Source organism: Leopardus geoffroyi, chromosome B2, assembly GCF_018350155.1.
Source record: "Leopardus geoffroyi isolate Oge1 chromosome B2, O.geoffroyi_Oge1_pat1.0, whole genome shotgun sequence".
Classification (NCBI taxonomy): domain Eukaryota; kingdom Metazoa; phylum Chordata; class Mammalia; order Carnivora; family Felidae; genus Leopardus; species Leopardus geoffroyi.
This window is the reverse complement of record NC_059332.1, coordinates 25,139,962-25,416,610: the sequence shown is the minus strand read 5'-3', so window position 1 is coordinate 25,416,610 and position 276,649 is coordinate 25,139,962. Positions and strand designations below refer to the sequence as shown.

Sequence of the window (276,649 nt, the reverse complement as noted above, 5' to 3'; positions counted from 1 at the left end):
GCCGTCTCTCATTTGGTCTGAATCATGCAGAGCAAAAAAAAAGGGAGTGCTATTTATGAGGCTCATCAAACCCCTACTAATTGCAGCTGTATTGGCTTAAGGAGCATCTAAAACATTACGTTTTCAAACTTTCAAATTAATAAAGACAATAAACTAGAAGTATTTGCATTTCAAATGATCTTTCAATTTACAAAAGATTTACCACCTAGCACCAAAACTAAACTTTCTTATCAAGTGTTAAGTATCATTCCAGTTACAGAAACTGAATTAATGTCTCGTTCGTTACCAAAACTGTTTCTATATCAGATCTCTATCCCATTTATTCAGTGGTGCCTATTCAGTGCAACATGTTTGTGAGGTGAGTGGGAAAGAAGGGAGATCCACGCTGAGCTCCTTCTGTGTTCTAGTGTCAGTTCAGGCACTTACACACACACACACACACACACACACACGCACATGCACACATGAGGTAGAGATGATCTCCTCCTGGTGCAGGATGAAACTGTTCAGAGGGGTTAAGAAAATGGCCTGGCATCGTGTCATGCCAGTAGAAAATTCAGCAGTTGCATCTCCTGCCGCCTGACAGCACATTTTCTGGAGTTTCACATCCACAGTTGCCTAGGTAACCACTACACAGCCTCCAGGACTGTCTGCATGAAAGGGAAAAAGGGGGGGGAGGGAGCCATCTACTCTTCCCTTCACTTCCTGCATCAACAATGCTGCAGCCCTTTGTCAGGGTGTTAATGTGGCGAAAACAGAAAGCCCAAAAGCCTGCCCATGGGATTACACTTCAATGAGATATTTCTACTCACTGAAGGACCAGATTCACTGAGAATCTTGCCTGCCAGAGCATTGAGCCTGTTTCTATTTTTATTCACTCCTAGGCTTTTTCCTTTTCTCTTGGGCTTTTTGTCCCTCCAGCAAGTTCCCCTTCCTAGTGGGCAGGAGTAGGGAGTACTCTTTATTCAAATAAGCCCATGCCCTTGAGAAATGCCTGCATCTCTCTGCCATGGGCAAAGAGCTCTGCAGAGTCCTCCCTGTTCTCTGGACCTGCAAGTGACCAGGACAAGAGCCAGGGCTGGCAAATGTGTGTGTCACCTGACCCATTCATCCTCACACGGAATCTTTGCTAATTGTGTTCAGTCCTGTCACGGTCATTGCAGATGGCCACTGGGACTTGAAGAGTTTTTTTCTCCCTGCCCTGCTACAAGAGACAGGCTTAGGCTGAGAGATTAAATAAGCAAGGGGAATGAGAGTTGAAGCAGTTCACTTCACCACCGTCAACAATTTGGTCTTCATCGGTCCAAGGCATTCCTTTCACTAAGAAGATGAAACGCACCTTGCTTTTATGAGCAACTCTCATTTGACATAAATATTAATGAAATTTAAGTCATGGGTGTTGCTGCTAAAAGCCATTTTGTTTTAGTAGCGTTGTGCTCAAGAACAAGTTGGAAATGTCTATGGCCAGTCTTATTACATATGATTAACATCTTCACTTGCCATTTGAAATATCAATGGACAGCTACTGAATGGCCACAGGTCAAGGTCAAGAGGCATCAGCCTGGCTGCAGGTCTAGCCCACAGGGATAGGGAACAGTGAGCTCAATTATAGGGGTGTGGGAAGGCATCAGCATCCAGAGGTCTGTGCTGGTGGATGGAGGTGACTGACATAGGCTCTGGGCAGTCCAACATAGTCTCTGCTCCAAGTCAGACTTCTAGGTTTGGACAGGCAGGAGACAGGGCTGGGACAAGGCTCAGTGCCCAGGCAGCAAGGCCTGCAGGAAGATGGGCTGAGCCAACTCACGATCCTGGGATGTTGTGGCTGGCATTTGGATATTAGGTGACACTAATGAATTAATGATAAGTTTCTTGGTGGTAGTAATGGCCTTGTAGTTATATAAGAGAATGTTTTTGGGGTGCCTGAGTGGCTCAGTTGATTGAGCGTCCGACTTAGGCCCAGGTCATGACCTCACAGTTCATGAGTTCAAACCCCGCATTGGGCTCTGTGCTGCCTGCTTCAGATTCTGTGTCTCCCTCTCTCTCTCTGCCCCTCCCCTGCTCTCTCTCTCTCTCTCAAAAAATAAACTTTTAAAAAACTTATTTAAAAAAAAAGAGAGAACATCTTTGTCCTTAGGAGGGGTACACTGAAACTTTTAAGGGTGAATTGTTATGATGTCTATAATCTACTTTCAAATAATTCAGAAAAATATATATATAAATGTATATCTATACACAAGCAAATGCCAGAAAATGGGCAAAACATGAAAAACTGTTGAAATTAGAAGAAGGGTATACAAGAGTTGACTGTGCCATTCTTTCAACTTGGTAGTTTTAAGTGATATTTCTTAAACAAATTTTTTAAAAGTTTTTTTTTTTTAAAGGGTTAATGATTAGTTCTAGGCCTGAAACATAAAACAATTTTTTTTTAATACCAGGTGGTACCATTAGTTAATGTTTTGCTGACTTCCTCTTTATAGATGCGGTGTAGTCCACAAAGGATAGAATAAGCTAAAACTGTTACCTTTAAATCCACCAGTTAAAAATGTGTTTCATAAAGCAGACTGGTGAGTTCTATTTTTATCTGGTGTTTTCTTGTTCTCACATTTTCAATGCTTAATTGTTTTTCTCATTCAGAAGAACGTTTTATCTGACTACCCATCCTGTGGCAGGAAGTAGAAGGGAGTGCTGTCTGGAGATTAAACCACAAAAGTGGACAGAAAGTCTTCCAGATCCCTGCCATGGTTCTGCTTTTATAGTCCTGAGGAAATAACTCGATCAACCAAAACACACAGAGCTGCCACATATCAGTCCACTTGTTCATAATTAGTGAGATCATTTAAAAAAAATGGGCATTCCTATTTTGATGCTTGTGCAAATATAACATGAATGCAAGGCTCAAATGGGTAAATGCATGAAAATCACATGATGATATCTATCTCCCTTCCTAGACTGTAATATCCTTAAGAGCAGGAACAATGTCTCTCTTATTTATATTTGTACCTGCATTGCCTAGCATCATAAATATTTTTTAAAAATGTTCATTTATCATTATTTTGAGAGAGAGAGAGAGAGAGAGAGAGCATGAGCAGGGGAAGAGCAGAGAGAGAGGAAGACACAGAATCCAAAGAAGTCCCCAAGCTCTGATGTGGGACTTACACCTGTGAACCGTGAGATCATGACCTGAGCAGAAGTTGGACACTTAACCAAATGAGCCACCTAGGCACCCTTATATTTCTTGAATAAATGAGTAAATAAATAAATTAATTTAAAATGTAGAATAAAGAGAGGTGATGATATTTGAATTTCACAACAGCCAAGGACTGTGAAAATCCATAATACAATTATTCTTATGTTTTATCATGTTTGTAGACTAAATATAGCAGACTGATTACCAATGCTTAATGACACAGCATGATAAATATGTAAAATATCTGTGTAGTTAAACAATGATTAAAGCTAATATTAAAAAAGCAAATAACTGCTATGTTAGAGAAGTGGGATTTCAGGGAATCTTCTTTATCCTGTGTACCATTTTTTTAAAAAGTTGTTTTATATATTATTTATTTTTGAGAAAGAGAGCGTGCAAGCAGGGGAGGGGCAGAGAGAGAGAGAGGGAGAATATCAAGCAGGATCTGCACTGTCAGTGCAGGGTCAGACGTGAGGCTCAAACTCACGAAACTGAGATCATGACCTGAGCCAATGTCAAGAGTTGGATGCTTAACCTACTGAGCCGCCCAGACGCCCCCCAGTTTGTTTTTAATCAAAGTAATTTATAGATGGATATTACCCTTGCAAGCAAGCAAACCAAAGCTGTTTAATATATATAAGAAAATTGCACAACACGGAAAATTACTTGCCTGTCATGAGGAATGTAGATTCAAAGAAGTATATGATTATTTTTATTAGAATATTGCAAAAGAGAAGAGAGTTTTGGGAAGTATCAAAATCCTGAATCACGCAGAGCCTAGTGCCCTGGCCTTGTTTCCAGAAGCCAGTCAACAGAGTTGAGTGGAAGGCATAGCAGGGAAGTGTATATATGAAAACAAAATGGAATTTCCATGGTAAACAGCATCAACATACAAAAAGGGCAGAAAGTCAACTTGAAATGGAGCAATATGTCTTGTAAGTGGTCTATTTAGTCCTTGACAAACTGTTAAGTCTACTCACTTTGAAGATAAAAGTAGGGGCACCTGGGTGGCTCAGTCATTTGAGCATCTAACTTTTTATTTCGGCTCAGGTCATGATCTCAGGGTCATGGGATCAAACCCCGAGTTGGGTTGTGTGCTGGGCATGGAGCCCGCTTGGAATTCTCTCTCAGTCTTCCTCGCCCTCTGCCCCATCCTCATTCTCTCTCTCTCCCTCTCTCTCAGAAAAAAAAAAAAAAAAAAAAAAGGTAAAAGTAGCAGCACCCATTTCTGTGCACATAGGTTTGTCTGCAGATTCTAAACTGTAACGTCAACTGCCCTGAATTCAAAAGCACCGTGGGGGATTCAAAAATAGTGCCCCCAATAACATCTGAATGATGCTTTTCCTCACTGATAATTAAGAAATAGAAATGGGGGTGTCTGGGTGGCTCAGCCAGTTAAGCATCTGACTCTTGACTTTGGCTTATGTCATGATCTCATGGTTTGTGAGTTCGAGCTCCGCATCAGGTTCTGCCCTGACAGTGCAGACCCTGCTTGGGATTCTCTCTCTCTCTCTCTCTCTCTGCCCCTCCTGCACACACACTCTCTCTCAAAATAAATAAATAAACTAAAAAAAAAAAAAAGTAAAATGATAGTGGGATATTTCTCTTCATCAGGTTGGCAAAGTCTTTGAGTCTGATGATGTCCATTGTTAGGAAATATGAATTTTTAGTGCTTAAACAAAGGCATATAAACATTTTTAAGTCCTCTTAAAATTGATCTTAATTTGTATCTCAAGAGCCCCTATTCTGTTTGGCAGAAATGACAATGCCAATGTAGTCAATGTAGATTAATACTTGTCAATTTAGGAGACCCTCAGTCAACTCAGAGCTTTCACCCTCTCCTTCTGCTCCCTGAGGTTGGTTCTAAGCAGTAGGAGGCAGATGTGATGCTGGCACAGGGACCTTATCAGACAGGGGTGTCCTGTTCACTGTCCTCCTACATGCTCACACATTTTCAGACACCCGCATTCCCCTGTAGTCTGACATTCTAAAGTTCATGCTGACTTATCCTGCCTTGTCCTATTGTGATAGTTACTTTTATGTGTCATCTTGACTGGACCATGGGGTGTCCAGATATTTGGCTAAACATCATTTCTGTGAGGGTGTTTCTGGATGAGATTAGCATTTGAATCAGTAGACTGAGTAGAACAGTTGCTCTTCTCAGTGTGGGCAGGCATTATCCAATCCACTGGAGGCCTGAATTAGAACAAAGAGGTGGAAGAGGGGGGGAATTTGCTGTCTGCCAGACTGTTTGGGCTGGGACATCCACCTTCTGTTCTCAGACTTGGACTCACACTAACAGTTCTCTGGATTCTCAGGCCTATGGACTCAGCCTCGAACTACACCTGAATGTCCAGCTTGCAGAAACCAGACCACAGAACTTCTCAGTCTCCATAATCATGAAAGCCAATTTCTTATAATAAATGTCTTTATATATAAATCCTATTGGTTCTGTCTCTCTAGAGAATCCTGACTAATATGCCCCTTGTCTAGATAATGAGGACTCTTTGGTTACCTCCGTTCTTCCCAGTGAAAACGTGAAACTTTCTGAAGCTCTCTGGCAATGTTCCAGGGCGCTGTGAGGCTCCCAGTGGGCTCAGGACCTCTCAGTCTGGACATGCAACTTGCTATTTCCATTCTACTGCCCGCACACCAAACTGGCAGGAAGGAATGCGGTTGGGTTTGATTTTCCATTTCCCACAATCCAAAATAGAAACTTAGTGTGCATATTTCTGGCTTGAGAAACCACCCAGGAATGTATCACTTAGGATGCTTTTGGCTGCAAGGAACAGAAGATCCAATGCCTTTAACAATAAGAAATGTTTGACCTCATATAACAAAAATATTACAGTAGTAGTTCTCAAAATGTGATCTAGTGACCCCTGAAGGTCCCTAAAACCCTTTCAGGGCCTTGGCATGGTGAAAAACATCCATCCCAAGTGCAGGATAGACCGATGGATTTTAATTTGTAATAAAGCAGAAGTCAACAGTTGTTTACAAAAAGTTTATTTCAAAAAAGTTTCTGTAAATAAAGTTTTATTGGAACACAACCATACTCATGTGTTCACATATCATCAATGGCTGCTGTCGAGCTACACTGGCTGACCTCAGCAGCTGTAACGGAAACTTCAAGGCCTGCAGAGTGGAAAATATTGACTGTCTGACCCTGTACAGTAAAAATGTCCTGAGTCCTGTAACAGAGTATAAGTATTTTTGGAGATCCTTTCAGAGCCCACATTATAAATAACCTGTAAATAACTGCAACTTGTTAAGTTTTTGGTGTCTACTAAAGAAGAATTGTGTCTACACAATTCTCTCAACACGAATAAAAATATTCCTGCCTTTTTCCACTACATATCTGAGTGCGGCCAGATTTGTTTGTTTGTTTGTTTGTTTGTTTTTTCAACCAAAACAACAGATAAGAGCAAAATGAATTCAAAAGAAGTTATGAAAATCCAGCTGTCTAGTATTAAGCCAGACATTAAAGGGATTTGCAAAAACAATGTAAAACAATGTCACTGGTATCCCTAAGTTATTTTTTGTTTTATAAGACATTATTTTTCATAAAAATGTTAGTTGTGGTAATATGTCATGGGTTTTAGATTCTATAATAGATTATCTACTTAAACACTTTTTTATGTTTATTTTTGAGAGAGAGAAAAAGAGAGACAGACTGTGAGCCGGGGAGGGCCAGAGAGAGAGGGAGGCACAGAACCCAAGTAGGCTCCAGGCTTTGAGCTGTCAGCACAGAGCCCAATGTGGACCACGAGATCATGACCTGAGCTGAAGCCAGACACTCAACCAGCTGGGCCACCCAGGTGTCCCAATTAGCTATTTAAATTAATAATATATACATGTTTTGTGATGTTCTCAATTTCAATTAATAATATGGTAAACATTGATAGCTATAACTCACATATACAAAAGTTCGTTGGGATCTTCAATAATTATTTTTTCTTTAATTTTTTTTAAATGTGTACTTATTAAAAAAATTTTTTTTAATGTTTATTTATTTTTGAGACTCAGAGAGACACAGCATGAGCAGGGGAGGAATAGAGAGAAGGGGTACACAGAATCCAAAGCAGGCTCCAGGATCTGAGCTGTCAGCACAGAGCCCTACGTGGGGCTCAAACTCACAAACTGCGAGATCATGACCTGAGCAGAAGTAGGACACTCACTGACTCAACCACCCAGGCACCCCTATTTACTTATTTTTGAGAGACAGAGAGTGCACAAGCAGGGGGAGTGACAGAGAGACAAAGAAGAGAAAGAGGGAGACAGAAAATCCAAAGCAGGCTCTGTCCTGCCAGCTGAGAGCTCAATGTGGGGCTCAAACTCATGAGCCGTGATGTCATGACCTGAGCCGAAGTTGGATGCTTAACCGACTGAGCCATCCGGGTATCTTCAATAATTGTTAAGACTGTAAAGGGGCCCTGAGACTGTTTGAGAATGGCTAGTTTAAAGCTAGGACAGATTCAGGGTTGGTCATCTCACTGATGTTATCACAGACCTAGGTGTTTTCTAGAACTGTTATTGTCAACATCCTGTTGGCCTTCCCCTTAGATCAGCTTCCCTCATGGGTGCTGCTGCAAACCTTTGTGGCATCACATGTCTTCAGAGGCAGAAAAGGTACTATTTATTTTTACCCATTTATTTTCTAAGAGTGAGGAAAACCTCTCTTAGAACCAGTATACTGGTTTTGTATTTGTATTTTTTTAAAACCACATAATAACCCCCTCCAAACCTCATTAAAAGAGTATATAGGAAGTAAATTGATTCCAGACCAATTCTTGTGCCATAAACAATGAGAGCACTGGACAGGATATAAGAAACCACTGTTTCCAGTCCTCAGAAAACACACACCTTTTGAAAAAAAGGGGAAATGAGCTGAACCCTACAATCACTTGTGCTTTCTGCCTTAAGAACCTTCTAAACCATGGTGCAGAGAGAAGGAATCCAAGCAGAGCACAGCAGTCTTGCTGAGCTGAGAAGACAGAGACAGACGTTTGGAACGCCGAGGGAGGCTGAGGTTGCAAAGCAACGCAAGGAAATAGCTCCATAAATCTGCATGACACTTTTGAAGGTTCTGGCTGAAGGCTAGCTTCTGTGATATACAGGGGAGATTCCACAAGGCCAAGCAAAGAACAGCTACCAGAGAAAAAAGAAACCATTTGGTAATTATAGCTTGCATGGCACTGGAGACATTTGAGTTCTGACCAGCCACATGGAGATATGTCGATGAACACCCAGGATATTCAGTAGAAATCCCAGAAAGGTCACACCTGAGGAATAGAACTTAAGTAGCACTAAAGTAAAGGCTACTCCAGATTCACCCAACAGAGCTTAGAAACAAGCCTGGGAAGGACCCTGCTGATCTGCAAGTAAGAGAACTACCTGCAAGAAGGAAGCCCAGCACTCTGTCAAAGAGGACAACAAAATCCAAATACCCGAAAATAAAACATTTGCAATATCTTAAATTCAATCAAAAGATAGTAGACATGAAAAGAAGTATGAAAATGTGACCCATATTTCGGGGGTGCGGAGATCAAGGCAATAGAAAGAGAGCCAGAAATGACAGATTTTTTAAATGTCAGGATCAGACAAGGATTTAAAAACAGCTTTTATGAATATATTGAAGGATTTAAGTGGGAGGCGGAGCAGGGCTTGAGGAGGAGGACACGCTGGGCTGAGAGAACTGTCTGGGAGCAGTTCTGACGGAGGTAGGCGAGCAGCCCGCGGAGGGGGCGGGGCCGGGCGGGGCCGCCGGGGTAGCAGCCGGCCGGTGAGCTGTGCGTCGCTCATCCCTCATGGAGCGCTTTGTGCTGCAGGTGCACGTGTCCACGTGTCGCTGCCTGGCCACCGTGGGATGCCTTCCACCGAGGCTTCTTCATCTTCTGCTACCAGAGCCACCAGGCTAAGACGGCTGTGAGTTTTTAGGAATCAGGAAAAAGGAGTACTACTCCTATGAGACACCTTCTGAGGCTCGTCCCCACAGACAGGAGAATCCTTGTGCCTCCAGCTGGAGTCTGGTGCTCCCCTCTTCAGGGCCTGCGGCTATCTGGGCCCCCAGACCTGCTCCAGATGTCCCAAAGCACATTACCGCTTTGGATAGTTGAGTTCCAGACTCCCACTTCCTCTTTTAAGGATTTGAAATTGTAACGGAAACAGAAGATGGCATTACACCTGAAGTCGTGGGAAAGGGTGATGTTGCAGAGATCATAGGAAGCGTGGGTGAAGCGCACGAGAAAGAATTGGATTCCACAGCAAAACATGAGTCCAGGGAAGAGAAAATTTTCCAGAAGTTTAAACCTACCATAGCTTTTGAATCTGGACAAGATTCTCAGAGATTGGCGGAAGTGTTGTCCTGATCTGGATTCCTGGTGAAAATATCCCCCCGAAAAGGGTATTCCAGATTGCCCCTGTAGTGCCAAGAGAGTATTTGAATTCCAGGCCATGCCTCAGCAACTCAGTTACCTTGAGGCAGACATACTAGGCAGAAGTGTTGACTAGGCCGCCCGGCTGGCCTCCCTGGTGCTCAAAGCTATAGACTGGGCTCTGGATACACAGAAGAATTTGTATGAAGCAAGATGTAACAGATACACCTCATAGACATCGTTGCAAAGCCTTAAAAATGCTGCTAATCTCTCAGACCTTGCAGTTCTGTGTCTTGGACTTTATCCTAAGGAAATAATTATACCAGAGACACTAGTACAAAAATGTTATTTTAGGCATTGCTTACAATGTCCAACAAAAATGTCCAGTGACAGGGAATTAAATAAATTTTGGTACATCCATGCAGTGCAAGACTATGCAGTCTTAACAGTACAGACCTATATGGACGCCAAACAAGATCTGGATCTAAACTGATCCATACCAAGGGGCCATTATAAATGGTATTCACAGTATGATCATATTTTCATCAAAATATTTGTACATGTGTATGTGCGCAGAAATAAATCTGGAAAGACAAATACCAGGTGTGAACTGGTTACCTATGAATGGTGAGACCAAGTGAAATGATCCTTTTACTTATATGTATATGTCTTTCTACAATAAAAGTGGATAATATGCCTAAGTAAGGAAAAAGAAGTTTTGTTTTCTGTTAAGAATGGATTTTTAGCAATCCGATGATGTAAAGTGAAATGGCTACAAAACTGTCAAATTAGGAAAGATTAGCCGTGCCAAACATTAGGTGAAGCAAGATAGAACTAGTTTTAGAAGGCACAGAGCATTTGGATTCCTTTTCCATTGCATTATATCCAAAGTTGAGATTTCCAGGGTGGGAGCAGATCTAAAATTCCTGACCCACTCTCCCTCTAGAGTGGTAACATGCTTGGCCAGAGACATCAGCACCAAACCCTCCTGCCCTTTGCTTGCCTACTTCATATTCTCCTCACCCTGTGCTGACAGGGTTTTTATTGATTCTGGCCCGACAGCTGGGCTGTAAAATGTCACATAGCACGGATGATGCACGTTCACCCTGGAACATTTTTCATTCCTCAGCAGTCTGTAGCCCAGCCCTTTGCCAGCAGCTGTGAGGCCAAAACTAATGACTTGGAAGCAGGTTGAGGTCCATGGGCATCTCAGATGGGAAAACCACCAGGCAGAGGTTCCTACCAGGGGGCATAGTACTTATAACAAAATGCAGTTCAGCAAAAATTGGCTGATGGAGAAGTGATTGAGACCATTCTCTACACTTAAGAAACTTCAAGTGTAGCAGAGAGAGAAGCAGAATTTCAGTGTAAAATTGTCAGAACCAAGGGGGTGCAGGAAATCCACGTGGGCGTTCAGAAAAAACGGATTGGGAAAGGGGAGCCACATCTGGAAATGGATGGGTGAGCAATGAATGTCTACAGGAAGAGGGATGGAGCAGGTGCCAAAGGTCAGAACTGCTCAGCAGGACATTGTGGGGACAGAAATATAGTACTGGGCAGGGCTGGAGGTAGGGTGAGCTGTCCCTGAGAGGGTAAGTCTGCTTTCAGCAGGTATCAGAAGTGCCATATTAGGGGGCTTGCACTTTATACTGTGTGGAAGCAGAATTGTAAGAGAAATAACAGAGGGTCAGGTTTCATTTCCAATAATGACTCCTGCCACAGTCCAAGGCATGGGTGGGAATTTTTCTGTGTTACACAGTGCCTCTGATGTGGTAGGTGCTCAGTAAATACCTATTGAATGAAAGATCAGTGAATAAAGGAAAAGAAAAAGGCTTTTTAATAGGCTTAGTGGGTTTGCAGCAAAAAAAGTAGATTATGAAATTCTCCAGACAGGTGGGGTGGGGGCGGGGGAATGTGACACCGCTGTCACAGGCACAACCAGGTGCAGCTTTGTTTCATTTTGTTTTTAATATGCTAATGTTGCCAGGGAAAGGTTTATCCTGGGAGCTCCAGAGCTAGAATGTGTCAAAACTCTACCGACAACATTATCTAGAGCCCTGCTACTCACAGGATGGTCTGGGGGCGGCAGCAGCATCCACTGGGTGCTTGTTAGAAATGTAGGGCAGCCAGCCCTGTCCCCAGCTGAGTCAGAATCTGCGTTTTAACAAGTGCCCCGGGGTGGGGGAGGGGGAGAGCAGGCAGTCTAAAGTTTGAGGTGTCAGTCTGGGTGTGGAAGCTATGCCCTACATGAGGAGTCATCAGGAGGACCTGGGAGAGGGGAGAAGAGCTAGAAATCCCCATTTCCCTACTTCTTCTCTCCTGAGGCTCCAAGTGGGACCTAACAGGAATCTATGAGTTTCTTTCCAAACCCCAGCAACTTCACACAGTTCAACCTCACACTTGCCTGTTTTTTTTTCCTTTTTTTTTTTTTTTTTTTGCCTATGAAAATGTATTACTGTCGTGTGTGCACCATCAAACTTAAGATCCTGGTCTTTCCTTCTTGCCTTTTATACAAGCAAAACAGAGACTTTGGCTACTTTGACATCCTTAATGTCTCCAGGAATGTCACTGACAACATGATCTTTGCAACCAAATCCAGCCATCAGAACTTCCATCATTTTCCTCAATAAAATTCAAACAACCATCATTGGGTACAAAGGCTGTGATTATTTATTTATTTATTTATTGCCTTTCTTTTTTTTTTTTTTTTTTAATTTTTTTTTTTCAACGTTTATTTATTTTTGGGACAGAGAGAGACAGAGCATGAACGGGGGAGGGGCAGAGAGAGAGGGAGACACAGAATCGGAAACAGGCTCCAGGCTCCGAGCCATCAGCCCAGAGCCTGATGCGGGGCTCGAACTCACGGACCGCGAGATCGTGACCTGGCTGAAGTCGGACGCTTAACCGACTGCGCCACCCAGGCGCCCCTATTTATTGCCTTTCTTGATCACCTGGACCCTGACGCACTTTCTGATACAGAATTTGGCTGTTTGTCTTCAACCCCTACTTTTTCCAACACAATTCCTCTTGCAGAGGAAGCACCTCCAAAATGGTTGGCCTTCAAGGCTGTGCCCAAGCTCGCTTGTGCTGTTCATCACACCACCTGATCTCAACGGTGGCTATGGAGCTTCCTGGCAGTACAAAGCCCCCAACACTTGCCCGTCCTGCTGGCACCATGGGCCTGAGCCAAAGAGCTCAACCTTACACTTTGGGAGTGCCCACAATGAGGCTCCATGCCCTCTCCTCACTCAGCTACTGTGTGTGTGTGTGTGTGTGTGTGTGTGTGTGTGTGGTGTCACCATCCCTCTGCTCTCTGACTTGAGTACCAGCCATGCCTCCTGAGGACAGACAGGTAGGAGGCTTGGCTGGGAGGGCACTCTGTTTAAGAGATGACAGTTCTGGGGTGCCCGGCTGGCTCAGTCGGTTAAGTGTCCGACTCTTGATTTCGGCTCAGGTCATGATCTCACAGTTCATGAGTTCGAGCCCTGCTTGGGATTCTGTCTCCCACTCTCTCTACCCCTTCCCCACTTGTGCACCCTCACTTGCACTCTCTCTCTCTGTCTCTCTCTCTCTGTCTCTCTCTTTCTCTCAAATCAATTAAGTAAACATTAAAAAAAGAGAGAGATGACAGTTCTTCTATACGTGTTTAATGCTATCCATAGTCCTGACCACAATCAGTAATAATATCAAATACTGGGGGTGCCTGGGTGGCTCAGTCAGTTAAGTGTCTGGCTCTTGATCTCCACTCAGGTCATGATCTCACGGTTTGCTTGGGATTCTCTCTCCCTCTCTCTGTGCCCCTCCCCTACTCACACACTCTCTCTGTCTCTCTCAAAATAAATAAGTGAACATTAAAAACAACACTGCTATTTTAGCACTGTTCTAGGTACACAAATGCACTGTTCTAGGTATTGCATTTGTATATAACCTTATAGAACAGCCATAATGACCATTCCTAGTTTAATGATGCAGAAACTAAAACCCAGAAAGGTTAAGTAACTCGCCCAAGTCACACAGCTTATAATCAGAACGATGCCAGATTATCATTTGGGCACCAGTGGCAGAGCTGCTTGATGCTCTATTGGACAAAACCTTCAGCAAAAGAGCTTTGCTCATTTATTGTTGGACATACGAGCTAAAAGCTAGAGAAAGCATTCAGAAGGAACTTGGGACTTAGTGAATGGCTTAAAAATGAGTTAAAACATGGGGCGCCTGGGTGGCTCAGTCGGTAAAGCATCCGACTTCAACTCAGGTCACGATCTTGCAGTCCGTGAGTTCGAGCCCTGCGTCGGGCTATGGGCTGATGGCTCAGAGCCTGGAGCCTGCTTCGGATTCTGTGTCTCCCTCTCTCTCTGCCCCTCCCTCGTTCGTGCTCTGTCTCTCTGTGTCTCAAAAATAAATAAACGTTAAAAAAAAAATGAGTTAAAACAGGACATATGGATCTGGCTATCCATCTCACTGCAGGGTAGATGTGTTCCCTGGAACCAAGGTGCTCCTACTAAGTCCCCATAACTGAGTCATAATCAGTCCCAAACTCCAGCCCATGTGTCTGGGACAAATAGAGGGATCTTTACTGAAAGATGCTGTTGTCATGAACAACCGGTTGACTGTGTGTGTGGAAGGCAGGAGAAATGGAGCCAAGGTGGGGGGAGAATACCAGGCTCAGGCCATGGAGCTGAAGGATTTGTTCAAGAAGATTTGAAGCCCCAGAGAGAAATACCGACTGTCCAAAGGGGAAGTGTCTGCATCGCCAGTGGCTCAGGGATAACTGAAAGAACAAAACAGAAACCCTGGGTAGCCCAAAGCCAGAGCTCCCACCTCAGGCCATGCCCAGAAGTGAGAGAAGGAAGAAAACCAGTACTTAGGGGGACAGAGGGCCCCATCCCAGTTCCATTGTGGCCCAGATGACCCAGTCTCTCTGCTTGGTGCCCAACTCAGGGTAGAAGTAAGGAAGATGGCAGAGGGGAGCCCAGTGGACGGTGCCAGCTGAGCCAATCTGCCAGACAGTTGAGTTAGGACAAGAATCTTGCAGCTTAGAAGTCCTCTGCTCCCAAGCTTTAGAGTTTCTAGTTTCTTTTTTTTTAATGTTTATTTATTTTTGAGAGACAGAGGGAGACATGGCATGAGTGGGGGAGGGGCAGAGAGAGAGGGAGACACAGAATCCAAAGCAGGCTCCAGGCTCTGAGCTGTCAGCACAGAGCCCGACGCGGGGCTTGAACTCATGAGCTGTGAGATCATGACCTGAGCCAATGTCAGACGCTCAGCTGACTGAGCCACCCAGGCGCCTCTAGAGTTTCTAGTTTCTAATTTTTTCAATGAAGTTTCTAAGTTCATCTTTCAGAACTGTCCTACAGGGGTGCCTGGGGGGCTCACTTGGTTAAGCATCTGACTCTTGATTTAGGCTCAGGTCATGATCTCACAGTTCATGAGTTCAAGCCCTGCATCGGCCTCCATGCTGACAGTGCAGAGCCTGCTTGGGATTCTCGTTCTCTCCCTCTCTCTCAGCCCCTCCCCACTCACACTCTCTGTCTCTCTCTAAATAAATAAACTTAAAAAAACAAACCTTTTTTTTTTTAAAGGAACGATCTTGCAAAAGGGCTCCCCACCTGGCGAGAAATTGGGAGTGTCAGTGAACCCCTAGATTGCAGGAGGAGTGGTGATCTTGCAGTGACTTGCCTGAAGGCCTGGCCATAGAAGCTGGTCTGGGGACGGCAGGGCACCCAGAAGGGCCAGGATGAGGGGCATCTAGGAAGGCTGTTAATCCCTCCTGTCCTGGACTGTAAATTCTCTTCCTCTTCCTCCTCTTTTAGTCAACAGCTTCCACCTGTGTTTCTCCTTAACAGGCTCCTCTTTCTGGAAGGTCATTATTGGTGCTCATATAGAGAAGGCCTTCTTTAACTCACATCCTCCTTTCTTCCACCTCCTGCCTGGCTGGCCTCCTCTTGCTTCTGAGCTTCTGGTTCTGTAAGAAGCAATAGCATCACAGACTGAGGAAATACTGCAGAAAATAACCACATCTTCTATGTTAAAAAAAAAAAAAAAAAAAAACCTAGTTGAAGCCTTGCATAATTGAGTACAGGATTCAACACTAAAAAAAAAAATTTTTTTTAAATTCTTATGAATAGAAGTCAGACCCACACATGGGTGCTGTATAATGAAGATCTGCCCACAAAGACTGCTCTGGGTAAAAGCTGGGTAGATGGCAGCCCGCCCTCTTCCTGTGCCAGCACACACACCAACCCCTTGGCTTTATAAGAGTACCCAAACAAAGGAGCTTGATTGTGTGAAATGCTAGCCAAGGAGCCAGCCTGTGAGCCTACCCAGGTGACCGGATGGTGCAGGGCTGGCGGTGAACACCACAGGTCAAGAAGGCAGGAATGCTGAGTGCAGGACCCCGCTTCCAGCAGAAGAGTGGCAAGCTATAGTCTGGTGTGTCTCCTGTGAAGAGAAAGAGGTAGGATCTACAAGTGACAGTCATACCGTCTTCCTCCCAGAGACCTGTCAGCATTGCTAGCAAATAAAACAATAGAAGGAAAAGGAGTCCATGCTGAGGGTGACAAGAAGCACACAGTTCTGTACAGGAGACAGTACTCATTATCTCGCTGCATTTTCTTTAATAACATAACTTGGCTGTTTCAAGAGCTACTGTTTAAATCAGTCCACCCTCCTACAAGAATCCTGATTCCTATTATTATGTGGATCACATTAGACCTTTTAGTTTGGGAGAATGTAAATGTTGCTTCTTTATGAAAATTGCCCTGGCTTCAAACCAATAAGAATTAGTTGTTGTCATCTCTGTGTCTCCATGGCACCTTCACAGCATTTACCGCAGTCTGGCTGTACTTAATTGTGCTTATACTTGCCTCCCTGACTGACTTTGGAGACTCCTTGAAGGCTAGAGTATGTTTATTCCTATTTGTAATTTTTAGCACAACATCATGCACGCAGTGGGTACCCAATAAATATTTGTTGAAGTAAATGAATAATTAAATAGAAACATGACAGATGGAACTACAAGACTTTAGAAATGACTGGATTCTGGGAGATGTGGAAGATAGTGGAGGTGGGACCATAGGTTTGAATCTCCCTTGACCATTCTTCCCCATCAGCACCACCCCCCCCCATCAAAAAAACCCAAAAAAACAAAGAAACAAAAAACAGACCAAGAAGCTAACTAAATGAATGCTCAAACTAAAAAACCAAAATCCCTTTCAGAACAAGCCTGAAAGTGAGTAAAAACTGCTGGAAGGAAATTCCATGATATGGAGGATAAGATTAACAGCAGCAAAGGAAAAAGAAGATCCCAGTAAAAATGAAGGAGAGGCAACATTGAAGCAGATCTTTAAAGTAGGGCGGTTTCTGAAGCCAACAGAAGGGGGAGCTATAGAGCCATTCACCCCTTAAAACTATCCTAGCCTTTCTCTTACTCCTAAAACCACAGTAAAAGTCATTTCATCTAAAAATGGGCAACAGAAAAGGATCATGATCAAATCCAATAAAATCAAGAATAAACAGGAGCAGACTAATGTCTTTACAAATGATGAAAGTATGCCAGAAAGACAACAGATACAAACTAGTGAAAACTCACCTCAAATTTCAAATTCGCCAAAAAAAGAAGGAAAGTCAGGCAAAGGATAACAGATATATAAGGAAAAATATGTTAAAATTAGAAAAACTCTGACATGAGATTCTTGGAGAAAAGAAATATTTGTAAATAAGTGAAAGAACTGAGAAAAAAAGGCAAAAATAAAGAAAAAGTTATAAATGAAGTCCAAATTAAAAGGAACACAAGAACAAATAAACAGGACGGACACTAAGAGAATTAGTAGATGGAAAGAAAGAAAACACACTTTTAAAATTTATCTATTTTGAGAGAGAGAGAGAGAGAGCATGGGAGGGACAGAGAGAGAGACAGAGAGAGAGAGAATCCAAAGCAGGCTCTGCACCATCAGCACAGAGCCCGATGCAGGGCTCGAACTCAGGAACCGTGAGATCATGACCTGAGCCGAAATCAAGAGTTGGGCACCCAACCGACACCCAGGTGCCCTGAAAACACATTTTAATCAAAGAAAATGAAGAGAGGATTTCTACTTTTGGCTGGGATGAGGCAATCAGCATTAGATATATCTTCCTGACTGCAATAACTAAAAAGGGGGGCAAAATATATGAACCAATGTTTCTCAGGACATTGCACAACAAGCAGGGGGGGGGGGCGGGAACTTCACCCAGAGAGCTCTGGAGATCTGCAGAAAGGTCCTCTCCAGTCTTGGGCTGAGAATTGACAGGCACATACAAAATTAGAAATGACTCAAGAATAGGGAAGGAACAACTGGAAAGCAGTAAACCAAACAATTCCTTGAGGTCACACAGGGCTAGGAATGATTTGTGTTCCTGTGAGCTGGAATGGAAATGCCTCCTGGGCATTGCCTTAATAGTGGGGCTAAATTATCCCAAGACCTAAGAGTACTCTGGACTTGCCCTACTGTAGCTTAGAAGCAAGCTTCGAAAAGATCCAACCTATTCCAAGTATGTCCACTCTTCTTAAATAACAAGTTTTTTTTAAAAAAGGAAGAAAAGAGATCATCTTAATAAAAGCAGCTAGGCATAATAAAACATTACATACATACATACATAATAAAACATAATGACTAGTGACTGTTTATACAACATAAGTCAGGAGGCAATACAATGCTATCTTTAAACTTTTTTTTTTTTTTTTAACATTTATTTATTGTTGAGAGACAGAGAGAGACAGAGCATGAGCAGGAGAGGGGCAGAGAGACAGGGAGACACAGAATCAGAAGCAGGCTCCAGGCTCTGAGCTATCAGCACAGAGCCCGATGTGGAGCTAGAACTCATGAACGGTGAGATCATGACCTGAGCCGACCAAGCCACCCAGATGCTCCTAGAATGGCATCTTTAAAGTGTCGGCAGAAAATACATCGTCTGTGTAAAATTCTATATCCAGCAAAAATATCTGTCAGAAATGAAGCAGAATGAAGACTTTTTCAGCCAAACAAAAGCTGAAAGATTCATTGCCAGAAGATCAGCGAACAAAAAATGTGAAAGGAAGCTTTTCAGGTAGAAGAAAATGTTATTCAACCCAAACAGAGGAAGAGACCTGAATTGGTAAATATGTGGATAAATATGTTTTCCTTAGTTTTTAATGTTTTATAATGATAACTGTTTAAAGCAAAGCAGTGACAGTGTAGAGTGGGGTTTTCAAATATGTGAAAATAAGATATGGCTACAAACGCACAGAAAACAGAAGGGCCAATGGAAGCACGCTACTGGAAGGATCTCATCCTGTATGTGAAATGAGACACTGTTTGGAAGGTAGATGATTGTAAGTTAAAGATTTATCTTAAAAACCCTAGAGGGGCACCTGGCTGGCTCAGTTGGTTAAGTTACCAACTTCAGCTCAGGTCATGATCTCATGGTTTGTGAGTTCGAGCTCCATGTTGGGTTCTGTGCTGACAGCTCATAGTCTGGAGCCTGCTTCAGATCCTGTGTATTCCTCTCTCTCTGCCCTTCCCCCACTCATTTTCTCTCTCTCTCTCTCTCTCTCTCTCTCTGTCTCTCAAAAAATAAACATTAAAAAAGTTAAAAAGAACAACTTAGAATAACCACTAAAAAACATACACACAATGAAACCAATAGTGGAGATAAAAATGGAATAAAAAAAACCTCACTCATAATAGAGAACCAACGAACAATAACCAAAATTGAAGGTGAAAATGTTAGGACTGGAGTTGAAATGGCCTGGCTCCTAGGACTAGGCTTTTATTATACAAAATGCAAAGAATGTGCCACATGAGGCATCAGTAAAGAAAGTTTTCTGAGAAGAGGTAGAACCTTAGTATAATGCTAAGAGCTGAAAAGCATTTTGGGAAGGAGAAGTAAAACAGGATATTCTTCAGGGGGGAGGATGGTATCTACAACGGTGAAGGATGGAGAAGAGGAAGTGTGACATTTTAGTTGGAGAAATTAATAAAAGAAAGTATTCGTGCAGAATATTGGAAACTAATAAGGGAGGTAAAGAGGTTTGCCAGATGGTCCGGTTCTTTGAATTTAGACTTGAGTCGGTAGTCAAGATGGAACCTCTGAAGATTTGCTTATCTGTGTATCAGGCATGTGTCCTCACCTGCTGCTCTAGATATCCCTTTATATGTGGCTCTCGTCACTTTTTTGGTGTTGTGCTGCAAATATCATGCACTTTGGAGTCAGAAATCCCTGGGGTTTACATCCAGATCCTCCACTTAGAGCTGAGTGATTTGGGGCAAATTGTTTAATCTAAGCCTGAATTCTTTTAGAAACTGTCAGTTCCCTAAACGATGAGACTGTCAGTCACGTGGTCCTTCCTTGCGCACCTGCTAGGAGGGCACATGATACAGGTAGTTAGTTGATCAGTGTGTCTTTTCCTTTCTCACATTACTGATTCAGGGGTGGGCACCTGACACAGTTCTGACCAGTCTACCTTCTTTTCTCTGGTTCACTAGCAATAGGGTGGGTAGAAATGAGCCTAAAGGTGCCACTATGTGGGGAAAGCCTGCCAAAGAATGAAGCTGAAACAGAGTGCGGAGGCAGGACAGTAATAAAGGAAAAAGTTCTGATAACATATTTAGAGGCTCCAGATGTAATCATGGTGGAACTTGAAAGATCTGCCCCTGGACTTTTTGATTATGTGAGTCGATAATTTCCAAAACTTACCTTTTCATGAGCAAACTTTTAAATTATCTTGGACTCAGTCAAAAGCACCTAAACTATATAGCATTTCTGTAGGATGAAATGAGAAAAGTGTGTAACAAACAGTTCACATTTGATTAATACTGATCATTATCACTTTCTTATCACTGTATATACCTCAATGACATTTAAACCTCTGATAAGTAGGTATTAAGAACTCTGTTTTATAGGAGGATTTAGAGAGGTTGGGGGGGTGGGTAGCTTGTTAAGGACCCGAAGTTAATAAATGACATAAATGAGGTGTTTCTCATTCTACACTATAGTCTCTGCAATAACATTCCTAGCACATGGTAGGCATTTGGTAAATGTTGATTCCCTTCTTCTTTCCTGTAAATGAGACCCTAAAATCATGCCTAACTACCCAGAGAGCTAAAGGAAAGCAGAGTCTGGTAACTTGCTTCTCTAGATCTGGCTCACTTAGGCATAGTTCACTCATCAGAACATTAACTTTGAACAATCTTTCCTACTTAATGTTTGACTCTTCCTGTCCTAACCTCTGAAAGCTTGTCCCTCTCAGCTGACCTCCAAGATTCCCAGCTACTTCTGGATGTGGGTATCTCAGATTCCCTGGCATGGGCTGGCCCTCTAGCCCTTTGACTTGCACTAGTCACTGACGCCTACCAGTATCTTCCTGAGCAGGTGTCTCTCATAATTTCTTCCATGTGACCCATGTGGCCCCACAGTTGCTCATGCAGGGTGTGTTCCCTGGTGCCCTCTCCTCCCACTCAATTCGCCAAAGTAGCTTTGGTTCTTTCTCCTCAGTGATCAAGTTTGCAAGTCACAGTGAAATACATTCATGAAAGAAAAATCCTATTGCTTTGGCCTATAGGCCAAATGTTCACGATCAGCACAACCTACTACTACGAACATTTCATTATAGATCTTTGAAAGGAATTTCTCTAGAAGTCATGAATGTGTGTTGTCATCAGTTGATCACAAATTAGAAATGCTGAGAACTAAGTAAACATTTTGATTTAGAAATTTGACTCTAAATTTTCTAAATATTGTAATCCCGAAGAAGAGACATCTTCTTTCAGGGGCATCTGGGTGGCCCAGTCGGTTAAGCATCTGACTCTTGATCTCAGCTCAGGTTTTGATCTCAGGATCATGAGTTGGGCTCTGCGCTGGGTGTGAAGCCTACTTAAAAAAAGACAAGACAAGAAAAGAAACCTTTCATTCAGTCTTCAGCTCTCTGCTTTGGAAAATGAGCACTTTAACCATGAAGCCCTTTGCAAACTTGTATCTACAGAGAGCACTGGAAAGGAGCTGAGAGATCTGGGTTAATGTCACTTCTTGACCACTTTTTAATTATGAAAGAAACTGCCAGTTTCCCATCCAGTGTCCATTCTCCACTTCTTCCTTTCTAACAGAACCTCTAAATTATTGGGGGGATAATGTGTCCATCTAAAAGCCTATTTGTACAGCCTTCCCTGCAAAAAGGGTAGCCAATGCAATGGAAGAAGAAGTCTTTGGGTGGACTCCTGACATTATCTTTAAGGTGGCTTACTTAGCTAGAAGGTAACTTTTTACCCTCCCTCTTCCCCCTCTTCCTTGCTTAGATCTCTACAGTCCCCTCCATTCCTCTAACTATACAATATTAAGACTCTATATGAGTGCACAAGTACAAAATCCCAAGGCTTTCGTAATCTCTATTTTATCTTGGCCATCTGGGCAAATTCAAAAGCATTTACATCGTTAGGTGGAAGTTAAAATGATTATGAGCATAGAATTACATGTGACCCTACAATTCCACTCCTAGGTATATAGCCAGGAGAAACACACACACACACACACACACACACACACACACACACACGTACATGAATACTCATAGCAGTGTAATTTTTTTTTAATTTTTTAAGTTTATTTATTTATTTTGAGAGAGAGCGAGAGAGCAAGAAGCAGGGGAGGGACAGAGAGAGATGGGGAGAGAGAATCCCAAGTAGGTTCCACACTGTCAGCATGAAGCCCAACGTGGGGCTCAAACCCACAAACCATGAGATCATGACCTAAGCCAAAACTGTGTCAGACCTTTAACCAACTGAGCCACTCAGGTGCCCAGCAGCATTATTCTTGATAGCTAAAAAGTGGAAACAACCTAAATGTCCACCAAGTGACGAACTGATAAACAAAATGTGGCATATCCATGCAATGGAATAATATTCATCCATAAACAGGACTAAGGCACTGACACATGCTATGGCATGGATGACCCTTGGAAACATTATGCAAAGTAAAAAAAAAAAAAAAAACAGACACAAAAAAACCAGAGTGTATGATCCCATTTACATGAAATGTCTAGGCTAGGCAAATCCATAGTGTCAGAAAGAGTAGTGGTTGCCAAGGGGCTGGAGGAAGAGGGGAGAGGGGAGGTCTGCCAATGGGCATGGGGCTTGTTTTTTGGGTGATGAAAATGCCCTGCAATTACATAGTGGTAACAGTTGCACAACTCTGTGAATATAATAAAACTCACTGATTTGTACTCTTCTGCAGGTGAATTTTTACGGCCTGTAAATTCTATCTCAGTTAAAAGGAAAAGAAAATATGACTATGAAACATTTTGAGTGAAATAGACTGCACCCAAATAGGCTTCTCTGGGTATGTGTTGGCAAGCATGCCTGAAGAAAAACATGAGGAACAGGGAAGATAGGGGGGAAAGCTTCTAAGAAACAAAGGTATGAGTGGGCCAATTTTCAAGGTAATAGCTCAACTTTGAGGTGCATTTAAAAAAAGCATGACTACATGATAGAATCTCTCTTAAACACTGGAAGGAAATCAGCATTACAGTAGTTGTCAAACAGCTTTGTCTAGTATATAAGTCACATCTTAACTAAAATGGGGATGTGTAGAAGGTGGCACTCCAATGTGCTACTTCCTACTCATTAACTTCCTACTCGTTTTCACAGCAACCATCCCCCGACAGAACATTCTAGCCACCATGATTACACTAGAACAGTGTATCTGCAGTGTTTTAGAACCAGGAAATTCAGCATCATCAGTCAAACAGTGATGCCACTAGAGACAAAGGCCCTTCAGCATTTCATCTGTGCCCAACCTATCCAGGGAGGTTGAGTTGCATTGGAATTTTTTTCTGGAAGCCAGGACATTTCTCTTTCTCGTTTTCATGTGGCCTTGTATATAACAGAACCTGAGAGATGTTGTAGAGAGAAGAACACTGAGTCCAAGATCTGATTTGTACAGAAAAAGTCCAGTGACCTTAGACAAAAGTCACTGAGCTTCGATCTCTTCCCTTCCAAAATAAAGAGGTCAAGCTAGATGATCTCTTAAGGTTACTTTTGGTTCAAATTTCGATTAATTGAACACACTTGTGATGAAATGGGAGCTCCAACATAGTCTAAGATCATCTCTGGGGCTGATGTAGAGGGGCAGGCAAATTTGGAACATATGGGATTTCTGTTCCTTCTCAGATTCTTGGAAGGACCTCAAGGTAACTCCAGCTTCTCCTCCCTAACCCCAACCTTTGAATCCCAACCTTTGAATCCTGCATCACATCCCAGTGGGTTTTATAATTTGGATACTGTGTCTGCCTAATAGTGAATATCCTCTTGGTGGCACCTCAGGGAGCAATAGAACATTTCCTTTGTTGAGGGGTGAAAACCCACACACATACACGTACACACATACACTCACCACCACCACCACCAGCCCCACCAGCCCCACTGCCATGACTATCCCCACCACTACAAATTCCATCAATGTACAATGGTAATGCAACAAAAGAAACTAAGAGTTTCAAAAGTATCTTTTAATCTGAGTGTTAGTCTGCATTTTCTTGTTTTTGAACTGTTTTCCTAAGTATGCATTCCAAGTCATAGTATACAACTGTGCTTTTAAAGCGTTGCCCCAGAGCATCTGCTTGGACTGGTCAGTCTGGCACCCACTGTGCTGATCATGTGGAAGTAAGGTCTAGCAGCACACAGACCTGGGTATGCTGACAGGCTAGCAGGCTGCCCTGCTGGGTGCCTGCCTGTCCCCTTCTCACAAGGTGCGAAAGAGGCAGGATACTTACAATATGCCAAGAAGCACCTGGCAGTGATCCCTGTCTTCTCCAAAGTCACTGGATCATGTGTCTGACAGGTTGTGGGGAATGCATGGCCAAGGATCCAGGGGGTCCTGGCAGCTGAACCAAGTGTTCAGGGCATTTAAAACCAATGTTCCCCTTCAATTAGGTTGTTGGAAGCTTTACATCAGCCCAGCAGGAATGGCACCAGCCAGTTCATTGTTAAATACAGAATATTGAAACAGAAGTCACTGACTCTTGACTCGTGCCCCTACTCATCACTAGGTCTAGTTTTTATAATATATAATTCTTGTAAACTGCTGCTCTTTTCCATTGTGAGGGCCGTTTTCACACCATTTAGAATGATGCTGCTCACACTTTTTCTTTGGAACTGTTTTCATGAATACCTCAGCCTCTTTAAAACAGAAATCCCTTACCCACCCCTCATCTTTTCTCCTCCTCCTCCTTCTTAAAAAAACAAACAAACAAAAAAAAAAAACAAAAAAAAAACCAGGGTCACCTGGGTGGCTCAGATGGTTGACCGTCGGACTTCAGCTCAGGTCATGATCTCATGGTTTGTGGGTTCGAGCCCCACATTGGGCTCTGGCTGACAGCTCGGAGCCTGGAGCCTGCTTCTGATTCTGTGTCTCCCCCTCTCTCTCTCTGCCCCTCCCCTGCTCACTCTGTCTCTCAAAAATAAGTAAATGTAAAAAAAAAAAAAAATTCCTTAAAAAATAAATTAATTAAAAAAAACAAAAAAAAAACCCATTTGTGTAGGAATAGAAGTAGAATGAAATAAATACAGGGTCAGATTTAAAGTAATAATTTTTCCAATTTTGCATTTGTTTAAAAAATCAGAAAAATTATAGCTCCAGTGTTTTATTTATTTTTCTTTCTATAAGGGTATGTAAACAAATTTTGTACCTCTGTTTATAACTTACTCTCCGCTTCTCTTCCCCAAATAAGAAACTGACCAGACCAAACTACGGCAGAGCATGACACAACTTGGCAGAAAATTTCCATGGAAAAATTTAAGGGATAGCTATTCTCATACACACAATGACATACACAAAATTATTTATTGTGGCACTATACTGTAGGAAAAAAGTGTAAACAACCTACATGTCCATTGGTAGGGAACTGGTTAAATAAAGTATGGCACAATACTGTGTATCCATTTAAAGGAGGGAAGCTCTCTATATTTTGAAGATAAACTGTTCAGTGAAGAAGAGTCAGCAGAACAGTGTTCCTATCATAAAATGTGTGAAGGGAAAAAAAGGGAATAATCTACCCAGATTTGAAGATATATGGGATATTTCTGCAAGGATTCAGAAAAGAACAATGATAAGAATGGTTGCCCTCCGGGGAGGAAAAGTGTAGCAAGAAACACAGGAGGAAGAGACGTACTTTCCACTCTCTATCCTTTAGAATTTTGTGCTGTTTGCACGCAGTAACTTATTCAAAAAAAATTTTTTTTGGTAAAGCAAGTGAAGACACAGTAGGATTTCTACATGAAAGGACACTTAGTTGGCTTTCAAGTAGGCAACCTTTCAACTAATAAAATATTTAAAGGCATTTACAAATTCGGGTTGATGTCACATCTTCAGCTGGGTATGACTGTGGTTGGTTCAATTTTAGCATGCCATCGGTAAACTCATTTTCACCCATCCCTTCCCTTTGCTAGAGGAAGAATTTAATATAATGTGTTCCAAAAGTTACATTCAAATGGCAATAAAGAAGTCAATAAAGAGAAGGAGGCAGAAGAGAGGACACCATTAGGACACAAACGTTTATGTGATTTTAGCCGTTACAACAGGAGTTCAGAAATAGCTCAAATGTTACATTGATGTCGTCAATATTACAAAAAGAAAGGAAACCAAATGACAGGCAACAGTGAAGAGCACCAGAGATGCCGCGCACACACCTAGAGAAGACCATGCTTCTTTCCTTCGACTGCCACGAGATTTTCACCACTAAGCCCCCCTCCCCCGTGCTTTTCCTTCTCAGCTTTCCCTAACCCGCTTTACACCGAGCTTAAGCCTCGTCCTCGCCCTCCTCCTCCTCGAACTCGCCCTGCTCGTCGGCCGTGGCGTCCTGGTACTGCTGGTACTCGGACACCAGGTCGTTCATGTTGCTCTCGGCCTCGGTGAACTCCATCTCATCCATGCCCTCGCCCGTGTACCAGTGCAGGAAGGCCTTGCGCCGGAACATGGCCGTGAACTGCTCCGAGATGCGCTTGAACAGCTCCTGGATGGCCGTGCTGTTGCCGATGAAGGTGGCCGACATCTTGAGGCCGCGCGGCGGGATGTCGCACACGGCCGTCTTCACGTTGTTGGGGATCCACTCGACGAAGTAGCTGCTGTTCTTGTTCTGCACGTTGAGCATCTGCTCGTCCACCTCCTTCATGGACATGCGGCCGCGGAAGATGGCAGCCACGGTCAGGTAGCGGCCGTGGCGCGGGTCGCACGCGGCCATCATGTTCTTGGAGTCGAACATCTGCTGGGTCAGCTCGGGCACCGTCAGCGCGCGGTACTGCTGGCTGCCCCGGCTGGTGAGCGGCGCGAAGCCGGGCATGAAGAAGTGCAGGCGCGGGAAGGGCACCATGTTCACGGCCAGCTTGCGCAGGTCGGCGTTCAGCTGGCCCGGGAAGCGCAGGCAGGTGGTCACCCCGCTCATGGTGGCCGACACCAGGTGGTTGAGGTCGCCGTACGTGGGGGTGGTCAGTTTCAGGGTGCGGAAGCAGATGTCGTACAGCGCCTCGTTGTCGATGCAGTAGGTTTCATCTGTGTTTTCCACCAGCTGGTGCACAGACAGGGTGGCGTTGTAGGGCTCGACCACCGTGTCTGACACTTTGGGCGAGGGCATGACGCTGAAGGTGTTCATGATGCGGTCGGGGTACTCCTCCCGGATCTTGCTGATGAGCAGGGTGCCCATACCAGACCCTGTGCCGCCCCCCAGTGAGTGGGTCAGCTGGAAGCCCTGCAGACAGTCACAGCTTTCTGATTCCTTCCTCACCACGTCCAGGACCGAGTCGACCAGCTCGGCTCCCTCTGTGTAGTGGCCCTTTGCCCAGTTGTTTCCAGCACCGCTCTGGCCTGCCAGAGGGAGAGACTTCGTAAGTCACTGATGACTGGATTAAATTCTTTTTTTTACCTTAAACCCCTTCATGTAGATTAACGAGTCAGTGTTAAGATTACTTCAGATTATCACCAAAATGACCAGACATTAAAATATGTGGTTATACATATAATTATAAATAAGAAAGGCTAGGAATACCTGACTATTAAGGCTGAAAGGCAGATTGTTTCAGCCGACACGAAGATTGAACTGGCACACACAACAGGGATCTTCTTCACACAGTAAGCTACTTTCTCCCTTGGGCAGTCATACACCCTTCCACCCTGAGCTGTCAAATGAGCCTCCCATGCCATCAGCCATGCCAGTCACTCACCAAACACGAAGTTGTCTGGCCTGAAGATCTGGCCGAATGGTCCAGACCTGACCGAGTCCATGGTGCCTGGCTCCAGATCCACCAGGATGGCCCGAGGTACATATTTGTTACCTGCAGGGAACACAGCTGGACTTAGACATATAGGCAGAGAGCTCTAAAGAGAAAGGCTTTTCTCCTTTTTGCAGGCACTGCTCTTGTCCCCAACAAAGGACATAGGAGGGGCTCAAAGGCTTTGGTTGTGAACCGGGGAACCCATTGAAATCATGCAGTGTAAAGTGGGAATCCTGAATCCTAGAGTCCTCTCTCCCCTGGGGCCACACTCCTGGAGTTAGTTCCGGGGACTAGAGAGTAAAAAACTGAAGGGTGGCCTGGGGGGGCAGGTGTAAAGCAATTACCAGTGGCTTCGTTGTAGTACACGTTGATTCTCTCCAGCTGCAAGTCACTGTCTCCATGGTAACTGCCAGTGGGGTCGATCCCATGCTCATCACTGATGACCTCCCAAAACTAAGACACAGAAAAAAGTTTGCATTTAGCCACGCCCGACCTCTCAGAGAGCTTGCATCTCACAATGAAAAGCCCTGGACTCAGTTGCAAAAACCCAAACTTTCAGGCAGCGTGACCCCGCCCTGCCTCAAGGCTTGTATTTTACAGGGTGAGAAAGTTGAAATTGGGCGTTTCCCTGGCGAACAGCTGCCGGCGGCAGGAGGTGGGAGTCTCGTCGGGGCGGGGTCGAGGGGGGCAGCCAGCAAGCTGCGGGCTCCGGCGACTGCGGAATTGCGCGCTCAGAGTCGCAGCTGCGTGCGGCAGCAGGAGGCGGGCGCGGAGGGGGTGGGCTGGGGAGCAGGGACCGGAGGCAGCGGAAGGAGGGTGGTTTGGGATTCAAAGCACGTCCTGAGACCTCTAGACAATCGCTCTCCTCCCCTCCCCCACAGCTCGCCTGGGGTTCCAGCGGGTAAAACCACTTCTCCGGGAGTCTCTGCCCCTCCGGTAAACCCGCGCGCACAGCCTCGGGGACACACCCGAGCCTTCTCCAGGCAGGCTTGCCTTGCCGAGTGAGGAGCAGGGAGGAAGCGGAGACCGAGGAGTGGCCGGGATTCCAAATGAGTTACAGCAAAAATGAAAGAGAGGTTCCTCCCCCTTCCAAGTCGCCTCCGAGCCCACGCCCCACACCGCCGCACAAAGCAGCCGGGAAGGTCTGTTCTTGGGGAACCCAGGGCCTGCTCAGGTCGAGGCTCGCACCCGGGAACCCCGAGGGGCTGCAGGCGAAGGCACCCCACCACCCCCCGACCCCTCCCGGAGCGGCGCGCCCACCTTGGCGCCGATCTGGTTGCCACACTGGCCCGCCTGGATGTGCACGATCTCACGCATGGTGTTAGCTAGCTTCTTCTGGCCCTGGTCGGCGTCTGGTCAGTCTGTCCGTCCTCCCTTAAACACCCACTGTGGGGTCACCGGGAACACGCTCGGGAACCGACTGGCTGAGAACGTCGGCCCGGCGGACTGGGCCTTTTATGCAGGGAGGGTGGGGCAGCCTGCGTAGGCCGCGCCCCCAGCCGGAGCCCCCCAGTCCCCTTCGCGCTAGCGCTCTCCAGGCCCAGCTGACGTAATGCTCCGAGCCCCAAGGACCATCCCGGGGGCTGGACATTGGGCCCGCAGCCAATCAGCACAGGCTTGCGGACCAGGCGAGGGCTGGGGGCTTAGGGTAGTAGGGTGGGGGCGTGGGCATTGTCTAGGACTTGGATGGGGGAAGGTGGAAGAGATGGGTACTGAGAATTGGGGGTAGGTGAGGGAACTGAGGGCGGGAGGTGGGCGAAGCCAGGGTAACCCGTGTGGGTAGGCCGGTGATGGGGGGAGAGCTGGTAACAGATGGGGTGAGCAGGGAGACTGGAGCAGGTGGAGAGGCCCTCAGGTGCTCTGGAAAGCAGCGCACGGTGCTCCGGAGGCTGGCAGGTGGAAGGTTGAGGTGGAGGGCATATGTGGCAGGTTGCTCTGCCAGCGTTGATTGAGGCGCCCCCTCAGCTAACGGCCAGGGATCTCTAAGCTACCCGTCCCTCGTGAGACGTCCCTCTTTCCCCAACCCTAGAAACCACCGACTGTCCAGCGGCCGAACCCCGGTCACACAGAGCCTTGGGACACACGCGAGCCCAGAGGAAAATCGTGTGTGATAAGGCTTTTGGGGTCTGAAGAACAGTGCCCCTGGACACCCAAAGCCCAGGAGCCCCAGGGGGCTCTCCACCCCCCCCCCCCCCCCAGCATCCACTAGCTCTCTCTTTTGTCTCTCTTAAGGGCTTCTGGCTCCCTCTCGCTTGCGGTTGCTGCATCCAGGGGTGGGGCGACCTCCGCGCCCCCTCCAGCCCCACCCGACTCTCTCCAAGACTCCCCAGTTCCCTGGCTGGTACCAAAGACCCTTCCACCCCAGAGACTGGCTTTTGTTCCTTGGGAGTAGATGGGGTGGGTGTGGCTGTCCGCGCACTGGTACTGTCCAGTGGTCAGAAAGTGGGTGGGGTACGGGGGGCGGGGCTGCGGCAGAACAAAGGGCTCACAAATATGTGGGATACCTCTCACAACTGAGTATTTAAAAATCACACCCCAGGCACTACTCCTGTCTGGATTTGGTTCATCTATTGTCCACTAAGGAGATGGGTTTCAAGGGTGATCATCGTCCGCTCCACCGCTAACACTCTTATCTTTCATCAGGTGCTGGACCCTGCTGCCTGCCTGCCACGAGGTCCCCAACCTTGGTGCTACTGCTTGGGGGTGAGGGACACGCCTAAAAACTGCGGCACAGCGAGGGAGAGGCCACCCGAGACCCTGACGCCTACAGAGCGCGTGCGCAGACTCTGAGCACTGACACTTTAAAATCCACAGTTTGTAGGTAGTGGAAGGAGATTATCTCTTTGTTACTTTTCGTGTGTACGTGTGTATTGGGGGCGGGGTGCGGAATCTGCTTGTGTTTAAGGGTGAGAGTTGAAAGCGTGCATGAAATGTTTACTACGGACCTGGAACCTGACCCCTGCAATATCATGGGTGCAGGACCCTTCCCCTTGTCGACTCAGGACCGGTCGCCTGCAAGGTGACGTGACCCTTTTTCGTCCTCTGGCGAGAAGGGCCGAATGACCCGGGTTCCCGTGGGGGAGCGGAGCCTGCAGCTGTTGAGTGAGACCCTCCCAGAACTATCAGCAAGCTGTCACCGCCTTTCTTTCCCGCTGGGAGGTGGAAGGGGGGCTTTCAACTCAATTCCAGTGCACAAAGAGAAACCGAGAGAACAAAAGCCCAGCCTCCCCCAGACACCCATGGCGCCCAGACTGAACCTTCAGAATTCCCCAGACGCGGCTTCCCTTCTTGGGGTTAGGAGGGGGTCGGGAGAGAGGCAGAGGAGCCGAAGGTCCGCCCACATGCCGCACTTGCCGGGTTCCAAGGACCCAGGACCCCGAGTTTCTAATCCAGCTCCTACAGATGCAGAAACGTCGAGGGTGAACGACTCCCGTGGTCACACAGAAAGTTAAAAACAGGGCTCAGTCTGCAATCCCGTCTTCCGGGCCCCCAGGCCTCGGGGAAGGGGGCCACGTTGGGGCCGCAAGAGCTGTGGTTGGTGTCAGCACCCGGACCTGGAGGGCGGCTGCGATGGGACCGAGGCGTGCGGGAAGGAACCCAGCGAGGGTGGCACCCGCGCCCAGTGTAGACGCTCACTGAGCGGTTAGCGCCTGGCTACCAGGGCCGAGGGGTAACCCTGGCGCGCGGGGCTCCAGGGGATCGGCTCCATGCCGGGAAATTTGAGCCGGCCTCCAACCTCCCTCACCTAACGGTTTATTTTCTCAGCTTCGGTTTCAGAGCCAGATTTCCGCGGAGTGTCGGGTGAAAGCGTGAGCTCAAGATTATGTGGATAAAAGGACCCTTTCCTCTCGGGTTTACTTCGGGGGGAAAAGGCTTGGGATAGAGTGAGGCTGGAGCTCGAAGCCCTTCCTTTCACACATTTGCGGGTACTGTCGCCCACCCCCAGCCGCTGCGAAGCTGGCATTCTTGTTCTCGGTTTTACATCTCCCCCTGCCTCCCCCCCACACCCCGCCCTTTTTGGATTCATGCTGCTGCACATTTTTATTTTCACAAGAAGCTGATTTTACGTTGGTGACAGCCAAATCTTTCAGTTTATCTGCTGATCCTTATCATTCTTATTCCGTATAGTTCCTGAGGTGAGGCTGGTGAGGGAGAGATTCGGCCGCATTTGCGTCTTCCAGCATTTCTTTTTGTGAATTACACAGAATTCCTTTCCATCTAGGTCATTGTATATCAGGCGTTAAAGGTGTCAGAACTGTGTATTTCACCATCACTTACAGGCTAAGTAGCTTTAATGATATGCTAATATTTCTAAATTTTCCCTTCACCAGAAGTTGTAGACATAACTTGGTGTAAAATAAAATTCAACATTTATTTTATGCATAACTGATTGTATGGCTGAGGTAGGATACCCCCTAAGCAATTAAAATTATATTTGCCCTCACAACATTGAGAGTATTTAAATGGCAAATTCTCAAGTGATTTTGCATTTATCTATTAGTACACGTAGAGTCACTGTTTTAATTAATTGAAGTCTGATAGGGAGTACTGTACGGCTGAATTGGTAGTGAATTTTTAAAGCATTGTTTCCTTAAAGCAAGATTTTTTTGTTTTACACGCTTATTGAAATCACAAGACCTCTAGCTTTCTCATTTCCTTACTGCCCTGTCTGCATTCACCACTGAATACACAGCTCCAAGCCCGGTTAGCCTAACAGGCTACTCCGCGGCGAGATGCACGCGGTTTCCTAGGCAACCGACACTTGGCCAATGAATGACGAGAGATTGAAAGAGACCGCAAATCCATCATTATTTCCTTTTTCTTTTCTTTTCTTTTTTTTTTTTTTAACTCTTCCCAATACTCTCCAGCTAGAGGTATTGGAAAGCTACCAATCCTAACTTTTATGTAAAGAAGTCAAATGCCCAGGGGAAGGGGTCGCAGCCCTATGTTGTGACTGTGAGGAGAAGGTGGTGCGGGGGCTTCCTAGGCTCCACTGAGACCTGCGCTTTCTCGGCTTTGTCATTCTCTCTGTTCATATCCCACTGTCCTCCCCCCACTCCCAGGCCTTCCCCTCCCCTGATGAGAAGCCAGCAGTTCCCGGCAGAGTCGGCCCCGTGCTATTTGGTCCAAGGGTTGCGGGGCCTGTGAGTCGAAGAGCCCTTGACCTTCCGCAGTCGTGGGGCTCTGTGGGGACCAGCCGGCCCAGGTAACAAAAGAGTGGAATGAGCAGAGAAAATTGCGAGCCCGTGAATGCAGGGCAGTGCGGAAATATTTACTTTTGTTCCTTGGTAAAGCTGGCTGCTTTCCCGTTGCCTGCGTTCGAATTTGGGTTAAAATGGCCTCAGTGCAGGCTGAGAGTGCTGAGCTTTCACGGAAGAGATTTGCCTTCTTTGTCATACAAATGCGCAGAGGGAGTAGAACCCGGCTTTCCAAGGCGCCGGCGCCCTTTTATAAGCAGCCCCTCCTCCCCCAGTGTATCAATGATCTGTAAGACTCTTAGGCTGGGGGAGGGCAAGCCAGAGAATGCTCGCTCTGTGAATCCTAGGTAAATGGCATCTCAGATACAGAGCCAGACTGTGCAAAAGCAGAAACACAGGAGTAGAGAGTACTCTTAAATGGGAACATTATAAAATACTAAGCTTGACAGGGTGCAGCTTGCAAGGTGCAGTCCGTGCAGTAGACAAATTTATAATGAAATGAATTGCACACAAGAAGATACATTCGGGAGCCATTTTAAGTCGCAGTGGCAGACTGCTGTGGATTCATGCGATGGCAATTCTGTCACCACACCTTAGAAACTTCCACCAGCAGCTGCTGCTCACAGACGGCTAGGCAGCTCACAGTTTCTCTTCTACATGGGCCCCTAGACCTTTGCTTGCCATTTAAATAAAATTAAAACACTCATATTCAGATAGATACAGATACATATGGTAACCCCCTTGCCTCTTGGATTTGGATGCCTGGTGGATTTTAGCTATGTCTTCACAGAAGAAAGAAATAGGTCAGCTTCTGAACAGGAACTCTTCTCTTGACATGCCCAGCCTACTTTGGAGTGCCAGCGCATATTCTCCTCACGTTTTCAAGAAAATAATGCATTAAGGGAACCTACCTCTTTCAAAATAACCCAGAGGAGGGGCGCCTGAGTGGCTCGGTCCGTTAAGTGTCTGACTTGGGCTCATGATCTCACAACTCATGAGTTCTCATGAGTTCAAGCATGAGTTTGAGCATGAGTTCGAGTGTGAGTTCAAGCCCAGCATCAGGCTCTGTGCTAACAGCTCAGAACCTGGAGCCTGCTTCAGATTCTGTCTCCCTCTCTCTCTCCACCCCTCCCCCACTCCAGGCTCTGTCTCTCTCTCACTGTCTCAAAAATAAATAAGCATTAAAAAGTTTTTTAAAAACCCAAAATAACCCAGAGGAAAAACATTGTAACTTATTAAAAGATAAAGTTTTTCATACACACCCCAAAGAATTGAAAGTAGAGTTTTGAAGAGGTATTTGTAGGGGCGGCTGGGTGGCTCAGTTGGTTAAGCCTCTGACTTCAGTTCCGGTCATGGTCTCACAGTTTGTGAGTTGGAGCTCTGTGCTGACCATGCAGAGCCTGGAGCCTGCTTCGGATTCTGTGTCTTCCTCTCTCTCTGCCCTCCCCCATTCATGCTCTGTATCTCTCTCCTTAAAAAATAAACTTAAAAAAAAATAAAGAAAAAAAGAAGAGGTATTTGTACACCCATGTTTGTAGCAGCATTATACACAACTTCAAAGAGGTGGAAGAACTTAAGTATTCATAGACAGATGAATAAATAAAATGTGGCATGCACATACAATGGAATATTACTCATCCTTTAAAAAAAAAAAAGGAAATTCTGACACGTGCTACAACATAGATGAACTTTGAAGATATTATGCTAAGGAAATAAGCCAGTTATCAAAGAACAAATGCTTGATGATTTCATGTGTATGAGGTCCCTAGAATAGTCAAATTCATAGTCAGAAAGAATGGTGATTGCCAGGGGCTGAGGAGAGAGGATAATGGAGAGTTAGTGTCTAATGGGGACAGAGTTTCAGTTTTGCAAGATGAAAAGACTTCTGGAGATGGATGGTGGTGATGGATGTACAGCTTTTAGAGAATGTACTTCATGCCATTGAATTCACACTTAGTAGTGAATAAGATGGAAATTGTATGTTCTGTGCATTTTACCACAATTAAAAGTGAACTAAAAAAGTGGTTCAGTATTTCAAAAGAGATACTGGTTTCTCAGTATCTCTTAAGTATTAAGCGGCATTTTTTGTCTTGGTGCTAATATAGGACTCTACATTTCCCAATGAAAAATAAGTGGTGATAGATAGATATCCTTTAATTTTTTTTTAATGTTTGTTTATTTTTGAGAGAGAGAGAATGCGCTAGCAGGGGAGGAGCAGAGAGAGAGACACACATAGAATCAGGAGCAGGCTCCAGGATTTGAGCTGTCAGCACAGAGCCCAACACTGGACTCGAACTCACAAACCCTGAGATCATGACCTGAGCAGAAGTTGGACACTTAACCAACTGAGCTACCCAGGAACCCAATAGGTAGATATCCTTAAAACCAATGTCAATATCATCATTTATTGCTCTTTCTGTTGCCAAGTAAACTGGGGGTTTGAGAGTGGGCGAGTGTTGCTTGCCCTAGGGGTTGGGTTTCTTTTTCTTTTTCTTTTTTTGAGAGAGAGACAGAGAGAAAAAGAGCATGTGAATGCACATGCTCACACAAGTTGGGGAGGAGCAGAGAGAGAGGAGAGAGAAAATCTCAAGCAGGCCCTGTGCTATCAGCATAGAGCCCTACCTGGGGCTTGATCCCATGAACCATGAGATCATGACCTAGGCAGAAACCAAGAGTCAGTCAGGCATTTAACCCACTAAGCCACCCAGGCGTCCCTGGGTTTTTATCTTTTATTGATAGTTGTTACCTAGGGGAGCAGAATATTCATTACTTGGGCAGAAAGCAGGGTTTCATGCTTTTTCTTCCTAATTTAGTCAGCGGTTTCCTGTCATCTCATCTACCATCTTGGGCCTGTCTGGTTTGATTGGCTTCTTGTGGAGTGCTGCCAGGACAGACCTTTGACCTTCCCATTAACTGGCCTTGACTTCCTCCTTGCTGACCTCCAGGTATCTTTGTAGAGCCTAGTCTAACACTTCCCCAGGCCAATATACTATTGACAGTGATATCAGACAACTGAACTCCTAATTGGATCTTGCTCATTCATCTCTATTAACTCCCTATAGCTTGTAGGGCATGGTCCAAATTCTTAGCATAGAATTCAAGTCTTTGGAATTTGGGTGTGATCCACCTTTTCTGTGTTTCCTGCCACCCTCCTGCCTAGACATGGTACATTCTAGAAGATTTGAACTTGCCTATTGCTTTCCTTTTTAGGTCATGTTGTCTGAGCCTCTGAGTCTCTGCTCATACTGTTCCATCAACCTGAAATGAACCTCTTCTCTTCTTCATCTGGTGACATTTCATTCATTCTTGATGATGCAGCTCAACCATCTGTGATATATCCTCTGGTTGCCTGAAACAATGAACTGTTATGCATACCCAGAAGTTTCTTCCTTCCTACTACAGGTTCTGCATTTATTACATTAAAGCAATGGTCACCAAGCTTATCCAGTAAAAAAAGAAAAGTTGAGCATATATATATATATATATATTTATAAACTATATATGTGTATTGTTTTAAGTCAGTATTTTAAGGTGTATATACTTAGATTGAGACACATCATTAATGATATCAGGTGTTAATATTTCAAATACACTTTTCTGTAACTTTTAATCTTATTTTGGCCAACATCTTTTTGAAAAATATTTTTTAATGTTTATTTATTTTTGAGAGAGAGAGAAAGACAGAGCATGAGCGGGGGACAGGCAGAGAGAGAAGGAGACACAGAATCCGAAGCAGGCTCCACGCTCTGAACTGTCAGCATAGAGCTCTACGCAGTGCTCAAACTCACAAACCGTGAGATCAGGCTCAGACGCTCAACCAACTGAGCCACCCAGGCGCCCCTATTTTGGCTAACATCTTGCCACACTGGAGTTCCTTGTGGTTCCCTTACCTGGCAGCAGGCCCGACTAAGAGCGTACATAAGCAGCAGAGTGTCAGCTCTGCTGTTTCCTTATGTGTTCACATCATTAACATCACCTTCACTTCACCACTTCTTTGCTGTAGTGTTTCAAGTCCCTTGCCCAGTTGTGAAGATCAGTGGAGCAAAATCTAGGTAACATGGTCAGCAAACTACTGTCAATTCTTCCTTTATGAACCTCCCTTTCTACGGAATGATTCATGACATGTGACCCAAAGACATAAGCATCCTGTGAGGACACCAGTGTCATTTGAACATTTATTTAAAGAGTAATTTATTTTGGGGGGTGCCTGCGTGACACAGTTGGTTGAGTGTCTGACTCTTGATTTTAGCTCAGGTCATGATCTCACAGTTCATGGGATTGGGCCCCACAACAGGCTGTGTGCTGACAGCAGGAGCCTGCTGGGATTCTTTCCTTCCCTCTCCCTCTGCCCCTCCCCCACTCATGCATATGTGTGTGTGTGTGTGTGCATGCACACACGCACTGTCTCTCTCTCAAGATACATAAATAACCGTTTAAAAACCAGTAATTTATTTCCATAGGAAATAAGTATAAAAAAGAGTTCTCATAGTTTCTTTTCACACTACAAAGGATGCCCTTGCCTGCCCCACTCTGAGATTTCTAGATTAGATTAGAACTAGTTCCATAGATGCCTCAGTTTCCCACTGGTTTGTGACTCCTTGGTGGCAGGGACCATACTATGTTTGATTAGCCTTTGTATCTCCTACACTAAGTATAGGCGAACAACAAATAGTCCTTGAGCAAATAAAATACTTCAAACAGACGGCAACCAGAAAAAAACAAAAAACAAAAAACCCAGCTCTTTTCTAACCTGAAGCAGGAGCAGGCTATTCTGCAGGTAAGTAGTACGAAACTATCCTTCTCCTTCTTCATCATTACCTCCTAGCCCGGCCAGGCCGAGTCCCATCTTTCCCAGACCATGCTGTTCCAGCAGGATGGTTGATACTGTAGGGTCCAGAAAATGAGGGCTTCTCTGGAATGATCTTCCAATTCCCTACAAGCAGCTGCCCAGCCCTTCTCTTGCATTTGCACACTCTCTTATCCACATTGGTAATGCATGACTGAGATTCCTGGTTAAGCCTACCTAATACAGCAGAAGGGAAGGAGAGAAGGAAATCATTCCTTAGAAATCAGCATTGTTTGATTGATTGTCTCCTATTTCTCACCATATAAAACAGGGGACTTAATCAGACAACTATCTTCATGAGCAGGTTTGGAGATGACAGAACAAAGTGGTTCTCTCCCTCCTGAATGAGGAAAGGAGGAGGAGACACAAAACTGCAAATCCCATCTTTCATGAACCAGGGGAAAGATGAAACAGTCAATATCAACTTTCTGGATCTCATTGGTAAAGAAAGAGTCCTTTGGGCAACCCAGAAAAAAAGATCAAGTCATTCATAAAGGTGGGGGAAAAAATCACAGTTGTCCCAGATTTTCCCAAACAATATTGGATGCTAAAAGATAATAGAACAATTTTTTTTAAGTTTATTTATTTATTTTGAGAGAGAGAGCATGAGCAGGAGAGGGGCAGTGAGAGAAAAAGAGAGAGAGAATCCCAAGCAGGCTCAGTGCTGTGAGCACAGAGCCCAATGCGGGGCTCAAACACATGAATTATAAGATTATGACCTAAGCCAAAACCGAGAGTCAGAAGCTTAACCAACTGAACCACCAGGCATCCCAATAATAGGACAATTCTCATGAAATTTTCAAACACAGCATGCCCCAATATTTGTTTATCCAGTTACACTGCCTTTTAATTTTAAAGGTAACAAATATTTTTGAACATAGAAGAACTAAGGAAATATAGTATCTGTGAGTCATTTTGTGGGGGAAAAAGGGGATCCTAAAGAATGTAGAAACAGATCTTAGAAAGGTTGGCTTTTTAATAGCTTGTGACCTAAGCTATAATGGTACGTCTGAATATAGCCTGGAAACAAATATGGAAATCCTTCAGAGAGGGGGAAATTCTCTTTCAGTGAAGGATATTGCAAATGCTATTCCAGGATGCTGGTGGTGACCCTGGCCGACCACCTGAGGCTGACCAATCTCCCACAAATTGGAGCTATTACCGCCTCCCAGGGAATTGGTTGTTGGCCAGTTTATTCAGGAAGCTACTTCTGCCACAACGAGCAGATTATCAAATGATGGAAAAGCAGATCGCACAGACGTTCAAAAATATCTCGTGAAAAAATAAATAAAAAAATAAAAAATAAAATCCTAAACAAACTGTAAGATTTTTATTTTATTTTATTTTATTTTGTTTTATTTTATTATTATTATTTTATCTCTTAGGGTTAGTGATTTGGTATCCTTTGGATATATGCCCAGAGGTGGAAAATTGTAAGATTTTAGACAGAAGATCAAAGCAACAAAGGTGCCTTTTGAACTCACTATGTAAAATAAGAGTGTCTGAGGTGAGAGGGTTTAGTGACACAGTCAAAGTGTTGGAAGAAAGGAATCCTGTGGCAGCAGAAAATTCTGCTTCTTTGACAACAAAAGACAAATGCCATGTATGGGGAAGTCAAAACTCTATAAAAACATCATGTTTTTCTAAGGAATGTTAGAAAACTTTCAGAGAGAAAAGTATGTTGTAATGAAGCTGACCTAGCAAAAGATGATGTCTAAACTCCACCAGGCTAAAGAAGAAGATGACCAAATTGAAGAGAAACATGGAGTTGTTATTGTGGGAAAATGACTGGAAAAGGAACACTCTGAGCTCAGTGGACCAACAAAATCATATGAGAACTCTTAGAAAGAGGTCTAAAAAGCCTTGCTTGCAGAGGGAAGGAAATTGAAACTTTAAAAAAATTTTTTTTTCAACGTTTTATTTATTTTTGGGACAGAGAGAGAGACAGAGCATGAACGGGGGAGGGGCAGAGAGAGAGGGAGACACAGAATCGGAAACAGGCTCCAGGCTCTGAGCCATCAGCCCAGAGCCTGACGCGGGGCTCGAACTCACGGACCGCGAGATCGTGACCTGGCTGAAGTCGGACGCTTAACCGACTGCGCCACCCAGGCGCCCCGGAAATTGAAACTTTAAATAATTACATTTTGCAATTGAAACAGAGAGATCATTGGAATGGGATTTTTTTTTTTTTTTTTTTTTAATCAGAGAAGGAAGAAGATAAAGTGCTCATAGACGAATCTTTGCTAAATCCTTTGTTTCCAACATGAGCTGAGTGGTGAGGGGTCATTTAGGCATGCCGTTCGGCCATAATTCTGCTGGAAAACAAAAGAAGAAACCTTGCAGCAGAAAATACAGATCCTTAATGATCTCTAACTAGAGAAAGACTTGTTTCTGAAAAAGGCCCTGATTCTTGGTTGGGATAAATAGGAAAAGAAACAACAGAAACTACCAGCTGCAGAAGTGAAAAATTACAAGCAGGGGAATGAAGACACGTTGAATGAATTATGACCAGACTGTTCTTCATGGTGAGAAAGCTCACGACAGCTGGCCCACTGTCCTTCTGGAGAGGATGGGGAAATACGCCAGAGCCTGGGACAGAAATTCACACAGCTAAAACCAGGACCCGCAGAGAGAAATCCTTTTCACCATGCTTCTCTTCTCCACTCACTGAATTGAGGCATATACCAGCTGTGCCCAGTACCCACATGGATGATGTATCCATAGCTCCGAATTTCTCTTCTCTTCTCTTCTTCTCTTCTCTTCTCTTCTTTCTCTTCTCTTCTCTTCTCTTCTCTTCTCTCCCAAAATTTCCTAGGACATAGGCTCTAGGAGCCTTCATCAATAAACCCAAGAAACTCTTCCCTTTTATAGTGATGACCATTAAAGGTAATGCTGGTGTCAGAGAACACGGACTTTCAATAAGAAAATGCCATAGAGTCCACTTGGACACCTCATCACTGTGGGGGGGCCTCTGCGTCTTCGTCCACATCTCATTCTTATGGGGCTTCTCCTCCAGACTTAGGGAATACTGCAAATTGAAGCAGGCTTTCCCCTGGACCCAGGGACGTGTCTTTTGGCCCTGAAGAGAGTCCACCTTTTCGAATCGAGGCCCTCACATACTCTTCTCCTGACCTGAAAAGACCACTCCACCCTCGGCCCAGCCCAGGACCAGGGACTATTGTCTCCACCTTCTGTGAGATTCAGGAATGTCTTCGGGTCCAGATTCGACCCTCCTCTCATGGCTGGTCATGGGATGACTCACAGGCCTCGTCAGACCTTCATCGTGACAACAAGCAGACTGTTGGAAACATTCCCCATGCTTCAAACCCATTTTCATTGTAGTACTTTTATTAAATTTTTTATTTGCTTAGGCTGACCTAAACAAAATGTGTATTTTGAGCTGCAAATGAAGAAGACTCTGAAGATGAAGCCGCCTGCAGTACGACCCAACTGTTTTGTTTTTGTTACTATCATTTGAGTGATTAGTGAATTATTGTAAATGTTATGAAAACATTATGCAAATGAACTACCTTTAATATATATTTTTAACGTTCAGAAATGTCAAGGTACTGTGGGGTGCCTGGGTGGCTCAGTCAGTTTTAAGTGTCTGACTCTTAATTTTGGCTCAGGTCATGATTGTATGGTTCATGGGCTCAAGCCCCACATCTGGCTCTGCACTGACAGTGTGGAGCCTGCTTGGGATTCTCTCTTCCTCTCTCTGCCCCCTCCCTCCCTCTCTCTCTCTCTCTCTCTCTCAAAATAAATAAATAAATAAATAAATAAATAAATAAATAAATAACATTAAAAAAGAAAGAAAGAAATGTCAAGGTACTCTAAATTGGAGAAAAGAAACGTTTCTATAAACTGAAGTGCAGTGAGGAGGTCTGCACCTCCACTAATTTCCTCACTCAAGAAATCAGTGATCTGGAGTGGCAGCACACGTGACTTGTTTCTTTGTACGAGTTGTTGTCTTTATCCCAGAAATGGTTTGAAATCATATGTGTTCTGACAGTGGTGGCACGTTGCCACTTTAAAGGTGCATGGACTTCTCTGACCCTATATTCCTCAGGATCAGAAGAACCCAGGGAGAGTGGGTTATGTCACAATGGGAGGTGAGGTTGGGAAAACAGTGCTTGCCTCACAGTGCTTCCCAAAGCCACCTTTGGTTCCAGGTGTAGACCAAGTATGACATACTAGTGTTTTCTCTAGATGTGCAAAGAGGCCTGGTGGACTTCCAAGGAAAATGGGCTCTGGCCTCCTCCTCCAGGTGAACTAGGAAGCCCAGTGTAGGACCCTCAGGACCTTTGGAAGCACAGGTGACTCTTGAACACCACGGGTTTGAACTGTGTGGGTCCGCTTACATGTGGATTTTCTTTCCAGTAAATACAGTGCCATACTGTCAATGTATTTTCTCTTCCTTATAACTTTTTTAAAATTTATTTTATGTTTATTTATTTTTGGGAGAGAGAGAGAGAGAGAGAGCTGTCAGCACAGAGCCTGATGCGGGGCTCAAACTCACCAACTGCAAGATCATGACCTGAGCTGAAATCGGACGCTTAACCGACTGAGTCACCCAGGCACCCCCCCCCCCTTATAATGTCCTTAATAACATTTTCTTTTTTCTAGCTTACTTTATTATAAGAATACAGTATATGATACATAGAACATACAAAACATGTGTTAATCGACTGTTTATGTTCTTGGTAAGGCTTCTAGTTAAGAGCAGGCTATTAGTAGTTACATTTTTGGGGAGTCCCTAACCCCTGTGTTGCTCAAGGGTCAACTGTATTGTCTTACAGCCTGGCACACCCAGTTCGTCCTTTAAAACAACGTTAGAGGCCATCAAGCTCATCCAACAAATATGTACTGTGTGTCAAGCACTGTTCTAGGCGCCAGAAAGATAGCAGTGCATGAATCAGGCGTGAATCGCTGCCCCCCGGGGACGGACACTGCAGTTAGCCTTGCCAACTGAAACGTACAGTTCTTCAAGTCTGCAGTTTCCTGCCTTTGTGTTCTTTCTTATTTCCTTCCCCCTTCGTTAGTTTTTTTCATCCCTGTCTTGATTCTTTTCCATAACCTCTCTTCTCTGCTAAATAGCATGTGTGATGAGGGGGTAATTAAAGGTTACAAAGGACTTAGGTGATACTATAATAAAAGAGTGTCTGGGATGGCTTTATTAGACAGGTGCAGCCAAGGTTATCTGAATCTCACTGCCACATTCAGTAATGACACTGCTCCAGCCTCCAATATGGCTCCACACCCCTCACACCCCCCCACCGTCTTTTCTCTTTCCTTCACTCTTTTTCTCTATCTGAATGACTATAGATTACCTGATATAGGAAAATTAGTGACTGATTCTAGGATTTCATTCAAAACAAGCAAACAAAGAAATAATCTGACAGGCTAAACATTGGTGTCTTTAGTTATTAAAGAATCATTACTAGAGTGACCTCTAATTTGCTAAGAAAATAGTGTTGGAAACCCCAAATTAAACAGTGCTCCCCACCACCACCACCAAAAAAATAATACTAATAAGTAAAAAAAATTACTCCTTTATCGAACAGCTATAGCCAGGAAAGGGTGAAGTTCAATGCTAAATGAATTCCATCCTCGGGGCTCATCTACAGGTAATATCACACAGAGAGACAAAGGTCAATATTTTACCAGACATACTTACTCATTGTCAGGTTAGCCAGTGGGAGGGTTGGAAGGTAGGTCCTCTTATTAGGCGACTATTTTTACAGTGACAAATGGATTCAGAACACAACACGAGGCAGCTGAATTCACTAGGAAGGAGCTGCCCGACCGAATTTGCTTTCTCAGCCTTTCACCGACCAGCTGTGAGACCTTGAACAAGCCAGCCACCTGCCCCTGCAGTGCATCTTCAGTGCAGTTTCATCTGTAGGTGGAAATAATAAGAATAGTAACGTGCTTTCCTGAGATGAGATAATGCCGCCGTGTGCTCTGAACTCCTCTCAGGTTGGCACCCAGGGGTCCCGGCGTGTTATCATAGCCATGGTGTGACACCTCCCCCACAGCCTGCAGAACTGCACGCTGGAATCTTACGTTGTCTATATTCTTCCATACCCTTCGCCTGCACCAGTGGAACACAGATTGGATGAAAAATTGTTCATTTAGTGTCATTGATCTTTGCTATTTTTCTTCCCACCCCCCCACCCCCAATTGTCAGTCTTTAGTTAGCAAGTGTTGCTATTGCAGAGAGAGGGTAGGTGCGTTATTTTACCAAACTTGCAATTTTATTGCACGTGAGCATGTGTGTTAACAAGCAAACTGCACGTGGCTAACGCCAGTTCTGCCTCACCTTCAGGCCTGTTTTCTGCAATGGAGGCGCCTCGCTAATCTTACGTGTGTGAAATGTTCACATTGTCTTTCCTTTTTTTTTTTCTTGTATAAAGTTTATTTTATTTATTTTGAGAGAGAGAGAGAGAGATGAATCAGGGAGGAGCAGAGAGAGAATCCTAAGCAGGCTCTGTCTGAGCTGTCAGTGTGGGGCTCGAATGTGAGAGATCATGACCTGAGCCGAGATCAAGAGTTGGTTGCCCAACTTACTGAGCCATGGGTCGGTCACCCCTATATTGTCCTTCTTTTTAATAAACTGTCACCTTAATCTATATTGCCATAAGTAAATGTAAGACTTAATACCATGGTCCCTGCCACATTTCTACACATAATTCAGCTCAAATGTTAGTTAATAAGTGACTTAATGACTTCTACCTTTTCAGGTCTTTCCATCTACTATGCTTTATTTTTTTTCCATTTGGTATGCACACTTTTCCCCTAGCATCCCTGTAATCAGTACCTCTTAAAAATTTTATTTTAATGTTTATTCATTTTTGAGAGACAAAGAGACAGAGTGTGAGCAGGGGAGTGGCAGAGAGAGAGGGAGACATAGAATCTGAAGCAGGCTCCAGTCTCTGAGCTGTTAGCACAGAGACCAATGAGGGGGTCGAACCCACGAATTGTGAGATCATGACCTGAGCCGAAGTCAGATGCTCAACTGACTGAGCCACCCAGGTGTCCCTATCCAGCACTTCTGTATGATACTTTCAGACTCCTGTTCCGGTCAAACCCCAAGTCCTTCCTCCATCCATAAAGGGTGCTTTCTTACTGTAAGAGAGATGGGTTGTTTGGGTGTGCAGGCTTGCCCTGAGTTTGACTCCGGGATGAAATCAGGCCATGCCGCCTCCACATCACTCACTACACTCTCTGTCTCTCTCTGCATGGGACTCAGGGGCAATTTAGAGAGTTTCCTGTCCCTGCAGCAAGAACCCTGGCGCGAGAGGTGTGCCATTCTTCTGTGAAGTCTGCACTGGGGGAGTATGAAAGTCCAGTTGGAAAAGCTGAGCCCTCAGAACACAGAACGTTTGCAGGCACAACACTTACAGAAAAGATGTATGTGTAAGGCTTAGATCTGCAAACAAACCCTTAGAGCTCTACGTCACTGCACTCCCAGAAAGTCTCTGTGTTCCCATGTTCAGAGTTTGTATATTGCACTTTGAAGCCCACTTTGCTATATGAGGGGGTGGTGGAGCAAACCCCCCTGGGTCTCAAATGCAAAATCAGGGATTCTTTTGGCCCCAGCCTCCAGCCACAAGGCTCAGAGCCCGCGGGGTGAGCACTGCGAGGAGCCCACAGAGCTTCTTGTGATTTGTTGTGGGTTGGAGTGGGGGGAGGGACCTTTTCCATAAAAGTCTACTTCAGGGTGCAGTGGGATGGGTGCTGGTGACCACGTGAGGGGTTTTCATTTGCAGCCTGGAGAAGACAGCAAACACTGCCATAGAAGCCGGGTTACAGATCCTCTAGCTTATGACTTTACCAACTATTCGAGTTACCAATTATTAGATTCTACCACGACTTTATGAAGGCCTGTACCATGAGCCCTCTGGGCCCTACCTTAGCAATGACATTTTGAAAGGTAAAAGAAGAGACAGAGAATGTGCTTCCTCCCCTCTAGTGTCGGCTCCCACTGGCTGCAAGAATTTCTGTGGTTTGCATCTGGGAAGGAGCGATCGGCAGGAGGGCAGGATTTGGGCAGCTGCTTGCCCATCCTTCAGCCTCAGATGGACTTCGATCCAGGAATGGCACAGCATCCATCCAGGAGGATATGGGTCTGTTCCCCATGGGCTAGTCAACAGGTGCGTTGGGGTTGTATTCCATGCAGACAAGTGCCATTGGTGTTGGAATTGTTATTGGACTAGACATTAGGTCCAGTTAGAGGCCTGGAAGGAATGGGGCAGGCCGGGCAGGATATAGGAGAAGCAATAGGTCGCAGGAGTATGTGACAAAGTTAAGTATGTTGTTACATTCTCTTTAACCTGGAGGGAAGCCTTAAATATACTTTCAAGGGAAGCCCATAATGCATGAATGGAGAAGAGCAGAGTGGGAAAAGCATCAGGTTTGGAATCGAATTTTGTAATTAAATGGTGAACCCAAGGAAGATTAGTACTTCCCTATACTGGTAGTGTGAGCACTTAACGGCCCTGAGCAGAGTTCCAAACGCGTGGTAGGCACCGTTGATTGGTAACTACTATCCTCGTTCTATTATGGGATGGGGGATCATCCAATGTGCCAAATGCTTGGGAAGAAAATCTTGGTGTCAGAACTGAGAACGAGAACATGTATTTTAATGCTGTAGAGAGAAAGAAAAGTACAAAGGAGTTAATTAAGCAGGTTAAATGGGAAAGGCACAGACTGACTTCTCCTCTTGGCTCAATGTCTGTGGGCCTGTGAGCAAGTCACTCTTTGACCTCTGGGGCACCTGGGTGGCTCAGTTGGCTGAGCTTCCAACTTCACCTCAGGTCATGATCTAATGGCTTGTGAGTTGGAGCCACATGTCGGGCTCTGTGCTGACAGCTCAGAGCCTGGAGCCTGCTTCAGATTCTGTGTCTCCTCTCTCTGCCCCTCCCCCACTTGTGCTCTGTCTCTTTCTTTCTCTGTCTCAAAAATGAAATAAACATTGAGCTTTTTTTTTTTTTTAACTGTTTGACCTCTTGATGAGACGGTCAGTTCTCCTCGTGGTGCTGCTGTCAGGGCTAGAGGGAACTCAGCAAGCAGTTAACAATTGCTAAGCAGTGATTCTTCCTGCCCTGAGAAGCTGTGCATGTGGGCTTGTGGCCACAGCTTCCAGAGCGGTGTCCAGAAAGTGGGCTGTTGACCCCGTAGGGCTTTTGGAAATGAAGTTGATTCAGAAGCTAGGAGAACTGTAAAATGGGGTCATTCTAGAGTCGATAATTTGTTACTTGTTCTGGGTTCTTGGAGGAGGACCTGTTATATTTTGGGCAACACTGTACATAGAAGTGCCTTGGGATGATGGGGTTTGGTTAAATTTGTTCACAAGATGATGGACTTTCCAAGCGAAGGTCATCTTCCTTTTTTACCTTTTAATTTTTAATTATGGTAAAACACACATAGTATAAATTACCATAATGTATAATTTATGGTTCAGTGGCATTAAGTACATTCACTTAAAGCTGTGTAACCATCACACCATCCATCCAGTGAACTCTTTTCATGTTGCAAAACTAAAACTCTGTCCCACTTAAACACTGACTCCTCCTTCCCCTCCCCTTGCCCCTGGAAGCCCCCATTCTACTTTCTGTATCTGACAATTTGACTACACTAGGAACCCCTTATACATGGAACCATCCAGTATTTGAACTTTCTGCCTTATTTCACTGAGCGTATGTCCTCAAGTTTCTTCCATGTGGTAGCACATGTCAGAAATTCCTTCCTTTTTTTTTTCTTTAGTTCATTATTTATTTTGAGAGAGACAGAGAGATCATGAGTGAGCAGGGGAGGGGCAGAGAGAGAGAGCTGGTTGGGGCAGAATCCAAAGCTGGTTCCACACTGTGAGTACAGAGCTCAACGTGTGAGTCGAACTTATGAGCCATGAGATCATGACCTGAGCCAAGATCAAGAGTTGGACGCTTAACAGACTGAGCCACCTGAGCACCCCAGAATTTCCTTCCTCTTTAAGACAAGGTTACCTTTCTAAGTGGGTTCCCAGACATTCAGCTGAGGGTTTTACATGGGATCATATCGACAGGGGGCATTTTACTGAATTTAGTTCTGCCCTTTTCTTCCATATTGCTGCCCTTTCTTAGCTAATTGTGTCTCTCCCTACTTGAGTAATGGCTTCCTAAGGGGCTCCATCCTGTGGTACTGCCTTTGTTCCCATACTGCCCCCACCTTCCCATCGCCTTGCTGTTCCCCCATCTGGCTTCCTCCCCCTCTCATGCATGTGCCCTCACTGCCCTGCCTGGGGCTCCTGCCAAGTGCATTGGACTCCTCATCATCCTTTCATTCTGCTCTGCTCTCACCTCTTCCAGGAAGCTCTCCTGTCAGCCCCACCTGCCCTTGGAGAGCCTCCTAAGTCACTCTGTTTATTTTTAGCCCAGCACTTGCTGTGCTGACTTATAGTTTTCACTCGTCCATTTCTTTCACTAAAAAGAGCTTTGTCTTCTTTTTTTGATATCCTTGGTGCCTGGCGCACAGTAGGAACTCAGAAATGTTTGGAGGATAACCATGTGCATGAGTAAATGAAAAGCTGCTTGGGAAGTCACCAGTGCAAACCAGACGCCATCATCATAATCAGTGGGCATGATGGCTGCATTTCATGGGCTGAGATTGGCCATAAAGAAGACTTCTTAGGGGGAGACATATTAAAGTTTGGGGTGAACACTGAAGGGGCCAGAATTATTTAGATATGATCTTGAGCAAAGGTAATACATAGAATAGCTGCCTTTAAAGACCTCCTGCTCTCTGATTCAGTATACAAATATATGTATATTTTTTACAAAGACATGTATAAATAGATTCTTAAGCTGCTGAAAGCTAGATTCAGAACAACCTTCAGGTCATGGGTGTATAGCTCAACACAAGTCCTAGTGAACACTACCAAAAGTAACACTGCCCCAACCTGTTGCACCAAGGGTTAGTGTAGTTACATTGGGACTTTATAGAAATAGAATCTGCCAATATGTTCCCGCTCTCTCTCTTTTTTTTTTTTTTTTAAGTTTATTTATCTAATTTGAGAGAGAGGTGCGCCTGGGTGGCTCAGTTGGTTGAGCTTCCAACTTCGTCATGATCTCACGGTCTGTGAGTTCGAGCCCCACGTCGGGCTCTGTGCTGACAGCTCAGAGCCTGGAGCCTGCTTCGGATTCTGTGTCTCCCTCTCTCTCTGACCCTCCCCCATTCATGCTCTGTCTCTCTCTGTCTCAAAAATAAATAAACATTAATTTGAGAGAGAGAGATCAAGCGAGTGAGCATGAGTGGGGGAAGGGCAGGGAGAGAAGAAGAGAGAGAAAATTCCAAGCAGGCTCCATGCTGTCAGCACCAAGTTCAGTGAGGGGCTCAATCTCATGAACTCTGAGATCATGACCTGAGCAGAAATCAAGAGTCGGACACTTAACCGACTGAGTCACCCAGGCACCCCATGCCAGTATGTACTCTTTGATGTGTTGCTTCTTTTTCTGAGATTCATTCATCTCCTTGCACACTCACACACACCTCCCACGAGTGCTCTGCTCCTCAGACGCCGTAGCACCGTGGATGGTGAGCCATGCTGCATCTGCGTGGGCCGGTGTCTCCCGCTCCCTGTGTTGCGCTTGTTTGGAGCTTCCAGGGCTGGACTGCTCAGGGGAGGTGTGGTCACCATTCTCAAGGGCATCTTTGTGTCTGTCCGGCCCTCAGTGCAATGCCTGGAGCACAGATGGCTTCAGTAAATGTTTGCTGAGTGAACCCGATGAATGGACATTTTGTCACTGGATCTTTTCATTTATTCCTTGGCTTATTCGACTCCCCCTGAAATACAGCTGCTTTCACGGGCTGCATCTTTCTGTATTGGGTAGTTGTGCTTGCTTTCGTGCCAAGAAGATAAAACAAGTGCAGAAATAGGCCCTCCAGGCAGCCATATTCTCTGCAAAGGAGATTTCTTTTGTGCCAAGAATAGAACCATCTTCGGATTAGATGGAGGTTTACTTACAGTCCATCAGGACTCAAAAGGCCATGTGTGGGGAATCAGAAGGGCCAAGTGACCAGGCTGACAGACAGGCCATGGTTCATGAGTCATGCAGTGTCCCGGCACCAATGCGGGGGCGGGAGCCGGGGGGGGGGGGGGGGGGGGGGGGGAGGTTTCAACATTATTGGAAAGAACCTCACAGTGTGCTGAACAGCCAGCCCACCTGCCCCTCCCATCCACAAGGCCTCTGCAGAAGGAGGCTGCTTCAGCATCACGTGATCTGTTTCAGCAGGAGGGGGAGGGGGGAGAGAGAGAGAGAGACAGGGAAAGAGAGATGGAGAGAAACAGTCTTTTGTTCTGCCATCCTCCATGATTGCTTATCTCTGGCACAAGGCTCTGACGTCAGGCCAAGGGTTCTAATAAAGCGTCAGAAGACTCACCCAGCAGACAGGATGGTTTTTCACTAGGCACTAATTTGGGCCTAGGGATGTAAATTCTGCCTCCCCTGAGATAGTAGAGCTGTGCCTACTTCCTGGTGAGTTTGTTGCGTCTTACTAACCCTCTGTGTATCCCAGAGCCTTAAAGTAACCCCCAAACACAGGCATACATATGGACTATCACATATCTCCTCACCTCTCCTCAGCAGGGTACATGCTGCTGATTAAAACAATCCCTCCATATGTGTGAGTTTGCTCAATGAAAAAGCGTGGAGTCACAAGATAAAATCATACTGAGGCCTGCACATAATTGAAATATTACAAATTAGGGTTGTGTGGGGGAATCCCAAGCTATTGGATAAGACACCTAGAGCAAGGGGACAGAATACAAGTCCCACTGGCTTCAGTGACGTGGTCTCAGAGCCACGATCCATCTTCAGGGCCTGCTGTGGATGAACAGCCCTTGGGAGTTGACGTGCGAGGCGGCATAGTGCATGTTCAGTGGGGAGAGAGGAGTATCTGGGTAGGTGCAGGATCTAAGGGAGGCCCAGCTCCACCTGCAGGGCGTGGGTGCCTCTGAGCACTTCATCTATTCTCTGAGCGTCCATTTCCTTGTGAATCATAATACCTACTTCACAGGATTTTTGTGAGGCTCAGCTGGGACAATGTGGGAGTCTTCAAATGTGTGACATCGCTCTTTTCCAGCTGGGCTAATCTACTTCCCAGGACAAATCTGCCTCCCTCTTGCCCCAGTACAGCCTCTTCTCTTCTTTCAGCCTGTTATCCACCTCCCCTCATTCAGGCCCCGACCGCCTGTCCAGCCTTACCCAGCCTTCCTTGAACTCCTGACCTGTGAGTACTTGGCCCCTGGACCCCTCGCTGGCCTGCGTGTGCCCTGCCCTCCATTGTTAATTATCGTCTTGTCTCTGCAACAATCTGTGTGTACCTGGAGATCAAGATTAAATACTCTATGGCTCAGAGCTCAGTGTATCGTAAAAGCTGCTGAAAGAAGCAGAGGCGTCAGGAAGGTGAAGACAAACTGCCACGTCTGTCGCTTCCAAACTGCTTCTTGTTGGAAACCCCTTTCCTGCTTTGCTTCCTTAAACCCTCAGGCTGTGCCCTTTCCTAAAACAAGTAAGTATGCGCATAGGCTGCCCCGTTGGCTCACCTGACTAGGGAGGAACAATTTTATTCCCCACTCATGGCTGCTCCAGACCTGCACCTGCACTGTGGGAGGGTAGAATTTGGGCTCCTGTGTAGCTGGGGTGCAGTGAAGAAGGGGACGGCCCCCTCCGGGGCCCCTGGCAGGGCTGTCCAGTCTAAATGGCAGAGGTACAGTTGACTTAACAGCTGTCCTCTGGGTAAGGCAGAGCGGTATCGAAGCTTTGTTGGTTAAGAAAACTATATCGACATTTTCAAAGAGTTATAAAAATCTCTTTGGGGTGGATTCTGCCTGTGACCAACAGTGACAACAGTCAACTTGTTTCCAATCCACTTTGAGATTTTCTTTCCACCCCCTGCAACAAACTGATAGGATTAGCTTATTTTCCTTTTGTGCCGGAGCCTGATGACATTAGAACTTGGGCAGGGGTTTTTCTTCCGTGTGCTGAGAAATGCTATGGGACAGCTGCAGCCAGCAAAAATATTTTGTCTGCACTTGTCAAGAGTGGGGGATGGGGGAAGCAGGGTGGAGAAGGTAGGGATGGGGGCAGGGAAGAGGTGGATGTGCTTGAGAATACTTGCCTTTGGGGGGATTCAAGGACTGATAGGGGAAATTTTAAAAAATATGAATTGTTCTTATAGCACCAAGAAAGTCTAACATTCTGGAAGCCTCCCTTGGACACAGACTGCTCAAATTAGACAATTTTGGTATTAGAACCTAATCCTTCTATTTCATAAATAAGGTAAGATGAAAACTGCTTTGAAAGAGTCCTTCTGACTGTTATGTTAAGAATAGGGGCGCCTGGGTGGCGCAGTCGGTTAAGCGTCCGACTTCAGCCAGGTCACGATCTCGCGGTCTGGGAGTTCGAGCCCCGCGTCGGGCTCTGGGCTGATGGCTCGGAGCCTGGAGCCTGTTTCCGATTCTGTGTCTCCCTCTCTCTCTGCCCCTCCCCCGTTCATGCTCTGTCTCTCTCTGTCCCAAAAATAAATAAACGTTGAAAAAAAAAATTAAAAAAAAAAAAAAAGAATAGATGGTAAGCGGATGAGGGCGGAAGTAGGGAGACCATTTAGGTCAGCACATGAGTCCAGACGAGAGCTGATTGATGGTGGAGAGGATGGCCACAGTCAGTCTGGACAAAGCCAGCAGGATTTGCTGATGCATGGGGTGAGCTGGGAGAGGATGAGAGGGGTCAAGGAAGATGCCAAGGTTTTTGACCTGACTGCCTGGAAGAAAACAGGTGCCACTTTCTGAATGAGGAAGGCTGTGAGGAAGGCAGGCTTTGTGGGGGACCCTTGTGAAGTTTCCAACACACACTCCAGTGGAGGTGCTGGGTAGGCAGCTGACTCTAGAACAGGGTTAGAGCTCAGGAAAGCTCAGAGCCACAAATGTGGGAGTCATCAGTGTGCAGAAGGCATGGAAGCCATGGGCTGGGGGAGAGCACCTTGCAGGAGGGCAGCTGGAGGAGAGAACTGCCGATGGAGCATTTCCACGGGGAAGGCTGGGACTATGAGTGAGAACCAGCAGAGGCTCTGGGAGGAGGGGCAGGGAGGGAAGAGACAGAATCCTGTCCCTGGAGTCAGTGCTGCCCAGGGCAAGGAAGAGACTCTAGGCCTTGACATCTAGAGATCTTCAGTGACCTTGTCAAGAGCAGAGTAGTGAAGGGAGGGCAGCATGCCAGGACAGAAAGGGAGGCGAGGATCTGGAGACAGCTATGGGAGCCTTTCCCAGGGGTTTATCTGTAGAAGGGGCAGGGACACAGGGAGGTAGTCAGAGTGATGTGAGGCAAAGAAAGATATTTTAAAGCTCATATCTGTATGCTGATGAAAATAGCCCAGTAGAGAGGAGAAGATCCATGATACAGGAGAGAGAGATACAAATCAATGGCATGCTGTCCTTGAGGAGGGGTGAGGAGGAAGGGGACAGGTGCACAGGTGTAGGGTTAGCTTCGGGTGGCAACAGAGGGTTCATCTGTAGTAACAGGAACCAAAGCGGACTTAACTGGGTTCAGTTGTAGACAGTTTGTTGGGTTTGGTGGGAGGAGCAGATTTGGAGCAGAACGTGAATTATTCTCTGCTCTCTAGATCAGAGGGAGGCCACTTGGGTGATGAACAGAGCTTTGGGCTACAGTTCTTGACTCCAGGCCACAGGGGTTCCTCAGTGGAGAATCTGGACAAACACTGATTGGCAGATGTAGTGACTCGGCAAATCATTCGTACATCTTGTCACTGTGCCAGGTGTGGGGCATTCTGACTGGTGTGGGTGGTGAAAGAATTTACCCAGGGCAGATCAAAGGAGAACTTTCTGAGTATACTGCAAGGGAGCAGTGGGCAGGACAGCAAAAGAGAGACTGCCAGGAGGTGGTGGTAGGGGGCTGTAGTTATGGGGTGCAGTGAGGGGGTTTGGGAACCTATGGAATTTTCCCCTTTTTGGTAACTGTGCCTGGTTGTAAGTAGCCCATTGGTCAGTTAGGGCTTGTGGTCATTCAAGGTGGTCACTTATGAGAATGTTTGTCAGCTCAGTAGTCACTGTGGGCCCTTTTGCCTTAAGTTTCCATTGCTCAAGCATTTCAGGCAACAGGCCTGAAGGTGGCCTCCACAGCAGGACAGTGGTGCTCACCAAATGTTCTGTCTGCCTCCCAGTTTTTTGCACACACCCCTCCCCCGGATGCAGGGAGCCAACAACAGGTGACGGTTTCTGGCTAACGGGCTACAAGAAGATTTGATATGTCACTTCTAGGTCAGAGCATCAAAAGGCCAGACCCAACACTGTAGATCTCTGTTTTGCCAGACCCAACACCAGATGTTGTCTGGGGTCCCTAAAAAACTATATGGAGCAAAGTTGTCCCACCTTACCTCCTACCCCCCAATGCCAATGCCCTTGCAGGATTAAAATGTTACCAAAGCATAACCCAGCCTACTGCTAAACCAAGCACCACATCACCAGTCACGGCATATAACAGAGTTTCGGTTGGGTTTTGGATTAAATGCCCAAAGGTCTCATGAGAGAATGCTGTGATGCTGAAAACATCCTGGATGTTCTTATGACTCATTTAATTGCACTTTGAATGTGCCAGGGGCAGCTCTATCTTCAGATGGCGTGCATTATAATTCCAAGACTCATCTTTCCTCACCTGGAAGGGAGGTGACAGGTAATCCTCCCCACAGAGCAGCTTCCTTATCTGTCATCTAAAAAATCCTGTAATTCTTGGTTCCTACTGAAATTCACAGCCCAGATTGGTGGCAGAAAGAGGAGAGGGATGAATCAAAGCACGAATACCCTCCTGGCCCTCTTTTCAAGCAGACAGCCAGTGGGCTGGCCTCTGGCGATGTACAGCTGGGTGTTTTGCATCCGTGGGCTGTGGGCTTCCTGAGAAACAAGACTTGTTGTGTCATCTCAGCATTCTAAAATTGCAGAGCCTGGTGAAAACACTACCCCTGACAGAGTTCCTGAGTTAAAAAGAGTGGGAATCCAGCCACTCACCCTTGCTTTCTGAAAGCGAAAGCTCTCAGGCGCAGTTAGCCCGTTTCCTTCCCACCTGCCATCTAGTGGCACCAGGAAGAATTACACCCTCCTGCTCGGGACTGGCCGCCTGCAAGGCTCTTGTTACCATTCCTCCTTCTTATCTGATCTGCAAAGGGCATTAGTTCTGGAAGGCGCCTTACAGATCATCTAAGCCGATCTTCTCAGTTTACAGCTAAGGTAACAGAGACCTAGAAGAGAGGCTTAGAAGTAATTAGTGGTGGAGCCAGGCCTAGCCTCAGCCTAAGGGCCTTAGGAGGCCTTATTTATCTTTCCAGCATTTACTCATTTACTCACTCAACCACTCAATCCATATTTGTTCTGTGCCTATTAGGTGCAGGGCACTGAAGATGAGAGCCCTGGTAGCCCTCAAGGAGCTTCCTGAGAAGGATGATGAGCCTGCATACAGGCCAGCACTTAAAATGAGTGCTCTGGGGGAGGTGAAGATGAAGGGCCAGAAGGGCTACCCCAAGGAGTGGTACTGGGGCTGACTTCAGGCCGAGGGGTTTCTCCAGCAGGTGAGTCAGGGATGGGCCCAGGCAGGGGGAAGCATGAACAATGGTGCACAAGGCAAATAGAGGTGGTGGGTTCTGGCCGCGTTGTGGGGTTCAGGAAAGCAGGAGGTGAGGGAAGAGACAGGCATAAGTAGACTGACAGCTGGGTGAGGGCCTTGTATGTCTGCAAAGGCATTGAGAACATCCCTGAACATCCTTGAAGAATTTTTCATTACAGGAAATACTGTGAGCAGATTTATCCATTCAGTAGATCTCTCTGGCGATGGTAAGAAAGACACACTGGGGCCTACTGCAACACGAAGAAGGGGAGCCAGTCAGAATGCCAGGGCAGAAGTTCAGGCAAGAAGAGAAGGGCAGGGTCTGCACCAGGACGGAAGCGCAGGTGGGGCAGATGTGAAGGAGGAGTGTGGGAGAAATCCGCAGGCAGTGCTGTTTGCAGTAACTGAGAAGATTCTTTAGTTGTGGTTCGGGAACATTCACCAATGTAGGGAATACAGTAAGGAAAAGAGGGGGGGGCAGGAAGGTGAGGATGGAAGAGATGATGATATTGGGCATGGACATACTGAGGGTCCAGGTGTTGTTGGGAACAGTTGGGAAGTAAAGGCCAGTTGGCAGTGCAGCATGTGCGTGCCTCTAAAAAGAGCTATGATGGCCGTACATTCATACTTTAGAGATTAGGTGTCAAGGAAATCATTACCATGGATGAAATTGCCCAGGGATGCATACGGTGAGAGGAGAACAGGCCATAGAAGGAGCCTGTCCCAGGTTGGGTTCGCCAGAAAGCAATTTCAGAGTTTAATCTGAATATTTTATTAGGGAGTACCCTTGGGATCAATACCCTTGCAGGGGAGTGAGAGGAAGTAGGAGTAAGCAGAGGAAGAAGGAAAAGCCTCAGTTGACCCTATGGGGACCTCTGAAGCTCATGTGGCTGTCAGAGTTGAGTGCATTGGGCTAAAGTGGCTGCATCTTTTTTCCCTTGCCCCCATCAGAGAGCCCCCACCACCCATCCCCCTCAGTCCCAGGAAAGACCTTGGGGCAAGACAGCTCTCAGTAGCAGAGGTAATCACTAAAGGATTGACTCTTGAAGGCCCTATGTTCCTAGCACCTGGGCAACAATTCTTTCCTAGAAGGAGGATCTGCCCTTAGGCCAGAGTTACAGTTATCTGCTGGCACAACTGGGCAAGGGAGTACCAAGTGGCACCCAAGTAGGTCACCTGAGTGCCAGACAGTTTCCTCCCTGCCCCCACCTGGTGACAACAGCCCCATCTCCTCCTTATGATGAGGATGGAGACCCTCCCCCAGGATGGTGACTCTTCTTTTTGAGTTGCTGGGCTCTGGACACAGGGATGATTCTCCATCCTTATAAATTACCATCTCTGAGCATTTCTGTCTTCAGTGGGCAGCTTGTGGGTAGCACAGACTGTGTGAGGGGGCCATTGGCTCCCCTGGTTCTGGGCCCACTCTCCCACCTCTTCTGCTGTCTCATGTGACATCACACGCAAAGCCATGCCGGAGGATCACGCACTCTGTAAGCACTCAGATAATGGCACTAAGGCTCTGTGGACAGGAAGGGCAAACACATACCCACCACGTGGTTCTATTTCTGCCACAACAAATTGCTGGTCCTTCTGGGTGGAAAGAACCCAACATCCCCACCTTGCTATGTAGTGGTCAGTTCTCCTTGAGCAGTGGTGCTGCACATAACAGAGCGTCAGCCTGGGTCTCTGTGGGTAGGTAGGATGTTTGGTGACAGCAGCAAGAACAGCTTGGCAAGCAGAATCCCATGCTGTTGGCCCCACACAACCTCGCCTCTGTTACCGTGGCTATTTTGTGCATGGCCTGTTTACTGTACCAGCCTGGGTGGTGGGAGACAGGGGCTGTCATCAACTGGCTGTGTCACTTTGCCCACTCATGTTCTCTGCTGGGTCATAACACTCGTGATACAGGGATCTTCATACTTTGTGGGCCCTCTATCCACATGCCTCTTCCCCCGACCTCCCTGTCCTATTCTCCGTCTTCCCATCTTTCCCACAGTTTCCTGACTGGCCAGGCCAAGTCATTCCCCACTGCCCCTAAGTCTGTGTGCACTCTGACCTGGGGCTACTGCTCTGCCCACACAGCATGGATGACCAGGTGCACTGCCAGAGTGAGGCCGCATCACAGCTGCGCCCGTGTGTACCTTGCACCCATGCACTGACCCATCCCAAATCCAAGCTCTGGCTTTTACCTCATTCTTCAGCTATTCCTATGGGATCCCCCATGCAGCCATAGGTGCTAACTCAAGACAGGGCATTGGTGAAACAGAAGTGATAGTGACGTAAGGCATCAGTGTGATATTTTGTGGGATGTCTGGATAGTCTAGATCTCTTCAAATGACATTCTGACAAAGGGTGGAGATTTAACATGGTCTTGGATGAAACTGTATGTGAATATTGTCCATCTCATGTAAATGCAAACTGTTTCTGCTCCTCTTTTCTGATTGCAATAGAAAAGAATGCATTTCCCAAAGCTTTGGCCACATACTATGTACCTGAGGCCTTATTACATTGCTCTATCAAAGATATCACATCAGCTGCAATTGGGACTGCTTCTTGGTTGAGTTTATCGTAGTCTATTGCCACCTTCCAGGATTCAACTGGGGAAGTAGAAATATGGTGAAGGCCACCACCATTGAATCCTCTGGATCCTTAGGGGTGGCATTAATTTCCACCATGCTCCCCTTGATGCAATATTGCTTGGCTGGGGCAGGGGCAGGGGCAGTTTCATAGGCTTCCACTTGGCTTTCTTCACTATGATAGCTCTTACCCCCCCAGGTACAGGCCCCACTGTGGGGATTGTGCCAACTTTCAACTATGCCTATTCCAATTATATATTCAGGGACCAGGCAAATGATCCCAGATGGGGCTGCAGACCAAATAGACCCTTGGCGGGACTCCATCTAATATCTGGTTCCTGTATGCGCCCATTTTAGCAGGAAGACCAAGATGACACTTCAGATCTGCATATCTCAGTTCCGACTCTGACTCTTAAAATGCTCAGATCTTCCTCTTTCCCTAGCATAGTGTTACCTGAGTAAATGACCTCCGGTCTCTTTGGGGGAGGGCTGGATAGTAATACTGTGTATACTTACTATGGTGTTGCAGGGGACCAGGGCATGTTTTCAGTTATTGGGTTCTAGGTCTGGAAACTGAGCAAGGGACCATAAGATTTGACTGGGGTGACACACTCAGCATCCCAATCATCCATCCATAGTTTCCTCTGATGGTGTAAGGTGAATACAACTCTTGTAATCGGCCTCAGTTGAATCCGTGGGCACTGTGGAGCAAAAATGGCCCATCATAGTTGTCTTGCATTGGACTGAAATGGCCTGACCTCTATACTGTTACCTCCATCAGTCATTGGATGTGAGCTGCCCTGGGAGGGGTATTCAAACTCCAAAAGAGGTGACAATAGGAGACTTTCTGCTAACAGCTTTTCCAGCAGCTGAGACAAGTCCTTTCCTGAAGGGGGATCTGGGTCGTACATCTCAGAGACCACCACTGACCCTTTGGAGAAGCCACCAATGTTGACAGAATTCTTGAGGATGTGGAGAAAGACAGGTTCAGAGTACAGGTGGATAGATTAACCTTTGACAGGGGAGGAGAAACTCACTGTAATGGAGGGAGGAGAAGATGGCAAGAATGAGGTCAGATGAAGATAAGAGTAACCTCTGTTTTCTTTGTAAAATTAGAGGCGGCTTATCTGGTGAACTTGAGCTCGGGTAGGGTTAAGGCTTGAGGAGAATAGTCCTTAGAATAAATGAGAGAGGACACAGTCTAGGGACTGCAGGGTAATGTTTGAGGGGCAACTGATGTTGAGGGCCATGGCTGACTGTGACCCTCACCTGCTGGGTCAGGTGGTTTTCCCAGGGGTGCTCAGTGCCCTGACGTGGGTGTAGAGAGGGGTTCTCTTCCACCTGTGCTGGGTGCGTGTGGAGGAGAGCATCAAGGCAATAGGCTATTAACTAGTTGCCCAATTTCTCCAGACAGTTCTTCTGGATTCCTTAGATATAAATTCTCATTTTAAAAATTGTTTGTTTTCTAGGGGATGAAGCATTAGAGGGTGTTAGAGGTGAGATGTGGTGAGATCATCTGCTCCATTGGTTCCATTAACTAATTTGTTCTTTTATGGATCTTGCTTTCTTTCATGATGCTTTCTTGTATCTATGAAATCTTTGTCTAATTAAAGGTCACAAAAGTTTCCCCTTACATTTTCCTCTGGAAGTTTTATAGTTTTAAATTTTATGTTTAGGTCTATGAACCACTCTGAGTTTGTTTTTGTGCATGGCGTGAAGTATAAACTGAGGTCCATTAGTAATTAAGGAAATGCAAATTAAAACCATAATGAGATACCACTACATGCCACTTAGAATGACTAAAATGAACAATCTTGATTATATCAAGTAGTTGGCATGGTCCTTGCTGTTTGATGGGGATGTGGAGGACCTAGAACTCCATACACAGATGGGAATGTACAATGGTATAATCACTATGGAAAGCAGTTTGTCAGGTTCTTAAAAGGTTACACATACAGCTACTATATGATACAACCATTCTACTCCTAGGTCTTTATATATGAGAAGTGAAAGCATATGGGTAACGGCTTTAGTGTAATAGCCCCAAACTGGAAACAGCCTAAATGAGCATCAGTGTGTGAAGGAATAAACAAAGAGTGGTATGACCATACGATGGAATACTGCTCAGCAATAAAAAGAAATGAACTATTGATACACAAAACAATGGATGGATCTCAAAGTAACTACGGTGAGTGAAAAGGCAGACAAAAATAATTGTACATACTCTATGATTCCATTTATCTAAAACTCTCGAAAATTCAAACTAATCTGTAGTGACAAAATGCAGATTAGTGGTCATGGGCAGCAGGAAGGATTAAAGAGGGGCTTGAGGAAACCTCCGGGGCTGATGGACATGTTCACTATCTTGATTGTAGCCATGGTTTCACTGGTTGTACATGTGTCAAAACTTCAATATATACACTTTAAATATGGGTAGTTATTGTATGTCAATTATATCTTAATAAAGCTGTTTAAAAAATTGACCTGAAAGTTAACTATTATAGTGCATCATTGCTAATTAGCAAATAGAATAGACCTGTAAAAATACTTAATCTTTTATTTTTTTTTAACGTTTACTTATTTTTGAGAGAGAGAGGGCGTGCAGGGGAGGGGCAGAGAGAATGAGACAGAGGATCTGAAGCAGGCTCTATGATGATAGCAGAGAGCCCAGTGGGGGCTCAAACTCAGGCACTCTGAGACCATGACCTGAACAGAAGTCAGATGCTTAAACCACTGGGCCACCCAGGCACCCCAGTACTTAAACTTTTAAATTTCAATTTAGTCAACTGAGACCTATTAGAGATTTAAAAAGTAGGACTCTGATAGTTTTATTTTTAATTTTTTTTAACATTTATTTATTTTTGAGACAGAGAGAGAGCATGAACGGAGTGGGTCAGAGAGAGAGGGAGACCCAGAATCCGAAACAGGCTCCAGGCTCTGAGCTGTCAGCATAGAGCCCGACGCAGGGCTTGAACTCACTGGCCGCAAGATCCTGACCTGAGCTGAAGTCGGACGCCCAACCGACTGAGCCACCCAGGCACCCCTGGACTCTGATAGTTTTGATGTAAAACCCAAGGGCCTGTTGTAACAGAATCTGACAAAATGGGTCCTGCTTGCTTTTACCATAAACATTCTCTTATATTGCAGGCTTCCTTATTTCAACTCTGCAATATCCAATTAACGGGTTCTTTAGCAGGCGTTATAATGGCCACCATTGATGGTGCTTCCTACATAGAGACTCATGTTTTCTACTCCTCTGAAAGTTACCTATTCTTATTTTCGTTTTGCCTACGAGGAAGCTGAGTCTCAGAAAGGTTAAAAGGTCACCCAAGGCCCAGGCTTGCCCAAGACTACAAACCTCAGGGGGTCTGAGTTCAATCAAGAGTTCCAGCCCAGCCTCCTGCCAATTTAGTTGACTCAACTTTTAGAGGCTTTCTCCCAATATTGCTGCCTTTCTCAAAGCCTAGCTGCATTCAAGGCTTCCCTGAAGGTACAGGGCTGCTAGGGGAGGAGGATTTTGGTAAACCAAACCTAAGACGGTGTGAGGGGAGGCGGCTGCGCTATGAGCGCTTAAGGCACTAATTTAAAAGTGGTTGTCTCCGAAGGGCTGGGAGTCAGGACTTGGGAAGACGAGGCAGCTAGCTCCAGCCCTTGAATGCTACTCATCGAACACTAATTGGGGTGAAGGAGGGAAGGAACAAGCAAGGGCGGGTTCTGCCAGGCGCCCGCGGACTCCCTAAGGTCACCGCCGGACACCCGCCCAGCCCCTGCTGCTGAGGACCGCGGGTTTTCAGTAGACCCGGGCGCCGGGAGAGGCCGGCGGGACAGCGCAGCCAGGGCCCGGCCTACTCGGCGTTTTCTAGCCGCCCGCCCCCGCCCAGTCCCGGCCCCGCCTACGTCCCGGGCTAGCCCCGCCTTCTCCCCTGGACCGAAAGCGAAAGCGCGCTCGACCTCTCGTCGCTCGCTTGCTTGGGTCTGGCCCGGCCGACGACGGCAGCGGGACCGGAGTCTCGGCGCTTGCGGGCGTGGGCCCGCCGGGCGGCATGGACGGGCCGCCGGCCGCCGCTGGCGGGGACGTCTCCCTGCACAACTTTAGCGCGAGGCTGTGGGAGCAGCTCGTCCACTTCCACGTCATGCGGCTGACGGACTCGCTCTTCCTGTGGGTGGGGGCCACGCCTCACCTGCGCAACCTCGCGGTGGCCATGTGCAACCGCTACGTGAGTGCGGGTCGGGAGGGGGCGGAGGCTGGTGGAAGGACTGGGAATGCCGGCCGGCGTGGAAGGTTGGGGTGCGAGGGGTCGGGTGGGTATGGGAGCGGGGGCTGGGAGGCAAGGTGCCCGCCCGGAATAGTGGGGGTTGTGGTTCCCTACTTGTGCCCTCCGTCTTTCCTGGGCCCAGGGGGCCTCGGGGCTCTCCGGAACTCTTCCTGTGATGTCTTAAGGAACCGGGGTTCTGGCCTGCACCATCCGTGGGGAGCCGAATGCCGTCGGCCGGGCGTGGGCCCCCGGGCGATCCCCGCCGATCCCTTCCTCCTGTATCTTTAAGGCGGGCGCCCCTCTGCTGGCTCCTCGAGCCCCTCTCAGTAGTTGGAATTTTCAGGGCTTTGTCGTGGGACTTCTGTCTGGTCACACTCCTCCTCCCGGAGGATGGTATCCACCTCTTAGTTTTCCTGCCATCTCTGTATTAAACACACCTAATTTTCTTTGTTTCCAGTACAGACCTCGGACTCCTGTGTCTCCACCTGAAAATCTGATAGGCATCTCACACTAGACATATTTTAAGATCCAACTCCTTCCTCCCCGCCCAACCCCCCCCCCCCCCCGCTACTTCTAAGGTGCTGCTTTTTTTTAAAATATGAAATTTATTGTCAAATTGGTTTCCATGCAATACCCAGTGCTCATCCCAACAGGTGCCCTCCTCAATGCCCATCACCCACTTACCCCCCAACCCCCATCAACCCTCAGTTTATTCTCAGTATTTAAAAGAGTCTCTTATGGTTTGCCTCCTTTCCTCTCTGTAACTTTTTTCCCCTCCTTCTTCTCCCCCTTGGTCTTCTGTTGAGTTTCTCAGGATCCACATATGAGTGAAAACATAGGGTATCTGTCTTTCTCTGCCTGACTTATTTCCCTTATAACACTCTCCAGTTCCATCCATGTTGCTACAAGTGGCCAGATTTCATTTTCTCATTGCCAAGTAGTATTCCGTTGTATATATAAACCACATCTTTATCCATTCGTCAGTTGATGGACATTTAGGTTCTTTCCATAATTTGGCTATTGTTGAAAGTGGTGCTGGGCATCAGCACTCCTGTATTCCTTGGGTAAATTCCTAGCAGTGCTATTGCTGGGTCATAGCGTAGATCTGTTTTTAATTTTTTGAAGAACCTCCACACTTTTCCAGAGCAGCTGCACCAGTTTGCATTCCCACCAACAGTGCAAGAGGGTTCCTGTTTCTCCACATCCTCTCCAGCTTCTATAGTCTCCTGATTTGTTCATTTTAGCCACTCTGACTGGAGTGAGGTGATATCTGAGTGTGGTTTTGATTTGTATTTCCCTGATGAGGAGTGACATTGAGCATCTTTTCATGTGCCTGTTGGCTATCTGGATGTTTTCTTTAGAAAAGTAAGACCTAACTCTTAACCTCTTCCCTCAGACCTGCTTCTTTCACAGCCAGCCCATCTGTTGTGGAAACTCCATTCGAACCTTGATTACTCTCTCACTCTCCCCATGGCGAGTGTCAGTGAATCTGTAGGCACTGCCGTCCATCAACACATAGGGGGAATCCAACCACCCTGTTGGCCTGGCTGGGTCAGTGAAAGAATTCACCCAAGGCAGAACAAAGGAGGTAGAAGTTTATTGAATACACCGCAAGGGAGCTGGGGGAAGGACAGCAAGGGAGAGACTGCCTGGAGGCAGTGGTGAGGGGCTGTAGTTAAGGGGGTGTGGGTTCTAATGGAATTTTCCTTTTTTGGTACCTGTGTTATGGAACCAGGCTGGAACCCTGGCGGAAAAACCAAGCGGCACTAGGAGATCTTTGTGGATTGGAGATAATTATTTCACACCAGTGTTCTCAGAGGAGACTGTTTCTCCAAAGGTCTGAGCCCGGAATGCAAGTGAGGAGGGTAATTTATAGCCACCAGCTTCCATATCTGTGGGGGTTTTCGTGCACACAGCAAAGGAAGAAGAACCTGGAGGAGGGGTCTCTAAGCTAGAGACCAGAGTTTGTTTTAGTCCCTTTGGCCATCTTTGGCGTACTTTATTTACTTCTCCAACACCTGTGCCCAAGTATAAGTAACCCACCCATTGGTCAGCTAGGACTTAAGGATATTTTGAGGTGGGTCACCTAATGGGCCTGTTTGTATTCAGCCAAGGGGTAGGAGGGCACTGTGGGCCCTTCTATCTTACTCAGGTTTCCATTGTTCAAGTTGGTTGCCTAAAAGGTTGCTTACACACCTCTCACCTCCTTTCCAGCCTGCCCTCGGTGAAGCCCGCAGCATCTCCTTTCCTCCTAGCCTGATTCCCCCTTTGCTGTTTGTGTTCATTTCTTAGAGCTGCTGTGACAAAGTGCCACAAACTGGGGGGCTTAAACCAACCAAGATCTATTCCCTCACAGTTCTGGAGGCCAGAAGTCCAAAGTCAAGGTGTCGGCAGGGCTGGTTCCTTCTGGTGGCTCATAGGGAGAAATCTTCCCATGCCTCTCCCATCTTCTGGTGTTGGGGGCAATCCTGGCATTCCTTGGCTTGTGGCTTCATCACTCAGATCTCTGCCTGTGGTGTCACTGGCCATCTTCTCTGTGTGTTTCTCTGTGTGTTTTCTTGTAAAGACCCCAGTCATAATAGATTAAGGGTCCACCCTATTCCATTATGACCTCATCTTAACTTACATCTCTGCAAAGACCCTATTTCCAGTAAAGTCACATTCACAAGTGCTAAGGGTTAGGATGTGGACTTTTCTTTTTGGAGGACACAGTTCAGCCCACAACACTGCCATGTGGCTAGTTCCCTGCAGGGCAGCAGACGGCAATCAGATACTGTCATCCTTCTGCTGCAGACCTTTCAAGAGGTAACCTCAGAGTACAGGTCAGAGACTTTACAGTAACCCTTTAGGCTCTGCTACCTGGTAGAGCTCCCCTGCTACTGCCTTCCTCCCTGCTTTAGTACATGGGCATGCCCCAGTGTTGCTTCCTCTGTAGTTTATTGTCAGTATCCATGGTGGAGGTGAGGTTTGTCTGGTTTAGGAGTAGCCTGGCAAGCTGCTCATTAAATCATTGCTGAATGAAACAATGAGGCCCCCCTGGAGGAACTCTGGGTTTGCTAGGGAGGGCTACCAGTAGTAACCTGCAGCCTGGCAGACTGTAAGGATTGTAATCTCTAAGGGGCCCTTGGGGTGGTGGGCAGTCAGAGGAGAGAGCCATCAGGCAGGACCTGGGCAAGGCTTCGGGAAGGAGACAGCCTCTGAATGGGACCTCTGGATGTCTTCACACAGTGTCCTTCTTCTGCCCTTTCCCTTCTTGCTCTTCTTTTCCTGGGTGGGTTTTCTTTGATTTCTTTTCTGGTGGGTACCCGCAGCTGGGCCTTTGGGCAGGTGGCAGTTCCATGTCTTCTTTCATTGGAGGGGAGAGGTAGAGGGTCTGCGGGGGCACAGGGTGATGGATACGGTGGTGTGTTTGGAGCTTGTGGTGCCCTGGAACCTCCTTCTTTCATAGTCCTAAGGCTATAGTCATAGACAGTGGGTTAGGCTGTGGGTCACATGGGGCCCAGGACTGCTCATTAGTAAAACCAGGCATTGCTTCCTTGAATCAATTTCAGGATTCCTCCTGTGGGCTGCTTTGGTGCAGTTTGGCAGTCTGACCATTTGGTAGTCATAGTTCCTAGAAGGGTGTATTTTCTCAAATGGAAACTCACATTCCACGAAGATCAGGTAGGAAAAGGAAAAGGGGCCAGTCTCAGTTACCAGACCTGTCAGAAGTTCATTCCCCACTTATTGGCCACCTTGTGTACCTGTACATTGTCCTTCAGGGACAGAGCACCCAGCCAACCGGAGAGAAGTGTAGACCATAGCTTACAGCAGGAAACACAAGATTTCTGTGGAATAGGGCTTGGCAAACCAGGACTTACAGGCTGGCCTGCTGCCAGTCTACTTTTGTAACAAAGTTTTATTGGAACATAGATCTGCCCATCCATTCAGTAATGTCTGTCAGAGCTTTTGTAATTTGAGAGCAGCATCAAACAGTTACAACTGGACCTTCTCCATAAAAAACTAAATGATTTAGGGGCGCCTGGGTGGCTCAGTCGGTAAAGTGTCAGACTTCAGCTCAGGTCATGATCTCGTGGTTTATGAGTTCTAGCCCCTCATCGGGCCCTGTGCTGACAGCTCAGAGCCTGGAACCTGCTTCAAATTCTGTCTCCCTCTCTCTCTGCCCCTCCCCCACTCGTGCTTTGTTTCTCTCACTGTCAAAAATAAATAGAAACATTTAAAAAAAGCAACAACAACGACAAAAACCTAAACGATTTACCCTCTGGCCCTTCCTAGGAAAAGGTTGTTGGCCCATGCATGGAGGATGGCACCAAAGGGTCTGTGATGTCTCCTCCCTCCTCCCTTTCCCTTCTACCCCCACACGCAAGACAAGACCATCTAGAACAAAATCACATGTCCTGCTTTTCTTCCAGCTGGCCCCACGTGGTCTGTTTGTGGCACCACGAGAGGCTTTAGAACAAGGGTGATACAGATTCCCCCAACATGATGGAGGCTGGCCTGAGACCAGGGAAAAGGGGACATGGGGCCCTGTTTGCTCAGGTAATTTAGCATGTGTTGGGCCCACTTGGTGCCCCATCCACAGTAAAACTGTCTAGGCCTATGTGTGCCTGGGAGACCAGTTGGGTGCAGTATGATTTTGGAAATAACGAAGTACTAAGGGTAACAATATGGAGTTTTTAGTTTTGTTTTTGGTGGGAAATGACCACCTTGTTAAGGTAGATTTTCTAGAGTTTAGATACTATTAGCATAGAGCTGAATGTTGAACTTTGTAAACAGCATATTCATTAAGATCATGTTTTTGTTATCTTTTCAACAAAAAAGCTTGCAGTAAATGCTTTTGTTCTTACCCTGTGTTTTTTGATCATCTCTTAGAGACCCGAACAAGTTCTCTCTCCTTTTGAAGTGACTTTGAACCCCTAGGAGACAAAGAGCAGTCTCTGATCCATGCTTTACCCACAGTATCTGGCACACAGCAGGTGTTTGTTCAGTTCACCTGTCTCTACCTGGACAGTGTGGGGGGATGGGCACCAACCCCAGAGCCTTTGGTGGCAGAAGCTTATTCTTCTAAAAATCTTGCCTCTGTACTGAGGCTGTTTCTTTTAGAAGTCTAATATTTTGATAGAAGTAAGTTTGACCATATTATAAGTTAGTGATTTTTTTTCTCCTTAGCTAGGTAGGAATTTTAATGGTAAGGGGAGTTACTTCCAAAAGTAATTGGATGGGGCGCCTGGGTGGCTCAGTCAGTTAAGCATTCGACTCTTGATTTCGGCTCAGGTCATGATCTCCTGGTTTATGAGTTTGAGCCCCTCATTGAACTTTGAGCTGACAGTGTGGAGCCTGCTTGGGATTCTCTCTCTCTCTCTCTCTCTCTCCCTCCTCCCCTTCCCTCCCACTTTCTCTCTCTCTCTCTCTCTCTCAAAATAAACAAACAAGCAAAACCCCAAAGTAATTGGAAGTAAGATTTCTTCTAAATTTCGGAAGGGCCACGTTTATTTATCTTTAGTTTTATTGCATCTTATCTGAAATGAGGATTGGCCAAACATAATCTGATGTTCCTTTATTTGTTATTTGGACCCTGATGACTGATGTCCTTTTGCAAACTCATAGGGCCCTTGTTGACCTTAAAGAGCGTAGACCCCTTCAGGGGCAGGGAGCCGTGTGCTCTCTTACAGGTCCGGATGAGGAGATTGGCGTCCTGCCTTCTCTGTTGATGCCTGACTTGCGGGCGAGAGGGACCTGGTAGCACTGGCACCCAGACTCTGTGACGAGCTTTCCTCTGCGCCCTTAATGATCTCTTGGTGGTAATGTTGCCCTTCAGCATGCTTTGGGGCTTCCAACCCTAAAACAAGCCTTTTGTGTAAAGTAAGTCTTAAAGCTTATTAACAGCACTGTGATGGCAGCTTCAGGTGACTGCTCTTCGTCTGTCCTAGCTCTGTGACATCACATACAGTAGACGGTCAACCGACCTGGCTGTTGACACAGATGCCAGACCTTCCTCCTCTTGGTAAAAGTGTCTAACCTACCAGAACCTGCCACTGCCAGGAAGGATGAATCAGAAGCTACAGAAGTTTGGCCGATGGAGAAGCAGCATTGTTTTCTTTGTTTCTTTTTAGGATTCCATCCCCGTGTCTACCTCCCTCCTCGGAGACACTTCTGATACGACCTCCTCTGGCCTTGCCCAGCGCTTAGGTACGTGCCCACGGCTGGTGCTGCAGGAGCAGCTGGGTGGGGACCTCGCTGTTTAATGGAACCATGAGGCCGGTGACTTTAGAAGGAAAGAATCCTTGTATTGAGAGATGAGCACAGATGTCTTCTTTAAGGAGGGCTTGTCCATGCCCTTGACCATGACCACTGTCTCAGGGCCAGCATGTTCTTAAGGGCCTCCCACGTCATGCCTTGGCTGCTGTGCAAGCTGATGAATGACAAGGTGATTCAGTTCCCTCCTGTAAACACATCACCTCCTCGTGGGAGGAGAGTGTGAGTGGTGCCCACGGTACCTATCAGGCAGTGGCTCCGGGTAGCCACCTGGTGACTCAGGAGACCCCGGGCAGCCGCCTGCCAGCACTGCACAGGAGGGATTGTCCTTGTTCAGAGCTCGCAAGAGGGGAGGCTGGCCTGACCTGAGTGTGGCATGGAGGGTGGTGAGCAAGAATGAGAGGTTAAAAGCGCCACCCTCTCCCGGGCCCCAAACACATACTTTCTGGAAATACCCAGGTAGTTGGGGTCAGGATGCTATGTGTTCTGCCCTCTGCCAGTGCTCAGTCGCCACGTCTCCCAGGGCACCTGGAGACATGGGACAGCCGGGCAACCTCTGTCTCCTCCTCGGGCATCGTGTTCACCAGTGCTCCCTGTCAGTTCGGTTCCAGAGCCCATTATGGGGCCCCATGTCCTGGTGCTGGGATGTACAGTGGCTGAGGCCTGGGTCCTGACTTTAAGAAGCTTCTGGTTTAGTGGCACTGACATTTCTATCAACCTATCCCTGCTTAGTGGGAGTTTATATGCTGGTCACTCAGGGAGGCAACTGGGTGAACAGCACAGCCACACACTGGAGGGGGGGTGGGGGAGGAGGGGGCAGGGTGAGGACTGGTCATTCTAGACTTGCCACTCTGAGTTCTGTGTGTGAGGAGGGCCGACCACGAGGGCAGCTGTGGCATTTTAGGAACATCTACTGTACCTTTTTAGAGAAACCTGGTTAGTAACTAGTGTGCGCTAGTAACCAAACTAGTAAGTTCTGGTAACTTGTTATTAGGAAGTAATTTTACATTTACAGAAAATTTGCCCCAAAGATACAGGGAATTTCTGCTTAGCCTTCGCCTAGATTCCCAGTTGCTCTCATTCCCTGTGTTGATACTATTTTTTTTCTGAACCACTTGAAGTTAGTTGACGACAAGATGCCCCTTGGCTTCTATGTGCATCACTGTGTGTTTACCGGCGTTGAAGGGCTGACACACGTAATATCAAATAGACCACTGCATGCCCTGCCTTGTCAGACGAAGACGTGGAAGAGTGTTCATGTTTATAGGATCACCCCAGTGTTGGGAGACGGATTCTGGTAGAGGATGGCGGGGGCTTGTTTGCTGTGCCACGAATAAATTGTTTATGCCAATAAAGTAAGATGGGCCCAAGGGTACCCTTGAGATGAAAGCCTAGGAGCAGTTTGTATGCAACAAACTATTTTTTTTTTTTTTTTAGTTTTGTGCAAATTTTAAAAAATATTTTTCCTATGTGGTTTCCATCAATTTATAATAATCTGTATAAATTGTGACAGAACATAGACAAAATAAGTCCTCACCAACTTATTATTAAACTCAGATATTAACGAAGGGTCCCTCCTGCCTTGTTATCAGCAAAACCTGGCAGTCCTGAGTCCTGAGTCCCAGCAAGGACAGGCACACAGAAAAAGCTGGAAAAGTCAGTGGTATGATGTGGCTGGGTCTGGTGATGCACTGGTGCTGGGGTCACCAGGGGGCTGTCCAGCACTGCCCTTCCCTGTTCTGGTCATCTTGAGCTTAGGTCTGGACCCAGCTGTTGAAAATACATTGCTTGTGTAGAGGGGTAATGAGAAGAGAGAAGCATCCTGAAACAGTATCTTTTTTTGTTTGTTTTTTTTTTTTAACTTTTTTAAATGTTTATTTATTTTTGAGAGAGAGAGACACACACAGCATGAGTGGGGAGAGGCAGAGAGAGAGGGAGGCAGAATCTGAAACAGGCTCCAGGCTCTGAGCTGTCAGTGTGGAGCCCAACATGGGGCTTGAACTCAAACTGTGAGGTCATGACCTGAGCCGAAGTTGGATGCTTAACTGACTGAGCCACCCAGGCGCTCCCTGAAACGGTATCTTATATGGAGGATGAAAGGAAGTAGAAAAAGAGAAGATCTAGTGGGTTCAGAGTAACCCCAGAAGCATTGGAGGGCTTTGGTGTGCATGGGGACGCCCTTATTCTGTGCAGCAGAGGGCACAGCTGGGTCTGCTGGGTGAACAGTGCAGGCAGATAGTTTTGCTCCCTGTAAGAGCCTGTCTGAGCAAGTAGAGTGATTGTCCCCCCCCCCCCCCCTTCTGGGGACAAGGAATTTCCTGCCACCGAACAAGAGTAGGCCGAGTGGGCTGTGACTTGACAGATGCCAACCTCACCTCACCTCACCTCACCTCACCTCACCTCACCTCACCTCACCGTGTTTTCACCTTTGATGACAGGGCTGGCATGGTCATCTGATGTCTGTGGGCTGGGGGAGGGCGGGTGGGTGTCTCTGTGGGGAGTAGGAGTTTGCACTTGCCCTGTGTGTGTGGTGAGACCAGGTTGAGTGAGGAGGCGTCATCACTGGTGTGGTCGATATTTAACTGGTTTAGGCTTACTGCCTGAATTGCCTTCAGGATAGGTCTTTCTGATTCTGGGCATGTGACTGTGCTTGATTTTTGTAGTTGGAGCAGTACATCCCAACTGTTGGTTCTGTAGAAAGGGTCAAAATGTCTCTTCAACATCAAATTGAAAGTCCTACATTTGTGTGTATATGCACACAATATGTGCATGTAAGTGTGTGTTATATAAATGTACAGAAATGTAGCCCCAGGATTATCCCTGGGAAAAGACTGGAATTGGTAGAGAGGGTGGTACTGAAGGAGAAATTAAGTATTTTAAATACTTTGGTATTACCTGTATTTTAAAAAAGTGAAAAAAAAACCCACAAAAAAACAAACCAACTTTTTTTTTTTTTTTTTTTTAATTTTTTTTTTCAACGTTTATTTATTTTGGGGACAGAGAGAGACAGAGCATGAACGGGGGAGGGGCAGAGAGAGAGGGAGACACAGAATCGGAAACAGGCTCCAGGCTCTGAGCCATCAGCCCAGAGCCTGACGCGGGGCTCGAACTCCCGGACCGTGAGATCGTGACCTGGCTGAAGTCGGACGCTTTACCGACTGCGCCACCCAGGCGCCCCCAAACCAACTTTTTTTTTTTTCCAACGTTTATTTATTTTTGGGACAGAGACAGAGCATGAATGGGGGAGGGGCAGAGAGAGAGGGAGACACAGAATCGGAAACAGGCTCCAGGCTCTGAGCCATCAGCCCAGAGCCTGATGCGGGGCTCGAACTCACGGACCGTGAGATCGTGACCTGGCTGAAGTCGGACGCTTAACCGACTGCGCCACCCAGGCGCCCCCAAACCAACTTTTTAAGTAGAATAGTGGATTAGCGCTTGGATCCCCTGGAGGGCTTGTGAAGCAGGTTGCTGGCCCCACCCCCTGCTTCTGGGATGGGGGCCTGAGAATCTGCAGCTCTAACAAGCTCTCAGGTGCTGCTGCTGAGGTGGGGCCATGCTTGGAGAACCACTGTGGCAGAGAGCAGGAGGGGGTCTCAATGACTGTAGTCTGCATTTGTGGTCGCTGCTGGGGAAGAGCATTACGGATTAGATCCACCTTCTCTCCCTGCGACCTCGCTGTCTTGTCCCAGGCATCTCTCTGCTGTGAGGTAGGTGTGAGGCGCACACAGCCTCCAGGCTTTTCAGTCACGTCTGTGCCAATGTTTTCTCTTTTTAGCCAGGAAGACCAACAAACAAGTGTTTGTCAGCTATAACCTTCAAAACACGGATAGTAACTTCGCATTACTCGTAGAAAACAGGATCAAGGAAGAAATGGAGGCTTTTCCGGAAAAGTTCTAGGCAGAGTGGCAGAAGTGAGGATTTGTAACTTATGTACAATGTACATTTAAATAAATGGATTGAATTTCACTGTTTGTCATTAGGTTCATGTATGTGTTGACGTTTTGTTTTTAAAGGGTTAATCTTCCTAACTTTCCTTCTTCCCCTCACCAGCTTGTGGGCCAAAGGCTACAACTGATCAGCTTGGGGGAGGAGAAAAGCAAAATGGGCAGGTGGAGTTCCTCTTATGACCGCTCAGTACTAGGGAGCTAGGGTAAAAAATGGGATTTTGGGGCGCCTGGGTAGCTCAGTTGGTTAAGTGTCCAACTTCGGCTCAGGTCATGATCTCACGGTCCGTGGGATCGAGCCCCACATCAGGCTCTGTGCTGACATCTCAGAGCCTGGAGCTTGCTTTGGATTCTGTGTCTCCCTCTCTCTCTCTGCCCCTCCCCCACTCATGCTCTGTCCCTTTCCATCTCTCAAAAATGAATAAATGTTAAAAAAAAATTTATTTTAAATAAAATAAAAAGGGATTTTGTTGGAACCGATAATTTAGGAAGGAGGTAAATTAGTTATGACACTGCTGTGTACATTCCCAATTAGAATTAAGGTAATAAGTCTTTGTGCTTCACGTTATGTTCTTCCTGTCCCATTCTGGCTGAGCCTTTTCCCAGCATGGCTCCTCCTGCCGTGTTCTCCCTTGGGCCTGGGTCCAGTCCTGCCTCACACTGCTCACTGGATTTATGGACTGGGTGAAGTTCTAACTTCTCTGGGCCCTGTTTCCTCATCTGTAAATCAAGAATAATCTCTGCCTTGACTGGGTTGTTGTTAGGATTAAGTACACCTACATGTTTTGCAGACTCTGTGAGTGCCCTCACAATTTAGATGTCAGTTACTGTATTTATCCACTTCATTTTTATGGATCCAAGTGCTTTAGTTCCTCCTTGCTCTTCTTGCTATCACTTTCTTTTCTCCCAAGTCCTAAGAACCTGCTTTGGCTACCTTCGGTCTGTAGCCCTTTCCTGCCTGCCACGTGTAGTGGATTCCGGACTTTCTAGTTTCCCACACTACACATTTTCTTTCACGCTCTTTTCTAAAAGCCAGTATTTCATGGATCAGTGGCTCCTAACCCCAGCTTCACATCTGAATCCCTGGGGGTGGCCTTCACAGATTGCCCACGCCTGACCTTTCCCCAGAGGTTCAGATGGCCTGCGGCCCAGGTTTTGGTGGAGTTGGAAAGCTCCCCACAATGTTGCTCTGCAGAGGCAGGGTTGAGGACCCCTGGCAAAGGATTTTCTAATCTTCAGGGTCCATGTGGACCCCTTTTGTTGCTAGAGGCAGATAGTTGAGGGCCCTGTAACATGTTTCATGCAGTGGCAAAAGTCTTGTACTGACCTAGTAGGCAACCAGGGGTGGGTACACTCTGGCCAGGACATAAAGGCACTTGAGAGGAGCCGATCTGGGGTTTAAGACACTTGCCTCCTTTGCAGACTTCCTGTGCTAATGTCGAAGGCCTCGGCCACATGGTAGGTTGCAAGCACGGTGGGCCCTTCTCTAAGAAGAGTAAGTAACACAAAATCAGGGATATGGAGAGAAGAGTTTGGTATAAATACTTTATTAAAGAAATAGTGTTTTCTTGTTAAAAAATACTACATTAAAGAGAGTTTTGGGTTATCAGTCTTTCCTCCCAGAATCACAGTGTAAGAGAGTCATTTCTTGACCTCTCTAGGGACTGTCAGGCCACAGAATAGGACATTGACACACAAGAGAAAAGAACTCTCCAATTTCCTGATGGCTCCCGTTTCTCAGGTGGTTTGAGAATATCACTAAGTGAACAGTTTGTGTTTACTCCAATCTCTGCCTCTGCCTGCCTTTTAAGACTAGGACCCTGCAAGCGAGGTAAGAGGCCACCCGCTGTCCCCTCAGGGTGAGAGTAAAGACTCGGTTTACAGAGGCGCTGAAGTAGGGACAGTGAGAGCTGCATAAACAGGTAGAGTTTTTATTACTTTGTAGTCAATGGTTGTGAAATGCCCTTCATTGGATACCATCAGATGAGGTAGGGAAGACATTCCAGTGGAAATTTGTTAATGGGGCAACATTTTTATTTCTGTACATTTACATACAAATTTTCCCCAAAGGTACAACAGATGTGACATCATGCAGACGTTTAGCTTTGAACGACAGTTCAGAACCCGATTTAGGCTTGTGCTATGAGTGAGCACCTCCAGAGTAATCCCGGTCGACATGTACAGTAACACGGTTCTTACAGAGAAACCTCAAATGTTGGGGTTGCAGGAAGGACAGAGGGAAGTATTCCCCACTAGACATAACACACTGTACTGCTTTTCCAAAACACACAATACATTAAAGTGAGGTGTCCTTTAAAAGAGTTGAAGTGTGGGCTCCCCCAGCATGTGCGTGCACCTGCGCGCCACCTAGGGGCTGGGCGATGCGATGGTCACACGGTTCATTTAATGGCACTTCAGTCATTTCTTGTTTGGCTCTAGGAAGTGGTAATGTTTGAGTGCAATTACTTCCTTTACGAGGTTTATTTTTGCTCTCTTTCTGTTCTGTGGCGAAACCAACTTACCAGCCCCTTTTCCCTAGTTGAAAGTGATTATACTCTTAGAAAACAAAGCATTTAAAACTGTTTCCTATTTGTCTTGGGTGCTAATATTTAGTGCATGTGGTGTTCTTGTTGACTTCTGGAAAAGAACAAAATGAAATATCCAGCCCTGTCTCAAGTGTTCACATTTGTGCATAACTTTTATTGAAAGGGGATCACAGCTCCCTGATAGGATAGCGGGATGCACGAGTGGGTGGCAGAGGAGGAGGAGAGCTGGAGCACGTACCTTGGGATGTCTCCCTGGGCAGTGGGGGGTGGGGGTGTTGGAGGTGGTGGGGAGGGCGGACTTGAATAGCAGGTGCCTGAGAAGTGTTTCCTCACTAACGACGAAGGAAACAGGACCGAGGAGTCCAAACACTACTGACAGGTGCCAGGGAGCTGGTGGCCTCAGCCCCCACCCATGCAGAGATGGATCAGGCTCCGGTGGGCCCCTGCTGCCTTGCTCACTTGGTACGGGATTTCCCAGTGCTCAGCCCACACGGAAGCTTTTCTGCTTTGGCTCCGTTTCGTAAAGGCATTCCTCAAGAGCTTCAGAAATCCCTAAGCTGAACCAGCAACAGGACAGGAGCTCAGCCCGACCCTGAGGCTGCTGGGAGAGAAGAGCTGTGGGACCTCTTTGCTGAGACCTCACTGATTGTTGGCAAGACAGCCTCCTTCACATCTGCCAGACTTTGGTCCCAAGAGCCCAGTCCTCACGCTAGCTTCTCTTCTAGTGGATGATGAGTTAGTCCGATCGCTGAAGCGACAGTGCTGTCTCTGCTGGACTAGTTTTTGTAGTTGTCACGTCAGATGGAGCTCAGAGACCAAGGAACAGGACTTTGTGCTGTGCCTCGCCTCTGCCTTCCTGGATAGAGATTACTGGCAGCACATGACAGCTTCAGTACATTTCTTACAGAAGGTCTACGTGACCAGCGAGAGAACACGCTCGAGTCCTGCAGGACAGCAAGGGGGCTGTCCCAGCACTGCAAGGTGTCCCGGGGCTGGGGTGAGGGATGCAGACATGTACCCCGCCAGGAGCAGCCCCAGGAACCTCACTGGCTCCTTCCCGCCTCCCCAGCTGCCCTGTGGCCTGACTGCTGCACACGTTGTGTCCTGGACTTAGTGGGTCTTGCTGCCAGGTGGCTTTGTAGCAAGTACTCTAAAAAAGGCAAAAGGTATGTCACAAGTTTGGCACGTGAAGGCTGCACAGATGTAAAGAAAGTTCTTTTTAAATTAAGGTGAATGCAGACTAACATTGAAACATGGAACAAAAGTTACTTAACCGACATGAAGGAAGGCCTGGGTGAGCTGGGCTCAGAGCAGGTAGAAATGGGGAGAGACTGCTAGGCGCCCTTCCTTCCCAGGAGGCCCTCCTTCCCAGGTGGCTTCCTTCCCAGGTGGCCTTCCTTCCCAGGTGGCCTCCTTCCCAGGCGGCCTCCTTCCCAGGCAGCCTTCTTCCCAGGTGGCCTCCTTCCCAGGCGGCCTCCATTCCAGGCGGCCTCCATCCAGGTGGCCTTCCTTCCCAGATGGCCTCCTTCCCAGGCAGCCTCCTTCCCAGATGGCTTTCCTTCCCAGGCAGCCTGCTTCCCAGGTGGCCTCCTTTGCAGGCAGGCTGGACACCCCAGGCACTAGTGATGAGTCAGACACAGTGCAGTTGACTCCCTGGAATCACGCATGCCTGCAAGTCTGCTCACCTCCCCAGCAATGTTTTTAACACATCTGAGGGCTCCTACTGGGGTCTAGCAGTTTTGGAGGAGAGAGGTGGGTGGACTGAGAATAGGCCAGGTGGAAAGCTGGAAAGGGAGAAGGGGAAGTTATAGCAATCTCTTTTCTGGCCCTTTTGAGTTCTAGCAGCTGTCAGCTGGAAGTCACCTAGTTGCTTCACAGACTCGAGGCCACAAGTTCCCTGGAAGAACACAGCTCACAGCAAAGACATATGTCACAGAGTGCAGAGGTGGACAATTCTAGAAAGAACCCAGGCTGTCCAAAAAATCGGGTGCCTGTGTTGCTACAAGGCAGTGCCTGCCTGCGCCAGTGTTGTTTCTTAGTGGCCCCCTGGGTGTCCTTGAGGAGGCCCTCCAAGGTTCCTCTGAAGTACCCCCAGACAGGCGGAGAAAGCCTGACCTGGAAAGGCAGGAAGAAGCCTTCACTGGGACAAAAATGAGGAACACAATGAAAACCCTTGGCTATCGGGGATGGGTGTTGAACTTTGGTGAGTTATTGCTTTCTCTCCACTGGTCTTGATGCTTTAAAGAGGCTGGAGGTCAGGTGGACTCACCTGTGAGATTCCCACTCCTCGCCCTAAGCCCCCCTCTGTGCTGACGGAAGTGACAGGAAGCAGGAAGCAGGCAAAGGCAGGCTGGAGGGGGCAGCGGCTCCCACAGGCTTCGCAGTCTCTCAGCGTGAGGTCAGTGAGAGCTGACAGTCGTCCGGGCTGGTGATCTCTACGCGGTGGTGTGTGCTCGAGATGTGGGTGACGGGCTGTGTCTGGGAGAGCACCCCTCGCTCCTGTGGGTTTGCCTCAGGCGTCTGTTTCCGTTATGTCCCTAGTGGTTTTCAGTTCAGAGAGTAGCCTGTTTTCAAGTTGCGCTGGCCAAGAAGCTGAGTGTGAATGGGGTGCTTTCCTGCTGGAGCCAAACCCGGGAAGGATTCCTGATCATGTTAACATGTCTCACGTCTCCACACCGTTGCTCGTCGTGAGCTCGGCCAGGCAAGCCTGCGTCAGCGAACTGTGGCCGTAGTACCACTCATTGTTTAGGATTTCTGGTGAAATGTCCAGACTTTTCCCCAGACACCTTCCAGCGTCAAGTACGAAAGGATGATCCTGAAGGAAGACTAAGCTGGTTTTAATGACATCTGGGAGCTGCTTTCCCCCAACACATGGAACAGAAGCTCTTACCTCACAAACACACACACACAAAAACCCTTTAAAAACCATACACAGACTCTCTAGCAAAAACCTAATCATTTACATTTCACTCTGTCTACAATGTGGTCATGGAGATGCTCCACGACCAGTCAGTCTGCACACAGGCAGGCGGCCTTGGGGGGAGCGGGCCCAGAGGGAGCGACCCCTGGCTCCTCTGTGGGGTGCTGGGCAAGGATGGCGTGTAACCTCCAGGACCGCTGTGCTGGTTGCCTACAGCGTCCTCCTTGGTGGCCGTGTCCCTCTTCCGAAGGAGGTGGTTCCGTTTCGAGATCAGAGGAAAAGGGAATAAAGTGCTTCTTGTAAAAATGACCAAAATAAATACAAACATTTCATGGCAGAAAAGAAAGTCCAAAGGGTTATTTCCAAAGAGTCTGCTTCTTCAAACACGGTCCTTAGAGTCTTGGAAAGACAGAGTTTCCCCACACCAGTTGACAGTCTTACCATCTGTGGCATCAGCAGCAGAATTGGGTTTCCCTGCCCCCAGCCACGTGTTCGGTCCCTGGTCTGTAAACCTGTGCCCAAACAGCCCCAAACCCTTGGAGCCCACAGCGCCCCCCTTCAGGGAAGGCCATGCTGAGAGCTACATGGACTTCATGCCGTTGGCCGTGGCATTCTCCGGCAGCCCATCCCCCGCGGTGGCTGCGTCGTGGAGGCCAGAGTAGTCCTTGAGCTCGGCGTTGGTGAGCAGGAGGGGCTGCTCCCCCTTCTTGTGCGGCAGGAGCGGCTGCCGTGTGTAGTGCTCCCCATTGGAGATGTTCTCGGGCAGGCTCTGGTTCCTGCTCTCAGGCAGCAGGAGGATGCAGATGATGCAGATGAGCGTGCAGCAGGCAAAAATGATGTGGTGCAGGAAGTAGCCTTTCTGGTTGTGCAGATCGATGATGGGCGCCGTCAGCATGCCGAAGCCCGCGCTGGCCAGCACCAGCCCCAGCCCGCCACACCTGCAGGAGGGCACGAGCACACACGGTCAGTGTCCACAGTCACACGCCGCCATGGAAGGGCACAGCAACTCTGTGGGGGGAGGGGGGGAGGGAGGGGACACGCTTGGGCAGGATCACGGAGCAAGTTCATGGCACCACCCCAGTGTATCCCACATGATGGATATCCCAAACCACTTTCGCCTTGGCCGGCTTTGTACCACCTCTAGAGAATACTTTTTCTCACCAGCGAAAGTTGTTTTACTTTATTTTGAAAGGCAATTTCACAACACTACTGTAAATGGAAAACCAGTACCACTTGCCATAAATGATATGCAATGAAAAACAAAGTATTGTAAAATTATGCTCTTTCCGAAGGTTTGCTCTTCATTTAGAAACTGGGGAGTAGGGGTGGGGGTGGATTAACAGAGGTTAAAGAGAGTAATATAGACATACCAGCACTAACAGATTTTCTCTGGCCATAACTAGAGAGACTGGGAGATACTTTGAAGGACAATAATTTTTCTCACCGTGAGTCGTTATTTATTGTTGCACACCATACCATCATTCCCAGCTTGGGGAGCTATTATACCAGGAACCTTACACTGTGATTGAGAGAAATTCACAGCAGCACTGAGCTCAGAAAGTTCTAAATGTAAGCCTAGAGCGAGTGCCATTTATCTCCGTTCCTCTGCCATTTGAGGGAACCTACCAAAAGTTCTAGAGAGATTAGTAGATATGCAACATTAAAATCCGTCAAAGCTCCATCTCTCCTTTGACATAAAAGCATATTTTGGGGGATAAGGTATCATGTGGCCACTGAGAAAGCAGTGCAGGGCTGGGCTGCAGTAAAGGGGACCATGACATTCAGGTGACAGGAAGTTGTGGCCCCACTGGGCCCTGCAATGAACAGGCCAGGGAGGGCTGTCTGGTCTCTGCACTGGAGCTACAATGAAGGGGCCTGATGGATGCAGTCTTGTCTCAAGAAAGGGGTCGTCTCAGAGAGCAGACCCAGAACAGTGGGCAGAGGGTACAGGGATGTGGATTTCAGTTGTTTTAAGGAAGAACTTTCACTGGAGTTGCTTAAGAGCTTATGCACCACCCTTTAGTAAAGTGACCTTTATTCTTGGATGTGCTTGGGCAGAAGGCCCCTGCAGCAGGCTCTCGGAGGAGCCTCTGATTCTCTTGGTTGGCACTACAGGTGGCTCTAACTCACAAAAGTACTGACCTACAAGGGGATGAGACACAAAACCAATGTGCGAAAGTCAACTGTACGTCTACATTCTAGCAACAAAGAAGCTGAAAATGAAATTAAGAAAATTCCAGTTATAGCAACATCAAAAGAATAAATACTTAGAAATAAAAACAAAAAAATTGCAATACTTATATACCGAAATCTATAAATCATTGCTGAGAAAAGATTGAAAATATATAATAAATGAAGAGACCTTCCATGTTCATGGTTTGGAGGACTCAATACTGTCAAGATGGCAATTCTTCCATCTTAGAAGGAATGTATAGATGCAACACAACCCCTATCAACTTCCCAGATGACTTTTTTTTTTCCAGAAAAAGATAATCTGATCCCAAGATTTATATGGGAATGTAAAGGACCCAGAAGAACCAAAATGATTTTGAAACGTAACAAAATTCAAGGGCTTACCTTCCCAATTTTAGGACTTAGGATAAAGCTCTAGTAATAAAGGCAGTGTGGTATTATATTGGTGTGTCGATAGATCAATGGAACAACTGAGAGTTCAGAAGAAAAAACTCTTACATTTACAGTCAACCGATTTTTGACAGAGGCAAATTCAATGGAGAAAGGAGAGTCTTTTCAACAACGGTTCTGGGACAACTGGAAATCCACATGCAAAAGAACAAAGTTGGGTGTTTATGTAATATCACGCATAAAAGTTAACAAAGAATGGATTTGAGGACTCGAGTGTAAGGGCTAACCCTAGAACACTTTTTTTTAATGTTTATTTTTGAGACAGAGATAGACAGTATGAGCAGGGGAGGGTCAGAGAGAGAGGGAGACACAGAATTGGAAGCAGGATCCAGGCTCTGAGCTGTCAGCACAGAGCCTGATGCAGGGCTTGAACCCACAAACTGTGAGATCATGACCTGAGCTGAGGTCGGACGCTTAACCGACTGAGCCACCCAGGTGCCCCAACCCTACAACAATTTTAAGAAGAAAATATAAGGGAAGCTTGTTTTGATCTTAGATGCGGCAAAGATTACATGTGAAATCAGAAGCAGGATCTAGAAGAGAAAATGATCAATAGCACTTCATCACAATAAAAAACTTCTGCCCTTCAAGAGACACTCTCAAGAAAATGAAAATGGAAGCCACGGCCTGGGAGAACACGGTTACTGAGCATGTCTGATAAAGGACTTGTATCCAGAATATATACAGAACCGTTAGTGTAAAGACACCCAATGTAATAAATGAGGCACAGATCTGAACAGACATTTCTCCAGAGAAACTGTACAAACTATAAAACACCTGGAGCACACAAGCAGGTGTATGGTATCCCTGGCCATTAGAGACATGGATACCCCCACCCCAATGAGACACCGCCTCACCGACACGCACTGGGACGGCAGGAATCTCAAAGGCAGAGAGTAACCTGTGTTGGCAAGGCTGAGGAGAGGATGAGACCCACAAACCCTACTGCGAGGAAGGAGGGTGGCGGCTGTGGAAAAGTTTGGCAGTTGGTGAAAAAATTAAATATAAACTTTTGTATGACCCAGCAATTCCACTTTTATGAGACATGAAAACATAGACCACCCAAAAACCTAGAAGCGAAGGTTCGCTGTGGCATTATTCATCATAGCCAAAAACCAGAAAGAATCCCGATGTCCGTCCACAGGTGACTGGATAAACAAAAAAAGGCACGCCATGCACAACGGAACGGTATTCGGCAGGAAGAAAGGGGGTGAGGTGCAACAGGTGCTCATGGGTGAGTTTCAAAAATATACTGATCGTATGATTCCATTTATATGAAATACCGTCCATTTATGAAATACCAGAAAAGGCAAGGGGGGGGGGTGCAAATCTGCAAGACAGAAAGATGAGTGATTGTCTGGGGCTGGGAGTGGGGACAGAGACGGACTGCAAAGGGCCAGGAGACAACTTTTGGAGGCGATGGAAATGTTCTATAACTGGGTTTATGGTGGCGACTGCACTAAGATCATTGAATTGTAGATTTAAAATGGACGGATTATATGGTATGTAAATTATACCTCAATAAAGCTGTTAAAAACACCCCAGATTATTCCAGCTGTGGGGACGGGGTCCTCCTGCAGACGCAAACCCCGAAAGCTTCCAGTGGCTGCCCCTCTCTGTCACCCCTGCTCAGGCTCGGGTGGCTGAGCAGCCGGTTCCTTCTCCCTGGAGCCTTTGCTGTCAACAGTGAGTGGGGCGAGCTCCTGCTGTCCTGCTGGCCAGTCTTGGATGCGCAGGAGTGACAGGAACAAGGGGTACTCCGACAGGGAGGGCAGGTGCCTTGGGGCCCTCCAGGTTGACAGTTGTACCTAAGTGCCACCTTAAAGCAGACATATCAGAACTCTACGGCCAAGACAGGAAGGAGCACAGAAAAGAAACACTTTTTGGGGCACCTGGGTGGCTCAGTTGGTTAAGCATCTGACTTTGGCTCAGGTCATGATCTCAGGGTTCATGGTTTCTAGCCCCGCGTTGGGCTGCTGTCAGCACTGAGCCTGCTTCGGATTCTGTCTCCCCCTCTCCTTTCTCTGCCCCTTCCCTGCTTGCACTCTGTCTCTCTCTTTCTCAAAAATAAATAAATGTTAAAAAATTTTTTTAAAAAGAGAAAAAGAAATGTAAAGAAACACGTTAACAAAGAATGGAACAGAAGAATGACAACCCTGTGCTTGGGTGGGACAGTGGGTGAGTCTCCCTTCCCCATTTTGTCATGTTTCATAACAAGAGAAGACACTTCTCCCTTCCCTTCTCTCAGCCCCAAATGAGCAGCGGTCTTGTACCTTCACACGCGGGAGGGGTTTCCTCATGTCCCTTGTGCTGAGGCCAAGGTGGGGGTGGGGTGACACCCCTTGTCGGCTCACCAAGCACACGGCCCCCAGGACAGAGCTGGAGCCTGGGAGTCTGTTCCCTTTCCCAGCCTCTCTGTCCAACCCATGGCCAAGCCCCATGGCCAAGTTCAGCCTGTCTGGGTCACACCCCCCTAACTGGCATATCTTGTGTCCTCCTCCTATTCCCTCGGGTTCTTTCCTCACTGCTGACAAGTGCCTTTTCTAGAATACGCTCGCTGGCCTCTGGCCGACCCCTGGCCCTGCACCCCAATCCCTGAACTCCTTGGCTCCCCCGACCCCACTCCCTCTGTGAGGCTCTCGCCTCTGCTCTGCTCAGTTCTGCTGGTTCCCCAGCTGGAAATGGTCTCCCCATCCGTTGCTCTGGAAGGAGACAAGTCTTGTCCCCTGCGGTCCCTGGGCCTGGCACAGAGAGGCTCACTGGGGTTTGTTCAGGTAGAGGTTGTGAAAATGGGCAGCCGCCTGGCCCACACGCACAGGCCAGGCCAGAGCAGCTGCCGAACGACCTTTCTTGCTCCCCAGGCTGGAGATGCACTGATTTAAGAGCACAGGTTGGGAGCTGGTGGGCCCGGGTAAGAATTCTGGCTCTGTCATGAGCAGCCTCACCTCTGTGAGCCTCAGGGAGGATCTGAAACGGGGACAAGAAGTCATGCATCGGCAAAGCCGGGGCATTGTGTCCCTACTGCTGGGACAGGACGTGCTGAGTACATGTTGGCTGTTTTGATTCCCAGCTGTCTAAGCTCCTTCTCCCTTCTCCTCACAAAGCAGAAATATTGGTGTATTTCTAACTTCTTTCTTGCTGCGTTAATATTCAACAAGTGACACAGAGCAGGAAGTGAAGGGTTAGGGTTACTGGTGGGTTGGTCTTGGGTGGTGGTGTCTGTCCTTCAAGTGCTGGGGAGAAGCCTGACGGCAGGGGCCCAGCTGGGGCTGAGCAAGTTCAAGAACTGATGGGATGAAGACAGCATGAGCCCTTCTCATGGGTCCACCGGAGCCTCCAGGGATGAGAGACCCACAGGTGGCAGAGGATGCCGGTGCCACTTTGGTCCTTCCTCTTCCTTCTCCCCCTGGCCTCCCACCCACACCCTGCAAAGGACGCCTCTTGAAGCTGCCTCAAACCCACCCACCCTCTTCCTCCCAGGGACCCCTGCCCAGGCTCCCTGCTCCTTCGGAATGAACACTGGCTCCCTGCTGTCTCTCCTTCGGATACACACATCCCTCCTCCCGGGCCACTGTCTCTCTGCAAATCACAGTCCCGGCAGTTTCCAGAGCACAGAATGACCAAGCCGAAAAAGTGCTCTGGCCCAGCTGCCCCGTCCTCCCTCCCCTCGGTGCACCTTACAGAGCCCAAAGACTCCTTTGTGTTTGTGTCTGTGTCTCTAACAGACATTAGTGGTTTTCAGGGGCAGGAACCAGGTGAACTCAGTTTGGTATCCCTCTGCATGCCAGTCAGATTTCTAAAGTGGCTCCAATGATTCGCACCTCCCAAGCATTCATACCCTTGTACCTTGAGTGTGAGCTGGACCCAGTAACTTTTCACCAGTAAAATATGGCAAAGGTAATGAGATGTTCCTTCTGTGATTAGGTTATGAAAGACTTACTTCTAGTAGATTCTCTTGCTGGCTTTGATGAAACAAGCTATTATGCTGCTACACTCCAGGCAGCAAGGCTAAGGTGACCTCCAGCCAGCAGAGAACTGAGGCTCTTGGTCCAATAGCCAGAGAGGAACTGAATCCTGCTGTTATGGTCTGAATGTCTATACCCCCCAATTCCTAACCCCCATTGTGATGGTATTAGGAGGGGGCCTTTGGGAGCTGATTTGGTCATGAGGGTGGGGCACTCATGAATGGTATTAGTGCCCTTAGAAAAGGGGCCCCAGAGAGCTCCCTCACCTCTCTCCCATGTGAGGACACAGGGGGAAGATGGCCATCAATGAACCAGGAATCAGACTAAACACCAAATCTGCTGACACCTTGATCTTGGACTTCCAGCCTCTAAAACTGTAAGAAATAAATTACTGTTGTTTATAAGCCACTCAGTCTGTGGTATTCTGTTCTAGCAGACCCAACAGACTAAGAGATCTACCCATTACTGAATGAGCTTGAAGACTGATCCTACCCTGGTCCACTGCAGCCTGTGGGAGATCCTGAAGCAGAGGATACAGCTAGGCCTTGCTGACTCCTGCCCACAGAAACTGTGAGACAGCAAGCCTGTGCTGTTTTAAGCCACTAAGTTCTGGGGGGTAATTTGTTACACAGCAATAGATAACTAATACACTCAGTGAGTGATGGAATTTCCTAGCCTTAGCTATGGAAGAAAATAGACAGCCAGCTCTCACCAGGCTGTGATGTGTCACCAGTTAGAAACTCTTCCACCACCAGAGGCACCTGGGTGGCTCTGTTGGCTAAGCATCCAACTTTGGCTCAGGTCATGATCTCACGGTTTGTGGGTTCATGAGTTTGAACCCCACATCTGGCTCTCTGTTGTTAGCACAGAGCCTGCTTTGGATCCTCTGTCTCCCCTCTCTTTGTCCCTCCCCTGGTTTCTCTTTCTCTCCATTTCTCAAAAATAAACAGACATTAAAAAAAAAAAAAAAAAAAAAAAAGAAAGCCTTTCACCAAGGGAGAGAGACCAGATGTACTGTAGGAATAGTCACACCATTGTGCTACTGGGCCAACAAGGGGACACAAATAAGGAATAGCAATATTTTGGAGAGGGGAGGATCTCCCAGATATCAACCTCCTTCCCAGGCAGAGTCCCAGACCACTTTTTAAAGACACTCTGTACCTTTTTGTTAGTATTTCCTCATATGCCCACCATCTTCATTTAGTCTATGAGCTTGTCAAGGGCAAGGATTATTTTCTAGAATACCAACTGGCACGTATTATTTATGCCTAATAAATATTGGATGCTTGTGGACTATACTGGCTTCCTAGGTAGGAAGGTCAGCTCACCCAAATGAATGGGGTAGGTTAAATATAGACAGCCATTATGAAGGGTGATGTGAGTAAAACCATTTGTAAGATGGATAATATGAACACCCAAAATAGCCACTCAGTCTTTTTGATAATTCTGGCCACTCTGGAAGCCACAGGATGCTGCAATGGACATACTGGATGCTGGGGGTAATTGGTGTGTTTCCTTGGGGCTGTTAATACCAGTGAGACATCATTTTCTCTGAAACTTTCTGGGTTTCTGCCTGACCTTCTTGTCGTTAAGTGTGGACGGCACTGACTAGCAGTGAGAGAGACTTAACTTGCTTAGTGCAGATGAAGTCCACACATGAGTTAATATACAGGAGGGTAGAGGACACAGGCCCACAAGGAAGGGGGTTCACAGATTCACCGTTAGAGAAGTTGGCATGGGATGAAAGTCTTACTTCATAATATAAAAATATGTAATATTAATGTTAATAAATCCTGCCATATATATTTGATTTATGGTAGGATTAGACAGCTCATTTAAGAAAAGTATCTACATATGTGTGTGTATATAAGGTGCAGTCCACGTGCATATATAATATGCAGTATATCTTTATATATTTTTTCCATGAAAGCAATTTGCTATTTGGTTTTCTATCAAGGATACTTTGAAATTACACAGGAAGGTGAGGGACGCTTTTGGAAGAATTTGGTAGACCATTTTTGGCTTGGTGTTGTTTTTCTGAAATCTCAGTTTAGAGAATGGGGTCATTATTAACATTACATTAATTTTCTTCTTCTAAATGCTGACTTTGTGCATTTTTTGCTTTTCTTTAGATTGGCACTAGAGGGCAGCATATGCTCATGTTTAAATATCACAGCAGGCGGCCACCTCAATTTACAGTTAAAAGAGAACCAGGGGGCAAATTTTGCCTCCCCATGCTTTAGAAACAGAAAAATTTTAATATCCACTGGCTTTTATTTTACTAGTAATAGTATCTAAATTAAAGATATAAAGACTAATACACAGGCCGACTGTTAGAAGTAGCAAGCTTAAATTAAGAATTCTAGAATCTTGAAATTATGCTTTTAAACACTGGACTCCCAGCATCTTGTATTTAAACAGAACAAACCTCCCAGTTTTCACTTCCTCTTTTATATTACTTAGTTTGTCTTTTTTTTTTTTTTTTAATTTTTTTTTTTTCAACGTTTATTTATTTTTTTGGGGACAGAGAGAGACAGAGCATGAATGGGGGAGGGGCAGAGAGAGAGGGAGACACAGAATCGGAAACAGGCTCCAGGCTCCGAGCCATCAGCCCAGAGCCCGACGCGGGGCTCGAACTCACGGACCGCGAGATCGTGACCTGGCTGAAGTCGGACGCTTAACCGACTGCGCCACCCAGGCGCCCCTACTTAGTTTGTCTTTATTTCTGTAAGTCAAGGATAAACAAAATTTATGCCAATTCTTACAGAAATAAATATAACTGCCAACAACATTCAGGTAGGAATAATTAATAATATCAACTGTCATCTGCTGAGGCTGGATCCTTTCTATATATCCTTTTTCCCCTCAGCATCCCTGCCAAATAATAAGGCAGTCATAACGAGTTTCATGTTAGGGCAAAAGAGATGAATGAAGGCTGGCAGAGGGACTTGCCTAAGGCCACCCAGAAAAGCAGCCCTTGGGATCACACACAGCTCCATGTCACTCCTTCCTCGTGCTGGAGATGCGAGTCTGAGGCTCTAGGCCACATCCTCTGCACTTTGGTTGTTCTCATCCTGCTCTTGAACTAGCCAGTGTGCCTTGGCTCCTTGGTCCTCAGCATTTGTAATATATGTATGTATGTAGATTATGTAACACAAATCTTTAGAAGGGTTAAACAGACTCCAGATGTCACATTACACATAGGCCATCTCTGTCCTTGAGGCACTTTAGAGAGGAGGACATCAGGGCCCAGGTTCTTAGTCCTGACGTGGGTGTAGGGAGGAGTTACTCAGAAGGAAGGTCTCTGAGAAGGCAAGTTCCAAGAAAGAAGTTTCTAGAAGAAAGGGGTGAGATAGCCTGGAGGGGAGGAAAGCAGGAGAAGACACCAGGAAGGATGAGGTAAGCTCAGACAGAACAGAGAATTAACAGCCAAGGCCCAGGGGCTCTGAGGAACCTGGGTGGAATTGTTGGAAATTGAAATGGGCCTGTTATCACCAGTGCCTGCCTCCTCTATTAACTGATCCCTTTTGTGAGGGGTGAGCAAGACAGCAAAGGCCTCAGGGGCTCCCACCTACAGCTCCAGATGGACACTGCATGGAAAAGATAATCTTGCACAAAAAAGCCACCAACTGCTTGTAGACCAACCAGGACCCCTGGCCACTTCTCACCAAGCCAAAGGGGAGAGGGTGCTGCAGACGGGTCTTCCCCTCTTTCGCTTGCTCTCCCTCTCGTTCTCTCTCTCTCTCTCTCTCGTCCCTGTCTGCCTGCAGAGGCACATAACTCCTGAAGCCTTTGGAAGAGAATCCAAGAACTTGTTGCATCAGCTGATGATAAATGAACAGCATGTGGACCACGCTTGGGTCGGAGGGAAGTGCTTCTCTGTAATATAAAGTCTGGATGGAGTCTCATGAAACAATGGTATTAATCAGTTCATTAGATTCTAGTGAGTCTCTGTCAATTTTTTTTTTTTTAATTTAAAACGAAAAAAAATTATTTTAGAGGGAATGAAAGAGAGACTTCTTGAGTGGGGGAGAAGGGTAGAGGGAGAGAGAGAGAATCTTAAGCAGGCTCCATGCTCAGCACGGAGCCCAAGGTGGGGATTGATCCCAAGGCCTGGAGATTGTGACCTGAGCCAAAAAAGCAAGAGGTGCCCTGAGTCTCCGTCATTCTTGGACAATGGATTTCCACAAGCCTTTGTTCAAAAAAAGTTCTTATCCTCCTATTTGCTTCTAGTTAGTTAATCCTGGCATCTTAACCTTGGCTACTGTCCTGGTTCAGAAGGTATGTTTTTAATAACAGCCTTGTAAAAAAAGGTTAGTTTAGTATGAAGAAAAATGAAGCTAATATAACACTGGATGTCAATGACACTTCAATGAGAAAAAGAAACAAAACAAAACAAAACAAAAAACGAGGCTCACACACCCCAAGCCGCTCATCCTAGTTTATCTTGGATTTATCTTTGTAAAGTGGGGGGAGGGGAGGGAGGCCAATTATTGTCCAGGGACTCCATGGGAATTGTCCCTGAGTGTATTTGCAAGAAAGAGACTCTGAAGGGAAGGGTAAGGGAGTGACACCAGCAACTCTTCCCTCCTGGCCTGAGACCCCCTTTGTACTTGATTTCCTTTCATCCTCGGCAAGTACAAAAACATCACCAAAGGTCAAATATTTTTTCCAGTTTGTCATCTTGGCAAGCCGAATCTAAGAACATATTTGTTGAATTTGTATTCCCAAATAATCTTTCCAGGTTTGCATCAAAGAGGAAAAGGATACTGTATTTCCTTCAGTTTAGCTTGTTAAGCAAAATCTAACAATGACTAATGAGGTCTATCAACTCCCAGAGTTCAGGGGTAGCTGGCCGCTCCCAGAGAACGATACATAATCACACAAATCTGCGGGGAGGCCAGCTGGAAAGCCAGAAGGTCCAACCTTGACTTGGGCACTAATGAAAGAACCCTCTTTGCTGCATTCTTTCGTAAAGTAAGGGAATTTAGGTAAAGAAAGGACACTGAGGGAGATGCTGTCCGCCTAAGGCATTTTGCAACCTCTAGCATGAAATAAGCTTTAGGCTCTTCACTTTGGCTTAGCAGAGGGTTGGAACAGGATGAATTACTTGGCATTTAATTGCTTTTTTCTTAAATATACAGTTCCTTGGCATGTATTGTAATAATCCAGGAGAATGAAGCAAAATGAGGTCATGTGAAATTTCTCTGGTCAGCATGACTCGTGGAAATGTAGGAAGAAAGTCCATGAACCTGCCTGTCTGCTCCCAGAGCCCCATGCAGCACCCGAGGGGCTAAAATGATTAGTCTGCACAAGTCCTGCCTTGAACTGTACTGGGCTCCACTTGTTTGCTCATGTGGGCAAGTAAGGGTGGATGGGTGGCATCAAGCTGACTTCTGCATTTTAATTCATGGCTGAGTAACTGCCTGATTTATTCACAATTTATATTTTTTAAAAAGCATGTGTGTTAAACATGCTAATGATATTCCCATGCAAAGTTCAGTGTGATGTAAATCAAGATGAGCTCTTCCATAAGTCACAAACAGTAATTACCAGGAAAATGACACGACTCTGTAGTTTAGTGATGCCCTTTTAAATGAAGGGAAACCCTTTTATTATGCTGTGATCTTAATAGCATCATGGAGAATCCATGTACCACTATGTGGGCATAGCACGAGAAAGGATCAAACCTTACCTTGTGAACTAAAACAAAAGTAGCTAAGCACGAGCTTCCTATACCCTGAAAAGGTCCCTGCTCCCTATTCCTCAGGCTCCTTGCCTGGATGGACTCCAGGGTCAAGTTCTCGGCTGACTCTCAGATGGCAAATTTCCCCATCTGAAGCCCTGACAGGCCTAGCACACAAGCCACGCCCTCATCCGGAGGCCAGGGTGGGACAAAGCTGATGCTGGTTCCTTCCACACAAGCCTTGCTAAACCTTCCGCCCTCTCCTGAGTCCTAGGAAGAAGATGCCCTGGGGGGGCACCTCCCATTACATACCTGATTACTGTGGGGGTGATCTCTGCACAGAAGAACACGCTGAGGCTTCCCACCGCGTGGGAGGCGAACATGCCCACGATGGAAAACGTGATGGAGAATTTGTCCTTGACACTATCACTCATACCTGAAGGAGAATCAGAGGGAGACAGTGAGGGGGGCAGGAGGGAAGGGAAAAGGAGGCTGGCACGGCAGGCAGGGGGTGGGGGAGGGGTGCAGAGACAGCAGTGGGACAGGGGTGGGAGGAAGGCCTGGGACCACAGGAAGGGTCTTCCCCCTTCCCCAGTAGAAGTGCAGACTAGGGCACTCAGTTCCCTCTGGAGACTGAGGAGCACGTCAGGTGTAAGAGGTCAGACCCTCTTGGTGGAGACTTTGTTGGGGTTCCCGTGATTACCTGTGGGCCTCGAATGCTAGAGCTCACGCGGACTCTGCCAGAGTTCCTTAGGCCACAAGCCGGGCCTGGCAGGAGGGCAGGTGGGTAAAGAGGGGAAGGCTGGTCTCCCTGGTGCTCTAGCAACACCCCTTCTATCCCAGCTTTCAGAGAAGGAAGGTCTCTGCTATTCCGGCCTCAGGGCTGACCCGTCCAGTACACAGGACAGGGTTTACTAGGCTGGATTTAAGGGAATAAAAACTCAAATAGCCCAAACAGAAGAATTTACAGCCCAGAGGGTCAGACTTAACCCATCCAGGCATTTGCAAATGGCACCAGAGTCTGACCACACACCCACGCATCATCTAGCACAGGGTATTGGCATGCTGTTGGGGTCATACACGTGGGGCACAGCTCAGTTCCCTGCAAGGCTGCATTATGAACTCAGGGAGCCCGCTGCAGAAAGCCCTGGCAGCATGGGCTCGGGTCAGGCCAGGCGTGTGTGACCAGCAAGATGCGGGACACCAGCTCTGCCATCCCCTTGGCCAAGAGCAGCGAGCTTTCACGATTCACAAAGGGGGGTAGCAGCTTCCCCAGGCAGCACAGTCAGCCAGGCCTCCAATGCTCCCTGGGGTTCTCTGATGTCACCCAGGCACTGTCCGAAAGATAGCCCGCGGCACTGCATCGGCACCAGGGTGCCCTGCGCTGACCGCCCATGCCGGCGGAAGACGTGAGGCCATGCGTGCAAGCCGGGCGCAAACGGGGAAACGAGGTGCTCTTTCTAGAGGCAAGAGGGAGTAGAGAATACAAATGTATGCTTATAGTGTCCAACCTACGGCCAACTTCAGCTGCAACTCTTGAAGGGTAGGAAGAGAGGAGGAGAAAGAGAGAGGGAAGGGAAACCACAGGTCTGTGAGTCTTTATGAAAACGCGTATTTGGGTGCAATAAAAAATGGTGATGTGCACAGCACAGGCATTTGGGGCTCACCTGAGTCTGGATGCTGGCTGTATTTCCCAATCACTGGGCCCATGCAGACGAGGGTGAAGAAGGTGGGTAAAGAGGGGAGAGAGAAAGCATGTTAGGTACAAAGCTGTCACTGTGCTTTTCCATGGGACCAGTTTCTAAGCCAACTCCCCTCCACGTCTGGGTTGGCCCCACTGCCAGCCCGCCAGGCCCACTTGGGGAGCAGAACCAACACCCATGGAGGGGCCAAGTGCTAGAGGGACACGGAGACCTGGGGCTAACAGAGTCCCCGGACACTGGGATTAGCACCCGACTAAACAAAACTCGTTTTGTTTGGAGGGGAGAGGGCTAAAACCGTTCTGGCCTCCAAGTGTGGGGAGAAAATGGAACTCTTCAGAACAGAGACTCTAGCACACCTTCTAGACCTCAAGCCAAAGGGTTAACTTCATTGTGAAAAAAATTATCCCAGAGTCACTGCTGGTCTGTGCTCAAGGAAGCAGCAAGTTCTGCGGGGGCAGACCCGTCAGGCGGCATTTCTGCGAGCTCCGAGCCCTGATGCTCATAGTTACTTGTGTGCAAGAAGTGCCTGGGACATTCCTGCTCAGGGACAAAGAGGGCCTCTGTGACACTCCCAGGGGCTGCTGCTGTCACCCAAAGCTCATGAGCTTGCACAAGGGGATGGGATGGTCAGGAGCCAGTTGCCACTTCTCCATTTCCTTATTGGTCACAGCTGACAATAAGACCAGTCTCCCATCAAGATACGGAGCGCATGAGGATGTGACCAAATTAGAGAAAGGGCTCCTGGGTTTGCAAGTAGCTGCTCTTTAATCCGGTTTGCACAATGAGGTTGAGAAAGTGTGGAGTTTTTCTTTCTGTTCTGGATACAGACTCTCGCACCGTGGATGACGTGAAGGCTGTTTGCCCCGAAGCCCCACTGCACCTGGATAGTCGTGAGTCTGATTCCTGGCTCTCCTTGTGAAGCTGGGGGATGACCGGTGGCATCTGTTTCCTGCAGTGTCCCAGCCTGTCCCAGGAGGACCGCGCCTGCTCAGAGCAGGCTCGCCTGCCCGGCTCTTTTGTGTCTCGCTCTGGGCAGGTCAGAGAGAGATGCCTGGTGCCTTTTCCATGCACGAGGAGCTGTACCAAGTACGCCTCCCACAGCTGGAGGCGCTACGTGGATTCTCTCGTTTTCATTTAAATTATTTTTAACATTTACTGAGGAATTCTTTGGCCCAAACGCAAGCTGGTAAACTTGGGAACATCTGCTGACAAGCAGTGTCCCGATGCAGGGGTCCAAATGTCCCCCTTGTTTCCCATGAAAGAGTGCTTTGTTCTTCTGGTCATGTGATGTGTCACAAAGAAACAGTCTGGCCGTCAGTGAAGTCATGTCCACCAGGACTGGGAAGGCCTCACGTGCAGGGAATCGTGGTGAACCCAGGAAGGAAGGCTCCAAGTGGCAGCCCGGGGGCTGGGCTGGGGCAGGAGGGGGAAAGGCACAGTGCACTCAGGGACAGTCACCATGGATATTCCAGTTAAAACCTGTCCTTCCCAACGTACTTCCCTCAAGCTGTTGGCTTTGGAATAATAGCTCGGGTCACAGAAAACTTCCTAAAGTCTCCCCCAGCTCTGCTGAACACCCTTTGGTCACAGGCCAGCTCCCCTCCCCCAGGCTCTGCCCCCGTGGCCCATCCGCACCCCCAACCCCCACTCACAGTTGAGCAGCCCAAGCTGCAGGAGCGAGGCCAGGGCGGTGAGGATCATGAAGAGCAGCAGCCCTCCCCTGCGCCCCAGGAACCTGACCACCACGCACATAGCCAGGCAGGACGCCAGGGCGATGCTGGCCACGGTGTAGTAGTCGGCATAGAAGTTCTCGAGGAGCGGCACCTTCACCTCGTGGCCCATCATGCTCCTTGCAAAGCAGTGGTGGATCCCGTACCCCGTCAGCCTGTGGGAGACGCACACGCCAAGGGGGGCGGTGTGCAGGCGTACAAGGACAGGAGGGCTCAGTGACCAGGAAACAGACATGCAGCTCAACACATCACAGAGAACATGCTGTTACCACGACCGCATGTCTGATGGGGTGCAATGCAAAGAGACTTCAGAGAAAGGACAGCAGCAGCCCTCTCATGGGGGTGCCTGATCACTCTCCTCACCATCACTTTAGCAGAGAGTGTGAGCATGAAAGCAGTGAGACATTCTGTTCAAACACCATCAAATGGATCCAACATCTAAGACAAAGCGCTCCCATTGGTCAACTCACTTAATCCCATGTCAGCACCGTAAGAGCTGCTGTCAGACCCATTTTACAGATGGGAAAAAAGGCTTAAAGAGGGTAAGCAGCTTGCAGAAGGTTACTAGACATACTGCCTATCTGGACCTCTGACTTTTCCTTCAGTGCTCAGGGTTCTGGAAACTTGGGGATCCACCCAGAGAACTACCTGCTTAACCCATTCCTGCTGCTATTGACAAACACACCCTGGGGAAGCCAGCAGGAAGCCAGGCCAAATGAAGACACCTGGTTTTAGAGACTTTGTTTCAGTTCTTAATTTATCATCGTTTCCCTCCCTTTGCCCTGGGTCAAGACTCTCTATCGCCTCCAGAGGCTCGTATAAACCTGCTGGGAAATGTGTGTCCCACCCGCTGGAGACAGATGTCCACTTGGGGAGACGGGGGGTACGAATGCACCCATGCACCTAGAAGGCTGCAAGTGCATGTTCAGGGCATGGGCAGTGCTGCGGGAGCGCATCTGTTACATCAGCGCTCGACACCCACCCCAGAGTGACAAATGTCCTTCTCTCCCAACCCCCACTTCCGTGCTTTGGGGAAATCAAAGTGCTTTCATCAAACTGTGAGGATGCATCAAGGTCAACTGCGGCAGAGCCTTGCCCCCACAGGGGAAGCTGCTGTTTGCCAAATGAACTCATTTCCACTTGGGACATACTCAGCAAAGGACCTGCTGGGGCAGTCGCTTTATAATCTTGCAACTGGGGAGATTCGGTTAATCTCTGGGGATCCCAGATGACTTTCTCTGTCTCTTGGCCTACAGAGGTCTCAGAGAAATTGCCTTTTTGTTCTGGTAAGAAGGAAGTCTTTGGATCATAACAGGTAATTTTAAGATAACAAGGTCAGAGAGATTGATCCCCCTTTCCCCAAACAAGAAGCATTAAAATAGAAACTTGGCATCTCCTCTATGTCACAATTTGTGTTTTTTTTCCAAACTAAAGTTGGAAAAGGCATTCCATTTGTAATGGTCCCATTAGCCTAGCCGGCATCTGCCTGAGACTGGACAGCAGCACGGTGGCCATGTCTGGAGCCGACTCTGGGCAGGGAGGCTGAAGCCTGAGGGCTCGGGCCCTGACCAATGGAGTGTCTAGGGCCTCCATGTCCTTGTCTGTAGGACAAGGGTGACAGGAGGAGCCCCAACATTGAGAACTGATGAAGTGGAGTGGCTTTGATAGAAATAGCTGTGGGGAATGGTAGGAACAGAGCCCTGACTCTGGGTCTCTCTCTTTCCAGGACAGGAGTCCTGATGCCTTTCAAAATTGACTGCAAACCCTGCCTCCTGTCCTCCAATAGTCTCTAACATCAAATGAGAGTTAACATCCTCCCTCACCTGAGGTGACCTCTGACCCTGAGTGAGGGCCACTCTGTGTGGTCAGGGAAGGGCAGGGTTATTGAGCTGTGAGTCAAGATGGGAAAGACCTTCTTGGTCTACACAGGGACCCTGGGGCTTATCAGACTTATCCAGGGCCCTGTGGTCAAGCGCGAAGCCCTGGGCTGACCAGAGGCCCTCGAGTTGTGGCTGTAATTCAAGATGCAGCTGTGGGAGAAGGAGGGCCCTGCCTGCCTCTCCTCCAGACACTCTCTTCTCCAGCCTCTCCCTGACCTCCACCCTGCTCGTGTCCCTCTTGTGACTCACGAGTTCACACACAGGACCACGATGTTCTTCCACAGGTTCCGGGTTCCCACCACTTTCACGATGCAGACCTTCTTGGGCCTCCGGGAGAGCTCCTTCTCCAGCTCTGCAGACAAAGAGAACCCGTGACCCGTCGGCAAGACCCTGGATAGGCAGCCTCCTAGGCGTTCCTGAATTGGGGCATCATGAAAAGGGGCATTTTTTTTTTTTTTTTTTCCTTTAAGCCAGAGGATAGGGTCTGGCTCTCAGGATAGAAAACGCATTCACAGAAACACTGACTTTGCCATTCAAATTTCCCCACGGGGCCTGAAGGGAGCCGAGGCACACCCTAAGTGTACCTTTTCACTGCAAAGCCTTTCTTGTGAGGGAGGCAGGGTACACACAAATAAACAATGAGTGTAGACTCACTCCACTTTGCCTGAGTACCAAACTTAATGACAGGGGTGCCTGGGTGACTCAGTTGGTTAAGTGTCTGACTCCTGATTTAGGCTTAGGTCATGATCTCACGGTTACTGGGATCGAGCTCCACATCGGGCTCTGCACTGAGAGCACAGAGCCTGCTTGGGATTCTCTCTCTCCTTCTCTCTCTCTGCCCCTCCTCTGCTCATGTTCTCATGATCTGTCTCTCTCTTTCAAAATAAACATTTTAAAACATGTAAAAACAAACAAACAAACAAACAAACCCAAATGACATTTTGGGTTACAGAGGCACTAATCAGGTTCAGGTCGTATTAAAACAAGCAGTTCTTTTCTGTGTGGAGTCTGATCTGTCCACCTCACCCACTGTTCAGAGACCAGGAGAAGCACGTGCTCATATGCTCCTTAACTTCACAGGTGGGAAGTACAGTGGCTATGGCTGTAGCTGCTCCTTCTGATGCGGCCCCTAAGGGTGTGCATCTCTTTGGAAAGAGAAATAAACACATGCATGAGCACGTATGCACAGAAGTGCATATATGTGTGTACGCACATATGTGTATATGTACGTTTTAGTTAACAGTCAAAGGTCTTTGGGGGCTGAGCATGACAGTGTTCTGCCTCAGAGTGATATGACCAACTACAAAGTTATTAGACAGAACTCCTCATGAGGCTCAAATTAGCTCTGAAAGCCATTCTGAACAGAGTCCACTAGTGCTCCAATGCCACATTGACATTTGCTGAAGCCCGGGTGTCAACCTGGCAGTTTAACAGGGAGGGTCAAAACACAGAAATGCCCCAGCCTTCAGGATCTGCCCTTGTGTCTGCAAGCAGAAATGCCATACATTCAGCCCCCAAGGCCCCTCCGTGCTCTCCTAGCCCAGCAGATCCTCAGGGAGTAATTCTCTCTACTCAGGAGCTCAACAAGAAAAAGGAGACCTAACCCATTGGTTGGGTGGCCCGTGCTCCTCAAGACTGTCAAGGCCATGAGAAATGAGGCCCAGACCACAGGAGGCTGGGGAGATGACAACAAAGTGTGATCCTGGATGGGATCCCGGAACAGGAAGTCATTAATGGAGACACTGGCGACATCCAGATGAAGGCTGGGGTTTGCTTAACACTACTCTACCAATGGCAGTTTCTCAACTGTGACAAAGGTCCTATGGTATTACGTTAACAATGGGGAGACTATATTCAGAAATTCTGTACTAATTTTGTAACCTTTCTGTAAACCTAAAATTATTGCAAAATACGTTTACTGAAAGAAACAAAAACACAAACAAAGCCAAGTAGTATGGGTGGGAAGGCCCCATCTAATGAGGGCAGGGCTTCTGTGCTTGGAGGAAACAGAATTACCTCGGGACAGACCCTGCAGCAGCCACATGCATGGGGACTGCTACTGATGTGCTCTCTGGCACTTCCTAGGGCCTCTTCCACCTCCTTGGTTCCAGTTTGAAGGGAAATATGTTGCTTAACCATAAGGCTTTAGGAGTTACTTAAACAAAAAATTTTTTGGATCAATGTCACCAGCTGGGGCATTGAAGGGAGAAAGGAAAAACCTTTTCGATGTCGAAGGGATGCCATGCCACTTGAGTTCCCAGACCTTTCTTCCTTCCCACTTTTAGGTGCAAAGCCTGAGGCGTGTGCAAAAGCCAGAACAGCTGGCACTTTGGGTGTCTATCTACGGATCCCCCTCGACTCCCAAGCTCTTCGGAACCTTTATTTTCCCCTCTGCAAAAATAGACTAATCTGATTTGCAAACATCCTTTCCCCATGGCTAAAACACTAAAAAACTTTTAAAGAGCATGGCAAGGTTATGGTTAACAGATAATGCGGGATCCAATGATCTTAGTATCTTCACGGTTATAAAACTCATCAGGAATCAACTATAATAGCCACACTTGCTCACCATGGAAGTCATCCAAGAAGAAAATTTAAATGTCTATTAGCATGTTTACAGAAGTTAAAATCTCTTTTTGTAATGTGGTCCAAACCTAACTGCTGATACATTATTGTATATGAAATAGATGTTTAAAGAAACTGCAGCAATTTCAATTGTGACTTAATTTTTCTTTTTTATAGGATTAAACTGTAGAGCCCAAGGTCTAAAGAACTGACTGTAGTCTACAGGGGTAACTGCATTATTCTAAATGGAATTAGATTAACCTGTCTGGAGCTATTGACATGTTGTCTCTGTTACATACCCTACCAGCCTATGAATAACAACATAAAGCTTCCTCAGCACTAGGTCTGTTTCTCTGGGACAAAAATCCCCCATCTCTGAGTTGTGAGAAACATCAGATGACTTTTGAGACACCCTAAGGTAACTGAATACAGGAGGCCTTTCTGTCTCTCTAGTCATCAGACAGAAATCAGGGATGTCCTAAAGTCCCTGAACGTGGCTATATGAGAGTAAGAAGGGGAAGTGCAAGTTGATCAGACTCTGAGCACCAAGGAAATGACTGATAAAAGCACTTCCTCTCCCTGTCTCTCCTGCCAAGCTCTCTGACCCTCTGGATTCACAGCCATTAGAAAAATTTCAAAATGGGGTGCCTGGGTGGCTCAGTCGGTTAAGTGTCTGACTTCAGCTCAGGTCATGATCTCATGGATCGTGGGTTCAAGCCCCACATCAGGCTCTATGCTGACAACTCAGAGGCTGGAGCCTGCTTCAGATTCTGTGTCTCCCTCTCTCTCTGCCCCTCCCCCACACTCACTCACTCTCTCTCTCTCTCTCAAAAATAAACATTAAAAAAAAGAAAGAATAATTTCAAAACAAAACCAAGTGGGGCTTATTTAGTTTTGACAAGCCAGCAGCTCCCACTCCACCCTGTATTTCCCTGCCCCTTCTCCTCTGCATGTTTGGTCACAACCTAACCTGGGATACAGCAAGAAGTCTGAGAGACCTGGCAGAATCCCACTTTTGATTCTCTTTGCTGAGCTTCCTGGGGAAAGCTGCTCTGTGCCTCAGTTTCTCAGCTATTAAGCAGGACAATGCCCCTACAAGGCCCAAATGAAGGAAGCAGATGAAGCCCCACGTGGCCCTTGGTGGGCAGGCAGCCTTCCTAGCCCAGTGCTCTGGCTGACCAAGACTGTCCTGGCTCCCCCACCAAACAGCTGTAGAAGGGAGAGGTGTCCTTGCAGACACGCAGAAGGAGAAGGAGACATGACCTCTACGTATGTAAGAGATCCAGGTGAGGGGCCAAACCGTGCTTCTTGAGGATAGCACAGGGAGAAGACAGTGGTAGTGCACCGAAGCCCAGGCTCAGAGATACAGGGACAGCACACACAGACGATAATCTGCGTTTGTTTGGATGGGGGTGTGAGATTAACTGGCTGTGCTTTGATGCTTGTGTGCACTGTTAATGCATTATGGGTGAAACTGGGAAAGCAACAGTTACAGAAAGGAGAAGACAAGAGAAGTAGGGGAAAGAAGAGGGGAGGAGGAACGGGAGGAGGAGGAGCAGAATCAGGAGGAGCAGAAGCAGGACAAGCAGATGTAGCAGGAGAAGAAACAGTAATAACAGGAGGGGGAGGAGCAGGAGTTGGAGCAGCAGGAGGAGGAGCAGGAGGAGCAGTGGGAGGAGGAAGAGCAGGAAGAGGAGAAGCAGATGTAGCAGGAGAAGAAACAGCAATAGCAGGAGGGGGAGGAGCAGCAGGAGGAGGGGGAGGAGCAGGAGGAGGAGGAACAGCAGGAGGAGGAGCAGGGGAAGGAAGGGGAGGAGCAGAATGAGGAGGAACAGCAGGAGGAGGAGGAGCAGGAGGAGCAGGGGGAGGAGGAGGAGGAGCAGGAGGAGGAGGAACAGCAGGAGGAAGAGCAGGGGGAAGAGGAATGGCAGGAGAAGGAGGAGCAGCAGCAGGAGGGGGAGGAGCAGGAGGAGGAGGAACAGCAGGAGGAGGAGTAGGAGGAGCAGGGGGAGGAAGGGGAGGAGCAGGATGAGGAGGAACAGCAGGAGGAGGAGGAGCAGGAGGAGCAGGGGGAGGAGGAGGAGGAGCAAGAGGAGAGGAACAGCAGGAGGAAGAGCAGGGGGAAGAGGAATGGCAGGAGAAGGAGGAGCAGCAGCAGGAGGGGGAGGAGCAGGAGGAGGAGGAACAGCAGGAGGAGGAGTAGGAGGAGCAGGGGGAGGAAGGGGAGGAGCAGGATGAGGAGGAACAGCAGGAGGAGGAGGAACAGCAGGAGGAGGAGGAGCAGGAGGAGCAGGGGGAGGAGGAGGAGGAGCAAGAGGAGGAGGAACAGCAGGAGGAAGAGCAGGGGGAAGAGGAATGGCAGGAGAAGGAGGAGCAGTAGCAGGAGGGGGAGGAGCAGGAGGAGGAGGAACAGCAGGAGGAGGAGCGGGAGGAGCAGGGGGAGGAGGAACAGCAGGAGGAGGAGCAGTGGGAGGAGGAGGAGGAGGAAGAGGAAGAGCAGCACAGCAGTCCCCCACCCCCATCACAGCCATTGTCAATCGCATGCACTAGAAGCTCCAAGGCAGTGGCTCTGAGGCCCAGGCCCAAGCTCAGAAGTAGAGAAGGCGCCCATTGTCTCCCCCACACAGCCCCTCAGTCCTCAGGTGTGGATTTAGAAATGATGGCACTTGGCCATTTGGATAAGTGCTTCAGAAGCAAGCAGATGAGAGCGACTATACGGACCTTAGCGAAGTCACCTCACACAGCTCTCTCTTCAAAATCTACCCAAAGTTTTGACAAGTGACCCAGCAGTGCTGGCCTCTGCGACCCCCTCTCTGTGCACGTGACTGCAGCTGGCCTGAAGCCCGGAGGAGAAATTTTCTGTAACCACTCAGGTCAGGATCAGAGCGCTGGGGTCAGCCTGCCTGGGCCGACCTTGGTGTCATCACTCTCTAGTGGTGTGGCTTTGGGCAAGTTACCTAACCTGGGGACTCTGAGGAGTAATTCACAGACCCTCTTCTCACCTCAGTTTCCGAACAGATGGACAAGACAGAGGGGGCAGTGAGGGCAGACTCCAAGCCTGATTACTGAGAAGGGCAGGGGGCAGCCCCACATGGGCCTCATGCTGGGACTCACCCTCCCATCCGGCAATGCTGGGCCAGGCGGGCTTCTCCGGGGGGGCGGTGCTTCCCAGAGAGGGCCTGATGCATGAGGACAGAGAACACCCACTCCCCGCACGGGGCTTGCTCCTTCCACATGGAGCCACATCAGCAGCAAGAAGCAGTGCTCCCCAACACTTAGCTTCTCTGGGCCCCACATCCCCATATGTCAAGCAGGGATGATGTGACGACTGACCTCATTAAGACTCTGGTGAGAATCAAATGCCGGTGGAGAGTGTCACCCACGCCTGCAGAGTCACTGCCCAATGACTGCCTGTGTTACCGTTACTATTGCCAGGGGCTGAGCACAGGTCTGACTCCAAGATGTCTTCTCATGGTGGGCTGCAGTCTACAGGCCACAGCTGGGGCCAGCAGCACTCGGACTCTTGAGAGGACGCTGAAAGTCTTGGGAATTAGGACGTGAGGACAGATGCCAGTTCCTGGTCGCTTTCTGTGACACTAATGTTTGCAGGAACGACACTGACCATGACACTCAGGAGGCACATCCGCTTATCTACCTAAATTCAGCTATCAACTCTGCTGGGGAAAGCTGACATGTTCAAAGATAAACCAAGATGGCTTTAAAAGAGGAAAGGGCATGGATAATTCTGGAACGTCAGGTTTTCTTCTAGCATGAATGCAAAAGGATGTGCTGGCAGGGGCATGAGCATTGCCCCCACCCCAACCCCCATATGCATCCAGGCCTGAGACTCTCATCTACCCAGAGGTGAGGTGTCCGGCAGCCATGGCCGATTCCCATGTGAAACTGCCCTGCCCCCTCCTGGACTGCAGGAGGCCTCGATTCAATTGTTCAGTAGACATTCAGGACAAGCCTGCTTCATGTCAGGTCTGCTGCTGGTGCCAGGATGCAAGGGAGCCCAGCCTTGCACACCCAGGCTGCCATGCCAGCTCTCGTCCATGGCAGGGTGATCGGCCCCAACAAGGAGCCACAGAAACTGGTCAGCTACAGCTGCACGTGAATGATGGGGGAAAACACCTAACTGGAGGTCTGACCTTGTCCCTGAGGAGCTGACCACAGTATAGATGGGGTAGCAGGAGGACCCAGTATGGGGACGGCCCTGCAGAGGGGAGGCATTCGGTGTATTCTGAGAGCCTAATGCGGGCTGCAGTGCCTTGGAGAGGCAGGCAGAGGTGACACAGGGTCTCTGAGCAACTTCAGTGAAGGTCTTAGGGATCTAGCTGGAAGGCCCCTGGAGACTGCTGAGGGATTTCTGAGCAGGTGATGTGAGGGGAGGGGCAGTGAGATCAGAGACAAGAAGACTCATTAATGTGAGTCCCAGTAAGGGACAGGTATTGGCAGGTGGACGAGATGAGGTGATGGGAAAAAGATTCCAAGCAGAAAAACAAGCCAGCCTAAGAAAGTTGGAAGTGGCCAATTCAGATGAAGCAGACTTCACCTACCTTCCCCCAGCACTAGCTTCAACGCATTTGACAGCTGGGAGTGAGCAGAACTCCAGAGGCAGAGGGGAAACATGTATCCCCTGGGAGTGAACGCAGTGATAACCCCCCCAAGAGGGGGAAAGTCACATGCATCAAGCTACCTCTCCCCCCGCCTCCTGCTGGAACAGCAGCAGAACTCATAAGCAAAGACAGGCAAAAAAGATGGAATACCACTTGCCAAAAATAGGAGGAAAATGAATCAGTGTAATTAGTATTGAGAAAACAAGCTTTTCCCAGACAATATTTTAACCGGAAAGAAGTGGATTGTGGTGATTTAATTAGGGAAATGCCAGAAACAAATTATACTGTAAGACTTAAGAGCATGAACCTGCTAATGAATGTGGCCCAGAGAAGTTTGGGAAGATGGCTGGACATTCCAAAATGAGCAAACATGGCCCCAAAGGGGAAATGAATCCAATTCTCATTCTTCTCCACAGTTACAGTAGTATCTCTGTCTCTCAGCTCCCCCTGATCTCTCAGAAGTAGCACAGTGAAGCTGCCTCTCTTGGACTTCCCGGGTTCAAGTCCCAGCTCAATTACTTACTAGTCTGACTTTCAGCAAGATGCTTAACCTCTCTGTGCCTCAGTTTCCTCATCTGCAATTCTGGATAATTGTAGTACCTCTCTCAGAGGACTATTGTGAAGAAATAGAAGTTAATATATGTGAAGCAGTTAGATTCTATATTAAATAGAAGCTGGTATTTGCAAATCATTTGGAAAAGTGACTGACATATAAGCACTATGTAAATGTTATTCTGTTTATTATCATTGCCACTGGATAAAAAGGGACCACAGATGTCCCTCTGCAAAGCACGAGCACTCAGTACTCTTCATGTAAAGCAGACCTGGTTCATGTCCTTCCTCAATCCAGTAATGCAAGGGTTCCAGGCTTCCTGAACTCTTCTGCCTGTGCTGAAGTGCCTGGCAGATCAAGCCTGCCCTATAGGTGGAGGCTGCTTAGCCTTGCTGTCCCCATCTGCCAGGTCATAGGTACAGGCCAAGGCAAGGATGCCACCTGGTTAAGCAGCAGCATCTGGGGGACTTTTATTGACCATGAACCCCAGACCTGAATCAGGAGTCTAATTAAAAGCCTAAGAACCATGGAATAGATGATTCCAGAAGCCCTTCCTAGCCAGTGTGATTCAGACATCCTATGTTCCTTTCCTGTTGTGAATGGAGACGTCCATTCTCCTGCACTTAGGTCTCTGCTCACCTGTTACCTTGGAGCCGGGCTCCCCCTGGGCATCTGAATGTGACCCCTCACCACCACCCTCTATCTCTCTACTCTGGATTTTTCTGACAGCATTCATTCTTCCTGATGTATTATACACTTAATTGTTCACTGCATGCCTTCCCCTGCTTGCCGGTAAGCTCCACGAAAGTCAGGCTTTGCCTGTTTCTTTCTCTGTTCTAGAACAGTGCCTGATGCCTGATACACAGCAGGTGTTTCGAAAATATCTGTTGGACAGAGTTTCAGATCATGCAGAGGGGGATGTGCATGTTCTGTCTTAGAGCCTGCAGATTATTTTCCTGGGAAATTTATAACAACAGTTCTGTCTACACCAGGTTGTCAGGTTGTTGCAGTGGGTCAGAGCTTGGGACTGGTTTTATCAGGACTTTCAAAAGGCCTGTGTGCCATGTACCTCGGAATTTCTTCTGGTGCTTATTAAAAATGCAGCTTCTCAGAGCTTATTCCAAATCTACTGGATAGAATCTCTGGGTACCAGGGAGGGGCCCAAGAATATGGATTTTAATGATGTCCTGGTGATACTTAATATAGGATCCCCAGCCTGAAAGCCCCGATCTAGCTTGTGGTGATGCTCCTGGCACAGACAAATTCTATGGATCTGAACTGCTATATTAAAATACTTCACTTTTCCACTGCTTCAGATGCCCAACAAACAGGTCACGACAGAAACCAACAATGGCATCTATGAAGGTCATGCTAGGGAAAACAGAGATAGTACAGACAAGTCCTACCTCCAGCCAGGACTCTGCTGGTATATAAACCTGGCTGGCAGGCAAGGCTGTGTTCCAGACTCAGGTTGTCCCCCTCCCAAATATTCCTTGACAGCTGGGTGCATATTAGGCTCGGGCCTCACTTCTGGGTCTGGAGAGGCTATGTGGGGTGCCACAGTGTGTTAGACTCAATCAGGAGAGAATCCAATTCTCTCCAAAGGAAGGTGGAGAGAATTTCAATTCACCCACATTCCTAGTTTGGCTGCAGACAAACAGCTAAGGAAGCTGCTTGGTAGGAGAGTGATGACTGCTGGTCCAGCATGGGAGGCACCTCTCCCCACCTGGGTGGGGCTGCAGGGTTGATGTGAGCAGTACTCACCGGGCATCACACCTTTGATGTCACTCTCAGGGTTCATGCAGTTCTTCTGTGTGAAGTGCAAGATCAGCTTCTTTGCAGACTCAAACTGCTGGGTAGCCATCAGCCACCGGAGGGACTCGGGGAATATCCTTCAAAGAGACAAAGGGAATTGGTGAATGTCTTCAACTCTGCAGGGCATCCAGAAGCACAGCTTCTGTCCTGAGCCTGGAAGCTTCACAGGTGGGTGGTGTTCATTCCTACCCACGTGCAGTGAAGGCCAGTGAATGCTCAGGACTCTCCTGAGCCAAACCATAGCAGTGGACGGTGTCTAATTGTTTTTTTTTGAGAAAGTATAAAACTGGGGCGCCTGGGTGGCTGAGTCAGTTAAGTGTCTGACTCTTGGTTTCGGCTCGGGTCATGATCTCACCATTTCACAGGTTCGAATACCGCATCAGGCTCTGTGCTGATGGCGTGGAGCCTGCTTGTGATTCTCTCTCTCTCTCTGCCCCACCCACTCATAGGGTCTCTCTCTTTCTCTCTCTCTCAAAAATAAAGTTAAAAAAAGTATAAAGCTTACGATGTTTAAAATGTGGCACATAGGAATAACATCCTACCAATTATATCAAGAAATCAGTGTAAACTCTTCCAAATAACTATGCGTTTCTAAAGCATGTTTAAGCAGCTTGTTGAAGGGCTGTTTTTGTTATATGTTGTCATGAAAACAAACATTAATAGAATTATTTTAAGTTTAAAAAATGCCCGGCACGAGGAACTGGACAGTTATTTTCAGTTTTCAAACATCTCACAGGACTTGCCTATAGAATTATTTTCATTTTGCTGCTAACTACATGCCACACTGCTCTGAGATGATGCTGCAAGACAGCAGTTTTCAAGTTTTATTAGCAACAGATTCCTTGTTTGTTCTTAGTCTGAAATCTTGTGAGGATCCCAATAAAAAAAAAAACACTAGTGTTTTATTATCAAAGCACTTTCTAAGTTTCCTTTTATGATGACATTTACAAGTCAGCCAAACAGAACAACGTGCCTGTTTGGAGCAGGGTCAGCTCGCTTTTTCTGTACAAGGTGAAAGTCAATATTCCAGACTTCGCACACGATGAGGTCTCTGTGATAATTTCTCAACTCTGCCATATGCAGAAGCGGCCACAGACAGCACGTGCAGGAACAGGGGTTCCCTATGTTCCCTTAGACCTTTATTATAGAGGAGGTGGCCCCCCTAATTGGGAGAAAAGCAAAAGCTAGAAATCAGGCCAGGGCTCCGGCTATCACCATACTTTACTTCAGTTACACAGTATCAAGGAGTCATGGCGAATGCTGTTGAGACGTTACTATTGTAACTGCTCCACGCTGGCCATACTAGCTCTGGAGAGCCTCTAACTAAAGTAATCCAGAAGCTGGATTGTAAATCTTCCATTCTTCCTGCAGGATCCCAAACACAACTATTAAATCAAGCTCATTTTCTGCGTCCTCTAATCTGTCTGATCAAGTTATTGAGCTCTGAGAAGTGGGTTAAGCTGCTCCTGACTGTAGATTTTAGGTCCTGATTTGGGTAGAGAGCACTCCTCGCACAGGCCATTCTGAGTGGCCGGCCCCACGGCGGGTGATGGTGGGAACCTGTGTGTTGATCAAGGTGCTTCTATAAACAACGCTGGGGAGGTTGGAGAGAGAGCCTCAGGCCAGCCAAGAAGCACCCCCATTTCCAGATGCCCCACACGACAGCCCCCAACGTGGCGGGACACCTGCCATGGCATGTCAAGTGCCCAGTAGTCAATACTGGGCACAGCGACAGTGCAGGGCCTCGCTGGCTCCGCATGGCTGTGGCCTCAGCGTGGGACTAGGGGGCCGCGTGGACCACGGTGTGCCGTTCAGGGTGGGGGGCAGCGCACAGGCCCCATCGCCAACACCATCACACAGCTGCTGCCTTTCTCACGTGGGCACGTTTGCAGGTGGTCCAAATATGCTTCGCCACTTTGGGAGAATCTTGTTAAAAGGCATCCCAGGACACCAGCTAATATATTACTCTGACAACATGGTGGTTTTGCAGGTGGTCTCTGAAGTGTAAAATATGGTATACAACATGAGAAAGCTTAGAGTTCTTTTAAAATAATTGAAAACAATTTATATCCAATGTTTATGGAACTCTACAGCAGGGAGCGGAATTTGAAAATCAAAACCATAAACAAGCATGATGAGAGAAGAATAGGGCCCAGAGCACAGGAGGCAGCAGTGGGGAGGAGCACGGCTCACCTCTACCCTGAGGCCGATCCCTGGGTGCCCAGGGCTCCAGGCACAGGGCCAGTAAACAAGCAAGGAGCATCATCCACCAGAACACAAGGTTTGCATGTCCCCAGCACGCTGAGGTCCTCGGCCTCGGTTTACCCTAAAGCTTTGCCAACAGGGTAGGGCTAGGTGTGGAGAACTGTAGGGAGATGCTCACTGTGAACAGTTTTGATCCCTGAATGGGAGGCAGGTGACAGTTGTGGGAAAATACGAAGTGATGTCTATTTGATGCCATTTTGTCTTCAAGGTAAAGCCTTGCATTATGCATAAAAAGCCAACATTTTTGTTACTGAAATCCCATCAGTCTAGGCATTAAACTCCAGTGAGGACAGCTGCTCACCTCTTATCAGGACCCACAGAGCCCTTGCCCTTCAGGAGAAGAGGTTTTTTTTCCCCAGGTTTCAAAGCCACAGAGACCTCAGTCCCATGGGGAAGGAGTCACGTGCAGTCTGGCAGTGCAGAGGCTCATGGGTCTCAGGGAAGCTGCCCCACCCGGCTGGCTGCCCCTGGCACCCTCTATCACTTGTTTTGTCACACCCAAATCGTGCCTGAGGACAACAGACTTTGGGTAACTAAAAATGGCTAAGAATAATTAAATACCCTTTACAAGAAACGACAATGAGGAAGATTCTTCCTGGAGAATCTTTGAGACTTGCAAAGCTTGTGGAAGAGGCTTCAAGGGCAGCACCTTTGCAAATGCATGGCATGATCTTTGCATTTAAGAGGTGGGTGTGGGCCTGTTCTGGAGCTCAAACACCCATTCAGTCACCAAAGTATTTTTTTCTAATATGTGTTGATCATCCCAAATGGATGTATCCCTGACCACAACGTCAGAGTCCTGTACAAGGAGATCTCCGTAAATAAACAGGTAGATGGACAAAGTAAATAAGTAAACACACACACACACACACACACACACACACACACACACACACACGATTTATAAGTGATTTGGAGAGAAGCCTGTGCAGTATGGGACACAACTGGGGCCAAGGAGAGTGAGCACTTGTAGAAAGGAGGTGCAGGGAAGACTGTCGGGCAGCACTGTGCTTGGGCTCCTTAGGGAGACGGGCAGGTACTACAGCATGGCTGTGGGAGGGGTGTGGGGACAGGACCCCAAGAAGAGGTGCAGGATGTGAAACAGCATGTGTCTGGCGGGGCGTGGGGCTGCAAGCTGGTAAAACGGAATGCTGGGGGTGAGGTGAGAAGAGAGAGGAGAGGGAGAGCGGCAGGACCCAGGCAGCAGAGGCTCCTGAGCGCCCTGGAGTCTCATGAATGGCGGCCATCTGACCAGAAGGACCTGCAGTGAAGAAGCAGTGCTCTCTGGGGAGACTTGAGCACGAGAACACGGGCCGGCTCCCATTAGCCACCCAACCCTGCTGCCAGTGGCAAATGGCACTGCAAACCACCTTCCCTAGGGCTGGATTTACGACCACCAGGCACCCTTCTGCATGTTTCCCACATACTAAGCTCTGTCAAGCTTGTGATGGGGTAGAGTAATACTCCCCGCATTTCACAGATAAGGACAATCGGGCACAGAAAGTCCAGACCTTTAGTTAAGTGGCAGAGCTTGATCAGAATCCAGGCAGTCTGACTCAGGAGCCCACATCCTTAACCTCAGTGGCTGCGGCAAGGAAACATACTCCACATGCCCAGATGGTGTTCAGGTGACAGCAGCTCAGGAGGTACCGTTCTAGTGATGCTTCCTCAGGTGTTCCAGAAAACCACAAGCCTGATGGGCACATGTATAGAATAATGAAGTTTTGTGATGTCCTCCACGTATTTAAATTTACTGCAAAGTCATAAAGAACTTGTTGGCCCATCGGCCTCTGAGAAAGCCCAGAGATGGCTTTTTAGTTTGGATAACATGTAGTGTGGCCACGTTATGGGAATTTAATGAAATCTCTCCTGACAAGTACATAATGTAATAACACCATGCAAATTAAAAAGCCGGCTGACAAGCCCAGGACCTGGAAGGAATGCAGCTGAACCTTAGAGAAATTGATCATTTTCAACAAAAATAAAAGAGCACGGCAGGCAGAGGGCGGCCACGTCTGCCTGGTGTCCCCTCCTGTGCAGATATGGTGAGAAAGTGGCCATGAGAGTGACTTCTGCTACCACGAAAGGTAACCTGGCAGAAAAGCCACAGTGGCTTCTCCAGGAGATAGCTTTGCAGATGGCTGCTGGAGGAGGCCGTGGCTCTGGAAGAAGGAAGTGTCCACGGAGCAAATGGCTTGCCTCAACCCCCAGGAGCAGAGCAGGAAGTTTCAAAAGCTGCAAGCATTTAATTCTTTCAAGCTCTGTATGAGGTATTATTATTATTATTATTCCTCTTTTACAGATGGGGACACTGAGGCAAAGAAAGTACAGGCACATGGTCCAGCTTGCACAGCTGGTAAGTGACAGAGGTGAATTTGAACCCGTGACTAGAGAGGTTGGGATCGCTCCAAGCCAGGTGGTTCAATGAACCCCAGGGCTTCTGCGAGAAGGATGTAGGCAAATCTGAAGTCTCCACTCAACCTGCTCTGGTCTTAAACCCTGCAAAGGAAGGGAGCAAAGAGCACAGTAAGGGCAGATGGAGGACCCTGTCAGGCAGACATATCCTCTCTCTGCTGAAGATCACAGGTCTGACGGGCCTCTCGCCCCAAGGCAAATGATGGATTGTTCTGAGGCCTTCTCCGACCTACATCAGGATGGTTAGAAGGTCCCTGATTCCTCAGTCACAATTTCAGAATCCCAAAGGTTCTGAAATCCAAAAACCTTACTGATTTAATTCACTTGGCAATGAAGCCTGAACTGGCCTGGCCTCACCAGAGGCAGAACCAGACCTAATGGATACAAGCATTCTAAGTCTCAGGCACAGCTCCTCATGAATGCACAAACATTTCACTGCAGAAGCATCGAATATCTGATGCTGAGTAGCTGAAGATGGGATGGGGGCTGGGCACTTCAGAATTTGGGACAGGCGAGGGTGGAGCTGTACATGGATGATGAGGGGGGTGCGGGGCACCTGCCGAGTGCCTGCCTGAATGACACAGGCAGCGCCCTGTCTGGCTCTCCTGATGGCCTCCTGGCAGTCATAGGCAGGCCACCATCCACCGAACTACAGCTGGGGAGACTGGATCAAAGGCTTGGGCTATGAAATTCATTTTGCATTAAGCAAATCACAGATAAATCCATTCTCTACTTAAAAAATTAAAGCATTCCAGCCCTCCTGGAGCCCTTCCCCCAATCCTGGCGCCCTCGAGAAGGCCTCCGCCCTCCCGTCGTCCTCCCCTCCAGGGGCAAATACACCTGCCTGGTGGGGGCGAATCCTTCCAATCATACTGTGGGCACTTGTACACTGATAGATCTTGGTGTTTCTTCTGCTATATTGCATTGCCCCCACTTTCAGTGACAAATGCGAGTTTCACCCTCAAAAATTCCCTTCCTGCCAGCCTGCATCAGTGGTGCAGAGAACATCACCCTCAGATGTGTGCATAGTGGTTTCTATCTCCAGGTCCTAGATATGACCTACACTAACTTCCTACTTGTGGGCTGGGGGCACCTGACACAAGGCTGGTCCAACATCAGAACAAGCTGAGCAGCATCATTTTCCAGCATGTACTTGGAACATGACAGAACCACCATTCTATAGGTCACTCACCCTGTGGCCTCAATTATTCCACAAAAAGCCAAGAATCAGCAGTCAAGTGAAAAGGGTCTTTGACTCAATCACCTGCAGCTTTCAGAGGCCATCCACTGAAACACAGACATTCCTCAAAGAACTCTGACGCTCCCGTTCAGACAACCATGGTCTAGACAGCCCCAGGCCAAGGAGCAGAGGGTGCACACCGGCTTGGGAAAGACAGCAGGACAGCAGCCAATATGGGAAAACACAGATGTTCCAACCTTGATCAGGTGCCGTGAAGGCTCATCCCACCATAACACAGATGTGCCTAGTGCCATGACGTAAACCCTCTCATCACCCACCAAGAAAAGGCAAAGTTACAAAAATAAACCGCAGAGTCTGGGGGGGGGGGTGTCTCTCATTTGCACTTAATTCAGCTCCTCAGGGCAAGCACATGGGCTGAGCCCCTGCCATGCCCTCCTGGGGGAAAAGGGTAACATCAGTAGCAGGGTCAGACCTGGAACTTGGTCTTTAGATCTCTAGATCAGTGTAATTTTCTGCATGTCATGCTGTTTACCACATTGCTTCAAAACCAGGAAAATCTATTTTAGAAAGATGCCTACAGGGGTGCCTGGGTGGCTCAGTCGGTTAAGTGTCCAACTTTGGCTCAGGTCACGATCTCGCGGTCCATGAGTTCGAGCCCTGTGTCGGGCTCTGTGCTGACAGCTCAGAGCCTGGAGCCTGTTTCAGATTCTGTGTCTCCCTCTCTGTCTCTCTGCCCCTCCCCAACTCGTGCTCTTTGTCCCAAAAATAAATAAACATTTAAAAAAACTTTTAAAAGAAAGATGCCCACCAAATAGCTACAATGAAGTGTTGACTCTTTAAAAAAATTTTTTTAATGTTTATTTATTTTTGAGAGAGAGAGACAGAGCTCGAGCAGGGGAGGGGCAGAGAGAGAGAGAGAGAGGGAGACACAGAATCTGAAGCAGGCTCCAGGCTCTGAGCTGTCAGCACAGAGCCCAAACTCATGAGCCGAAGTCAGATGCTCAACTGACTGAGCCACCCAGGTGCCCCTAAAGTGTTAACTCTTAAAGAGGTATATGGAAAATTTATTTTCATAAACCTTAATTTCCCAATAGCGTCACAACTGATATTACCATGTCATCATAGGCAGATAAATTTTCTGTGTTTGCCTAATTGATGCTATGAGGTGGTTGTTCTTCAAAGCTGTGTGTCTGTGAGCAATTCAGACAAGGAGAACCCTATCTGCTTCTCCAGCAACCCCAATTCACCACATGCTTTTCAGACCACAAGACTCTATGATTTAACAGTCATGTGTTGTTTCTGATATGCTTTCCTATCTTTGCCTTCATTCCTGCTTTCTCTGTTATTTGGCTAAGTCATAAGCCCATCTGATTTACATTCATTGATCTGTTTTTGCACGTTGGTCTTTGTAACCTGTGTAGTCACTCAGTAGAATCAGTAATTAAAACTCAATACTGTGATCCTTTCCTAATACTGCGAAGTCAGTATTTTTCTTCCACATTTAAAGATAAAACCACATATTTCTTCTACCCAATTGGAGAACCTGACACAGACAAGTATACTACCTAGGCTCTCTTCTTCCTAATACATTTAACACCAGCTCTGATGAGACGCCAACTTGGCAATTCTCTACATTAAAAGGATGTCTATACTCTTTAAATTACCAGGGGCGCCTGGGTGGTGCAGTCGGTTAAGCGTCCGACTTCAGCCAGGTCACGATCTCGCGGTCCGTGAGTTCAAGCCCTGCGTCGGGCTCTGGGCTGATGGCTCAGAGCCTGGAGCCTGTTTCTGATTCTGTGTCTCCCTCTCTCTCTGCCCCTCCCCCATTCATGCTCTGTCTCTCTCTGTCCCAAAAATAAATAAACGTTGAAAAAAAAATTTAAATTACCGTCCTAGAATATTTATTCATAAAGGAAATATAGGACAGAGGTTACTAAGATTAACAGCTAATACTCTTATTAATTTTATCCTCAAGTATTAATTTTAGGGTGATACATGTGGAGAGGTATGTCTTCACACTGTCAAGTACAACATTACATCATTCATGGAATAAATGTATACGGGGCATGATCAACCTGCCAGCAGAGAAAAACATGTCATTTAACAGACACCTTACAGGTAAAAGCTTACGGCAGGTAGGCCATCCAATGTAGAGGGAAGGACACAAGGGTCATGAAAGGCTTTGTAGAAGTCAAGTTTCCCTGAATGTGTATGTGAAAAAAAAAAATCTCAGACTGTACTAAGGGTGCTTCTGATTTAGAGGTTAATTGTAGCTGTTGGTACTTCAGATTACCACCAAGTTATCACATAAAATCCTGAAAAGGTTCTCAAAATTAAAAAAAATAAAATCAAAGTCTAGAATTGAATGAGTTACAAATTGGGAGAATATCTTAAGTTTCTGGTCCAAAGCTCTTATAATAATATAAGCTTGGTTCCTGTAAACAAGCTTTCACTTGGATTTTTTTAAAACTTTAGTTCTGTCTGATATATATTTATACACACACATATATACATATGTACACACATGTATATACATATGCACACGTGTATATGTATGTATGCATATACATGTGTGTACCTAGGTACATATATGTATGTATATATATAAAATTAAGTCAGTTCAATTCAGGGGATAGCAAGTGAATATAAATGAGCTCTTTTTAAACAAAACTTTAAATCATGGTTTGAGTTAAACTTAGTAATTAAGTGAGAAGGGATGAGTATCATGAAATCAAATAAAAATTGGCTTTTAGGATGGTTAAACCCCAAAGTTTTCCCGAGACAAATAAACTCTTCATATAAATCTCTTTGTAGAATATAAAATTCTTTCATAATTACATGGCCTTTCCACTTAATTATCTGTCAAATAAACTCAGAACTTTGTGTCTCTAATGTTTTCCAAAATGGTATCCACCTAAGAGCCATAATTCTTCTGTTACAGAAAAATTAGAGAGGAAATACATCAGGAACCCTGTGTTTATATATTAGTTTTGTGACCTTGGGCAAGTCACATCACCCTCCAGACCTCAGTTTCCCTGTATCTATAGAATGGAGTGGGGGGTATGGAATGACACCAAGGCCTTACCAGGCACCAACATTCTCTAGATTTATTTCATGGGGCTAATGGTGACTGTTGCCTTCTTCTGAAAGTTAAAAAAGATACTGATCAGGGCAATGCACTGTACAAATTCTAACACTGCTTTAGGTTTTTGCCAAGCAGAATGAAGTCAGTAACTAAAATGTCTTTAGAGCTAGCCTTTTATTTATTTATTTAAAAAAATTTTTTTTTAACGTTTATTTATTTTTGAGACAAAGAGAGACAGAGCATGAACGGGGGAGGGGCAGAGAGAGAGGGAGACACAGAATCGGAAACAGGCTCCAGGCTCTGAGCCATCAGCCCAGAGCCCGACGCGGGGCTCGAACTCACGGACCGCGAGATCGTGACCTGAGCTGAAGTCGGACGCTTAACCGACTGCGCCACCCAGGCGCCCCAGAGCTAGCCTTTTAAATAAGCAACCCCAGAATACTTAACAGTTGTGATAAATTGAAAACATCCTTCAGCTCACGTTCTAAACAGATGAATGCTTGGAATTCACCTAAAAAGATTCTGTAGCCTTGAGTGTACCTGGGTTGATTTTTTCCACATTCTCCCTCTTTATATTCTCTTTCTCCAGCTCCTTTTACTAATTTATCCATGTAAGCAATTATGAGGCCACAGAAAGTATAAGGTACCCAGGGCATTCAAAACATAATGCTACAGGGGGAATTAATTTGGCAGGCATTTTTGCAAATCACACTAAAAAAACTGTGATGTTGGAAAACAACTGGAGGAGAGAAGTAGGCAGAAGCAACAGAGGCTTTATGCGGCACCTGCTTCTAACTGGAATTTTATTGGCACCTCTGTCGTAGCAGTCTGTCCAGGGAGTCCTGTCAACCTTCTCCCCAGAGTCTGCTTCTGTCCTTCTGGGTCCTATCTTGATGACAAAGGAGCCCACGGAGGCCACACATTCATGGACTCATCACGAGGGTGGCCCCTGCCCGTTCCACCCTGACCTTGTACCTGACTCTGGAAAGCAGCTTCTTGCTATTAGCACGTTCACCCTCCCAACCTCAACAGAAACAGTCTCTGGGACTGAGTGAGGTCATCCTGATCTGTCCGGAACCCCCACTTCGTAGCACCAGGCATGTACTTTGCCAGAGTGGCCAGCTGACGGGGCTGGGCCCCTTGGCCTCACTCTCTGTTCCTGTCCACGTGGACACTTGCCAGCAGTCCGGGGGGCAACCGCTTAGCAGCTATCACTAGACATCTGTCACTGGGAGGCCATCTACCTGCTTTCTGCCTGCTCCCAGCCGTCCAACCCCACCACTCCCACAAAAGACACACATGCATGCATGTACATGCACATGCGTGCACACACTGCCCCCCCCGCCCCCCGAGGTCTGCCTGGTTCCAAGGCTCAGTGCTCCTCCAGCTGGCCTGAAGCACCCCAGCTTCCACAGGGTAGTGAGACGGAATGTTGCAGCACATTCCAGGTGTGGGGACAGTGCGACAAAGGAGTTGGTAACACTGGCTTTTAGAGCAGAGGCTATATCCTCTGGCACAGCACGTGGTTTTTAAGGATCACTTGTTGCCACGTTCACCAGGCTTTCTCCACTTTGAAGAGGAAGTGGTTTTGTTGACCACAGGGGTTCCTATTATTTTACATAATCTCTGCACAACTCACAAATTAAAAATGGGCAGCCTCTTGCCTGAGGGTTCCCTAAAATTCCATGCCATTAGCAAATCCCCAAACACCAAGTCAGAGAACATTTTGATCTCCCCTTTAATTGCTCATTCAATTGTTACGATCGAAATGTGGGCTACCATTTTTATTTACACACTTGCCTTGGTAAGTATTACCTAATCTTCCCGCCATCTGGATAACTGGTAGACAAATGGGATTTGAGTAATTTTTTTTTTGGCTTTAAATTTCCTAGAAGTCTCCCCAAATTAACTATCTGATAACCTGTAAAAATAATTATTGCACATTTTCAAGCTCCCAGAGGCTATATGCTTTTTATGATTTACCTCTCACACTTTCCTTTGAGGCAAGCATTTTCTCTAGTGACTTTACTGTTGGTATAACTGAATTCCGTTTCCCTCCTGCTGTGCAGGGAGCCCTGCGGCCCTTATTTTACCAGTAATAGAGTTTTCAGCATGTGGTACTTTGACCCCCTTCTGAAATAAAACTGTTTTTGATGGAAGAAAGTGTTGGGTCCCTCAAGTGTGTGTGGGCAAGAAAAAAGACTGATAATCGCTGGAATGAATATATTTATATATCTGTGTATAAAATTTAATCTAAAGGGTCAGGGTGCCTGTGTGGCTCAGTTGGTTGAGCGTCCGTCTGACTTCGGCTCAGGTCATGATCACACTCCGTGGGTTCAAATTCCACATCGGGCTCTCTGCTGTCAGCACAGAGCCTGCTTTGGATCCTCTGTCCCCCCTTTTTTCTGCCCCTCCTCCACTTGCACACTGCCCCCCCTGCCTCCGCCGCTCTCTAAAAAGTAAACATTAAAAAAAAAAATTAAGGGTCTTTTGAAATAATTTTAACAATGACAAGAAGCAAAATTAATTCATCAATTTAACAAATTTTTATTGAGCCCCCCATTAAGGAAGGTACTGATAACCCAATGATTTTAAAAAATGCTTTGTGGGGCACCTGGGTGGCTCAGTTGATTAAACATCTGACTTCAGCTCAGGTCATCATCTCGCGGTTCTTGAGTTCCAGCCCCACGTCAGGCTCTGTGCTGACAGCTCAGAGCCTGCAGCCTGCTTTGGATTCTGTGTGTCTCTCTCTCTCTCTGCCCCTCTTCTACTCATGATCTGTCTCTCTCGAAAATAAACATTAAATTTTTTTTTTTAAAAAAGGAATACTTTTGTAAATGTTAAACAAATATAAAAAGAGGAACTAGAAGAGAAGACTCCCCTGGTGAGAAGTGTTGCTTGTGCCTGGTGCATGTTGCTCTCGGTGGGCCAGGGCTCTGCTCATCTGCCTGACATTTTCGGTCCTATCCCTGGGGCCCAGCAGCACCACTGCACATATGACTGAGCCAAGAGGCTTGTGGTCCTCATCCTGGCTCCGGGTTGCCTGCAGGTTTTTATATCCTGGCTCTAGGTACGAGTACTAGGACCTCAAGGCAAGCTGCAAATATCCCTGTACCTCAGTTTCTCCACCTGTACTGGAGGCCATGCTGGTCCCTACCTCAGAGGATTACTGAGAGGAGTTAAGGGACCAAATTATTGAAAATGCTGGGCAGCACCTGGATAGGAGCAAACCTCCCAGATATGTGAAAACTTGGAATTATTCTGGGGGCGCTTGGGTGGCTTAGTCAGTTGAATATCTGACTCGATTTTGGCTCAGGTCATGATCTCATGGTTCATGAGTTCAAGCCCCACGTTGGGCTCTGTGCTGACAGTGTGGAGCCTGCTTGGGATTTTTTTTCTCTCTCTCTCTATCTGCCCTTCCCCTGCTTCATGCACTCTTTCAAAATAAATAAACTTAAAAAAGAAGTGGAGGGGCGCCTGGGTGGCGCAGTCGGTTAAGCGTCCGACTTCAGCCAGGTCACGATCTCGCGGTCCGTGAGTTCAAGCCCCGCATCAGGCTCTGGGCTGATGGCTCAGAGCCTGGAGCCTGTTTCCGATTCTGTGTCTCCCTCTCTCTCTGCCCCTCCCCCGTTCATGCTCTGTCTCTCTCTGTCCCAAAAATAAATAAACGTTGAAAAAAAAAATTTGAAAAAAAATAAGAAGTGGAATTATTCTGGCCAAAATATTTCTGATGATATTTAAAAGAGCCAATGATATTTAGGACCATTTACATATTGGAATTGTTAGTAAATTTTTATGCTGGATACTTATCTAACCTGAGGCCATTTAAATGTTTTACAATGGGTTTTTTCTCGAAATTTTTAAAAATTGAAATCGCTTTTAGCACGTTCTTTTTTCCTAAGGGTTTTAATTGTTTTACTCCTCTACCCTGTGAGTTCCTTATGACAGCGTGCTCTAATTTCCTCTGTCTCAAGGTTTATCTTTCATTTGGGGAATTGATACTATTACTTATTCTCCGTGTTATTCAGTGCTGCTTGATCCGTCTCTAATTTCCTCATTATTTCCCATACGGTTTATTATCTTCTTATTGCTTTCCCAGATGCTTTTGATGATCACGCGGATTGCCAACAGCACTTTTTCTCTCGTCAGGATGAAACTCCCACTGAACAAAGCACTCTCCAACATATCTGTTCTTTCTTGAAGCAGCTCATTCAAAACACGCATTAGGTGAGTCCAAGATGAGAATCCGTCCTAACTTGGTACTTGGCTAACAGTCTTGGAAGAGAGCAAGAGAAAACTGTATGCAATGCTCTCCTGCATTTGAAGGTAGAAACTCACAGGAAGATGCCCCAAAGCAGCCTGCTCAGAGGGCAGGTAAGCAAGGTGGGAGAAACCTTTCCTTTCCATTAACCTTGATCACAGGCTGTAATTTAAGACTCCCAAACATACCTGTGTATAGGTTTACGTTTGCATAGTGCGGATAAAAGTGTTAGATCCAGCACCCAGAGTTTTTGCCTTCTTTCATCAGTTCCAGGAATACCTATGACATCTGCTGTCTGAGATGACGAGACAAATTTGCTCTCCACAGTGGAATTGGATTGGACAGCCAGGTCTTGCATGATATCTCACTGATCCTCAAGGATGGCATCTGTTTTCTTTCCCTACAGAGCCAAGAAACCTCTTCCTACAGGACGTGTGGCTTCTCCACAGCTGACTCCTATCTTCCCTCACGCCTCAACACCACCTTTATCTGGGAAGCACCAGGTCCCTCAGTCCGTGCAGGACATCTGGCTTTTTCTTCTATGATACGCCCATCATACTTCTCGACCTTGAGCACTCATCAGCATCCCCTGGAGGGCTTCTTAAACCACAGAACTGCATCCCACCCTAGACCTTCTGACCCAGTCAGTATGCCTGGGGTGGCATCTGAGAATCTGTGTTTCTAATGCGTTCCCAGGTGGTGATGATGATGCCGGTCCAGGGACCACGTAACAAGAACCACTGATGTTCAAAAGCCAGCTTTTAATGACTTTCTCACACTTCTGAGTGTTCTGGTGAAGCTTTCTAAATGCCCTGGTTTCCCCAGCTAAAACCAGGAATAATCCCACCAACCTAATCCAAGGGTTAATGGTTAATATAGTGTCACACACAGAGAAGCTTGCAGCTGATCTCGGGAAAAGTGTGTTCCTAAAATCTGAAGACATGTTCAAATCAGTATATATTACTGTGCCTCTGCCACAAAGGAGGCTCGAGATGTGAAATGTGATGTTTCCCTCCCTTGCCGAGCTGTTCCAAGAGTTAGGATGGTGTCTGCCATGTTCGTGAGGATACCCTGACACTCATGTTCTGCTCATGTCCTCATGTTGCAATGACAGCACTCATGGGGACCTTACTGAACTGGCATCACAAGTGTTCCCCAGCACATGCCGGGTCCAAAGCTGACATGCATACACTTGTTTTTACAAATAATCATGCATACCCAGCATCACTAATTTACATGTTAAGGCATGGTGATGTCACGTACTGACATCTTGGAAGAGCGGCAGTAACATCTTCATCATCTCTTGGAATCCATACTTGGTGCTGTTTCCTCCAAACACTTTATATAGACACCATGTGGGTGCCCTGTCCACCACCTTCTCACTCCTGTGTCATTCTTCTACAACGAGACCCACCCAGAAGGCCAGGTGCCACCTGTTCTGTGTATCGCCTTCCTGATTTTCCACCCTGTGGTTTTCTTAGATGTTCTCGCTTATCACAGACCTGGAGCCCCAAACACCCTGCTCCCCACAAGGGCTCCTGGCCGAGAAGGGCACCCTGTCCCCGAGCTGTGTGTCCTGGAGCAGGCTGCAGCCACCTGGAAGGGACACCTTTTACACACTGTGCAATCAGAAAGCAGAAGCCCTTCCAACCAGCCCCTTCTTCCACTCTGGGGTCACTGGCCACTTCCACATCCAAGCAGATGCTCTCTTAGATTCTCCCTTCCTCTAGTATTTTGGCTACTGAATCTGCGCCTCTGCCCCCTGCCTCCATTTGTTTTCTGTGACCCTGGAAGAATTCCACATTTCTTCTGGAAAAAGGATGGATCGATAGGATTTCCTTCTAGATTAGCATGGAAGCTCTACTGCTCTGACTTGAGTGATAATGAATGCCCAAGAAAAAATGACTAAGGAAGCACTTCTATTTGGTCTTAGTGTCCTGAGGGACAAAGGCAGTGTGGATCTTGGCTTCAGGCACTGGCATCCGCCAGTGGATTTACCCACTACCTCTGACAGGATTTTCATTCAGATAAGAAATATTCACAGAATCCTCTCCTCTGTTTTTGCTTCATGACAATGTGCCTAAATATGACTCTGTGAAGCATGCTGGAATACCAGCTCCCAAGCAAGCACATCCTTTCCTTCTCCTGGGCCACCAGTGAAGCTGTCCCTTCACCTAAGCCTGCAGGTCAACTGCAGTGGGTCCTGCCTGGACCTGGGAGGTATGAGCATCCCCAGGCAGCTCATGAAGTGACACCAAACTCCTATTTTGGCTCCACTTGGTGGGGCACAAATCATGCACACGCCACATCCTCCCCAGAATTCACCTGTCCTCACCACACCCCCTGTCAAACTTTGTCTGGTCCCCAGGCACATCATGCCTCTGCTGCTGCCACCTCTTCCTGACTGGCTTCTCCAGTCCTGGGCTCACTTCATTCAAGAGCATTCTGTAACCCTGTAGCTGCTGTAGGGCCGTGTATTAATCATGCCTTTATTTTCTATGTTTTCTGATGTTTCTGGGAGGAAAGACTGCCCCTCCCAGGGTCAGCCAATTCTTAGGGATAGCCAACAATTCACCTGTGAGCACACCTTTCAGATACAAACCAACCAATCAGAGCCCACAACCCCCACCACCTCCTCTGTGGCTCTCACACTCCAGCCGCTGTCCACCTGCTCTGATCGCCCCAGGGCCAGATGCCAGACAACCAGGGGCAGCCCCTGAGCCCCACAGCCTGCAGAAATTACTCCAAATAGCTAACCTGGAGCCTGCCTACCCTTCCTCACCCCTTTATTCTGGCTGAAACCACAGTGAAGGCTCTTGCCCATGTTCCCCTCCCTCCTTCTGCCTCCTGACCAGCTGGTGCTTTCCTGTGGGGCCCCTGGGATGTGGTGTGCCCCCTTCTCTAGGGAACAGAGAGTAACAACCTGTCTTCTTTGTGGAGGTCATCTCCTGATCTGCTAGCCTCACCCCACACCTGGCTAATAAAAAACGTACACTTCCAATCGGGCTGGCTTTCAATCATGGCTGAGCTCTCCATCCCACTGCCCTCAGGATCAAACCATCCCTTTTTGAAGCTCCCCCCAGCTGGTCACCTTGTTTCTGGGCATGTACTCTCTGAGCTCTCCCCTCAGGATAGGACTCCATGCTCCAGTCCCTGGTGGGGCCTCCACACCACAGAGAGCCCTGTCTCTCCACCCCAGGAAACAGCCCGAGCCGCTGCTCTTTGCCCTCATAGGCCCAGCAGCACCCCTAACTGGGGCTACTCCCAAACACACCTGGAGTCAGGCCTCTCCAGGTGAGCAACCTGCCTGCCCCCGGTGCAGACTCCTGGCCCCGCGGCAGTGGCCATCCTCCCCTCGGTCACCAAGAGACTTTCTCACAGCACCGACCAGAGCACACTCCTCCCTGGCTTAAACCTTGACGTGTTTTCATGGCTTTTAGAACAAACCCAATCATGCTGAAGACAACCCCGTTGTGTGTCTGAGCTTGTCCTTTGTTCTCAGCCCCAATGGTCTTCTTCCTCTTCCAGTGGAAGCCAGATTTTGCCCTGCTGTTCCCATTTGCCTGTTTTCTCACCCAGAACCTCGTGGGACTTCCTCTCTTTGATCCTTTCCTTAGGTGTCAGCCTGAATGTCACTCCCTCAGAGACGCCATCCTGACCACTGTTCCTCTCTACCTACTGCTTGGTTTCATAGACATAGTGGTGGTTCTTTGAAGAATATTATTTGCTTGTTTACGGGTTTATGGTCTCTGGCTTCCCTCCCACCCCCATATAACCCACTGTAATGTATGTTTCAAATGAGACTTTTGCTCACATGTCTGGGTCCTCTCTAGAACCCTTAGTATCTAGGACAGAATTTGGCATGAGGTGGTAGTAACTACTTTAATAAATTATTTGAATCCACTTCTCTTTCAGATTGCTGTATTTCCTAGAGTTCCTGAGATGCAAACTTCTCCATTTATAGTTCTGGGCCCTCCTAATGGATTCCTGTGCACCCTGTGAATTTTGGCTGTGAGTTCATCCTTGGTGAAAATTTTCTTCTACGTGAGTCTTGAGTATCTGGCTCCAGTGATTTTCCGGGGGAGGTTTTATTTTTGACCCAGAGGGTCCAACCAGCTTCACTGGTTCTTATTTCTTGATCTTGGAGAACAGTTGAAATTTGGAACCCATAGTCATGTGTGGTGCAAGACTTCAAGGCTCCACTGTCGTAAGGGTGGATCATTTATGCCCACAGTCCAAGGTGTCAGCCACCTTTGGAGGGGAGTCCCTATGATGGGAAAAGACTTTCTAATCCTGTTATTAGAACAGCACAGTTTGGAGGCCTGGATTCATTCAAGGAGCTCAGTTCGAAGTGCAGAAAGGGCCTGAGATCTCAGCTCCAGCCCTCAATGCAGGTATTAAACCTCAAGCTCTCTGAGCTTCTTTCTGGCTCATATGCCATGCAGGCTGTGTCTGTGTCCACTCCTGCTCGAACATTCTCCTTGGTCTGGGCCCCGGGAGTTCCCCTTTCTGGCACTGGAACTCAGCACTGTGTACATATTTGGTTGGTGCCGGGTCTTATCCAGCCTTGGGTGTGTGTTTGGAGGGTCCCTGTCAGTTTAGCCAACCATCTGGACCACAGAATCCCTTCTAGCCAATCTCCATCCTTTGTCTTACTGCTCCCAAGCCAAGACCCTACGTCTTGGTGACGTTGTGTTACGCAGTTTGGCTTATGGTCCTTGTTTACACACCTGCTTCTGCATCTGTTCTTAGAGGTACTGAGAGCACCCTGGGTACCCACCATATATACTTGCTCATTAAAAGGAAAGTGAGAGGCTTTCAACATTTTGTCACCAACAGCTGGCCTTGCTGGTTGGTGCTGCAGCTCTGTCCGCTCCCCAGCAGCCCACTTCATCCTGTCCAACTACGGAGGCTTCAGGAGTGAGGAACTTCCTACCGCAGCAGGTGGGAGGAAGGGTGGCAGGCGATAAAAAGACCATGATTCTTACGGAGACTTTCAAGGCTATAGACAAAGGTGGAATATGTCCCTCACCAGTGATTTCTTTACCCTGCCCCTGGCTACACCCTAGTTTCCATGCATATGAAGAAGTGATACAATCACAGTCATAAAGTAGCTAATATTTATGAGCACTTGTAGGTCAAACATGTGCCAAGCCCCTTAGAGAATAATATGAATAAAAAATAATTACAGTAAAACCTTGGATGGCAAGTAACTTCTTCTGTGAGCATTCTGCAGGACGAGCAAATATTTCTAATAAACTTTAACTTGACAAATGAGCGATGTCTTGCAATACGAGTAGTATGTGACATGGAACATCACATGATCACAACTGAGCCAATGGTTCTTGGAATTCACTTTGAGATATGAGTGCTTTGGATCACAAGCATGTTTCTGGAACAAATTATGCTCGCAAACCAAGGTTTTACTGTACTGTGATGATCGCAGCAGGTAACATATTTGGGTAGAGCTGGTCTACCCCAAAGGGCAGCACCAGAGCTGTAACCACATGGTGTCAGTGCCTCGGCACATCCATCTGTCTATCTGTTTGTGGGTACACACGTCTCACTTATTAAATTACCCTGGGTGCCCTTTTTCACTATAAAGTTTTATTTTTACATTTGTGAGTTTTAAAGGATTTTTTTCCTTAGGTTTTATAACATATTTAAATAAACGAATGTCCTGTCATTAAACCTTGATGTACTTTTTAAATTTAAATTTAAATAAGAGATAAAATACAATAAGCGAAACCCCCAGTCCTTTACCATGTGGGTCAGGTCCACAGACCTATTCCAGGAAACCCTTTCCTGCCGTTTTTCCCCTGCCAGGTGTCCTCCTAACTGGGACAGATGGAAACAGCACTGGCTGAGACTCAAAGCCTAGAGGTGGTGGGGACAACCCCATTTTCCTGTATGGGAGTGTGAGCCTCCGAGAGGCTGTGCCTACCTTGTCCAGTCCCCCAGGGCCCGGCAGACAGCCTGGGGACCCTTGGGGCTATAGTGAGAGGAGGTGGCTGAGATGATGCCAGACCTCACAGAGCGAGGGTTTCCAGTGGTCAGAGACAAGAAACAGAAGCACAGAGTAGGCAGGAGGCCGTGCTGCGTGTGGTTAAGAGAGGCCTGGGTTCAAGGGCCAGCTGGGAGACCTCAGTTTTGTCATCTGTACAATGGGGTGATGAAACACAAAGACTGAATAATCTACTATTTGTACAGCGCTTGCAATTTGTGTCTGACATGGAGCAAACACGGTATAAGCATTTGTTAAATAAATCAATGCCCTTGAATTCCAAAACAAGTGAAGCAAACTCTAGATGCACCAAGGGAAGGAACAGGAAGGACTTGCATAGAAGATTAAAAGGAAGAACTGCCTACTCCATCCTGCTTTGGGAAACGATTTCATTCTTTGCCTCTTGCGACCCTGCTGGAGGGAGCAGGATGTCCTGAAATATGCACAGCTCCCGCGGGAGGGGGTGTGATGTCCAACCCCAGCGGGCTGGCAAGGCTGGAGGAAGCGTGGGGAGAGAAGCAGAGGAGACAGGCGCAGTTTTGGCCCCTGATGCGCGGCTCCCCGGCAGGTGGCCTTTTTTCATCTGTTACCGCCAGCTGCCTGCTGCTGAGGCTCTCCTGATCTAGTGAGCAAGAGCTGAGCTCTGGAGGAAAAAGCACCTGTGCCCTCACCCAATGGTTTCTCTGCCGCAGGACCTACCGGCAGGGTGGGGCCAGGGCCCAGCACCGTGAAGTTAAAAGGTAGATGCTTTCTTCCCCTCCCTGGCACCTTAGAAAAGGAAGCCTGATGAGCAGCCCTCTCTGCTCCTGAAAGCTACGACACAACTGACCTCTTGCCAGAAATTTGGTTTTCGTCAGTGACTAAACAAGAGCAACACAACACAGTACGCGTTATCCATACTACAGTGTCTCGCGCTAAGGGTGTGAAGTGACTGTTGGCATGAAGAGGGGCTGGGAGGGGCCGGGAAGGAAAGAAAAGAGTTATTTATAAAAAAGGCCAAACAACCATTTTCCCCCTAAACATCTTTCTATTCACAAGTGGGGTTTTTCGACCTCGGCTGTTCAGCCAATTGATAAACATCGATGTTTTTAAAAATCTGGTTGCCCAGGTCAGACCCCCTGGCCCTGTGTGTTCAGTTGTTTCCCACCTACAGTCACCCCAGCCAAAAGCCAAAGTCACACATGGTTCGAAAAGTCCCAGTGGACTCATTTAGGGCAGGGGTGGGCAAACTTCTTCTGTAAAGGAGCAGAGGGTATATATTCGGCTTTGTAGGCCACTTTGTCTGTGGAACGTACTCAACTCTGCCACTATAGCGTGAAAACAGCCAGAGATGATGACACTTATGCAAACATGTGGGCAGGCTGTGCTCCAATAAAACTTTATTTCCCCAAACAGATGGCGAGCCAGATTTTGTCCATGGGCCATAGTCTCTCTGCCCATCCCTAATCTGGAAGTGATAAGGGGGCTTTCCTAAATCACTCCTTGAACATCTCCGTATTTCACCCCTTCCAATACAAGAACCCGCCCTTTGCAAATCAATTCATAAAAATCGTGTCAAAAGAACCCAGCAAGCAGGAGTCCGAGCAGACTGATAGAGGGCAGGTTCCTGGAGCTGGGTGAAGGGCACCTGGGAACTCACTCCCCTCTTCTGTCTACTTTTGTGTATGTTTCAACATTTCCCAAGATAAAGTGTTTAAAAAATGAAATTTCATAAAAGAGGAAAATTCCCTCACACACACAAAAAAGCACAAGCTGAAACCGGCAAGAAGCCGGGGCACTGTGGGACCCCAGTCGTTTGCTTCATGTGTCTCCTCCCCAGGGGATGCGCCCTTCAGAAAGCATTTGCAGATGTACCAGGCGGTGACGCCTGTGGGGAGGATACTCACGACCAATAGAGCAGCATGAGGAGGAAGGGGCAGATGATGAGGGCCTGCAGGACCTGCCAGTCCCGGCACAGGGCGGCCAGCCCGGGCATGAGGAACTGCCCCGCCATGGCCACGAAGCTCGCCACCATCGTGATCATGAACCGTTTTCCAGGGGGGCACAGCTCTATTCCTGGAACACAGAAGGGACAAGAGAGATGTGAGCGCCCTGACCCGTAGCCTGGAGGAGCCACGGGTGCACCATGGTCAGTGCACTTCTCAAACAGCCAACAACTATAAAATCGTATTTATTTGCTGGACTCCACGAGAGCCCTACATCGTATATCAATGTTGAGATCCTTGTTTTTACAGCTGGCTGAGCTGAGGCCTGAACTGGGAAGGGAGCGATCATTGCTCGAGGTCACAGAGCAAGTCAGTGGCAAAAGAACGCTGTAATTCAGAGTGGCCCCAGCCCAGAAACTAGGAAACGCTGCTTTGTATGCGGATAGTATTTGTATCACACAATTCTCCTTCCTCTGCTCTCTGGATGTTACTGAGCTTGTTGTAAGGCAGGATCCCTCTCAGGCCCATGTGCTCCCATTCCTTCCCCTCATGATGCCATATTAGGGGACTCCCTCAACCTCTGGACAGAGCACCTGCTCACTCCCACCCACCTGCACCATCCCTCCTTCTGGCCCCGACTCTAGTGCTCCTTCGGAGTTCAGAGCTCCGGGCAACCTACTCACACTTGTGAGACCAACACAGACCAAGCTGCATCACATCTAATCTATTTGAACAAGACCAAAAAAACAAAACAAAAACAAAAACAAAAAAAAGAAAAAAAAAAACCCCACAAAAAACAATCAATAAAGCAGATCTGGACCATGTAGTATCTCCTCCTCCATACTGGAATTCTGCAGCCCATGATGACATGGGTGTGTCCCACTACCCTTCCTCTGTCCCTATTAGATAGTCAGCTCCTCTGACAGAGGCAAATCTGGTTCATCTTCATAGCTTCAAAACAACACCACTGTCTGCCTTCAATAACTGTCTATTGAAGGTGGGGGGCACCATGGTCCCCCTTGTTTGCAAAAGAATCTATGCTCTTAATTTGACCTAAAAAAGAGGGTCACAAAGCTTAAATGGTAGCATCCAAGTGCCAGCCAGTACAGATTAGTATGTAAATTCCTATACTCAAGGGCCTCAGGGCTAGAATGGGAGCCGGGTTTTCTACTTTTCCCTTACAGAACATGTGTGTTTGCTTGCTAGTCTTCTACAATATGCAGTATTCCTCAAAGCTGACTTTTTAAAAAGTATATATATTTTTAATGTTTATTTATTTTTGAGAGAGAGAGAGAGAGTGTGAGCAGGGGAGGGGGGAGAGAGAGAGAGAGAGAGGGAGAGAGACACACATACACAGAATCTGAAGCAGGCTCCAGGCTCTGAACCCTCAGCACAGAGCCTGACATGGGGCTCGAACCCACGAACCATGAGATCATGACCTGAGCTGAAGTTGAATATTTAACCAACTGAGCCACCCAGGTGCCCCCAAAGTAGAGTTAAAATGACTTTTTAAAAAGGCAGAAAGACTCTCAGGAGAGAATACTTTTTATGCGTCTCTATTCAAAGATTGTTTGTAGATCGGTTGCTACACCCCTTCTGCTGGTTGTCTAGAGACCAGAGCTGAGGTAGCAGATCGAAAGGCAATATGAGGGGGAGCAGGTTTGAGGGGAAAACAGACAAATTACAGTTGGCCACAAGGACAGAATCAGCCCTAACAAGGATAGGACATCATGCCAGCCAATATCCACACTGGCTCGACTGCAAGGAAAGAAGAACAAAGTCATCAACGTTTCCATTCCTGCTCCACCACAAACAGACCATCATTGCAGTTACCAGTGAGTGAGAGAGAAATCTGGCTTCACTGAATGTAGCTTATAAAGGACTTTTTGCCATTTAATTAAGAAAACAGGATTAAGCATCCCTCTCCTGGCCATTTACTGTGATGCTCTTTCTTTCCACATGCACAGATCAGGCTCACTTAAAGATCACTTCTGGTGGGACTCAGGTATTCGCTCCAGACCTGGCATTTCTGCTCTTAAAAATAACAGATCAGGGGCTTTTTAGAAAGGGCAAACTGGTGCACGTGCTAGCTTTCACTTATTAAGCACATGCATAGATTTGTCATGGAAACCAGAAACTGGCATTAGCCAGGGTAAGCTCATGGCTCTGGGCTCAGCACAGGCTCTTATCAGAAGAGAAAATGGAGCACTTCACCACCCAGGTAACCTTTTTTTTTTTTTTTTTTTAAAGTTTATTTATTTTGAGAGAGAGAGAGTGCATGTGCACACAAGTGGGGGATGGGCACAGAGAGAGAGAGAGAGAGAGAGAGAGACAGACAGAGAGAGAGAGAGAGAGACAGAGAGACAGAGAGAGAGAGAGAGAAGGAGAGAGGGAATCCTAAGCAGGCTCTGCACTGTCAGCACAGAGCCTGGTGCGGGCCTCAAACTCATGAACCGTGGGATTATAACCTGAGCCGATATCAAGAGTCAGACACTTAACTGACTGAGCCACCCAGGTACCCTCAGAAGAGAAAATGAAGCACTTGGCCACCCAGGTAACCTTTAAACAAAGTCAGAGAGATAATGTCAAAATAGCACAATAGCTTCATGTCAGTGGGTTGCTGGTGCAGTGGGCACAGCACACAGCTAGTGGTTTATCTCTCCACCACCTGTGATAGGTAATTCTGTAATACGGTAAGTATGAAAATTATCCGCAACTAGATTCCTTTACCAAAGACCCACTTTGGGACATCTAATCCCACACACTAGTCTACACTCCATGCTATGACATGAAGGATCACAAGGCAACTTTCTGAAGGAGGGTCTAGGTTTGTGGAGGCCAAATTTGTCCCCTGATGGGCAAATGATTCCACAGTCTGACTTCTCACCCTTCCCTTGCTGCAAATGACATGCTGTGACTGGTGCATATGTCAGTGTTACTGTCGATATGACAATGATGAACTGTCAGTTTCTCTCCAGTAGGGTTCTCTCGGCCTTCTCCCATAGGTGGTCCAAGTCTAATTCCTTGAGACGTCCTGATGAATCTGCACCACCTTTGAAACTGCCAGGGATGACACAGACCCTCAGTCTCCAGAACCAGCTTCTGCATTTCAACAAGATCCCCAGATCACTCATTGAGAGGCACTGGCTAAGTATCCTTCCCCAAAATGGTTACCCTCACCCATAGCAGGAGAAATGTTTTTGCCTTCCAGACACACTATCTGAGAGCTGAATAAGTAAAATAATTTTCTGACCCCTCCACTTCTGTTTTTGCTAGGAATTTTAGCAGAGATTTTACTTTATTTCATCAGGTAGAAAAACGTAAGAGCAGTCCGGCTGATACATACGTATTTTAGCATTCCTGCCAGGGCAGGGGAAACACAGTGATTTGATGTAAGGACACAGGTACGACACTTGCATATAATGACCTTTTTAGCCTTGACTCACCAGAAATGCCTTCCCAACTGCCTGAAATCAACTACAGTCTGAAGGTGGCTATAAAGATGTTAAAAAAAAAAAAAGAAGCAATTATCAAAGAACCGTGGGCACTTTACACTTGCCATTAATCACATGTTCCCTTTTGGATGATGAGAAATCAGTTTTCCTGAAGTGGAAGACAGGAAGAAATACATCAGAGCATTAAAGCCTTAAGTCCTGGCATCTGGTAAAAAGGGATGGGGACGGCACGTAGATGGTTTCTGCCCACAAAGGGCCTGCTCCCAGCTCTGCAAACAGGAGCACTTGGTGTAAGGGTTCACACATCTTGGAGATGCCTACAGCCACCAGGTCAGGGCCACTGGTTTTGGTCTTGAAAGTCAGAGAAACCTGCCACCAGCAGGGAATGGTATCCCCAGTCCCACTGCCTCCTCAGGACCTGGGGATCATGCAGAACAGGTCACCCAAAGGCAGGCATCCACAGACCTGAAGTGCCAGCCGGTCAGCAGCACCTGTGGGTGGCCTGGGCTGCATGCTGCATGCAATACTCCTTAGAGCCACTTGTACTGTAGGCCCAACCTAAAGTCATCTTAGCAGATTTTCACTTATGAGCGGCCAACAACTCCCACCCCCTTCATTATGTAAAACAATTAAGCGTCACAAAAAAAGATCATCTTAGGTGAGGCATCACAGGTTCAAACGTGGAGAACATGCACTCTGGCACCAGACAGGCCGGGTTTCAATCCTGTCCCCAGCACTTACAAGCTTGTGACCGTGGTTCAGTCATCTGTGAGTTCTGTCATCTGTAAAATGGGCCATTGTGAGCATTAAATAAGCATGGGGCGCCTGCATATGGAAAAAGTGCTATTTTGGCTTTTTAAAGTAATAATACAGATTATTACCATATATAATAATGTAATTATTAGCAAGTCACTCTTTTGTCTCATTTGACCTCTTTATTATTATTCACCTGATCTGGTGAATTTCATGGTAGGACTGAAGGGGCATGCCTGGCTGGCTTAGTTGGTAGAGCATGAGACTTTTCATCTTAGGATTGTGAGTTCTAGCCCCATACTGGGTATAGAGATTACTTTTAAAAAAATGAATGAATGAGTGAACGAATGAATGAATGAACAGATTCAGGGTAGGACTGAGTTTTGTTCTAAAAGACTGAAAAAGAGAAATAACCCACAGTGACAGTCTGCACTCTTTCTTCTCCATATACAGTAAAACCCTGGATCATGAGAAATTTGTTCTGCGTGTGTTCCGCAAGACGAGCAAACGTTTCTGATAAATTTTAATTTGATAAATGAGCAATGTTTTGCAATACAAGTAGTATGTGATGTTGAATTTCACACGATTGCAATGGAGCCAATGGTTCTTGAAATTCGCTTTGATATACGAGTGCTTTGGATTACAAGCATCTTTCTGGAACGAATTATGCTCACAAACCAAGGTTATCCTGTATTTTATTTCACGGAGATTCTCTCAGGCCTAGCAACAATCCACCAATTAAAAACCAGAATCAAGTGATTCCAAGAAAACCACATCAAAAATCCCTACTGGTGGAGGCTGGAAGAAGATGGCGGCGTAGGAGGACGCTGGGCTCACCGCGCGTCCTGCTGATCACTTAGATTTCACCTACACCTGCCTAAATAACCCAGAAAACCGCCAGAGGATTAGCAGAACGGAGTCTCCGGAGCCAAGAGCAGACGAGAGGCCCATGGAAGAGGGTAGGAAGGGCGGTGAGGCGGTGCGTGCTCCACGGACTGGCGGGAGGGAGCCGGGGCGGAGGGGCGGCTCGCCGGCCAAGCAGAGCCCCCGAGTCTGGCTGGCAAAAGCGGAGGGGCCGGACGGACTGTGTTCCGACAGCAAGCGCGACTTAGCGTCTGGGAGGTCATAAGTTAACAGCTCTGCTCAGAAAGCGGGAAGGCTGGAGGACAAAGGGAGGGAGAGCTGCTGAGCCCCCGGACGGACAGAGCTCAGTTTGGTGGGGAACAAAGGCGCTCGCCAGCGCCATCTCCCCCGCCCATCCCCCAGCCAAAATCCCAAAGGGAACCAGTTCCTGCCAGGGAACTTGCTCGCTCCGCGCAAACACCCAACTCTGTGCTTCTGCGGAGCCAAACCTCCGGCAGCGGATCTGACTCCCTCCCGCTGCCACAGGGCCCCTCCTGAAGTGGATCACCTAAGGAGAAGCGAGGTAAGCCTGCCCCTCCTGCCCCCGTGCACCTTGCCTACCCACCCCAGCTAATACGCCAGATCCCCAGCACCACAAGCCTGGCAGTGTGCAAGTAGCCCAGACGGGCCACGCCACCCCACAGTGAATCCCGCCCCTAGGAGAGGGGAAGAGAAGGCACACACCAGTCTGACTGTGGCCCCAGCGGTGGGCTGGGGGCAGACATCAGGTCTGACTGCAACTCCGCCCACCAACTCCAGTTATACACCACAGCACAGGGGAAGTGCCCTGCAGGTCCTCACCACTCCAGGGACTATCCAAAATGACCAAACGGAAGAATTCCCCTCAGAAGAATCTCCAGGAAATAACAACAGCTAATGAACTGATCAAAAAGGATTTAAATAATATAACAGAAAGTGAATTTAGAATAATAGTCATAAAATTAATCGCTGGGCTTGAAAACAGTATAGAGGACAGCAGAGAATCTCTTGCTACAGAGATCAAGGGACTAAGGAACAGTCACGAGGAGCTGAAAAGCGCTTTAAACGAAATGCAAAACAAAATGGAAACGACGACAGCTCGGATTGAAGAGGCAGAGGAGAGAATAGGTGAACTAGAAGATAAAGTTATGGAAAAAGAGGAAGCTGAGAGAAAGAGAGATAAAAAAAATCCAGGAGTATGAGGGGAAAATTAGCGAACTAAGTGATACACTAAAAAGAAATAATATACGCATAATTGGTATCCCAGAGGAGGAAGAGAGAGGGAAAGGTGCTGAAGGGGTACTTGAAGAAATTATAGCTGAGAACTTCCCTGAACTGGGGAAGGAAAAAGGCATTGAAATCCAAGAGGCACAGAGAACTCCCTTCAGACGTAACTTGAATCGATCTTCTGCACGACATATCATAGTGAAACTGGCAAAATACAAGGATAAAGAGAAAATTCTGAAAGCAGCAAGGGATAAACGTGCCCTCACATATAAAGGGAGACCTATAAGACTCGTGACTGATCTCTCTTTTGAAACTTGGCAGGCCAGAAAGGATTGGCACGATATTTTCAGTGTGCTAAACAGGAAAAATATGCAGCTGAGAATCCTTTATCCAGCAAGTCTGTCATTTAGAATAGAAGGAGAGATAAAGGTCTTCCCAAACAAACAAAAACTGAAGGAATTTGTCACCACTAAACCAGCCCTACAAGAGATCCTAAGGGGGATCCTGTGAGACAAAGTACAAGAGACATCACTACCAGCATAAAACATACAGACATCACAATGACTCTAAACCCGTATCTTTCTATAATAACACTGAATGTAAATGGATTAAATGTGCCCACCAAAAGACATAGGGTATCAGAATGGATAAAAAAACAAGACCCATCTATTTGCTGTCTACAAGAGACTCATTTTAGACCTGAGGACACCTTTAGATTGAGAGTGAGGGGATGGAGAACTATTTATCATGCTACTGGAAGCCAAAAGAAAGCTGGAGTAGCCATACTTAGACAAACTAGACTTTAAATTAAAGGCTGTAACAAGAGATGAAGAAGGGCATTATATAATAATTACAGGGTCTATCCATCAGGAAGAGCTAACAATTATAAATGTCTATGCACCGAATACTGGAGCCCCCAAATATATAAAACAATTACTCATAAACATAAGCAACCTTATTGATAAGAATGTGGTAATTGCAGGGGACTTTAACACCCCACTTACAGAAATGGATAGATCATCTAGACACACGGTCAATAAAGAAACAAGGGCCCTGAATGATACATTGGATCAGATGGACTTGACAGATATATTTAGAACTCTGCATCCCAAAGCAACAGAAGATACTTTCTTCTCGAGTGCACATGGAACATTCTCCAAGATAGATCATATGCTGGGTCACAAAACAGCCCTTCATAAGTTTACAAGAATTGAAATTATACCATGCATACTTTCAGACCATGATGCTATGAAGCTTGAAATCAACCACAGGAAAAAGTCTGGAAAACCTCCAAAAGCATGGAGGTTAAAGAACACCCTACTAACGAATGAGTGGGTCAACCAGACAATTAGAGAAGAAATTAAAAAATATATGGAAACAAACGAAAATGAAAATACAACAATCCAAACGCTTTGGGACGCAGCGAAGGCAGTCCTAAGAGGAAAACACATTGCAATCCAGGCCTATCTCAAGAAACAAGAAAAATCCCAAATACAAAATCTATCAGCACACCTAAAGGAAATAGAAGCAGAACAGCAAAGGCAGCCTAAATCCAGCAGAAGAAGAGAAATAATAAAGATCAGAGCAGAAATAAACAATATAGAATCTAAAAAAACTGTAGAGCAGATCAACGAAACCAAGAGTTGGTTTTTTGAAAAAATAAACAAAATTGACAAACCTCTAGCCAGGCTTCTCAAAAAGAAAAGGGAGATGACCCAAATAGATAAAATCATGAATGAAAATGGAATTATTACAACCAATCCCTCAGAGATACAAACAATTATCAGGGAATACTATGAAAAATTATATGCCAACAAACTGGACAACCTGGAAGAAATGGACAAATTCCTAAACACCCACACTCTTCCAAAACTCAATCAGGAGGAAATAGAAAGCTTGAACAGACCCATAACCAGCGAAGAAATTGAATCGGTTATCAAAAATCTCCCAACAAATAAGAGTCCAGGACCAGATGGCTTCCCAGGGGAGTTCTACCAGACGTTTAAAGCAGAGATAATACCTATCCTTCTCAAGCTATTCCAAGAAATAGAAAGGGAAGGAAAACTTCCAGACTCATTCTATGAAGCCAGTATTACTTTGATTCCTAAACCAGACAGAGACCCAGTAAAAAAAGAGAACTACAGGCCAATATCCCTGATGAATATGGATGCAAAAATTCTCAATAAGATACTAGCAAATCGAATTCAATGGCATATAAAAAGAATTATTCACCATGATCAAGTGGGATTCATTCCTGGGATGCAGGGCTGGTTCACATTCGCAAATTGATTCACATTCGCAAATCAATCAACGTGATACATCACATTAACCAAAAAATAAGAGAAGAACCATATGATCCTGTCAATCGATGCAGAAAAGGCCTTTGACAAAATCCAGCACCCTTTCTTAATAAAAGCCCTTGAGAAAGTTGGGATAGAAGGAACATACTTAAACATCACAAAAGCCATTTATGAAAAGCCCACAGCTAACATCATCCTCAATGGGGAAAAACTGAGAGCTTTTTCCCTGAGATCAGGAACACGACAGGGATGCCCACTCTCACCGCTGTTGTTTAACATAGTGTTGGAAGTTCTAGCATCAGCAATCAGACAACAAAAGGAAATCAAAGGCATCAAAATTGGCAAAGATGAAGTCAAGCTTTCGCTTTTGCAGATGACATGATATTATACATGGAAAATCCGATAGACTCCACCAAAAGTCTGCTAGAACTGATACATGAATTCAGCAAAGTTGCAGGATACAAAATCAATGTACAGAAATCAGTTGCATTCTTATATACTAACAATGAAGCAACAGAAAGACAAATAAAGAAACTGATCCCATTCACAATTGCACCAAGAAGCATAAAATACCTAGGAATAAATCTAACCAAAGATGTAAAAGATCTGTATGCTGAAAACTATAGAAAGCTTATGAAGGTAATTGAAGAAGATATAAAAAAATGGAAAGACATTCCCTGCTCATGGATTGGAAGAATAAACATTGTCAAAATGTCAATACTACCCAAAGCTATCTACACATTCAATGCAATCCCAATCAAAATTGCACCAGCATTCTTCTCGAAGCTAGAACAAGCAATCCTAAAATTCATATGGAACCACAAAAGGCCCCGAATAGCCAAAGTAATTTTGAAGAAGAAGACCAAAGCAGGAGGCATCACAATCCCAGACTTTAGCCTCTACTACAAAGCTGTCATCATCAAGACAGCATGGTATTGGCACAAAAACAGACACATAGACCAATGGAATAGAATAGAAACCCCAGAACTAGACCCACAAACGTATGGCCAACTCATCTTTGACAAAGCAGGAAAGAACATCCAATGGAAAAAAGACAGTCTCTTTAACAAATGGTGCTGGGAGAACTGGACAGCAACATGCAGAAGGTTGAAACTAGACCACTTTCTCACACCATTCACAAAAATAAACTCAAAATGGATAAAGGACCTGAATGTGAGACAGGAAACCATCAAAACCTTAGAGGAGAAAGCAGGAAAAGACCTCTCTGACCTCAGCCGTAGCAATCTCTTACTCGACACATCCCCAAAGGCAAGGGAATTAAAAGCAAAAGTGAATTACTGGGACCTTATGAAGATAAAAACTTCTGCACAGCAAAGGAAACAACCAACAAAACTAAAAGGCAACCAACGGAATGGGAAAAGATGTTTGCAAATGACATATCGGACAAAGGGCTAGTATCCAAAATCTATAAAGAGCTCACCAAACTCCACACCCGAAAAACAAATAACCCAGTGAAGAAATGGGCAGAAAACATGAAAAGACACTTCTCTAAAGAAGACATCCGGATGGCCAATAGGCACATGAAAAGATGTTCAACGTCGCTCCTTATCAGGGAAATACAAATCAAAACCACACTCAGATATCACCTCACGCCAGTCAGAGTGGCCAAAATGAACAAATCAGGAGACTATAGATGCTGGAGAGGATGTGGAGAAACGGGAACCCTCTTGCACTGTTGGTGGGAATGCAAATTGGTGCAGCTGCTCTGGAAAGCAGTGTGGAGTTTCCTCAGAAAATTAAAAATGGTCCTACCCTATGACCCAGCAATAGCACTGCTAGGAATTTATCCAAGGGATACAGGAGTGCTGATGCATAGGGGCACTTGTACCCCAGTGTTTATAGCAGCACTCTCAACAATAGCCAAATTATGGAAAGATCCTAAATGTCCATCAACTGATGAATGGATAAAGAAATTGTGGTTTATATACACAATGGAATACTACGTGGCAATGAGAAAGAATGAAATATGGCCTTTTGTAGCAACGTGGATGGAACTGGAGAGTGTGATGCTAAGTGAAATAAGCCATACAGAGAAAGACAGATACCATATGGTTTCACTCTTATGTGGATCCTAAGAAACTTAACAGAAACCCATGGGGGAAGGGAAGGAAAAAAAAAAAAAGAGGTTAGAGTGGGAGAGAGCCAAAACATAAGAGACTGTTAAAAACTGAGAACAAACTGAGGGTTGATGGGGGGTGGGAGGGAGGGGAGGGCGGGTGATGGGTATTGAGGAGGGCACCTTTTGGGATGAGCACTGGGTGTTGTATGGAAACCAATTTGACAATAAATTTCATATATTAAAAAAAATAAAAAATAAAAAATAAAAACAGGGAGGGGGACAAAACAAAAGAGATTCATAAATATGGAGAACAAACTGAGGGTTACTGGAGGGGTTGTGGGAGGGGGGATGGGCTAAATGGGTAAGGGGCATTGAGGAAACTACTGAAATCATCCCTTCACTATATACTAACTAATTTGGATGTAAATTTTAAAAAATAAAAAAATAAAGTTAAATTACAAAGTTAAAAATAAAATTAAAAAATTAAAAAAACGCTTTACCATCTAGATATTTTAAAAAATAAAACAGCTTTATTATTATTATTATTATTATTATTATTATTATTATTGTTATTATTTTAAGTAGGCTTCATGCCCAGCATGCAGCCCAGTGTGGGCTTACGACAGTGAGATCAAGACCTAAGCTGAGATCAAGAGTTGGATGCTTAGTCAACTGAGCCACCCAGGTGCCCCCTAAACAAAGGTATTATTAAAAAAATCCTTGGGGGTGCCTGGGTGGCTCAGTCGGTTGAGCACCAGACTTTGGCTCAGGTCATGATCTCACGGTTCATGGGTTTGAGCCCCGCATCAGGCTCTGGGCTGACAGCTAAGAGCCTGGAGCCTGCTTCGGATTCTGTGTCCCCCTCTCTCTCTGCCCCTCCCCCATTCACACTCTGTCTCTTTCTCTCTCTCTCAAAAAGAAATACACATTAAAAAAATTAAAAAAGAAAAAAAATCCCTACTGGTAAATTACTTTTCCCCTAATGCCTTCATGGAGAAGGCTTAAAAGCTACTCTTCCAAGATTGATGTATTTTGACGATAAACAGGAACTGCAAAAGGTTATGAGAATTAACAGCATGTAATTAAGACTTAACTGAGGCATTTGGCCTGTAGAAGAACAGGGGATCACAACCACAGCAGTCTGATCACGCAGGGGACAGGAGCAGCCCAGGGACCATGGGTGACTTCTGTTGGAGATGTGGTATTGGGACAGGAGAGCTTTTCAGGGGCTGTAACCCTAGCAGGATGTGCTTTCAGATTCTTACATATTTCCTGGAGGAAAGGAAGCGTGCTGCCCAGGTCAGTTGCTCCATGTGAGGGAGGACAAAGACCCAAGGGGAACCAGACATCAAAGTGTGTGTGTGGGTCATTAGCTGGCCCAGAGCTGCTCCTTGGAAGAAGGATGTGAAGGTCAGAGTGATGGGTCAGTATGACTAGGCTACAGTCTCAGGTATTCGATCAATAGTAATTGAGGTGCTACTATCAAGGTATTTTATACCTGTGATTAAAGTCCATAATCAGTTGACCTTAAGTAAGGGAGATTATCCTAATCTTGGTGAGCCTGACCCAATCAGTAGCAAGGCCTTAGCAAACAGAGCTGAGGCTTCCCAGAGGAAAAAGAAAACATCCTGCCTGTGGACAGCAGCTTCACTCTTTGCTCAGTTCCAGCCGGTTCTTCTTGCTGGCCTGCCCTCTGGATTTCAGATCTGCCTCATGTGCCCCCACAGTTGTGTAAGCATCTTTCTTGCAGAAAATCTCTTCCTATAGATCTCCTCCTACTCCTGTTTCTCTGGTTGAGCCTTGATACAGAGGGCAGGCTTCTTGTACTGATGCAGGGTCATACAGGGCTCCCCGTGAAGCCTTGTCTCAGGAGCCGCTGGCCCAGCCGGCCACCTGGACTTCCTACAGTGCTGCCAGTGGGGATCGACACCTCCCACCTGATTCTCTCTCCAGGCCAGCCTGGACCCGGTGCCCCAGCCTCACAGGGCACTGCCAAGCTCAAGGGGGCATCTAAGTCAAACCTGTGATGGTGGCATTGTTTCCCTCTGCACTAAGAAACACCACGATGGCTTTTATTTTTGTTTTGGGAGCACAGGGTTAGGAGAGGATGCTCTGTCCTACTGACAACCTCCCCACCAGGGATTTGAGGGTCAATCTGAAAAGGGAACAAACATCTCTCCAAGGTCCCATCCAGCTTGGAAATTCCATCATTCTACAAGAGCCACTAAGAAGCTTCATACTCGAGGGGACCAAACTTCAAACACCCTCCTGCTCGAAGTGATGGCATCAGAGCAGAAGTAGCTGAAATTAGCCATGTGGTCTGGATGGTTTTAAAGGTGCAGAGTCCCCAGGGTGGGTCCAGGTGGCTCCAGCACTCAAATCCAGCTCCACTGTGACCTCTGAACCAGAAATGCTACAAACTCTGTGGGCAACAGGGCACCTTTAGGGGAACCTGGATAATTAGGAGGTGCTGCAGGCAGAGCCTAGAAGTTCAGGTGACAACCATGGAGGAAAGTTCTTCTAGAAAACACCCCTGAAGTTCCACCAAGAACCTCAATGTCCTCCTTGGGCTGAGACCAAAGGTTCTGCCGTCTCATTTATTCTGTGTCATAATGTTCAGCCTGATGGGTTTTAAAAGCCTATGGTTTAGCTGGTATTCAATGCCAAATAATAACTTTAGATACTCCTTGCTTATATAATGTAATTAGAAAAAAAAGATGCCCTGTTCAGATAAAGCAGTCTTCGTGGATATGTGCACTCAGCAGCAGGTGCACCTGACCTCCTGTTCAGGCCCCCTTGGGCGAGTGATGTGGTGTTGGACCGGGGCCATGCTCCGTGTGTGGAGAAGCTTCCAGTCAAGGAGCACTAGGGGAGAGATGAGGGTCTGTGATGGCATTAGCTGGGAGAGCTCGTCTCTGCGTCAGTGTCTAAGGTATTTGCCAGCCAGAAGTATTCTGTCCCCACCTTCCAACCCCTGTCAGCACACTTACCTAACTGCTGACTGGATTTGGGAATTACAATATTTGATTTAAAAACAATCACTTTGGAACCAGGCTTAAAAAGACATGTCCCATCCTTCTAGAATATGTAAGTGAAAAAACCACGGGCCTTTTCTTTCTTAAAATACATATTCCAAAAGCTCTGTGCATGTTTGCTGAAATCTACATTTTCTTGGGATTGCTAAATGCTCCCAGCTCTCCTACAATGAGTCTCTGGGATTTTTCTGGATCAGAGTTGGCAATTAGTGAAGGAATCTGTGCAGTTGACTGATCATATTTACACCAGAGAATAAGGAAGTGTGCTCTGCAGGGGGAGCTTAGTGAGGCTCAGGTATAGGTGACAGTGGGGGTTAAATTCCTCCTGCCTCGTCCAGGCCTGGCGAAATCACTCAACCTCTCTGTGCTCCTGTTTCGTCATCTATACAGCAGACAATAATAGGACCTGGCTCACACTGGCGCATACCTAACTGGTATAGAAGGCTTCCTACTTACTGTTGTCCTTACAGACCTCAGGCCACTGCTTCAAGGGTCTGGGTGGGCTCAGGTCGCTCAGAGACTGACTCCAGTGAATGACGTTCTTCCACCAGGGGCCTAAACTATCCTGTGTTTTAGGCAAAATTTGGACAGAACTGACTGAAATGATGTGATATGATGTACAAGCCCCATAATAGGATTCTTATTTTTTAATAGTCTCTGCTATCCAGGGAAAGCTGACAAAGCTCCTTGGAAAGAAGAAGAGTATCTTCTGGGGGCAGCTGGGTGGCTCAGTTGGTTAAGCCTGTGACTTTGGCTCAGGTCGTGGTCTCAGGGTTCGTGAGTTCAAGCCCTGCATCAGGTGAGCTCAAGCCCCTCATGGGATTCTCTCTCTCCCTCTCTCTCTGCCCTTTGTGGGATTCTCTCTGTCTCTCTCCCTCTCTCTGCCCTTTGCTCACTTGTACTCTCTCTTTCTCAAAAAAATATAAAAATTAAAAAAAATAATTATGTATAAAAAAAGAAAAGAGTCTCTTCTGGAAAGGGCCTTCACCCCACCTGAGGTTGTGAGGCATGGTGGGGGAGGGCGAAGCCTGAGATCCCTCTCTTCTTGCCATCCACGTCCCCCTTGTGGTCCTTCATTCTAACCATGAAGCCCAGGCCCAGGCCCACTCCTGCCTCCCTGATTAATTCATACCCGAGTTTCTAAGGAAGGGAGCAGAGACAGCTGCACTGGGGATAGGCCTGTGAGCATAGAAAAGCACACACTCCTCCTCACGGGTTCGGCAAGGGGTGAGCACACTTCTGCTGCACACCCTGTTTTATGAGAAACTTTGGCCTTTGCAGCTTCCCTGGCTGCACTGTCCCAGGTTATTCTGACCGGATCTGAGACACCTGTCCACACAGGATGAGCCAGCACAAATTTAGGGAGGAGAGGGGGGCGAGACCTGTTCAGGAAAGGGCAGCGTCTTCCCCAAACCATATCCAAGCACCAAAATTAACCACGATTCCCGGAATGGCCCAGGGAATGAGACACCTATGGAAACAGCACACTCTGACTGGCGGCCCCGCAAGGGGGCAAGCCCACATAAAGACCGACCACACTACACAGCCCCATGCAAGAACGCATGCCATTCTCAGAGGCCACTTGACCAAAGTCACGGTCCTTTCAAAGGGAGCCCACTCTCCCTCTCCTCTGCCAACCCTCCTCTGTTATCAATCAAATGGCTCAGAAGCGCACTCACTGCAGCCACTGGAGAAAAACTGCCCAGTGGGAGGAGGCCCTGCTCGCTCAGTGGTGTCCTCCCACCTCATCTGGGAGACCAGGCGTTGGCAACACCACCCGCCTCACCCGGGTACTGGCTTCCTCCAGCCTGGCTCACTCGGCTCAGCCTCATGGCTGCCGCTGCCCACCCAGCGGCCACCGGAGCCCCCTCCAAGCAGCCCCCGAGCCACTGTGGGCTCCCCCTTCCTCCTCCCTTCCCAGCAAGAAGAATTCCTTCCAATCTCTCACTGGCCTCCGGTCTCCCAAAGCCTGTGAGCCTCTCTCCTCCTCACTGCACTCAACCTCTCCTTCTGGCCACTCACCCACCGGGCCTGGAAGTGAATGTGTCACTCAGTAATTACGGCCCTGGCCGAGGACACAGGGCCCCCCAGGATCCTGCAAAACAGACCTCTGCACATGTGATTGTGGAATTCCTTATTATAGAAGAGGGCCTGAAATTGCCAGTCATGTCGACTCAAATAGCATTTGAGGGTATGGCTGTAAAAGGTTGCTATTATCAGAACAGCTCTGAATCTTCCCTGTGGAAAACTCCCTTTTCCTCTTCATTTAGGACCTGCTGTCATGAAGGAATGGTCAGAAGAGTCCGAGAGGCTGCCTTCTCCACTTAGTGAAAGGGAAAATAAAAAGCACAGAAATTGACATATTTCTTACAAATCACATTCTACTGTCTGCCAGACATGTGGACAGAGGCATTTAAAGCTCGGATGTAGAAGTACTGAATTAATTACCAGTCCAGTAACTTAGTATAATGTCTCCACTGCTGGCCTGAGTAACAACTCCCACTCACTGGGGGCCAAACACTTTGGTAGGCATTTTTCACACATTAAACTCACTTAACCTGCACGACGACTCTATGATATAAATATTGTTTTTAATGCTCATTTTACACAAGAGGACCTTGAAGCTCAGGGTGGTTAAGTGACTCATCCAAGATCACAGAGCTAAGGGAGAAATGACGCAGGAATTGAAGCCAGGTCCCCCCTGTGCATCTCCAGCCCTCTGCTAAGGCAGGCGCTGTCTTCAAACAGAACCCCTGGTGTGTATGGCCTCTGTGCTGTGTCCTGCCAGAGTCTAAGCTCTGTTAGGGCCAAGGCTTCTTCAGCTTTGCTCACTGCCCTTCCCCAGAGCCTGGGACAGTGCCTGGCACACAGCAGGGGCTCGGATATCTGCATGATGCAAAGCTGCATCATGGACTCTTCCTGTCTAGATTTGTCACTTTTTTGTTCCTCCTTTCTTAGATTTCTATGATGGAATCAGTTATGGTGGCTGAGATCAGTCAGTAAATCTGCAGAAGCTAGTCTTACATGTGCACGCAGTCACATGCTGATCAAAATTTGAGAGAAATATTAACCATAAAACCCAGCTACCCAATTATGAACTGTAAAAAGTTCAGTTTCCTTTCCAGATAATAAATTATTTCTATTACTTTATGTTTTTTTAAAATAACATTACAATTACTCAAAATGAGGCATGGGGGTTTAAATGCTTAGGAATGTTTCTGCTCAGAAACACTGTTTAAAAAACAGTGACTGATGGGGGTGCCTGGGTGGCTCAGTCGGTTAAGCACCAGACTCTCGATTTCGGCTCAGGTCATGATCTCACGATTTGTGGGATTAAGCTTCGCATTAGGCTCTGTGCTGACACAGTCGAGCCTTCTTGGGATTTTCTCTCTGCTTCTCCCTCATGCCCTCTCTCTCAAAATACATAAACATTAAAAAAAAAAAACAAACAAAAACAGTGATGCCTGACATCCAGCAGTACATGCTGAAGAATTTAAATTAATACCACTTTTTTGGTTTCCTGGTATTTAATAAGAGAAGAAAAATCCAAGGAGAGAAATGACTTCAAACACCAAAACAGCCTCAAGTCCACTGAAATCCCTGCAGTTCAGATCTGTGGATCATTCAAGCTGAGTGAAAGCACAGAGGCAGAGAGTGGTGATTTTAGAAATCATCATCCTTTAAAATTCCACACTTTAGAAATTCCACACTTTACAAATTATCATCCAGGTTTTCCAGCTGGCAGTTCCAAAGTAACAATCCTCACTCTTCCTTTTCTCTGGTACTGTCCATGCTTTGGATTAAAACCACACTTATGAACTGATCACGTTTGCATAATTAGATTATGAATATGAACAAATGGAAACCTCCCGGGCTTTGCTATTTGAAACAAGTGTGGCCAAACAGAACAGTCCTAAATTACTTACAGCTCTGACTTCAAGCGGCATGCACTTGGCTCCCCAGATGTCCGAGGGCAGAGACTGGTGACATTGTCGTTATTTTATGAGACTGGCAAGCAACCAGGAGTTTCAGGGTTGGGTTCACAGTAAATGGAATATATCTCAGTACGAGTTCATAGTATCATTACTTGTAACATGTAGTAAGAGAAAGTGCATTTCACTCTGTGGAGTAATTTTCCTAAATAGGCAAGAATTATTAGTAACTTAGTCTTCCTAAATAAGGCCTTTCTTTTTTCTTATTTTCTTTTTTTTTTTTAATTTTTTTTCAACGTTTATTTATTTTTGGGACAGAGAGAGACAGAGCATGAACGGGGGAGGGGCAGAGAGAGAGGGAGACACAGAATCGGAAACAGGCTCCAGGCTCTGAGCCATCAGCCCAGAGCCTGATGCGGGGCTCGAACTCACGGACCGCGAGATCGTGACCTGGCTGAAGTCGGACGCTTAACCGACTGCGCCACCCAGGCGCCCCATCTTTTTTCTTATTTTCTTAGCTTCCCATCTTCTCTTTTTTCTGAAAGAACTTCTGTAAGTTCACAAATACACAAAGAGAGAATAGGATAACCAATCTCCATATACCATCTGCTAAGATCAGCAATGATCAATATTTTGCTTCTCTTGGTTCTTCTGCTCTTTTCTCTTTTAGTCTGTCCCATATTTTAAATCAAATGCTTGAAATTATGTCATTTCACTTCTAAAGACTAATGTATGTCTCTTTAAAAAAGGACATTTTCTTACATAAAGACAATACTGTCATCATATTGGAAAAAATCAATAATAATTCTTTGATATTATTTCCTCTCCAGTTCGTGTTCAAAATATTCAGTTGCCTCAAAAATGTCCCTATGTGGGTGTACTTTTTAAAAATCAGGTCCGAGTAAGATCTATATGTGGCACATCTCTTAGGTCTCCTTCAAGCTAGAAAAGCCCCTCCCCATCTCCTTCTCCGTGATGGCCCGGTTCCGCTGGAGAAGCCAGAGGGTTTCTGGTTTTATGGGATTACTTTCCCATGGTTCCTTATCCCTAAACTGGAAGCTAGACCAAAAGATCTCACTGGACTCAAGTTCAACATTTTTGGTAAGAAAGGTTCCTGGGTGGGTTTGCACTTCACCTCACAGCACCCAGCGGCTCACCTGCTTCAGACGATGTGAAGATTAGTCACCTGATTCCAGTGGTGGCCTCTCAGCCTCCTGTCCTGGACTCATTTACCAACATTCTCATTACTGGTTTTGGCATCCTCTGATGATCAATGCCCGTTATCAATTATGTCATTAGGGGGTACAAAATCGTGATGTGACTTTCTAATTCCATCATTCATTGTGCATTTTTTTTCACCTTGAACTATTTTGTAAAGGACTTTTATTTACCAACGAGGTCTATTTCTTCACCCAGAAATATAGTTAATTCAGAAGAGGCAGCAGTATATAATCATGATCACTCTGGGTGATGGATAATTTCACCTGTCATGTCACCCTCCCACTGCACTCAGAGCAAAACAACGTCTTTCACAATAACTCAAGACCTCATGTGATCTCCACCCCTCCCTCACCCCTCAGACCTCCTCATCTGCAACTTTCCCCCTCCATCACGCCACTTTGGCTACATTGGCCTTTTGATGCACTTCTGTCTGTCCCCTGTGCTTGGAGCACCCTCCCTAGAGTCACAGCGGTCTGTCCTCCCTTCCTTTGGGTCTGTGTCCAAGCGTCACCTCATCAGGGAAGCTTTCTGCCTGACCAGCTTATACCGAATAGCAATCCTTACTCCCCCAGTTCTCCTTGATGACTTATCACCCGGGTGAGAGTGTCTATAAAAAGGCTGGTTCTCAAATGTGGACCCAGACCAGCAGCATCAGCATCACTTGGGACCATGATGGACACACAAATTTTAGGGCCTTTCTTCAGACGACCGAGCAAATCAGAATTTGGGGTTGAGTCCAGCAATCTGTGTTAACAAACCCTGTAGTGATTCTGCTAACTTTAAGAACTCTTGTAGTGGACTTTACAAATATTATATCATTTTATCCTCCTAATCAGCCTATGAGGTAGGTACCTTTTTATCATTCTATTTTCAAGGTGACAAAACACAGATTTCTGGGTCCCACGTCTGGGGATTTGGATTCAGGGTCCCAGTATCTACATTTCTAATAAATTCCCAGGTATTACAGATGCTACAGGGTCAGGGACCACACTTTGCAAGCCAGTGCTCTGAACAACGTAGGCAAAGTTTTATACACCTCAAGCCTGAGATCTCACAACTGACTCTTCCTTTGCAGCATTAGCATATTAAAACAGGGGCACCTGGGTAGCTCAGTTGGTTAAGTGGCCAACTCTTGATTTCAGCTTAGGTCATGATTGCACAGTTTGTGAGTTCAAGCCCTGCATTAGATAGTGTGGAGCCTGCTTGAGATTCTCTGTCTCTCTTTTAGTCTCTCTCTGTCCCTCTCTCCTTCTGTCCCTCCCCGACTCATGCTCTATTTCTCTCTTCCTCAAAAATAAATAAATAAATAAACATTAAAAAAAAATAAAACAAAACAAAGCTACCTTACAACTTATAATACCTGTTGGCCCACTGGCTGTGGCAAGACTGGATGCTTGCTTTTTTCCTATCACCAGACATGTGATTTATTTTCCCTATTGAAGAAAATAGTTCTCCAATGCCCAAAGGGCAAGGCAGGCAGAGGCACAAAAGACCTGGTGTTGCAAAGAAATTCAACTCTTAGTCTATTTCAGATGAAAGGAAACTCAGAGAACACCCACCAGTGCTGCTGGAGTCAAATGCCAGGCAGATAAGAAACGTGCGAAACTGACCTGGCATGGGGGGATGGGGCCTGTGGCAAATCACCCAGTGCTCACCCATTTAAAGGCCTTTAAATTCAATTAGAAAATAAAACACTGTCTGGGTCACACAAAACATACCTAGGGTCAGGGTCTGGCCACTCACTGGCAGCCTGCAGCCACTGAACCTCACCCAAACTGCTCGTTTTATTCAAGGGGAAAGTAAGGTCACAGAGTTAGCTGGTAGCAAAAGCAAACATGAATTCCAAGCCGGGGACTCTCTGGGCTTTACTGCCTCGCTTCTGGAGAATACAAGTCACTTGGATTGCTTCTGGTTTATTTTTAAATGGAGATTACAATAAAAACAAAAATTAAACTTGACGTGCCACACGGCAGTTAAAATTAGCTTTCTCCCCCTCCACCAAACTGGAAAACCCCCTTGTACTCAATTCAACCTAAGAACATCAACCAACTAAACAAAGGGTCAGATCAGGCCAGCAACTGGGAAGGGATTTTCAAGAACTAGATCTGTGGTAAGGGGATATACTGGCCAGAAGGAGTAACAAGTGGTTTTCCTCCCAAACCAAGTGCAGTATTCTCAGCAGAAGTGAGTGTGAGATGTTCTAAGATGTTCTGAGATGTTCTAAGTTCCACTGCCATCTTGCCCCAGGGCCATCTTGTTTGTTTTGTTGTTGTTGTTGTTCTTCTTCTTCTTTAAGTTTATTTATTTATTTTGAGAGAAAGAGAGAGAGCACTAGCATGGTAGGTCGGGCAGAGAGAAGGAGAAAGGATCCCAAGCAGGCTCTGCACCGGCAACGCAGAGCCCAGTGCGAGACTTGAACTCAAAAACTGTGAGATCATGACCTGAGCTGCAACCAAGAGTCGGACGCTTAACTGACTGAGCCACCCAGCCACCCCTGCCATCTTGTTTCTGACAGTTTGCTCTACTTGGTGTTTGACTCTGAATTTCTCGTATGTGGGTTGAGGGAGGGGAGGTGAGGAATTTGACACTACAGAGCACTAGTTCTTGGCCAAGTCCTGCCTGGGAAATTGTGAGACAACGCCTCCTCTGTGGCAAAGCCTCTCGTCCCAAGAGGGAACAAAGCCTCACAGGGCACGGCTCTGAAGTCCAATCTAGGGAACTCCAAAGGTCACACGGTTTTCATCACACCCATGTCCTGCTGCATGCACAGTGTGGGCTCAGTTAATAGATGCTGAGTAACATCTTTATAAGCTTCAAGTAACAGAATACTCCTCAGCTTAAATCCCCCACCAGTTTGCCAAACTCTTCCACAGCCAGACTCAAGTTTACTCCACTGGGTATTGCCCTACAGTGACCCCAATTACAGTGGTGTGGCCTTGAGGCAACCATTCATCTTCTTAAACCTTAGTCAGGGGCCTCGCCTTTCCAGGGAGTGTGTGCTTCTTCTCTCCTGGAAGTCAGGTGCTTGTCTCTCCTGGGGGGACTCTGTCTGTCCCTCCAGCTCTAGGACGTAGGAGATTATAACACAGCAGACTCCAAGCCGGCCCCTGGGGGAGCACGATGTTCAAGTACTGCTCTGCCATCTCCTACAGGTGGCTCTTGGAAGCTATGGAGAGTGCACACACAGAGATGTGCAAGTCACTCAACTCGGCAGATGGCAAATGCTCCCAGAATGTCCTCCTGGTCATCCACTCCAGGCGGTTGGAGGCAGAAGACAGAGTCTTCATGGCACGTTTCCTCTGCTACCCACGTTGTTTCTCACTTGGACTGCTACAATAGCTTCTCAAGAAGGTTCTCCCCTAAATTCGTCTGAGAGTGCTGACAGACTACTGACCCTAAAGCATGGCTCCGTTATATGTCACTATTACTGAAAATGCCCAGTCAAGTCCAAATTCTGAGCATGCTGTTGACAGTTCTCTCTGATTTCGCCTTCTTGGCCCATTTCTCTTTCATTCTCTGCTCTCCCTGCATAACTCAATGTGCCAGGCAAATCAGGCCATTCCAAGCCTTAACACTGTGCCCTCTACCCTTGCCCTTCCCAGCTGCCATGCCTCTGTCTACCCACCTTCTAAAGGCCCAGCTGTCTCTGCACCTTCCCTGACAGCCAAGCCAGATGCAACCTCTTTCTTCTGGGCCCCAGAGCACTCGGCCAGTGCATTCTAGCAGCTCTTACACAGCCTTCCCCTTGTGCGGACACGGGATCCTTGAGAAGGAGGATGCATGCTTGCCCCTGTCTGCGTCCTCCATCATATCTAGCGTTGCATTCAGCACCTGCCAGATGCTCAGTAAGTGTCTGCTGACTTAAAACACAGGAATGAGAGAGGCACAATTTTCTACAGGAGCCAGAGAATCTGGTAAACTAAGGACTGTAGCTTTTTATTAAGAAGCACACTGACGTGAGGGCATGAGGATCCATCATGAGTAGAGCCTGGGAGGGCTCTTTGCACCAAACACAGATGTGATGAGCTTCTCAAAGCTGTTCTACAACAGAAGAGCTTGCAGGCCTATTTGTTAGAGAATCTCCCCCTCCTCCACTAGGGCTTCCGATGGATATTTACTGAGCTCCTACGGTGGTGCTGGGGGTGAGGGACACACGTACCATTTACAGAGGGCTTCTATGTGCCAGTCACTGTGCATGGCACCTTGTATTTTTATTTTTTTTTCTTTGTATTCTTGCAGGGAAACTCGAAAGTGTGTGATTATGATCTGTTTTGTGCCAATGAATGAAAAGGCTGTGACAGGCTCAGTAATGCACACAGATTCATGCACAGTGGGGTGGGGTACTATACACACATCTTGTTTAAATTTCATCTGCACACCCCCCCTCTTAGGTAGGTGTTAATATTATTTTCTTTTTTTTAATGTTTATTTTTGAGAGAGAGAGAGAGACCGCGTGTGAGTGGGGGAGGGGCAGAGAGAGAGGGAGACACAGAATCAAAAGCAGGCTCCAGGCTCTGAGCTGTCAGCACGGAGCCTAACGTGGGGCTCGAACCCACAAACAGTAAGATCATGACCTGAGCTGAAGTCAGATGCTTAACAGACTAGCCACCCAGGTGCCCCTAGGTGTTAACATTCTTATGTGAGGCTCAGCAAAGTTACTTGACTGGCTCACAAACACACAGCTGGTGAAGGGAAGGGGCAGATTTGAAGCCCAGGTCTCTGTGGAGTCCCAGAGGAATGGTAATAGGAGAGAAAGGCACAGGACTCGGGTCAGTATTCCCCGTGTGCTGGTGTGCACGCGCTCTACAAAGGGTGTAGACAGCCAGAGTGGGAGAAAGGTCCAGCGAGGCCCCAGGCTCGGCTCTGCCTCAGTGACCCTCGAGCACTCCTCTGGGTACTTAGTTTTCTCATTTGCAAAAGGAACGTTGGAGATCTGAGTTTGCCACTCCAAGATATGCCACTTTGGTGGAAAAACTGCTTTGAGCTGAAGGCAGCTGAGAAACATCAGATATAGAAAAGCTTCTCGGCCTTCCTTTTTTTTTTTTTTTTTTTTAAGTAAAATTTATTTATTATTTCTGAGCAAGAGAGAGAGAAAGAGAGCACACAAGCAGGGGAAGGGCAGAGAGAGAGGGAGACACAGAATTGGAAGCAGGCTCCAGGCTCCCAGTTGTCAACACAGAGCCCGACATGGGGCTCAAACCCACGAACTGCGAGATCATGACCTGGGCCGAAGTCGGACACTCAACCCACTGAACCACCCAGGTGCCCCTGCCCTCCTCCTTTCTGCCTAAAGCAGGGCAATACATTTGCTTTTCTGAAGGTGTCCCCCTTTCCCTTTCCTGTTCCAGGATGAGGAAACAAGATGACTCTTGTCACTGGAGATGCCACCAACTAGAGTCCTCATAACACAACTCTCTGAAGTTGCCCTTATCTCCCATTGCTTTCCCCCACACAGTTACATCTCCACAACTGACCAATCTTAGAAATCTAAACCCTTTTTCTTTTGCAGGTAACCTCTTCATCTCCATATATTATTGCTATTATTGCCACTTGTTAAAATTATATATAACCTCTCAGAGCTAACGCTTCTGTGGGTTTTCACTTTATTTTCTGTGAGACCTTATGTACACACAAAAGTTACAATATTAACATCAAATAAAATTTGTTTGTCTTTTCTCCTGTTAATCTGCCTTTTGTCCATTTAACTTACACGGCCCCACATAATTGAATCTAAGAGAGTAAAGGAAAAGACTTTTCCTCTCCTACAGTTGCATTCTTTTTTTTTTTTTTTTTTTAATTTTTTTTTTCAACGTTTATTTTTGGGACAGAGAGAGACAGAGCATGGACGGGGGAGGGGCAGAGAGAGAGGGAGACACAGAATCGGAAACAGGCTCCAGGCTCTGAGCCATCAGCCCAGAGCCTGACGCGGGGCTCGAACTCACGGACCGCAAGATCGCGACCTGGCTGAAGTCGGACGCTTAACCGACTGCGCCACCCAGGCGCCCCACAGTTGCATTCTTTTAAGTTTTATTTATTTTGAGATAGAGAGTGCTAATGGGGAAGGGGCAGAGAGAGAGGCAGAGAGAATCCCAAGCAGGCTCCACACTGTCATTGCAGAGCCCGATGAGGGGCTTGAACTTACAAACTGTGAGATCACGAACTGTGAGCCAAGGTTGGACGCTTAATCAACTTAGCCACCTGAGTGTCCCTGCATTCTTAAAATTGTAACATTTTATAATTGTGTGATGATTTTTTTTTGGTAATAGTTATTAAAAAGGAACAATGTTGAGAAAGAAAAGTGTGTGTGCAAAAATAAAAGTGTTCAATTGTACAAGAAGATGTAGACGTTTGAATTTTCTCCTTTTGTCTGAGAACATTGGCTCTTTCCAGCCCAGAGTGCTATTCCAGCAAGAATGATAAGATAGAGAATAAGAGGCAAGAGAGATATCCAGGTAGGGGCTTCAGGGGGAGAGCTGCAGGGAGTGGGGGTACAGGAGGGTTTAATAGAGAACATGAATCCCTAAGCTGAAACCTAAGAGATGTGGTGGCAGTGCCACATGATGGGGTGTGGAGAGAACACACAGAGAAAGGGAGGGTCAAGGGAGAGGGTAGTCGGTCATCCCTTAGGTGACACAATGGCTCTGTGGCTATTATTCCCATCACAACTCAAATCCATGCCAGCTTCCTGCCTGCCAATCAGGGTTTCACATCTCTTAAAACTCCCTGACAATTCTGATTAAAAAGAAAACTAGTATACTTTCCTCTGCCCTCCCCATGCTATCCCTAACCCAATAATATAGCACCGTGTGCACAGGCCTTCGACGGAGACAGATGATGATCCGTCTTCAAAGACTGTGTCAAGCTTTGCTCTAAAGCTTTTTGTTTCCTGCCCACTCCCCAGTGCAGCTGAGTTCCCGAGCCCTGGCCCCATGCCTCCTGGGGTGAGAACTTCAGCTTTCCAACTCATAATGCTTTCGGATATATGCCCAAAGGCTGGCCTCCTGATGTAGACAGATGTATGGGATTAAAAATGACTGTATCCACGAGAATCCACCTTCTTTTTTCTTGCTTCCCCATAGGCTCTCCTACAAAAACAGTTTTATCCAAGCGTGACAGACTGGAGAAGGCAGTGGAGAGAATGGAAGCTTTGAAGTTGGTTGGACTTTCCATCTTCCACTTAGGTACCAAGTGAGTGGCATTAAGCAGGGTACTTCATGTACTCCTGTCTCTCTTATGAAATGATCATAGGTACCATCTGGAAGAATGGGAGCAAGAATTGAAGAAAATAAATGATAGTCCCTTGACATAGCACATCAGTATAATTCAAGGACATAGCTCAACTGTGGGCTGGCCAGGGGGCCTGTTCACAACCATCACAGAGGCTGTGACAAAAATGTCCCTTTAGTTCCAGGTAACCATGATATAAAAGAAGTTTTGTGAAAGTCTCTAACTCTTGCAAAAGTTGGGGACTTTTTGCATAAGGATGGCAACTTCCAAAATGACTGGATTTCTAACCACAATATAAAGGCCTTGCTAAATGATCTACTGTGTAAAGAGGGAAAAAAGAAAAGATTTCCAAGGTCCTACGTGAAGAAGGATGAGACAATTGCCATAGCAAATTTACAGAGCAACAGAGTGCAATTCTTATGGAAAACAGACAGGGGTTGACAGAGAACCCACAGCCCCACAATGTGCTGAAAATGGGAGAGCAGGGAGATCTCCCCAAGACATTTGTGGATTTTGATGGAGATCTACTTGGAACAGACACATTTAGTAGTTGGAAAAGCAGAAATGGAGATAATATAGGTCTGGAATATTTATGTTTAAAAGGGCAGTGTTTTCACACTACATTCTTTCTTTAGGGGGAAAGCTGAGCGGTCAGGAGGCCTGTCTTTTATGTTCCGTGTGCACATGGTCATTAAAATCACATTTTGCACGCAACAATGCCTTCCGATCATTTTATACTATTGAAAACGGCCTGCTGCGAAGTCAGGGATTATATGGCTCCTGCGAGTGCTTGGTTCTGAAAGAAAAATGTTCAGAACACACAGTATTTTGTGAAGAGAAATACTCTGCACATTAATGCCTTAGACAGGCTGGCCCTATTCACAAATGCTCTTCCCAGTGGGATGAGCTTCTCAGAAAGCATTCCCTCATATTGAGTTGGGAGGAAAACCTTAAATGCAAAGGATTTAAAGTTTAGAAAAGTTACGCCACAGAAATTTGTTGTTTTTGTTGTTCAAAAGATGTTATTCCAGAAGTCTACCTTTTACATGGCCCAAGGGGCCATTTGGAAGTTGCGAGGGCACACCTGATGCTCATGTTTGGTAAGACAACTGTCCGACCTCACTGGAAAACTCCTTTGGTGGGTTTGTTTTGTTCTCTCTCCCCCTGTCCCTTCAGCCCAGGACATAAAAACACAGAAGAAGCCATTCCATTTACAGCACTTTGGAGGTGATGCAGCAGTCCCTGGTTAATCATTTCTGCGGTATCAGACGACATTCACATGGAAATGCCACCACACAAAACACTCCCAGACTCTGGGGGTAAATGTTCAGCCAGCACTTCTGACTCATGCTGGGCTGCCTTTGACAAAGTTGACAGAAGAGAAGGAGGCAAAAGAGCAGAAACCAAGTGAGCAATTCATTTACCATCTATGAGACCAAAGCCATGGCTTTCCTGCCAGAGTTGGGGGTGGGGCAGAGGGAGAGAAGCCGAAGCCCTGCTTGGCCACGAAATACAAATGGAGAACAGCTCCAGCCCATGCCTCACCCTCCCCATGCCTGGTTTGGGGAAAAAAATAAAATTCGAGTGATGTGCTTTATGCCAAATAAATAACTGAAGTAAATACTTTCAAAGAAAAGTTAACAGTTTTTTTTTTTAAGTCATATAACTAATTTCCATGTACTTCTCTCATTTCATAAACAATTCCTAGGGCCCAAGTGATTAAACATATATATATTTTAAGTTTATTTATTTGTTTTGAGAGAGACAGAGCAGGGGAGGGTCAGAGAGAGAGGGAAGAGAGAAGGCTCTGTGCTGCCAGCTGCAGAACCTGACATGGGGCTCGAACCCACGAACCATGAGATCATGACCTGAGCCGAAACCAAGAGTTGGGTGCTTAACTGACTGAGCCACTCAGGTGCACCTAAAGTTTGGTTCAGGGAGACAGGAAGCAATCTGACTTGTGGAAGTAGGAAGATCATCTAGATTTAACAATTCCGAAGCTAGCATTTTCTTCCTGTAGGTAAATAGTGTTGGTTTAAGTGCTAGGGGTGTCAGAGTGAAAACTTATTTTTAGTGACCATTTTGTTTCAAGCTGATGAAAGAAGACTTTGACACCTGCATTCTGTTGTCAGTACTTTCTAACTGATTAAGTTCTTCATTCCTGCTCATCTCTGAACTGGGGCAGAAGACACCGTGTTCCCTGTGGGAGCCAAAACTACCCCCTTGAGCATCAAGGGCTGTTCTGAGCCATCAAGACCCCTGTGACTGATCCCACAGCCACCCCACCTGACCTTCATGGCCCACCTGCACGTACCTGCCCATCTCTGTCCCACATCTTCCTGACTTAAACCTGCTAGGATTGTCAGTACTTTGGCAACAGTCTTTGAGACTCTAGTCCACATCCTCCTAGTGTTGGCCTCATGGAAATAAATTCCTTTCTTGCATCATGACCCCTCATCTCTCTGCCTGTGGATTTTGTCAGCAGTGAGTGGCCGAACCTAGTCCATCTGGGACCCCCCCGAGCCAGATGCTCCCACATCCCTGTGCCCCAGCTACAGTAGAGCTCTGAATTTCAAATCAACTCGTTATGGTTTGATATTTCAAGGATATATATCTCCTTATCATAATTCAACTCTTTCAAAAAGTCTTTGTGTAGTGTTAAAAAGAAAACCACAGGCCCAAAATGGAGTCATTTTTGCCAGGCCAAGTCACCAAACTGGGCCTTAATACCTAACCTAATTGCAGTTTCAACCTCCCCCAGAAATGTGGTCTTCACCATTGAGTCTGGAATTTTCTGGTCACACCAATCTGTCACGTGGGCCCTCTCCATCCCCCAAAGGAGGATGAAGTAGTCCACCTAATAAGACCCCCAGCACTTCCCCCTAAGGGAAGGTGACCTTGCCTGAAACAATTCTTTTTTTTAATTTTATTTAAAAAAATTTTTTTTAACATTTATTTATTTTTGAGACAGAGAGAGAGAGAGAGCATGAACAGAGGAGGGTCAGAGAAAGAGGGAGACACAGAAGCTGAAACAGGCTCCACGCTCTGAGCTGTCAGCACAGAGCCCAACAGGGCTCGAACCCACAGACCTGAGATCATGACCTGAGCCGAAGTTGGATGCTTAACCGACTGAGATACCCAGACGCCCCAACAATTCTTTGTTCATTTTGCTAATCTCTTCCCTGTCCCACCCTTCTTCCTATAAGCCTTCCAATTTGTACAACTCCTCGGAGCTGCCCTCTACTTGCTACATGGGAGGCTGCCTGTATCACAAATCAATTAATAAAGCCAACTAGAGCTTTAAAATTTACTCCGTTGAATTTTTGTTATTTAACCGTAGCTAACAAACTGAAATAAACCAAACCCTAAACTTAAAATGGAAATTCAGAATGAAGTACAGCCCAGAAACCATGCAAGGTTGGGCCATCCTGGGTCATTGCCTACACTTTTTGATCTTCCTATATGCAGAGGTCCCTGAAAATAGTGCTTCTTGAAGTGTGGGTTCCATAACCCTCTGCATCAGACTTCCCTGGGGCCCTAGGCCCAGACCTACAGTATCAAGATACTTTCGGGGTAGAACCCCAGAGGCCAGAGTTTAACAGGGGGCCCAAGAGGTTCTGATGCACATTAAAGTTTGAGAACTTTTGTCATCGAGTGTCAGCAAAATTGCCGGGATTTTCCATCCATCACAAACCACTACTGTACAAAGAACACCTTCACCTGTTAATGTTGGGGAGGAAAAACTTTTCTATATCCTCTTAGATTCAATCACTGGGACCTGTAAATTAAACCAACAAAAGATTAGGAAGAGAAAAGACAAAGTTTGTTGGTGAACGTGTGCTTGCAAGGGATCATAAAGAAGGTGGCTCAAAGAAGTGGTTAGAATTTAGGGGCTTATCTACCATCTTAACATGGGGAGGGAGTTAGGATTTTAACAAACAGTAAATGGTGGCAAATGACTGCAAAACAGATGAATGAAAGCATTGAAAGGCGAAGTTTGTTTTAGTAAAGTCTATGTAAGCAATTTCTCATCTCTGGTGACAGGGTCACTCCTCTCTCTGGTACAGGAAGCTTCTCTTAAAGGAGGATTTATGACAGTTGAATTCTTTTGGAAGGATCTGCTTTCAGGCAGTAAAGGGAGCACAGAGAAAGCCTCGTCCTGCATCTATCGATTCTCAAATGTCTTCATCTCAAAATAACCCTTATGCCACAGTGGTATATTCTGGACTCCTTCATTAGCAAACACAGTCAGCTGCATCCCTGCATTTAGTCCTAACCATATTCTTGTCATGTAAACAAGAATTAATCCCATTTTACAGGGTGGTCCCAGGAGATTGGTTACCAACTAGGCCTCAGGTCATATGGTTTATGATATCCAGAATTCAGAGCTTTTGATTTTAAACACCATATTTATCCTTTCAGAACAAAGCAAACAACACATCCTCCAAACACACTAGCTTCCTTTTAGTCATGTCTTTTCAATAAGACTAGCACAATTTATCACCAGGACTGTTAACAAGACCAGCCCTTAATAAACTACGCTTATCAACGAGGGCTCTATCCAGTGTTTGCCGAGACATAATTAAACACTCAGCAACCAAATGTCTAAGGACCATAGGTTGCTTTTGAATTGTCCATCTGCTTCCAAACATAATGACACTGATTGATGACCTCAGGGACTAGGATGCAGTTAAACCTAGTGAAGAGCTAATCTTTGTCAAACACTAGTATCTGCTAGAGAGTAGCTCTTACCAGGAAGGGAACAAGAGGTTTCATCTGGAAAAGGACAAGGAGAAGTACAAGAAGGCACTGGAAGGAACTTACATTCTATAAATATTTAGGATATTATTTCCTTTGGTAAATTTTAGACTGGTTCATTAATTCCTAATAAGCCTTTAAGAGGATTTTTTTTTTTTTTTTTTTTTTTTTTTTTTTTTTTTTTTGCTAAGGAATGATTCACAAATTAGAATATACAGCCCAGTCTCTGACAGCACTGAAGGACTATCCTGGTTTTTGCAGCTTTTTCTTCCAGAACTGCACCTGTCCATTATGGCAGCCACATATGGCTATTTAAAATTAAACTTAAATTTAATAAAGTTGAAATTAAACTTAAATTTAATAAAGTTGAAATTAAACTTAAATTTAATAAACTTGAAATTAAATAAAATTTAAAATGTAGTTGTTCAGTTGCACTAGCCACATTTCAAGTATTCTATTAGACAACACTGATCTAAACTCTGATGTTAAAGTGTCAAAGTAAAGACATTTGCAAGAAAATATAAATACAAAGGTCAAATTGAACTTGAATTTTTTTCACATCATGAAATATTTCAAGTACAGTCGATCCTTGAACAATAAGGGATTTAGGGGAACTGACACCCTCATGCAATTGAAAATCCACATATAACTTTTAACTTCCCCCAAACTTAACTACCAGTAGCTTATCGTTCACTGGTAACATAAGCAGTAAATTAACACACATTAAAAAAAATTTTTTTTTAATGTTTTTAATTTATTTTTGAGAAGCAGAGAGAGATGGAATGTGAACAGGGGAGGAGCAGAGAGAGGGAGACACAGAATCCAAAGTAGGCTCCAGGTTCTGAGCTGTCAGCACAGAGCCTGATGTGGGGCTTGAACCCATGAACCACAAGATCATGACCTGAGCCAAAGTTAGACACTTATCTGACTGAGCCACATAGGAGCCCCTAATTAACACACATTTTATGTTACATGTATTATATACTATACTCCTACCATAAAGTAATCTACAGAAAAAATGTTATTAAGAAAATAGTAAGGAAGAGAAAATACATTTACATTAATGCATTGTATTTATTGAAAAAAAAAACACGTATAAATGGATTCACACAGTTCAAACCTGTGTTGTTCAAGGGTCAACTGTATAATGGAAAAAGTATAAGAGATAATAGAAAACATTTGGGTGTCCAACATTTGGCTTGGTCAAATCTTTCCATTTGTCATCTTCCCTCTCCCCCTTTGCTTAAGTGAGGATAAGAAATAAAACACAACAGATATAGAAGCCCCCCTGGACCCCTTAAATGAATCCAGTAAATGCTCTACTGAAGAGTTCAAAGCATACAAGCAATGGTGTTCGACACAACTCTGTGGTTAAGATCCTGCCTGGACTCTAGAACCAGACTGCATGGGGGTTCTAAGTTTCCTGGACAACTAAGAACAATTCTAGAATGTTTGGAGTTTCTTTGAAGGTTAAAGCAAAACTAATTTGAATGCAGGGAATGATTCATAAAGATCCTTCTTCTCGAGGTAGAAATGGCCAGCACATCTTAAAAGAACCAATTTCAAACTTTAAGCATATTGAATTAAGTAATCATTATGCAATCACCCCTCCCTCAATATCATAACCTTTGATCTTTATAAATAACTTCAGGAACAAGCTTCTTGCAAGCTATCTGCCAGCTGCCTCCTTAAAACAGAATGAAGGTGCTTGTGTAGCTATAAGCAAATTCACAGGAAGCACTGTTTTTTTTGTTTTTGTTTGTTTGTTTGTTTTTGTTTTGCTTTGTCTTTAGGCAGCTCTGGGAACCTGGGCTGAGGCAACCATCTCTGTACTCTTGGTAAATCATTCAATAAATATTAAGTGTCAGGAAACAAGAGGACTCCTCACTGAGTAAGCTTCCATTATACAAAGAAAATGGCTCTTTATCGTCCAATACTTGACAAAAGATCCATTGCTAAGTCTGTAATAAATATGTCCCTCATCCAAATGTGATGAATGCATAGCTTGGTCAGAATTCTTTATACTCTTCTACTTTAGTGCCACTTCTATTATGTTCTCAAATCCAGGAGAATCCAGGCATCAGCGTTTGGGGAATGAGCACGGAAGGGTTTCAATGGCCACAGAGACTTCAATGATGGAGAAAAAAATGCGAAGACACGTGTTTAGTTTCGTGCGATCCATCTTTACTCACCCAAAGAAAATAGTTTCTTAGCAGGAAACCACTCACTTTTAAATTATAAAGAAAGTACACGTAGCCTAGATTTCTAAAAACATGCCATCTTTCCCAGGATAAGAAGTGAGACTTGTATTCACACAAATGCGAGGTGGCATGGTCCATGTGATCTGAGCAGCTGACGACAGTAATACGTTCCCATTGCTTAGAAACCCCAAATAATTGTTCTGCCCCCAAATAATCACTGTAAAAGAACGGCCTACCTGATGGCAAGCAGATTTCAGTTTTGTTCTTGTTTTGTATTTATAACCTACTATACATACAGATGAGCCTTTCCCTTATTTGGGGGTCTCTTATTCTCTAAAGCATGTAGTCTGCTGTAGGCTTCTTTGGTTTTGGAGAACACACCACATGACCCTGAAGTGACATGGAACCCAGCCTTGCTGTCAGCTGCCCTGGGCTACTAAAGGGCTTCTATCCAAGCATGTGAAGTGTTTCACAGGTGCCTGGCTGGCTCAGTTGGTGGAGCACAGGACTCTTGATCTCGGGGTTGTGAGTTCAACACCCATGTTGGGCACAGAGACTACTTACAACCTGGGTGCAGTTCACCCTGGTACCACTGAACCTCTTCTGTGCTCCAGCTGCTCAAAGCCAGAGACGGGCTGCTGTCCTTTAGAGGCACGGACTCCCCTCTGGTACATGAAGGATGCCACCGTGCCCTGCCAGCACTGTCTTCCCTCTAAGTTCCAGCTCTACATCTCTGCTTCTCAGCTTGCAAGTTTCTGCCGTGTTGAAAACCCAATACTCAACATCTGAAACGAAATTGCCCATTGCCCCTGCCCTCCTCCACAGAAATCAACTCTTCTGCTGACCTCTTACATCTGTTAATGGCATACACACCCCTTCACCACCCCAGGTGAGAGGTGGGGGCCTCTTCCTCCCCCTGTCAGGACTCTGTCTTTGGATCCAGCAAGATTTCTCCCTACAGATCTTATATCTGACTGTCCTCCCCATTTCTGTCCTACTGCTCCAGCTTAGGTGGGTCCCCTTCTTCTCCCCCTCCAAATCTGCCACAGAGCTTACAAGATCATTCCTCAACCATCAAGTTGCTATTGAAACCCTTCTGCTGGCATTCTACTCCTATAGTCGCTAGAATTCCAGCACCTCCTGTGACTCTTCTAGCTGTGCCTTCCCACCACCATCCAGGTAGCGCACCTGAGCGGTACTCATTCCCTTACTGTCCTGCCGATGCCTTCTGGTCTATTTTCTGTGGTGCCATTGCTAATCCCAGTCCTCCCATTAGAAATATTCTGGGGGTGCCTGGGTGGCTCAGTCAGTTAAGTGTCCAACTCTTGACATTGGCTTAGGTCATGATCTTACAGTCATGAGATCAAGCCCTGTGTGGGATCAAGCCCTGCTTGGGATTACCTCCTTCTCTGTCTCTCCGCCCTGCCCCCCCGCCCCCCCCAGCTCTGCCCTCCTCTGCTTGTGTGCACATGCGCACACTCTCTCTCTCTTTCAAAATAAATAAACATTACAAAAAACATTCTGCCCTTGCTGACCCCCAGGACAAATGCTACTCACCTTCTAAGATCTAGCTTAGAGTCCTAGGACCTGGTGAAACTGTCTGGGGTCAGGACATACATTTGACATAGGCACATGTTCCCTTGTAGCATTTAAAGAGCAACACTCACATTTTAACTTCAAACATTAAGACACATAACAATGCAGGAAATTTTGAAAATATAGGTTAAGTCTACATTAAGTGAATCACCAGTAATCCAAATGCCCAGTGTTGATATTCCAGAACATTTCCTCTCCATCCTTTAAAGAGTTACTTAAAAAACGATATTGGTTATAAGTTTGCTTTCCTTATTTAGCATGATATTGTAAACATTTTCTCAAGTCATTAAATATTCCCCTAAAATATGGTGTTTCGTGAGTGTGTGAGGTGTGACTGATGGCTACACCATTAATGACCCTACCCATTTCTTCACTGCCAGACACCTAGCTTCTTCCCATTTTGTATGGTCATTTTATCTTATATGTATATGTATTTAGCTCCTAAAATGCATCTTAACTTGCGTCAGGGTCAGGTCCTCCTCCCTTACTTCCTGGCAGTCCCCCATGATGTAGTAAAAACAGACCCAGCCCCGGATAAAGGTCAGTTGGTTGACTGATTTAAGTGCTGTACATGCTAATGTCTGAGCTTCCCCAGATCTTACTTCTAATAGCAGAACTGTATGTAGAGTATGGAATTCAACTGCAGCAGAAATACCTGGTCATTTCCCCGCCTAACAGGAAGCAAGACCCAACCACGGCATGAACTCCCCAAGGGCTTGGATCTCTGTTTGGGTCTCCTGGATCTCCTACACTGTTTCTCCTCCAGCTTCCCCTCCTCAGTAAGAAGCACCTATACCTGCTCACAGCTCATGCTGGAGACCTGGTGATTCTTCCTGACACTGTCCTCATTCTCCCAGCCATCCCCATGCCACATCTTCTCCCTCTCTGCCTGTCCCCATACTGGGCTACTCTGTTCTCCCAGCCACAGGACATCTGGGGTTGAAGCCTCTGCCCAGATGCTCTTCTCCTGTCTTTCCCCTTGCTAGCCCTCGAGGTCCCTGTGAGGGTGACATGTCCTCAGAGAGCCTTTTTTTTCCCTCTGTCCCCTCACCTAAAATCAGTTCTTCCGTGTTACTTTAAGTCACCCTAGAGTCCTCCTTCATAGCACTTGTCCCACCTGGGGGGCTGATTATCTGTATAATCAGATATAGATCTCCATCCTGTCCTAGACCTAAGGACATACCATATCACATCTTTAACACTGTATCTCTAATCCTCCTGAACATTAGAGGTGTTCTGTGCTTGTGGAAGGAAGGAAGTGGGGGAGGGAGGGAGGAAGTTGCTTTCTGACCACTGCCCAGTACAACTACTCCAAATGACGGGGTCCTAACTTTAAAGCAAAGCCCAACCACCATCTTCCCTGGAGCAGGTGTTCTATTTTCCATGAGCTTCCATTTTACCTGCCTACATCTGCAAGGGTGTGCTCTGGCTGATTTGTGGCCATTTGCTTCGAATGACAATACCAATCTGTATTTTATTCATCTTCCTCTCTCATGATTCTGTATTGAGGCGGGCCACTGCCTGGTTTGCTGGCTCCCATCTGTCCCATCCATATAGGACACTGGCCCTGTTGACAGAACGACACACCCTGCCATTCTGCATTTACTAACTCAGCAATTCCTTGAGTGTCCACCATGTTTCAGATACTGAGCTGGGTGTGAAGCTTTCCTCTACTCCCAGGACCTGCCTGCCCAACATCTGAGGCTCGACACCTCACTACATGTCTACTCACTCCAAATCCAATTGACAAACTGCACGGGGGACAGGGGGCTTCACACCTTCCACCTAGGGAAGATTCCCTGATCAAGGACCTTACAACAAGGGTCCTTGACCATGAGGAGATAATCCCTCCCAGTCAACCTACAGGTCAGAAGCAGTTACCCAAAGGTCAGGGCAGGGGAGAAGACATCTGGTGTCAGTTAGAGTCTTTGTTCTGAAGGGGAAGCATCCGACACTCTTCCCTTCTACCCTGTACTTCAACCTTCATCACCACCCTGGAAATAGAAGCTAATCTTTCATTATCCCTTCAGAAGAGTAAACATTTCTCCCCTTGGGTAAATAAGAAAGCCACAAAGCATCATCTCAGCCAGAGAACACGGAAGCATGACTCTCCTTGTGCTTCAGCCAGCAACTCCTCTCCTCCCAAAAGCTCCTAGATGGAGTGTTTCCCACTCATCGGCCAGAAGCATCCAGCTGGCCTCAGGGCTATTCTCCCTGCTCCTTTTATGTCCCCTCTGTGGAGGCCTACAGAGCTGAGGAGGCCCAGAGCCCTCTAGGGAGGCCGTCCCCAAGCACCAGGAAGCATAGGGCTGAGCTGAAGCTTCACACTGTTCAGTTTCCAGACATGTTTCTATCCCTCACTTTTTCTTCTTCCTCCCCACTCTCATTTTCTAGAACTGGTCTGAGAGGCAGGAAACTAATGGTCCATCGCTCCTGCCCCCTCCCCCATCTTACCGGCTGGAACATTCTTCAGCCCGACCGACCGACCCTGACCACCAGAATGCAAAGCCACAGTCCCAGAGAGCCTTAGGGCCCCTGGAGTTCCTGGAACCTTCTCTAGGATGTGGATGACCTCCAGGGCATCCCCTGTGGGCCCGGAATTATTATAGTGCCCAAATATTCCTTGCTTCCTCCTCCTCCACCTCCTCACAGCCTGGCTTGCAGTTAGGCTAACAGTTATGGTTGGCATAAGTTGTTTTTATCAGATTAAAATGCACCATCCCTCTTCCCACACACAATTGTGTTTCTGTTTGGTGAAGAATACTGAATACCCAACCAAGTGCTTTAAATATCACAGAGTCTGGGGCGGCAGAAGAGCAGAGAGCTAAAGAAGGATTCTTAGAACTGCTTAGAAAGAAACAAAGCATGAAAGTAGGCAATTTCTTTCATGTGCAGTGCCCCAACCAACTTAATATCATAAGCATAGATATTTGCTTGTTGCTGTTATCTCTGTCCAACTACAGATGTAGGAGAGAAAATCGATGTTGAGTCTTGACTGCTCTGACACATGAAGGAAGGTGACCACACTCACTTCTGTCCCTCTTGTTGGCTAACAACCTGAGCACTCTGTTAATTCTGACTCTTTATGTTCCTTGGGGTATACAAAGTCTGGGGATGGGGAGGGCCACGGCTGACATAAAATTCTTTCTGAAAGCTCAACACAGTGACCCAGTACATTTAACTCTTACTATGTGTGATGCACTAAATCCTTTTCTTTTTCTTTTAAGATGCTGAGAGGACCCCCCAAATGGACTTCATAACCCACAGATGCATTAAAAAATTTTTTTCTTTTAATGTTTATTTTTGAGAGAGAAACACACACATAGAGCATGAGCAGGGGAGTGGCAGAGAGGGGAGACACAGAATCTGAAGCAGGCTCCAGGCTCTGAGCTGTCAGCACAGAGCCCGACACAGGGCTGAACCCACCAGCCGGGAGATCATGACCTGAGCCGAAGTTGGACGCTCAACCGACTGAGCCACCCAGGCTCCCCTTGACTGATGCGTTCTGAACTGTAGTTTGAAAATACAGCTTTAGAAGGCACCTGAGTGGCTCAGCCAGTTAAGCCTTTGACTTGATTTCGCTCAGGTCAACATCTCACCATTTGTGAGTTTGAGCCCCGTGCCAGGCTGTGCGCTGGTGGCTTGGAGCCTGCTTGGGATTCTCTCTCTTTCCCTCTGTCTCTGCCCCTCCTCTGCTGGCACTCTACCTCTCTCTCTCTCAAGATAAATAAAATAAACATTAAAGAAATAAAAATAAAATAAAATATGGCTTTAGGATAGGATTCAGAATCATCGCTTGGCCTTTTGGTTAAGATCACATGTCAAGTAGAGCTCAGGAAACTATGACCTGTGGGCCAAATGCTGCCCGCGGCCTGTTTTTGCACAGCCTGCTGCCTATTTTTATTCAGCGTGTGAGCTAAGAATGGTTTTTACATTTTCAAGTGGTTCAAAACAACCAAAGAAGAATAATATTTCTTGTGTGAAATTTATGTGAAATTCACATTTTAGTGTCTGCCAACAACGTTTTATTGGAACACAGCCACTTTCATTCACTTGCAGATTGTCTGTGGCTGCTTTCACACCAGAACATTGGTGTTGAGTGGCCGTAACATAGCCTGTACAGCCCAGGTGGCCTGATGTACTGAGTTTTTGACCTTTTACGGAAAAAGTTTGCTGACATGTGTTCTAAGGCTATGATAGGTGCAGACTGGATTATCTGATTAATTTGTCAAATTGGTTTTCAGAGCTAAGACGTTCTAGTTTTACTTCAGCTTGTAACAGAAAAATCAGTAATATCACTTGAAGAAAGCAAATAATGATTTTTATTATGAGAACAGAGTCCTCAAGGAGGCTGAGCTATCTTCATATCAGAGATAACACAAATGGAATTTCTCAGGGTGTGGGGGAGATGGCCATGCTCACGTATTCCGAGAGCAATGAGCTAGCATCGTCAAAGGGCGTTTTAATTTTTAATGCTCTTCTCTTATTGAGGCATTTAATTTGTGGTGGGAGAGAAAGATTTTTAAAAAGCAATCCCTTTTGCATTTTAGTAACTTACAAATCATGAGCCTGCATTTCCTCTACAAGAAATACCACCAGGCTGATTAGAACAAAGTTCACTTAAAATTCAGGAAACCAATGTCAGCTGAAAAGTACCCTCAGAATAGTTGCAAACAAAGGTATCGTAAAAGGCTAATGCCATTTGTATAGAATTACAGGAAAGAAAGTGAGAGCCGGGGAGGCCCCGCAGCTAAAGCCTCGGCTTTTGTGAGGCTCACACGGCATAGAAAAGAAATCTCCCTGTTAGCATCACAGCCCATGGTTCTTTGTCCAGTGTAATCAGAGTATGGTGGAAAATGCTGGGGATTTAGCCTCTTGGGGTAGAAAAAAGGAGGGGAGAAGGAAAAGGTGAAGGGAAAAGTAATCTGATGTTATCACTCATGCTGGCAGAAAGAAATCTCAAGATTTTATGGGGGTGGGATGGCTGAGGTGGGCAATGGACGACAAACCCTGGGGTTTTGTCTGAGAATGCGAGGCCCATGTGCAGCCTTCGCCAAGTGTGTATAGTCAGAACTAATGAGCAGTCACTGCGGCTGAATAAATGGCCCTTTCTTCCCCGACCTCCATTCCCACCCAACCCCAGCAGCTCTAAAAACCTCTCCTCTTTGCCTGTCCCAGCTTCAGCCCAAGAACGTACCACTGGCCACTTTGAAGATTCACCACCTCTCTCCCAAACACCCCCACTTCCCATAGCAGCTGGCCTAATGGAGGCCATATTTCTGCTATTTGGTACCAAAATGGTAGCCAAGGAGACTTGCCGCTTCCTTTTGGACAGAGTCAGGAGACCAAGGCTCTAATGTATTCTCATTAGATATGCATACCCCTACCTGGGCAGGATTAAGGAATAAGGAAAACAATGCCAAGGCCTGTCCCGTGCTCTGCAGATGGTGGGATCCCCCTGAGGCAGCCCTGGTTCCCTCATGGCCTGGCAAACAGGAGAGCAGGAAGGAATGCTCAGGGTTGATGATCGCCCAAGCCCCAACTGGCAGGGCTGCTCCTTCCCAGATGGGTGAGATCAGAGTGGAGGGGGAAGCTTTCTCCAGCTTCCCTCTGCTGGAAGGTGGGCAAGAAAGGCAAAGAACAAACCTGGGCCTACAGGGACCACAGAGAAGGGCAGGTTATGAAAGGAAAAGTGTCTCTTGTCTTTGTACCCTGCCAGGGAAAAACTAAACACACACACACACACACACACACACACACACACACACACACAGTGAGAGACCAGGAGTGCGCTAGAGTGTCAAGCTTCAACGATAACAATGGTTTACAACAAAAGGGTTTGAAGAAAGCTCGCTGCAAGGGTTTAATTTCTACAGGCTTTGCCCTTTGTTTCCATCTGAGTCTCATTTTTCCACCTGTAAATCAGAAGTCTCTACGGGGACTCACCGGAATCATGGAAAAAGGAATCACCTGGGTCCTTAAATCATATTCTCACATCATGTGAAAATTGCCAATGTCTTAGCAGCAAGTTTCTGTGACTTCTGAGAACGATTAGTGCTGCTTACCAGTGGTAAAAGAAAAGACTACAATTCTGTCATTAATCTGAGAGGTTTTTGCTGAGAAGGGAAAGCACGTAGCAAAACCTCAGCTTGCACAACACTTTGGAAACTCATTCGGGTCCGACATGCGGATGTGTTGAGAGCAGTGCAAACATCTGGGAGAACATTAGATAGCCCACCTGACCTTCCTGCTGTGAACAGAACCAACCCCTGATGACTGGCTTGCTTTCAAGAGAACTTTGTTGCTGAGAAGCAGGGCAAAAAGTCTTACTTAAAAAGGAAGGCGGTAAGTCAATATAATTACTGTACAAATATTGACTGTCCCACAATACATCAGGTGAAGCCAAGACTTGCCAAAACTCTGCTTAATCTAAAATTACATATAAGAATTGCTTGTGCCCAAAAGAATAACCTTTATCTTTTGGAAGAAGAGACAGCAGAGTGCTGCAAAACACATATGACTAGGGGCTTTACCTGGCTGCCGGAACTGAAACCTTGTTCTCCAATAAATGAACAAAAACAGGGAGGCTCTGTCTGTTCGATTCCCCACACTGCAGCCAGAACTCCAATTAAGAGGTGCCTCCCTTCCCCAAGCCTCTCAAGTTGCCAAATTCACCCTTTTCTGTGGCTGTTTTAGTTTATACAACAGCCCGTGTCTCCTCAAAATCTCTCAGGTCAAGTGGCCTGGATCATACCCAGTTGAGAACGCTGAGACCCTTGGTTTTGAAACATCCCACTGCTCTGAATTAGGTGTCTATTTCCCTTAAAAAAAATCACATAGGTATAGCCATCAGGAAAAAAGTTCAAATGAAAACAAAAAGACTAGAACTGCTAGTATTTTGGTCCCCAAATCACCAAATGGGCCAAGTGTTACTCTCCCAGGTGGGCGGTGGGGTGGGGAAGGGGGTGGGGAGGTCGTGGGGGAGCCTCCTCTTCTTCTTACAGAAGCTCTGACAAGTTCTTTGTGTCCCTTCCACTGCCACTCCAACGTGTTCCTGTGAGTTCTCCTTCCAGGAATGCTTCCCCAAGGGCCTCGACTCAAGGAGCCCCTGCAGCCCCTTTCTTAGTAGGGGCGGACCCCTCTCCTCCACTGGCGAATGTTTCCCAGGACCCTAGCTCTGAACATGACAGTACCAAAGAAGCCACATGCAGAGGCTCCTTCCAAATCCTAGCCAGACAGTTTTCTAGATCTCCTGGGGGTGGGCTGCTTTGCTTTTCTAGGAAGACAGTGGGAAAAAATACCACTCCTTGGGCAGGTTGACTGAATTCTCGGATGTGTTCCCAGGAGTGACTGATTAGTTTCCGATTAGGTAAACCTCACTGGCAGACTTGAATGGCTTGTGCGAATTTCAATGACAATCATAGGTATTTATTCCTTAGAGTTGGCAAGTCCCAGACAAGAGCCCCAAGAAAGGCTGGGAGAAACTTCCAAGCCAGAAACACACAGACAGCTTAGCATGACAGAATGATCCTTTCCCCACAGAGGCACAGATACTCCTTTCAAGAAGACTCCATGGTAAAATCAGCAGGAAATGTACATTTGCCAAAAAGCTAGTAAATAAGGGTACTCAGAGACTCCCCCTTCTCTTGCTTTTTGTTAAACAACACCTTTACCTAAAGGCGAATTAAGCGAAGGAAAGAAAATCTCGGAAAGGTTGAGATTGTCCTTCTCTGATATCTCCACTGCATTCAGTATGTGCCTCCGTCACAGCGAACACTGTACCATGGTCAGATACCATAGTCATACTAGAGACCATGCACCTCAATGTCAGGACAGTATCTTTTCATCTTTAGAGCCCCAGCATCCAGCAGGCACTCAATAAATGATGGGTGAGCCATTTGTTAGTGGATAAACTACAGCATAAATTGAAACATGCTCTGTTTTTTAGTAGATGCCCATAAAGAGCCTTAGGGGGAAGACAAGAAGTTGGAGGGGTTGCTTAGATTTCAATTAACAACACCATCTCTAATTTCCTACTAATCAATCAAATAATTAGTGAATGTCTATAATGGGGAAGGTAATACGCTGAGCCAACTTACCATGTAATTGGTTGCTGAATCTCATAATTCAATGTCATCTCCTTCAATTAGTAATTGTCCTTCCACGTCAATTAAGATGGTGGCTTTGTCAGTTCATGGGTGGGTGAGATGGTGTAATAGAAAAGCAATGATCTGAGGGTCAGAGGGTTACAGCATTGATTCTGTCCCTAAAAGCATGAAGTATTTGAATGCCTTTGTGCTCCATGATTTTCTTTAAATAGGAAACAGGAAAAATACGGAGGCTTCTATTAATGAGTTCACAAAAATGAAACAAACAAACAACACATTGTTTCAATACCTCTACACCATGTTGGTATTTAAATCCTTATCTTGGGGTTCTTGTCCTCCAGCAGCTTGGAAACAGTCCCCTCCTTTGGTGGTTACTGCCCTCGCCAATCAAAAAAATCATCTCACTCCCCAGTATGGACTAGAATCTCTTCATCTTTACATTGTGAAATAGGATGAACAGAGAGGCCCTAACTATCAATTGTCTTATCTTCAAACTGAAAATCTGAAGAGTATCAGAGGAGAGAGATGAACTTATTATGTGTGGTAGAAGGCTTTGAACTTAAAAACTAGAAGACAAATTTCCAAACTTTAACTTTAACACAGACGAAACAGAACCACATTATTTCCTGGCTCATCTACTTCACTCCTGTGCTATTTCTTAAGGGAGGGTCTAAATCTTGTTCAATCCTGAATCAGCCCCAACTATCAAAATTGGTACTATTCCAGTTCATCCCTTCTATTCCTGTCGACATGTAGGGACCTCCCAAACATAAAACTGAGTGTTCAAAAAGGAAAAAAAAAAAAAAGGCGGGGGGGGTGGGGAGTTCAGAAGAACAAATACAGTATGATTATCACTTATTTTGAGCTTTTAAAAAGGGCAAAACAGTACCCTCCAGCGTTCTAGAGAGCACTAGGTGGCAGGGTGAGTAGAGATGTTAGTAAAAACCAAAGGAAATTCACAGGGATGATAAAGAGCAACGCAAAACTTCTGGAAATGGTGGGGAAGAGGAAGATGTGGGGCAAGAGGGTCAGACTACGCTAATAAAGCTTTGTTTCTGAGTCTGGGGAGTGGGCGGGTAGATACCTGATGTCAGAATTAGTTCATCATTAATAATGATAGAAGAAATCAAAGCACACATGCTTCTTCTGAGTGCCTTCCCTAAGCCTGTCAGCCCTTGGCATGTGGACCAGGGGCTACAGGGACTGTTCAGAAGGAGATGGTGAGCAACTAAATAGCTCACAGAACCGGATGGATCATAAAATAGTGTATTAAACCCAACCTAATGGCCTGCAAGGGTAAAGGGCCATACCCCCATGGGGCGGGGTGGGCTGGGGGGGGGGCGCCAACCTTCTCAAGGAAAGGAAAACCTTTGGGGAGTGATCTCGGCAGCCCCTCACTTCCTCCTCTGCTTCTGCAAATGCAGCTGACTCTAAACTTAGCCACTACACATGGGGCCTTTCTATTTCTCTGGGCAAATCTTCAGCTCAAGACACGGGCATGTTTATTTTAGCACTGAGCTTGGAGGCCAGGCGTGCAACCTCTCTTCTCAAGTCGGGAGCTTTGTTGTAGCCGGGCCATCTTCCTCCTACCCGTGTGGTGTAAGGACTGGCTGGCTTGGACCCTTGGCTTTGGATACCAACAACCACACATAATAAGGTGTCCAGTTACGCCCAAGCCCTTCAAAGCACTTTTGGAGGTGTTACCTCCGAGGCCCTCACCAAATCCTATAAATAGGGACGTGAAGTACTATTCCCATCTCTAACATAGGAAATGGCCCTTTGGAAGGTCAGTTCATGGGCACACTGATGCCAAGTAGTGTCTCCAAGAGAGGTTTCTAGATTCCAACCACTGTGGCGAGCCCCAGCACAATGTATGGAGTTGAGTTTTTGAAATAGTTGAGGTCTGTGGCTAGTACAGTGTGTAAAAAGCTGGGGAAAACACACCTGGGGGGAAAAGCAGCCAAGACCACACACCCAACCTTGAAGCAGACAATCTAGCAATGCAGCCTAGAAGAGAAAACCAAAACAGAACGAGAAATAAGACACGAACGAGGCAGGCACTGTAGAAAAGCTCCATTCAGTGCAGCGCCCACCTCACATTACCAGTCTCAAAAATCCGGCAGCTCTGAAATGCCATGGGAATATTTATCACCGTTTCTGCCAAACAAACCCTCCCTTACCTTAAGCGAAGGTCAAATGCACCGTAAAACCCGCAGTGCAAACAACCAGCTGGGAGGACTTGTCATAGCCTCAGTAAAGTGTTCGCTAATAATTATCCAGACAGCTTTCATATGTAAACACATGTGGTTCAGCAATGTTACACAGACTAGTCCTTTGTCAATTAGCATGAAACAATGACTTCAAGCACAGAGTAGGTGTGTTTTCCCCAGCTTTTTACACACTGTACTAGCCACAGATCTCAACTATTTCAAAAACTCAACTCCATATGTTGTGTTGTTTATGCCTTTCTAAATATCAAAACAAGGGGCGCCTGGGTGGCTCAGTCAGTTAAGTGTCCAACTTTGGCTCAGGTCATGAACTCATGGCTCTTAAGTTTGATCTTTGCATCCGGCTCTGTGCTGACAGCTCAGAGCCTGGAACCTGCTTCAGATTTTGTGTCTCCTTCTCTCTCTGCCCCTCCCCCTTTGAAAAAATAAAGATTAAAAAAAATTGTTTTAAGTATCAAAACAATATCTAAAACCATGTCATAAATCGAAACTTAGTGTCTTTTTTTTTTTTTAACCAAATTAACATCTCCTTGAGTTTAGAGACATTTCTTACTCAATGTCCCATGCTCAGCTCCTGACCCAGGGAAAACACTGAATAATGGTGAATAAGGGAAAACAGAAGGATGGTTGTGCATAATGAATGCATCCTGTCTACTTATGCAGCAAAGATGATGCAGTGGTGCTATGCCTGGGGAGATGCTGAGATGACTAAGCCGCATTCCTGGCCTCAGGGGCCAGCAGTCTGATGGAGGAGACACATGACAAGGCACACCCAGGTATGATGCCTATGCTGCAGGAGTGAATCCTGGGGAGGATTTTGCAGAGGAATCAGCATTTGAATTTGACCTTGAAGGGGAAAGTCAGTAGGACTGTCCTGCCTGGTAGAGTGTTGGGGGAGAAAAGGACACTAAGATAGACAGGGTGGGAGGCAACTCCTTGGAGAAAAAGGGCCTGTGCAGAAGAGGCTGAGAGAACGGGTTTGGTTATCAGTGTCAAAAAGTCTCTGGGAGGGTTTCTGTGTCATCAACCAACTACAGGACCATAAGGAGCCCCAGCTCTGGTGAAAAGCAGACAGCAGGGATTTGCCTTTGGGAGGCTGGCAAAGGCATTGGGAGATGTTGCCCAACATCAAACGGAAGCTCTGGCATCCCCTGCTTTCTCTCCCCCTACCTGTGGTGTTTCTCCATCAGGTTCGCTGCCCCCTGCTCCCTGTCCTTCACCCCTGTGCATCCCAGTCACTTAGCATGACAGGATGGGAAGTCCAGGTTACACGCCTGCAAAAAACAAAACTCCTGATAAATTCAGTGCCACAGAGAGACAGGCCACACCCAAAGTCACGGATTATTGCAACTGAGAGCCGGACGGGCACTGAGAAGGGGGAGTGAGGAGGAGGACCCTGGAACACGTCACTCTGGGGCAGTGCAAGAATGAGCATCTCCCTGAGGAGCTGCCTCCTTTGGGCAGGCAGCAGATGCTGTGAGCCAGGCTGGCTGCTCATCTCATCTATCTTTCATCATTGAGGGGTTCTTCTCAGGTCACACACATAAGTATCCACATGAATGAGTATCATGAGTTCAAGCTTAAAACAAAATAGAAACCAAGGAAGATAGAAGATAGCCAATAAGCACATGGAAAGGCGCTCAACATCTCTGATCATTCAGGAAATGCAAATCCAAACCACGATGAGATACCGCTTTGCCCCCGCCAGAAGGGCAAGCATGTGGGGAAAGAGGAGCCTCTGTGCCCTGCTGGTAGGAACTTAACATGGTGCAGCCTTTGTGGAAAACAGCATGGTGGGTCCTCAAAAAGCTAAACACAGAATTACTATATGACCCAGCAATTCCACCTCTGGATATGTACCCACAATAACTGAAAGCAAGGACTCAAAACGATATTGGTATACTCATGTTCATGGCAGCACTATTCACAGTAGCCAAAAGGCGGAAGCAACCCAAATGTTCACTGGCTAATGAATGGGTAAACAAAATGGGGTATATCCCTCATTAATACAATAGTGTTCCACCTTAAAAAGGAAGGAAGTTCTGACACAGGACACAACATGCATGAACCCTGAGGGCATTATGCTCAGTGAAATAAGCCCGTAACAAAAGGATTAATACGTATTATCCCATTCACATGAGGTCCCTAGAGTCATTAAATTCATGGAGATAGAAAGTAGGAAGGTGGCTGCCAGGGGGTCAGGGAGGGAAAATGAAAAGTTAGTGTTTAATGGGTACAGAGTTTCAGTTTTGCAAGATGAAAAAGTTCTGGAATGATAATGTGAAGTACTTAATGTCACTGAATTGTACACTTTAAAATAATTAAAATGGGTAAAATTTATTTAAGGTGTATTTTATCATAATAAAAAAAAGCCTCCTCTAAACAAAGAAAGAAAGAAAGAAACAAACAAAAAAACCCCAAGATGTAAAGTAGGTGTATTTGCCCTTGGGGACACTGACCCCCAGGGTCTATGACCATCCCTACCTTATTCTACCTGCACAAGGACACAAGGATCCTCGTGCTGGCCCCTCTTTTCCTTCAGAGGATCAGATAAACTCAATCACCAAGACATGGAAGTGATTCATAGAGCTTGCTGTGTTACCATTCTCAGTGGTCAAGTCTCTGTCCGATGTGGTTTAAAATAGAAAATGACATTCGAATGGTCAGATTTCAGGCACTGGCTCAATAGCAGGGGGAGGTTGCTTCAGGGCCTTTTCATCTCCTAAGGTTAACCCTGACAATCTCATTACACACATCTCCACACTTCCACTTATACCTATGGTTCAATGCTCATCTCAGCCTCAGATGCTGTCCCAGGTACTTAAGGAACAAAGAGAACCAGGAGCAGAGCCCTCCATGATAGAGACAGGAGAGAAGCAGGTGTCCTCCAACAGACACTGCAAATGATGTGGGCATCCTGCCTGGGCCAAGAGCAGGCCGAGAAGGGCGAACTGAAGGGGACTTCCCTAGGATGGGATGGTGGGAGGAGGGGCACACCAGGAGCTAGAGCACAGTGGGTCAGTAATGGAGGAGAGCAGGGTGCACACAGCAACAGAGGAGCACGAGGCTGGAAGGACCCCACATCCAGGCTGCAGAAAGCACCCCACATTTTACATATCCACAGATAATTTATTTTCTATTTCTATGCATTTTACGTTTGTCCCCAACTTAAATTCTTCAAACGACTTAGGACATCAACTAGCTGGGATTCAGATTGGGGCTTCCTTCCCAAAGAAGACCTGTAGCTGCATCCCACAAAACATACCCTCTGTGTCACCTTTCTACCAAAACATCAACAATCCACATCAAATGGCATTTTGAGAGGGAGGATGTTAGGTTCCCTAAGCCTTCCCTTTTTAAGATGCTTTAGGATGATTTCTACATCATTTTTCATCTTTTTAAAAACTTGGATGAATTAAACCTGTGTCAATGGGTGGTTTATCCCACGTCCTGTCCTTCTCTGTCCTTCGAGTGCCTTGAGTCACCTCATATAGCATGGCCAGGTAAGGGCCAACCTGTCACAGTAATGGAGGTATCTGAAATTCAGCGGCTAGGAGAGGTCACACAGGCCAAGGTCCTGAGAGGAGGTGGGGAGCCTACCTATCACTAGTTCAATTTCCAAAACTCTGGGGTTTGGCTCCTCAGATTTACACTTTTATTCCCAGTTTCAGGGCAAGGGACTGGGCTGATGCCCTGGAGAGATCTCTCTGCATCACCAATACCTCACTCTCTTTTGAAAGTGCTGGGAACACCCTCTCTACAAAGCACAGTCTTGACAAGAGCAAGCCCTATGTGATCCAAGAAAAACCCTCAATAGCTTTGTTTCTTAATATTCTTTCTGTTGAAACATATCATTGGGGTGATAAGAAACACAAGGCCATCTCCATGGACTATAAGAGGCATTTGTGCAACAAACATTAGTGAAGTATGACACATGAGTCATTCCCATGTGAATAGCTAAGAGCGTACAGACACAGTCCCTACCCTGGGTGAACTACAGTGAGATCCAGAAAACACCCCAAATCCCAACATTGCTCTGCCTCATGCTGCCACGCAGAGACCATAAAGAAACACAGAAAACATGTGGCTCACCTTCCTCAGAGATTCATATGCATATCAGTAACTTAAAAGGCTCTGCAAACCTCTACTGGGCATGCGTGCATGTACACACACATGGTATCATCTTAAAGTATACTCAAAAAATGTTAGTATAGGGGCATCTGGGTGGCTGAGTTGGTTAAGCGTCTGACGTCAGCTGAGGTCATGATCTCATGGTTCCTGAGTTTGAGCCCTGCATCAGGCTGTCTGCTGTTAGCACGGATCCTGTTTTGGATCCTCTGTCCCCCTCTCTCTCTACCCCTCCCCAACTCGCACTCTTTCAGAAAGAAAATGAACATTAAAAACAAAACAACAAAAAAAATTAGTGTACATTTTAATCAGGCATTGAAACCCGTTCTTGACCCAAATAGTTGTTCAATAGGCAAGGGCCTGCTGGGGTCCTCCTGGGATCTCTCATGGAGCCAAGCTTTGTAGGATTAGGATTAATGACACTCACAAAGCCCCAGACCAATCTTCCTGAAGAAGATAGTGCAGGACCAGAATTCTGGGGCAGGAGGAGATCCCCAATGTGTCATCTATGAACGTGGTTTGTCTCTCCACCACTCAGACCACACAGTGGAAAACAGCAGTTCACAGCTGCAGGTCCCAGAAGCCTGTGGGCCCCTCTTAGCCAGGAGACACAACCTGAATTAAGTGGAGATGTTAGAGGACCATCAAATCAAGATTTTTGAGGGCAAGGGGGACAGGGTGGCGGGGAAAGGGGAAAGTTCTGTGCCAGCCTCTGCCACGGGCCAGCCTCTTTGTTTCCATGGGTGTGAATGAAATATTAAACAGGCTCAGCCAATTAACAGCCTTTCAGTGACGGATGCTCCAAGGCTGAGGAACTGAGTTTTGATCCGCATTCGCACTTGATGGCTCAGCACTCAGCCGGGAACAGTTTCCTGTTCTGCTGTTATTAGCATTCTGCTCACCTCACTTCCTACCAAGCTGGCAGCACTTGATGGGATCTGTGCCCACCACAGCTTCCGGCAGTCTACGGCCAGCCTAGGCGGCCTGATCCCTGTGCCTAAAGCAGGTGACATCCCCTGCTCTGAGAAAGTCTAACAAGGGCCCTTCCCTGCTACCCTCAGGGCCTGTCCTGCAGCCCACCACCCGTAACTTCTGACGAGGTCAGAAACAGGCCCTCCACTCAGCTGAGGACATAACGTGGGTTTTTTGTTTTGTTTTGTTTGGCTGTGTTCCAATAAAACTTTATTTACAAAAACAGGTGGCGGGCCATAGTTTGCTAACCTGCTTCAGAGGCAGCAGTGGAAGGCATCATTTTTAGCAGACAATTGCAGGAAATAGGGTGCAGGGTGTGGTAGAAGATGTAGAGAGGAGGTCCAGATTCAGTGGTTACAAACTGAGGCCAGAATGCTGCTTCTTTTTCAGTTTGGAAGCAGCTGTTCAATGAATATTTACTTTGGTTCACATTGATATGAACACTAATAGTGATGGTTGGGCCAGATTAGGAGAATCTTCACTTCTACGGTTCTTCTAAGAGGGGATAATTAGAACTGCAATTTTCAGTATTTGAAATCTAACCATTTGACCTCAGTTTTTTGTTTTTGTTTTTTCCTTAAGGACGACTTTTCTTTGTTAAAAAAAAAAAAAAAAAAAAAAAGGTGTGACATGCTTGAGCAGTGGCATTTTTTCCATGTGACTCAGGTTTGTATTGTTTCAAAACAAACAAGAAAACACAAGCAGTTGTCTCTCCCTTCACCAGTTTTTTTCTCTCTGCAGCCCTGCCTCACCTGTCCTCACTGTGTACAGAAGCAGGGGAGAGGTTCAGAGAGCTCAGATAGCCATGTAACATCAGGGCTGACAGCCAGCAGGGGCCTGTGGCGCTCTGTCCCAGGGGCCAGGCCACCAGCCAAAACAGGACGTAAGACATGGCCCAACTGGGATGCTGCGGCCATGGCAGGCTTCCTCCTCAGAGAACACTGATGGCCCAGGGGGCACAGGCTGAGGGGAGGCTGGGAGGGATAAAGCGAGGAGGAGGAAGTAAGAACATGGCTCAGGGGCTCAGTTCCCCTTTCACTGCCTGGCCATCCAGGGGTCACCTTGATGAGATAGGATGATGCCTGAGGCGAGCTCCAGGACTAGTGGGGGGCCCTGCTGCCACACCCAGATTAAGACTAGGAACTGAGGGTCCTGCCTCCTGCTCTATCTGCCTCCTACTCTACAAGGACAATGGTTTTCCTTTTCAAAAAAAGGAAACCCTAGCACTGTAGGCTGGCTCTTTCTTGCTCCAGCCACTGCCATGCTGTGGGGAGAAAGAAACAGATTCTTCCAGGGGCAGTGCTGAGAGGAGCCCGGCTCAACCCCTACTCAGGCTCCACTTCAGCAATTACCTCACTGCCCCCACCCCTCCTATCCTGGCACACTCACCGGTACTAGCTTTATGTCTCCAAGAGGACACAGAGACATGGGACAGAGCCAGGGACTGCCTGGCCCCACGAGTCATTAGCCACCTACCAGGCACAGCCAAGGGGTATCATTAAACTTCAGGCCATGAGATTCGAGTCTGGTCTAGAGGCCCAGATGGATGCTGACTTTACCTGGCCTGACCCACTGGCCCAGAAAGCAAAGGACCTCAGCGTGGACCTACGTCCATGCCCCTTACCAAACTCTGCCTCTGCCATCCAGCTCTGCTGGGGCTCTCTTATCAGTCCCTTTGGGATTGGACAAAGGTAAGGCATATACAGAAGAAAAAAGCTCATTATCCAATCTGCACACAAATATGCAATATTCCCTCCCTTGAAGATGAACACCAAATGCCCTGATAGTGCCAGTGAACACCTGCATGGAGTTTTCTAGTTTACAAAACCCTTTCCATGCATGTGAGCATGTTTGATCCTGTGTGATGGGGGTAAAATGGAATAGGTATAACTCAACTCTCAGCTCTCTGAAGTGAATTGGCCTCAGTTACAGAGCTAGTAAATTTCTCACTTTAGGGCCATAAACCACATTTTTAGGCTCCTAGGTTAAAGTTCTTTCATGCTCATTCCCTTATTCAAACAAAAACCAAAAACCAATAGTCAGGACCAGTAAAGCACTGTGGATGAAGTCACATCTGTCCCATGTGCCCTATTCACTCTGTGTGATGACCTGCCCGGGTACCTTGCTCTTCCTACAGGATGAGGTCACACCTGTCCCAAGTGCCTTGCTCACACCATGGGATGAGGTCTTACAGGAAGGTCATCTAAAGTTGACACAGAAGTGAGGGAGGGTTTCAGGAGGTCCCCCCACTGCTTCATTTCAGCGTCAGTTCATGAAGCGCACATGTGAAGGAGCTGCGGGAGAGGGAACAGTTACTCCAGGCTAAGGAAGCCACCCAGGGAAGGAGGAGACACGCCCCATATCCACTGCTGGGCCTTCTGCTCAGGATGCCTGGGACACAGGTCCCTGAAAGGATCTGATGCTGCACAGTGATGTGATGGGTTTGGGGTTTAGACAGGTCACTCTGGCTGTGGAGTGGAGAAGGGATCAGAGGGAGGATCAGAAGCTGTTCTTGGTCCCTGGGAGCCACGGGGAAAAGAAAGGAACAAGAGGATAAGACACAGGGGTCTGCTTGTCACTAAGCTGTGACTAGAGATGGACCAGTCCTCCAACCAGTATTCTGGGTCTGGAGAACATGGAAGGAGACCACAATCAACCTAGCTTGGCACAGAGCCTGGAGAAAGGATAGGACTTCCTTTAACACTGGCTTCCAGAACAGCCCAATCAGGCACTAAGTATATGCTGAGTCCCCATTGTGTGCCTGTCCCTGTTCGGGCTCTGCAGATGCGGCAGTGAGCAAAGCTGGCAGGATACACCTGCCCTTGGAGAGCACACGTTTTCCATTTCACAGTATTTCTGGCAAAGGATTAAACATTAAAGAACATAGTTTAAAACTATAACCATGGAAACTATCCATTATGGATTTTCCAGAATAATTCCATTAAAAATCTCCTTTTCTGTTGTTACTGTAAGACAGGTGTTGAGCTGAAGTCCACAGAACTCACACAGACTTTTTTCATAAGCAAAACACCCACCCCAAATATCAGTCTTAGAGGAATACTAAACCACAGAGCTCACCCCACTTCTCCCCTGCCAGGAGCCACTGTGGGCCCTGGAGCAATGGTAGGCAAAATTTAGCTTAAGCAAGCGACCTGTGTCCCCACCCCAACCTCTACTTAAAAATAAAACTTCATTGAAATCTGTCAGTGTTACAGCAATCGCCCTAGGTACTTCCTCTAGAAGGAAAGGGCAGGGGACGATCTCAAGTCTGGGGCATGAGCAGATGAACAGGATCCTACCTACACACAAACAGAGCCATCAGTCAATCCAAGTGCCCCATGAACTTCTGATCAAACATCTTTGTTTTTTTGTGCCAGACATTGCTGCTAGCAAACCTTTAGAGAAAGCGCACGTGTAGATCATGGGAAATGCTCTTTTTCGAGGAGCTTCCTGCTTTCTTGGGCTTCTTGGAGGTCACTGCTGCTTCTGTCTCACAAGCTTCAGGAATTCAAAGCACATAAGTAGTCCAGAAATCAAATTTTCAAGGCAGGATGAGGGGTCCAGGCAAGTGCAATTAGTTGGGATATTCAAAGCCTTGTCCTTTGGTCATCTTTGAAAAAGTCTATTTCTATATGCCATCACCTCAGGCATCAGTGAGCCAGGCTTGATGGCACCTGCAGGGCCATCCTCTCGCAGCCCCAGGCCCAGGCCTCAGCAGCACCTGCAGATAGCCTTATGTATCTCGCTGCCAATGCCCCCTCCCCCACAAGCAGTGCAGGCCCGTGGCCACCCCAGCCAGGACCGAGCCACATCTGGGTCATGGAGAGCAGAGAGGAGGGGCCAGACATTCACTACATGGCTTTATAACCACCCCGAGAGGAAGATATTTGTATTCTCATCTCACAGATGAGGAAACTGAGACTCAAGGAGGTGAGTCAGGTTGCCCGAACTCACACAGCTTGTGGTAGCAGTAGAAGGACGCAGACTACATCCTAGGTGAGGTTTTCTAGTGGCTGCTCTGCCGAAGGATCTCATTAGCACTTAAAGATTAGTTACATGAGGCAAAAAAGGGATTAGATGTGCCCCATCCCCACTTATACCCCATGTCCTCAATTGGGACTCAAATGAGTAACCAGCGTTCCTTCTGCTTACCACAGGGCAAAACCCAGGCACTGGTCCCCACACCCTTCTCAGTGGGCTAGGTCACATTTTCTTGAATGCTAAGTCCTACTATGCTGTCTCAGCCTCATCCAGAAACTCAGGCTCTCTGCAGCTTTACAGGCATCCCAACCGCCTGTCACGTGGAAAGCCCATCACTGGGTTCCAGCGAGGTCAAGGCCACTGAGGGTGGAGAGAAGCTGGGAGGCCTTCTGGGGTGGGAAGTCGCAACCACTGAAATCCCCACCCTTTTGGCCAAAGGTATTTTCTGGTACCGGGGTTTTCAACCCAAATTTGAATCCTTGGTTCAATATGACAAAGTAATTGACAGCACCTCCATCTTGGTTTTATGCTTCTCACTCTGGTTCTTCCCAGAATGCATCTTCCACAAGATCCTAGTGTTTAGGTCACAAGTCAGGCTCCGTCCAGGTCCCCTGGCCCTGGTGCTCAGCCAGAGCCTGTAGTTCTCAACCTAGGATCCACAGATATGTTTTAGGGATAACCATGAATATTCTGTAGTTTTATGTAAAACTGTGTGGGCATGTGTGTGTGTGTGTGTGTGTGTGTGTGTGAGAGAGAGAGAGAGAGAGAGAGAGAGAGAGAGAGAGAGACAGAGAGAGAGAGACAGACAGAGAGAGAGAGAGACAGAGACAGAGACAGAGAGATGCATTTTTTTCCAGGGGAAGGACCCATTGTTTTCATCAAATTCTTGAAGGGGTCTCTGACCCAAAAAAGATTCAGAAGACTCAAAAGTATTGCTTTAAAAGGAGCTTTCGTTTCTGTCAAATTGGCCAAATTTCAACATAAAGTGGGTCAGAGCGATTAAAAGCTGAAAAAAGTCAAGGATGGGCAATTCAATCTGTAAGATTTCAGGGAAATTAAAACAAACCCTCTGATGCTCTGCAAAAAGGATCCCCACAGAATGGGGGCTCACCAGCTGTGAAGGGGCGGGGGCACAAGAATAGGAATCAGGGGAGGAGAGCAAGAACCAGCAGAAATGAAAAACGGAAAAGGGAGTTCCACACGGGGCTTGCTACCAACCAATTCCAGTTGCCAAGATGTATGCTGCTCATAAGGTGGGCTCTATGGGCAGCCTGTCGAGGCTGCACACCAGTTCCTATTTTTACCTCAACGTACTGAAAAAAATGTGAATGCAGCACAGAGGTCCTGGCATCCCCTCTGGGACCAACCTGCTGACACGTCAGAACTGCTCAGAGTGATGAGCTAATTAAAATTCTGTGGTCTTTCCCAGAGATGGCTCTATTTTTAACCTCATTCTGACTGTCACTTAACGTGTAAGGTTTACTTTTTTTTTAAGGAAAATACATTTTTTCCTTCTTAATATTCCATGAATAATTTAGTGCAGCTGATAATTCCTCCAGACCCCTTCAAGCATCTCTTCACAAGACAGATAGGGACACTCCAGGCAGAAGGGAACTAATGAAAGCAGGTGAATCCTGTGTCCCACCCTTTGGGGCCCCTAATTAAAAACACAAGGACAAAAAAAAAATTATGACAAGCAAGGACTATAGTCACAACTCTCTATAATTTTCCTCTAACCCTATGTTCGAGGCAATTTCCACCTCACAAATGCTTTTCAAAAGTTGACGTGTAACTTGCTTATTAGAAATAATGGTGTAGGGAAGCATGGGTGGCTTAGTCTGTTCAGCATCCAACTCTTGATTTTGGCTCAGGTCATGATCTCACAGTTCTGAGTTCAAGCCCCGCACTGGGCTCTGCACTGACAGCACAGAGCCTGTTTGGGATTCTTCCTCTCCCTCTCTCTCTGCCCCTCCCCTGCTGGTATGCATGCATGTGCTCTCTCTCAAAATAAATAAATACACATTAAAAAAAAAAAGAAATAATGGTGTAAACATAGGTTTAGATTCTCAACTAGAAGCACTTTTTTTTAGAGGCCCTAGCTTCATCCACACAAGCATTTTAACCCAAAGACTGCTGAGATGCGTCAGTCTTAAAACATGTCTATGTTGAAACAATCATTACTTCTTCAATATTAGAAGTGGTTTCCCTTCCATATACTTTTTCTTCCTTCCTTTTCTTTCTTCCTTTCTTTCTCTCTCTCTCCCTCCCTCCCTTTCTCTTTCTTCCTCTTCCTTCCTTCCCTTCTCTTTCTTTCTTTCTCTCCTTCCTTCCTCCCTTCCTCCCTTTTTTCTTTCTTTTCCTTCCTTCCTTCCTTCCTTCCTTCCTTCCTTCCTTCCTTCCTTCCTCCCTCCCTCCCTCCCTTCCTCCCCCTCTCTTTTCTTCCTTCCTTCTTCCCTTTCCTTTCCTTTCCTTTATGCCCAGCATGGAGCCCAACATGGGGTTTGAACTCACAATCCTGAGATCAAGATCCGAGATTAAGAGTCAGATGCTTAACCGACTGAGCCACCCAGGTGCCCCCATAGAGGTACATTTCCATATTCAAGAGAAAAAAAAATTCACTACATTATAACCACAACTAATATTTGTTGTGCATCACACTTTTAAGAGAATGAGGCAAATTATATGAAAATAGATCCAATTTTATGAGGATGACCATTAGAGAATGGATTACAGTGTCCTGAACTTCACTTTACAGAACACACACTTCTATTTTAAAAAATCCCTTGGTTGGAGCTTTTTTCTCCTAAACTTATTTTTCCACTGATTTTCTGTATAAAACTGAAGGTGGTTAGCCACATGTAGGAATGCAAAGAAGTATTTTTAAAATTGTTTTTTGGTGGGGGGAATGACTTAAAAAGGGAAATTATTTGGTAAAATAATTTAAATGCTTAAAACTAGTTTTGAAGAATCTTGAATTGGTCCTTGAGGAACTTCAGGTCTTCCCAGGGGGCTGGGGGCGGGGGGCAGTGTCCATGCAAACTTCCAAGGGCAGGTGGCCCCAGCTCTTGGTTCTGACTTTGCATGAGGCTTTCTCCACCGGGGTGTAATGAATGGAGCTCTCTCCTGAGGGACCCCTGAGCTCCAGAGCAAGCAGTCTCCAGGTGGGCGGGGAGAGAGGGCTATAACTGCAGAGCTGGCTGGGGCACTGGCCAGCTATGCTGGTCTAAGTCTGCTCTAGCTGCCAGCACAGGAAGCCCCCAGGGTGTTCCTGTGCCACTTACTTCCTGCAGTCAGACAGAGTGGAGCTCCTCATTCACCTCAGCACCCATCGCCTGACTGTGGACCCATGTGCCCCACAGCTGGCTCAAACTCCAAGTTGAGCAAGCCCTACAATGACCTTGCGTGTGTCTATGCTTGCCTACGTTGTAAACATTTAATGAGGAGGAAACATTGATCCTGGTTTAGTTTCAATAATTTGATTGATCTCTTGAAACTAACAGGGCCTTCAAAGCCAGGACATCATGGATTCATTTCTTCACACACCTGCTGAAGGGTCTTCTGACAGCTGAACCCCCTGCCATCTGCACTTGGCCCTGTGGCAGCTGTATGGCACACCTTCTGAGGGCTGATGAGCAGGGAACTGTAAGTGCTCGGTTTTCTGAAAACATCTCCCACCTGAGACTTATTTACCCATTCAGCTGCTCCTAGAATGTGGCCTTGTCCTTAGGGAATCATTTTATTTTATTTATTCTCTAAGAGGTACTGCAAAACAAATGTGAACATGTGAAAAAGTGTCTTAGAGAGTTTCTGTAACTGGTTTTCCTCTCCTTGAGCTTATGGGCATTTTATTTTGATGTTTATCTGGTGCCATGGTAACCAGCATGACTTGAGATTTACTTCCTAGACTTAGGACTGATTACAGAAATTCAACTCAGCAAGCACTTACTGAGTGCTTACCGAGGCTGGAAGATAAAATGATGAACAAGAAACTCTCTTTCCTCAAAAGGACACCCGTCAGAGTGCAAAGAGGAGTTGGCAAAATTTTCCCCTTAAAAAAACAAATGGCAAATATTTTAGGTGTCATGGGGCCATGTGGTTTCTGTTGCACTCACCTCTGCCACTGTCGTGCAAAGGCCATCACAGACTAGATGTAAATGTGTGAACAGGGCTGCGTTCCAATAAAACTTTATTGAATATACACTGAAACTTGAATTTCTTATAATCTCTATGTGTCAAAAAACATGAATCTTCTTCTGATGTTTACAATTTAAAAAAAAAATCTAAACACCACTCATTGCTCACAGACCACATTAAAAAAGCAGCTGGCCAGGGGCACCTGGGTGGCTCAGTCGGTTAAGCATCCGACTTTAGCTCAGGTCATGATCTCACGGTTTGTGGGTTCGAGCCCCGCATCAGGCTCTGTGCTGACAGCTCAGAGCCTGGAGCCTGCTTCAGATTCTCTGTCTCCCTCTCTCTCTGTTCCACCCCCACTCGTACTCTCTCTCTCTCTGTCTCTGTCTCTCTCAAAAATAAACATTAAAAGTAAAAAATTTTAGAAAGGCTGCCCAGGTCTGGTCGTGGACTGTAGCTTGCAGACTCCAGGTGTGCACTTTGCCAGCTCCGTGGGAGAAGCTAAGCCACCAGGACTTCCTGAACCTCACTTGGCTCATCTGTCAAGTGGGGATAGGAATCTTTGTCTTGTGAGTTCTAAAGCTCCTATACCTAAACAGGAAAAAGAGCTGTTCTCCTTCCTGGAGGAGTACTCTGTTTGATGATGACAATGAACTTGATAATGGCAATGACAACTAACTATCCTGCACATTTGTTCCCTATGAGGCATTGTGTTAAGTGCTATAAACTTCTACAGTATTTCATCTAATCTATGGTGCTATTGATTTTAGGGTGTACCATTACTGAATGTACCACTAAAAAGAAAAAGCTGCCAGTTAACCTCTGACACAGCATTGATTGTAAGATGCGTTCTGATTTCACAAATGCTGAAATGTGTGTGTGTGTTGGGGGGGGGGGGAGGACGCATTTTAGAACCAATAAAAACAGTATCTCTGTTAAGCCAAAAACAATCCTGTAGGATAGGTATTACCTATCATCCCTATTATCATCCCTAGTTTACAGATGAGGAAACTGAGGGACCGTTTCGGTCTGTGCTCAAAAACCTAGAAGTGTCAGTGCTTTGTAAAACAGGCAGGTTAACCTGGTCTAGAGTTGAAGCTGTGCCTTAAGGGCATGAACACTTGGAAGCCGAAACAACTGGAACTTCGGGAACACGATCCACTTCGAGGAGTCTTGGCACAAGTGAACTTTTTCTTCAGTGAGAGGACACACCTTACGCCAATCACGTCCCTCTGGTATTTCAAAGTAGGGTGCTAGTGCAGCAAGAGGTAACGGGAAATAGGAATTCTTAAGTTTTTTTTAAGCTGTTTTTTTTTTAAGTTTATTTATTTATTTTGAGAAACAGAGAGAGAGAGAGAGAGAGAGAGAGGGAGGGAGGGAGAGGGCGGGAAAGTCAGAGAGAGAGAGGGAGAGAGAGAATCCCAAGCAGGCTCTGCACTTATCAGCATGGAGCCTGATGAGGGACTCAAACTCACAAACCATGAGATCATAACCTGAGCTGAAATCAAGAGTCAGATGCTTAACTGACTGAGCCACCCAGGCACCCCTAGAAAATAGGAATTCTAAAATACAGAGTAACAATGGCAAGGCGCACTAACATCTAAGCTTGCAGATTCCTTGTAACAGCTATACTGGGCATCCTGTCCACATCATCGGCAGAGCAGGGCAGAGAAGGCCAGGGAGAGGTTTCTCATCCTTGAGATGTATTTTCTTGTGGGGAAGGAATGTTTGGGGGTGGAGACCAAGGCCAGAGACCAGCCAGCAGCTCTGGTGCCTGTGGAATCATGCTCCCCTGGGTCTCTGCACAGGGGGCTCAGGACACATTCTGGCCTCCTGGCTCAGTCGCCATGTCAGCCACTGAGAGCAGTAAGCACAGTACAGGTGTCAGGTGCAAGCCCGTGAACGCAGAAACTACGGAAGAATCTGGGCCAAAATTCTCTTTTAAATTTAGAATTGTTTCTCCTCTCAAAAGTTGAGCCTCAAATCTCTTTCTCCCCATTATTAATTCATCACCAAATATTAATAAAGTGCTTAAAATATGCTCAGTGGGATGAGATTTCTCTTTTTCCTGTAAAATTCCAATTAGTCAAAAGCTTGCTCAACACGTAGCTTCGGTCTGAGTTGTTGTGCTCAAAGGCGTCAACACAGGAGACCCGAGAATGCCATCCTCAGAAGGGCCTCCTTGCATGGCTGGCCCTCGGCGGGCATCTGGGAACTTGGACTTCAGGAATCCTACCATTCCTTAGCTGATGAGTATCTCACACTGTGCCCATACTGTTTGTACAGACAATGTGGTTCATGTTGAGCACCTGCATTCCTTCTGAGAGTCTGGAGTTTGGTACATGCTCAGCAGAAGGTGCCTGTGTGAACAGCCTCTGGGAAAAACCTTGGGTGCTGGGTCTCTAAGGAGCTTCCCCGGTAGACAACATTTATGTTGTCACAATTGTCACATGTCACAATTCACTGCTGGAGCAGCGAAGCACATCCCGTGTGACCCCACCCAGAGGGGACTCTCGAAGGCTGCTTTCCTCTGCACTTTGTCCCATGTGTTTCCCTTTGCTAATTTTTCTCTGCATCCTTTTGCTATAAGCCAAACTAGATGCTGAGATGCTGAGTCCTGTGAGACCTAGTGACTCCCCCGTTGATCCTGGGGGTACTCCTGGGGACTCTTGACACAACCACCCTCAACCAATTCACTTCAGAACACTGTCCTTCTGTGCTGTGCCAGGCATAGGAAGTTTGGGGGGGTGGTGCAGAGAGAGAGCCCACTTACTCTGCTGGTCCTGAAGCAGAGTACACGGGAAACCAGGTATCAGATGACCTACTGTTCTATTCAAATGTTGACCAAGCACCCATCACATGCTCAGGGAGATATTAACCTTGTCATTTCTGTCCTTGAAATTTGCAGTCACGTGTAAGAGATGATGATGGGGAGGACCATGAGGACCAAGGTGATGGCAGGTGGAGATGATAATGGCTAACACTCACCTGGTGCTTACCGCGTGTTTGACACTCTCCTGCGCACTTCCAGTGTTAACTCATTTGATTCTCCCAGCGGCCCCGGGAGGTGGGCACAGTTATTATCTCCATTCTCCCAGAGGAGGAAGCTGAGCTCATAAAGGAGACGTACTGCCCCAGGTCACGTAATACACACCTGCCTCGTTATTGCCAACACCTCCTCTGGCTTCAGAATCTGAGTCCTTAACTACGATGCTGCATCATCTCCCTCTCTGGACCCAGAGGTGAATCTGAACTAGTATAAACAGGCTCAATTTTACCTACATCGTTAACAACCACAGTCCTTATTACGTTCCACCCAGCATTAACATCATTTATATGCATGTTTTAATGCCTGTGCTAGCCTCTGAACTGTGTGGCCAGGCTCACATGCAGCACACCTCTGGGTCTCCTGTATGGCACCGCACTTTGCAGACGATAAGCATTTAGGCACAGATGGATGGAAGAGAACCACCATTCAGGAGGAGGAAGTCAGCGTGGTCTGAAACTGTAATGATAGGTCTCAGGGAACACTGAGGGGGATCTCAAAGGTAAGTTCTGAATAGTCAGAAGGGGAAACAGGCAATCCATGTGGCAGTAACAGTATGAGCAAAGAGGTGGACCCTGCAATGACCAGCATATATGGGGAGAGCACCAAGAGAAGACTGGCTGGAATATAGGTGTGCCTGGGTAAAACTGGGTGAAACCAAACCATGGCAACCCTTAAATGAACAGAGTTTCAAACTGATGGGCAGCCCGTGAGGAAGGGAGTGATGGTGTTCCAAGGGATGATTTGGTAAGATTTATCTCGGGGCAGAGAGATGGATGGCTTGATGGGCCAGAGCCCCGCAGCAGGGTGAGGAGGTTAGAGGCTGCTGGACGAAGTGATGCCACCCAGCACGAGGTGTGGCCACAGCCCCAGACCCACTGTGGGGCCAGTGCCAGGTCTGCTGTGAAGGCAATCAGGGTCAGGACAATGCAACCAGCTGACGTGTGGTCCCTGACCATCTCAGTCATTCTTCCCCGCTCTCACCCTTTAGGATTCCAACAAATTCAGGATGGAATTAGGATGGGAGCTGTGTTCTTAAAGAACCATTTCTAAAGAGAGAATGGATGGATCTGGTATCTAATGACAGTAGCAGGACTGTTAAAGGCAGGCAACTGAGTGAGTCATGGTGATACTAACAGGACAGGAGTAAGGAAGTCCAGAAAGAAAATACAGATGTTGTCTATTTCACACACAAACAATGTGTTTACAGGAACAATCTTAAGAGCTATAAGACGTGAGCCTTTAAATGACAATAAGCTACAAGAAAAAAAAAAGCAGAAAAAAATTAAAAGCAAGCCCAACAAGAAATGAATGAGTGGATAGTTGCTTTATCCACCGCTATTCATCATTTAAAGTTTCCAGTACGCCCAGCTTCAAAACAAACCACCCCCTGTCACAATATTGCTTATACAACTACAGTTAAGTCAGATTAATTCTCATGATTATATCTGAGCACACTCTGTGTTTTGAAATAGAATATCAGCTCCTGACCCTCAGGAAGCTAATTGCTTTTCCACATATCCTGCACAATTACACATCCAGCTAAACCATTCACTCCTACTACGGTGGCCATGCATTATAGCGAACTTGATCACTGGGGAGTATCGAGGGCCAGTGGGCCAGTGCTGCGGCTGTGAGTGTGGCAGAGAGAAGAGCTCTGGCGAGAAATGGTTCAGTCCTACCGGACACCCTATTTTCAGCATTTATAACTTACTGCTCTGTGTACAATCTCTCTTTCCAGGGAGGGGAGGTGGGTAAGCCTCTAATGTTGTATATCTGTACCGAATATACAAGGCTGGTGTTAAATACGACAGGCTAAGCAGTTCTGCAAAATGGCCCCCTTCCAGTTAATTATCTTGCCTTGTACACATATACTAGGTCACTACTGGCAAACACCAATTTCTAGTTTAATGGGGCAGAAAGAAGAGATCCAGATATAAATGTCTATCAACTATCTCTATTCTGATTAAAACATTCCCCTTAGAGGAAAGCACATGTCTCTTCTGTTTACTTGAATTTGCCTTTCAAGTACTTGGCAAACTAGGAATTTTAATACTAGCAACAAATTCATTTGGTGCTGTGTGTATTTCCATTCCATTTCTAGCAGGCACTAGGAAGCCTTTCTATATCTCATCTTTGAATGCTTTATAGCCATAGATATTTCTCTGGAAAAACACATTGCATTTGGGGTAATAAAGATCCTGCAGATTTCATTAAACAACTGTGCCAGTAAGAACACAGCAATAAGCACTAATGCTGGCTTCAGAAGACAAACATTTATTGTGCAATCATTTCAGGGTGGCACCCACTAGTGGGAAGCCAGACCAAAGGATGGACACCCAGCCTCTTCCTCCTCCCTCTTCATTTCATGGTCTGATTTGAGCAATTCATGTGAGCCTTGGCCAAACAAGGCCAACACCAAATTATGGTGCAAAGCGAATTCTCCCCTAGCTCTCCTCGCAAGCCGGCCTTTCCGGGCTAGGTGTGAGCCCCTATCAACCCTGCCCCCTTCCACTGCCCCTGTGCTCATACTCTGCAGCTGGCATCTGACACTGTCACCTCGTGCCTTCTTTTATTCTAGAATGTGCCTTCTTCTCCCTGCCACGAAACACCTCTGCTTCCAGCCCTTGTTCCCACAGGAAGGCTTTCTCAGCTCTCAGTGCTCATGTCCTTCTTCTCTACTCCTGAAATTCCAATGACTTTTAACGCCCCTGCATCAATCCTTAATTCATGCACTGCTATTACAAATACTTTATGATCCGTTAAATACAGGTCAGTATATTTGGGTGTAGTTCACTGTACAAACACTGTGTGGGGTCAGCTGGACAAAGCCCAGTGGGACACACATTTACCCTGTAAACTGGCTGGAGAGGAACACTGATTATACAAACAGTATAGTCAAGTGGGGCAGGGGCTCAGAGACTGAGGGGGCCGCACCCTGGCTTGGGGTGTGGGGGGTTGAGGATCTCTGTAGAAAAAGGGCATTTTGTGCCCACTTGGGCAGCACATGTACGGACACTGGAATGATACAGGGAAGACTAGCATGGCCCTTGCACAAGATGACAGACAAATTCATGAAGCATTCCAGATTTTATTTTTTTTTATTTTTTTATTTTTTTTATTTATTTTTGAGACAGAGAGAGACAGAGCATGAACGGGGGAGGGGCAGAGAGAGAGGGAGACACAGAATCAGAAGCAGGCTCCAGGCTCTGGACCATCAGCCCAGAGCCCGACGCGGGGCTCGAACTCACGGACCGCGAGATCGTGACCTGGCTGAAGTCGGACGCTTAACCAACTGCGCCACCCAGGCGCCCCGCATTCCAGATTTTAAAAGAGAAAAAAAAGGGGCCTTTTGACTTGGCTCAGTGAGACATTGGTAGAATTTGGAACTGCAAATGGTGGATGGAGGGGGAAGGCATTTCAGGTACAAATGAAGGCATGGAGAAGGGGTTAGGAGCAGAGTGAAGGGGGGGTGGGTCCACAGGAATGAGAGCCCCAGGAAGGGGATCAAAGACCCCTCCTGAAGTTCAGATGGCACCTCCTCCAGGGGGGCCTCCACACTCCTGGCCAGGGCAGTTGCCCCATGGGAAGGGGGTGGTGATGCCTTACATCTAGGGTCTTATCTCTTCCATAGAATGCACATTCCGAGAACATATCAAGTCTCCCCCATGGCTTGGTGGCCACTCCAAGGTCAAAAGGACATACACAGTCTGCTGGCTGAGGACAATGCTGTTAGGCAGCTCCTATGAGTGGTTCTACTACCGACCAGGATGCACATATCAGAGATGGGTGACAGCGCTATGCCATCTGTTTATCAGGAAAGTATCAACGATGGTACACACTTAACACATTTGTAACTAATTCCTGCATGTTCTCAACTCTCTATAATATTTAGCACTGCTGACACTCCGGACAGCCCCTTCAGGTGGGCCTGCATTAGTCAGATGGGTGCACTGGAAGGTCAGAGGTCACCATGGCCATTGTGGTCAACAGGTCAACATGGTCATCAGGTGAGCACAAGGGGAATCTGGGTGGTTCTCCCAGGAATTAAAAGCCCATGTGTCAGCAAGACTTGAAGGGCACTGAAACAAAAATTTTTACAAAGTGGCCATTGCCATCATTACTACTCAGGCAATGGACCTCCATTTTCCATGTGAAGCCATCATTCCCTTTACTTTCTGTACATTCCCTGACAACTCCGCTCTCCTTCCAGTATCTGAGGGGCATCTGACAGTTATTCATAGGTTTCCATTCTGACTCTGGTTCAGACACTGTCTGGATGTAGGTACATCTCTTAACCTCCCGTAGCATCAGATTTTCCCAGGAGGGAGGAGCTGGACTGCAGTCTGGGCCCAATGCTACAGCTCCAGCAAGGCCTGTCTTTATAGGACAGCCTGGTCTGGGCCTCCCTCCCAGCCTGCCCGTCTGCATTGTTTTCTCCATGATGTAAGCCTGAGTCCTTAACAAGCTCCCTGGAGATTCTCTCCTCTACCTGGCCTACCTCTGAGACAAGCTCCACTCTAATGCTGAGTATAGACAAGAGAGCAGAGCAAAGGGGCTTTAGAGACTTCTCCCCAACAGGTGCTTTCTTCTTGGCAAATGTCTTATAACCTACTAAACTAGAAGCTCTCTGAGGGAAAGTCCCACTTTTTTTTTTAAACATATATTTACTTTTTTATTTTTGAGAAGGAGAGAGTCCGAGCACAAGTCGGGGAGGGGCAGAGAGACAGGGAGACACAGAATCCAAAGCAGGCTCCAGGCTCTGAGCTGTCAGCCCAGAGCCCAACACAGGGCTCGAACCCAGGAACCGCAAGATCATAACCTGAGCTGATGTCAGATGTTCAACCGACTGAGCCACCCAGGTGCCCCAGAAAGGCCCACTTTTTAATGATAATCTATAAACCTTAAAGATCATCAAAGGCTCCCTGAGAAAGTTCAGGGTTCTCCTTGTGCTTCTCCTTTTCAAGGATGAAATTTTCATCCCAGGCTATGGGACGCTGTCAGTGAACTAAAGGGCACCGTGTGGCAAACTCAAGGCATCACACTTACAGCGCACAGGGAGGGAGAGGGGAGGATGGACAGCATTTCTACTTGGTTTTGGAAACTTTAGCTTATGTGAAAGAGAAAGGCAAACATACCTTGTGGGGATTGGAACGCTGCCATCTTTCCTTTCCCTCAATATTAAATTTCCCCCACGCATTCTACCCCTGCTCCCTATCACCTTGAACACAAGTTGAAAACCTAAGCCTCTGGAATACGTGCTTGAGTTAGAAACTTAGGCAGTTCAAACTGAAGTCATGCAGCTGGGTGGGCTCAGATTACTGAGCACTACTCCAGTCTCCCTAAGTTCCCAGCAGAAGCGTTTCAAAGGGTTCCTACAGCTGTGTTCAGTGGGGGGTGATGAGTAACGTGCAGACATTTTCCCCAGTGTCGGGGATCTTACAACAGGACGAATTTAAATCTTTGGGTGTAGGGGGACAAGGGAGAGGGAGAGAGAGAATGCCAGTGTATGAGTGAGAGAAAGAGAAAAATATGAAGAACATGATGAGGGATAAGGGGGAGAGAAGGTGAAAGACATAGAAATCCTAAATGGTAGCTGTTCAAGACATGATGAATGGAAAACAGGTTCTGGGCTGGAATAGTGCTTGTATAGGGACAATACACTAACTCTACAGGGCTAGTGGGGTGAATGGTTTGCCCAAACTTGACAATTTAAGCAGGTTTTTAAAATATTTAGGTGGAAGTTGCAAATGAACAGAAATCAGTTCAGGCCAATAGGAATGATGTTGTTGAACACCACACCTACACTGACCTATCCTGTAACGTCTGACATAGTTGGGTAAGATGTTAGTAGAAGGTCTTCCTATAAAGAGTGATTTCAAACCACAATAAGGAATTGATAGGAAGAATATCAAGGGAGTAACTTGCATGTATCAGTTAACAGTATTTATAAACATCTGAGTCCCCTAACAATGGCCTGCCAAGGAAATAAACATTTCTTGACAGTATCAGGAAGCCAGCCATTTTGGTATATTTATCAATATGTTACAAGGTCTTATGGAACTGGACTCTATTTTTGGAACTTATTTACTCTCTAAAAAACTCTATATACCCAAGGTCAACACTAACATTTCTTTCATGCTTAACTCTTATCAAGTAATAGTAATAAAAAATTGTATAAAAAAGCTGTTTGCAAGAAAACTGCAGTATGTTTATATATTAGTCATGAACTATGTCATGCTATAGTAATAAACAACTCTTAACAATTTTAGAGGCTTAAAATACCATAAATTTATTTCTTGCTCACACTACATTCCCATTGAGGGTTGGCAGCGGGTGGGGCGGGGGGGGGTCCGGCTCTGCTCATCACTGTCACTTGGGATGCAGGTTCAAAGATCAGACTCCATCTTGAATGTTGTTGGTTGAAATGCTAGAGGCCTAGAGGGTGTCTCACGGGTAATTAAATGCTCCAGACCAGAAGGGACATGTCAATTCTGCTCATAGCTCATTGGCCAGAACTAGACACATAGACCTGCCCAATCTCAAGGGAAATACTGGCAAAAGGCACCAGTGACATCTATACTTTGTTATGTGCAGTTAATTCTTTTAAAATGTTCCAAATACATATCATATGTGAAGACACTGACATGATTTCCTGGCTGCTTTGTGTCCTTAGAGAAATGGCTGACATCTCTAGATCACTTTCTGTCTCCTTCATCAGAGCCCTAGAACCATCCGTGGGACTATCTGAAGTCCCTTGCCATGTTATGTTTATAGAGCACTGAGGCACAACATCTTGAGGAGGTGGGAGACAGGACTCCTGGCTTAGCAATGCCTGCCTGGCCAATGACCACAGCACCTGTATCACAGTGTAGCTTTGGCTCTTTTCAATTTGCCATAGGTGGGTATAATCAACTACAGGAGAGCCGCATGGGCTGACCAAGTCACCTCAGTGGTGAGGGATTTCAGGAGCATTCCCCAATCACAACTGGCTATTGCTATAGCCAGACTTAAAGCCTCAGTACCAATACCATGATAAGCAGTGCCCTGGTGAAGGGTGGGGACTCTCCAGCCAGACACATGTGTAACAATCCTGTTTCCACCATTTACTAGCCAAGTGACCTGCCTTCTCTGGTGCTTTATTCACCATCTATGAAGGGGGCCAGTAACAGTACCCTCCTTGCCAGGGTCACTGTGAGGGTAAAAGGAGGACTAACGAGCTAGAACAGTGCCTGGCAGTGCATGGTATGTTCTGGCTTTTGTCATTCCTATTCTTTTGCTTATCCTCATCATCTGGACCTCCTTTCAGCCATATTGCTTTGAAACTAATTTGCTACTGCAATGAGCAAGTTGTATTTCTCACAATAATCCTGTGAAGCAGGTATAAGTATTCTCACTTAAATGATGAGAAGAACAACACTGGGCCAGGTTTCAGATTTGTTTGTCCGAGCCTGCATTCTTGCACTGCGGCGTTCTACCCATGATATGGGTTTGCCCATATCATGAAAACAAGGGGGTCCACTTTAATGTAAGGAAAATGACCCAGGACATCACATCCCTCCACTTATACTTAGAACTCTCCAAAGAAGCTGTTCTGCTCAACTCAACAAACAGAAGTCAGCATTTCCTCCATCAGGCTATATTTGGTGTGCTTGACACAGTTAAGACACCAGCTCTCAGTTGTCTGTAGGCAGAGCCAGCCAGGCTCAAGCCTCAGATGTTAGAAAGGAACCAGGAAAGAAAGCGTAGGGATAAAAGATGGTAAGATGGGTATCCGAACTCTTACCCGGCCTGCAACTCAAATATTATAGTAGTATTTTGATCCATGCCTTTGTAACATAGTCTTTATGTTATATACATTCATGACAACCTTGAACATGCATGTTGGTCCTAGTCTGAAAACTGATACTTTTCCACTTTGACTATAGCTGTATCATATTGCTTAAGGCCTGATAAGGTGCCATAAGCCCACTATATTTGTCTTTGTCTGTGCTAGACTGGGAGGGTCCCCCTGGGAGGCACAAAATGATCAAGGCTTCCTCTCTTGACCCAGTAACTGTACTGGTCAATAGTAATTAAATGCTCCAGACCAGAAGAAACGTGTCATTTCTACTCACTGGCCAGAACCAGACACATGGAACCAGGAAAGTACTTTATAGCAGAGGTTGGCACGTTATATAGGCTGTGGGCCAAATACGGCCCAATGCCTATTCTTGTAAATAAAGTTTTATTAGACCACCCATTTGTTTATGTATCATCTATGGCTGCTTTCACTCTACAGTATCTGAGCTGAGTAGTCACATGAGAAGCCATATGGCTCAAAGCATAAAATACTTACCATCTGGCTAGATACATAAAAAGTTACCTGAGCCCTGGTCCAGAGTGCTAGAGCCCGGGAAGGTGCAGGGAGGAAAAGCCTCTGTCAACCAAGAATGCAGTTGTATTGATTACCATTCACTGGAAAACTCTCAGACCAAAATTTACTGGGGCTCATTTAACAGATCTTTTCTTACATGCAGGACACTAGGACATAACAGTGGGCAAGATAAACTCAATCTTTGCCCTTGGGGAATTTAAAATTGTCTCTTGGGATAAAGATGGGGCATAAGGGAAAGAAAAGGCATAGAAATATGTAAAAAGACAAGTACAGGCCAGATAATGGTGGTATATTCACATGGCAGTGAAATGAATTACAGCTATAAAGGTCAATGTAGATGCATCTAAGGGATAATGAGGAGTGAAAAAAAGAAACCACACACAGAAAAACACACACTCTATGATTCGACTTACTAAAAGCCTCAAGCCATGCAAAATGAAATGATATATTGTTTAAGGATCCTAAAAAATGAGGCAAAATTATACAGAAAAGCAGGGTAAGGAGGAACACCAAAGCCAGGCTCATGGTTACTGGGAGGTCAGCAGGGACACAGGGAGGGCTTGGGACGGGCACACAGGGCATTTCAAAAGTCATGACCATATTCTTTCTTTAGAACTGGGTGGTATATGCACAAATGTGCATAGTGTCAGAATCTTTTATACTTGATATATTTTATTGGTCCTTCGATGTGTACTTGATATTTAATTGAACTGAATTTTACAAGTAGAGTCACTGTGATGGGCACTAGGATTCAGTAAGAAAGACAGCAGAGGTGCGCCTGGGTGGCTCAGTCAGTTGGGCCTCCAACTGTGGCTCAGGTCATGATCCCATGGCTCGTGAGTTCAAGCCCTGTGTTGGGCTCTGCGCTGACAGCTCAGAGCCTGGAGCCTGCTTTGGATTCTGTGTCTCCCTCTCTCTCTGTCCCTCCCTGCTTGAGCTCTGTCTCTCTTTCTCTCAAAAATAAATAAACATGAAAAAAAAAAAAAAAGAAAGACAGCAGAGAATGCTTTGGGAGGGGAGGGGCCAGCAGAGAGGAGGCATGGCTAACTCAGACGCAGATCTCTGGAGAGAATCCCTAGAGAAAATGGCACATGTCACTTGAGGACTTAAAAAGCAAATTTCACCCTGAGAAAAAGTCAGGAAAGAGTGTTCTAGCCAAGAATAGTCTGTACAAGAGTCCAGAGATGCAACAGATTACATCGTTTTCAAGGAATTGAAACCAGCAAGGAACATGTAGTGTAGGGAACTCAGGCTGGCAAGGATCCCCTGGGGCCACGCTAGTAAGCCTTGCAAGCCGCAGTGAAAAATGTGTACTGTATTCCAAAAGCAACTTGAGCCTTTGAAAGATTTAAACCAGGGAGTACAGAGATGTGATCAGAGTTGTCTTTTATAAAGACGGTTCTTGCCGTGGCAACATGTTTACTCTGCTATCTGAAAGTCCCCTCTGCTTTCTGCCGGGCTGAGAACAATGACAGTTCCTGTTATGTGCGGAGCAATGATGTATACTCCTACTACTTAAACCTATGAACAAAACCAAGAAGGTGTCAGGCCAAAATTACCAGGTACTTCATTAATACAGCAGATGCTTATTGATTAGAGACTGTTATAAGCAGAAATATAAAATTTTGTGTAAGTGAATTTTTTGTACATTGAATTAAATATTAGTGCACTGGAATAAATAAATATTAGCGTACCAGCTAACAATGGTAAAGACACTCCATGGTGGATCTTTGCAAAGCAGATGTTCCTTCTCTAAAATAAAGAATCTCCTACAATATACCAAATTTACAATAATAGATTTTAATCTATCAGCATTCTATCTTTAAACAAGCATTCTATCTAAAAATGCTTAAATTTACCTAAAAATACTTTTAAAGTATAGACAAGTGAAGACTGTGAGTGCTATAAATATCTTTAAATCATAGCAGTAGGAAAATCAGTTAAAAACCACACTTCTCTAGTGGCAAGAATAAACACGGATATACACAATGTTACAAAGAAGGGACGTCTCGGTGGCTCAGTTGGTTGACCATCTGACTCTTGATTCCAGCTCAGGTCATGATCCCAGGGTCATGGGATTGAGCTCTCCACGCTTAGCTGAAAATTCTCTCTCTCTCCTTCTTCCACTCTCCCCAGCTTGGGCTCTTACTCTTTCTCAAATTAAAAAAACAAACCCAGCACTGTCTTCTCTTCTGGTTTCATCATCACGCCTCCTAGTTCAAACTTGTACCTTAATTACTAAATAATGACCACGTTTTTTGCCTCCTGTTACTTCCATTTTGAAAAATGTCAACAGAACCTTTTATGGATTAAATTCTTAGGACAAGTTAGGCCAGAACTCCAAAGATATTCTCCAAAGAACAGAGTGAGTTTAAGAGTCCTTAAAACTCTTTTTTTTTTTTTTTTTTTAATTTTTTTTTTTTTCAACGTTTATTTATTTTTGGGACAGAGAGAGACAGAGCATGAATGGGGGAGGGGCAGAGAGAGAGGGAGACACAGAATCGGAAACAGGCTCCAGGCTCCGAGCCATCAGCCCAGAGCCCAACGCGGGGCTCAAACTCACGGACCGCGAGATCGTGACCTGGCTGAAGTCGGACGCTTAACCGACTGCGCCACCCAGGCGCCTCAAACTCTGATTCAGTAACTCTGTTTCAGAGGATGTATCTAAAAGAATTGAAAGCAGGGTCTTAAACAAATACTCAGACGGTCATGTTTATAGGGGACAGCCATGTTTATCGCAGCATTATTCACCATGGCCAGAAGGCAGAAGAAATCCAAGTGTCCATCAACAGATAAGTGGATAAACACAATGTGGTAGAGACATATAATGAAACATTATTCAGCCTTAACAAGGAAGGAGATTCTGACACAGGCTACAACACAGATGAGCCTTGGACACTGTGCCAGGTGAAATAAGCCAGGCACAAAGGACACATGCTGGATGACTTCACTTACATGAGGTCCTTAGAGTAGTCAAACTCCTGGAGACAGGAAGCAGAAGGGTGGTTTCCAGGGAGGAGGGGGCAGGGGAGTTAGTGTTGAATGGGTACAGAGTATCATTTTTGCAAGATGGAAAAAGTTCTGAGAGGGATGGTGGTGATGGCTGCACAACAGTGTGAATGTACTTAATGTCACTGAGCTGTACACTTAAAAATGGTTTAAGTGGTCAATTTTACGTTATGCATGTTTTTTCACAATAAAACAAAAGAGTTCCAAAACACGGATGCCTCAATGGATGCCACACAAGTGCTGAGTTTATTACAGACTAGACTTGCCCCTCATTGTTGGACTCAATCGTCTGGGTTCCCTTAAAAACTTCCTTGGGGAAGTCCCTTAAGGTCACAGCAAGTGCTTGGCCTGGGGTCAGAGTATCCCCGACCACCTAGCTATGGTACCCCACACAAGCACCTGTTACTGGCTCATATGGAAAACAAAAAACCCTGTCCTCAGAGCCAAACATTCCTCAGAGAACACTTTGTTGCCAGGATGGAGAGATGCATTAGAGGTGGGATGCTGTGAGGGCAAATTTGGTCACCCAAGTTTTTTCAGTTCATCTTCTCTAGAGAACATCCAGAGAATAATCCATTAGGCTGCCAAAATACTGTGACAAGTGACCCCGCTCTGAGTTCAAGCAGCATGCTGCCAAATTAAACGCATCGCGCCCTAACTGATGCAGCGAGAAAATTCCCCATTAAACATCAGTCCCTGCTGGACTTGGAGAAGACATGCCAATAAGCTTTAACAAATATCTTTCCTACATCTTTACGTACTTGGCAAGACGGATTTTTAAGTGACCCCACTCAACATTAGCTAGAAACATGCCCCAGACGCCACCAAGGCTCAGAAAGCACAGTTAGGAGTTTAGAAAGGGACCGGAGGGGAGGGGAGAGAGGAAAGCAGGCAGGGCTGCTGTGGGGAGGTGGCCATACAGATATTGCAGGAGGCAGACAAGCCTCCCAGCTGAAAAGAGAGAAGGAAAAAGAAATACTCACTTGTTCCATAGAAACCATACACAAAGCCAAGATCTATGAGCCCTGGAAGTGGGCACTTGTAACTCATTTCTCCCTATCCCTCCTCAAACACTTGGCTTGTTTGCAAAATCGAAGGAGGGGCTCAAAACAAAGCAGCCATGGAGGCTGGAAGTTCTTCCAAGAGCCTTGTTCTTAGTGCCACAGAGGTGACTGGCACCGCTGAGCAACTCCCACCCCGCAGGCTGGGGGCTCTGAGGGCCCTTGTTCCTCAGCAGTCATGCCAAGCATTGCTGGAGATAGCCCCAGAGCACAGAGTGGGCTTCGAGGACCAACCTGTGGTTTCACAGATGAGGAAAGGGGGTCTGTGGGATCCAGCAATCCCACTTCTGGGTGAATGTCCAGAAGAACTGAAAGTAGTGTTTGTACGGCCATGTTCACTGCAGCATTCCTGACAATAGCCAGAGGGTGGAGGTAACCCAAGGGCCCGTTAGCAGATGAAGGGGCAAACAAAATGTATATACATATACTGGACTATTACCCAGGCATGAAAAGGCGCCTCTATCACAGGCTCCAACGTGGACGAACCCACTTCTATGAGGTCCTTAGAGCAGTCAGATTCACAGAGGCAGAAAACAGAAGGGTGGGTGCCAGGGGCTAGGCGGGGAGAGGGGAATGGGGAGTTGGTGTTCAATGGGGACAGAGTTTCAGTCAGAAATGGATGGTGGTGATACTGCACAACAATACCATCCACGGAGCTACAAGCTTAGATGTGGTTAAGATAGTCAATCTTATGTGGTCTTCTACTTTACCACAATTGAAATGTTCTTTGAAGCAAAGAATTGGAGTGTGCTTATAGAAGTAAGCTAGTGAATTCTGAGTGAAGAGTCGAGGAAGGGCTCTCTGAGGGAGGAAGTTGGGTGGAGGGCAGGACAAATGTCTAGGCAGAGCTCTCTGGCAGCTTTTGTTTCTGCTGCTCTCTGACCACTCCATGTCTTTGACCTTTGCAGGCTATTTTCTGGCAATCCCCTCCTACTCCAACCTCATGAAGGTCTAGACTCATCAGGGTGAAGGAGCTAATATACATGTATTTGGCCGGCACGAGGGAAAAGGCTGTTGTTCCTGATTTGTGAGAGCATCATAATGAACACATGCAAACCAGGCATGAGGGGAAAGCACATTTCAAGTTGTGGCCAGATGCTGGAAACCAACCAGCATTATGCAGTTGTTACTGAAGAAGTGCCTTGTTGGAACCAGTTTCAAATATTTGCCTTTTTTGCTAACTCTGCAAAGTTGATGTCACTTGTCCTCAAAAGAGAATACTCAGCCAGTCCAAGGGTGAGTTAATAGATGAAAGTGACATCATAATTTTGTGTTTCAAAAAAGGTCCAGTGTTGGATAAAATGCACAGACCTCTCCTGGCATGCCATCACCAGGCTGGGTGCTGCCATCTGTCTCTTAGCTCCTTTGGAACAGCTACCAGCTGTAAGCGACAGTCAGGCATAAGGGAATGGTGCTCTCTTCACAACCTCTTGGCCTGAACTAAATCTTATATCTGATGACACTGAAGAAGAAAGGGTTTGATAGAAAAATGAACAATTGCCTGGAAAATTTACATACACTCAGCCATCTCAAGTAACTGGCTTCAAATCACAGAACACACTCATCACAATTCTAAAGATCCCCTCCATGAGAATGGAGAGAGATCTAGGCACATCCTGTGTCCTTCTGCCTGCCTCACTGCCTCTTTCCTCCATGCGAATGCCTAGTCAAGTCCCCATTCAAACCTATGCAGGCCCAGAATTCTATTCATGGTTGCAATGACCTTAGCCCCCAGGCTCTCCATGAGGGAGAGCCTTAGAGCCCAGAGTAAACTAGTCCTTCCAGGCGGACAGAGCTGTGGGTATACTTTATGCCCACCAGCAGGTTTTAATATATGCTAAGGAATGATCTGGGCTGAGACGCTTCCCCTACAGCCACCTTGGCTCCATTTCATGATCAATCTGTGTCACATATGGAAGGTTGGGTGAAAACGGGGGAACTAGCATGTACCCCATATTGGACTGCTATGTGTCACTGGACCCTGAGGGAGGACACAGAATATATGAAACTCTGCTTTCTTTATTTTCAAAACATTGGTTTCAGGTCCTATGGGCTGAAATAAAATGCTGGCTGTCAATCACACCATTGGCTGGACAGAGTTAGAGCCAAGGACTCTAACGCTGAAGCTGGAGTCCTGCCGAAAAGCCTCACACACCAGTATGAGCGAACCAGAAGACTTACTGTTGACGTTGGTTCCACTTTTTAAATGAATCTGGTGAACTGCATGGACAGAACAATACCCTGATTCTTTATAACAACGGAAAGTTTCCCAAACTTATCAGAAACCCCTGATGGGATTTCCCCCCATCTTTTAGTGATGCACTGATCATTCCTCAGAAGTTTTTATTGGGCTATTGGGAAGGCACTGTGTGTCACACAGAGGATGCAAGACAGGTTCTGTCCCCTCTCTCATGGAGCTATGATGAAGATAATAGCAATGACCCTGGGGGAAATCAACTAATTACGGTAAATAAAAGGAAGATGGTGACCCTATGTCATCATTCATTCTTGACCAGCCCTTAACTTTATGCTCATTACAACATTATTGGCACATAAATGTCCTCATCAAGTCGCCAAGAGCTTATCTGACTGCTACCAGTTCATTAATCAATAGTTGTGGGACATGGTTGAGGCCAGCTTTAAACCCAACCAACTTTTTTGGTGTCCTGTCCAAATCGATCCAGTGCATAAGGATGTCACGGGAAGTCTCAGCACATTATCTCTACTATTTATAACCTCCTACGTGACAACATCAGTTGTCCGTTATCCTCATCTTTACTATGTGGGAATTGAACTAAGAACTCCAGCCCTTCCAGCTTTACTAATTTAGTCATACACCTACATCTACTCAGAACTACTGCTGCATAGATTTTCATCATGTTCCATGAGTCCATTCGTTCATCCAACTCATATTTAGATGCTCTTTCTGTGCCAGATGCAGAAGACATAGTGGAGAAAAAGAATGATAAGGTCCTGCTTTTGTGCAGTTTACTCTAGAGTGGGTGAGTGGTATGCATGGGAATGCAAATAAATAAATCTATTTTCAGGGAATGGTAGATGCTTAAAACAAGGCAGATGATTCTAAGGAAATTTTGAGTGCCGACTGGATAGGTGGTCTGAGAAAGCTCTGCAGATGTCACAGGAGCAGAATCATAGTGACAAGACATGGCTGGGCCCACAGATGTCAGGGATGGAACATTTCTGGCAAGGGGAAAGGCTGGTATAAATGATCTAGGGAACAAGTGAGAGCTTGGCATGTAAAGAAACAAAAGAAGGTCAATTTGGCTGGAATGCGTGGGAGATCAGCAGGGGTCAGTCCCCATAGAACCTCACGGCCATGGTGAGCAGCTTACATTGCACAATAAAAGCCTCTGGAGGGTGTGGCAAAGACCATACTCATCCCAGACATCATTCTCCCCTTCTTCCTGCAGGCATATGTCTATACAAAACGGGACAGTATTTCCCAGCCACCTCGCAACTGGGGTGGGCAGGTTACTAAGCTGTGGCCAGTGGGGTGTACAAAGTGGTAACTACAAGTTCTGGAAAGTGACCTTACTGGGAAGAAGGGCTCCCTCCTCTTCTTTTCCATTCCTCTGCTGGCTAGCACATGGACATGACAGCCAGACTGGCACATAGGAAGGGTCTTGGGACCCCAGTGTCACGACACTCTCCTTGTCAGCCCTGGACTATACTGATGGCAGAAACAAACTTCTACTTTGTTTAAATCCCTGTTGTTTTGGTTTTCAGTGTTTCACAGTGAAGCTGTTGCTAACTAACACAGAGCATTTGAAGTAGGCGAGCATAAGGTCTGATTCACGTTGCAGAAATATCACCCTCGTCGTAGGGGAAGAATTAGTTGTAGAGGTTTGGGCAGGAAGCTGGAAGATCCGTCAGGAAGTTATCATTATCCAGGCAAGAAATGAAAGGCTTTGCCTCAGGGGCTGCGGTGGAGGTGGACAGAAATCCAGGGACTCAGTATACACTCTGGAGAAGGGCTGAGGCTGATCAAGAGAGAGGGAAGAAGGGGTGGCTCAAATATCTTTGCCTGAACGAGTGCACAGGTGGTGTTTCTCCTTACTGAGACTGGAAAGATGAGGGAGGAGGAGGTTTGAGGCTGCGGGAGGAGGAGGAGGGTACTATGGTGGCCCGACGGAATTTAAATGCCTATGGGACTACCAAGTGGAATATCCACTAGGCAGGTGGATATAGTAGTGTAGAACCTGGTAGGGAGGCCAAAGTTTATTATATAAACCATATGGAGATGATTAAATGCCACATTTCCATCAGATCTACCAATATAGTGGCCACTAGCCACTTGAAGCTACTTAAGTTTGATTAATTAAAATGAACAGAAAGGGCACCTGGTGGCTCATTCGGTTCCGCGTCCACCCTCGGCTCATGGTTTGTGGGTTCGAACCCTGCATCGGGCTCTGTGCTGACCGCTCAGAACCTGGAGCCTCCTTCAGATTCTGTGTCTCCCTCTCTCTCTGGCCCTCCCCTGCTCTCTCTCTCTCTTTCTCTCTCCCAAAAATAAACATTAGAAAACTTGAAAAATAAATACAATAAAATGAACAGAAATTACAGATTCAGTTCCTCAGTGGCACCACCCGCATGTCCAGTGTGACCAGCGGTTAGAGCACTGGCCAGTGCAGAGAGAGGACATTCCCACTGTTACAGCAAGTCCTCTTAGAAAGCTGTGCTCCAAAACTCTTTAGAAATAGTTTATTATGATTGCTTTGCCTTGTCTCATAGGATCACATGTGAGAGAGAATGGGAGAGAAAATAAAAGCATACGTTCCCCATTTGGTTTTCTTTTTTCTTTTACAACTTCAGAAGGTAATTGTCCAAAGAGTTTCATTTGTTCTTCCATTTCGAATTGCCTTGTCGTCCCCTTTAAAAAAGGGCGGATGGAAGCAAAAGTGATCTTTCAGTGTGCTGGAGGCGGCAGAGGCTGTCCCCTGCATGTCCCCTTCCCTCCCCACTCCACACAAACACCGAAGCAGCAGTGACGGAATGGAAAGGCCAACTGTGCAAACATTCACTTCCAGCGTCACAAGACAGAAAGGAAACAGGCCAAAAAGGAGAGTTTGGAAAAACAGCAAAAGAGCAATTACCCCCTGAAGAGAACATGAAATAAGACCGTACAGTGACCCCACAAAGGAAATGGAAAATAAGATCCAACCATGGACAGGTCAGAGAACACCACTGTGTTCTTGGGTAAAACAGGATTTGGGCACTGTGATATCCCAGGACTTCATCCGGGGACTCACTGGGTGGCGCCTTCTGTAATTCAATTAAACCCTTTTAAAGAACAAGATTCATGTATACTAGAGGAACTCGATACTCCCTGACAATTCCAAGCTCACATGAAAGTTCTAACAATAATTCTTGTATGTGGTTCATAGGCTCTTTATGCGTGAGACTCAAGAGTCCACCAGAAGCCTGAGGAAGCTGCCCAATGATTCCAAAGAAGATCATCTTGTCAGTGACAGCACTGTCAAGAAAAGGAATGGTTTTGGTAAATTTCGTTTGTGGGAAATACAGATTTGGAAGACTAGTTCTCCATTTAACTTTTCCCAGGGATGCCATATACATCAAAGGGGGGAATTTAGGGGTCAAACTTGTCAAACGGCTCAAATGAGTATTGCTTCCTGGCAGCCCATGGGACAAGGGAAAGATCCCGAGAGTTATCTCCCCGCAAAAGAAAACAAAAGCTGATGACGGCTCTCCACTGCCCACAGAGAAAGCCTAAACATCTTGTCCCCATGGCCTGACCCCTTTGGGAAAACCTTCCCAGTCCCTCCTCTGTTCCATCTTTGCAGGGCCGCCACCTGTAGAGAGGTCCTATATGGGCTGGCCAGGCTTCTTAGTGACAAGGGCTGAGGTAGGTCTTGGGATGCTGGAGAACGAGGCCAAGAGTCAGAGTGGAAGCTGAACCACGACAGGGACAATGGAGCAGGGAGCAGGTCTGAGCTGAGCCGCAGCACAGTAACAAAGTGGGAATTGAGGGCAGAAGGAAAGAAGACAGGGAGAATGGGTCACCTCGGTAGGGTCACATTCTAGAACACGGACTTCTGAAGTGGGGCGGGAAGACTGTGGCCATCTGTGGATGCGTTCTTGGAGGTCTACAAGAATTTTTAAATTTTATATTCTTGTGTCAATGAAAATCTTAGTCGTAACCTGGCTCATCTAGATGAGGAGTTTGTAACCCAGTGTGGACCTAAGATTTCCAAGCTCACATCTGCATCTGGATGTATACTCACAAAGACCAAATGTCATCATGATAGGCTACACAAATGCAGGCTTCCCAGGAGTCCACACACAGTAGCAGGAGAATGGAGTGGCCACATGTGTGGCATGGCATAGGCACACAGGTCTCAGTGGAGCCTGGCATCGGGCAGAGGGTACCCATCACATAGCACACGAGTACTAGGCAACAGGTGGTAATGATGGTTTCTAGTCTCGATTCCAGTCATAAGTGGATTAAACACCAGTTTAATTAGTATTTGAATAATGCCATGAATCTACCTTTACCTTCAAGAGAAGTAGACGGGTTGGTAGAGCCCTCAGGAGGCACCCTGTTAGAATGAGTGACACGGGTGCGCTCATGAGCAGGGATGGGACAGGAGGAGGTTGGAGTGTCCCGTGATGGCAAAGCCTTAGAATGGCTCGCAGTGGTTTAGACAGCAAAATATGTGAAAAGGCATCATGCACACTGGAATTTTTCAAGTCCAAATGCCAAAGTAGATTAAATATGAAATTGCACCTGAAGCTCTGCCTTTCTGCTATTTAACCCAACAGGGGTGAGCGGGGATTCCCCTTCAAGAAAAGACCATCATCTATCACATTAAAGTATCACAATTAATTTGGATAGTATCGGTTTTCCAACTGGATGTTGTCAATATTTTGATCTTATAGTTATTTAGAAGTTATAAGAACTAATGTACTCCTTATAAGATATTTGTACACATTTAAATAATCTTATAACAACATGTTTTAAGACAAAGAAAAAGAGGGCTGTTTGAAACAACACTGGAGCCATGCAGACCTGGCTTTCAGTTCTGGCTCCTCTACCTCTGGTAAGGGACCTTGGGCAAGTTACCCTCACCCACATGTCAAGTTTCCATTTGTTAAATGGGTTAAATAACAGTGCCCACACATAGAATGATGGGGTGGATTAAATTAAATATTTGTATTACACTCAGCATAGCAGCAATGTACGTTGTAAAAACCCAATAAGTATTAGCTCTTACTTAAAGGCCCTACTAGTGAGGTAGGCAGGCAGGTACAGGGACTAGAGGTCTCAGTTTCCTTATCTCTAAAACATGCCCATTATTAGGATCTACTAGATTAGTATGAAATTTGAAACGTTGTGTGCATGTGGGTGTGTGTGTATAAATTAATAGCATAGTATCTGAACTTAGAAAATGCTCAATAAATACCTTATTATTGTTACCAAACAACTATCATCGTGACCTCTTCAGTTTCTCCTTTTTACTCCTCAACATCAAAATACTACTCAGTTGTGAAATACCATGCTACATACATGCCATGCACATGATGGACTGTGTGAAAAGGGAGGTCACAGCACAAGGCTTCCCTTAGATATTCTGTCGAACCCTTGCACATCAGAGTTGCCTGTGCCTCTTTCTAAAAGTAAAGAAGGGACATTATCTACTTATCCATCCATCCATCCATCCATCCATCCATCCATCCATCCAAGCAAGGGAGTGATATAATGAGATACCAGACAAAATCACGCTTCAAGCACTGAGACCAGCTAAAGAGTGAGCAAATGACTGGGGATGAAGGGCCAGGCAGCCTCCCAGCATGACCTCCTACGCAGTAAGGAAGGGCAGTCACACGCCCTCCCATCCACACACACAAAAGAAGCTAATAACATTTACAAACATGGTCTTTTGTTTTTGTTTTTAAAGTTGATTTATTTATTTTGAGAGAGAGATCACAAGCAGGGGAGGGTCAGAGAGGAGAGACAGAATCCTAAGCAGGCTCCACACTGTCAGCGCAGAGCCCGACACAGGGCTTGAACTCCAAAACCGCAAGATCATGACCTGAGCCTGAGCCGAGATCAAGAGTCGGATGTTTAACCAACTGTGACACCCAGACACCCAGACACCCCAACATAGTAAATCATTTTTATCCCTACATGCTACTCCATCTGAGGAGCCCCTGGTCGCCTCTGCAATTAGAGCCCACGGCCAGATAGACAGGGCCGTGCCAGCTTGACAAATTACATAGATGTCAGGGAAGAAACAGAAATTCCAAGTCACAGCAGAACTAGCAATAGCTCTTTCTTATGTAAAACTGCTGTGACTGGGGGCTGGGCTAGAACTAAATGGCCCTAATTCCTCCCCTGCCCCCACTCTGACAGGGGTTTGGAGAGAGTTCTGAGCCCTTTCCCAGAACTGGCACAAAGCAGATATCAAGCCTTGATGCTTTCAAAAGGCACAGGTTGGAAGGGACACAGGCACCTTTCAGTTTTCAAAGAAGTGTGGTCAGAACCAACTCCGGTTGGACACAAAGTACCCTTTTCTACAAGAATCGTCAAAGGCCCCACAGAAGGAGGAAGGAGGGGAAAATAGTAGCCCTCAATCGGAGACCCATAGTTTTCCAGGCTCTGTGTTGCATGCAGGAGGCTCAGAGGGAACTCGAAACCTGGGCCTCTGAGCTGTCCTACTCGGTCACCTGAGAATGCTGCCCGGGGAGGCCCTGCGGTCTCATTCTGGGGCATCTGGCCCAGCTGTTATGGTCCTGGGCTCCTCAGACTCCCCGAGATTGGTTTCCATCAGGGTAGAGTCACAGCCTTAAAGATGCCCAGAGGCCCCGGAGGGTCCAACTTCACAGAGAATCACCACATCCAGAGACCCGGCCAGCAAGAGCTGTACACGGGGTGAAGGGAGGGCCTGCCCGCCATAGAGTTTAGTGGGTTCCAGGTAGAAGAACCGAGTGGGTCCCCACAACCCAGGAGAGAGCCTAACAGGACGTCCCAGCTCAGCCTCTGACACATGGTCCCTAAAGGCCTGGATGCTGGGTTGGGGGGCCTTGTTCCTGCAGAGGGAACACTTCTCCAGAGGGGGCAGCAAAACCAACAAATAAAACCAGGTGCTGTCCATCATGTCATCCCACATAGTGGCCAAGTCTTCTGGATTCTTGGACCAGCAACTGGAAAGTGGCTCCTGAACAGCTTTTCCTCCTGAAGAGTCATTTGGGAAGAACAACAGAAAACGAACCTTGTGCCATGTCAAAGTAAAACTTCTCTTCACACCCCACTCACACCTGTCCTGGGAGCAGACATTTTCACACAAATCATGTCAAAAATAGGAGTTGCCATCTTCCTGACACGGAGGAGGGCAAATGACACAAAGTAAATATATTTTCAAAAGGCACAGGTTGGAAGGGACACAAGTACCTTTCAGTTTCCAAAGACAAGGAGGATGCTTGTGCAGGGGACACATCACTTAATCCTAAGCAGACCCCCAGAATCTCACTTGGACCGTAAAGTGTATGTGCTTGGGGGTTTGGAAATATCATGGCAGAACATGGCAGACAACAGGACCACAATAGGCCAATAGCGGCATGAAGGGACCGCAAGCAAGTTTTCTGAGTTACCATTTAAAATAGGCGTGCCTGGGTGGCTCAGTCAGTTAAGTGTCTGACTTCAGCTCAGGTCATGATCTTGCAGTTTATGAGTTCGAGTCCTATGCTGACAGCTCAGAGCCTGGAGCCTGCTTCAGATTCTGTGTCTCCCTCTCTCTCTGCCCCTCCACTACTCACATTCTGTCTCTCTCTCCCAAAAATACATAAACATTAAAAAAATAAAAGATAAATAAAAGTATAGAGAATAAAAGGGGCACCTGGGTGGCTCAGTTGATTAGGGGTCTGACTCTTGACTTCGGCTCAGGTCATGATCTCATGGTTCATGAGTTTGAGCCCTGTGTTGGGCTCTGCACAGACAGTGTGGAGCCTGCTTGGGATTCTCTCTCTCCCTCTCTGCCCCTCCCCAACTCATGCTGTCTCTCTCAAAATAAATAAACTTAATAATAATAATACCCTGAAAACCACATCTCTAATTCAACTGTAGTTCTAAATGCCCCATTTCGAGCCATGAAAATGTACTGTTTCAGGTGACTTCAAGGAAAAATAGTCATTCCAGATTTGCCTTCCAGTTCAATTTTTTCTCTCAATTATAATGAACATTTGCCATTGTTAAAAATGTATTTCCTTGCACAGCAACATGGGGTATAATTAAGCCACTGAATTGTACACTTAGTGGTTGAAACGGTAAATTTTATGCTATATATATTTAATCACAATAAAAAAAACCCCGTTATTTCCTTTCTCAAAATACTTGACGTTAAGGACAAGGCAGTGCTGCTCTGGGGAGGACAGGAAGTAAAACCTATGTTTGAAATGATCTAGATTACATTAATCACTAAATTGAATTATGGTAGCTTTTGCTCTAGTTAACTCTGACCTACTGGGCAATCATGGCTACATCCAATGGACATTTCTCAATCCCGGTCTTGCATCATTTGACACTCGGCCCCTTCCCTGACTCCCTGCTTATTAGCCTATTCAGACTTTCCGCTGACTATGCAGGCTATCCCTTCCCATCTCCCTCAACTAGTTCTTCTACCTCCACCCATTTATTCCTCATGTTCCACAGAGTCTGGGTGATCTCAGTTATCCATAACCCTTAACTGCTACCTTTATGCTGAGGACACACAGACCTTACTCCTGAACTTCTGAATAGCCAATCACCTGCTAAGCAACCCCCTCAGATATCCCTAAGGCACCATCGAGTCACCCTATCTGAGACTGAAGCTGTCATCTTCCCCTACCAAACCTGCCAGAGGAAGGGAGTGGACACTAGCTTCTAAATCCTAAAGGATTTGGAATCAGGATGCCTGGGCTGCATCCCTTGTCTCATCACTCGGGGGGAAATCCATCCAACTGTCCAAGCTGGCCACCTGGTCCCCCCTCTCCCTTCTCCCAGTTCTTCAATCAGCTAGGCTGTGGATTCCACCTCCTTAAAGTCTCTTTCCTTGTGGCCATGGCTTTCTTCAGGCTCTTCTTCTGCACCTGGATCCTGCACCAGCTCCCAGCTTTTAGCATGACCTTCCTCCTTGGTCTGCTCTCCACTGCCACAGCCTAAGTGATTCCCCCAAAGCACATAAAGGTTTGCCTTTCTTGCTTGAGACCCTTCAGTAGCCTGACACTGTTCCAGGGTCATGGAGGATGGGACTTTGTGCACTGTCCCAGCCTCCTTCCCAGGCTGTGCCATTCGTGATTCAGACTCTGGGTTCCAACCAGTCCCAAATCACCCACAGTCCCCAGAATTACTAGTCTCCTTGACCTCTGAGCACCCACTGCAAATAGCAAGCACCTATTCTCCCTGACCCCGACCTCATGGTTCAGAGGTCGCTTCGTGACACTCACTTCAACCAGGGCCTGTCTCTCATCTTTACTCATTAACCTCTGACGGTCCTGGACGGCAGGAAGGTGCGTCTGCCTTTGTGTGCTCAGCACTTGACAGTGCCTGGTAAGTGCCCAAGTCATTCCCCAGGCACCTAGTAAGCCCTCACATGTTTGCCAAGCAAGTGAGTGAAGAAGAAAGCAGTCTTGTGTTTCCATGAGGGTCACCAAAGACCAAAAGGTAAACTATCGAAAGGAGGGTTTATCTGGCAAGACACAGTAACACAATGCAAGGTCCAAGCACATCTGGTTTCATGCCCCTCCAACACTGAAATTGAGCTTAGAACTCAAGAGCCATAGAAGGAATGGTGGAGACTTGTGGTTTTCCATTTGGTTTTGTTGTTATTGGTTTATTTTTTTACAGCAATATTAAATGTTGTCATATAGAATCCATTGTTTTTGTTTGTTTGTTTTTTGTTGTTTTCTGTCCATCTCCCCCACACATGGTTCCAGGAAGGGATCGCACAGTTCCACAGGACACAGTTTGAAAGCCTGTGCCCTGACTTAATAGACAGGGGAGACAGAAGCTTACAGATAAAGCAATTTGTCACTGACACAGAGTCGGTCCATGGCAGAGCTCACACCAAAGCTCAGATCTCCTGATTTCTAGAGCTTTCTACTTTCCCTGTTAGTGTGGTGAACTGTTTTGTTTCAACTGAAGCACCACTAAAATTCCAGTGTGGGAAAAACCTCGTCCTTAAGGATGCATACAGCTTTCAGCATCCAATACTCTGATTTCAAAATGCCGGATATCTAAATATCTGCTGTTTATCCCCGTGATTTTGAGACAGGACCATCTTCAGCAAATTTAAAACACCCAAAGAAAGAGGTGCTTCGAAGCCTACTTATACTTTTAGATAATATATACACGCTGTCTTGGCCTGACTTCTGGACAGAAGAACACTGGGTGTGTGGGGCTCAATGACACCACCCAGCCACTTACCCTTCCTCTGGGTAAGAGCCCCTCATCCCATCCTAATGTGCAAGTGAGGCAATAAATCCTTACCTGCTCTTCAGACATACAGACATTGTATTTTTTTCAGAGAAAAGTCTCAATATAAATTCAAGTTTGGGCTAACATGTAAGTAGGGATAGAGATGTTTAATAATTTTTATTTAAAGTGAGAAAAATCAGTCCTCAGTGGCATTTTCTGGTTCTCTGTTGGACAACTCATCCCCAGCGTGTGGGGCCAGTGAGAAGCATGGCCCTAACTGGCTGCCACACTGTCTCCCTCCTGGGGACTAGAGCTCACAGACCAGGAGCTTCTGTACTGACTCAATATTTCCTGGTTACCCCCAAGAAGCAATGGTTCCTCAGAGCTGTGACAGAGGCAGGTAGAGAGGGAGAGGATATATATATATATATATATATATATATATATATACATACACACGTATATATATATGCATTTGCTTATAGATTAACTCCCTTACTCTTCACAGTCTGCCTGCGTGCTTAGTAAAGTTTCCAGTGAAGAAAAAGACTGGTGGGGAAGCCCCAGTCTGTTCTGATTTCCCAGCTACTCCAGTCTGAATCTGGATAAACCCAAAATTCTTCCCAAGCTTAAAAAAAAAAAAAAAAAAAAAAAAAAAAAAAAAGCATTTGTCAAAGGCTTTTGGTAAACTCTGATTCATTTCCTTGGTGGAAAAAAGCCCTGTCAGTAGAGCTGGTCCCGCCAGAAGATCGGGGTTCTGGCTCTGTTTTGCTGCTCTGGGGAGGGCCCAGAATCTGAAGATGGGGAGGGGTGAGAGGGGAAAGAGGAAGGCTGTGGTGGACAACCACAAATTCATGTGAAACTTCCCCTTTGCCCGAACGCACTGCCAATATTTGCTCCGCAGAAGAAGAGAACCACAAGCCAGGGGAGGTCATTTGTACTGGACAGTGGCAATCACCGTTCTTTCTATTTATTCCACAGTTCAGCAACTCACTACCTGAAGAGTTTTGGCTCAGTCAATAATAATAATAATAATAATAATAATAATAATAATAATAATAATTCTTCTTCTTCTTCTTCTTCTTCTTCTTCTTCTTCTTCTTCTTCTTCTTCTTCTGTTAATGTACAGTATGACTTTGGTGTTAACAACCCATCTGACTGAAATATGTTCCAAGGAATAACAGTTAAGAAAGACAGCATGTTACAGAAATATATGCAATTGTGAGGAAGAGTCACCCAACACCAGCACATTAGGAATTACTTGACCACTTCAGTGTGAAGTTAAAACCATCAGTGCCATGTGAGACAGAGAACATCACCCCTTGAGCAAACTCAAGTCTTTTCAGAGTCTATCTGCCAATTAGACCTGGCTTCTCATTTTGCAAAATACTCAGTACCTTAGTCACCTGTGACACTTCTGGTTACTGCCTGATTATGTGTAAAAATCATCCAGTTATTGAGGCTGATTGGGTTTAGGGAGGGTTGTTCTACTGAGAACATGAAGCTTTGAGAGAAATTTTCAAGAAAAGTGTTCACTGTTGTTAGGTCCAAAAACAAAACAAAGGAGGTGACATTCATTTGCCCATATTAACTAAAATATGGTCTCTGCCAGCAAAAAGTAGTGTTCATTATTTCAAATTGGGGGCAGGGGAGGTTGGCAGTGATGGGGAGGGGGAAGACAGATCAAATGAGGAGAGAGACTAGAAAAAGTATTTATATTTAAAAAAATTGTCTCCCATAAGACTTATTACATCAACATCAAATTAACTTAAAAACAATAATCTCGTATGGGCTTCTTTTGAAGAAAGATACATTTGAAATGATACTGCAGTACCCTTCTGTGATGTTATGAAACCCAGCTGGAGAAAGAATTCATACCACAAGGCATCATGACAGCCTGTACTGAAAAGTGACTATTTCTTTAGTCTTTGAGAAGACTTCATTCATAAACAAATAAGGAAATGTAATCCATTGCTTCCTTTCTCAGTCTGTGGTTCCCCACCCCTTGCTTAGCAGAGTCAAGATTTTCTCCCTTATTTTTTTTTTTTTTCAGTCCAGAGGCAAAGGGATACAATTAAGCCCCCGATTGAGCCCAAGTATATTTAATTATTTCAGTGTCTCATGATGGCCTCCCAGGAAGACAGGGACACACAAACCCATCCACCTTCACCGGTTCACTCTGGTGCCAAGCAGTCCGCTTCCATGTAAAAACTCCTGGGGAAGATGCCAATAATCTCTATTTTATGTCCTAATTACACAACCACATCTCCCTTTGATGACTTGAAAGAAACAAAAGTTTAAAGGATGGCATATTTAACTGGAATGTACCTTAGAAAAATTCCAAAGCAGAAAAAAAAAAAAAAAAAAAACACAAAAAACAAAAAACAAAAACCAAAAAACAAAAAACCTCAGGCCGCCTTGCACATAAAGCCGAAAACTTTCACGAGTCAGCAGCATTTCTCAAAACTGAGAGTCCACGCTCACGGCAAGCTACACAAGAAACAAAATGTGCACAAATCAGTACTTCCCCTCCTTACATCGCCAAGCACCTGCAAGGCTAAAAAAAGGACAATATCCAGTTCTCTTCTGAGACAGTACAGGCCTTTCCAGCAGATGCATTAAGTGAGATAAAAAACCTCACGGCTGAAGCAGGGAGAAAACATTGGGACGATTAAGAATGTATTTTCCAAATAATCAATGTCCCAAATATAAAAACTTTTCTTCAGAGTCAATAAATATTTCAACCCTGTGACCTTTCCTTTATGCAAAACAAATTCCCAAGCATTAACTAAGCACATATACTACCCGGGTATAAACACTAGCAGTCATGTAGACTCAGCTTGCCTGACTGACTGGGGAGCCTGCCTCTCAACGTTTTATCACCAGCCTCTGTCTTTGCCCCAAACTGCCAGAGAGATGGGCTATCTCAGCCCAGCACATCCCATATCCTACCCCATCTGGTCTGCCCATTACAACTTCATTTCCACTTTCGATTCCCCTTGCCAGTCTTAGCTCTCCTGCCATGACCCAACCTCCCCCTAATTTACATTGTCTAGATATTAGTCAATGAACTCCCACTACTCGCTGACATCCTTTTGCTTTAACTTTGCTCTATCAGATACGGTATTAACTCAGAGGACTGCTAGGTTGATACTTGAAAATGTTTGTGGCAATGATATTTGTCACAGTGTTTGACGTGGAATCCCGATTTAAGAAAATAATTATTTATTCATGCCTGGCTTCATTTCCCAAAAAAATGTAAGGCTCCTAGCACAGACACATGCAATAAAGTTAACACTTGGATTACGGAAATAGGAAAATGGGGCAAAAGACAAATGAAGGCAGGAAAGTTCAGAAGGAATTAGGAGAGAGGCCAGAGTTTAAAGCTCAGCTTGACAGGCCCATCACACACATGCTAGATTAGAGTCTAAGCTTTTTAGAGCTCCCTAGAAGCCAGTGGACAGAGAGAGACTCACACATATCAGTGGCTGAAATATTATGGCTCATTGGTCAAACCTGGCCCGCTTTCTGTTTCAGTAAGTGAATTTTTGTTGGCACACAGCCACACCTACTCATTTACATATTATTTATAGTTGTTTTCAAGATACAGTGGCAGAGTCCAGTGGCTGCAACAGAGACCTGCAAAATCTGAAGTATTTACTATCTGGCCCTTTACAGAAAAAAGTCTGAAGATGACCAGGTTATATGATTCTGTGCACAGCAGTTTCCTGGGACAAGCACACCCAAGCATGGTTCTGTAGTGGCAGAGAACTTTCTACTGTGTAATCTCATGAAGACACATCCTTCGCTTCATTTTCCACAGTAAACACAACAACAGGTTTTGCAGGGCGGATGGCATGATGTCACCACACACGTCAGTGAAACCATTCCATGTGAGGCTGAAACAATGCAGGTCAGGAGAATTGGTCTCCTGCTTTGGCTTCATTCAGGGAGAATCGTACAGATGGCAAGTGCCTCCCCACCCTCCTCACTTATCACAGGCAGACGTGGCCAATGCCTCCAAGTGGTTTCACCCAGTGTCCTCCGAAGGCTTCTCTGAGTTCTCTGGCAGCCTCAGCCATCCACTAGCGATTGGCATGCAAGGTACACTGGTATGCCATCTTTGTTTTCCGACAGTTTTCCATTAACGCTCCCTCTCTGAGTCTGAGAAGTGCCGGGGTGGTGAGATGGAGGAAATGCTCCTTAGCAGAGCCATGCTATTCTGCCTCTCACGGCATGCGTGAGGATGCACTGGGCTGATGTCCTCCTGAGAGAATCTGGAGCTTGGCAAGGACGGCTGCCTAAAGGGGAAAACCCATCACGCCTGCACACGTGTGGGGCAGGTGAGCATCTGAGAGCAGGGCCAGGGCTCTCCTCCAGAAAACAGAGCAAGGAACCTCCTCCTCTCCACGGACCGCAGGGTGGATAGGGCCAAACACTGGCACTGGCATTTTGTCCGCAAACGTTCAAGCCTGATGCCCATGTTGTTTGCTCAAAGAAACAAAACCTCCAAACAGCCATCACCCAGACCCACTGACCTTGAATGCACATATTCCTAAAGAAACCCTGCCTGCCAGAAGCAAGGGTTCCAAAATAAATGCAAATAAAAACTGGGAACGGTGATTTCTAAGAAAGTAAAATTCAGTTGAGTGTTGGAAGAGGAAGACAGATCCTGCCCGCTGTGGATCTGGAAGAATACATCTGTCACCTTTCTCTATGCTCATTCCTCCTTTGTGACTATAAGACTATGTTATAAAGTGATCCTATTTCTATTCTCTACAATAGGGAGCAAAAATTCAGGTTACCCAAAAGTGCTACTGAGTCTAATACACAAATCTAAGAAAATCAGAACTATGGGGCATTGCAACTTGATGTGATTCCTACCCATGTTGTCAAAAGGAAAGAAACAGGCAAAATACGTTATGAATCATTTTACATTGTCCCTAATAGATCTTTCCACAAGGTAATTAGAAAGTATAAAACCAGGAAATAAGTAAAACATCAATGCCTAAAACCTTCCTCCTCCCTGTGAGTTTGCAGCTATATCTCAACTACAAAGAGGTGACATATAACCACATCTGACAAGGGAATTAATACAGCCAACAAGCATGATAGGTCAGTGCAGGACATTTTTCTTCACCCTAAAAAGAGCAAATACTAACAAATGCTACCATTTGCTCTTCAAATACCAATGCTGAGGGTTCAAGTCCAGATTACATAAGGCCACATCTGGACACAACAGAATGTGGAAAATTTGGACTCCACATAACCCTTGAGAAAAAAAGTAAGAAACACTCTCAAAGAGCCAATCAGAATGCTGAGTCTAGACCAACCAACAGTGGGACTCAGTGTGCTGTTCCGGAACTAAGTTCAGGGATGCCCAATTACGCACTGGATTTGGAAGTACACAGAATGTCAACACAGAAGATTCTGGAGGAAAGCAAAAGCCCCTCCATATCAGGAGCGGGCTGACCCCCACTCCTCCAAGCAATTGTGTGACCCTCCATGTCCTCTCATGAGCCCTGTGCCCAAGCTGGAAATCAGAAAGGAGTGTTGGATGACATTGCCTGAGAAAACTTTTCCAGAACAGTTGAGGCCACTAAAGTTTGTGCTTCCAAAAGACTGTCATCCCAAACCACCAGCACGCAGGGCGCCCTGCCCATAACCTCATAGGCGGCAGCAATTACTTTTACTAATTTTTTCAAGACAATTGTGAAGGCTCTTACTTACGTAATGCATACAAGGTAAGAATTATCCCAGCCAGGCAGAATCCTTCAAAGAACCTGAGTGTGCTGAACATTGTCACATTCACTGACAGTGCCACAGTTAGTCCGAAGATCAGAATGAAGATGATGGAAAAAAGCAGCACAGGCCGCCGGCCAACCCTGCATATGGAGAGGGAAAAAATTAGGAATCATCGTTAAACAGGATGAATGCTAGATGCTGAAACCCTGTATCCAGCCGGTGCTCTACAGATGTTGATCTGTACTCACTACAGTAAAAGGCTTTGTAGTATCTACACCAACTTGGTAGATCTAGGGGTCCCTCAGGAGACATTCAGCCCAAACCCTTGTTTTGTACATAAGGGGACAGAGGTCAAACAGCTACTGAACAGAATTGAGACAGGGACACCATTCCTGTTGGCAAGTCTGTTTCTAAGTATGTAGGAGGATGATTCAAGGCAAGAGTAACAAAATCAATAGTAACTCCCCAAACACAAACCTTGACACACCCAGCATAAAATGTGCTGAGAAATCGCTGACCTTTGGATTTGGCTCCAAAGTCAACATGGACACTGAGCTGAGTGGCTTCATTTCCTTTTTCTGGGATGTTAAGTCATCCTACCTGACCTCAGGTACATGCGGCCTATCAGAATCAGGGCCCTGATGGCTGCTGGCTTGTTTTTTTTAAGGGATCACAGGCTAAACTAGGACAGGCTGAACTTTAAATAAGGAGTGTGGACCTGAAAGTGAAGCCTACCAGGCAGCAAGGCGGGGAGGGGAAAGAACCCAGCCCACTGTGTTTCTGAAAAGGGCAGCACAAACACTAGGTAGGCGGGCTACAGAGTGGGCTCCTGCAAGATCGGTGACCGCTAGGGGGCGATGTGCTTCTAGGCGGGGCTGGCAGGACAGTAGGGGTGGTCCCAGGGAAAGGGAAGTCACTAGTTCTCCATCCTTCCAGTGCTACCTTTCCATCTTTTCCTTCATCAACTCATTAGGAAAAAAACCAAAAAACAAAACCAAACTCTCTATCACACAAATTAACATAAATATAATCGGCTTGAACTAGGAGGCTAGCTCACAGAAAAACTGGAGTAGTGGACTATCTGCCAAGGGGAAAAAAAATCTACGCCTGGCACCCCAAACACCTAAAGAGTTGCTGAATGGCTTAAGCTCGCCTAGACATCCTTGTGACAGTCTTATGACCAATAAAAACAGAAAGTAGATTCACAGCCTAGGGCTCAGGATGAGAATAGGGAAATGACTGGAAGTGAATGCAAGATTTCCTTTTAAGGTGCTGGAAATGTTTGACACTTAGAATGTGGTGATGGTTGTATAACTCTGTAAAGATACTAATATTTATTGAGTTATACACTTAAACTGAGTGAGTTTTATGGTATATAAATTACCTCTCAATAAAGCTATTAAGAAAAAAACAATACTCTGTAATGCATATCCTTGTCCTATGAAAGAAATGGATGTAATTTCAAGAAAATTTGGGGGGAGGGTACTACAGGAAACAATTTCATCCATAATTTCTTAGGCTTCTAACCATCCCATTAGTCACACTAGTTTAGTGAAATGAAGCCAAGGCCATGAACTCAATGCCAATGGAAGTCAACTATCCTGTCAAGAGTTTTTAGCCATTACGTCCCTTTGACTGGTGCTGGGGTCATTAAGCCCTTGTTGCGTAAGACTCTATACGTAGTTTTATCCAAACCCAATTCATTTAAAGAAATAAATTTAGAATATGGCTTAGTTGGTCTCCTGAAATGAAGGAAAACAAACATGAGCTCTACCTTCTCCATTTTTATTTCCCTTCACTCCCCTTGTTTGTAAAGTGGGGATAACAGTCTGACTTCACAGCATCGAGATCATTAAGAGATGGCAGATACAGGCACAATGTGTAGCACAGACCAAACGGTTAAATGTTTAGCTTGTATGATTCCTTCCTACACATCTACATCCCAGCTGCCCACCAAACATGGTTTGCCCTGTTCCAATACTTTAGAAAAGATCCTGATTTCTTTTTTAACTTGTAGAAACTATTCTAAATCTCTCCATCCCAAATGGTTGCTAAAATCATGAAGTAAAAATTATTTTTAGGAACTCTGGGGCAAACATGGTCTTTGAAAGCAGACACTCTGGTCTTGAATCCAGGCTCACCACTTAGAAACTATGTGATCTTGGGAAAGACTAAGCTTGTTCAAACGGGCCTTGAGTTTTCTTTAGGAGGGACCAGTTAATGCTGACCTAAGGGGGCTACTGTCAGGTGGGGATATGTGATTCAGTAAGCGTTCAACAACTGTTACAATCGCTGGAGTCTTAGTGTGAACTGGCTCCATCCAGAGCAGGATCCTGCTCAGAGACGTCTGACAAAACTACACTCCTAAGTCTGTAATGCAGAGGGGGGACCTAAGGGGGGGGCAGAAGAGTGGCCCTCAAGGATGTCCACATCCTACTCCTCAGAACATGTGAATATGCTACCTTTCATGGCAAAAAGTGCTCTGCAGATGCAAATACGATTAAAGACCCTGAGACGAGGTGGTGATTCGTTCAGGTGGATCCAGTCTAAGTACACAGAGACCCTCTTCTGGCCGTAGGGAGCCAGAGAGATATTAGCGTGAACAGGACCTGATTGCCATTGCTGGCTTTGAGGTTAGAAAAGGGGCCACAAGCCAAGAAATGTGGGCAGTTTCTGGAAGCTGGAAAAAGCACAGGAAAGGATTACTTCCTGAGGCCTCCAGAAAGAAATGCAACTCTGTCAGCACCTAGAATTTAGCCTTCCATGAACTTCAGACCTGTGAGTTCATTAATTGAAGCCACCAAGTGCATGGTAATTCGGCACAGCAGCCATTGAGAAGTAATACAGGCTCTCAATAGGGAACAGATGCCCCATTCAAAATGAGTTGAGGAGATTTTAATAAAGGGATTATTTGCAAAAGGCTGGGCAGGCTGTAAGAGAAATTTGGGTCTGCTAGCAGAAGGGGGATAAAGGGGAAGATGGTCTGGGAGCCCAGAGAGAGAGGTACCATGTGGAGGGGCTCCTAATGGGAGGCAGCTAGCCTCTGACAGCCCTGCAGAGACCCAGCTGGGGACAAAAACATCCCGCCTCACTATCATCTCTCCTTCAGACCTCTAGCTGGTACTCTCTCCCCATGGCCAGGTTCAGCCAGGAGCTAGAGGGCAAGGGGTTCCTCTGGTGCAGTCTAGAAAGGCCAGGGCCCAGGACCCAGGGCCCAGTGCCAGCTGGAGACCATGTAGAGGGCTCGTGGAGGGAAGCGTGCTCAATATCCAGCAACAGAACCAACCACGGAAGGAAGGGAGCTCATCTAGCAAGAATAGTGACTGGGCTACTCCCTTTCAAACGTCTCAACTAACACATTATAGACAGTATATAATGTATATCCCCAAACAACATTTGCGTGGAAAATGATACCTTTTTAAAGAAAAAGGTGTACTGGGGTGTCTGGCTGGCTCAGCCAGTAAAGCATTTGACTCTTGATCTCAGGGTTGTAAGTTCAAGTCCCATATTGGGTGTAGAGATGACTTTAAAAAAAAAAGTGTATTCCTGAGTTTCATTATATGCTGACTTCAGTCTTAGAAAGCTTAACCTAGGACTTGGTCAACTTCCCTATGTAGCCATGAAACGGGTGCTAGCAGCTGTGAAGTTTGAAGTTCCCTCTAAATGTGCTTATTTCCTTTCAGCAAGGCTCTAGCAGGGAGTAAAAGGCCAAAAATAAATTATAATAAATACAGGGTGGAAAACACCAAACTTTCAAGCTGGAACCGAGGCCCTCTCAAGATGTTCAAGAACCACAGCACAAAGCAGCCTGGCCTGGCTCTCCGGGCACCCCTTGCCCGCTCACCCCAGACTTTGGAAAAGCAACCGCAAGAGACATGGCTTTGCAGCATGAGGCTCTGGCTATTTGCAAAAGGAGACCTCCAAACTCCTCTGCCTTTTGTCCCCAGGCCTGGTGTGTGATCAGGGATGCCAAACAGCAGGTATGTGCCAGAGGTAAGAAATCACAAAAACGACTTCTAAACAGTTGAAGCCATTACAGACTGATCCATTAATAGAAGCCCATGTTTACTTTCCCATTATATAATTGAATAAGGACACTCAAACCTCAGCCAACTCTGCAGTTTTTAGAAAGAAGTGACATGGATTATATTAGTATATCTTCCTCATCTATTTCAACGCAGATCACTGGGAAACAAAAGTCCTTGTGGTGAAAATATTGGGATTACAGTATGTTCCAAATTAGTAACAGTTTACTCTGAAAACCTATACACTCAAGTATTAGGTGAAAAAAACCCTACGCTCCTCCCACTTCCCCACTCCTCCCCATGACCATGTCAAAAAAAAAAAAAACCCCTCAAGGGGGCTGTAGTATAGGTTTTCAGAGGTCACTGAAAGCTTCTCTGTTACCGTTCCCAGGGAACTTGTCCTTAAGAAGCATTTACAAATGCTGATTAAGCAAATTCTGAACACACAGGAAGTCACATTACCTGTGAATGCAAGGAACTCCCAAATAGATGTTTGCTTTTGGAAAGAAATTTCCAGAACTTGAAAGAGCTTTTGGAACCCCTCTGGGCCCCACCTGCTGCTTTATTGCTCCCCTGCCCCCCTCCAGCCTCTTGCTGGACGGCCTCAACCAGCTGTGTCAGCTAACCAGGGTACAGGAACAGTGCAGAGCAAAGCCACGATGTCAGGAGTTTGCTCCATATCACTCTTAGCCCTTATTACATCACTGGGTCCAAGAAGTCCCTATTCACAACAAGTCCCTTTAAAAACAAAACAATGTCAAGAGTGGGAGAACAGCTACCCCACACCTCTCTCCTAGAGCAGTCCCATTACTGGACAACCCCATCACCATTGGGCAATGCTGCTCAGATGTGTGCTCGCTGCTGTCCTTGTGACTACATGGTGCCTTAAATAAAAGTGCTGTAGCATGCTTGTGAAGAGGCAGGCTCTGGAGCCACTGGGCTTTCGTTCAAATCCAGCTTGAAAAGCTGAGTAAACCTGGGATTTTACTTAGACTTCTGTGCTTCTGTTTTTCTACTATAAAACAAAGATAATAAATAGTATCTACCTAACAGGGGTGCTCTGAGGATGGGATATTTTAATGCATAGAAATATTTAGCACAGTGCCTGGCAACAATAATCAGTAAGTGTTAGCTGCTAATATTGTTGCTGTCATCATCATTATCATCATCATTGTAATTCTCTTCACTACTCCTCTCCATCTTTCTAACCTTCTCACTTTATCATGAACCACACACTTTCCTCCAGGCACGAAGAACTCCTTACCCACCCAAGTAAAGCATATTCATTCTCACCTCTGGTCACCACCCTTCCTCCACCTGCAAATATTCATCCATTATCCAAATGCTGTCTACCTTACAAGATCCACCTTCCCCATGGACCCTGCAGAGGTGTCTCCTGGCCAAGCCAACTGTAAAGGACTGTGCCTCTCTGAAATCTGCATGGTATTTGGAAATGTCATCAGCCTACCCATTCAAATCATGTGGGTGGACTTTCTAGCTCCTCCTCTCCCCATTTTTTGATGCATCTCATACACCTACCTCCTCAGAGCCCAGCCCACAGAGCCCTGAACCTATGCCCTCAAACTCTTCCCAACTCAACAATAAACATCAGGAGCAGATGGGGCTGCAGGCTGCATGCAGGTTTTGCTAGACTTAGCAGCTAGCAAACTGCAATGACTTTAAATTCTCACTTCAAAAGGGTCTGTTGTATGCACTGGCCAATCCTTTTGGTTCTGGATTCTCCAGGTGATGGCTTCAGCCCTCTGCACCAGCACCAACACCAGGGCAGAGAAAAGACCTAGTTACAGTAAGCTAACACTGACCATTCTTCTTTAGCCAGCAAAGGCTTGCTGTGGCTTCCAAAGGTTCGTGCACACGGCATGTTGGTACTCACCAGTCAGCAATGCATCCAGTTATTAGGTAGCCAAAGATTAATCCAACCAGTAAGGAGAACTTAGCGATATGGACCTTCCAGGCATTATCACACACAAGATCCCACTAGAGAGGGGCAAATAGAAAATAAATCAGAGAGAAACATACACAGATGCCAGTTGTAGTTAATCATAAGGGCAATATAACAACTACAGTAAGGATCATGACACCATTTGGAGCACCAAGTCACACATCCCATGAAGACTCCCTTCCATGTGTTTGAAAATCCAACAATGAGAAATAGAATTTGCCCACAAAAGGCAGTGTAATGTTTTAGTCCAAGACAGACCATAAAAGTCTGCAGGGAGCACCCCATGAAATGTGGGGGCACATGCTCTTCTGTGCCAGCTACTTGGGGACATAACCTGAGGGAGAGGAAGCAGCTAGGAGGCTGGGCACCAACACCCCTTCTCACCCACAGAGCTGTCACATGTGCAGGGAGGGAAGGCCCTGTCAACTTTTTGCAAGAGGTATCACAACATGAGAAAATTAAAGGCAACTTCTGTGTTTCCATCCTCCAAACCTCCCCTGTGCTTTATAAGCAGTCTGAAAAATATTTAATAGTTAATGTTGAAATATCACCTAACAAAACATTCTCACTTTTTCCCTTGTAAGTGTCCCTTATGCTTTCCCTTATTCCATTCTAAGGCTATCTGCTTAGAGAAGAGAGAGAAAGCCAATCAATTGGTAAATACAGCATTTAGACGCTTTTTACAATTCCATTTCATTATTTAATAAAAAATAAAACAAGTCTCCAAAGTTTTTGCTGTCCTTTTGCAAAATCAGAAGAGAAAACCATGTTTGTTCCCTGGAGGTGATGTGTGTCCAAGTGGAAGACATGTGAGGAGGGCACAGCGTTCAAATCCACAAGTATCTGGGCCCCAGGAGCAAACCAGCAGGATCTCCGCTGGTGACGCTATGAAGGCTGCGGCCCCCACCCCACATCACCCCATTGATGTCCTCCTTCTGGTACAAAGAAGTGGCTAAAGAACTTCAGGTCAGTGGAGATGGAGAGATGCACAAAAGGCAGGGGAGCTGGACATGTCAGAAGTTCTGGAAGCAGAAATGGGAATTCGTTGGGGTGAAACCTGATCTTAGCTGTGTCCTACTCAGTACCTCCCACTGCCCCCTTTTCTGTCCATCTTGAGACCCAGATGGCAAGCTCTGGTCCTGTCCCCCGTTTCCAAACTTCTGGAAAGCCTGAGGGAGCCTCCCTGGGAACTCTTAGCTGTGGGTCTCGACTTCAACAGACTTTGGGAAAAGCCAAGCTTCTGCACCTGCCATTGCAGAGTAGATCACTGGGCCTAGACAAAGCAGGAAGGCAGCCGCCTGTCACACTGTTCCATGACTCCTTGGTACACACATTTGTTCCCTGATGCCCCCAAGGCATGTTTGAATTCCAGAGACCTTGGAGAGAATAAATTTCTCTTCTACCCCATCTGTTTGCAGAGTGATGTCCAATGCCAGGCTCAGGAAGAAAGGGAATGCAAGCACAGACCACACAGGCCTTGTCAACGAAGGATGGTTTGTGCTTGGTTCTTGTCGGGATTTATTCAGGTGTTTGGGAGCGGGGCACTGCTGCTTGCACAGAATCTCATCATTAAGAATTGAGATACGTTAGGGAGTGAATTTCCTCCTGTGTCTACTCCAGTGGTCTTCAAACTGTGCTCCAGCAACCAGCAACCTCAGCATCACCTGGGAACATGTTGGAAATACAAATTCTTGGGCCCCACCCCAGACCCACTGAATGAGAACTCCTGGAGTGAATCACAGGAATGTAGTTTACAAGCCTTCCAGGCAATTCTGAGGCCTGCTTAAGTCTGAGAACCAGTGGCCAGCCCTGTCCTGCCATTTCCCTGTCATTTTGAGGTTGGTGAATGAGCTTCGAATTCCAAGGCTGGGGTTTAATCAACTCACCAAAGGCAGGATGCAGCCAAAAACTGCATGAAACACATACGACAGTATTGTCTATTATCTTGTACTGCAAATGAAGGAATGTAAAACTAGATTTAAGTGGGCTTTTTGGAGGCAAATCTGGAAAACCAATATTCATGTATATATTGTTTCCAGGAATAAATATATTAAAAAAAATTTTTTTAACGTTTTATTATTTATTTTTGAGAGAAAGAGCGCACAAGCAGGGGAGGGGCAGAGAGAGAGGGAGACACAGAATTTGAAGCAGGCTCCAGGCTCTGAGCTGTCAGGGCAGAGCTGGCCATGGGGCTCGAACTTACGAACTGTGAGATCATGACCTGAGCAAAGTCAGACATTTAACTGACTGAGCCACCCAGGTACCCCTGGAGTAAATATATATTTTAATAATAAACACCTTTCAAGGTGCAACCCATCTTCAGAAATACAGGTTCTGCTTTATAATGTGAGTTACGGCATCATAACTGTGTGTGTATATTCGGTTTCTCCGGCTAGGTTTATATATTCTGAAACCATTTCTAAATTGTTTTCTCTCCTCTCTGCCCAGCACAGATCCTGCCCACAGAGCAACTGATTCCAAGACTAAGAGCTACATCTATAAGCACAACTGGCCAATCTGAAGAGGAGGTGCCTACAACACCTGTAATCATTAATGTCCCAATCACATCAGATTGTCCTGCACCTCAGCATGGCACATTCTTGGCAGGAGAGCCTCCTGGTCCCAGGCTGCTGCTGAGGAGGAGGGCACCAGCTGCTGGCTCTGTGGCAAAGAATCACTGGCTCATGTCTCCACCCAAACTTCCCATTGATGAGTTTATTTGAGGCTAAGTGACGCAAAAGAGTACATTATGCTTATATTAGATGGCCAGGAGACAAAAGAGATTTTAATGAAAACATTCAAGGAGACGGGGGTAATGCCAATACTGTTGTGAGCTCAGCCACCTGAGCAATAATGGTACCCAGCCGAGGGCAGCTACAACCCCATTTAGTTGCTACCTAATAAGACTTTCCATGGTTACCTAACACAACTTGTATCAATTAACAATGCTGGAATGAAAGAAAACACAGTTGAGAGAGACAGAACTGCTCCCAGGGCCAGTAAGGAAAGAAAGCCTGCCTAGAAGTGTCGGCCAGCATGGTTGTTCTCAGCTTGGGGTAGGGGGTCAGGGAACCCAGAGGGTGCCCTGACCCCCTCAATTAGGCACAAGACTTCTCTGAGACAATAAGCTTCTCTGAGACAATAAGACAACTTCTCTGAGACAATAAGCAAACTGCCTCCAGACTCCCCAAGATAAGGTGTCTCATGCCTGGGGATCTGTCTGTAACACCACCCCTGGGGCACATTCCAGAAGCTGGGTAGGGTGGGGCTGAGGGAATCCATGGAGATGGCATCCCTTCCTTTGACTTCTACTTCTAGGATGGACAAAAGTAACTGGAAGACAAAATGTGTTCAGACACAGTAATATCTCCAAAAGAATTTCAGAAGCACGAGGAAGCTTTGAGATCACTTTTCTCTTGAAATATGTTCACACCAACTCTTGATACAATAGAGCAATTAGTCATTTCGCTAAGCAAGGACTAAGAGACTTTTAAAAATCTAAAATGTGTGTAGTATCTGGGTGGCTCAGTCGGTTGAGTGTCTGGCTCTTGGTTTTCAGCTCAGGTCATGATCTCATGGTTCCATGAGTTCGAGCCCTGCGTCGGGCTCTGCACTGATGCTACAGAGAGCCTGCTTGGGATTCAATCTCTCTCTCTCTCTCTCTCTCTCTCTCTGTCTCTCAAAATAAACAAATAGACTTTTAAAAAGAATCTAAAATGTACTTTGTCCCTGACATTAGTCTCTACACCCTTTGCATGCCACCAAAACAATCACAGAATCCAGAGGATTCTCCCTTTCAAACGTATCCTGCCCCCATCCCCCACACTCCGTCTTCACTATGGGCAACCTGACTGACCTGGACTTGGTAGGGATGCACTCATCATTCTGGTGTGTGTTTCTGCAATGTGAGCTGGGAGGCTAAAAACAAACCACTTCCGGACTCCCTTCCAGCTAAGGTTTCGGCGGTGATTTAGGTTCTGTCAATCAGCTGCACACCCTAAAATAACTTCCAGTACACAACCCAGACCTAATTTGGGGGATCACTTGCATTAGGAAGAGTGTGCAGTGGGGGTAAGTGGGCCATCCATTCTGCTGTTCAGATCCAGCAGTGCTCCATCTGGAGGTGGCTCAGGTGTAATCGTGAGCCAGCAGCTGGACAGTGACCTCCTGATTCTTTAGCCTCCTCACTGGGCGGGCCAGTTCTAGGGAGTTGTTCTAGGAAACCTTCTGGAGGCCCAGCCTACAGCTGCTCCTGCAATTTAGTGAGCACTGTTTCCCTGTATTCGATCCCTACTCCCTAAACACCTGGAGTAGTTTCTGTTATCTGCAAATTGAACCAAAGAACCTGATTAAACTTCCTTGGGACGAGTTGGCAGGGTGAGGACAGGATGTGGGCCATGTCACCATCCTCCCTTCCTGAACTAATACAAGCGTCTCCATGCATTAACTCTGGCCTCCCTCAAATCCATTCCCTACAGAACAATGAAAACAATCCTCTAATTAAGCATGTTAACACTTCATCAGCAGGTTTAACACGACCATAAAAGCGTTAAAGTCATGGCCCCGTTTCGTAATCTTAGGCTTGCTTTCTTTGCCATTGTTCCCAAACCAGGGACATTCTATGGAGATGCCTCATGATGCTTGCCAGCCATGACTAAATGGTGAGACAGCTGACCCTAAAAAGTGTTCTCAATTTTAGCTGCACATGTTCTGCTTAAAAAAAAAAAAAAAAAAAAAGGCAGAGGTTGTGGAAAATCTGGCAGACTGTTTTCTATCTATATATTTTAAGGATAAGCTAAAAGAAAAGAAATAAAATTTGCATTATTTTCAAAGGAATCATCTAATTGCTTGACTTGCCAGAATAGAAAAATATTCATCAAGGAAACTAATGAAATTTCTAAAGAAGATGCAAAATCAATGGGAGATAAGAAAAGCAATCTTATTTTCGGTAATAATAAATCCTATGATAAAGTAAATGTAAAACAAGAACATGAAAATATTGGAAGAAAACAGATTACTTCTTCAATTTTGAAATGGAGATGAAATCTCCAAAAATTAAGGGAGAAAAAAAAAAGTACCTAAGGAAAGAACGGACAGATTTTATAACACTTTAACCCTTACGACTTAATTAGTATTCATTTATTTACTATGATTTAAATTATGTAAATTATTGCTTATTTATTATTTGAAACTTCCATGGGTTAAAAATACCATAAACAAAATTATAAAGATCTAAATTTGTCAAATATATTAGGGGATCAGAGTATGCCGTTCCAAAATATGCCATGTTGGCATAAAGATTATTTTGAGCTGAAGGCAAATGAGAGTCAACATATACAAAAAGAAGCCTTCTCACGGTTTCTTTTATGTGACTAAAAGCAGAAACTTCTGAGAAATGAGGACTGCTATAAATCCCCTCTCCTGGGAAGTTTTATGGCCATGAACAAGACAGAAAGTCTGCACAGAAATGGGTCTGCAAACAAAACTCACTACAGGGAACCTTATCTTCCATGAGTTTCCCCACATATTTATCTTCCCAGGTTTGCCTCCCCTGACAGCCAAACCCCCTTTCCTTTGTCTTGTCACTTCTCTAAAAATTTACTGTACTTTGTTCAGAATTTGTATAAGCTCAGATTCTAACACCCCTTTGAGTTACTATCACTGAGTTTCTCCTGTGTGTTTTCACACTGCATACGTTCATAAACTCTGTTTTTCTCTTGTTCATCGACCTTTTGCCAGTCTAATTTCCAGGGCCCCAGCCACAGAACCTAGGAGGGTAGAGGGAAAAGTGTATTTTACAATATCCAAAGAGTTAATATCCTTAATATTTAATAAGCATTTACATAACAATATAGACTAATACTCCAACTAGAAATGGGTCAAGCACTCAATTAACAAAATATGAAACAAATGGTTAAAACACATTTGAGAAATACTCAATTCCTCTAATGAAAATCAAAGCACAACACTTTGATTCCAAAAAAAAAGATTTTTTTTTTTTTTTTAATTTCTAAAAGATGCAGGAGAAACACCAAGGTGCAAATCTGTGCTAGGAATGTAAACTAGGCCCTGTTTCCAGAAGGCAGTTTAACAATACACATCACGTTACTTTAAACAGTGTGCACTCTACCCCAGTAATTCCCTTTCTTGGAACTTTTTCCCAAGGAAATTATCAGAGATACCCACAGAGGTCTCAGTGCAATGATGTTCACTGATTGTTAACCTATAAAAATAAAAAATGGGAACTTGACTAAATGTTCAATACTATACAGTCATTAAAATTTTGCTTCTGATATATACAATGAAATATTACTCAGCTATAAAAAAAGAATGAGATCTTGCCATTTGTGATGACATAGATGGACACAGAGGGCCCCATACTAACTGAAATAAGTCAGACAAATACCATATAATTGCACTTACATGTGGAATCTAAAAAATGAAATAAGTGAACAAACAAAAACAAAAACAGACTCATAAATACAGAGAAAACACTGGTGGTTGCCAGAGGGGATGGGGTAGGGGATGGGTGAAATAAGTAAAGGGGATTAAGAGGTACAAACTTCCAGGTAGAAAGTTGCACCTGGATGAAATGTGCAGCATAAGGAATACAGCCAATAAATATTGTAATAATGTTGTATGATGACAGATGGTAACATACTTACAGTGATGAGTACTGCATAATGTAGAGACTTGTTGAGTCACTATGTTGGACTCCTGAAACTAATGTAACACCATGTGTCAGTTAAAACAAAATCTGCCTTGGGGCACCTGGGTGGCTCAGTCAGTTAAGCTTCTGACTCTTGATTTCAGCTCAGGTCATGATCTCATGGTGAGATCGAGCCCTGCGATGGGCTCTGTACTGACAGCGCAGCCTGCTTGGGATTGTCTCTCTCCCTCTCTGCCTCTCTCCAACTCATGTGTGCATGAGCTCTCGCTCTCTCTCTCAAAATAAATAAAATTCAAAACACCCGTTAAAACAAAATTTGCCTTTGAAAACTAATGATTGAGAAAAATGCTCATGATGTAATGGTATGAAAAAAACTCAGAATAAAAAAGAACCCAGTGAATAGAAGAGATATTTAAGTATGTAGGGAAAATTATTAGAAGGTATTCCAAACTATTAAAGTGATTATCTCCGGAGGGCTGAATTAAGACTGAGCTTTATTTTTGATTTTATTCTTTCCTTGACTTTCTCAAACTTTCTACAATGAATCTATGAACCTTATAATGACAGAAAAAATACAGCAAATATAATGTAAACTCCCACAATGGTAGGCAGAAATGGCGGTGGTGAGGGTAAGACAAAAATCATTAAAAATTAAAAATAACACTCAAAAACCTTGCCACCTTTTCAGGGATGTGCATTTTAACACAATTTAAAAACTCAAGCCTAGAGGAAGCTGGTGTGGAAACTGACTTAAAACCAGATCTTCAGGGCCCAAAGATTGCTTATGCTAATGCTCATTGACTAAAGCAAAGGCATATTTCTTACAAATGGGAAAAAGAAAAATTTCCCCAAGCTCATCTCTTGTAGTGATGAGCTCGCTCCATTAGAAGCCACATGCTTTCACCCATCACTCTGCAAGTCCTCTGTTCTAAAGCTGAGGACAGTCTGTTGAGATAAAAGGAAACATTTCTGTTCAGCACTACAAAGGGGATAATGCCACTTAAAATTTCAAAAGCTTAAATAAAATAAAACTCCTAACTGAGCTGTAGGAATTTAGAGAGATATAAGGTCAGCATTCTTCTGCCACCGTTTTTCTCCCTAAAGTAGCATTCCAGCAGCTTCTCATGAACCACTGGTTTATAGACCATGGATTTGCCATTTCCACATTTCTTAATTGGAGACCATAGAAATGGGCAAGTGCGCACACACCCGTCCACCTGCAAGATCAGTCATGGACGTACACACTCTACGTGAGCAATCTGACAAAGCACATTAGCTACAATCAGCTCCTCAACATTTAGGCAGCCTCTTCTACCCTGTGTTTTTAAATAATTTTTTAGTCTAGCAGTACATAGATTTTTTTTCCCTAAAAGACTTCATCAAAATTCAAAATATACTGCATGTCCTGAAAACCCCAAATTGCTCTCTGCTTTTTGCCTCTAAGCTCACCCTCCAATTCTAGGAGATTCACTGCCAACAGTAGCCAACACAACTGACGATTAAAGTTGGCATCCTTGCAAGCTTCCTTATATGACATAATAAACACCCTTGCCAGGTACTCTGGGGGGATTTTTTTTTTTTTTTTTTAGTTTTGTTTCTCTTTCATTAATTGCTACTGAAATTGCTCTTTAACTTTCTTTCTTTTTTTTTTTTTCTTAACTTAGTGCCAAAAAACCAAGACATGTCGAAGGGAACAGTTGCACCAAAAATCTATTGCAAGCCCGTTCATGCTAGATATAAGACACACTTCGACTAGAAATCCTTCATTCCCAATCATTTGCAGGACACCCAATTCAGAACCAAGGCATTAAAGTTGATTATGTTTCTTAAAGTTCACACAGCCCCATTTCTGATTAATGTAGTAATTTTGGATTCATTCTAACCCTCATGCAGGGATCTCTTATCTCGTTTCTTCATTTCTTTTTCCAGTGACAACTCTTACTGCCTGCCACTTCCTGCTGTCACGTTCCCAGGAAGAGAAATGAAAACTGCAATGCTTTAGTTATTGATACTGGGGGCTTCCCTGGTTCTTCCTGAATTTGACCATTTTTTAAAGGGCTAGAAATACAAAACTGTGATCGAAGAGAATTTTAAAAGTAAACAGAAAAATAACCACCTGAACAGGCCCTTACTAGTCAATGTAGGATCATCTATGGGAGACACTGATTTTCCTTTACTTTCTCTTAAAGGAAATAAAGACATGTATTGTTCTCAGCAGAGGTTTACATTACTGAATATTCTTATTCATTTGGTTTAATGCCCCCTTTGGCATTTGGGGAAACTGTATCTATATCCCACAAGGCAATGAGATTATAAATAAGTAATGCCCTTCTACCAACCAAAACCTTGGAGAGTCTTTCCAAATTCCAAAATGCATATTTTACTAATGGCCCTCACCAGCTACCCTTATAAAGGGAAATTAAGAGTAAGCCCTCTAAATTAAAGAGGCCTATTGCAAAGCCAGAAAGAAAGAAAGAAAAACCTCCACAGTCCTAGGCATTAAACAGGAGGAACTATTAATGCCCTGAGTGAAATCAACACACAGGCTCCTTAGCACACTAATTCATATTTAAGTAACTGGAAGACTTTTAACTTGAAAAATTAAAAAGTTGCTTCATATGTTACTAGAGGATATCTTTTAGTATGACACAATGCCTGAGCAAAACTGGACTGTAACATTAACATTTAAAATAGCTCCACTAATTCTGGAAGGAGCCAAGTATGGGAAACTTTTGACAGTTGGATCAGGGAACCTTTGGAATGAGAAGAATTTGATGAGCCAGGTGATCAATCATAGAAGAATTCAGAGGCAGAAGGAAAATCATCTTTCGTTTGCTGAAAACAAATGCCTCAATCCCATCCTACTGCCTGACTTAACACAGCCCTGTTAAGTTCTCTGTATGACCTGAGCTGCCCCTCCCCTCCAATTCACATGCCTGCCCCACCTGCCTGCCAACTCCTGGCATGATCCAGCCATACCAAAGCACCCGCCAGGTCCCCAAAAGCCTCGTGGTCCTCGCCTGCATTGCTCTTCTGCACCTGCCCCACAATATCCACATACACCCCAATTTTTTGGGCTCAATGCCCATCTGAAGGACAAAACTCACTTCAGCCAATGATATACAATGACATTGTATATCACCAGTGCATTGTAGTGTGCTGACTTTCTTACTGCTTGCATTGTTTTCTTTCAATGAGCATGCATTATCTTTGTAAGCACACAATTAAATGAACAGGGAGAGGGGTACAAAATTACAAAGATTCAAATGAACACATTTCCATAGATCTATCAAGTTCAATAAACTCAATTGAGGGTGTCTCTTGTTCCTGTACTGGATCAGAGACCCCTTCTCCCTATTCTATGACATCCTGTATCATGACAAACATGCAGACTATGTAACATGCATATTGTAATCACCTATTGTTTACAAGTTTTTCTTTACTAGCTCAGGGATCAGCAAACTACAGCCTGCAGGCCAAGTACTGCGCTGCCACTTGACTTGTAAATAAAGTTTTATTGGAACACAGCCACACTCATTCATTTACATATTGTCTCTGACTGCTTAGGCATTTCCACTGCTTATGCAGGGTTAGGTAGTTACAATAGAGACCATAAGGCCTGCAAAGCTGAAAATATTTATTATTTGGCCCTTCGCAGTTAAAGCTTGCCAACCCCAGGACTAAACTGTGAGTCCCTACAAGAAAGGGACCACGTCTTATTTCTATAACCCTAATCTCTAAGCTAATGTCTGGAAGGGGGGATATGCAAAGCTGCATCCTCACCCAGGAGCTCCCACTCCCAGAATTTCTTTGTATTTGCTTGTGTTCACTGAACCATGCATCTTCTACTCTTCCCCCCACCGTGACTGTAGTTCTTCAAATATAATTTAATTTAAATAATTAATACATAATTATTATACAAAATTTATATAGGCAATATAGTTTTAAATGTTTCCGCTTACCTTTCCACTATTAGCAACTTACCTCCAGGGAAAGATAATTCTAGTTTTATTACAAAAACCAATAGAATATTCAATATATGAGAAATTTTTCTTAAAATAATAAAGAACTCTCTAATAGAATAAATATCTATTCTAAATTAGGCATTGTTTTAAGAAGAAAGGAACTAACATTTGTTAACTACCATAGTCTAGCACTCTGCAAGCTTCTGTGACCAGCCTCTCTCATTCAGATATCGCAACGATCCTACAACACAGGTATCATTATCAGTGTGCCCGTTTTACAGATGAAGAAACCAAGGCTAAGAGACGTGAAGCAACTAGTCTGAGGTCAAATGGATCTTTAAGAGAAGATAAGAAATCCATGTCTGATGAAAACTACTATCCTTTCCCCCAATAAACTCAAAAAAACAGCTCTAGTTCATGCAAATAAAAACAACTCCCTGGTTTGTATTACACAGGTTATAAAATTTTTTTTAATGTTTATTTATTTTTGAGAGAGAGAGAGACAGAGTGTGAGTGGGGGAGGGTCAGAGAAAGAGGGAGACACAGAATCTGAAGTGGCCTCCAGGCTCTGAGCTGTCAGCACAGAGCCTGATGCAGGGCTCAAACTCACAAACGGTGAGATCAGACCTGAGCCAAATGCTTAATCGACTGAGCCACTCAGGAGCCCCAATTGTCATAGGTTATACAGCTTTGGTGTTGCTGGGTATGCAACACTTCGTGGACACAGAAGCAAAGCATTATAGTGGAAGTAGGACAGGCTTTGGTGTTATTTCGTTGTTACAGTGACGGAACCAAAGCAACTTAGAAAGTGCCTGTGAATAGCAGGTGTTTCATAAATGGTAACTGTTAAAAATAAGAATATCACAGTATCTTTAGTATTCATAGAAAAATTTTAGCACCAAAGTGCTGGGAAAAGTCAAGGTCAGCATTTTAATGGAGACCAAATTTTGGGCTTCCTGTCGAATGGCTATCTTTTTTATAATATAGTACGAACCAGAGTAGTTGAGAAGCTAACCCAGCTTTTCTTCTGTTTCAACTCTGCTCTATGCATCTTGAAAGGGCGTGAATATTAGGTGAAAAGGTCTCTTTGAACAAGGATGTTTTTGCTTTGTCTGACTCGGACTGGAAAGCAGTACCACCTTTTCCATGAAGACAGCCAACACGGACCTGCTGAGGACAACGTGCACAGAGCCCGCAGGCTGCACCTGGCCTGTGCCCTGGCCCACGTTACTGCACACAACAAATGGTCTAACTAGAGGACAGCACAAGTCGTTGAATTTTTACCAATTTTGTCTTCATTGCACTTGGGCTGAGCTGTTTGTCATCACCCCCGAGGAAGAGCATCATAGGAGGAACAAGAACACTGGAAGAATGAAACCTAACCCAACATGAGGGCTGAGCCCAGGGTCCGGATGTGACTGTTGGGAGGTGGTGTCATGTCTGGGAGGCACAGATTCTGCATCAGATGCACCTGAGTTTTGATTCTCTTGTTGCCCCAGATAGTCGTGTGACCATGGGAAGTAATTTCACCTCTAGTGGCTTGAGTTTCAACATCTATGATAGGGCAGTCACAAAACCTACACTGTAGGTTTGTTCTGAGTCAATAACATAAAGAATGTGCCTTGCGTAATCACTGGTACAAGGTGAGGATCACTCATTAATTCTGTCATTTAAGCAGCTCCTTGGGGGCTGATGTCTGTTGATAAGTAACACCTGAATGTGAGAATAATTAAGCTATTTTCAAAAAGGGTTTTGATATTTCGAGTCTGTGTTACTCACATAGGCTTACCCCTAATGGATCCAAATGAAGGGGTATCTTACTGGCTGTATATACTGTCTGCATAGCTAGTTGCCAGAACAGAAGGTGGGAGAGGCCAGTAAAGAAGCCGTCCCCCGAGGGGACAGCTGTGCTCACGGCTGGGGAGGGACCATCAGGTGAAGGGGCACAGCTCTGCACAGGGTTTCTACATGCTCTCCAAGTCCCCGCCAGATCTCAGGATGCAATGCCCTTCACTTTGACCTCATCAGCAGCAACAGCTCCATTTCCCAGCCTCCACAGTCACTCAGTAAAAATACTATTTCTCTGATCAAAAAGAGAAAAAGCAGCAGACAACACTATTCTACCCAAAGCCACGTTTATATTTTTCCCCTCTGAACTATTAATCTTCTACAAACACTGTGCCGAGCTGGCAACGTGACAGCAAAATGTGACTATGCACTTTGTCTCCTCAGATGCCCGGGGCTGGGCAGGGAGGGTGTTAACATGCAGACACAGCCCACAGGCACGGGGAGCAGTAGGGGGGCTGCCCTGCCCCAGGAAAGGGCCCTTTACCTTCCACTTTGGATGCCTCTGACACCCTGGGCACAAGTTCACTGGCAGACAGTTCTCTAAGATTCTGCCTCAAATAAAACTCAAAAGCATCCTGAAGTCAAAGCCAGAATCATCTCGCTGGGGGCCCTGCTTCCTACCATGAATCCATTCTCCTGAGGACAGATCCCAGGAGCCCACGTGGGCCTAGCCAGATGTATGGGAGAAGGAAATGGAGAATGTGCTAGGTGTTCTGAATCTCACCAAGAGGAGAAAGTGTTACAAGGGACCCTTTCAAGCCAACATAGCTGCAAAGTTATAAGACCATGGCTTCCAGATGGTTTCCCAGTGGCCCTCCAATGTGGCTTTTCTGGATGTCCTCAGCCCACCCAATGCTGCAGGTGGTCAGAATTATATCGTATTTAATGCTGATGACAGGCCTGGAGGGGCTAGCTCCAGAGAGGACATCCTTCTGCTGCTAATGGACTAGAATTAAGTTACAGGACCCGGGAACTTGTCTCGAGGAGCCCCTTCCAGTGAACACAATAAACAGCTGTTCTGATCCCACTGAGCCTCAGAAAACCATGGGGTTTCTGCTATAGTGCTAACTGCAATCACTATCTGGATGAACTTGGCCTGGCTTAGCTAAGCCAGGGCATCTGAATTCCATCCCAGCCCTAAGGCGTGCTCTGAAAAGGTTCAATTCATATAATCCAAATGCATATTCTCCATTAACCACAGGGGCGCCTAGGTGGCTCAGGCAGTTAAGCGGCTGGCTTCAGCTCAGGTCATGATCTCACAGTTGGTGAGTTCAAGCCCCACATCGGGCTCTGTGCTGTCAGCTTGGGGATCTGCCCCACCCCCACTTGCATCTCAAAAATAAACATTAAGAAAAAAAAACTATTCTCCATTAACCACTGATTCAACAGAGCAGCCTTTACAAAGCTTGTCCACACATTAGGTGCTCCCCACTCCTCCTCTCTCTAAGGCAGACAGGAAGCAAACGATGAGATAAAGTGAATGGTCCATAAACGAAACGTTGCCCCTGGACTGTGCTCCCATGTGTGGCTGCATCTTTAAAACCCATTCACCTCTGAGTCAGCATTTAAAGCATTTTCTCAAGGCAGCATGCCTGAAAAAGCACCAGGAAATGTTCATTTCAAAAAGGGAATGGATGGTCACATAATTTGTGGTGACATCCAGTTAAGCGAAGTGCAGCTGGGGTCTCATTTGCCGGGTCTGTCAGAGCCTTGACTATGTTCACATGCATCATGAATCCTGAAGGGTGGGATCGACACATGGCATTTCCCAAACTTATTTGACCTTGGAAACCCTCTCCCCCTTCAAAGGGTGTGTTTTTGGACTGCAGCGTACGAGAGATGTTGGCCATGTGTTTTGTTTGCCCTTCATGACATACTACTCTCTGATCACAATGTGAATTACAACATGACAATTCTTGGATTTTAAGGCTGGAGTGAAGGAGTCCCGTCAACTCCAGCAAGCCACGTGTGGGGAGGTGGGGCGCTAATCACATGACTCGAGGGCCACTGAAAGCAAGCATAGGGATTTGTTTTCCCTCCTTTTGGTCCGAGAAAATAAAAATGATAACTATTTTCCTCTGTCTTTGCAAGAGATCATAAAAGATCACTGATAACAGATGGACAAACATGAAATACTCTTAGGAAATGATATGCAAAAGGTCAACCACCACAAGAGACAATCAGCTGTGTAAAATCCAGCCTCCTCCAAAAGCAACGTAACTGCCCTTGTGCGTCCCTGCTTCCCTCGAAGGAGGACACCCCCTCACCAGCCCACAACCGGTTGCATGTACTCTGTACGAAACTGCACACACTCTCTCATTCTTTTAAAAGTCGTCTACACCAAAGAAGTGAGATGGGGACGGAGCTTCAGTTGGGCAAGATGAAGTTCTGGAGAAGCATGGCGATGATGGATGTACAACAGTGTGAGCGTTACTGCCGCTGAACTCTACACTTAAAAATGGCTAAGATGGTAAATTTTATGTGTATTTTACCACCATTAAGAAAACAATTTTTGTTAGTGTATTTTCAAGTCTTAGCTTCAACTCCTCACTGTATTCCAGTGCTGCTAATGACAAACTCAAGATGTGGGACGGGGATGTGGGCTCACCAGTGTTCCATGTAACTCACGCACAGACAGCATTATCACTTTGAAGAGAACCCCAAATTAAGATCTTAGCAGAGTATAGTGGTGCAACCACTTCCTTCCTGTGTATCATCAGTCCTGTGGATTCTAACACCAAGGAAAATCTGCAAGGTCCGGACCCCTCTGCATGGCACCCTCTTGCCACTGGAGTGACTATATCTTGCAGGGAGATACTTTTCCCCTCAAACTTGTCCATGAATGAACGGTGGAAAGGAAAATCCCCACAATAAAGGAAGAGTGACCGCACCTTCCTGTGTCACATTGTCACCCGTGCCCCTCAACCTTCACCATCAACCTCACACAACGTTCCAGGCAGGTTACCCCCAAGCTCTTAGGGTTGGCCCTCAACACAAGCAGTTTTGCTTTCTCCTTCAGGCCCACCAGGAGCTCATCTGCGTGTTGCAGAGTACGGCACAGCTTCAGTGTTTAATGACCATGTACTGCTCACCTACAGGGTGCCACACCCCAGGGGAATAACACTGTCCTGGCTCTGAAGAGTTGAAAGTCTAAGAATGGAAAATGGCCACAAATAAGAATGACAACTCTGAGAAATGAAGGGCCTTGATGGTGGATGTGTATTAGGTGCCCGAGCAGTGCATCAGGGGGGTCTAAGTTTCCATTTCTCATCATGACTTCTTTGTGGGAACCTTCCAAGCCTTGGGCATGTATGGGGCTATGGGTGAGCAGAAAGCTGCACTAGAAGACGGCAGAAGCATGGGGAAGGAAGGAGACCCACACCTGGGCCTGACATGGGGCAGGAAGGAGACCCACGCCTGGGCCCGACACGGAGTTAGAACGAAGGTGGGGACAAGCAAGGGGGTGAATCCTGCGGGGGGCCTCCCACACCATGTTACAGAGCTGAAATTGATCCAAAACAAATTTTAAATGGAATTAAAATGTTAACTGAAAGCAAACCTTCTTTTAGCTTTTGCTTGATGCTGCTGTTGTTACACATATCCTGATCAAAGATCTCAGCCTTTTTCAGAGGAAGACAACCAAATCCCTGACCCTGGCTCTTCATGGGACAGGGTGGGAGGGAGGGTGGTAAAGACTTTCAAAACAGCCTGCCCATGGGTGGGCATGAGGGTTGCAGGTTGTTGGTTAGTCATTGATTAACAGGTTTAAAGATGTGGATGAACCCAGAAAGGAAGAGAATTAATCCTATCAGTCATTTATACCTAGGTGTGAACTGCTTTCATTTCTTAGCTAGGAGAGTTGCACAGATATTTTGTTTTTAAATGTTTTTAATTATTTTTGAGAGAGAGAGAGAGAGAGAGAGAGCGAGCGCAAGTGGGGGAGGGGCAGAGAGAGAGGGAGACAGAATCTAAAGCAGGCTCCAGGCTCTGAGCTGTCAGCACAGAGCCCAATGTAGGGCTCGAACTTGTGAACCATGAGATCATGACCTGAGCTGAAGTCAGACCTACTGAGCCACCAGGCACCCCTGGATGTTTTAGAAAACAGGGAGAGGAGATTTTGAGAACCAGAGCATTTAAGGAGACCTAGGAAATGCACCTAAATGAGGAACAGTTGACTAGCCTGGAGATGAGGTGGGGCCAAAGGAAGAGGGTTTCTCAAAGTGAGAGAGACTGGAGTAGCCGCCTGTCTCCATGGCTCAGCTGGCTGACCACAGGCTGCAAACGCTGGCATTTGCCAGGGCTGATCTTAATTACGTCCGGTGACCTTCCATACTTGTTGTAAAGGTCTAACGTTAATGGCTGGGACAGTGCAGCGAGCTCCAAGGTGCATTACAGAGCCGACTGCGTGACTGCCCTCCTAAGTGCAACGCGAGCCTCTTGCAGAGGAGGACTCAAAACACACACTCTGCTGAGACAGAGCGAGCACATCAGTCATTTGGTTTAATCCCCACAAAGCCTCATGCAGTAAACGTCGTCTCCACCTTGGCAGTGGGGTTCCCAGAGGCTAAAGAACCCCCCAGCTTTTCACAGAGGCGAAGAGGCAGCACCGGGGTTCAGACCCGGGTCTTCTGCACTGAGCTCCACGCTGGGCTCCCCACCACGACTCTACGCAGCACCCGCACGCAGGAGAGCCCGGATCCCCACTGGATGCGCACTGAATTCCTCCCAACCACTCAGGGTTTGCAGGGGAGCTGGCTGCGAGACCATGAAAAAGCCCACGCCGAAAATCATTTAAAAAAAAACGTCTTTTTTCAAATCATGGGACTGCTTTCACATAGCCTAAAGGGACCAAGCTTCTTTGCTCCTGTGTAAAAACGTTGTTCAAAACACTAAATGCCTAAATGTAGGGAGAACCTTCTTCTTGGGCTTTGTCATTTCAACAGCCATCATGATGAATGGGTCAGTACGGTGAACGTGTTGGGGTCTCCAATCTCTAAATGGTTATTCACTAAAAGTGCACCCCTGGTTGCTTCACCACCTTTAAAAAAATGCAGGTCATCTTGGGTTGACACGTGTGCACAGGCACAAACACACCTCCTGACAAAACGCCGAGTGATTTGCAAACAGAAATGTGAAAACCCTGTGAAAAATGCCACACGGTCGTATGTTTAAAAATGGTGGGCAATGTCTGCCTACATTTTATGGCTTCCTTTAAGGTTTTCAGACAGGTACTGAGAGCCTGGGAGGGCCTACTCTCCTCTCATTCCCTCATTCCTGTTGAGAATTACTCCCCTAGGGGTGCCTGGGTGGCTCAGTCAGTTGTGTCCGACTTGGGCTCAGGTCATGATCTCGTGGTTTGTGAGTTCAAGCCCCGTGTCGGGTTCTGTGCTGTCAATGCAGAGCCTGCTTTGGATCCTATGTCCTCCTCTCTCTGCCCCTCCCCTGCTTATGTGTGTGTGTGTGTGCATGGGTGTGCTCTCTTTCGCTCTCAAAAAATAAACATGAACAAAAAAATACTCCCCTAACTCCGCCCTTAATCCAGTGAAGGGAACAAACAGGATTTTCCATCAGAGAAGAATTCCCCTTGCTAGCGCCCCTGCAAACCGGGGCCTTGCCACCATTTCCATCCAGCTATGGGCTGGCTGATAGGGGATGTACCATGTGTTTTGTCTGGGGTTTTCTCCAAAGGTTCTTTAAACCTTGAGGTCTCTGCCCTCACAAGACTGACCTGGGTCATTATCATCTTCTTCTTCTTGTTTTTTTTTTTTTTTTTTTTTTTTAAGCATATTCATTTTTTGAGGGGCGGGGGGAGGAGAAGAGAGAGAGAGAGGGAGACACAGAATCTGAAGCAGGCTCCAGGCTCTGAGCTGTCACAGGCTCCAGGCTCTGAGTTGTGCTCTAAGCACAGAGCCTGACACAGGGTTTGAACCCACAAACTGGAAGATCATGACCTGAGCCAAAGTCAGATGCTTAACTGACTGAGCCACCCAGGAGCCCCTGACCTTCATCTTGTTAAAGAAAGAAAGGAAGAGGAGGTTGTCAGCAAAGTTGCCACCAGTGGGAGGTAGCTACAAAACAGGCAGGAAGGCCTGGCTGCTGCACAGGGTTCTCTGTGTCACAGGAGCAGCTGCCCAGGGCTCTGTGTCACAAGAGATGGGATGAAACTACAGCTGACCTTTGAATAAGGTGGGAGCTAGGGGCACTGACCTCCAATGTAGCTGAAAATCCACATAGAACTTTTAATTCCTCCAAAACTTTACTAACAGCCTACGGTTGACCAGAAGTCTTACTGATAACATAAACAGTTGATTAATACATGTGTTATATAGTATTACATAAACAGTTGATTAATACATGTGTTATATAGTATTACATACTATATTCTTACAATAAAGTGAGCCAGGGAAAAGAAAATGTTATCAAGAAAATCAGAAAGGAAATAAGTTTACTGCCCTGTATTTCTTGAAAGAAATCCATGCATAAGTAGACCCTTGGAGCTCATACCCGTGTTGCTCAAGGGTCAAGTGTACATCAGAACCCTTTGGTGACAGCAGCTGCCTGGCAGTACCTTGTCCAGGTGTGGCCTCTCCCTGCCTGTCCTTATTCCTGGTCTGTCGCAACCACCATCCTTAGGGCCTCCTCCTCAACCTGGGGAGTGAGTCACTGGAGCTGTGGTTCAAGAACTCTCTAGGGCCAGGGAAATAGAATCGAGATTCCCGCCCCACAGAGTCGGGGGCCCCTCCTTCCCACAGGCACCCTGTCACTCCTGCTTCTACCCATAGAAAGAAAAGACAAAGAAGGAAACTTACCTAGATTATAAACAAGTCAAGATTTCTCTCTAGCTGCTCTGATTCTGTCAATCAACTTTTAAATATTAGAGCTAGAAGGTAGTAAGGACCAGAAAGGATGAATGTTCTTGGCAGTCAATGCATAATAGCCAGAAGCAGGAAACAACTCATGGGTCCATCGACTGGTGAAGAGAGAAACAAAATGGGATACTGTGTGGCAGCAAAAGGGAGAGACTATTGGTTTACACGGTAGCCAGGACGAGTCTCAAAGATGGGGCTGGGTGGAGCAGCAGACACAAAAGCCTGCACACTGTGTGGCTGCATTTCTGTGACATTCTGCACTAGGCAAAGCTAAGTTGGGGTACTGGAAATTAAACCAGTGGCTGCCTGTGGGGGTGAGCTGATTGGACAGGCATGAGGGAACTGAACAGGGTGAGGGAGATGTTCTCTGTCTTCATGTAGATGGTACTTAATGGGTGGAAGAGGAGTTGAAACCCACTAACCTATACAGTTAAGATATGTGCCTTTTACCAACATGTTAATGATACCTCCACCTTCAAAAATCTGGGAAATTGTTTTAAATGGGTCCCCAAAGACAAGACAGGAATACCCAAAGTGACTGGGGCTTCCCAGTTTCCTCCTCCCATTGGCCAGAGGGAAAGGGGAAGGAGCCGCACAGGGCACAGACCCCTGGCTGACAGTACATCTCAAATAGCTGGATTAACCACAAAGAGGGAAGGCATGTGTTTGTACTTTCCCCTTCTACAGTAGATCTGGAGGCCAAGCACTCAGAACAGAGGGAGTTACACAGTTGCTATTTCAAGGCCTGAGATTCTAAACAAATGTGCTTATGGGTTGTACGTCAGTTCCAAACAAGAGTGTTATTGTTACTGTATCAAAACGCAAGCAAAACAGATCCCTACCCTGGGTTTACGCTCCTCCCTAGAAATGCAGGGCTACGACCACCCTGGTAAGGAGCCTCCGCGAATGCCTGCCTTCAGAAGCCCGTTCACAGGGACAGTGATGCATCCCCAGAACTGGAACGCTGATCCTCAGGGGCCCAAATCCCACCACCCCTGCCGTTTTGGTCAGCTGGGTCCATTTAGCCACATTCCTTTAATCTCTCTTAAGTCCAAGTTCCTTATGAGTAAGCCGGAACCAGTCCCACTTCTCAGAAGGGCTGTGGTCAGGACTCAGCGATGACACATGTAAGACACTGGGCCCCAGTAAACCTGCCACAGCCTCTGTGTCCTCCTCCTTCCCCTCCCCGCCGTGTGAAGTACCCCACAGGTACCCACCCTGTTCACAGCTACCTCTTCTCTTTACCTGCCCCTTTCTGTCACCACCTTGATTCCAATAGCACCAAAATGGATGGAAAGCCCCCTTCTTGCAAAACTGACGTGAAAGATACAATCACCAGAGTTCCAGTGATTGGAACCTTCTCCCTTCTCCCTGAAAGGGTTCTGTGGTGGGTGAATTGTGTCTCCCCACCCCCGCCACCCCCTCTAAGTTCTGGTGAAGTGTTACCCCCGGGGGCCGCAGAACGTGACCTCATTTGGAAACAGGGCCTTCACAGAGGTAATCACGTTACAATGACATCATTAAAGTGGGCCCCAACCCAGTGTGACTGGTATCTGTATGAAAAGGGGCAACTTGGACACAGAGACACACAGGGAGGGAGGATGAGGTGGAGATAGGAAGACATGGGGTGAAGGCTGTGGGAGGGTGGAAGATGGGAGTGATGCATTTATGAGCCGAAAAGAAACCAAAGACGGCAGCAACCACCAGGGGCTGGAGCAGTCTTCCCCCAGCCATTGGAAGGAGGCAACCCCACAGACACCTGGATTTCAGAACCCCTCGAAGCTTCATGCCCTCCCATCTCCCTCCATCAGATACGTCAGTGACTTTGCTCTATCGTCCCTCTCCAGCACCCCTGGCCTGGGTCTCCAGCATCAGCAGCACCACCACTTGGCACCTTACCCCCTCTCCTCCAGCACAGCCAGCTTTGTCTTCTGAAAATGTGGCACTGCTGTCATAGAATGAGCATAGATATTGGAGCTGGGGTGACGCCTGGTGGGCTGCTGACTTCACCACCTGTCCACAGCGTGACCCTGGTGAGTTTCTTAGCACCTTCATGTCAGTTTCCTCACCTGGCAGATGCTGATAACAGGGCAGCCTCATTGGCTTCTCCCAAGGGTGAATCGAGGGGCCTGCTTAGAGCAGCCAGTACACGGCTGGGAATATAAAGGTCACCTGGGAAGGTCATGCTGCCGTGACCTTGCTTAAAAAATCCTTGGGGCGCCTGGGTGGCTCAGCTGGTTGAGCGTCTGCCTTCGGCTCAGGTCATGATCTCACAGTTCCTGGGTTCAAGCCCCGTGTTGGGCTCTGTGCTGACAGCTCAGAGCCTAGAGCCTGCTTTAGATTCTGTGTTTCCCCCTCTCTCTGCCCCTCCCCGACTCATGCTCTGTTTCTCTCTGTCTCAAAAATAAATAAACATAAAAAAATTTTCTTTAAATCCTTCAATACCCCCCATCACCTGCCAGAGGAAATCTGAACTCTCTGCAGAGAGCGATGGGCTGTGCTGGTAACTTACAGTGCCTCCTCTCACCAGTGCCATTCTTTGCAGAAGTCAGCTTACACAGACACCCTCCTCCCACAGCACCCAGGGTAAGGTGGCCCATCCCTACTGCACACACAGCATTTCCCAGTGAGTGGTGTCAGTCCAGGGGCAGGCATGTGATAAGGGAGGGCAGATGACAGAGAAGGATTCGCGCCCTGTTCTCCAAGTCACCAGGGGGCTGGGGGGACAGCAAATAACCTGCTGTCATAGGAAGCCACCTTGACACTACAAGGAACTCGGTGTTTGTTATGGGCTGAATTGTATCCCCTCAAACTATACCTGTTGAGGGGTGCCTGGGTGGCTCAGTCGGTTAAGCATCCGACTTCGGCTCAGATCATGATCGCGCGGTCTATGAGTTCGAGCCCCACGTCAGGCTCTGTGCTGACAGCTCAGAGCCTGGAGCCTGTTTCAGATTCTGTGCCTCCCTCTCTCTCTGGCCCTCCCCCGTTCATGCTCTGTCTCTCTCTGTCTCAAAAATAAATAAACGTTAAAAAAAAAATTAAAAAAAAATACAACTGTTGAAGTCCTAACCCCCTCCATTCCCCACCCCCATTCCTCAGAACGTGACTGTATTTGGAGAAAGGGTTTGTACAGAGGTTTAAGTTAAAATGAGGTCGCTGACCGGTGTCCTTATAAGAAGAGATTCGGAAGCAGACACACGCAGAGAGAAGACCATGTGAAGACACAGGGAGAAGATGGCCATCTGCAAGCCAAAGAGAGAGGCCTCGGAAGGAACTATCCTGCCGGCACCCTGATCTCGGGATTCTGGCCTCCAGAGCTGTGAAGAACGAGTTCTGTGGTTCAAGGCCCCCAGTCTGCAGTACGGACTAACACAGCATTAGCGTGAAGCAATGCTGAAGAAGGCCCAGAAGCATGCAGGGGAGCCCATCCTATCTCTGGATTTCTGGAAACATCACAGGTATTTCTGTCTATTTAAAAAAAATTTTAAGTTTATTTATTTTATGACAGAGAGAGACAGGGAGAGAGGTGGGGCTCTCACCATTAGCGCAGAGCCTGACATGGGGCTCAAACTCACGAACTGTGAGATCATGACCTGGGCTGAAACCAAGACTCAGGCTCAACCAACTGAGCCACCCAGGCACCCCTCTAGATAATTTTTAAGCGCATTTGCTCTGAGGTTCTCTACGATGTGCAGCAGACAGCACCCTCATGAACCCTCCAAGCTTTCAAACCCTTTACACTACCATACGTGCTCACCCATCTCGCTGAAAACACATACTTCTTCCCATTCCTTGCACAGGCCTTACGTTCTGGTTATTCCCCCGCTCATACCTGCTCCCCCTCTTCACCAGCAGTTTGCTCCATTCTTCCCTCTGCCCAGACTGCTCTCCTACTGCCCGTCTCTGCCTATCTTCAAGGCACGGCCCACGGGCTCCTTCTCTCCAGCAGCCCCAGCACAGTGCCTTGCACAGACAGCCTGCTCAGTGAACATGTGCATATCACATGCTGCTCTGGACTTTTCTCGGGGGTGTCTTCCCTGCACATACTTTTAACTATATGAGATTAGGCCACTATATTTGCTATACAAACAGATCACTGAAGAAAGACTGCTGTGTGCCCTGCCTCCCCATACTAAAGGAATGTAGACTTAAAAACCTATTTTCAGTAGGATAAACTATGAGTCTTTAAATTCCCTGGTAACCTTTTGCCTGTTCAAGGTCATTTCGGTTTCTCCCAAATTGATTTTGGAGATGAGATTCATAATCGAGGTTATAGTTTTCCTTTTCACCATCCCTCCCATTAGTCACTTATCTGAGGTCCTGTCAAAGAACTAGAATTATAAATGGGGATAAATCCAATGGCAGATGAGAAATTAATTAGAGAAACCACTGCTTATACTTAAGCAAAATTCAGTTTAATTCAAATGTGTTATCAGCAGCTACACAAAAATAAAACAAAATAAACCAAAAATAAAACAAAAACAAAAACAAAGCCCCAAAACATTCTCACAGCCTAGATGATACACATATTTGAAAACTTGTTTCTTATGGGACTTCCCAGAAAAAAGATTAAAAATAAATCTTCTATTAAGATGAAACAATAAAAATCCTACCTTGGAACACAGAAGATCCGATGACTCACCATACAACACGGCTCCAGAAACTACCAGGCTCCTATGAAGACACATCGCCTTCCTGCATTTCACTACCTCTCACTGGATGACCTCTAGTTGAAGCACCTTTATTTACTACTTGAAAGTTCCTTCTAAGAGCGAGATAGGACTCTCTGCCCTGCCCCAGGACACTCAGCTGTCTCACCATCTGTGGCCCTTGACAGTTCTTTATTAGGGATATCAAGGATATCAAGCACAAACTCTCCAAATGTAATATAAATGAGTGGGACAGCCAGGTTATGCCATGAACATCTAAGGAAGGAAAGAGTCCACTGCTGAGGAGGGCATGGAAGCTGATTGGGGTCAGGACCTCCCTGAGGTGGGGAGTTGGCTTAGGTTAATTAAGGGGGTGCCTCACCAGCATCCCTAGCTGATACCTCACATCCTCACTTCCACAGATAAGCACAGGTAAATGTCACAAGAGGACCACTTAAGGTTCACTGCCTGTGCCCAAGGGAAAGGTCAAGCCCGAGCTGCTACTCAGTCAATGTAAACAGTGCTTATGTTTGATTCTGAACTCTACTTCTTGGCCTCTGTCCCCTGGGGGAGTTCTTGTTTCCTGCTGCTGAAAACATTACCAAACCACCTTAATGGGAATTAATTATGGAAAAAGCTGGTCTGAATTAGAGACGTTTTGAAAATAAATACATTTTACTTCCAAATAAATGTTTCCTTTTCAAGTAATTAACCATTATTCCAAGCAGTTTCAAAGGACCTCCTTTAATGAGTGACTTGGTCGTTTAGCAACATTCATTTGTACATAAATATGCTAAGGCAGTGTTTCATAATGCGCTTCCCTAGGTAGGCTAAACGTGCCTGCTGACACTTAGTTTATACCACTAATGCACTTAGCAAACCCGTTCTTCACAGAGGGCAGAGGGGCCCTGGCTGAACTGTGATAATTCCTGGTGTGATGAATCGCTCTTCTATAACTCCTGAGCCTGCATACCAATGCTCCCCTTGTGGGTTACAGAGGAACCAAGGTCTCACCCGGGCTGACCCCGGCCATCTGCTGGGTATGGTCAGAAAAAACAATGAACTTCTGTATTAGCCTAGACCAGGATTTCTCAAACTTGGCATGCTCAACTGGATCATTCTTTGCTGTGGGGGCTGTCCTGTGCATTGTGGGATATTCAGCAGCATCCCTGGTCTCTACCCACCAGATGTCAGTAGCACTCCCTTCTCAGCTGTGACCACCCAAAATGTTTCTGGACATTGCCAAATATCCCCTGGGGGAAAAACTGTACCATGTGGAAATCATCCAGAGAATGTTTTTAAACAACTGATGCTGGGGTCCCATAGATGGTTCCAAAAGTTCCCGGGTGACCTGAAGAGCCCCAGCCACCACCACTGCAGTCCTAGATTCAGACCAGTTCTATGTGTCACTTTCATGAGAAGAAAAGGCTCTGTGACTCAAAGTTCTGAAAAACCAGGACTTAAAGTAAACATACAATCTATTCTATAGCCCAGCATGAATTCAAGTTTGATTAGCTGCTATTTCAAATATATTACATCACCTTCCTTAGTTTTCAGTAACTCACTGAAATTAGACTTTAGGTCTGAGTTGGCCTATGTACCTGTCCTCTGGCTTATTATTATCATCCTAGAATTAAATCACCTTACTTTGCCCAGATGAGAGTAAAGGCCCCTTTACTATCCCTTTACCTTCACCATTCAAGAAATGTTAATTGAGCACCTACTAGATCCAGGTACCATGGATGCAGATCTGGGCCAGGAAAGCAGGGACAGAGGATTAGAGTGGAGGAATAGGGAGGCAGGAAAGGCTTGAAGAAGGTGACAGGATGATGGGGAGGGAAGGTGTATTCTGGGCCAAAAGAGCACCACATACAAAGGTCAAGTATTGTTTGAGAAACTGGGGGCTGGAGCACAGAGTCCCTGTACAGGCATGATGGGGGGGTGGGGGGGCAGTGCAGGAGAAGTGTGCAGGGTTCAGACCATCAAGGACCCCGAGAACCAACCAACCAGACCCAACTTCATCCTGAGGGTCATGGAGCACCACAAACCACAAATGATTTGAAGCAAGGAAGTCAAAGAAGCTTCTCATCTTCAATTTAGGACCAAAACACTGGGATTTGAAGCAAGGGGGGTGGAAAAGATCAGGGGCCAGGTGAGAGGTCCAGGCCAGTAGTTAACCAAATACACAGGTTTAGGGCTTTGAGGAAACATTCAGGCTACAGATAAAGATCTGGTGCTGCCCTACTCAGGTGTGCTGGAACTTGGATGTTATGGGCTGAACTGTGGCCTATCACCCTCCAAAAAAGCCCCCCAGGCCCTCAAATGTTGGGAGTCCTGACCACTAGTACCTCAGAATGTGAATGTAAATAGAGACAGGGCCCTTACAGAGGTGATTAACTTAAAATGAGGTCATTGGGATGAGCCATAATCCAACAGGGCTGGTCCTTGTAGTAAGAGATTAGGACACAGATACATACACAGAGGTCACAGGGAGAAGACACCATGCACAAGGCAAGAAGAGAGGCCTTGGAAGGCCTGTTGACATTTGATCTCAGACTTCCAGAACCAAGAGGAACTAAATGTCTGTTGGGTAAGTCCCCCAGTCTGTGGTACTTGTTACGCAGCCCGAGCTGACTGAGACACTGGGGAATGATCTGAAGATAGAGGGTGATGGAAAGGATTCCCAAAAGAGAAGCCAGTGAGGCAGAAGAAAAATCAAGGAAAAGCAGCATTCACCAGCCCCTGCCCCCGCCCCCATCCCAAAGAGAGAGTGCTGAAGACTGAATGGTCACTGCCAATGCCATGCAGAGGCTGACCAAGATCACTGAAGCAGTCCCAGTGATCTGGCATCAGGCAAACTGACACCATCTGTGGCACAGAGACCACAAGGCCCAGCAGGCGAGGCAGGGATGCTGGGCCAAGCCAGTGCTTTCCAGGGGAGGGCCGCAGCCCCTGGGACTTGGCCGCACTTGTGATGGGAGCTTGGCGAGTGTTTTTCATGGAGGCCCAAACCAACATGCGTGCTGCAGGAGATGCATGTGGCAGCCGGAGAGGCCAAGAGGGCTGCTGCAGGGGTCCCAAGGACACAGGGCCATGTGGACCCAGGCTGGGGCTGGGGGTACCCCTGCCCTGGGTCTCTACTGTCATTTCTCCATTACAAAGCTCAGATGACTCACTGTCCACTGGGGGAAAACCAAACCTATCTCCAAGGACTGACTCTGGTGGCCTGTGTGACAGCCCCCCGCACTGCACCCTGCACTCATCTCTTCCCGGCCCTTGTCAGTTCCTCTGCACACAAGGCCCTTTCTCAATCCTTTCCATCTTTTAAGACCCCAGCCCACCTTCAGGACCCAGCTCCAATGCCATAGCACCCAAATCCCCTCACCCATGGTGAGGACTCACAGGTCAGGGCACACACCTCACCTGCTCTCCTGGGCATGCTCACTTCAGCACCCCACACCCTCGGCTCCTGGCCCCCACACCCTCCTCTTAGCTGGTCCCACACTAACCTTCCACTTACTGATGGTCTCAGCTACACCATGAGCTCCTTCTCCAGGGCACAAACCATCTTCTACCCCTCTGTGTCACCTACCCAAGGCAGGGCAGAAGGCCTGCCTGCAGAGATGGGCCAGGGCCAGGTGCCACACATGTGGCTGCAGAAATCCCTCTAACAGGGGAGGGGAGGGAGGGAGGGGCTGTATGTAACTGTCTTCAAAAAAGTAGGACAACACCTATGTCCACAGCAGCATTATTTCCAACAGCCAAAGGGTGAAAGCAACCTACGTGTCCATCAACGGATGACTGGATAAGCAGAACGTGGTCTATACGTACAATGGAATATTGTTCGGCATTAAACAGGAAGGAAATTCTGACACAGGCTCCAACTTGGATGAAGCCTGAGAATGTCACGCGAAGTAAAAGAAGCCAGTGACAAAAGAACAAGTCCTATAATGGTTCCACTCACACGAGATCCCCAGAATAGTCAGATTCAGAGACAGAAAGTGGAAGGGTGCTTGCCAGGGGCTGGGGGAGGGGAGTGGGCAGTTAGTGTTTAATGGATACAGAGTTTCAGTTTGGAAAGATGACAAAGTTCTGGATACGGATGGTGGTGGTGATCACCCAACAGTGTGACTGTCCTGAATCCCACTCGACTGTACATTTAAACATGGTTAAAATGGTAAATTTTCTGTTATGTGCATTTTACCACAATTAAAAAAAAACTTGAAAAAGTAGGACAAAACTTTGTGTTCACTGCAAATGCTCATGTATATTCATTTGAGAACAGTGGAGTTTCTCAGTATGTAACAATCAAGGGTGCCCAATTTGTAAAGCATCTTTTAAACACACAGAAAAAAAAAAAGCAGCTTTTAATCTAATCTGGGAGGAAACACTCTGTAGTGCAAATTACTATGCCGAGTGCATAACCCATCCATAATTTAATATGACCACTGGGATGCTCGTGGTGGCTTTACACTGGCATCATCTCCTTTGCACTTCTTGAAATGATATGAAGAAATAAAGTGTGACTGCTAGCTAAAACAGAATTAAATTAGAGGGAGGGCTGACCCTCTTCTCCCCTAAAAAAAAAAAAAAAGGCTGATAAACACTTAACTAGCATTCCTATGACTTAACATTCTTTACCACACATTCCTATGACTCAGCTGTTTGGTTTACTGCTCAGATAAGTAAACCAACTGTCCCACTTCTGGGGCAGTGTTTTCAAATGTAAGAATGCTCCCTGGCTCCTTCTGGCTGTGGCACACCTTGAGCAAACTCAACATTCAAAACGAAACTGGCCAGGACTTTCTGAAGCTGTTCCCTGGGAAAAACAGACCCACAAAAAGTGTGTTTCACTTTTACTACAAGAAATCTAGAAAAAGATACAAAACACAACCAAGGAACAGAGAAGCAGAAAAGACACTGACAAGTCAGGAAGAAAGGCTTGGAACGGCTTGGGGACGCTTGCTTAGCAGTGACAGCTGGCTTGGTGAGAGACCACAGGCTGGAGGTCACCAGAAGCGTTGCTACTCAGAAGGGCCCACATTTGGCTTCATGCTTGGCAGTCACTGTCTTGATCTTAATAATTTTTCAGCCAGGGGTTCTGCGTTTCCTTTGGCAATGGGCCCCACAAATTATGTTGCTGGTCCTGACCAGAAAGGTTTGGAAAAACAAGGAGACTCACCCTGTGTGGGGGCAGGGGTGGGGGTGACTATTTGTAAAACTGTTTCAGTGACCGCCCAAGGGCTGGTTCCAAGCTCCCTCTGTGATCTGGAGCTAATAAATAAAACCATTTATCACTATTTCTAGAAAAGAAAAAAAAAAGCCTCAGGAGGGTATTCTTGCCAATTCCATACTAAGCTTAAGCAGCCAGGTAAGTTACATCCCGAGTCTTTGGGAAGAAAAAGAATACTTCATTTAAAGCATTTAATAGTTAAACTGTCAATATTCAATTATTCCCAATTAATTGCTAAAAAGATTCATCTCTAATCCCTTGCATCCCAATAAAGAACTGCCACTCCCACCTCCTGTCACACGGTTCAAAGGAGCTGTCCCAGCGCTAGGCAACTGTATCCCCTGCTCTGACACCCCAGCCCCAAGCTGGACATCAGACCTACACCCGAAAATCTGGAATTGACAGAGGAATGCTGGCTTCTGTGCTGACTTGCCTGACCAGGTAAGCAAAAGCATGGACAAAGCCAGTCCGCAGGGAGGAACAAAGCGGACTTCTGGAGAAAGGGCCAGAGCACATGTGGACTCTCGAAAGATCCAACCCCCTGTCCCTCAATATTCAGATCCCATCCCGGGTTCCGTGAACCACTTCTGCATCGTTCCAAGAGATTTCCTTTCTGGTCTGTGAATTTGAAATTTGTTCTCGTTACTTGCAAACCAAAAGAGTCCCAGGAGAGGTTTTGTAGAATATAATCCTATGCAAATGGGGTGGCCTGGAGAGCCCCCAGCAGGGTTCTTTTTCAGCAAAGATTTATTTTAGGGGACATCCAGCTAAATCTGTCAATAACCACTGTTCCTCTTTCCTAGCAATATAGGGCTTGTCAATCTCTAGGTCACTTGTTCAGAGGAAGATCTGCCCACACATAATGACCAGCACTGAGCAGCCTGGAGCAAACGAAAGAACAGACCCCAAGTTGCAGAAGATCAAAGTCTGAAGATTCCTGGGGTCAGTCCGCAAGGACAGCACTCCAGGTGGGTGGGGCAGGGGCTGGTCTTCACCCACCCCCTGAAGTTAGCCCTCTGATGCCTGCCATTGAGGTCCAAAGTTACCATCAACTCCTCTAAAAGTCCACGGTTTCTCTGATCTGTTTTCAACAGCACAGCTAACCCAGAAGTTTTAACATGTTTAGATCATTCTCCACCCAGGGGCATGAAGTCAGGTTTCTGAGTGAAGACCTCTGTGGGGGCATGAAGCCCTTGGCAGGGCCCTGCCCTCCCATTCCTCAAGGTCGGCCAGAAAAGGCTTTTCCTTTTCAGATCCTTTGGAGCTCTGTGACCAGTGACCTGAAAACAAAGCCATTAAATGGTCTTTTTCATCAGACTAGGGGTCCTTTTTGGTTTGACTCCTCAGGCCTCCCTGGATTCCTGTGTCCTGTATGAAGGGCACACCTGCTCCCCTATGTTATCAGTTTCTGGGCGGAGGAGAAAGACACCTCGGATTGCCCGAGGAATAAATCACTTCCAGGTGTGGCCTGTCAGCTCCTCCCCACCTAAGTATTTCTCAGATGACTCATTCCACTGGTCCTCACCCCACAGATAGGAAGGAGAAAGGGATCTGAGATTCCCAGGTTCCTCCTGATTTGCCAGGTGCCTGGAGGGAGGGCAGTGGGCTCTCCCCAGCTTTTCTCATCCTAACCTCACAACAGCCCTCGAGGTAAGGTGAGCAATGACCCACTTTGCTGACGAGGTTCCTGCCGCTCCCAAAGATACAGATGATAGAGTTAGACCTGTAACTGTTACAGCTGCTGGTAATACCTGCTGAGCGTAAGCAGCAGAGTCAGGACCTAAACCCACACCTGCCAAACTAAAAAGCCCTTCCTCTTTTCATGACAGCAAACTCAGGTGAGCTCAGACATTTACAGGGAAGACTGTGGGTAAAAGCCAAACAAGGCACACCTCCAGTTGGGAGGGGGACAGCGAACACATTGATCACCATACAGCCAGTGTTAGGACAAAGGGATGGTTGGGTGCTAGAAACACCGAGTGAGGATGAGCAGACCTGGAGGAGGAACAGGGACCAAACGGATGAAGGAGGAAAGGGCATCCCAGGCAAGCGGGCTAACAAGGCAGAAGGAGCAGAGGTCAGTGACATCTGCACAGAAAGGTGGTCTGCACGAGCCCACCCCCAGAAGCCACAGTGTAGCCAACCACACCTCAGCGTGCAGCTCCTGACAGGTATGACCCTCCTCAGGCAGCACAGGAGGATGGACCCTGACAGGCCAGTGGAAGGGATCAAGTCCAAGAGAATGGGCAGGAGCCATTCTTCCAGCTGTTCCCGGCCCCTCTCCCCTCATGGGGGCCACTCCTGGCCAGAGGCCCTACAGGTGAGGGGAACCAGACTCTAGCCCTAATAGGCTGGTGGCTCTAAGTCAGCGACACCCCCCCCACTCACTCCAGCCTCAGTCTTCTCATCAGTAAACTGAGGACTTTGGACTAGGAAGAGAATATTATACATTAGCCATGCCCAGGACAATTCATTTTTTTAACCTACACTAGGCATTCGGTAAAGGTAAAGCTGGTTGAATCAAAGTAAATTCTAGACTGATGGTTTCCCCTGTCAGGGTCTTTCAGCTTTGTAGAAATCAGCATTCTCCTCTTTTGACCAGGAGAGCAGGAGAAAATGCTAGAACACTCGAATGGGCCAGTGCTGCTTCCTATCAATAGCCCTGGAAAGAGGCTTCAGGCCCACTTGCCCCGGGGTCTGGTCTGGGCCTGCAGCAGTAGTAAAATTTCCCACAGCTCCTCCTCAGACCCGCTTCCTGGGCTGGCCGGCCTCCTCCCTACAGCCCAAGCTACCCGGTTCCCCACCCCACCTCCCAACCTGAGACTTTGGTCAGACTGCCTCTCCCCATCTGACCCTCTACCCTCCCCCCAACCTCTCTTCAGAGCCCCACACCCTGAGTCCTAGGTCCCTTCTCACTTCACATGCTCTGCCTGGCCGCCCTCCATCCTGGTTCACCCCCTCAGCTCTTCATTTCATGGCTGACGTTCTGAACATGACTCATAAGCCACCCCTCCCCACCTTCCCACCTTCACTGCCTCCTGTCAGTTCTAAGCTGGCACATACCAGAGGGCCCGTGCAAGTGCCGTTCTCTCTCTCTCTCCCACTCAAACCTAAGATCTTAACTCAGATGTCAGCTGCACTCAGAGACCAGTCAGTTTAGGCCAGGCTTTTTGTTCTAGTCTTTCATTTCCCTTTCTTTCTACACACTTAACTCAGTTTGTAATTAAAGAATTATTATTATTTCAATGTGTACTTATTATTTATTTTGAGAGAGAGAGGGGAAGGGGCAGAGAGAGGGAGGGAGAGAATCCCAAGCAAGCTCTGCACCATCAGCTTGGAGCCCAGGCCAGTCTCACGAACTGTGAGATCATGACCTAAGCCAAAAGCAAACCCAGGCACCTCAAAGGATTACTATTAATTAGTTAAGGTGTGACTCCCTCATTAGTCTATAAGCTCTATGTGAGCTGAGCTGTCTACATGTCATTGTATCCCGAACACATAGCACAAGGCTTGGCCCAGAAAAGGGACTCATCTATGGAAGGAAGGAGGCAGAAAAGTTAAAAAAAGAAAGAAAAAAAAAGAAAGGGGTGGCCTAGGGTCACACTTGGTGGCACAATAATTGTTTAACAACTGGCTCTCTGCAGAAAAAAGAAAACCCCATGTGTAGTGTTTGCCAGTTCCATGGGGTAACTGTTCCCACCATGGCTGATTCCAAGCCACAGTAAGACATTCCTGAGTGTGCAGGTGGATGGAGATGGGGGCATGGGCTCAGAGTCCGGAGAGGCCCAGCTGGCCCCTGCACAATGCTGGTTTGTGGCGACGCCCACATGGAGATCCACAAAGCCTATCATGTTTTTAAATGACATCAACTTTTGACTCAGTCCTACCTTGGGCTGAAGGCCAAAATGAATCGAGACCTGCAGAAAATGCTATGGACAAAAGAGGAAAAAGAGGAAAAAAAAAAAATAATAAAGAAAGAAAGAAGAGGTTTTGCAGCTGGCTCAGAACAAGACAATGAAGGAAGAAAGGTGAGCCCCGGTGTGTGGGGATGATCACTGGCTCCCAAAACATGTCAAGAGCTGCTAACAACTGTGTAGCTTCTGGTCTTCTCGCTGGGGCCACTGCCAAATGCAATGTTTAGGACACTGTTAGGAGCAAGTCAAAGCCCACATGAAATGTTGGTTATACCCACAGACCCAATATTTACTTCCCTTTCTAGCAATTTACCCTACTAGCTCAATAAAAGCAAAACTGATACCTGCAACACTAAATTAAAGAGGAACTAAGATAAAAAAAAAAATTAGAAGAAAGTACGGGTGTTTTCCTGATATTCCAAGATTACGGGAGCCCTAAATCTTAATGCAGAACCCAGAAATCGTAACAGAAAAGATTAATTTGACTCTATACAAATCAAAAGTTTCTGCATAACAAAACCAGCATAAATAGAATAAAAAGACACACAAAAAAACCATGGGAAAAAACATTCACAAGACATCCAAAGAGTTAATTTACTTTCTGCTTGAAGTACTCTGACAGATCAGTAAGAAAATAAACCCCCTCCCCCAAACCACACACAAAGGCAAAGTCCCTAAGGAGGCAGTTCAAAGAAAAGGCCACATGAATGGCTCAAGAAATTTCAGAGCCGTCTTTAACCTGGCTCGTAACAATAGAGTTGCAGATTACAACAATAACCATATGCACCTCACATATCAAACTAGGAGACATGTAAAAGTGTGTAAGTCCTTGGCCAGGGAGGGTGTGGGGAAAAGGACCTCAAGCATTACTGATGGCAGTGTAAATTGGTTAAGATCTCTAGAGAGAACATTTTGACAACATGTATCAAAATAAAAACAGAGCCTACTTTGACCTTCCACTTTTTTTTAAAAAAAAGTTTATTTATTTATACTTTTAGAGAGAGAGAAAGAGCAGATGAGGGGGCAGAGAGAGAGGGAGAGAGAGAGGATCTCAAGCAGACTCTGCACTGTCAGCAAGAGCCCAATATAGGGCTCGAACTCACAATGTGTGAGATCACGACCCAAAATCAAGAGTCAGCCGCCTAACACACTGAGCCACCAATGTGCTCATGACCCCCCACTTCTAAGAGTTTCATGCATATCAGAATTTCATTATATATTATGTAACAGCAAAGACTGGAAACAACCTAAATGCCCCCTTAGTAGGTGACTAATTAAATAAATTATGGCCTGGTCATACAATGGATGAACAATGAGGGGCTCTCTAAGTAGTGATACGCACCCATCCCCAATTTAGGTGAAAAGGCATAGAACAATGTATATATTATGTCATTGTTTGTGAGAGGAAAATATATAAATGAAAATATACTTAGACTATTTCTGGAAGGATACATAAGAAACTGGTAACCATGGTTGCTTCTGAAGAGGGAAACTGGAGGCAGGGATGGCTAGAAATGTTACTTTTACTGTCCGCTTTCTGTAACATGTGCATGTATTATCTATTACAGTCAATTTCTAAAAATAGATATGCATAAAGATGTTCACTACTGTGTTGTATACACTAGACAAAATAAATAAAATACCATTAGGATGACCTAACACTGGGTTATTTTTAAAATATTACCATTGCAATGAAATTGTAATTATTTTTAACCCTAATTAAATTGTACTGAATCACTTTAAATACTTCTAGACTTGAGCCCCAGAAAAAGAATACAAATTACTTCCCAGGATATTTAAACAACTCTCAGATGTACTTACAGGATGAAAGCCAGCAATTTTTGAGAATTCATGGAGAACAGAAGAAGAATCAGACTGGGGACAAACATCCCAAGCTTCATATACAGGAAAAGGATCGTGCTTATTACTCAAGGAAGTCGTGAGCACTGGAAACCAAGGAAGGTTCACTCGGAACAACGTGGGATAACGATGCAAATTATTAAGAAGAATATTTTAAAGGCAACAGAATCGTGGGGTTTTGTTAACCTTGTGTAAAATCTCTGACCATCTGAGCTGCCAGGGAACGCTCACATCCGGCCTCAGTTCTTCCACAGCTGACCTCTAAGTGACTGCAGAGCTTGGTTAGATTCGTTTCAGGAAGACACAGACACGGTTTTCAACATGGCTGGGAGATAAAATGCAGAGCTATGCAGTTGAACACAGGGCTCAAGGTACACCACACCTGGCCCACTCAGGTATGTGTTACCTGGAAATCCACAATAATGCTCAGTGTTAAGGCGGGCTTTGGATTATTCAATATTCTTTTTTTTTTTTTTTAAGTTTTATTTACTTATTTTTGAGAGAGAGAGAGAAAGAGTGTGCATGAGCAGGGGAGGGGCAGAGGCAGGGAGAGAGAGAACGCCCAGCAGGCCCCATGCCATTAACACAGAGCCTGACGCAGGGCTCGAACCCAGAAACCGTGAGATCATGACTTGAGCAGAAATCAGGAGTTGGACGCTTAACCAACTGAGCCACCCAGGTACCTGGATTATTCAACATTCTTTTTTTTTTTTTTTTTTTTAATTTTTTAACGTTTATTTATTTTTGAGAGACAGAGAGAGAGAGAGACAGCATGAGCAGGAGGTGGTAGAGAGACAGAGGGACACAGAATCTGAAGCAGGCTCCAGGCTCTGAGCTGTCAGCGCAGAGCCTGATGCGGGGCTGGACCTACAAACTGCGAGACAATGACCTGAGCTGAAGTTGGACGCTCAACCCACTGAGCCACCCAGGCGCCCCTCAACATTCTTAATAAAAAGAAATAACATGATAAATGTTTGGATAACTTTATATGGTTGCACACAAAAAGTCATATTATTATTATGATTATTTTGAAGGCATTGAAAATTTTGGGACAGATAACAAATACCAAGGGCCAAGGCATAAAACAGAAATAAAAAGATCCCAACAGGAAAGATTTAATAACGCAAAACTATGATGAAATCTACATCATGTGCCATGTCACCGAAGTGCAGCCTGAGAAATCTCTTGACTTAATGTAATCCTATAAAGACAGAAGCTTGTCATGTTTACTGAAAGCCTTTCATGCATCAATGGCAGGTTTTGTCATCGGAAGCATAGGGTCCATCTATGGTCCCTTTTGATTAGAACACATGGGGTCTGCCAGGCTGTTTTCAGAGTGTCCTGTTTAAGACACACATATGTCAAGTAGAGCAATTGCTATGGCCAATTTTGCTATGTGTGGAATGTCTGAAGTAGCTGGGGATTTTTTAGCCAGGGAAGAAACCACTTGGGTATCCTCAAATATCTGAACACGTATTATACAAAGGAAAAAGAACCCTTCAGAGGGGGCAAGCCATACAAATAAGTGTGAGATGACCTGAGTTATATTCACCAAAAAACATGCTTGGCTGCAATTACGGAGCGAGCTGCCTAGCCAATAGCCAATGGGGCCCTCCCTTCCCATCCTGGAAATGGTATCCATGTCAGGGATATTAATCAGGAGGGGAGATAGGCTCATCAGCCCAAAGATCCCTTTTAAGTGTTATAACCTGGGATTCCAGTGGCTTGGCAGTTTCACATGTGTAGGTGGTATTATATGCGTATAAAATATGTGATAGCCTATGTAATGCATATAATATATATTAATAATGTATATTTATAATGGTATATTTATAATACAACCTATGTTCAGAATATAATATATATTTATAATATAATGCAATATAATATAATATATGCCTGGCAGATTTTCTATGTTCCCCACCCCACCTAACACTTAGGGACAGAACAGGACACATATTGGAGGGCCACGGATAGGCTGAGGCAAATCTAATGACAAAGGCACTGCGTGAGATTATTTGCAAGTGGGAAGATCATGGTTTGGAGTGAGGAAAGAGGGTACAAAAGGCAACTTCTCAGACTCTGAACTTTCAATCTACAGACAGAAAGCGAACCGTCTCCACTTCTGCTCCTACATACAAACAAAGCTGACAGGCACCTGACCTCTAGAATGCTGCACCCATCACAGTATACATTCCATATTTGTACATCTGATACAGTATCCGCTGTGCACAGCCCGCTTCAGCCCAAGTCTGGCCTTAGTATATGCCAAATGTGCTCAAGGAGCTCTTTGAAGCATTTGTTATGGAAATAGAATGCTGTGGCAGGACAGTCCTTTATTTAGATTTCATTTGTGCGTGGAAATCAATATGTCCTTTCTAGTCTTTATTTTACAGGAAAATGCATCTCTAACTATTGTCCGGAGGTCTTCAGCTCCCAGTTTCGCCGTGTCTGCTACACGTAACCATGGCACAGCTATCAAGCGCCCCTAAAGCATAGTGCACACATTCCTACCATCTTTGACCCTCTTGAGTGCTAATTTAGAAAAACTGTCCACCTCTCCAATATGCCTTAAAAGCCAGTTTTCAAGAACTATTTTAGTTTTTTCATCCCGCCCTCCATGGCAGTGTAAATAGCTGTTCATGGGTCCCCGCCACTAGGATAATGATGCTCTCTCCCACCTCCTAACTTTCAAGTTCCCCTCCCCTTGGACCCCAGGATGGAACAGCTTCTAAACACATTCGCTTTCATCTATATTATTCCTCTTCTACTTTAAAAAAGGGGTTTAAAGTATTTGAAAATGTTGCCAAATTCTTACTTTCACAGTCAGAGTATTAAAATTGCCACTGTAGTCATTGTTCTGAATTTTTCCATGATGGTAACAAAAAAACAAACGCTGCCCTCCGTGGATGGGAGAGGGTCACAGCAAAACACCTTTGGAAAGGAGAGGCTGTAGGGCTGGGGCTGGGGGTGGGGTACACCTCAAGGTGAACCTAGCCTGAAGGATCTTCCCCATTAACAGTGAATCCTGTCAATTCCCACAGGACAGATCATTTCTTGCCAGTCTGGTACAAGATTAAAACAGCGATTATGATGATGTAAGAGTTTCATCTTACACATCCATGAGCTACAACTGTTTACTAACACTCACTTGGGGGAGAAAGTGCATGCACATTGATTTTTACAAACTGTCCAATTTCAGTCTCACTTTTAAACAAGGTATTTAAAATTCTGCCCAGAACTGCCCAGAAGGGTGGGAGGGGAAAGGTCTACACTACTTGGAAATGTAAATTTGTTATTTAAAACACAGAAAGGGCAAAAAACACAAATTGCTTAACAAATGGGCATACAATGTCTCCTAGATGTTAAGAAAAGCAGAAAATACAGATGTCTTAGGGACTGGATTTCAGACATTGCCCATTCTGCATTTTTCTGCTGGCACACATCTTCTCAAAAAACACTGCTGCTCCATTTCACACAATGCAACACCTCTGTGGAGGGGCTACAGGACTCTCAGCAAGGCAGCCGCTCTGCTAAAATCTTACCAGGGTCTCAACGCCTCACTCAGACAAAAGCAGCTGCTATATAAGAGCAGTGGTGGACCCGGAATACAAAATAGATTCTTAGTTTCCTTCCTCTACTCTATAGGGATATGACTAAAGTCCCAAGAAAACACTCGAGGGAACACTTGGGTGGCAAAATCTAAAGTCAAACATCCCAATCTTTGGAGAGGGATGAGCATGATGAGGGAGGAAAGGGAATTTTCCCAAGCTCTTTGCTTTTGTGGCCAGCACCTGGGTTCTTTAGTAGGCTTTAATAGTCTGTTTCCAAACCTGGCGCGGGATGACTGAGGTCTGCGGGAATGAACACCTGGGAATATGACATCGGTCCCACGGATAGATATTTCTTTGTGGGAGGCATAAGGACACTCTAGCCCCACAGAAGACTAGAGCCAGAGCCATGGTCCTGACTCTAGCCATCAGACCCTGAATGAGGCGAGTCTTCCGGAGCTGGACGGCTGACAGGTCAGCAGCCTTATCCTTCGCAAGGGACACCCCTGGCTGAACCGGGGTGATAGTTTGAAGGATAGGTGAAGGGAGCCCAAGTCATTTTAGGGGGAGGGGCGCTCTCCCCAAATGTGCACTCCGACGGGAGTTCGGGTGCAAACTAGAAAAGGCTGTGGAGCTCCCTTAGGGTTGGGAGGCAGTGTCCCCGAGGAGGGAGGCGAAAAGCCCCTGCTTCACACCCAAGCAAGCGCATCTGGTTTGGGGGACGGAGGATGAAGCCAACGCGAGATGCATACACACAGGCTGGCATCGCTTTGAGGGACCTCGGTCTGCTCGGAGGGAGACGGAGGGAAGGGTGGAAGAAATCCAGGAGTAAAAGGCTCGGGAGAAGGACGCGAGGCCCGGGCGGTCGCAGCCCTTACCTTGCTGACCACGTTTTGGACGAGGCCTGTGCGGATGCCGTAGTCCCACGCGTGGCAGTCGCAGTTGGAGGCGTTGTCCCCCTTGTCCGGAGGGGACGGCAGGGGTGGCGTGTCGCCCCCGTCCGCGCCGCTGCTGTTGCTAAGGTTGCCTGCGGCCCCCCAGGAGGCAGTGGAGAAGGGGGTGGTCGGGGGGCTGGTCCAGTTGGCCACGTCGCCGGAGTCCCACCGGCCCGTGGCGGTGACCCCCGCCAGCTCCGCGCCTTTGCCGGCTCCGCGGCACCAGAAGTTCGGCTGGTCCAAGAGGAAAGAGTCCGAGAACTGGCTAAAGCCGATGAACAGCGCCGGGATCCAGGTGAGCAGCACGAGGGTCTTCTGGTAGCCCCCGCCCAGGCCCCCGAGGAAGGGCAGCACCGACCCGTCGTAGTCCAGCAACAGGAGGCTCGGGGCCGCCGCCGCCGCCGAGCTGCAGCCCGGGTGCTGGCCGCCGGCGGCGGGATGCGGGGCGGGCAGCGGCTGGATCTCCCCGCCACCGCCGCTGGGGCCCGCGCGTCCCCCGAGGGGCGCCGAGGCCGCCGCGTCTCCGGGCGGCAGGGAGCCGTTCTCCTCGGCCGGGGGCGGCTGCCGCCCGGGCCCGCCACCCGCCGCCTCGCGCCGCCGGTCTATCGCCATGGCCCGGGCCCACGGCGCCCGCAAAGGCGCATAGAAGCGCGGCGGAGGCTCCCGCGGGCGCTCCGGGCAGAGCGCGCCGGGCCGGGCGCCCCCAGCCGCCGCCGCCGCGGAGGAGGGCCCGCGGCTCGAGAGAGAGCGCTCGGCCGCCCCGGGTGCTTCAGTCCGCCCCCATGTCACCGGCCCGGACCCTGCGCCCCGGGCGCTGCGGCCCCGCTCGGGCGCCGGGCAGAGGGCGGGCAGAGGCCGGCCCGGGCCCTCAGCCGCCGCCGCTCATCGGCTCCGCGGCCCGGGCGCCGGCGGCCGAGCCCGCCGCTCTCCGCTGCTCCGCGCCGGCCGCAGGGGGAGGAGCGGGCTCCGCGCCTAAGCCGGGCGGCTCGGTGCTCTGCGGACCGCTGTGCAGGCGGCGCAGGCGGCGGTGCGGGTAGCGTCCGCTGCTCCCCGGGAGCCCGGGATGTATTTATCCGGCCTCGGCCGCCTCCCGGAAGCCGCGAGCTCGGGTCCCAGCCTGCCGAGCCGCCGCGCTCTCCGGCTCCGCGAGCCGGCCTCCCTTCTCCTCCTCCTCCCCTGCCCCCGGCCCGCCCCCTCTCCCCCCGCCGAGGTGGAGGTAACCGCGGCACCTGCTGCGCCCGGCTCCTGCGCGCGAGCGCCCCCTCCAGCCGGGACGCGCCGCCGCCACCGCGGGATCCACGGGAGCGGAGGGGTGGGGGAGGGCGGGGAAACGGGACACCCCGCTCCTGCCAGGCTGGAGGATCCCCTGCTTGTTCCCCCTCCGCGCTGAGCGAGGCGGAGGAGGAGCAGGAGCAGGAGCGCGCAGCTGCAGGCGCGGGTGGGCTGAGGGTCCCGGAGGAGTCGGCGTGCGCGCGGAGCGTGTGAAGCGGGTTGTCTTCAAGGCTTTGGCTCCCGAAGCCTCGAGGGGTTTCCACCCACCCCCTGCGCCGGGGCTCGGTGACCTCTGTTGGCTTCAGAGGTGCCTGCAATCCCGCTGTCCACACCCCATTCCCAGTCTTGAGACCAAGAGTAGCCAGCGTTCGGGGACAACCCCCGCGCACTTTTTAGGGATTCAGATACGGTTGATTTTTGTATCCACGGAGCAGCGTCAAGAATGCGCATTTGCCAATATCAGGTCGCTCGTCACCCGCAGCGTCGGGTCACCCGCGACCGACCGCGGCACCTACTCCCAAATCGCCATTTCTTCCCCACTCCAGAGTGCATGCTGTAGAAGTACAAGGCTAGAAGGATACATGGCCAACACGAGTTATACTGTATACACAGAAACGTGAATGGTGATGGTATTCCCCACCCCCTCCCCAAGATGTTGAATTCACGTTTCGAATGCCAAGTGCACAGGCGCACGCGTCTATATTCACACACATGAAGACAAACCTCTCCCTCCTCTCCTGGGCTCCAGCGCGAACCTTGCCCAGCCAGCACTATATAAATAACACCAGCCCTGCGGCAAACGGCTGCATTAGCATATTTCCTCCTGCACCCGGGGACTGGCAGAAATGAGAATAGCGTGGCACCTTTCACCCCAGCGTCCCCGCATGTTGGAGACATTTCACATTCTGAGAAGAAGTTTATTAATGGAAGTCTTAGAGCAATCCATTTCGAGTAGGATTTGGGGGGGGGGGGGCGGAATGTAAAAGAAATGCTTTTGCTTTACAAAAGAATACACTCTAAGCTACATATAAAAAAGGTATTCGTTTGCATTTCCATTATTTGCTTTCATTTTAAACCTGCAGTTCTTTTTGTTGTTGTTGTGGGCATTATGTGCTTACTACTAAAATACTGGCACATCTGAGAGAATTATTTCTGAAGGCTGTTGGTGAGCTGGGCCTTGGGGATGGGAGGAGGTCATGGACTTTCTTGGGTGGCTGGAAGGGGAGATTAGATAACTGTAGGCCAAAGGGGCCAGCAGGGCTGCAGAAGACACCAATCTTCCGAGAAATGGGTCTCAAAACCTGCACGCATTTAAAGAGCTTTTGGGGGTGATAGGGCACATTGTATAGTAATGATTTCTTTTCCAAGTTCATATTATTTATTACCTTGATTTTTTTCTCTCTCTTCCCCTTTCGCCATTAGAAAGGATTATAAATGCAAAGTGCTGACCATGCCTGGAACAGAGAAAGTGGCTGTTTCTTATTACCACCGCTGTTACTATTATATAAAATCTACATTTTATTTCTGAATTTAAATATGGCTTTACAGATATTAATTTCCTTTTCAGTAGCTGATTTTTCCAGAAGCATTCTGTTTTGTGTTGGGCTCTGCCTCCGTACCCCAAAGTCACAAGGACGCATTTATTTTTTTAGAACTCATCACAAAATAAGGATTGCCAGTGACCTTGACGGCCATTCCAATCATAAGAATAAATAATATTGAACTCTGCAGGGTTAGTTTTCTAATACACACTCTCATTCAGTCCTCACAGGACCCCCAAGTGGTGGGTCTCCAAGATGAGGCTATAAAAGTCAAGTGTCTGTCAGATAACAGTGTTTGCCCACAGCAGTGCCAAATAACTGGCTTTGAACCCAGATCTTCTGACCTGACATTCCAGGATGTCTCCATTTTAACATGCAGGGGCAGATTATAATACCACAGGAAGAGTTTGGGGGTTTTTTGGTTTAAAAAAATTTTTTAAAGATTTTATTTTTAAGTAGTCTCTATACCCAAAGTGGGACTCGAACTCAACCCTGAGATCAATAGTCACGCCCTCCAATGACTGAGCCAGTCAGATGACCCAAGAGGAGTTTTAAGAGATACTTGTTAATATACATTTTTAGGTGGGAGAAACCCTAGCCCTGGGGAGAAGTTTCATTGCCATGTTGTTATTAGTCCTTGTCCCCAAAGGTGATAAAAATCCTCAAATGGTACATTCTCAGAATTTGGAAGTGCACTAGAAAATGGTACCCTCTAAAATTCAAACTAAAAGGAACCAATATAAAATGTTTGCAATTAGCCGTCTGCAGCCCTGACCCAGCCCTGACTTAACTTTAATTAAGTTCCTGATTAGATTAGAGGTTTCCCTAAATCCCTCTCAGAACAAGGTTCTCCCCCCTCCAAATGTAGTCAAGATTAAAAAGTAACTAATTTAAATTACACTGGACTTCAATTCATTAAGACATCACCAATGGCTTCCCAGAGAAAGCTAGACTGCAAGAAGGAAGGGAGAATTTAATACTCTGATAACCTTCAGGGTAAGGATAGAGGTTCACCAGCTAGTATGGGGTAGCCAATCCGGCACCCACTATCTCATTACCCTCTTTTACTCTTCTGGGTGATAGCTCTTGTTAAGTACTAGTTCTCTCATTTACTTATTTATTTACTACCTCCTGCCTCTAGATAGGTACTTTGTATTTGTTCTCAGCTGTATTTCTGGTGCCTGACATAGTGCTTGGCACATGCAGGACACTCAATACACTCAGGACCCTCAATCTGCTGAGTAAGTGAGGGTGTCAAGTTATTATCACTGGATGATATTGTCATCAAGGATCCTGCAGCTCTATTTACTGTGATTCTTAAGCCACCAAGCAACCTTTCCTATTTGCTGAATCTCTCATATACACTGCTCAGATCAGCCAGCATGAGAATTCATTTGAACTTAACAGTTATGTAGTTTTTAAATGTTTATTTACTTTGAGAGAGAGAGAGAGCATGTGCATGCATGCTTCTTTGAGCAGGGGAAGGGGCAGAGAGAGAGAGAGAGAGAGAGAGAGAATCCCAATCAGGCTCTGGCTGTCAGCACAGAGCCCGATGCAGGGCTCGATCTCACAAATGGTGAGATCATAACCTGAGCCGAATCAAGAGTAGGATGCTTACCTGACTGAGCCACTGAGGGGACCCAACAATTATATTTCTTCTTATAAGTTATTGTTGTAAACGGATTAGCTCCCAGTATGATGTTCTTGTGCACAGTTATCAGCTTGCAGATGATTGGCTTGTAAGCCAAATGCAGCTCACAGACCACACACAATGTTTCCAGAAAAATAATGCTCAATGTTTGAAAATCAGGAGACTGAACATTAAAAACAAAAAACCAAAAACAACAATGACATAGAAGAAGCCCAAGGCCTTTTGATGCTCCCTTTTGCAGGGCCATGCTTCCTTGGAGTATAGCAGATGGGCAGGTATTCTCCAACTGCCCCTCGTCCCTGCCTGGCACATGCCCCTCATGCATGTCATTTGTCTGGCCCCCAAAAGCATCTGAGTTTATGACCTTAAACTTGTATTCATATCCTGAACTCACTCTTCTCCAATGTCAAAAAGAAAGCTACAGGCCCCAAATGGAGTCACTTATGCTAGGGCATGTCACCAAACTGGGGCTTAAAACCTAACTTAATTGCACGTACAACCTCCTCCAGAAATGTAGTCTTAACTGGTCAGTCAAGAATTTTCTGGTCAGTACCCATAAGGTCATCTGTCACACGGGGCCTCTCCATCCCCCAAAGGAAGATGAAGTAATCCACACACTAAGACCTTTTTGTCCCTAAAAGAAGGTAACCTTGCCTGAAAGAATCTTTTTATTTGTTTATGGCTTCATTGTCCTGTCTTTAAAAACCTTTCCCTTCCTATAGCCCTTTGGAGCTCTCAGCTGTAAGCATGAATCTGTTGCCCAATTCATAAATGAATTAATAAAGCCGATTTGATCTTTAAAATTCACTCTGTTGAACTTTTGTCATTTAACACTGTAAGGAAGCTGAGCCATTCTCTCTTGCTTTTGAAAAAGCATGTTAAATAATCTCTCAGTTTGTAATTTCCTAAAAATTGAGAAAATAAAGAAATGAAAGCTACAACCTAATCATGAATATACTTGAACAATTTTATTTCTTTGGAGATAACAGGAGGAAAAAAATTTTTAGCTTACTTCTAAAGTTGATAGAAATCTAATTTTAAGTCCTCCATAATTCTGTAAAAGTTAGTTCCAAGGAATTGGTGTCAGGGTTAATTAACTTATTATGTATAATACTAGTCATAGCAAATGGAATTCACATTACTTTTACTTGTATGTTCATGTTTTCTTTTTAAAGCTTATTTATTTAAGTAGCTTCTACACCCAATGTAGGGCTTGAACTCATAACCCAGAGATTAAGAGTCACATGCTTTTTGACTAGCCAGCCCAGTGCCCCTGTATGTTCCTGTTTTTTATTTATACTTAAAATATAGATAGACAGCACAGTTTGGAATGTTATGTCTTTATATTTTTTTCTTACTATAGTTTGATTTCTCTCTTTCAAATAATTGTTTGAAAAGTAGGTTATCTTGATTGGGGTGGGGGGTAGGAAAAAGTGAGATGAAATTAGTTCAAACTCTAAATGTGTATACTTGAACATTATTTATATCATCCTTTGACTTTTAGAATGTTAACTCTGACTTTCTAACAAGAGATTTGACATTTACAAGACCTAGCATAAACGAAAATGAAAAATCTACTTTTGTTCAGTGGCAGAAGTAATAAAAATGTCACATAATCTATCCAAAAGAAAACTACAGGTAGTATCTTAAGAAAAACTTACTCATTGGGTAGAGCCAAATTCATCCTTCCTGATCAAAAGGCCAAATAAAATAAATAACAAAATGAAGATAAGGCTTCCATGCAAAACTCTATTCAATTGTAAATGTGATTGATAAGGCCCAATTACTTTTAAAAGCTTGGTCAAAATTTAATTTTGAACTCTTTAATTGAGTTAAAAAACAATTAGTATAAAAAATTGATCTAGAATTTGATGTTGGCTTCTGTTTGCTAAAAATCACAGATGTCACATTTGCCTTATTGTGCTTAAGAATATTCTTTGTCACATGCACACACACACATACACACACCAGAAAAAGGGTAGAATGAGAGGACTGACAAGTAAACATTATATGTTTCATTCCAGCATAGAAACAGCCCCTTTTGCTTGGGCGAATCATCCCAAAATCTGCAAAGGAACCTCAGGTTTTAAGTAGGGATACTTTCCTCATTGAATGAGCAATCCACTGTCAGGAAGGTTTGTGGGAACAACAGTCAAGTAACAAGTTTAGAGAAAGAGGCTTTAACTTCCTGAGATAGAAAAAAAGAATGCTCTTTAAACAACTCTTTCCCCCTCTTTCCCTCATAATTCTAAATGGAGATGAAGAAACACTCACAACTGGATGGTCTAGGTGTTCTCCTGGCCAAATCTGAATCTATGAAGCTGATTCCTTTCAATGACTAGAAGCTAGAAGTATGAGAGTAGGGAATAATCCTGAATGGGATAAATCATAGACCTAGAATATACCTTCTACGGCAAGATGATTTGTTTTTTTAGATAAATGTTTGGTCTCTAATAAGTTTGGTTTGAATTTATGGCTATTAGAGTCATGAAAGTCATGAAAATCATGAAAGACTTTTCATATTAAAAAAATTAGGGATGAGTAGGCGGTCATTCAGTTAAGTGTCCAACTCTTGGTTTTGGCTCAAGTGATGATCTCATGGTTCATGAGTTTGAGCCCTGAGGTGGGCTCCAAACTGTCTGTGCTGCATTCTCCATGCTGCTTAGGATTCTGTCTCCCTCTCCCTGCCTCTCCCCAGCACCGGTGCTCACATGCTCTCTCTCTCTCTCTCTCTCTCTCTCTCTCTCGCAAAATAAATACATTTAAAAAAATTTTTAAAAATTAGCCATATATGCATATTATTGTCAGTCTAACTTGTTGGCCACTGAATAGAGCTTTGAATAAAAATTTAGTGCTTCTATAGTAAAATAACATATAAATATATAGATAAAGTCACCAAAACATTTTTTGTTAGCAGTATTTTAAAAATGAAGCTAAGTTTTTAAACTTAAGTAAAACACCTTTCAAAATGTTATTTAACACCCCAGTAGTAATGAGTACCCCTAACATCAGTTCTTGGTTTCTAATACCATTCTCTACTAAAAGGAACCAAGGCTTCTTGGAGCTGTGGTTGATTCCAGGACCGGGGCTGGAAATATACAAGATGAGCTCGGGGCACCTTGTAGTGCCTCAAAGTAAGGAAATGCTGAAACCACCCCCTATATGATAGGGTTGTGTCACAGGAGCCGACTGAAAGAGCTAATTTGAACAACAAAATCATGTAGTATTGGATAATAACCCAAAGTATAAAATATTCATGAATCCATACTGATATAAATAAATGATTCAATAAAAAAAAAAAAAAAAGAAATGGGAAGAAGAGACAAATCTCTGCAGAAGAATTCCAAAGAATGTATGTAGATACATGGCCCTCAAGGTGGAACATAACTCTCAACTGCAGACTGTACAGAGTATTTCTTTCCAAAGGGGAGAGTATGGAAAGGAAGGGGAAAAAGAGAGAGAAAAGCTACCGTGGAAAAACCTGATAATCACTACCTCAGCTAAGTGACCAAGGTCAACATCAAGAGTGATAAAACATGTTGATAACATGTAGCCTCCACATGATGTGATAAGAATGGCCCTTTACCTCTGTGATCTTCGTCCCCCAAACCCATAACCCCATTTTAACCACGAGGAGAACATCAGACAAATTCCAATTGTGGAGCATTCTAGAAAATACCTGATCAGTACTAAAAACTGTCCAGATGATCAAAAACAGGGAGAGTTGGAGAAACCGTCACAGCCAAGAGGAGGCTAAGGAGACAAGATGATCAAAGTGTAATGTGGCATTCTGGATGGGTTCCTGGAACAGGAAAAGGACATTAGGTAAACGCTAAGAAAATCTGAGTGAACTAGGCTTCAATTAATAAAAATGTATCATTATTGGTTCATTAGTTGTGACAAATGTTAGATATCAATAATAGGGGAAATCAGATGTGTGGTATATGGCAACTCTGTGTACTATCTTTGCAACTTTTTCTAGAAGTCTAAAATTATTCTAAAAGAAAAACTTCTTTTAAAAAAAGGTGATTTAACAGTCTTTTCAAACATTAATATTTCATTTAAGTGCAAATCAGTAATTTTTCTCTGTATAGGTCCTAGCTCTGTGATGATGTTTTTAATCAAGTAAAGTTTTAATGGTTTGTAACCCAAAGTTGATGGGGGAGAAGAAAATGAGGAAGAATGTAAATAAGAAGAAAATGTAAACAATTCAAAAATAAATGCTAATAAAATCTTGTTATAGTAACCAATTTTTAAAAATACTCCAAAATGTTAAAAGATGCCATCAGTGAGGTGCCTGGGTGGCTCATGCGTTAAGCGTCCAACTTCGGTTCAGGTCATGATCTCACAGTTTGTGTGTTCGAGCCCTGGATCTGGCTGTGTTCTGACAGCTTAGGGCCTGGAGCCTGCTTTGGATTCTGTGTCTCCCTCTCTCTGCCCCTCCCCCGCTCACTCTCTGTCTCCCTCTCTCTCTCAAAAATAAATAAACCTAAAAAAAAATGCCATCAGCAAACTAGTCAGCTGTGGTCCAGGCTCTAGTCTGAAAGGCCACCAAGCCGGGGTAAGCCTCAAGGCCCATCTGAGAAACTTGGCAACTCTAACTGTTCGGATTCCCCTTTCATTTGAGTTACGTTTCCGTGTTTTGTCATGTTTTCATCATAGATCTAGGAATGTACTGTAACCAAGTGTTCCTTTAATTTCTCAGAGATGTTTTCCTCCTGTCTTGTTAACCTCCTCAAAGATTCCATTTCTTCAAAGTTAACACAGTACCTTTAGGGAGGCTGCAAAATACATGGGTATGGAATAACCAGCACACGTTCAGGTAACGTAATAGAGCGGCCTGTAGCCTCCAGGTTAACGGTCTTTGACAGAGTCTTTTTGTCAGCCAGGAAATTCTGGGAGTATAAATCTAACGGCATTCAAGTAAAACTCCATTTTCTAGCATATGTCCCTAAAGGGCAGGGGCCCCTGATTTATATCTCAGCAACCCCACTGCCTGTCACAGGGCCTGGCACTCCATATATATTTGGGGAATGAATGAATGAATGAATGAATGAGGAATCAGATAACATGTAGGATTGTGTCAGGGAGTGAAGAGGGAAGAGTGTATTCCCAGTTGAAGGGACAGCAGGAATGAAAGTACAAAAGAAGTAGCAAGAATCGCCTATTTGGAAAATTTTGTGGACCTCATGGCATTTCTATAGTATCATTTAGTTATAATATTTATAGAATAAAATTTGATGATACTACTTTAAATATAAACATTTTGAGTCTTAAAGTTAAGAAAATCCTAGGGAAATACCTCACTTAAACTTTATTGAGGTACATTTTACATTGACACATTTTTAATGTACAGTTTCATGATGTATACATTTGTGAGACCATCACCCCAATCAAGATACAAAACGTTGCACTCACCCAAAAAGTTCTGTTGTGTTTCTTTGCAACCAGTCCCCCCATCCCACAGAAGACCCTAGGCAACCACTGATCTGCTTTTTCTCGCTATAGGCTAGTTTTTTTCTTCTAGAACTTACAGTAAATGGAACTGTATAGCATGTGCTCTCTTGTGTCTAGTTTCTTATTTTTAAATTTTTTTACTTTTAGAGAGAAAGAATGAGAGCAGGGGAGAGGGGCAGAGAGAGAGAGAGGAAGAATCTTAAGCAGGCTCCATACTCAGTGCAGAGCCCAATGTGGGGCTCAATCCCACAACCCTGGGGTCATGACATGAGCCAAAATTAAGAGTCAGACACTCAATCAACTGAGCCACTCAGATGCTCCATGTCTAGCTTCTTTTACTCAGCAAGATGCTTATGAGGTTTGCCCACGTATTGTTGCATGTATCAGTGTTCTATTCCTTTTTATTTATTGCTGAGTAGTGTTCCATTGAATAACTGTGCTAGAACTTCTTATCCATTCTCTGTTTTAATGGGCATTTGGGTTATTTCTAGTTTGGGGTTGCTTTGAATAAAGCTTCTATGAACCTTAATATATGGGTCATCATGTAGACATATGTTTTAATTTCTCTTGGATAAATATCCAGGAGTAGGATTGGTGGCTTATACAGTAAGTCATGTCTCACTTTTTGAAAATGATACCTTGGATCCACAAAAATTGTCCTTATGGCCACTATTAAATAAAGAACCCAGGGCTGGAGAGGGCATCATCTGACCCAGCATAGGCCAACTTACATGTTTATGAAATTAGAATAATGCCTGTATTCTTTGAGGAAACAAGTAACAATGAAAAGATGCCACAGAATATGCTGGTGAGTGAGTCTAAAGCTAAAATGAATTCTTTACATGTACTTATCTGAAAAATTGACTTATTTTAGGCAGCATACTAGGGTCTCATCATACTTCCTTACATGGCAAAAAAATCTATAAGAAATTACCAATACTGTAAGGGCATTAGCATCTTTTCATATATAAACTATAGAAAATCCAAAGCAAACTGACTTATGCAAAAAAGGGACTTATAAGCTTATGTAATCAGAAAGACCAAGGATTGTATGGCCTTACACATGACTGAATCATGGTCTGTTTCCATGTCTTGGATTTGTTTTCCTTCTCTGTTACCTTCATTCTCAGGCTCAGTGTGGTGTTTCCTCTGCTCAGCTTGGCGGCTCTGACAGAAAGAGAATGCCTCTCTTCTACAAGCTCCAGTAATATCACAGCCAATCTCATTGGCTGGGCAGTACTATTTTTTACCCTATCACTATGGTCCCCAGCCCATGATGCTCTAACTGGCTAGGCTTAGTCACGTGTCATGGAGGCAGCCATAGCTAAGTCTGAACCATGATGATTGAAAGTGGAATAGTAGAGTTTCCCAAGCACAGTTATCAGAAGGAGTAACAACAATGTCCATTTCTGTTGTTCCTGTTAGAAATTATGTGCAAATTCTAGATTTTTAAATATATAGATGTTATTGTGGGTCCCCAAGCTAAGACAGAAAGTAGGTGTGTTGTTAGTTATAGGCTGTGTCAGGAAAGCCTCCTCCTTTTCAGGATAACTCAGGAAAAAAAATTAGAGAGAACTGCTACAGAACCACCAAGGACTCCAAGTTAAACCCTATCTTTCATCTAAAGCAAGTATGGGAGAACCATTAACATGGCCCATCATTAGGTGATTGGGATACAAGACTTCCAAAGCCCCCCTGGCTAAGGTGACTGTGGGGATGATGTCAGTGCTTTGCTCAGTCAGACCCCTCAGGACCCTTTTAACTATTTTTGGAGGTCTGGGGGTTGGAGAAAAGGAGGTCAGCTTTAAAGGGCTTTTACTTCCATCAGCTTGTAACTTAGACTTACTTCCAAAGCACTGCTCTGGGATCAGTGAAGGTGATTTTTCAGGAGAGCAGGAAGTCCCTGGGAGTTTAGTTCCCCCTTAACCTGTGACAGGTGAGTGTGGGACAACAAAAGCCCCAGTTCCCTTGCTTGCTTCCTTGCACATGAAGCCCCATTTTAGGGTCTACTTCTAGGCATCAAAGCCTAAGTACGTGAGGATAAAAGTCTCAAGGCCAAAGAAACACTCGATAGGATCATGTGGGGTAAACAGCATCTGAAGTCAGACTTCCTGATTATTTGTCCAGACCTCACAGCCTTATGGTTGTGTGAGCTTGAACAAGTCCAGTCACTTCTGTGACCCTTGGTTTCTTCATCTGTAGAATGGGAATCATCATAACACCCACCTCACCCACCTATCACACAGGGTTGCTGTGAGAAACAAATGACAATGTGAACATAGGGCACTTGCAAATGTAAGCAGTTATACAAACATCCAGTATTACTTAGGTGCTATCAGAAGCGTTCATGTTGACCCCAACCACCTGAGATAGCTATGCTTAGTTTATCTGATTCTCCATCACCACAAACCTGAGGTCAGATTTCAATATCAATCAAATAGAGAAAAGAGGTTGAAATCCCCAGTGGACATTTCATTCCATTAGCTCTGCTAAATAATTCTACATTAGAGTCAGACAGACACAGAGCTGGAGTTTGCTGCGTGTGGTCAGAGTTCCTGGTAGTGAATGTTTGCTGGCCCAGGCCTTTGTGTATTGTTCTGAATCCCCAGTTGCCTCAGTCCAGGGGCAGGCAAGCCTGTCCTCCATCTTGTCTACCAGGCTAAATAAACATCACGAAGAGTGGAGAACCGTCATGCTGTGGACAGGGTCTCATCCTCCTGACCCAGCCTGCACCAGGAGCAGCCTCTGTTTCCTGCCCCTGATTTTATCCACTAGTAAGATCTGATGCTATGTTCTGGCCTTACCTCATCCTGCTTGCCTCATCTTGCTGCAAACACATTGCTCTGCATCTTTGAAGGAACCAGAAATCTGACACGGTCCTAGTAACCTTAATAATGATCATAGTTTCCATTTCTTGAGTCCTCTGACACCTTTCCATACATGTGTTACTTCACTTAAAGTACCCTTCACACCTGTGAAGGAAGCACCATTTGCACCATTTTGGAATGAGGAAAGTAAGATTTATT

General features: G+C 46.1%; 3 protein-coding genes, 2 long non-coding RNA genes, 1 other non-coding gene and 2 pseudogenes across 9 annotated transcripts; 5 read left to right on the top strand and 3 right to left on the bottom strand.

Annotated features, from left to right (window-relative positions):
• Positions 1–8,994: 8,994 nt before the first annotated feature.
• On the top strand, positions 8,995–9,878 carry LOC123609873 (annotated as a pseudogene).
• A 2,161-nt stretch (positions 9,879–12,039) lies between these two features.
• On the bottom strand, positions 12,040–23,994 carry LOC123609872 (annotated as a pseudogene).
• A 2,109-nt stretch (positions 23,995–26,103) lies between these two features.
• Positions 26,104–30,176, bottom strand: LOC123608098 (tubulin beta-2B chain). Its single transcript, XM_045497575.1, has 4 exons — positions 29,091–30,176; positions 28,175–28,283; positions 27,780–27,890; positions 26,104–27,423 (listed from the first exon to the last, which is right to left on the bottom strand). The coding sequence occupies exons 1-4, from the start codon at positions 29,145–29,147 to the stop codon at positions 26,363–26,365; spliced, it is 1,338 nt and encodes a 445-aa protein (XP_045353531.1). The 5' UTR covers positions 29,148–30,176; the 3' UTR covers positions 26,104–26,362.
• Positions 28,290–32,274, top strand: LOC123608099. The gene is made up of 2 exons (XR_006717097.1): positions 28,290–28,972; positions 30,474–32,274. It is a non-coding gene; the product is annotated as an uncharacterized LOC123608099 (long non-coding RNA).
• Positions 32,275–62,016: 29,742 nt separating this feature from the next.
• PSMG4 (proteasome assembly chaperone 4) lies at positions 62,017–72,578 on the top strand. 2 transcript variants are annotated; one of them, XM_045497574.1, is made up of 4 exons: positions 62,017–62,318; positions 68,288–68,361; positions 68,471–68,546; positions 72,388–72,466. In XM_045497574.1, exons 1-3 carry the CDS (start codon positions 62,145–62,147, stop codon positions 68,544–68,546), a joined length of 324 nt encoding a protein of 107 aa, XP_045353530.1. In that variant the 5' UTR covers positions 62,017–62,144; the 3' UTR covers positions 72,388–72,466. The 2 variants fall into 2 exon arrangements, with proteins under 2 accessions (XP_045353530.1, XP_045353529.1); XM_045497573.1 differs by lacking the exon at positions 68,288–68,361 and having other exon boundaries at positions 62,054–62,318; positions 72,388–72,578.
• A 1,889-nt stretch (positions 72,579–74,467) lies between these two features.
• Positions 74,468–264,829, bottom strand: SLC22A23 (solute carrier family 22 member 23). 3 transcript variants are annotated; one of them, XM_045497569.1, is made up of 11 exons: positions 263,646–264,826; positions 224,140–224,243; positions 218,206–218,360; positions 126,299–126,467; positions 105,131–105,258; positions 95,879–95,981; positions 93,672–93,904; positions 91,984–92,016; positions 91,828–91,851; positions 90,629–90,752; positions 74,468–78,960 (listed from the first exon to the last, which is right to left on the bottom strand). In XM_045497569.1, the coding sequence occupies exons 1-11, from the start codon at positions 264,312–264,314 to the stop codon at positions 78,603–78,605; spliced, it is 2,100 nt and encodes a 699-aa protein (XP_045353525.1). In that variant the 5' UTR covers positions 264,315–264,826; the 3' UTR covers positions 74,468–78,602. The 3 variants fall into 3 exon arrangements, with proteins under 3 accessions (XP_045353525.1, XP_045353526.1, XP_045353527.1); XM_045497570.1 differs by lacking the exon at positions 91,828–91,851 and having other exon boundaries at positions 263,646–264,824; XM_045497571.1 differs by lacking the exon at positions 74,468–78,960 and having other exon boundaries at positions 90,635–90,752; positions 91,832–91,851; positions 263,646–264,829.
• Positions 109,747–122,061, top strand: LOC123608096. The gene is made up of 3 exons (XR_006717096.1): positions 109,747–109,802; positions 118,247–118,374; positions 118,815–122,061. It is a non-coding gene; the product is annotated as an uncharacterized LOC123608096 (long non-coding RNA).
• On the top strand, positions 190,587–190,692 carry LOC123610023. The gene has a single exon (XR_006718061.1). It is a non-coding gene; the product is annotated as a U6 spliceosomal RNA (small nuclear RNA).
• Positions 264,830–276,649: the final 11,820 nt, after the last annotated feature.

Bases quoted from the DNA above. Each gene is read 5' to 3' on its own strand.
- PSMG4 (XM_045497573.1), top strand. From the start codon at position 62,145: ATGGACGGGCCGCCGGCCGCCGCTGGCGGGGACGTCTCCCTGCACAAC. The intron at 62,319-68,470 runs GTGAGTGCGGGT...GTTTCTTTTTAG, and splicing joins TGGCCATGTGCAACCGCTAC to GATTCCATCCCCGTGTCTAC. The intron at 68,547-72,387 runs GTACGTGCCCAC...TTCTCTTTTTAG, and splicing joins TGGCCTTGCCCAGCGCTTAG to CCAGGAAGACCAACAAACAA.
- SLC22A23 (XM_045497569.1), bottom strand. From the start codon at position 264,314: ATGGCGATAGACCGGCGGCGCGAGGCGGCGGGTGGCGGGCCCGGGCGG. The intron at 218,361-224,139 runs GTGAGTACCAAC...CTCCATATGCAG, and splicing joins ACTGGATGCATTGCTGACTG to GGTTGGCCGGCGGCCTGTGC. The intron at 78,961-90,628 runs GTATGTAATGGG...GCCCTCCTGCAG, and splicing joins ATCACCCCCACAGTAATCAG to GTGTGGCGGGCTGGGGCTGG.
- LOC123608098 (XM_045497575.1), bottom strand. From the start codon at position 29,147: ATGCGTGAGATCGTGCACATCCAGGCGGGCCAGTGTGGCAACCAGATC. The intron at 28,284-29,090 runs GTGGGCGCGCCG...TCTGTGTCTTAG, and splicing joins GCAACCAGATCGGCGCCAAG to TTTTGGGAGGTCATCAGTGA. The intron at 27,424-27,779 runs GTGAGTGACTGG...TCCCTCTGGCAG, and splicing joins GCCAGACAACTTCGTGTTTG to GCCAGAGCGGTGCTGGAAAC.